A 236,063-nucleotide genomic window follows, 5' to 3' on the forward strand; every position below is an offset into this window, starting at 1 on the left:
AACTGTTTAATTTCAAAATTAACGAAAAATATTGATGGAAACTGTTTCAATAATTATTCAATCTTTACAGTAAGACCGCAGTCCGTAAGCAAAGAAGTGATGCGCTCCTTTCAAAGCAAATAATAAGGCGTATAGCGTCAGTATCAGTCATCTGACTCATCATACCTTTCTAAGAGATAAAGGGTTTCATCTACATAAATATTAAAATGTGAAACTACGCGAGTGCGCAACTTCTCGCACTAGAACGAGATAACATACGATTCGAATACTTGTATCTTTTCTTCCAAATTCACAAAACATTTCTGGGAACTGAAAAGTCGCCTGCTGATAATTTACAGGTATGAAATGATTCACCGCAGAAATAAAAAATATACAGATGAAAATACTCTCATTACTGAGAAAACTGTGAATAGAGATATCATCTCTCAGCTTTTGGAGGTCGAATTGGACATCACGCGTGCCTTTCACCCGGAGCAGATATCAATATTTGTAGATATCTGTAATATCATTAACAGCAGTGTTACTGAATTTGCCAAATGGATCATGCAAATTTTGGATTTTTATCAAGTTTTATAAATTTGTATCTTTGAAGGAGCAAGAATCAGGTGTCAATATTCAGCATGAATTTTAAAGCTAAAGCCAGACATTTCACCAAAAATTACCGGAGTGAATTGCGATGTAGGCTTTGAAGTATCAACTACACAATGGTCCTAATACTTACATACTGGTGAAAATTTGTTCACGATTTTTTGCCATTATACCTCTTTTAAAGTTGTTGATTCTCCATTTTAAAAATCTTCAAAATTCTTATATAAAAAAAAATATTAATAATAAAAAAAAAACATGTCAATTTCGGCGCCAGAATTCTTCTGAGTAACCTTCTTTTCCAGAAAGAACTTCTCCAGGCACCTCAGTGAAACTTTTTCATTTGCATTTTCAGTTAATGCATCATTTCTTTGGATAATCCTCTTTTTGAAAAAATTTTCATGGGTTCGCTGAGTTCGGTTGGCACCTTATTTATGGAGTACCCAAAAAATAAACGCAAAAATCAGCAAAATATGTAAAATGAGGGAATTTTTTCAATGTTCCGTTTCTGCGTCGAAATTACTCAAAATAATCCCATTCCCAAGAAAAAAATTCCCTGGTCTGTGGAACAATAATAATAATTATAATAATCCAAAGAAGTTGTGGCAGTTTTTTTGAGAGAGAGATTATTTAGAGCAATTTTAAACTTGGTATGTGAAATGGGAGATTTTTTCAAAAAAAAAATGGGTCAAGGTTAACCTATTTTAAGAACTCATGAAGCAGAAATGAAAATTTTCAACTTTTGACACATATCACTTTCTTGATTTTGTCAATGTTGAGAGGGGCTTTCTACATAGAAGATCATACGTTACTTGAGAGAACAAGAAATGAGGTCTTCTTTGGAGTAGATCATTTATAAGAATTCTACTGCAAAAATGTAAAATTCTTGACAAATTTTTTACAGCTTGAGAAGCTTTTAGCACTATTATTTCGGGCCTGAGAGGAAATGTAAAAACAGAGAGTTATTTTTTTCGTACAATTCAACAACATCGAAATGAAGAGCAGCCCATGGAAGTCGTTATTTTCTTCCAATATTATTTTCTCTGCTCAAACTGTCTGATGCGGATTTAAAATGTACTTCAGAAAATTTTATAGTTTAGCAAGCAAAAAGTTGGATATTCCAAAGATTCCTGTTAAGCAGCGAGCCGGTTATCTGCCCTTAAACTGTAGAACAATTGAAGAAGAAAGGATCTTCAATGAAACCTAGAAGTGAAAGACTTTTTTTTAAAACCAGAAATTGAGATCACTAACACGAGTCTCATGAACAACATGACTGATAACAACCTAAGTATTGATAATAATAATATCGCAACCCTGAGCCTGACGATGGAAACTATGTCTAACAAAAATTTCGACGACAAAAGGATGATTTCACATTCTCAAAGTACTCATGCTGTAGGTAGAAACTGACAACCATGATTGCACAAGAAAAATTCATTTTTTTTGTCAATACCTATGGTTTTGATACATGTAGCTCAACGCCTCAACTGTTAATTAAAAATTGAAAAATCACAAATTACCGGAGTGGATTGCGATGTATCATCTTCTACAGATTTAGCATACGTAACTGTCAAGTTTTCAGTGGTAGAAAAAAGTTGACGCACACCTTGTGAAATTTTTTTCACAATTCTACCTGCTCTCATCTCTAACAAAATATCTTCTGAGAATCAAGTCGTGCTAAGGACTCCCCTAATGCAGAAAAAATTATAAAATTCTATGAAAAGTACTCCATTCCTGTTCCAGAATTATTTCAAAAATATGGCAGGTAGTAGGTACCAAATCTTCAACTCAGAAAATTACCTCTCCTGCCCTCCAATGATGAAAAAATATTCCGAGTTTATACATCGATGCTCTGAATGGCCATCTTTTTAGGAAATAAATTTTCCCCAGGTTTCTGCAGAAAGTGACTTATGTGTTTGTTCCTGTACCTATTGAACCAGAAGACAAGGGAAACAGAAGGCTAGGTGGAGGAATAATAACTTTAGGAACTCAAAAATCATAACGACTTTCAAAGAATTGCCCAAAAGATAGGAGAGAAAGAATGATGCAGGCTGAGGAGGCTTTTACTTTTGCCCTATCCTAGGGCAATGATTTTCAAAAAACTCAAGTGTTGACAGTTTACTTTGGATATTGGATAGTATGATACTTTCAGGTGTGATAAGCTGATTGCAAGACAAGTTTTGCTCTTTGCTTAGAGCTTGCTTTCAAATGACCATTCGCATTTTCAATGATAATTGAAAAATGCTGTTCGAAAAAAACGAGCACTCGAGGTGTTCGGCCGAAAATCAGGCCAAATGTGTCCCGGCTCGTTCAACAGATCGAGAATCAGTCACAGCTGGATTTTCAGCTGTCCAAATTAACCACGTTTTTTTGAAAGAACCGAAAATTGCACAAGCGGCTTCAGAATGACCAGAAATGGTTTATGCCTGCCTATAGGTTAAATTTTTTGGAGGAGAATAAATCAATTATGGATCAGTTTGAATAAATTCGCCAAAAAAAAATCGAAAAGTAGGTAATTTAGTTTGCTGAGATTTTGGTTTCAGACCATGCTCTTCGCAAAAATCAAGATCCAATTTAAATGGGAAGCGGACATCTCGACAAATTCCCTCGCGAGTACGAAAAACGGAAACGAATCCTCATTTTATTCACTTTATTCGAGTATTTATGAAGTGACTCTTGATAACTCAACACACATAAGTGGAAGTACAGATATACCTACGTAAAACGTTGGCTCCACATATACAAACATTTCACTTCCAATGTAAACAGAGAGCAAACCACACACCGAATAGGTACGTGTATGTACTCGTATTAATACAAGCTACATGTATATCTATGTAGATGTACGAGTACGACGATTCTAGATGGTACCTATATTCCTATATGGGCGCGTAAATTTTTAATTTAATATATCCGACAACGTATAAATAAATACGTGCTTAATATAGGATGCGGTGGATATGGTCGGAAGTCGAATCACGCTGCTGCGGTTTAACAAATATCTACTCATCCTACCTATCTATAAAGCGGTCGCGAACAAGAGAGAAATAGGAAGAGAGGGAGATAGTAGAATGAGAGACGTATTGGCACAAATGAGAAGATATTTATTATTAGTCATAATGATTGGCTTGCGTACTAATCGTGGAATATTATTCCAACTCGTTCATCGTCTCCTGTGCAAAAAATAATATTGGAAATTTTTTTGAGGGGATGAGTGCTGCGATGAGACACACTCGCAATTGATCAATTTAAAAAGAAATCAAGGTTAATTGGAAACGCTTTTTTAAAAATAGACGAAATGAATTTGTCGAATACAACTAAAAATAAAATAAAATGTAAAAGAGGCTCAATTTATCTACAGAACGTGATAAAGGAGACAACATCTTCGGTTTTTCACCCTTTTAAAAAAACTTTGCTATAGATCCTTTGCATCGCCATCCCATCATTGGTTGTTTGTTCTCTTCCACACATATTCGTAAGGTATTAATTACGTTAGCTATACTTTTGAAACATTGAAAAATGATTTATTTCAAACCCTATGCACGTTTCACAAGGATAGATTTCCAGTTCGAAGAATTCCACATCGAATATAACGCAAGTAGCCGATGGAATCGTGTAGAGAATTCAACTTGGGGGATTGGTCGTTTACGTGAAATATGGATATCGGTTGCTCCCAGCGAATGAAATTTTATTACCGAAGTTTTGCGCGGTTGTTTTTGAATAGATACTCTTTGCAAGTTCCCTCGCGAGCTGTCAATCAATCGTACGTACTAGTTTCGAAATGATGCTAGCGTAATTTGACGAATTGTTTAGAAAACTTGACGTGCTTTTGAAATATGGTACAAGTGTCCGAAAAAGTTGCAAGTTTACACGATACACGTGTTCGAGTTTCATCCTTAGAAGTAAGTTTTGTAAGTGATGAGAAATGCGGGGCTGGAAATTGTGTGAGGTTTTTTCCGGGTATTAGAAGGAAAACAAGATGGAGATTCTACATTACTATATATAGAAATATTTTTATGAAATGCAAAAAATTACGTGATAAAGGCTGTTTTGAAGTGAGAAGGACTTCAAATTTGGCAAAAAAAAAAAAATAGAGGTACTGGAAGGCAGTGACTCTGAATTTATTTGATTTTTTTCAAGTTCGACAACTAAGTAGATCAAAATTCTCACTGAAAAGTTTGATACCTCCAAGGAAATGGATCCAAAAACCTGAGAAGATAGGTACTGATAAATGTGCTCATCTGAGATCTTTTTTAAAATGTCATACTTAATCTCACATTTTCAAATTTCTATGAAATATTTTCTACCACTTTTTTATGGAATATTTTTTCCCGAACCAAACGAACGGAATATTTCAGTTCAGCCAGCTTCATTAAGATGATCAACAAGGGGACATCGACATCCTCACCGACCCCCACCATTTTTTGAACGGGCAAAGTTACATCGAAAACCCATGGGAAATGGTGCAGGGCATTTTTCGTTTTTGGTATATTCTTCAAAATCAAAGGCCAAAATATGAAAAAAAATCAAAATATTTGATCGAAACCAAAATTGGGCTGCAGAAATGGGAGGTACAAAATTGGAAATTTTCAAAAAATATAACTGGTGTCGGTATAAAAATCTGGACTATTCATCCCCAGATCTCAAAATGTGCTCCAAAGGGGAGATGCAAATAGTAAGAGCATTTTCAAAAAGTACAACATTGTTCTCAAAACGTGGGATTTTGCGGGCGCAGAATTCATTTTTGGAGATCGATTTGATCTCCAAACCTCCAAAATAGCCCACAAAGGGGATGTACAAAATTATAATGATCAAAAAATATATAATCAAGGTATCGAAACCTAGGTTTTCAAGAACGCAAATTCATTTTAGATTATATTACCCCAAACTCCAGAATGGGCTCCAAATGGGAAGTAGAAAATTGAAAATTTTCAAAAAAAAAGTGCAACGTTTGTATTGAAATGTGAGTTTTTGAGGACGCAGAATTCATTTTTGAAGATCATTTGATCCTCAAACTCCAAAATAGACTTCAAAGGGGAGATATAAATTCGGAAATCATCAAAAAATATAATCTGGGTATCAAAACCTGGGTTTTCAAGGACGCAAAATTCATTTTAAAAGATTGTTTTACCCCAAACTCCAGAATAGTCTCCAAGGGGAAAGTAGAAAATTGAAAAATGCAACATTTTTACTGAAATTTGAACTTTTGAATGTGCAAAATACATGTTAGAAGATCATTTGACCTCAAACTCTAAAATAGACTCCAAAGGAGACATAAAAAACCAACACTTTTCAAAAAAATGTACAGTATTGGTATCAAATTAATGGATATGATTGAAGTTAGGTACCATTAATGTTGATTTTCAGTTGAAGTCGACTTTTGCTAGGTATATGAAATAGATTTCAACTGAAAGTAGGCCAGTTGATGTAGGTACCTAACTCGTGTCATAACGTCTATACCTACTACCTATTTTGTGAGGCAGCTCAAAGTGCTGTAGATGCAACAGCTCTCTTACTCTGACACGAGTAAATAATACCTATAATATTGAGTATTTGAAAATGTACTCCGTGTTGTATACTTAATATTGTACACTTAATTGAAATCCATTTGTTTCAATCGTACTTCAGATGAATCTGAATTGTACCAACTACCAACCTTAAATGAATACACAGTGGAATCATGTGTAATTGCAATATGAAATCAACTTTGACTGAATGCAATCAAAAAGCCGATTTCAACGAGTTGATGTGTACCTACATCCTTTTGGCCATAATTCACATTAACTGTTTTTATGTTCTGAAGTCGACTCCAACTGAAAAATCAACATTCAATGGTAACAGATACAAACAATAATCCATCTGAAATTGCCATTAAGAAGGATTGAAAAATAGGAGTTTTCATCTCCATCACCTGCGTAAATTTTTGATTTGCATACGCCCCTCTCCCTACCACGGTAGGTTGTTTAACATCCCTCCTTGCCCAAGTGGAGATATTTTCGATTTACGAGGCAAATTGTAGTTGATGAAATAGAAATCAGCGTCCTCAAAAACCTATAATTCAATACACATTGCATTTTTAAAATTTTACAGTCGTATTACTTTCAGGGCATCCCTCCCTCCATTTTTTTTTGACAATAGTCAAAAACGAACCAAAAGTGACAATTGAGGTAAAAGTACATGCTTGAAGGAAAACCCTAATAAAATTTTCAAAAAGAAGGAGGGTCATTATGGGCATTTTCGTGCCCCTCGCTACTTCGAGACTTGAATGGCCTCTTCTTATAGGGGATGGTCCCTAGTATTAATATTAGGCGGTATTTTCCCAGAAAAGCCCATAGGGGGGGCTGTGGGGTGGCCCCAAGTCGAAAATTTCAAAAATTTTTAGAACCACTGCTCGAAAATGTAAAAAATTAAAAGTAGCGAATATATGTTGCTTTAAGGGTAGGCAATGCAGAACGTAACGCTTTTTTCATTTTTGACCTTTTTGGGGGTTGTGGTGGGGGTATTTCTATTTTTGAAAATTTTGAAACCCCCTTTTTTGACCCTTCCCGTCGAGCCCCGCTAATGCCCTTTTCATGGTTTATTGCTACTAGTAGTAAGTTCAATTGATATCATTTGCAACCCCCTCACCAACTTGGCTCATATCGAAAAATTCAATTTTTGACTTTTTTTTGAGGTCCATATTTTGGGAAACCATGAAAAGCTATCGAGGTCCGGTTTGCGGCAAATATGTTGAATTTTACTTCTTAATCGACTGGCATGCTTGAATTTTTATTTCAAGTCAATTTTTGACCTCATTGTTGCAGATCACTTTTGGGGGTGGCGAACTTTGAGAACCCCTGAAAAAAGTTGTAAAGTGAATTTTTTCAAACTTTGAGCTGAAATGGTCTTAAATACATGTGTTTAACCAACATAATATGCGAATGCGATATTTTAATACAATTTAGTCATTTTGGGTGATTTTATCAAAAAAAGTAGTGTTTTAACAACAGGCATAGCTTTTCCGACAAAAGTTCTGAAACTTCAATAACACTTTTCTCAGCCCCATTCCAACCGATTTTGAAAATTTTTCAGTATGTTATGTATATCCTTATTAGGTATCCCCACAAAAATTTTCAACCCCCTCCCCTTATATTTACCCTTCAAAATGGCGTATTTCAACTAATATTATGCTTTTTCACAATAATAAAAATAAAAATTGAGGCGGCCAAGTGTTCTGTAGAGGGCTAGATGAGTGTAGCAAAAAATCTGACGTCATATTCGTGCTCAGTGGTATCGAATCATAAGAAAACTATACCCTACTCATTAATTCTTAGTTTTTTTCCCTAAAATTCCAATTTTACTCCCAACCCTCCCTATGACACATTTTTACACCTGAATGGTAAATATGAGGGGAGGGGGTTAAAAATTTTTGTGGGGATACCTAATAAGGATATACATAACATACTGAAAAATTTTCAAAATCGGTTGGAATGGGGCTGAGAAAAGTGTTATTGAAGTTTCAGAAAAGGGGGGCTCTCCAAAAAGGGGAGGGGGTGTGGATCTGAAACTTTCCACGCGGAAGTTTCTCAATGGTACCTACCTCCCATGCTAATATCAACTCGAACGATTTCGATGACCATTTCACCCCTCTTAGGAGCCTATAGCGGCTATAGCCTTTATGTATTTTTCAGAGAACCCCTTCATTTGAATGGTTGCAGTTTCGCCCCTTTTGAACATACAAGGGAAGTTGATACATCATTACATCGGAAATTCGACATAGATTCTTTTATCTAGCCACATATTTTTCGCTAAAATGCAATGCGGGAGAGAAAATGGCGAAAAACTGATTTCGGGCGAGGTTCCACCCCCTTTGAGGGGGTTCCGGACCCCGTAGGGGCCAGGACTTTTAGTAGGTTGTTGAGGGGACCTCTGTGAACAATATCTGCGAAAGATCGGTTTGATATTAATTTTTCCTGCAAAAATGTCTTTAATGACTGGACTACCACGAATACATGTAGCTTAACTTTTGCCGGAAAGCTATGCCTGTTGTTAAAACACTACTTTTTTTGATAAAATCACCCAAAATGACTAAATTGTATTAAAATATCGCATTCGCATATTATATTGGTTAAACACATGTATTTAAGACCATTTCAGCTCAAAGTTTGAAAAAATTCACTTTACAACTTTTTTCAGGGGTTCTCAAAGTTCGCCACCCCCAAAAGTGATCTGCAACAATGAGGTCAAAAATTGACTTGAAATAAAAATTCAAGCATGCCAGTCGATTAAGAAGTAAAATTCAACATATTTGCCGCAAACCGGACCTCGATAGCTTTTCATGGTTTCCCAAAATATGGACCTCAAAAAAAAGTCAAAAATTGAATTTTTCGATATGAGCCAAGTTGGTGAGGGGGTTGCAAATGATATCAATTGAACTTACTACTAGTAGCAATAAACCATGAAAAGGGCATTAGCGGGGCTCGACGGGAAGGGTCAAAAAAGGGGGTTTCAAAATTTTCAAAAATAGAAATACCCCCACCACAACCCCCAAAAAGGTCAAAAATGAAAAAAGCGTTACGTTCTGCATTGCCTACCCTTAAAGCAACATATATTCGCTACTTTTAATTTTTTACATTTTCGAGCAGTGGTTCTAAAAATTTTTGAAATTTTCGACTTGGGGCCACCCCACAGCCCCCCCTATGGGCTTTTCTGGGAAAATACCGCCTAATATTAATACTAGGGACCATCCCCTATAAGAAGAGTCCATTCAAGTCTCGAAGTAGCGAGGGGCACGAAAATGCCCATAATGACCCTCCTTCTTTGCCGAAAGTTGCATTCTCCCCATCATAACATACTCTATATCCAGAACCAATAAATTGAGAGTTACACCAAATTCTATAGGAGTTGCATTATCATAAATAAACAAGCCATCAGCTATTCGCTGATTGCAAGAGAGTTTTTGCGTTTGAGTTCACCATATTAGTTGATTCTTTCACTATTTTTATTATCGTATCACGTACTTTTGATAATTATTCAAATGTTCAATTTTTTTTGTCAAAAATTGGTGAAAAGTTTTGGTTTGTTGCCAAAAGTTAGTCAAAATCTATATTTTAGTTTTGGCTTATTACATACTTCCTCACCATTTTATCTTCATTTTCATATTATCAATATTATCAACAATAAAATTTTGAATTGAAATCAAAATTTAAAAAAAAATAAAAACGTAGCCAATTATTTTTGCATATTGCTTAGCATTTTAAAAATCTACTCGCTGATTGGTTTATAGCTGAAATACTACTCACTGATAACGGGGAAATAGGCTAGTGTACCCCCACCAAAACTAAGACAAAAAGGTAGACAAAAGACGAGGTGGAGAGACCCTATGATCAATTTCTTGGGAAATGAGACAGTTTGAGAGTGTAGCTTCAGACCGTCTCGCGTCTGAGTGGAGTAGGCTGAGGAAGACCTTTGCCCAAGGGCAATAGTGTAATATGTAGGTATTCCTTTTTTTCCCACTCTCTTTCTTTTATAATCAATAATCATGTTCATTTCTTTTTAAAATAATCATTTTTGCTACGCGTAAAATGTATTGTACACATACACAATTACACATCTACGCTATTAGGTTGTCGTCGTCATGGTTCCTTGTCCTTTACAGGACATTGGAAATCGCATTTTTGTGGTACCCTAACAGAGTGAGGCGAATGCCTATTGCCACTGCGATTATTCTGGGGAATCGACGTTGTTTCGAGCTTCCACTAGTAGTTTCCCGTTGCTTTCTAGTGACATCTACACAAGCACCCTGAGCTCCTCAGTGTTGACCTCCATAGACGCTCGAACCAGTTTCAGCTTTTTGGCTCTGCTAACAGATGGCGTGCATCATCTGTTAGCTCGACTAAACTGGTAGTCCCCCAGTACTTGGCGTGTAATGTTGATAATTGCACGAAAGATTTTTAATTACAGGCACAAGCTTGCCTCTGCAGCTGGGTTTGAACTGGGTAGTGAACAGAGGTCCGCGGCTCTACCGCTATTAGGTAAAGGATTATTATTATTATTTTTTTGGTACCCCTGAAATTTCCTTAAAATTTTGAAATCTACTACGTGGGTGGTGTCTCTGCAAGTGGAGGGCCTTGAAGCACACTCACCTGTGAAATTGTGCACTGAGGTATCATCAAAAAATTTAAAATAATGAAGTATTGAAACTATTGAAGGTTTATTTATACGTAGCTCATTCTTTCATTCATATTTTCTGATTTTTTTGACCTTCCAGAATTTGGATCCCTCTACTGAGTTTCAAACTTTTCAACGCGGATTTCTTAGGAGTTGTTGAGGTAAAAAAAAATGGTGAAATTCAGAGTCATTGCACTTCCAACATCTGGCTTGTTTCCTAGAGATTCTCTTTGGTGTGTAATTACCGTTGGCGACTGTCTGGTAGGGAAAATTTTTGCTTCTGAAGTTGACATTTTATGCGGGTTCAACATCGGGATTTCAATAAACTAGTGGTACCACCGGATCAGGCGCAAAATTTTCCATAAAGATTCATCAAAAAGTGATTTTTGAAAAAAAAATAGAGTTGCCTAAATTTATTGCGTCATTGGCGAAAATGTAAAAATATTTGAATTGTATGTCATCTCGTTCTAGCGAAGCAAGTTGTGCACTCGCATAGTTTCACATTTTAATATACATTTACATACATAGCAGAAACCCTTCATCTATTAGAAAGGTGTGAATCAGAATTGACTTATACTGACATTATACAGCGCATCACTTCTTTGGTTTTACTGTAAAGATTGAATAAAACCAATAAAAACAGTTTCCATCGATTATTTCGTTAATTTAGAATTTAAACATAGTGCAATAGCTGAAAAGGGCAATTATTAGGTCTTTGTATAAAATATGTCTCAATTTATTTGAACGTTAGATGTCTCAAGTTGGTTTTCATGCAATTATTTGAAACTTTATACGAATGTAGATTGTAGATAAGCTATTTTCTGATTGCAAGAGAGTTTTTGCATTAACATTAGGTATGCTTATTGACTCCTTTAATGGTTCATGCTTTTAAATTGTTTGTTAAACAACTTTTATGGCATAATCAACATGATCTTACCTTGGACACTTAGCATCAATATTTAAAAATTTAATTTTTCTGATTTTTCAGTTCCACTTCTTGTTGATAGAATATAAAAACGTCTGATTTTTATAAAATTGAATTTGAAAAATAATTTATTGTAGTTACCATTTATTTGAAAATTAATTGGCAATTTTTCATGAATCCCACCCCAAAAGTTCAAATCAAAATTCCCCACACTTCAAACTAGAAATCTTTGCCAAACTCTCCTGTAAAATGTGAAATGGTGTTGGACCATATTACAATTCCTGTCCTTGAGATATTGCTGCAGGCGATGTCGACATGTGATACCCACAAAGTCTTCCAAATCTGAGAGTGGGTCCTTGTCATGGGTTGGGCTGAATTGAGTAAGTTCAATTCTGGACTCTGGGTTATTTGTGACATTGTCAGTAAGTGTGTACGTGCCAACACCCAATAGGTAGATCAAGTTCTTTATTTCAAGACTTTTTTCTCTTCCTGCATGTTTACCTACTCCTTAATTCCCCCAATTAGCTGGCATGGCTCCAGTTAACAGCTTTTAGAAGCTTAATGTTTTTACTGCCTATACATTGGCACAGCAACGTATCTTCTCTCATCTGTCCCAAGGCAAGACACTACTGGTTGGTAGCCACCGATATCGGTTCTTGCCCCTGGTGTTTCTTTCAGGGGCCTTCCCTGCTCTATCTATGATTTCTCTTTCCATATCATGTATGTTTGTAAACTTTATACTTACTTATTAGGTATGTATTACCTAAATGAAAAAATAAAGATGATCTTTTATGGTGTATGTGATGGTGAGTGACTGAGTGGCGTTTGCAAAAGGTTTTTTTTCAGAGACACATGTGGAGCTGGGTGTAAGGAAGTACAGTAAAAGCTTGTTATAACGCTTTCGGATATAACGCTGATTTCGTTATAACGCTGATTTCGTTATAACGCTGATTTCTTCCGGTCCCTTGACATCCCCATTTAAACCAATGTAAAATTAATCGCGATATAACGCTCTTGAGCATTTAAAAATCGCGTTTTAACGCTCTAAAATTTCGACAATTATCGTTCAATTTCTTTGATTTAAGGCATTCAACGACTAGTTTTTGGTCATTTTACATCATTTATCGTAAATCATTCAGATTACAATAAAAATTACTCAATGAATTCAGCAAAATATACACTTAAAACCACTCCATTGGATTTTTCACGTCAAAATCTCCCATTTTTTACGTCAAAATCTCCCATTTTTTAGACCCTTGCAAGGTCCATTGGTGAATTTGGGCTTAAAATTGGTTGAAATGAAAATCCCGAAAACAAAACCGACAGTAAATGTTTCAATCCCAAAACGAATCCTGAACCCGAAATAAAAATTTGAAAAACGAATCCCGAAACGAATTCAATCCCAAAATGAAAAAATTTCAATCCCGAAATCGTTTCAGTCCCACAGTTCTGCATATTATTGAACAAAAAAGGTTTACTCAAGCTCGAGCAATGAACGTCACTGTTGAGGGTCCATTGTTTCAGAGTAAAGCTCTAGAAATTGCCAAAAAATATGCATTTAAATTCGAAATATTAATTACTATGTAGTTTACCTACGTAGTACATCGTTTCGACTTCCTTTATAGCACTTTTTTCACTTTGAAATGAGAATTCGCGGTATAACGCTAATCAGCGTTAAAATGAGACTTTTGGTTATAACGCGCTTCGGCTTATAACGCTCTTTTTCTCCGGTCCCTTGAAGAGCGTTATAACGAGCTTTTACTGTATGTCTAAGATTATTTTTAGTTGTAATTATTTTTTTGGCTATTTTCATATAATAACTAGATGTACTATTTTTTTCATTAATACCTATTACATACATATGTAGCCTATAGCCTTTGCAAGTTGGTATTACATGTTTCTAATGTCTAAAAAAAAAGAGGTAAATTTTCTTTGGCTACTCTCACATAATAATCAAGTATACCTGAGTACCTACTATAATTTTTCTTGATATTTATTTGAAATTGCCGACAATTTTTGCAAACACAGAGAAATTTTCAATGTCAAAGTACCAATTTATATACTCAGAATATTTCAGTGTGATGATAGCCTAGAACCTTTGTAAGATTACATGTTTCAAAAAAAAGGAGGTAAATTTTCTTCAGCCACTTTCACAATACTCAAATATTTATCTAGTATATTTTTTCTTGATAATTATATATTTGAATTACTGACAATTTTTGCAAACACCAAGAAATTCTTAATGTCAAAGTACCACTTCATATACCAACAATAATACAATTTTAGTGTGATGATGCCCAATTGCCCATAGAGCCTTTGTAAGTTGGCAAGTATTACCTGTTTCCAATCTCTAAAAAAAAAGAGACAAATGTTCTTCAGCTACTTTCACAATAACCAAATATATCTATGTACTATATTTTTTCTTGATATTTATTTGAAATACCAACAATATTTGCAAACACAGAGAAATTCCTAATGCCAAAGTGCCACTTAATATAGGTACTCGGAACATTGTTTCAACAACTCAGCATGATGATAGCCCATAGAGCCTTTGTAAGTTGGTATCACGTGTTTCTAATCTCTAAAAACAGGAGGTAAATGTTCTTCAGCTACTTTCACAATAACCAAATATATCTACCTACTATATTTTTTCTTGATATTTATTTGAAATACCAACAATATTTGCAAACACAGAGAAATTCCTAATGCCAAAGTGCCACTTAATATAGGTACTCGGAACATTGTTTCAACAACTCAGCATGATGATAGCCCATAGAGCCTTTGTAAGTTGGTATCACGTGTTTCTAATCTCTAAAAACAGGAGGTAAATGTTCTTCAGCTACTTTCACAATAACCAAATATATCTACTATATTTTTTCTTGATATTTATTTGAAATACCAACAATATTTGCAAACACAGAGAAATTCCTAATGCCAAAGTGCCACTTAATATAGGTACTCGGAACATTGTTTCAACAACTCAGCATGATGATCGCCCATAGAGCCTTTGTAAGTTGGTATCACGTGTTTCTAATCTCTAAAAACAGGAGGTAAATGTTCTTCAGCTACTTTCACAATAACCAAATATATCTACTATATTTTTTCTTGATATTTATTTGAAATACCAACAATATTTGCAAACACAGAGAAATTCCTAATGCCAAAGTGCCACTTAATATAGGTACTCGGAACATTGTTTCAACAACTCAGCATGATGATCGCCCATAGAGCCTTTGTAAGTGGGTATCACGTGTTTCAAATCTCTAAAAAAGTAGGTGGTACATTTTCTTCGGCTAATTTCACGTAATAACCAAATTAACAATACGTACTATATTTTTTCTTGATATTTATTCGAATTGCCAACACACAGAGAAATTCTTAATGTCAAATTACCTACCGCTACACGATATATAGGTGTTTCTAATGTCTAAAAAAAAAAGAGCTTAACAAATTGCATTTCCTTTTAATAACACAATTATCCACTCTATAGCCTATGCTCGATGACTCGCATCAAATAACATCGATAATAAAATCGATTCGCAATTTGCAGCATTTCAATTCAGATCACCAAGACTTGGAGTATCCTATCACGCTAAAATGTTTTCATCATTGATACGAGTAGAAACAACTTTGACATTAAGTAAGGATTTCTCCATGTTGGCGAAAAATGCCGGCAATTCGAATAAATATCAAGAAAAAAATAATATATATCTGGTTATTACGTGAAAATAGCCGAAGAAAAACTACTATAACCAATGAAAAGCTAACAATAGGCAATTTTCCGCGCGTATAGAAATGATTTCGCATCAATCTGAGCAAAAAATGATACCATTAAGAGTCCGTACAGGATGGTATATATCTAGTAAGTATACCTACTACGAAGAAAAAGAGTATTTTCCAAATGAGAGTCTATACTTATGCTATTTGCAATACAGAATAAAAAAATATCATCGAGAAAAGGCCTCCGCTGGAAAAAAAAAAAGAAGCAGCATAGAGAGCACACAACACACAGTTCATTTGGCGTACAAACGATCGCATTAAATATGAAATGGTCTGTGTGTATGCTCATATGTATGGGATAGGAGGCAGAAGGCGCTCTCTGTGCTCGGCGCGCGCTCTCGGAGTCAGTATACGAGTATATACGAAGAGTCAAAGAATGCCACATAATAAATCAAAACATTAAAGCTCATAAATCGCTTCGACTTTGTTTACACTTAAGCTTATTAGGTAATAAAAACGCTTTATCGAGATATTTATTTATTACGCTGGTAAATAACACGGTTGCACCGCTTGCACCGCTGCCCTCTTGGATCGCGGATAACGCACCGTGCACAGAACATGGCGCAAAATGTAATTAAAATTTAATTCCGGATTCGGTCCCGGTCCCGGTCGTCGTCGTAGTCGCGGCTTTTGCGAGCTTTTTATATGTCGCGGCGCGACGCGATCCTGCTAAAAGGCAACAGCACCATCACAGCAGATGATATACAGGTGAGCATTATACAACTATATATGCACAGTATAAGAGAGGAGAGACCAAGCGAGAGGTAAAAGCTCTCCGGTTCGTGATATACAAATATATACATAGGGCACTCACACTCGCACATCGTATCCTCTCTCACGTCACCCGACGCCGACGTCGTCCAATTACCAAATGAAAACTCGCCTTTGCCTTTTTTACCCAGTCGCGTCGCGTCTTCTTCCCTCTCATCGTACTATTGCCACTTTCGCGAAATAAATAAAAAAAAACATCGCTCTCTAGCTTTTGATGCGTGAAATTTTTCAAACGTCGAGGTACAAATTTTTCAAAAAAATTGCCCCCTTTATATTTATCGCCGGATGCGAAAGGAAAAAACGCGTGTACGCAGCCAACTTCACTTCATCCTTCCTGTATCCATCGCGTACCACTCAAATTTCCCAAAAGATCTTTACTAAATTACATCGACTCGTTTCTTACACAACTAACGTCGTGTCAGTATCAGTAAGATTTGACCAGTTGAACGTTACAATAATAATACGAGGACCTATTCCAGCAAAATGTATACTTTTCCATTCCAAAATTTGACTGTTCCCGAGAAAGGTCATTCATTGATGAAGAAAGGGTGGCGAAGAGGGATTCAAACAAACAAAAACTTTGTTGGTCAACGTGAAAAAATCAAAACTGCGTCCAAACCAAAAGTACACTTCATAACTGGAGAATCGTTTGAAATGGCACTCTCAGATCGAAAGGGCGTATCCAACCTACCCCCCCCCCCCGCCAAAATTTTAGACCCTAAAGCTCATTTTTGAATTTTTGGTAAAATTTTGTAAGTTTAAAATATCAAAAAATTTAATTTTCGTAAGAGCAATTTTTAAATTTTTTCATACCTGACCATTTTTATTTGAGCAAAATAAACTAATCTGAATAATCCCATCAATTCAACTCCCACACATCAACAACTCTGCTGGTTTTGGGCTGTTTTGGAGCCTCTAGCGATTTTTCAATTTTTTCTAGAAATTTGAAACAGCCGTGGAAGAGTGAAAAATTAAATTTAGAACCGATAACTTTGGTTCGTATTTGTATTGGACACTCTCTCGGCCACTTTATTGGGTCATCTTGAAACATTCCAGGAGGGCCAGTTCAGCAACGAATTTTTGACCATTTTGATACTTCCAGAAAAAGTGAAAAATATGTTTTATAGAACGGAACCAATCCAACAATGTATAAACAGCCAAGCAAGAAAATATTAGGATCTTCTTTATGCACGCAATGGCATTTGTCAACTGAATGGATGAAATTGAGATTACACGGAGACAACTCCGCGATCTTCATAAATAACTGATAACAGCAGGTTCCTCGCTAGGATATCCCCTGGAGAAGGAGTCCAATGATCACCGATTGAGTTGATTTTGGAGCCATTACACATACAGAATGCTCCAAAAAGCTCAAATTGCGATTGTTTTCGAGTTACACAATCTTATTCACACATTAGATGACATAATGTCGAAAAAATCGCTCGTTGTATTTCTTTATTGAAAATTTGATTTTTTTCACATTTTCTGGAATTCACGAATTTATTAAAAATTCACTTTTAAACTGGCACCGCTGGAATTTCGCAGTAAACGCCTAAAATATTGTACAGGGTGTCCAATAAGCACCAACCACCAGTTACCGGTTCCATAGTTCTTTTTTAACCACTCTACAGCGATTTGAAATTTATGAAGAAAATTAAAAAATCGTCTCGAAGCCTCCGGAATGGATGAAAACTAATAAGTAGTTATTGATGTATGAAAATTGAATTGAAGAAATTACATATTCAAACTGGTTTACAACTACATTCTGAATAATTACAAAGAAAAATTGTTCTCTGAAGAATTTGTAAGTGGTATGGTAAAGGGGACTTGTAAGTTGTAAACCACCTGCCTCACATTGTACCCTGCTATACCCCCAGTCTGCGGGCTGTGTATTTCAAGTGGGAGTGGTTTGATGGAGCGTTTCTCTCCTATTTATTTGGTTACCTCTAGCAAGATTGAAATTTTACTATTAATTCTATGTGAGACATTTGTCAAGTACACATCATGCAAGTTGGCATCCTATGTGGCTCTTATCAAGAATAGTGTTATTGTTCCATTGTTGAAATAATTAGTGGTTGCAATTTTGCAGTTTAATTAAACAGGTGGTTTTTATTGGGTTATTAATTTTTATTTTTATTGTTAGTTTAGTTTAATTAAAAATTATTTTTTTGCAATTCATCCCATGAGTGACCTCGTTCCTGCTTTGAATTTTTAGTGGAATGAGTGCATTTTAAATTCATACCTTTGTTTTTTACAGGCTAGTGTCAGAATGAAATTGTATTTGCAGTAATAATGGATGAGTAAAATAAGAGGATTTCAGTGCATACCTACCTAATAGGTGAGAAATTATTTTTTCTTATGTATTTTTTACTTGCTTGTTTTTTTTTCTAGTTTTGAGTTTGGATTTGCAAATTTATTTGTATTTTTTTATCAGGAATTAGGCTTAAGTATATTCTCAATGTGCACATTTTTTTATTTTTGGTTTCATTTTTGATTTTAAATTATTTTGTTTTTTGCAGGCTTATAGTAAATGGTAGAGAACCAAGAGTGTTAGGTACTTCTTCAGTTGGAAGTTTTTTTTTTTCAATTTTCAAATTGGACTACTGTAGTTTGAGCAGTAATATAGAGAGAATAACAGGGAAGAAATTATTTACCAGCAGCTGCAGATAGTTTAAGTTTAAAGGTATAATGGCTCGTTGGCTCCCAGTAAAAAGAGTAAGTGTATAATTTCATTCTCCAGTTTGAACAATTATGAAGGTCTATGGCGTTTGTCTTATTTGATTTTTATTTCACAGAAACAAGAATGAGGAAAGGAAATTGCTGTCCTTTTTGCTTGAAGGTAGTAAAGAGAATTTGTGATCACTTCGTGGACATTACATTCTGATGAACGTGCTGTGAAGAAAATTGCTAAGTTTCAGAGGAAAATGAAAAGTATGAAAGACGAGGCTTTAAAGCTCGCCTACTTACAAAAAATTCACGAAGGATGTAACGCATTGGTTGGCAAAGGAAATCTCAATTATAATAGAGCAAATGAATGCATCTGCCCAAGTGCCTACTTATGTACTTGTACCATTTTTCCTGCATGTTTTTGTGAGTCTTCGCTAAAAAATTGCCCCCTTTATATTTATCGCCGGATGCGAAAAGGAAAAAACGCGTGTACGTAGCCAACTTCACTTCACGCTTTCTGTATCCATCGCGTACCACTCAAATTTTCCAAAAGATCTTTACTAAATAATTACATCGACTCGTTTCTCACACAACTAACGTTGTGTCAGTATCAGTAAGATTTGACCAGTTGAACGTTACAATAATAATACGAGGGCCTATTCCAGCAAAATGTATATACTTTTCGAGTCCAAAATTTGTCTGTTCTCGAGAAGGGTCATTCATTGATAAAGAAAGGGCGGGGACGAGGGATTCAAATGGACAAAAACTTTGTTGGTCTACTTACTTACATGAAAAAATCAAAACTGCGTCAAAAAGTACACATATTTCTACCTACAGAACCTTTTGAATTAGCACTCTCAGATCGAAAGAGCATATCTTAACCTCTCCCCTCCTTGGCCAAAATTTTAGGAGCTACAGTTCATTTTTGATTTTTTTGGCAAATTTTTGTAAATTTAAAAATCAAAAAAGCTATTTCACACAAAATAAATTTAGGTACTTATTTTTTCATAACACCCTTCAATTCAGCTCCTACACATCAACAACTGCCCGTTTTGGGTCATTCTGAAGTATGCGGCGATTTTTCAATTTTTTATGGAAATTTCAAATAGCCATGGAAGGGTGAAAAACGAATTTTAGAATCCATAACTTTGGTTGGTATTTGTACAGGGCACCCTCTCGACCACTCTGTGCGGCCATCTGAAAAATTCCAGGAGGGACAGTTCAAAAATACATTTTTGACCATTTGGTACTTCCAGAAAGAGTGAAAAAAATCCTATTTTTAATGAAGGTATAGTGCATGAGCTTGAGTAATGTTTGTGTTTGATGAACGAACAGAAGAAGAATCAATCCAACAAGCTTGTAAACCGCGAAGCAAGGAAATGTTAGGATCATCTTTTTATTGTGTGAGTGGATAAAATAGAGTCCACAAAATGACACTCCGCCATCACTATTACCTGCTGATATATCTCCTGATGAAAGGAAGTCCAATAAGCATCGATCAAAGTCAATGGATGCTATACTTGAAGTTCATTTTTGGACCCCTTACAGAACGATTTGAAATTTCTAAAGAAATTTGAGAACTCGCAGGAGGCTTTAAAAAACTCAAATTACTCGTACGATTGTTTTTGAGTTGGGCAATGTTATAGACGCATCAGATGACATAATGTCAAAAAAGTTGCTCGTTGTATTCCATTATTGAAAATTTGATTTTTTTCATTTTTTCTGGAATTCACAAATTGATTAAAAATTCACTTTCTAACTGCATAGCACCGCTGGAATTTCACAGTAACCATCTAAAACTATGGAGAGGGTGTTCACTGTTCAATAAGCACCAACCATAAGTTATCAGTTCCAAAGTTTTTTTCAACCACTTTACAGCGATTTGAAATTTCTGAAGAAAATTAAAAAATCGCCGAAGTCTCCGGAATGGATGAAAACTAGTAGGTAATTATCGATGTATGAAAATTTAATTGAAGGAAATTCAAACTATTTTAGAACTCACTATAAAGAAAAATTGATCTCTGAAGAATTTGTAAATGATATTTTTCATCAGAAGGATCAGATCCCAGTAATATTTAAGCACTATAAGTAGGGGAACGTGTAAGATTTTCTGTTCATTTTCCTTAGGTATAGAGTCGTTTTAAAAGCATTTCCGTATGCTGTGTCCTTCGATACCTACGTTTGCTCTCTGAATCCTACAAATAGAATTTGTAAAAATGTGCTCATTTTTGGTGGCACGAATACGGAGCAAATAGAAGTGAAAAAGATGCGGTTTCGAAAAATATAAATTGATCTCTGAAGAATTTGTATGTGGTATTTTTCATCAGAAGGATCGGATCCCAGTTAAGCACCTAAATAGGTGAACACGTAAGATTTTCTGTTAATTTCCCTTATAGAGTCGTTTTTAAGGCACTTCCTTATGTGGTGTCCTTTGATACCTATGTTTGCCCTCTGGATCCTACAAATAGAATGTATAAAAATGTTCTCATTTCTTGTGGCACAAATACAGAGCGAATGGTAGTGAATATTTCGAAAAATATTCAGGATAGGGTAAGTTTTAACCTCAAAAGTTCATCAGTCTCACATTATTCAAAAATTCCCACGTGATAGTGGTCTGGCTTCATTCGTAGTCAAATGCAGTAATGGAAATTAGAACTGGGTACAGGTAGATTGGGAATGGATAAATAGAATTTTGATTGTGAATATTTCGCAGAGTGTGAATTCAAAAGGTTTTCCAATTAATCAAAAATACAAAAAGCCCTCTTCTCATTTTCATTTTGTTTTTTAGCATAAAAATAAAAATTAATTACATAAAATACTTATACTTGACAAGTCATTATTATTGCTGATTGCAAGATGATGTTTGCTTCTTGGTAAATTGCACGCTCATTGGTTGCTTTATCTTTTTAGAAATGTTTTTTAGGTTCAACCTTCAAGGTTTAAACTTGACTTAACAAACATTTAGCATATCGATTGTATGTATTAGCATTTCACTCTTGTTATAATTTTTTTCAACTATGTACTGTAATATTGTATGTTTCATAGAACCGTTGTCAAATCAGTCTCTCAGCTTCCAAAAAAACCGAATTACCTATGACTGATCAATTAATTGCAAGAGGGTTTTTGCTTTTTGCTCATCAGTTACTCGAACTTTTGAGCTTTTCTTCAAATTTTATCTCTTTTAAACGATCATGTAAATAGAATGCACTGTGTGCTACAGCTTTTAGACTCGCTCATTTCGCGCATATAAATTTTTTTTTATTTCTTGATTGAAAGATATTCGATTTTTATTGAAATTGCAGTTGAAAAAATAATTAAAAAATCTTAAGCGAAATTAGAAGACATAAACCCAAAACCAGATTTATTTGATATGGCCCTATCATGATCTTCTTCAAAGATGTAGATTTTATCATTTTTAATTGACTTTTTTTTTACAGAGTTTTCAATTATTCTTACTTATGAATTCCGGTGACTCTTTAAACAAAATTTTTCTATTGTATTCGTATTAATTTTTTATGATGACATTGCTAGTCAAATCACTATAAAACTGCAACTGCATAATTATGATGCCATCAGCTGTTATCATGCCACCAAGCCACAATGAAAATGTTCAGCCACCAGCCATCACCAGCCATCACCATGGGAGAGTTTTATTTTTTTATTTTTACAGTGTTTTCTCTTTTGGCATTATATTGCAACCCACGGCTGTGATAGTAATTTTGTTTCCAGCATTCAACAGCTATGTTTTTGAATAACAATAGATTAGGTGTGTCTCTAATACATAGAAAATTCTTGAATTTTCGTAGTGAATATTTTGCAGAGTGTGAGTTCAAGAGGTTCTCTAGTTGGTTAAAAATATAGAAAGCCCTCTTCTTATTTTTATTTCGTTTTTCAGCAGAAAAATTAAAAAAACAACGAAATCAATGGCACACCCCATGGTTGGTATGTTAGAAATAAAACGCTGCACACGGATTGGAATGTACGATACGTCGATGAAATAATCACGTCTAGTGGCAAAAGCACACATCCGGAGGCTCCATAAGCACCCAAACATCGAAGCCAACCAGCTCCTGGATACCACCAACATCACAAGACGGCTATACATATAGAAACAAACCCACGACCTAGTCGTGTAATTAAAGTTCAACATGAATGGAGCGAGACACAGGTCTACCTCCCCTCCGTAACACCAGTCTAGTTGTATTAGTAACTAGTAAGATAAGTTAAGCAGTGAAAATGCCACTAGGCAGTTCTGTATTCTGTATTATAATAAAAAAATTAAAAAATGCTTTCCCAGCGGATCAAATTGACAAGCCATCAGTTACAATTTGCTGATTGCGAGATGGTATTTGCTTCTTGTTAATTGCATGCTCACTGGACTGCTTCATATTTTACTAATGCTTTTCAGTTTCAACCTTCAAGATTTCAACTTGACTTAACAAACATTTAGCACTTCGATTGCATAAGCAACAAATTGTAAGGAAATTTGTTTGAATCGAAGCATGCCAGTTCAAAGTGTACCCTTTCTAAGCAACATTTCAAGAGTAGAATTCCAATCTTTGGGACACGTAAGCTACCTAATTCTAAAAATTCAAATCTGGCTCATAAAAATACCAAAATTTGACAAAGTTGTAGCAAAAAGCTGAAATTCAGCTCTGATTCAAGCATTTCAACTTTTAAAATCTGTTACGGATGATTCAGTGGTAAGTACAAAAATACGAGTATGAAGCATTTTTCAGCATTTCGAAAGGATAATTCAATTCTTACTCGTGAAATTCTGCGATTCTCCAAAATTCTTAAGCGAGCCCATGAAGAAAATTCCTTTGCAGTGACCTGTTTTTTTATTTTTATAATATCTTCTCTTTCGGTATCATTGCAACGAGAGGCTGTGATGGGGTAGTTTTGTTTTAAGCATTCAACGGTTCTGTTTTTGAATAACGAAACATTATCCATTTATTTCTCTGATAAAAAAAAATTGAAATACGCCACGTCATATGAGCAAAGTTCTAAAAGCAGAATTCAAATGATCGAAACTCCTAATTAGATAATGTATAAGGTATAACCATCTTTCAAAACTCTTTGGCTCTTGGGAAATACCAAAATTTCATGTAGTTCAAGCAATAAACAACCAAAATTCATCATCTTGAATTCTCTAATTAAAAATTTCAAAAGCCACGAGGATTGGTTTTGAGCGATTTTGGAACTTTTAGTGGCATTGGGAATTTTTCAGCATTCAAAAACGCTAATAAAAACAACCCAGATGACTTCAGTGCCATTTCTCTCACCAAGAGGAGACGTCAAACGATATTTCAAAGCCCTGATCCGCATCATGCAGACTTATGCAACCAGTTGGTTATGGATAATTCCCAATGGAAATCGCTGATTACAAGATGGTTTTCGCTATTTGTTAGTTGGTTACTTGAGCTAGGTATCTATTCAATTTTCTTTGAATTTCAACACTTTTTCTGACGAAGGTACCTACACTTGAAGTGCACTGCCCACCATAACTATAGTCATACGCATTGCGGAACCTCATGAAGTGTGGTTTAGCTCCCACAGTAAAATTTTGAATTTTCAAATTTTCAAAAATCGTTACCCCCGACACACAGGTTTTTCCCACGGTGTTGTCGTGGGAAAATTTCGACCCACGCGCCTGGCCACAGAACATTATTTATTTTCGGTTTCAACTAACATTTTTCAAATTTTATTTTTAAAAAATTATTCAAATTCTCTATTATTGATGAAAATTTGAATGATTTTCGATCGATATGTACTTACGATAATACGAAAAATGTTGTTGAACGGAAGCATGTAAGAAATCCCTAGGTCGAGCGCGTGGGCCAGAATTTTCTCACGGCAAAGCCGTGGGGGGAAAAGCCTGAGCGTCAAGGTAGCGATTTTTGAAAATTTTAAAATTCGAAATTTCATCGCGATAGCTAAACTCAAGTCATGTAGCTGAAATTTTAATGGTGTGGTACTGTGGGACAATGGCTACCACTGGGACCACTTCTCGTCCAAATACATGGTGGACACTTCAACCATGTAATAATTTATTTTCAATTTCTTCCTTGAACGATTTTTGATTTCAATTGAAATTAAGTTCAAAAAATGTTTTAAAAATTTCGAGCGAAATTAGAAGATGAATCGAGATTCACTCTGGAGATGTAATTTAATGATATTGCTAATATCAATTGGTGAGTTGTTTTTCTATTTTAATCAATTTTCACAATGTGGGAATGTGATTGTAATTTTTGTGAGTAAGCAATGAATATTTCTAGTTTTTCAACTCATTTATTATCCACATCACGTTATGACATCAAGAGTCGCTTCTGAATATCCTCTGGTGGCCTGAAAATGACCGACCTACCCACTACTATTCACAAACAACTTGAAGTCTGCACCTTTACGGTAACTTAATTATTTGTGGGAAACGAGGGAGGTGCCTGCAACAAAGTTCAAACTTTAAAGCTTGCTTTTTAAAATTTTTTGTATACTGTTCTGAATTTTATTGTTCTGATCAAAGAATTGCTTTATCCATCAAAGTAGGGATTTTCTATTTAGCAAAAAACAAAAAAAAGGTAGGTAATTTTAAATATGTTCCACAACAATTTAGCAGAACGCAGTGCAGTGGCGAACCCTCCCGGACTAGACAAGCCATTAGCTTTTTCTGATTGAAATATGGTTTTTGTTTCTTGTTAATCACATGCTCATTGGTTGCTTCATCTTTTACCAATGTTTTTTAGTTTCAACCTTCAAGATTTCAATTTTCAACTTGACTTGACATTTGACAAACTTTTGGTTCAATCTCAGAATCTAAATTTCCATCCTTTAAATCACTCAAAATTCCCACAAACTGCTACCTAGTCGTTGAACTAACTGATCATTACAAGAGAGTTTTTGCATTTTGCGCTTTAGTTACTCAAGCTTTTGAATTTTTCTTCAAATTTTATCTTTTTTAAATGATTCTGTATAAATAGAATGCACTGTGCACCACAGCTTTAGACTCACTCATTTCGCGCATATGAAAATATTTTTTCATTTCTTGATTGAAAGATATTCGATTTTGATAGAAATCAAATTGAAAAAATATTTCAAAAATTTCAAGCGAAATTGGAAGACTTACACCCAAAACGAGGTTCATTGGATAAAGAATGAACTTATCATAATTTTTTTCAAAGATGAAGATTTTATCATTTTTTATTCAATTTTTTTTTACCGAGTTTTCAATTCTTACTGTTTGTGAATTATTTTCTGTGATTCTTCACACAAAATTTTTCTGTTGTATTCGTATTAATTTATTATAATGACATTGCTAGTCAAATCACTATAAAACTGCAATTGACGCCTCCATATGCAACGATCATTCGAACCATCAGAAGAAAAATCTTTGGCCACCGATGCTAACCATTGGTGAGTTGTTTTTTTATTTTTAGGCTACAATGTCTTCTCTTTTGGCATTATTGCAACGTGGGGCTGTGATTGTACATAATTTTGTTTCAAATTTTGCTTCAAGGAATACCTAAAGAAAAAGTAAATAAGTAGGCATTTCTCTGATAAAAAATATGAATATTTTTCAGAGTGAGAGTTCAAGAGGTTCTCTAGTTATCTAGGTAAAAATTTGTAAGTATAGAGCCCTCTCCTAATTTTTATTTCGTTTTTTAGCAAGAAAAAAAAATGAACAGTAGGCATACCCACTGAGTGCATTTGAAGTATACTACTTGACAAGCCATTAGCTATTTGCTGATTGCAAAATGGTGTTTGCTTCTTGTTGATTACATGCTCACTGGACTACTTCCATCTTTTACCAATGTTTATTGTTTTTTTAGTTTCAACCTTCGAGAATTCAACTTATGATTTGACAAGTTGAAAACCCAAAACCAGGTTCGTTTACCTACTTACTCTTTCTTTAAGTAGGTATTCAAAAACAGAGCTGAGCTGTTGAATGCTCGAAACAAAATTTCTACATATCACAGCCCCACAGAATTGAAAACTCGGTAACAAAATAAATAAATAATAAGTAGGTAGTAATAGGTAATAAATAATGATAAAATCTAACTCTTCGAAGGGAATCATGATAGGGCCATTTTACATAATCATGAATAATTCACAATTGAAATCGCTGATTACAAGATGGTTTTTCGCTCTTTGTTCATTGGTTACTTAAGCTTTTCAATTTTCTTTCTTTGAATTTCAACACTTTATCTGACCTAATTAAAATGCACTGCCTACCATAACTATAGCCATACACATTGGGGAACCTCATGAAGTGTTGTTTTGCTCCCACATTAAAATTTGGAATTTTTGGCCAAAAGACATGATTTACTTTCCCTTTCAACTAAATTTTTCAAATTAAGTATATTTTTCAAAAATTATTTAGATTCTTTATATTTGATGAAAAGTTTAATAATTCTCAATAGATATGATATGAAAAATTTAGTTGAATTGGCAAATGTAAGACGTCCCTAGGTGAAGCGCGTGGGTCTGAATTTTCTTAATTCAAAATTTCACTGCGAGAGCTAAACTTACATAAAACAGGTAGCTGAAATTTTAATACTGTGGTACAACTTGGGACAATGGCTACCACTGAGACCAGTAATTTCTTTGTTGAACGATTTTCGATTTCGATTGAAATCAAGTTGAAAAAATATTTTAGAAATTCCTGATTTCGAGCGAACTTTGATTTCGAAATGTAGGGATGCGATGATAATGTTGTGAGTAAGCAATGAATTTTTATGGTTTTTTCAACTCATGTATTTTACACTGCACGTTATGACTAATTTGACCTCTACGGTCACGTCTACTACCATAATGAAAAATGTTAAAATGTTACACTTATTTTTGTGTAGGTAACAAAATTGTACCTTTTGCAGTATTACCATATATATAGACTCTTCACATCGCTTCATCACTTTCATACAGTTGGTAAGTAGATTTCCAATACATGTCTCACAAAAATTCAATCAACTAACCCAAAAAAACCACAAATAGAGCTACGATGAAAATGAGTCTTTTTCTAGACTTCACAAATTGATTACTTAAACATTCACTTTTAAATTGGTACCGCTGGAATTTCACAGTAACCATCTAAAATGATAGAGAGAATATCCAATAAGCATCAACCATAAGTTATCGACTCCGAAGTTTTTTGTTCAAACCAATCTACAGCGATTGGAAATTTCCGAAGAAAATCAAAAATCGCTGAGGCTGAAAACCAGAATTTGTTGAAGTATGAGAGTTGAATTGAAGAAATAATTCGTATAAGCTTACTTTGCTCAAAAAATTTATACCCCGCGAAAACGTTTAAACATCGCCCTTAGATTTTTTAATTCTCAAAAATTCTCCAAAAATCAACTTCAACTACCAACTGTTTGTAAACGTATTTCTCTGATAACAAATTCTTGAAATTTTACTGTGAATTTTTTGCAAAAAGTGTGAGTTCATTAGGTTTTTTAGTTAGGTGAAAATATGTATACTGTATTAAAACCCTCTTCTCATTTTTATTTTGTTTTTTAGCCAAAAAATTTCGCAGATTATCGAGTTGAGTTTGCAAGAATAGCTCCTTATCCTTGTATGGTAATGTGTATGAACATTTTCGTTTCAGTAAATGAGAAAGTCATTAGCTATTTTTCTGATTGCAAAATGGTTTTTGCTTCTAGTTAATTGTATGTTCACTGAACTACTTCATCTTTTACTAATGTCTTTTAGCTGTTTCAACTTTCAAGAATTCAACTTGACCTTTCAAACCAAAACCAGGTTTACTTGATATATGAGTAGAGGCCTTATCGTGATTTTCTTCAAAGATGTAGATTATAATCAACAACTTTTGAAAACTCTTCGGCCCTTGGAAAGTACCATTTTACGCAATTCAAGTGAAAACAGCCGCAATTCATCAGCTTAAATTCCATCATTTCAACTTTCAAAACCCACCAGGGACGGTTTTGAGCAATTCTGAAACGTTCAGTGGTACATTGAGAATTTTTTAGCATTCAAACATGCTGATAAAAACAACCTAGTTGACTTCAGTGCAATTTTTTTCACCAAGGGGAGATATCAAACGATATTTCAAAACCTTGATCCGCATCATGCAGACTTATGAAGACCCATCGCCAGTAAAAATGCAAAAAAACACCAATTTCTTTCGTCACAAAATGGATAATCTATATCAATACACATCGGGGTACCTCATTAAGTGCCCCTTAGCTCCCACAGTAAAATTTTGAATCTTCAAATTTTCAAAAATCGTTACCCCGACACACAGGTTTTTCCCACGGTGTTGTCGTGGGAAAATTTCGACTCACGCGCCTGGCCACAAGACATGATTTATTTTCCCCTTCAACTATAATTTTTCAAATTGCATTTTTCAAAAATTATTCAAATTTTCTATTATTGATGAAAATTTGAGTGATTCTCGATAGATATTACACGAAAAATGTTGTTGAATGGAAAAATGTAAGAAGTCCCTAGGTCGAGCGCGTGGGCCAGAATTTTCTCACGACAAAGCCGTGGGGAAAAACCTGAGCATCGAGGTAGCGATTTTTGAAAATTTTAAAATTCAAAATTTCATCGCGAAAGCTGAACTCAAGTCAGGTAGCTGAAATTTTAATGGTGTGGTACTGTGGGACAATGGCTACCACTGGGACCACTTCTCATCCAAATACATGGTGGACACTTCAACCATGTAATAATTTATTTTTAATTTCTTCCTTGAACGTATGATTTTCGATTTCAATTGAAATCAAGTTCAAAAAATATTTTAAAAATTTCAAGCTAAATTAGAAGATAGATCGCGATACAATTTAATGATATTGATTGCTAATTTCAATTGGTGAGTTGTTTTTATATTTTAATTTGTTTTCGTAATGTAGGGATGTGATGATAATTTTGTGAGTAAGCAATGAATTTTTCTGGTTTTTTTCAACTCATTTATTTTCCACATCACTTTATGACTGATTTGACATCTAGAGTCGCTTCAGAATATCCTTTGGTGGCCTGAAAGTGACCTACCTACTACTATTCACAAACAACTTGAAGCCTACACCTTCAAAGTACCTAAATATTTGTGGGAAACGAGGGAGGTGCCTGCTATAAAGTTCAAACTTTAAAGCTTTCTAAACATTTTCGTGTATACCTACTGTTCTGAATTTTATTGTTCTAATCGAACAATTGCCTCATTGATCAAAGTAGGCACTTTCTTGATCAGTCTTCAAAATTCCAACTACTAATACTGTGTCTAATAATGAACAATTTAACAAAAATGTACATTTTTGTTAAACCCACTCACGAAAGACTCTTTACCGTAAACTGGGGTAACATTGAAGGATTTTTCAGTATTTTTTATGTTTAGAGGTATGAATGGCGGAGGTAGGGGAAATGTGTGTGGTGCTTTTGATAAAGCTATGTCAGCACTACGTTTTGGCGGTTACAGAAGTTGCCTATCTTTTTCCTGTCAAGCGCAAGAGCCAAAAGAAGTGCCCTTCAAAGTTACCCAGCGTTTGGGGTAACTTTGAAGACCCCTTGAAATGTGCTTCAATCAAGGTCAAAAATTATCAAAAACATGAGTATTCACTTTTTGGTCACTTTATACGCGTCAAGTACTTACAAAATGATCCATATTCACAATTGAATTTATAAAAGAGTGCTCCAAAATGATAATTTGGAATTTTTCTAGTTTTCAGGCGTTTTTCATGCATTTTGGCCAATTTGATCCAATTTTATGATTTTTTAATGATTTTAGAGCTGTTTTTCAAGTTTTCACATCGTTTTTAACAAGTTTACAAGCATTTTCATGCATTTTCGTCCAATTTTACCAAAATTTCATGATTTTTTTATAGACTTCAAAGTTACCCCAGTTTGAATATTATTTTTTTACTCCTCAGGGAACAACTTTGGCACATGAACAAATGCGCTAATTTATAGTCGGGAGATGTACCAACACATCTATAATGTCACTTGACTCGTTCTTTGAAAATTCAAAATTCCAGACACCAAGCTTTTCATCTTAATTAAAATTGATAAAAACAGCACTTTTTTTCGCTTGCTTTTTCACTGGTGTTGGAACCACTAGTTGAAAATGATAAAATAGGAAAAATAATCGCCAAAGTGTACTCTATCCATTCCCGGTGTCAGAATTGTTCCATACTTCATAGTTCCACCGCCATGGAGCATAATATGATGAAAAACCGCACCCTTCAATGTTACCCCGCGATTTCAATGTTACCCCAGTTTACGGTACGTCGTTTACAGTTGGTAAGTAGATTTCCAATACATGACTCACAAAAATTAAATGAACTATCCCAAACAATCACAAATAGAGCTACCATAGCGATAAAAAAAAAATACAAAAAATACCTCACTATACACAATGAGTAGACAACAAAATGTATCCTCCGATGCATACAGCACTTGCGAAATACCACGACGACAAAAACTCGGTACACTCGAGGTAAAGTAGATAACTTTGGCGGAGAGTCTCAACAGCATCTCTTAACCTAAGTGAAGTTGGCGAAAAGAAAAATTTTCACGAGGCTCAGATGGTGTTCTTGCGCCTTGTAATATTGCGGTTTGCGGTGCAGCCGAGTAAGGCGTACAGGCAAAAGGGGAGCTTTTCAAAGGGTATAAGAAAGTATGTGCGGTTTCAGTCGGTATCTTGAGGTAAAGATGGTAGCGCGAGTGGTGACGACGATGACGACGACAGCAGCGGTGCCAGAGTAGCTGTACTTTTCGAGGTTGCTGCGTTCTTCGCAACTTTCCTATCTATCTATCTATCTTTCTTCCAGTTTTGCATTCTTTTTGGTGAGTTTTTCTGCTAACACTAACATAAAAATCACCTCTATGTTGGAAGTCACGAAGTGGGAAATTTAAACTCTCGAAGAATAATCAACCCAGTCCAGTTGTTTCAAGAGGTTGTTGGGAGAGTTTACAGCGGTGATTTTACTTCTTTCTCGATTTAAGGAACTTGTGTAAAAATTTTAGAAAAAAATAATTATTATTAAAAAAATGGCAACACCAGAGGACTTGAACTGAAATAGAATAGCGCAAATGTGAACCAGCTAAAAAGGTTGTAAAATGAATAAGCACAGGTATCATACCCTAATTTTGAATGGAATAAAATTACTACACTATATCTCGTCGATCTCATTTATTTCAGGCTAACTAAATTTATTTTACCTAAATAAAGTAAGTCGGTAATAAACTGCTAATCTGCTAATTTCTGGTGGACAGTGCGGAGGCTTTTTTGTGATATTCAAGGATAGCATCCTTTCTTTCAACTTTCTTGCATCTGATTCTCAATCTCAATTTAATCTGTTAATTTTTGGTGTGTAGTGGAGACTTTCTTGTGATATTCAACAATACAGCGTTCTTTCTTACAATTTTTTGTATTTTTTTTTTGCCCCTTAGTTAATTCTCAACCTCAATTTACCTAAATAAAGTAAGTCGGTAATAAACTGCTGATCTGCTAATTTTTGGTGGACAGAGGAGACTTCCTTTTGTGATAGTCAAGAATAGCGTTCTTTCTTTCATCGCTTTCTGTTTTTTTTTCTTATATCTGATTTTTTCCCTATCGACTCGCATTAAAACATATCTGAGATACTCTCAACGTAGAGGTTCTAAAAATACTTATTTGTAAGTTCAAAACAGAGTTTTTTTAAAAGCTCAATTTGCAATAAAAAAAAGTTTCCAAATTTCTAAGCTACCAGACATATTTGAAAATTTGAACCAAAATCCAGGAAGAATAAATTTTCACGATATTTACCTAGAACATTGGACTTTTTGTAAACAGGCTTCTAGATATCCTGAAAGGTGTGGGGAGGGGGGGGGGTTCAAACTCCAAAATTTCGGTAAAAATGCAAAAACATATCAAATATCGTGTGACTTGTCGTTTCTTACGTTTTCAAGAGCTCTGAATATGAAAATCAACACATTTTTCTGATTTGGACTTCCCAAACTTGATTATCGCTCCTTTCCAAATTTCCTGAAAATTGGAAAAATTAAGTGACACATGGCTTACAATCAGGGGTTTTGGGAGCATTGAATACGATTATCAGCTTGTTTTTTCGACTTGATCCTTTCAACGCGTCTCTTACATCGAAATTCCTCAAAAATCGAATTTAAAAAATTCTGTGTCATATGGTTTCTGCGAAAGGATTTTAGAGTGGATTGATCATCACGTTGAAATGAATTAAAGTTTCACATTCTGACTCCTTCAAACTTCACATTAATTCGAAGCTCAACAGTTGAATTTTTTGTACCCAATCCTAACCATGGGAAATTCAACTCTTTTCGTGCTGTAGAGCCAGGACGTTGTATGGGGCATATTCAGCTCATTTTTGACTCGCTTGTTCATGCTGTATGGTTATAAAGCGGTCTGTGGAGGCGGAAATAATTTACCTCGCCACAATTATAGGTCATGTAAGGACCTTAAGTGACTCTCTCAGTCAGTTCGGTTCCACACTCAGAACAATTGACACCACCTGTAGAGACCACTTCATTGGCTTATGGCCAGTTATATGACATCACAACCCTACCTTTGCTTATACCAAGCGGTACATTTGGGGCATTATCTATAATATAGTCGATTCGGTACAGTTTTGTACCATTGAGGTGTGAACATTCATAAAACGTGACGTACACATAGTTCAATCTATTTCTAAGAGAACTTTCAGATCATTTTGTACCTAGGTTTAGGTATCACGATCATGGTATTGCTGAAATTCTTCAATAACCTATAGGTATCATGTACACTTGAGTTATTCGTGTTTTTTTTTTGGAAATTTTTTGGGACTAATAATGGGACGTTGAAAGGACCAAATAGAAAAATACGTTGATATTCGAATTCAACACTTCCAAAACCTAGTAAACCATATGTCACAGCATTAGTTCAATTTTCAGGGATTTTTGGGGATGAGCAATGGGAGTGGGGGAGCTTTCGAGGCGCTAAATCATAAAAATGAGTTGATATTCGTATTCGGCGCACTCAAAAACATATTAAACGATATGTCACACGATTTTTCCGATTTTCAAGGATTTTTGGGAATGAACAATGGCGAGGGGGGGCGTTATTGAGTGGCTAAATCATAAAAATGAGTTGATATTCGTATTCAGCGCTCTCAAAAACATACGAAACGATATGTCACACGGTATTCAACATCTTTTGTGGTCCACACCAAAATTTTAGGATTCTGTACCCCCCCCCCCTGATTTCGCGAACCGTATGGTGAAAAAAATCACGGTATTAAATATGTATAATGAAAATGTACGTATGTTTCCTGGATTTTTTTCCAATTTTCGAATAATAGGCTCCAAAATTTAGAAGCGTTTCAAAATTGAGAATTATTTTTGGAATTATGTTCATCAATATCTTTGAAACGCCACCAATACTTGAATTTTCTCCGAGCAATTGTGCTCTAAGGTTGGGCATTAATACGATAAATTTCAATTCTCGAAGAATAACAAACCCCACCTCACCTGCCTCAAGAGGAAGTTGGAAGTCCATAACGGCATTTTTTTCTCAATTAGAGGAACCATACAGAAAATTGTTGAGTCAACTTAGAGAACCTTAACTCAAACAAGGCTGATTTGACATGGAATGACTTGATTTCCAAAATATTCGATTAGGCAGAACATAATCAAAACGATCTACTACAAATAGGTTAATAGCAAATCGAATAAGTTCGCATGATTACAAAATAGTTTTTACTTTTGCTTTTTTTGGTCCGCCGAACTACAAATTAATGAAATTATTTTGTATCATCGTGGTTTGGCATGGTATATCACATAACATGAACTTTGAATGAAATAAAACTTTTTACAATTGCTGTATAGGTGCGAATAACAACTTGATAGAAGAAATGACTTTGATGTGACAATATTGTGTTTAATTGGATCAATTATCCAGTTGACCAATTGAAACAATTCGTTTCAAGTCGTGTAGCGAAAATGAATAAATTTTCCGAAAAAAATCGATGATATTATGTCAATAGGTACCAAAAATAATACTGCTGACTTGGCAACAAGAGGCGTTTCATTTCAAAACATAATCGAAGGTATGTCTTGGACTACCAATGTAGGTAGGTACTAGGTACCTGAAACTTGTAAAATTACTTTTTCATTTAATGTAATTATTCACAAAATGTTTAACTTTATGTGGCTTCGAAAATTCATTTTTTACAAAATTCGTAAAAATACACTTGCCTATCTTTATCGTTTAATCGATCACGTGAATTCAGGCGTTGCATTACACATAAGAAATTACTTACAAAAAATGAAATATTTTCTTCTGAAATAGCTACGAGTATTTCACATAAAATCGTGAGAAAACATCAAAAGAATATGACTTCTGAAACTTGGGAAATTTATATTGGAATACAGTGATGCCAATTTTTTGAGCATTTTTGGCAATATAATCTCAAAAAATTGATTAAAAAAGTCAAAAACCTTACTCAAGTACCTAATAGGTATCAATTTTTTCAGTTTTTTTAAATTGGAAAAAATAACTTGAAAAAATGGGCACCGCTCTATTCCAAAATATTTCCCCATTTACAGAAATTATTGTATCCTTCGATGTTTTGGCTTAGTTAATGAATGCAAAATATACCTTACCAATGTACGAGAGAAAAAAATTTTCAAAACACAAATTAACCCACAAATAAGCAATTTGCAAATTTTTCAACCACTCAGTAGAACCCATGTAACGAGTAGGATTGCGCTGGAAAGTTCCCTCTGGGCAACTTTTTGTGCTTTATCAAATGCGCACGCAGCTGAACCAATTAGGTACAGCAGTCTGGCTTTGCATGCTTACAGTCGGCATATAAGTACATTATTGTAAAATTAGTTGACCGTTAGTTTGTCTTTTCACGAACAATTTATTAATTTATTACTGTGCTTTGAAACATTATAACATTGCCACGTTATTGGTGGTTTTTAATAACTTTTTATTGAGCTTCGCTTGCAGTGTAAGTACGTAACCCACTGACTGACAGTATTACGTGCCCACAATGATATTCGGGAAAATAGTGCAAGACTTTCACATGTAAGTAAGTAAGCTTTATTCTTTCTACACATTGGCGCCCAAATATTTAAAGTCGCGTGTGCTGCATAAATTTTTCCATTTTTTTGCGGTAAATTTTCTCGCAAAATTTCGCGATTTATGTTTGTTGAAGCCTAGGCTGAGATAAAAGCTGAGACGTGAGGTAAATAGCTGAGATGTCACGTTCCAGTCAACTGTAAATTCCAGCTCAAAAAGAGAAAACCAAGCAACATAAGGCCAAAAATCTCAAATATGAGCCATTTTTTTTTTAACTCACCTCAGCCACTTTTCCCAAACCAGGTTTGGGTGTAAGGCGAGAAAAAGTAAACTTTTATTTCCTCTTAGGAGGAAGAAAAGTAATTTCTTTTAAAATTTAGACCCGTGCACCTACCTAACAGACCGCGTACCTATCTGCTGCGGCGTGTATAGGGACATTGTTAGGTAGGGATTCGTAAGCTACAATTGTGGCTTACAACACGAGTGTTCTGTGAGTCAAAATTCAGTCTATGTACATCACTTACGAGAGCATGTACATAGCTCATAGGGTTACCTATCCGCTAGCTACGGAATAGGGAATCCGACTTTGTACCTACACCCTACACCTTTTGGGTAGGTATGGAGTGAGGGTGCTCCTGTCTCTCGGCTGCTTTCGTGCCCGGTACCGAGGGGTATAGGAATGGTAGGGTAGCACAGGGATAAAACCCTTTACTTTATTACTTTTTTGTTTCCTTTTTGTTCCTTATTTTTTGCCTTTTTGTTTCTTTGTTTTACCTTATATACCTATTCTATTCTTTAATGTCCAAATATGTGTCATTCTGCAGGTAAAGGGCCAATTTGGTCGATATTGAGTTAGGGGTGGGGGGGGGTGAAGTAGACCTCCGGAGCAATCATATGAGCTGGATATAAGCCCAAAAAGTGCAAAAAAACTCCAAAAAAAGATCCATAATTAAAAATTTGAAAAACTCAACTTGTGAGAAAATCACCTTCAAAGTTTTTTTTCTGAAAAAAACTGAAATTTCACGTAATCCGAAAACCTTTATACCTAAAATTGAAGATTATTGTTTCTGATGTCAAATATTACTACCCACCTGCAATAGCGATTTTTTCTACTCAATATTTTCATGTTTATGAGTATTTTAAGCCTGAAAAACAATGATTAATAAATTTAAATTATGCATAAAAATTCATTACTCTGTTCAAAAGCAAAAAAAATTATTAAATTACATTTTCTGTCAAAATTCAACTTGTAAAAATAAAAACCATGAAAAAAAATTTTCAAAAAATTTCTTCCCTGGGTGCGATTTGAACCCAGACCTCCTGGTCCGCAATCCGTTATCAGTGCCACACGGCTTCCGTTATCAGTGCCACACGGCTTCCGTTATCAGTGCCACACGGCTACCGCTGCACCAACAAAAATCGCGTTTTTGAATGGTATACATATTGCCACTGGCGGTGCAGTATAATTTGTTTAGTATTTTTTTGGAAGCGAATTTACCTCGAAAAAGCAAAAACGACCAAATGGGCCCTTTATAGAAAAACTTTGGTTCCGTTTTTCTCCGCTTCGGGCGTACCTGCGGCCTTGATACTTCGACACGAGATAGTCGGATATTGTTCTACATCGAAATCCATCAAAACTTCGATTTTCGATTTTTTCAACTTTTTCACAAAAAACACGATTATCTCGTTAAATAGAAACGACCAAATGGGCCCTTTACCTACGGAATGACACATATATAAGTTCTACCAGTACTTTGAAAGTGCTTAAAGTTTTTTTATTTCACCAAAAAGCGAATGGCGAGGCGGTAATTCGCCAGACATTTGCGAAGCTACTAGATAGCTAAGCCTTCCATTGGGATTGTCTTTTAGCCAACCTAAGGGTTGTTTCAAATGAGTGCATGATTGTCTATTAGGTCCATTCACGAATGGTCATCATAATTTATTTTCTTGCACTTCATGGGATAAACTGGAACAAAAAAAAAATTATTTTCACACAAATGCCTTCTTTTTTGAGGACCTAAACTTACTTCCCTTCCCTGCTGTCCCATGAATACCTCCTAAGCTCATTTTTTTCTGAGCTACCTTCAATCTCGAAATTAAGATGTGTGATGGTAGGGGATGCGTCCACAGCTTCCACCTAAAGGGAAGATGTGTCTCCTCGGAGTGGCAGCACTGCTGTAGTAGTGCGCTCTGTCGGATTAGTTCAACTTACTCCTCTCCAAGAACAGAGATGACTAAACACATTTAGTAAGTATATTTTCACTAGTGCTAGCGTTAGGTAGCATTTTAGAGCTTCCATCTGGAATTTATTCCGGATGCCTTTTTATTTGTAATTATTTTATTGTGTTGTTCAATCAGAGACCAATCAAAATATTGCAATTGCACTCTTTGAGTTATTTTACGGTGTTTCACCTCTGCTAAAAAGATATCTTTTGTAAGGGTATCTAGCAAGTACAAGTAGGTACCCTGGGCTGACATATATGTAGTATTGTTGAGCACTTCCTTCTGTAAACCAAGGAGATCCCAACTCTCTGCAGATGTTCACTGAATTTGGTTAAAATTCTTCGATACATATTATTTTTTGATCCACCCTGTTGCATTATGTACCTAAACAAGTATACCACCCCTTGTAGTGAGTCATTTAAAATCTTTTTTAGAATTAGTTTGTACTATCGAGTACCAAAGCTCTTTTCGAAGCAATGATTTGAACAATAACAAGGCGTCGCGTCGTTTGCTTCATACAACAAACTCCAAAAACCTGTATTCATAGCCATTCAATTATCCGCCATTCAACCAAATAAGCATATCAATATTTTCCTAAAATTGTATAAGTACATAAATGGTAGAGCAAGTGAACGAATAAATAAAAAGCGTGAGTTGAAAACACCAATATCTACTCTCATCCAGTATCCTATTTGTAGGGACTGTACCCAGCACACCTGTCAATGAAAGTTTTCCAACGTGGCCGAATCGAAAGTATTGAAAAATTTTCAAATTTAATACACCCTACGCTGGAATACATGCACCATACGTAAAAAATTACGTAACTACTTTGTTTTTGTATATTTACTCGTAGCATGTACCTCTACCTACCTACATATTATGTTTGTGTAGTTTAGAACAAGTCGAGTATGTTGATACATTTTCACAACTATACGACGTCGCTCGGTCGTAGCTCCGACAATTGAAGAAGTTTAGCGAACGATAGGTAGGTACACATATATAAGGTAAGTATACGTACGAGTATAATGTAAGAAAGTGACCGAAGCACGTTTTTAATAAAGTTTATTTTAGTTTTTTCTCCGCTACAGGACTAAACTTTATATTACATATAAGAGAGAGAGAGAAAGTAGGTAAGTACAGTACATATCGTGTGTACGATGTCCATAATATAAAAACCTCACCGTATGTTCATCGATGATGACAGACGAAGAGAAGTACGCAGAGATACGAGTAGATAGAATTTTCTTATATGTACAACGAATTTATGTATTCTGGTGCACGTAGAACCGGTTACCAGAGGGAAAAGTTTCAATTTGGTGTGAAAATGACTTTCGTGTACGAGTATGGCTGCATCGTCGTGTGGTTGAAAAGACTTTAAATTACACGAGAAAAGAACCAACTTAACCCGAGGACAAGTAAGAAATTTTTTCCTAACATGGTACACATCAGCATACAGCCATACACTGTGTAGAAAAAACCTCGTTTCGTAATGGTCTCGTAATGGAAGTCCCTTATCGTATTCGTTGTGGGAATTTTCCATTTTTGTTGAAAAATTTTCAACGTCTTGCTGAGAAAGTCAGCGTGGTACGTTCTTGAATGTATTAAACAAGGTACGTGTATCCTTATTGGCGTGCATATGCTTTGGTTCAATCTTATATCGTATGTATGTATGTAGAAAGAGTGGAATAAATTTTACATAAGGATCCTTGACATAATTACTGTAGGTTGATGGATTCAAAAGCATCTTATTCTCTTATTCATTCTGTGGTTCGAGGACAAATTTAACGGTTGAAGGGTTTGGAAAATTGATCTGAGAAACCTGAAAAAGTCGAGGAAAATTATTTCTTCAAAACAATATTCGACTTTGAAGAAAACGACAATGAAAGTACCGACCATCGTCAATCTATCGTTTTGCTAAATTAGTTTTTGTATCAATTAGTAAGTACTCGAGTAGGCAAGTACGTATATTGTTATTAAAGAATAAAAATTAATTATTTCATTATCATTCACCTAACTTAAGGTGATTTATCAATTCATTAAACTACATATTTATAATTTTGTTCATATTTTTAGATGCAACTTATTAACCATTCAATACAGAAACAGTACTTAAGGTTAAACTACCAGTTATGGACCACTTCGCTTTACAATTAATCACCAAGACATCATTTACGACCCAATTTTGATATTTAAAAAAAAAATAATCCTTGAAGCTTTTTCTTTCACTTCAAGGTGTTCAGTTTTGAAAAAAAGTAATTTTCATTTCCCTAATTCCTATTTGAAATGAGGTCTAAAAAAAGACAGTTTTTGAGGAGGTACCAATTACGGATCATGGAAATCTGAATGGAAGCGTTAAATTTTTTACTCTGAGACCAGTTATAGTACCCTGAGAACCACATTAGAAAATTTTCATCATCAAAGTTCACAAATATTGAAGTTGAAAAACTACCAATTGTGGACTGGTCCGTAATTGGTACCTGACAACCTTTTTGAAATTGAAAAATTTACGGAGAAAAAAAAATTGACTACCAATTTCGGATCAAACCAATTATGGACCAAAACTAAATTTCACAATTTGAATGTTTATTCACCGGAACATGAAAATATATGTGGTATGCAACATAAATACATAAGACTTGGCTTATAATCATCAATTTTGAAAACATTACAGCGATTTCATGTTTGAACATTGTCATTCTACCAAAAAGTGCCTAACATAAACCTAAAATCTGCAAAAAAGTTTGAACATGCAAAACAGTAGTTCTTGATACTTTTAGCTTCACACATAGAAACTGATAGTAGGTACTCACCAAGAAGAACAGAAGTACCTATTTACCTATGTATGGTACTCGAGTAGTATGTGTTCAAAATTATGAAAAATTTCAAAGCAAACGTACTTAGAGAATTAAGATTGTATATTGACGTGCATTAATGAAATTATATAATCATAAAAGACCCATAAAAAAAATACATTATAAGGTGGTTCTAGAACGATTAAAAATTCGTTAAATTAGTAAGTGTAGTAATTATCAATCTTTGGCTAAATTAATATAAAATTCATTCATTGAGGATTTTGAACTGAAAGACTTGAAGGTTTATAGAATTCAAGCGCAGAATTTGGAAATTGTCAGTTCTTGCATTTTTCAATTTTTTTCCCATGAGGAAAAATTTTCACTTTTCAGTATTCACAATAAGTATAATTTTCGGTTCTAGGACCGAAATTCTCAGGTTTAAAAACCTTCAAAATGAGATCTCAACAACACTGAGGGGTTAAAAGTCCTGAATTTTGATCGAAGTTGGAAAAAACTTCAAACGATGTTTTACAGAATTATAAGCGTATTGATGTGCTTATTGAGATTATATGTAACAAATCAATTTTAAAAACGAAAATATTACGATGATTCTAAATAGCAAATTTCCATCAAGAATTTCTGATTACAGAAGGGGTTCTGCTTTTCGCTTCATCGCAAATTTCCTGCAGGACCAGTTCTGAAGAGAATTTTGGACCAATATTTGTATACAAGTACATACATATTACAGAAAGAAGAGAAAAATCCCAAATGACTCGAACCTATATTCGGATATAGAGGATTTCTTTCACGGACAATATAATGTGTACCAATTTCCTTAATTAGTAGATAATCTTTCAGTAAATTAGTAAGTGTAGTAGTTACCAATCTCTGGCTGAATCAATATAAAATTCATTCGTTGAGAATTTTGTGCAGAGGGACTTGAAGGTTTATGGAATTCGAGCGCAGAATTTGGAAATTGTAAGTTTTCGCATTTTTCAATTTTTCCAATGAGGAAAAATTTTCACTTTTCAATATTCACAATCTAATTTTTGGTTCAAGGACCGAAATTCTCAGGTTTTTATCCCATAAAAACCGATAGCATTGGAAAGGGAACGAGAAAAACTTTTCTCGAAAAAAGCACCATTGCAGCCAACAGTAGGAGGAAATTTTGCAGTATTTCTCATTTTCCGATACATACATGAAGAGTGACGAAAGAATCTTCTTCGGGAGATTTTACTCAATTCCGAAGAAAATTATATTAATTTGACAAATTATTGCCTGAAGGAAAGGTGCGCTTTGCGACAATAAACAACACATTTCGTCCAGATTTTCTTAATGAGATTGCTCATTCTAATAAGCGACCCTGAAACAATGTATCGCATCTAATATTGAGGGGGGGGGGATGTATAAAAATTGTCCATTTTAAAATTGTTTGAAAATGAGGAGTAAAATTGTCCTCTTTTTGGACACTATCAGTACATATAAGAAATAATAGAAGGGGGGTTGCGCCATTGAAAAGAGCAATCTTTGGTCCTTCAGAAACACTAATTATGGTCTTCAAAAATCGGCAACTTTTTAGGCATTTTTCGCAATCATCTATTAGATTTGAAAAATTCTCTCAGAGTCGTCTGAATAGGTAGAGGGGGTGCTCAATAAATACCAATTCAAGTTATCAGCTTCGTTTTAAATTCAAAAATGGTAGATTTCTTGACAAATTTTCGTGAGAAACCATTAACCTATAAACTTGGCCACGTTTACATCCATAAAGGAGATGACAAAACGGTTCTAATTTGTGTTGATGGAAGACTCCTTAATGCATACCTCGAGATGCATTCTACGGGAACAACAAACACATAAAATGTATTTTTATACAACAACAGAGTGTCTACTGAAACCAAAAAAGCAAATTTCTTGCTTTTTTCTTGCCTTTTTCTTGCCTACTTCGTGCTGTTTTCTTGCTTACAAACATGAAATTTTGCACCCCCCCCCCAACCCAATAAATAATCTTCGCTACCCCCCCCCCCCCCCCAAAAAAACTACCCGCTGGTTTCTCAAAAAAAATTATTCGTTGAAGCAAGAAAATAAAAAATCGACATTTTAGGTAATTTTCCAAAAACCCTTCATAATGAATGAATATTTCATTGAAACGAAGGCAAAATTACTGCTCGAGCGAAGCGAGAGTGAAATTTTTTTTGAAAAAATTGGTTCAGAAAACGAAAAAACGGCCATTTTGTACAAATATGTTTCATATTACATTTTCACCGGAGCACAATACTTAATATCAAAATTTCTTTGAAAAATTAGTGGTTTTGTTCAGAAAAAAATAAAAACTCCGCACTTTCCAAATGGTTTGGGTATTAGGAGTATTTCTGGAATTTTTCTATTCAAGTTGTGAAGTATTAAGCATCTTAAATAGCCCGAGCGAAGCGAGGGCCAAAGCTTCGGAAAATTTGTAATTCGAAAAGTAGAATAAAATCAATTTTAATGAAAGGATTCGACTTTTCTGATCTCCACATTTTTCAAAATTGGTGGGAAGAATTTTTTGGAAATTTTCTTGCTTTTCTAAAGAATTTCTATAACTTACTATTTTCTTGCTTTCTTGCCACCCATGTCAATTTCTCGCCTTTTTCTTGCTTTCTTGCTATTTTCTTCCCGGTAGACACTCTGAACAAGAAAAACCACACTTCTAAAGAAGTAATCAAGGAAATCAAGGAAGTAATCGTTCATTTACAACACCTATCACAAATTGTCCTTTCTACCTTCCTTGATTGTTGCATGGCGCATGATAACAAATTCAGAACTGGGCTCAAAATTAAAAAAAAAAAACACGAATGTATAGTCCCTTCAATCAACGATTCTGCCCACCTCTGCCTGAGGACAAGTACCTCAATTACAGTAGGCTTACACACACTTTTCTATCCTTTCTTCAACAAACTAATTTTTGAAATGAGATTTCAACAACCCTGAGGGGTTACTCAAAGAATCCAGAATATTTTAATAAAAGTTTGAAAACTTCAAACATGAAGTAACACATCGATTGTAACTAATTCGAAGGCACTGAATTCAAATATTTATAGTTATTTTTCTATTCAACCTTTATGACCTCTCATGCTCAGGGAGAGATACGAGAGCTCAAAAGTTGGAGACGTTATGATTCAAATGTCTCTTCCAATTCTGACTACAAAAAAGCAGAAGGAGGAGGGAAGTATCTTTGTAAGTTTGAATTATACTGCTCTCATTAACTACATCGTTTTCGTTTCAAGAATTCATTTGATGAAGTAGAAATAAGTGGGTAATTCAATTAATACCTGTTTATTATTTGTGGTATTGCGATCTACATAGTATAAGATGTACTTAGGATAGGTCTTGAAACCTTGAAGATGGGTATTTCAGTTGTTTTTGACGTACAAGAAAATCATTCAAAAAAAATAAACTTCAGAGAACAATAATTTTGTTCTCACGAATCCCATTTCAGAGAATATATCCATGTTAAGATGTTCAAATACAGCTGATAATTTTTTCTGCTAAAAAATCAAAACCGGGAGATAATTTGAAGACAGCAGGGACATGGATTTCGATAGCAAATTTCCATCAAGAATTCCTGATTACAGAACCCCCTGCTTTTCACTTCATCGCAAATTTCCTGCAGGAACAGTTCTGAAGAGAATTTTTGACCAATATTTGTATAAGTAGGTATAACAGAAAAAAGAGAAAAATCCCAACAACACATTTCGTCCAGATTTTCTTAATGAGATTGCTCATTCTAATAAGCGACCCTGAAACAATGTATAGCATCTAATATTGAGGGGGGATGTATAAAGATTGTCCATTTAAAAATTTTACGAGAATGATGAGTAAAATTGTCCTGTTTGGAGTTTGGACACTATCATTATACATATAAGAAATAGAAGGAGGTGGGTTGCGCCATTGAAAAGAGCAATCTTTGGTCCTTCAGAAACACTTATTATAATTATATGATCTTCAAAAAGGACAACTTTTCTAACCATTCTCAAAAATTGACAAAAATTGGCCACTTTTTAGGCTTTGTTCGCAATTACCCATTAGATTTGAAAAATTCTCTCAGGGTCGTCTGAAAAGGTTGAGAGGGTGCTCAATAAATACCAACTCAAGTTATCAGCTTTGTTTTAAATTCAAAAGTGGTAGATTTCTTGATGAATTATCGTAATACTTGAGCAACATGAAATACACTTCTGAAGAAATAATCAAACAAGTAAGTAATCGTTCATTTACAACACCTCTACCTTCCTTGATTGTTGAATGGCGCATGATAACAAATTCAGAACTGGGCTCAAAATTTAAAAAAAAACACGAATGTAGTGCCCTCAATTAACGATTCTGCCCACTTCTGCCTGAGGACAAGTACCTCAATTACAGTAGGCTTACACACACTTTTCTATCCTTTCTACAAGAAACTAATTTTTGAAATGAGATCTCAACAACCCTGAGGGGTTACTTAAAGAATCCAGAATATTTTAATCGAAGCTTGGAAAAACTTCAAACATGAAGTAACATATCGATTGTCACTAATTCTAAGGCGCTGAATTCAAATATTTAGTTATTTTTTTCTATTCAACCTTTCTGACCTACCATGCTCAGGGAGAGACATGAGAGCTCAAAAGTTGGAGACATTATGATTCAAATGTCTTTCAAATATTAACTACAAAAAAGCAGAGGGAGGAGGGAAGTGTCTAAGTAGTTTTTTCGAAAGTAGTTCGATAACGTCCACGTCATGCATGTACAGTAAAATGCTCACTCATATTTTGTAAGTTAGAATTATACTGCTCTCATTATTAATACCTGTTTATTATTTGTGGTATCGCGATCTATAAGACAAACTGACCTAGAGGATAGATCTTGAAACCTTGAAAATTGGTATGTATTTCAGTTACTTTTTAACGTCCAAGAAAATCATTCAAAAAATCAAACCTCAGAGAACAATTTTGTTCTCATTAATCCCATATCAGAGAATATGTGCATGTCAAGATGTTCGAAAACAGCTAATAATTCTCAAACTAGGCAATTTTTTCTGCTAAAAAGTCAAAACAGGGAGATAATTTGACAGAGGAGACATTTGGAACCAACAGGTAGTTGGAAGTGAGGGGATTGAATTGAGAAAATTTTACATTTCACACAAACAAAGAACACGCGATATTTTCCCCACAAGGAAATGATATCTTACTTACCCTTGGATTTAAGACCCTTTTCACAAAAACTATGCAATCCATACATTTTAAATTGATTAGTTTCCATTTTGGGATTTGTAAGATCTAGGCACGACTAATTTATTAACAGGATTCATTTTTCAGTTGATAGTGTGCGCAAGTTTAGTGACTTGAAAGTCAAATTCGATTTGATACGAATATTCGTAATTTCCTGAGAACGGATATTTTGGCCCTTTATGTGTAGTTTAACATGTTATTAAAAAAGCAAAGGTGTCTTTATCAACTTCAAATGCGAAAGATTTACTCGTAGATATCAGATATTCCTGATTGCAAAAAGGGTTCTGCTTTTCGCGTTATCGCAAAATTCCCACAGGGTCGACCAGTTCTGAAGTGAATTTTTGACCAATAGGTACCTACCTGTAAATTCTAACAAAAAAAAAATCCCAAATTTTCAAAGTAGGTGATAGATTTTTCCCGCAGAATATCCGGTGTGACTACACAAACACTCGATACAACTGTATTCTTAATTCGGCCTTTTTAGAGCATTCAGCAAATTTTCAAATTTCTCCATTACTTTCAAAGCGTTCTGATAGGGTCAAAAATGAACTTTGAAAGGCTTTAAATTTGAACTGACATTCTTAGAATTTGGTATTTGAACACCTAAAAACAATTCAGAGGGTACCCAATACGTGGTAACTAAAGTTATAAATGCTAAGGTTCATTTTTTGGCCTTCCAGATCGATTTGAAAATTTTGGAGAAATTTGAAAACCCGGTGGACTGTACAAAAAAGATAAAATTGAGATAGTTTTCGAGTCGAGTGATCTTTGTAACACACCAGACGATTTCTTGTCGAAAAACTTATTCGTTTTATATATTTCTTTGAAAATTTAATTCGTCCTATTTCTTTGCTAAATTGTTAGAAAATATTATTTTTTTTTTACTTTCAGGTCTCATTTTGGTGGCAAAATTGTAATGATTTTTTCTAAACGCGTAGGTAATATAGGTAAGTAAGTACGTACATATAAGTATACAAGTAAAACTTTCATTATTTTTGCTGAAATCATCGAGAAGGTGCTGTTTTTTGTAAGAATTGTCAAAAAGTAATTTCTTGGTCGAGTAGTCACTGAACTTCTCTTCAGCATGCACAATACGTACATACTTATAATGGGAAAAATTCCAACAAAAATGCGATAAAATTGAAATTTTTTATAACTGCCTCATCATAATATTATTAGGTATTTCATTTGTTTTTTTTTTTTATATATACGGAAGCTCTCCTTGAGGTCGCCTTGCGTCCGGAAGGAGATCGCTGAAATTCGTTAAAGAGGAGTAAGTAAGTAATTTTCATTTTATTTCATTTTCTGATTTTCTTCACTATAGGTTAGCTTTCGAGTAAACGTATACGAAAACATTCTGAATTCGAGCTTTTTGAAGTATCCAGCAAGTTTTCAAATTTCTCCATTACTGTCAAAACGTTTTGATAGGGTCAAAAATGAACTTTAACAAGCTATAAGTTTGGTGAGTGCATTAGGCAGCCTTTGTTGAACTGGCATTCTTAGAATTGGGTGTTAGAACACCTAAAACAATTGATAGGTTGCTCAATGAGTAGGCTGACCAAAGTTATCTTATAAGTGCTGGAGTTCATTTTAGGGCCTTTCGGAGTAGGTAATTTGAAAATTATGGACACTATACAAAAAAGATCAAATTGAGATAATTTTCGAGTCGAGTAATCCTGTCAACGCACCAGACGATTTCTTGTCGAAAAACTTACTCGTTTTATAAATCTTTAGGAATTTGAAAATTTGATTTACTATCTTTCTTTTTTGGAATTTAGAAATTCATTTTTTTTTTTTTTTTGTACTAGCAACCCTGGAATTTAGCGGTAAGTACCAGAAACGATCAACAATAAGGTGTCCAATAAACACCGAGTAAAGTTATAAGTTTCAACGTTTGCCATGTAGGCAGTTCTGTATACTTTATTTCAAAATAAAGAAAAAAAAATTCAACAGGTTGGACTAATATTATTGGAAAAATTCGTTAGATTAGTAAGTGTAGTAATTATCAATCTCCGGTTAAATCAATATAAAATTCATTCATTGAAGATTTTGCGCAGAGAAACATGCAAGTTCATAGAATTCTAGCTTAGAATCTGCAAATTGTTAGTTTTCGCATTTTTCAATTTTTTTTATGAGAAAAAATTTTTACTTTTCAGTATCCAGTATTCACAATCCAATTTTTGGCTCTAGGACCGAAATTCTCAGGTTTAAAAACCTTCAAAATGAGATCTCAACAATACTGAGGGATTAAAACGTCATGGATTTTGATCAAAGTTGGAAAAAACTTCAAACTATGTTTTACAGAATTATCAGCGTATTGACGTGCTTATTGAGATTATACGAGTACATAGGTAACGAATCAATTTTTAAAAAAAAACAAAAAAAAAAAAAAATTCCAATGGATTTCGATAGCAAATTTCCATCAGGAATTCCTGATTACAGAATGGGTTCTGCTTTTCGCTTCATCGCTAATTTCCTGCAGGACCAGTTCTGAAGAGAAATTTTGACCAATATTTGTATAAGTACCTATTACAGAAAAAAGAGAAAAAACCCAAATGACTCGGACCTATATTCGGATATAGAGGATTTCTTTCAAAGACATTAGAAAAGCTTATTCCGCGTTAATAAGTAGATAATCATTCAGTAAATTAGTAAGTGTAGTAATTATCAACCTCTGGCTGAATCAATATAAAATTAATTCGTTGAGGATTTTGTGCAGAAGGACTTGAAGGTTTATGGAATAATTCAAGCGCAGAATTTGGAAATTGTCAGTTTTCACATTTTTCAATTCTTCCAATGAGGAAAAATTTTCACTTTTCCATTTATTCACAATCTAATTTTCGGTTCAAGGACCGAAATTCTCAGGCTTTTATCACATATATACTATAAGCTACCTATAGCATTGGAAAGGGGAAGAGAAAAACAATTCTCGAATAAAGCACCATTGCAGCCAACAGTATGAGAAAATTTTACAGTATTTCTCATTTTCCTCGAAGATACACATCACAAAGAGTGACAAAAGGAATCTTCTTCGCAAGATTTTACTCAATTCCGAAGAAAATTATATTAATTTGATAAATTGCCCGTAGGAATAATGCGCGCTCTACGGCAATAAACAGCAAATTTCGTCTAGATTTTCTTAATGCGATTGATCAATCTAATAAGTGACCCTGAAACAATGTACCACATCTAATATTTGGGATTGGGATGTATAAAAATTGTCCATTTTAAAATTTTTTTAGAATGAGGAGTAAAGTTGTCCTCTTTGGATACTATCATTCTAAGAAATATGTAGAAGGATGGGGGTTGCGTCATTGAAAACAGTTATCTTTGGTCCTTCAGAAACACTTAGGTATAACTATGGTACCCAAAAAGAACAACTTTTCTAATCATTCTCAAAAATTAACAAAAAATTAATATTTTTTAGGCATTTTTCGCAAATACCCAATAGATTTGAAAAATTCTCTCAGGGTCGTCTGAAAAGGTGGAGAGGGTGCTCAATGAATATCAACTTAAATTATCAGCTTTTTTTTAAATTCAAAAATGGTAACTTTCTTAACAAATTGTCGTGAGAAAACCATCAACCTACCTATAAACTTGGCCACGTTTATATCCATGAATGAGGTAACAACGGTTTGTAATTTGTGTTGATGGAAGATCCGTTGATGAACATCTCGATAAGCATTCTACGAAAACAACAATTGTAAGTAATCGTTCATTTACAACACCTCTACCTTCCTTGATTGTTGCATGGCGCATGGTAACAAATTCAGAACTGGGCTCAAAATTTTAAAAAAAACACGAATGTGTAGTCCCTTCAATCACCGATTCTGCCCAATTCTGCCTTAGGACAAGTACCTCAATTACAGTAGGCTTACACACACTTTTCCATCCTTTCTTCATTAAACTAATTTTTGAAATGAGATCTCAACAACCCTGAGGGGTTACTTAAAGAATCCAGAATATTTTAATCGAAGTTTGAAAAAACTTCAAATGTGAAGCAACATATCGATTGTCACTAATTCGAATAAGGCGCTGAATTCAAATACATATTTAGTTATTTTTTCTATTCAATCTTTCTGACCTCCCATGCTCAGGGAGAGATACGAGAGCTCAAAAGTTGCAGACATTACGATTCAAATGTCTTTCAAATATCAACTACAAAAAAGCAGAGGGAGGAGGGAAGTATCTAGTTTTTTCGAAAATATTTCAAACGGGTCCACGTCATGCATGTACAGTATTAAAATGCTTACTCATATTTTGTAAGTTTGAATTATACTGCTCTCATTAGCTAAATAGTTTTTGTTTCAAGAATTCATTTGATGAAGTAGCAATAAGTAGGTACATAGTTAATTCAATATTAATACCGGTTTATTATTTGTGATATTGCGATCTACATAAGACGAACTTAGGATAGGTCTTGAAATCTTGAAAATTGGTATTTCAGTTGATTTTGACGTCCACAAAAATCATTCAAAAAAAATTAAACCTCAGAGAACAATTTTTTTCTCACGAATCCCATATCAGAGAATATGTCCATGGTTAAGATGTTCAAACACAGCTAATAATTCTCAAACCAGGCAATTTTTTATGCTAAAATAATCAAAACAGGGAGATAATTTGAAGACAGAGGGGACACTTGGAACCAATAACAGTGAGTTGGAAGTGAGGGGGTTGAATTGAGAAGATTTTCGATGTTATAAGATTTCACACGAACAGAGAACACGATATTTGCTACACAAGGAAATAATATACCCTTGGATTTAAGACCCTTTTCGCAAAAACAATGCAATCCACACATTTTAAATTATTTTGTTTCCATTTTGGGACTTCTAAGATTTGGGCACGAATGATTGATTAACAGGATTTATTTTTCAGTTGATAAATAGTGTGCACAAGTATAGTGACTTGAAGGTCGAATTCGACTTCAAACGTATATTTGATACGAATATTCGTAATTTCCTGAGAACGGAAATCTTCGGCCTGAAGAGTTTGACATGTTAACAAAAAAACGAAATCTAAGATTTGGGCACGCATAATTTATCAACAGGATTTATTTTTCAGTTGATAGGTAGTGTGCACAAGTTTATTGACTTGAAGGTCGAATTCGACTTCCAACGTATATTTGAATATTCGTAATTTCCTGAGAACGGAAATCTTCGGCCTAAAGAGTTCGATATTTATTACCAAAAAAATATGTTTGCTATAGGTACAGTGAAAGATTCCTGATTGCAGAAGAGGTTCTGATTTTCGCTTCGTCGCAAAATTCCCACAGGGCCGGTTCTGAAGTGAGATTTTCGACCAATACTTCGTAAATTCAAAAAAAGAGAGAAAAATCCCAAATTTTCAGAATTGGTAGTTAAGAAATTTTTTTCGCAAAATATCATCTGGTAGCCCACACGAACACTCGATACGAATTCTAAAAGGGCCAAAAATTAACTTCAGCAGGCTATAAGTTTGATGGATGCTCATTAGGCATCCTCTGTTCAACTGACATTTTTAGAATTGGGTGTTAGAACACCTAAAACAATTGAGAGGGTACCCAATACGTGCTGACGAAAGTTATAAATGCTAATGTTCATTTTTTGGCTTTCCAGATCGATTTGAAAATTTTGGAGAAATTTGAAAACCCGGTGGACGCTACAAAAAAGATAAAATTGAGATAGTTTTCAAGTCGAGTGATCTTTGTAAACCCACCAGACGATTTCTTGTCGAAAAACTTATTCGTTTTATATATTTCTTTGAAAATTTAATTCGTCCTATTTTTTGCTAAATTGTTAGAAAATATCATTTTTTTTTTTACTTTCAGGTCTCATTTTGGTGGCAAAATTGTAATGATTTTTTCTAAAAGCGTAGGTACCTAATATAGGTAAGTAAGTACGTATATACAGGTAAAACTTACATTATTTTTGGTGAAATCATCGAGAAGGTGCTGTTCTTTGTAAGAATTGTCCAAAAGTAATTTCTTCTGAATTCGAGCTTTTTGAAGTATCCAGCAAGTTTTTAAATTTCTCCATTACTTTCAAAACGTGTTGATTGGGTCAAAAATGAACTTTAACAAGCTTTAAGTTTGGTGAGTGCTCATTAGGCAGCCTTTGTTGAACTGACATTCTTAGAATTGGATGTTAGAACACCCAAACCAATTGAGAGGGTGCTCAATGAGTGTGCTATAAGTGCTGTTCATTTTAGGTCCTTTCAGAGAAAGTAATTTGAAAATTATGGACAACTTTGAAAACCCATTGGACACTACAAAAAAGATCAAATTGAGATAATTTTCGAGTCGAGTAAACTTGTAAACGCATCAGACGATTTCTTGTCGAAAAACTTACTCGTTTTATATCTTTACGAATTTGAAACTTTGATTTATTTTCTTCCTTTTTTGGAATTTACAAATTCAATTTTTTTTTGTACTAGCAATCCTGGAATTTAGTACCAGAAACGATCAAAAAAGTGTCCATATAAACACCGAGCAAAGTTGTAAGTTTCAAAGTTTGCCAGTAGGCAGTTCTGTATACTTTATTTTAAAATAAAGAAAAAAAAATTGAAATATTATTAAACCATAAGTATTGCAAAAAATCGTTAGATTAGTAGGTAAGTGTAGTAGTTAATTATCAATCTCCGGTTGAATCAATATAAAATCCATTCATTGAAGATTTTGTTCAGCGGGACTTGCAGGCTTATAGAATTCAAGCTTAGAATCTGCAAATTGTTAGTTTCCGCATTTTTCAATTTTTTTCGATGAGCAAAAATGTTCACTTTTCAGTATTCACAATCTAATTTTTGGCTCTAGGACCGAAATTCTCAGGTTTAAAAACCTTCAAAATGAGATTTCAATAACACTGAGGGGTAAAAGATCCTGAATTTTGATCGAAGTTTTAAAAAACTTCGAACGATGTTTTACAGAATTATAAGCGTATTGACGTGCTTATTGAGATTATACATAGGTAACAAATCAATTTAAAAGACAAAAAAACAAAATATTCCAATGGATTTCGATAGCAAATTTCCATCAGGAATTCCTGATTACAGAATGGGTTCTGCTTTTCGCTTCATCGCTAATTTCCTGCAGGACCAGTTCTGAAGAGAATTTTTGACCAATATTTGCATAAGTAGATATTACAGAAAAAAGAGAAAAAACTCCAATGACTCAGACCTACGAGTACATTCGGATATAGAGGATTTCATTCAAGGAGAAGAGCTTATTTCGTTCATTAGTAGATAATCTTTCAGTACCTAAATTAGTAAGTGTAGTAATTATCAATCTCTGGCTGAATCAATAGGTATAAAATTCATTCGTTAGGGATTTTGTGCAGAGGGACTTGATGGTTTATGGAATTCGAGCGCAGAATTTGGAAATTGTCAGTTTTCGCATTTTTCAATTTTTCCAATGAGGAAAAATTTTCACTTTTTAGTATTCACAATCTAATTTTCGGTTCAAGGACCGAAATTCTCAGGCTTTCATCCCATGTAACCTATAGGCTACCTTAGTACCTATAGCATTGGAAAGGGAAAGAGAAAAACTTTTCTCGAAAAAAGCACCATTGCAGCAAACGGTATGAGAAAATTTTGCAGTATTCTTCGCGAGATTTTAATCAATTCCGAAGAAAATAATATTAATTTGACAAAAAGTACCTCAATTACAGTAGGCTTACACACACTTTGCCATCCTTTCTTCAACAAACTAATTTTTAAACTGAGATCTCAACAACCCTTAGGGGTTACTCAAAGAATCCAGAATATATTTTAAATTTAAGTTTGAAAAAACTTCAAACACGAAGTAACATATCGATTGTCACTAATTCGAAGGCGCTGAATTCAAATATTTAGTTATTTTTCTATTCAACCTTTCTGACCTCCCATTCTCAGGGAGAGATACGAGAGCTCAAAAGTGTGAGACGCAATTCTCCCCTTACAAAAAGGCACAGGGAGGAGGGAAGTATCTTTGTAAGTTTGAATTATACTGCTCTCATTAACTACACGCGTTTTCGTTTCAAGAATTCATTTGATGAAGTAGCAATAAGTAGGTAATTCAATTAATACCTGTTTATTATTTGTGGTACATATAAAACGTATTTAGGATAGGTCTTGAAACCTTGAAAATTGATTGGTACATATTTCGGTTATTTTTAACGTCCAAGAAAATCATTCAAAAAAAAATTAAACCTCAGAGAACAATTTTGTTCTCACGAATCCCATATCAGAGAATATGTGCGTGCCAAGATGTTCGAAAACAGCTAATAATTCTCAAACTAGACAATTTTTTTCTGCTAAAAAAATCAAAACAGGGAGATAATACATATGAAGACAGAGGGGACATTTGGAACCAGCAGGGAGTTGGAAGTGAGAGGATTGAATTGAGAATACATTTCGATATTATATTTCACACAAACAAAGAACACGATATTTTCCCCACAAGGAAATGATATACCCTTGGATAGGAGACCCTTTCCGCAAAAACTATGCAATCCACACATTTTAAATAATTAATTAGTTTCCATTTTGGGATTTGTAAGATCTGGGCACGCATAATTTATCAACAGGATTTATTTTTCAGTTGATAGGTAGTAGGTATGCACAAGTTTATTGACTTGAAGGTCGAATTTGACTTCCAACCTTTATTTGAATACTTATTCGTAATTTCCTGAGAACGGAAATCTTCAGCCTAAAGAGTTTGATATGTTGCCAAAAAAACATGTTTGCTATAGGTACAGTGAAAGATTTCTGATTGCAGAAGGGGTTCTGCTTTTCGCTTCGTCGCAAAATTCCCACAGGGCCAGTTCTGAAGTGATATTTTCGACAAATACTTCGTAAATTCGAAAAAAGAGAGAAAAATCCCAAATTTTCAGAGTTGGTAGTTGAGAAATTTTTTTCGCAAAATATCATCTAGTAGCCTACACGAACAGTCGATACGAATTCTAAAAGGGCCAAAAATTAACGTTAGCAGATTATAAGTTTGATGGGTACTCATTGGGCACATCTTATGTTGAACTGGCATTCTTAGAATTAGGTATTAGAACACCTAAAACAATTCAGAGGGTACCCAATACGTGCTAACCAAAGTTATAAAATGCTTAAGGTTCATTTTTTGGCCTTCCAGATCGATTTGAAAATTTTGAGAAATTTGAAAACCAGATGGACGCTACAAAAAAGATAAGATTGAGATAGCTGGTTTCGAATCGAATGATCTTGTAAACACACCGGACGATTTCTCGTCGAAAAACTTACTCGTTTTATATCTATATTTGAAAATTTGATTAGTCTTATTTTTTGCAAAATTGTCAGAAAAGTTGAATTTTTTTTACTTACCAAAATGGTTTTAAAATTCTTGTTGTACGTTGAAATTGTCTTAAAATAGGTCTCGTTTTGGTGGCGAAATTGTAATGATTTTTTCTAAACGCGTAGGTAATAGGTAGGTAATAGGTATATCTATATACCTACAAGTAAAACTTACATTATTTGCTGAAATCGTCGAGAAGGTGCTGTTTTTTGTATTAAGAATTGCCCAAAAGTGATTTCTAGGTCGAATAGTCGCATAACTTCTCTTCAGCATGCACAATACGTAGGTACATGTAATGGGGAAAATTCAAACAAAAATTTTAATAAAATTTGAAATTTTTGTAACTCCCTTAACATACTATTATAGGTATTTCCTTTTTTTTGGGGGAGCTATCCTTGTGGCCACCTAAGGTAAGAAAGGAGATCGCTGAAATTTGTTAAAGAAGAGTAAGTAATTTTTATCTTATTTTCTGATTTTCTTTACTATAGGTTACCTTTAGTACCTATCTAATTATAAACCTGCATTACTGAAAAACATACTTATTCCTGGATAGGAATATCTGATGGAAAAGTTAAAATTAAACTATTGAAACCAAATTCCAAAAGATGGTAGGCTACTCATTAATTCTGGATTCTGCGTCAACCTTTGTCACGAAGGTCCAAAACCACTTTTAAGGTTCCTCTGAGCGGTTAAAAATTTGCAATAGCTCACTTTTTAGTAAATTTGCGAATAAAAAATATTTTCCTCTCGAACATTACGAGAGTTAATTATGTCAAAACAACGAAATATATCATTTTGAGAGAAACTGGAAGTACATTTTGGAATACAGTGGTGCTTACCTATCAATTTTTTAGCCATTGATGCAAAATTCAAAAACTTGAAAATAATAAGTAAGTACACGTTTCTGCCCTTTTTTTTTGGTTTTGAAATCGGCAATAATTGCCAAAAAAAAAAGTACCACTGCATTACAAAATGTTCCTTCACTTTCTCAAAAATTGCCTTTCGCTGCGTTGGCATAACTTAAACGTAGGTAGATACGTAATGAAGGATGACGATATTTTACTAGCTAACAAAGCTGGTAGATATGGTGAATTGCTTTTTTCTTTCGTTTTTCGGGATTATTTTGCTCTACGAGTATTATTCGAGTATAGGTACCTCGGTTCTTTTCAGAGCAATGATTTGCACTGGAGCCTTTCTTCGTGCAAGCTTCACAACAAGCCTCAACAACCCGCGTCTAATTATGACCAGATCAGCATGCGATGCAACATATGTACAAGATCCTACCCTGCTCACCAAAGAAGTGGAGGGTGAAGTGTTCGTCATTGCAATAGATCGGGCATCAGAACAAACTGTATGTAGGTACCTCTTAAATTGGAGCTCTCATTGTTAGCATGTCACAGAAAATTGATGGCAAAAAATTAGCAGAAGTAGAACATGTCAAAAAAAAAGTTGAAAAAATTCTGACACATTTTATTGCATAGGAATTGGTGTGAATTTAATTTTGAGGTTTTGTCGTATTGTGCTCTTAGTTGTTTGAAGTTGTCAGGACTAGGTACACGTAATATTCGAAAAAAAAAATACGTCCGAACACAATTTACTCAAAAATGAGCGATTAACAAATCTCCAATAGCTCGATAGAACTCGAAAAGCGGTCTTGGATTTCTACATCGATGCAAAACCTCGAAACATATCTTTTAAAACTGGGTTATTTTTTCCAAAACGGTTTACACGACTATAAATGTTGCGGTAATTAGCTGAAACGATCGAGAGGTTGATCAATAAACAACGACTAAAGCGATAAGTTTCACAGTACCGTTTTGCCCCCCCCCCTCCCAATCCACAGCGATTTTTAATTTCTGGTGAGAATTGAAAAATTCACTGGAAGCTCCAGAATGGTCTAAAAACTATCAATTGTTGATGTGTGGGAGTTGATTTAAAGAAATAATTCAAATCTATATCAAGCTTGCTCAGAAAAACTTACGTTAGCTGCATGAAAAAGTTCAAAAATCGCCCATAATAAAATATGAAGCTTCTTTCAAGTTTTTTTTTCAATTTTTGAAAATTCGCCAAAAATTCAAAAAAATAATGAACTTAAAGCACCAGAAATTTTGATGAGAAGAGAGGTGGTTCAGAACATGCTTTTTCAATAGAGCTTGATCCTGCTCAGATCGGTGAGTAAAGTTACCATAATTTAAAAAGTTTCCTCGTAAGGAAAACCCCAGGCATATCGTGCTACAGAATAATATTCCGCTTAACAAACGCATTCTTCTTCTGAAGAAATAAGTAATCAAGTAAGTTAGGAAAGAAATTTCACTGTTTTCATAAGCTATGGACGTAGAAGTAGAAGTCATTCCAATAGACGTAGATTCGGATGAAGAAAACCCCTTGGTGGTGAATTTCAGACTAATTTAATGTAAGAAACTCGACACTTTTTCACTTCACATAGATAATTTTTGTAAGTTGGTTAGATTTAATCATAGGTGTACAATATTTACCAAATCCTACTTTAATTATTTCGCCAAACGTAATGACAATAAAGGTGTACCAAACTATCAATAAATACGTGTTGTCGCATGTATTCAAGACATACAATCGACGCACGCATTTCTTCATTTTCAGTTTCCATTACGAACCAATTTCGTGAAAATGCCCAGAGACCGTTTGGTAAGATTGGTCTATAAATGAGACAATAGACTGATCACTCGATTGTGGCTTCGCCCTTAGCGAGTGGCCAGAATTATTCGCTACCTACTTTTATATTTTGCTGAAATTGTCGAGAAAGTCCTGTTTTTTTTTCTTTGCGAAAATTGTCAAAAAGTGATTTCAATGTCAAATATGTAGTTGCAAAGCTTCTTTTCAGCATGCACAATAGGTAAATAAATGATAAGGAAAATTTCAACATGAATTGCGATAAAATTGAAATTTTTTGTAACCCATATTATTATGTACTATAATATAGGTACTTATGTAGGCATAAGTATTTCTTCTTCTTTATTTACGGAGGAGAACTAACCTTGTGGGCTCCCAAAGTACGAAAGGAGATCGCTGAAATAAGAGTGGATTTCGTTAAGAAGAGTGAGTAACAAAAGTTATAATTTGAAAAAGTCAACGTTTTGCTCGTTTTACTGGCATTATTACGCCATCGGCGCATTATCACCCAGCGATCAACATAATCAAAGCATGCATTTCTTTTTTTCAGTTTTTCCATTAAAAACCAATTTCATCAAAATGCCCAGGGACATTGGGTAAGATTGGTCTATAAATCAGACAATGGACTGATCACTCGATTGTGGCTTCGACCTCGGCGAGTGGCCAGAATTATTCGGTACTTTTTGTATTTTCGCTGAAATCCTCGAGAAGGTCCGGCTTTTTTTTTTTGGAGAATTGTCAAAAAATGATTTCTTGGTCAAATAGTCGCAAAACTTTTTTTCAGCATGCAAAATAGGTATACATAAATCATGAGGAAAGAAAAATTCCAACAAAAATTGCGATAAAATTGCAGTTTTTTGTAATCTCCATAATATATTATGTAGGTATAAGACGTATTTCTTCTTCTTTTCTACGGAGGTGAGCTGACCCTGTGGCCTACTCGAGTACGAAAAGAGATCATTGATCGAGTGGATTTCGTTAAGAAGACTGAGTAACAAAAGTTATAACTTGAAAAAGTCAATGTTTTGCTTGTTTTACCGACATTATTATGTCATCATCAGCACATTACCACCCACGAATTTCGTTTCCGCACGCTAAAAATATGCTGATCGTGTTTTTACTCTTACATGGTTTACAGAATTTATTTTAATTTATTCAATTTTATCCCCTACAATTCAGAATAAAATAAAAAAAAACACATTAAAAAAAATAAAAAATTTACAGCAAAAACTTGAACAATTGTTTCAGAACCAAAACCCAACAGTTTCCCTGAAAAATATTTGCCCCCGTTCTCAGTAAATGGTAAGCGTAAGCCTAGCATTAAGTAGGTATTATAAGGGCGAATCATGAAAGAAAAATGTCCAATGGTTTTATAACCAAATTCAGTCAAAACCTCAGTTTGAATTAGAAATCTATAAAATTTTCCAACTTTGAAGATACCCCGCAGGATAGATTTGGGTCCTCAAAAAGGGAACACTTTTGAAAAAAATCGTCGTATTTTTAACTTCGGACCTTGACTAAGTATTCTGTTTTGGAAAAAACAGCCCCATTCCAAAGGTAATAGGCTACCTGCTTGGCTGCTTATTTGAAATTCCGCGTCGAACTTTGCCATGAAAATGCAAAACCACTTTTAGGGTTGCTCTGAGCGGTTGAAAACTTGCAATAGTTCATTTTTTTTTTGGTAAATTTGCATACAAAAAATATTCTCCATTCGATGTCATTTTGTAAAAAAATGGAAATACATTTTGGAATACACCGGTACTAATTTTTCGGCAATTGATGCCAAATTGAAAAAATTGAAAAAATTAATAATGTTTTTGTTTTTGTCCTCGTTTTTTTTTTTAATCGCCATGGTGAATTGTTTTTTTTTTCATTTTTGGGAATTATTTTGTTCTAGTATTTGAGCACCTCAGTTCTTTTCAGGGCAATGATTTACACTATAGTGATTTTTCGTGCAAGCTTCACCAGTGGCGTAGCCAGGATTTTCTCAAGGAGGGGGCAAAACCAGAATTTTAGGCATGAAAAATCGAAATGAGGGGTAATTTTTTGGAAATGTATTGTGAGGAGTGGTGATGTCATGAAAATGAAAGCAAAATTACTGCTCGAGCGAAGCGAGAGCGAAAATTTTTAGAAGAAATGAGTCCAAACAACGAAAAAACGTCCATTTTTGCATGTTTTCTTTCAAATTTTCGCTCGCAAGGGGGCGCCATGGCCCCCTTCGCCCCCCCTTGGCTACGCCACTGAGCTTCACAACAAACCTCGTAAGCCAACATCTAATTGTGACCAGATGAACACACGATGCAATATACGAGATCCTACTCTGCTCACCAGTGAAGTGAAAAAAATGAGTGCTAGTCTACGAAATACGAGATGTGTATCGGCAAAACTGTAGCCCACATTGTTAGCATTTCACAGGAAATTGATGGCGAAAAATGAGCAGAAGTAGAACATGTCACATGTCAAAAGAATTTTTGACCAAAATTCTGACACTTTTTATCACGTGGGAATTGGGGTGAATTCAATTAGTCGTTGAAGTTGTCAGGATTAATATTCGAGAGAAAAATATGTCCGAACACAATTTACTCAAAAATGAGCGATTAGCAAATTTCCAACGGTTCGATAGAACTCTCTAAAAGCGGTCTTGGATTTGTATACAACGATGCAAAATCTCGAAAACTATGTTTTGAAACTTTTTTTTTCCAGAACAGGTTGGCCAAAAACACGATTTTTTTTAAAAATTCTCTGTCACCGAGGGCTCTTACCTCTCCTACGGAGAGACGGGGGCCCCTCCAGGGCTGAAAGTTATCTATGTAGATGACTTTCAACTTCAACAAAGCCCTCTGCCGAATTTACAGTTGAAATTCACCGACATCTTTTCCGGGATCCACCACAACAACAATTATGTTTTCAGCACATCCTACACAAAGTTTCAACATTCTGTAGCAATAAAAAGTATTGCAGGTGACGAGTATCAATGTAAAAAGTCGTTTATAAATTATAGAAAAAATTCGTTAGATTAGTAGGTATAAGTGTAATCTCTGGCTGAATCAATATAAAATTCACTCATTGAAGATTTTCTGCCTAGGGATTTGAAAATTGTCAGTTTTCACATTTTTAAATTTCTTTCAATGAGGGAAAAATACTACCAATCTAATTTTTATTTTGCGTAAATTATACGACTCAGTGCATGGGTGCGGAAATTACATTACATTACATGCTTTCAACGAACATCAAGTTTTCGATTTTTTTGAAGGTTTTCCTGATCGCAAGAGGTGTTCAGCTTTTCGCTTCACTGCAAAATTCCTGCAAGGCCAGTTCTAAAGTGAATTCTTGACCAATATTAGTGAATTCCAGAAAAAGAGAAAAGTCCAAAATTTTCAAAGAAGGTATAACAACGAGCGATTTTTCCCGCTAAATATCATCTATCATCTAGTAAGTGGCCACACGAACACTCGATACAAAAACATTTTCAATTCAACCTTTTTGGAACATCCAGTGAAAATTCAAATTTCTCCGTTAGTTTCAAAACGTTCTATAAGGGCCAAAAAAGAACCTCAGCCGGCTATAAGTTTTTGTGGGTGCTCATTAGGCATCCTCTAGCTGTTGAACTGGCATTTTTAGAATTGGCTGTTAGAACACCTTGAACAATATGAAAGGGTGCTCAATAAGTGTGCTGACCAAAGTTATAAAGGCCTCTGCCGAATTTATAGCTGAAATTCACCGACATTATTCCGCGATCCGCCACAACATCAAGTCGAACGATCTGCATAATATGTATGTAAGGGCCACTTGTACTTACTTTCGTTCAAATCTGAACCGAGTTTAACTCATTGTTTTTGACGAGTTAAACTGAGTTCAACTCTTGACTGTAGTTTAACTGTTTGTGGTACAAGTGGCCCTTAGTGTAAGACGTATTTCTTCTTCTTTTTTATGGAAGTGAGCTGACCCTTTGGCCTACTCGCATACGAAAAGAGATCACTGAAAGAGTGGATTTCGTTAAGAAGAGTGAATAACAAAGTTCATTTTTTGGCCTTCCAGAATGAATTGAAAGTTTTGGAGAAATCTGAAAACGCGATGGAAGCTACAAAAAAAGATCAAATTGAAATAGTGTTCGAGTCGAGTGATCTCGTAAAAAGCACCAGATGGTTTCTTGTCGAAAAACTTATTCGTTTTAGACCTTTATTGAAAATTTGATTCATTTTCACACTTTTTCAGGGATTTACAAATTCAATTTTTTTTTTGAACTAGCAACCCTGAAACTTTGCTTTGCTACTTTTATATTTTGCTGAAATCGTCGAGAAGGTCCTGTTTTTTTATTCTTTGCGAGAATTGTCAAAAAGTGATTTCTTGTTCAAATAACTAGTCACAAAACTTCTTTTCAGCATGCACAATAGGTACTCACATAAACAATAAGGGAAATTCCAACAAGAATGGCGATAAAATTGAAATTTTTTGTAACCTCCGTATTATGTAAGTATAATAGTTTTTTATGTTTTTACGGAGCGGAATTGACCCTATGGACTCCACTCGCGTACGAAAAGAGATCATTGAAAGAGTGGATTTCGTTAAGAAGAGTGAGTAACAAAAGTTATAACTTGAAACAGTCAATGTTTTGCTCGTTTTACGGACATTATTACGTCATCAGCGCACTACCACCCACGATCATTTCGTTTCTGCACGCTAAAAATATGCTGATCGCGTTTTTACTCTCAGGTGGTTTATAGAAGTTATTTTAATTTATTCAATTTTATTCTCTACAATTCAAAATAAAATTTAAAAAAAAAAACATTAAAAAAAATGAAAGATTTACAGCAGCAACTTGAACAATTGTTTCAGAACCGAAACCCAACACTTTCCCTGAAAAGCATTCGCCCCATTCTCAGTCAATAATAAGCCTAAGCCTAGCATTATGCATTATCACGGCGAATCGTGAAAAAAAATGTCCAATGGTTCTGACCAAATTCAGTCATAACCTCATCTTGGATGAAAAATCTCCCAGAAAATTTTCCAAGTTTGAAGATATCCCTGGAGGACAAATTCGGGTCCTCAAAAAGGGGGCACTTTTGAAAAAATCGTAGTTTTTTCACTTCGGATTCTAACTTTTCTGTTTCTCGTACGTAATAGAGAAAAAAAATATTCTCAAAACACTTCTGCATGTCCACGTTCATCACTTTATGATGGTCCATAAGTTTCCCTGATGAGAGAAGTTGATTCACTTCGATTGGTCTCCTCATATGGGTCAAAAAGCAATGATCGATATACTTACAACTATATATATACGTAAGACCGTTAGTGACATAAACAAAATTAGAGCAAACATCCGGTGAATGGCTTTTTTTTTTTTTCAGAATAATTTTGTTCTAATTGTACATAAGTATTATTTGAGTAGGTACCTCAGCTCTTTTCAGAGCAATGATTTGCACCTCGATAACCCGCATTTAATTGAGACCAGATCAACACGCGATGCAACATATGAGATCCTGTCCACGTTCATCACTTCATGATGATCCGTAAGTTTCCCTGATGGGAGAAGTTGATTCACTTCGATTGGTCTCCTCATATGGGACAAAAAGCAATGATCGATATACAACTATATAAGACCGTCAGGGACATAAACCAAGTTGGTGCATACAACCGGTGAATTGCTTTTTTCTTTTATTTTTCGGAATAATTTTGTTCTAATTGTAAAAATTATTTGAGTAGGTACCTCAGCTCTTAACAAAAGTAATAACTTGAAAAAGTCAATGCTTTGCTCGTTTTACGGACATTAATACGTCATCAGCGCTTTACCATTCACGAATTTCGTTTCTGCACGCTAAAAATATGCTGATCGTGTTTTTACTCTCAGATGGTTTACAGAAGTTATTGCAATTTATTCAGTTTTATTCAGCACAATTCAGAATAAAATGAAAAAAAACATACATTTTTTTAAAAAAATAAAAGGTTTACAGCAAAAACTAAAACTTGTTACAGAACCGAAACCCAACCGTTTCGTCCCTAAAAAACATTCGCCCAACTCTCAGTCAATAGTAAACTTATAAGTCTATCATTAAGTATCATAAGAGCGAATCATGAAAAAAAATGTCGAATGGTTTTGACCAAATTCAGTCAAAAACCTCATCTCGGATGAAAAATCTCCTAGAAAATTTTCCAACTTTGAAGATATCCCTGGAGGACAGATTTGGGTCCTCAAAAAGGGAACACTTTCGAAAAAAAATCGTAGTTTTTTCACTTCGTACCCCAACTATTCTGTTTGGGAGAAAACAGTCCATTTCCAAAAGATATTAAGCAACCTAACCTACTTATTCGAACGATTAAAAATTTGCAATGGCTCATTTTTTTCGTAAATTTGCATGCAATAAATATGCTCCTTTTAAATTGTTAATTATGTCAAAACATCGAAAGATATCATTTTGTGAAAAACTGGAAGTACATTTTGGAACACAGCGGTACTAATTATTTGGCCATTGATGCCAAATTCAAAACTTTAAAAATACGTAGGTATTATTAATGTTTTTGTCTTTTTTTTTTTTTTTGAAATCGCCAATATTTTACCAAAATAAAAAAAATACCACTGCATTACAAAATGTTCCCTTACCTTCTCAAAAATTGTCTTTCACTGAGTTTGGCACAACTTACACTTAATATTCTTACAATAGAGAAGAAAATATTCTCAAAACACTTCTGCATGTCCACTTATCACTACTTTCAAGAAATCAACGAAGCTAGTACACTGAACCAAGCAGGTGAATTGTTTTTTTTTAATTTTAGGGAATTACTTTGTTCTATTATTTGAGCACCTCAGTTCTTTTCAGAGAATGATTTGCACTATAGTGATTCTTCGTGTAAGCTTCACAACAAACCTCAAACCCCCACATCTATTAATGGTGACCAAATCAACACGCGATGTAACATACGAGATATTACTCTGCTCACCAGTGAAGTGAAAAAATTAGTGCTCGTCTACGAAATACGAGATTATGTATCTGCAAAACTGTAGCTCACATTGTTAGCATTTCATAGAAAATTGATGGCAAAAAATGAGCAGAAGTAGAACATGTCATATGTCACATGTCAAAAGAATTGTTGAACAAAATTCTGACACTTTTTATCGCATGGGATTCGGGGTGAATTCAATTTTGAGGTTTTGTTGTATTATGCTCTTAAGTTGTCCTTGAAGTTGTCAGGACTAACATTCGAAAGAAAACCATGTCCGAACACTATTTACTCAAAAATGAGCGATTAGCAAATTTCCAACAGTTCGATAGAACTCGAAAAGCGCGGTCTTGGATTTCTACATCGATGCGAATCTCGAAAACTATCTTTTGAAGCTGGGTTATTTTTTCCAAAAACAGATTGGATAAGGACAAGAGTGAAAAAATACGATTTCTAAAAATCTCCCTCATCGAGAGCTCTTATCACTCCTACGGAGAGACGCAGGGACACCTGATGGGTTGAAACTTATCTAGACGACTTCAAACACAAAATAACGCTTATCAATTATCCAAAAAACTCGTTGGATTAGTAAGTGATGTAATTATCAATCTCTGGCTGAATCAATATAAAATTCATTCATTGACCATTTTTTGCACAGGGGCCTGAAGTTTCATATGTAAGAAAATTCAAGAGTAGAATTCGAAAATTGTCAGTTTTTGAATTTTTAAAATTTTTTTCAATGAGGAAAAAGTACTCATCCCAATCTAATTTTTACTTTGCGGAATTAAAGTTTTCATCAAAAATACCAAGTAGTGAATTTTCAAATTTTTCTGTTAGTTTCAAAACGTTCTAAAATTGCCAAAAATAAACCTTAGCTGGCTATAAGTTCGGTAGGTGCTCATCAGGCATCCTCTGTTGAACTGACATTTTTTAAGTTGGCTGTTAGAACACCTTAAACAATCTGAAAAGGTGCTATATAAGATGTGCTGACCCAAGTTATGAGTGCTAAAGTTCATTTTTTGGCCTTTCAGAATGATTTAAAAATTGTTGAGGAATCTGAAAACCTCATAGATGCTCATAAAAATATCAAATTAAAATAGTGTTAGAGGTACATAAACGATAAGGAAAATTCCAACGACTCAGTACTGGGCATGGAGATTATTTCAACCAACACCAAGTTTTCCATTTTTTGAAGGTTTTCCTGATCGCGAAAGGGGTTCATTGGTCCTTATATCTCAATGGAAGATGCATCCGAATGGAGCATCATGCAGCTTCAATGAATTCCCAAATGTAAGTGCATGAGGAAGCTAGACGAGCGCGCGGCAGGATGGAAGATAGGCGACCCAAAGACTTGGTATGCATTGCATCAGCATTTTGGCAAACCAAAGACATGGTATGCATCTAAGGCCGTTTACTACGTTGGTAAGCTTTTTTCCCCTATTCTCGAAGATTATTGTACAAGTATCTAATTTTAAAACTTCATTAATTTCTATGATTTTATTTTGGTGGGTGCTCATTAGGCATCCTCTGTTGAACTGGCATTCATAGAATTGGCTGTTAGAACACCTAAAACAATTGAAAGGGTGCTCAATAAGTGTGCTGACCAAAGTTGTTATGAGTGCTAAAGTTCATTTTTTGACCTTCCAGAATTATTTGAAAGTTTTGGAGAAATTTGAAAACTCGATGGACGCTACAAAAGAAGATCAAATTGAAATAGTGTTCGAGTCGAGTGATCTTTTAAAAGCATCAGATGGTTTCTTGTCGCTCGTTTTAGACCTTCATTGAAAATTTGACTCATTTTCTCTCTTTTTCGGGAATTTACAAATTCAATTTTTCTTTTTTGAACTAGCGACCCTGAAATTTTACGGTAAGTACCTGAAATGATCGACAGGGTGCACAATAAACACCGACTCAAGTGATAAGTTTGAAAGCTCAGTTTTGGTCTCTCATCCAGAGCGATTTTTAATTTCTAGAGAGAATTGAAAAATCACATAGAAGCTCCAGAATGGTCCAAAAGCTTATCAATTTGTTATAGCTTCTTCCAATTTTTTTTCAATTTTTGAAAATTCGCCAAAAATTCGCCAAAAAAGACAAACACACACACCTGAAATTTTGGTTGGGGCGGGGGAGGTCCAGAACAGGCTCTTTTAGTATAGCTTGGTTCTGCTCAAATCGGAGAGTACCAATGTGAAAAGTTTCCTCGCAAGGAAAACACCATATCGTCCTACAGAATTACGTATTCGTTTCATTGAACGCTTTCAAATAATCAAGTAAAACAGATATTTTGCAATCCCCTTTATCCAAAAAATTTGATAGATTGTACATACTTAGTAAGAGTAGTAATTATCAATCTCTGGTTGAATCAATGTGAAATTCATTCACTGAGGATTTTGTGCAGGCGGACTTGAAAGTTTATATAATTCAAGCACAGAATTTGAAATTAGTTTTGGCATTTTTCAATTTTTTTCAATGAGGAAAAGTATACTTGCGATCTAAGTTTTGAAGAAGGAATACAAAGTTTTCAATTTTTTTTTGAAGATTTTCCTGATCGCAAAAGGGGTTTAGCTTTTCGCTTCATCACAAAATTCCTGCAGGGCCAGTTCTAAAGTGAATTATTGACCAATATTAGTAAATTCCAGAAAAAGAGAAAAATCCAAAATTTTCAAAGACGGTATAACAACGAGCGATTTTTTCCGCGAAATATCATCTAGAACGATGGACACACGAACACTCGCTACGAAAACATTTTCAATTCGACCTTTTTGGAACATCCAGTGAATTTTCAAATTTTTTCGTTAGTTTCAAAACGCTCTAACAGAGCCAAAAATGGACCTTAGCTGGCTATAAGTTTGGTGGGTGCTCATTAGGCATCCTCTGTTGAACTGGCATTCATAGAATTGGCTGTTAGAACGCCTAAAACAATTGAAAGGGTGCTCAATGAGTGTGCTGACCAAAGTTATGAGTGCTAAAGTTCATTTTTTGGCATTCCAGAATGATTTGAAAATTTTTGAAAAATCCGAAGACCCCATAGACGCTCAAAAAAAGATGAAATTGAAGTAATGTTCGAGTCTATTGTGACTCTTTTGTCGAAAAACTTACTCGTCTTAGACCTTCATTGGAAATTCGATTAATTTTCTCCTTTTTATGAAATTTAAAAATTCAAAAAAAAATTTTTTGAACTAGCAATCCTGAAATTTTACGGTAAGTATGTACCTGAAATGATCCACAGGGTTCACAATAAACACCGACTAAAGTGATAAGTTTCAAAGCTTAGTTTTGGCCTCTCATCTAGAGCGATTTTTAATTTCTGGAGAGAATTGAAAAATCACATGGAAGCTCCAGAATGGTCCAAAAACTATAAATTTGTTGATGTGTGGGAGTTGTTTGGAAGAAATCATTCACATCTATGAACCTTGTTCAAAAAAACTTACACTAGCTGCATGAAAAAGTTCAAAAATCGCCCATAATAAAATACTTGACTTCTTTCATTTTTTTTCAAATTTTCAAAAATTCGACAAAAATCAAAAAAATTGAACTTACGCACCTGAAATTTTGGTTGGGGAGGGGGTCCAGACTTGCTCTTTTAATACAGCTTGGTCTTGCTTAAATCGTAGAGTAACTAATTTAAAAAGTTTCCTCGTAAGGAAAACACCATATCAACCCCTTCAGGAATTAGGTATTCGTTTCATTGAACGCATTCTTCTTTTCACTTCTGAAGAAATAATGAAGTAAGTTGGTAAGATAGATATTTCGTCATAATACCTATACCTAATACGAGTATTACATGACCAGCAATTTCTAAAAAAAATTCTATTGATTGCACTCTATTGGCCGTATGAGTTACCAGTCATCAGCCACACAACCAGTTCTGTTCTATTAGTCATCCAGCGATTTGTGTTGTTCCTAGGTTTCGATTTTTTTGAAGGTTTTCCTGATCGCAAAAGAGGTTCAGCTTTTCGCTTCACTGCAAAATTCCTGCAGGGCCAGTTCTGAAGTAAATTCTTGGCCAATATTAGTAAATTCCAGACAAAGAGAAAAATCCAAAATTTTCAAAGAAAGTATGACAACCGAGCGATTTTTCCGCAAAATATCATGTAGTACGTGGCCACACAAAAACTCGATACGATAACATTTTCAATTCGACCTCTTTGGAACACCCAGTGAATTTTTATATTTCTCCGTTAGTTTCAAAACGTCCTAAAAGGGCCAAAAATGAACCATAGCACTCTATAAGTTTGGTTGGTGCTCATTAGGCATCCTCTGTTGAACTGGCATTCTTAGAATTGGTTGTTAAAACACCTAAAACAAATTGAAAGGGTGCTCAATAAGTGCTGACCAAATGGTATTAAGTGCTAAAGTTCATTTTTTGGCCTTCCATATGAGTGATTTGAAAATTTTTGACGAATCTGAAAACCCCACAGACGCTCAAAAAAAGATCAAATTAAAATAGTGTTCGAGTCGAGTTATCTTGTAAAAGCACCAGACGGTTTCTTGTCGAAAAACTAACTCGTTTCAAACCTTCATTGAAATTTTGACCCATTTCCTCTCTTTTTCAGAAATTTACAAATTCAAATTTTTTTTGAACCAGCAACCCTGAAATTTTACTTTAAGTACCTGAAATGATCGACAGGGTTCACAATAAACACCGACTAAAGTGATAAATTTCAAAGCTCAATTTTGGCCTCTCATCCAGAGCGATTTTTAATTTCTGGAGAGAATTAAAAAATCTCATGGAAGCTCCAGAATGGTCCAAAAACTATAAATTTGTTGATGTATGGGAGTTGTTTGGAAGAAATCATTCACATCTATGAATGTCCTGAAAAACACGCTAGCTGCATGAAAACGTTCAAAAATCGCCCATAATGAAATAGCTTCTTTCAATTTTTTTTTCAATTTTCGAAAATTCGCCAAAAATTCAAAAAAAAAAAATGGAACTTACGCACCTGAAATTTTGATTCTGGAGTGGGGTCCAAAATATGATCTTTTAATACAGTTTGGTTTTGCTCAAATCGGAGAGTATACCAATTTAAAAAGTTTCCTCGTAAGGAAAATACCATTTTATCGACCTTAAGAATTAGGTATTTGTTTCATTGAACGCATTATTTTTTTCACTTTTGAAGAAATAATGAAGTAAGTAATAATACCCCATGCAATTTCGAGAAAACTCTATAGATTGTACATACATAGGTAGGTAGTGTAGTAAGTAATTATCAATCTCTGGTTGAATCGATATAAAGTTCATTGATTGAAGATTTTGTGAGTAAGTGTAGTAATGTAATTATCAATCTATGGTTGAATCAATATAAAATTCATTCATTGAAGATTTTGTGCAGAGGGACTTGAAGGTGAATATTTTCAGTTTTCGCATTTTTCAATTTTTTTCAACGAGGAAAAATTTTTACTTTTCAGTATTCACAATCTAATTTTCAGTTCGAGGATCAAAATTCTCAGGCTTTTATCCTATAAAAACCTGCAACATGCAACATTGGGAAAGCATGGGAAAAAAATTTCTCAAACAGAGGACCATTTCAGCCAACAATATGAGAAAATTTTGCAGTATTTCACTACCTTTTTGATATTTGTCCTGAAAAAAAAAGCAAGGCAATATTACAATCAATTTGTTGAGCTCTTCTATTCTCAGTTTGTTACTCGAAACCATAACTTTAAAAAAGTAAAAACGTATACAACATTATCATACTCTGCAGTGTAGTAAAACACGATTTCCACGCAACAGGCCCTTCGAAATAAAAGACCCCTGTCGTAACCTCCGTCGTCAAAAACCCACCAATTTTCCCAAACCTCGAAAAATTTCGCACTTTTTTCTACACACACATTCCAAGTCACACGACCGAAAAAGAAAAAACCTCCTAAAACTAAGAGAGAGAAAAAAAACCGTACCTAATACCGATATGAATATGGATCGTTAACGAGTTATATTTTAGTCTGTAATTACCGTTCGAATGGACATAGTCGGCGTAAAAAGTGAGTGACAGAGACACCGACGTCGACGTCGACAGAGACATATTGGCAAGATTGAGGGACAGAGTGAGAGAGAGACGTGAAAAAACAGCTGTTTAGTGTGTGATTTTTTTTTCACGCTTATAACTTTAGCCTATCGCCAGGAGGATGAGCGTATACGAGACATATATTTCACTGTCATCGAGAGAGAATATCGCGTTAATAGATAATTTTTTTTCACTCATTGACAAATCCCTCGAGGTAGACGAATTAACGATATGTCATCTGTATAATATTTCCATATCACTAATGGCCAACTTTTTCCTACAAATGGGGGTCTCGATTAATTGGACGATACGAAACGAGCGTAGATTTTATTCCAATCAAGCGTGTTGAGAGTTGCAGTGTAATAATTTTTGTAAAAAAAAAAATCAACTCTCGAATTATAAGTTGGGTGGATGAATTTTTCACGTGGTTTGGGGCGAAATTTGACGTGATTTTGGATTTCTAATAACGAGTCACGATGGATTTGGATTCCATTTTTATCCCCTTCGTGGAGTCGATTTTTCGGCACATAATACGTATCATAACGAAAGCTAATTAATGTAGCTTTTTCGAGCATTTCCTTCCTTTGAAAAAAATTTGCATAAATTTGCATGTATTTTCAAGCCATTTACTCGCACACTCGAGTAAAAATTCCCATAGACGTAAAAATCGTTCATTTCTGACTCGAGTTTTAATTTGCAATGAAAAATGAGCAAACTAAAACATGATCGGTTTCATACGACGTAATTTAATTATTATCATGGGTTGAGTCTGCTTGGCCAACATTACAAATAAAATAAGTTACGAATTGCTAGCTCTTATCGCAAAAGTACATACAAGATGGTGCACTGATGATTGCATATCGTTTCGTAGGAGAAATAATTCGATAAGAAAGGTACTCTGGTAGGTATAATACGTAGGGTTTTACCATTAAAATGTCGAATAAAAGAATGATTATCGTTGGGCACGATGTGCATGAATTTTCACGACGGTCGACGAGCAATTAATTTCTCGTAAATTCACGTTAACTTTTCAGCAAATACTTGAAAAAATGCCTTTATAGAGCACCATCGAAGATTTTTTCAAGAAAATACAGTTCGTTTTTTTTCTAAATTTCCATCGTTTACAGTGACGACTGACGAGAAAATACACGAGGAATATTTTTTCAAAAATTTGAAAATGAGAAAATCGAAAACTGTGTTTTTTGAAAAAAAAAATCACATACAGCAAAATACTCGAAGAAATATTTATCTAAAACCCATCAAAGAATTTTTTCAGGAAAACACAATTCATTTTTTTTCTAAATTCAATTCTCATCGTTCACCGTCACAAAAAAAATACACGAAGAAAAATTCTCAAACCGGATATTCCGAAAAAAAATTCAAATACTCGGGTACTTAGACCTCAGTCTTGTAAAATTACGACTCTTTGGGCCAAGTCGAAAGCAAAAAATCTCAATTACACACCAAATAAATACCCCCCTTCCCCTCCTCAAAAAATGAAATAAATTCGACTAAAAAAAATTCCAAAGCAGAAAAAAAATTCATCAACATACCTTAATAAAAAATTTCTCGACCAATCCAAAATTCTTCCAAATCACCAATCACGATGAAAAAAAAACAACCAACAATGACAAAAATACAGCGAAAAAATTAACTTTAGCACCGTAATGAAACCGAAACTCGAAAAAAAAATCAAAATCAAAAATCGAGGGAAAAAATATAATGATAATAATTTTCAATTCAAGCGAAATTTCCGACACAAAACAGCTCGCGCGAAAATTTTTTCAAAGTACGAAATATTGTCAATTATTTTACGTAATCGAAATTTATACGAGTGAAAGAAAAATTACTACGGTAAAATCTCGCGTTCGAAGTTGGCTTTTAACCATAACGTAGCACAACCGTATACTGAGAGTATTGGCGAGTAGTTCGCCTGCTCGCAACAATGCATACACACAGAGGGCGCGCTAAAACGTTAACACAAAATGAGACAAAACATTTGCGTCGAATCGGATTACACACCTGTATGAGAGAAAAAAAAACATAATTTTTCCGTAATTCCTTATTGAAATATATCATCGCTATGCGTTCTCTTTTTTTTTCTCCTGCAGCCTCTCCTCTTCGTATGTATGTATGTACTTTACCAGTCAACCTACACGCTTCAAATTGAGACACAAGATATCGGTTTTCGCTGCTGGTGATGTGGCCGCTGCGATGCCACTTCATGGACAAATGTGCATTTTTATTTTATCGTTTAAGTACTCGGATTCGATGTGGGCATAATTTTATGTGGCTTGTGGAGGAGATATTATTATGCCATTTTTTGTGATTGGGTCTGTTTTGATTTCTCACTATTTCAGTCTACGTAAAAGGACGTAAGATTTTGTCAATCTTTCACGAACGCGTAAAAATTTCAAGGCTGAGTATTCAGAGTCATTACCAGCCTACAATTTCAAAGTCGAAGCAAAATTAAGAAAAAAATAATAAAAGCCATCGACAATCTTACAACTAAACAGGTGAACATATTCATTGGCTGAACAATTCACCATTTCGAAGAAAAATACGTAACTCTCAACATGAAAAAAAAGTTCTAGTAGTTGGAGAAAGACCTAACAGCATTCAAATGCTCACAAAAAAGCAAACGACAAAAGTAGGTAGTTTTTCAGAAATAATTGTCAAAAAAAAATTGAATTTTCTGCCAGAATGTGAAGATGAATGGAGGGTATGTAAGCTGGACCCCTTTGCATTTTGTGTAGGAAATGATCTGTTTTCAAGTGAAACGAAGCGACTTAAATCAAATCATACACGAACGGAATAGTTATCTTTTTCGAATCATTCACGAATGAATTGATTAATTTTTGGTGAATCATTCGCGAACAAATCGATTCGTTTATTCATTTTTTTTTTTTGGTGAATCGTTCACGAACAAATTGAATAATTTTGGGTGAATTATTCGCGAACGAATTGAATAATTTCGGGTAAATCATTCGCCAACGAATCGATTCATTTAATCATTTTTTTAGTGAATCATTCACGAACGAATTGAATAATTTTGGGTGAATCATTAGCGAACGAATCAATTTATTTGAATAATTTTTGGCGAATCATTCACAAACGAATTGAATAATTTTTCGTGGATAATTTTTCGTGAATCATTTGCGAACGAATTGAATAATTTTTCGTGAACCATTTGCGAACGAATTGAATTATTTTTGGTGTGTCATTCACGAACGAATTGAATAATTTTTGGTGAATCGTTCGCGAACGAATTGAATCATTTTGGGTGAGTCATTCGCGAACGAATCAATTCATTTGAATAATTTTTGGCGAATCATTCGCAAACGAATTTAATAATTTTTCGTGAACCATTTGCGAACGAATTGAATCATTTCTGATGAGTCATTCACGAACGAATTGAATCATTTTTGATGAATCATTCGCGAACTAATCGATTTATTTATCCATGTTTTGGTGAATCGTTCACGAACGAATTGAATAATTTATGGTGAATCATTCGAGAACGAATTAAATAATTTCGGGTGAATCATTCGCGAACGAATCGATTCATTTGACCATTTATTTTAGTGAATCGTTCACGAACAAATTGAATAATTTTGGGCGAATCATTCGCGAACGAATCAATTTATTTGGATAATTCTTGGCCAATCATTCACAAACAAATTGAATCATTTTTCGTGAATCATTTGCGAACGGATTGAATAATTTTTCGTGAACCATTTGCGAACGAATTGAATCATTTTGGGTGAGTCATTCACGAACTAATTGAATAATTTTTGGTGAATCGTTCGCGAACGAATTGAATCATTTTGGGTGAATCATTCGCGAACGAATCAATTCATTTGAATAATTTTTGGCAAATCATTCGCAAACAAATTGAATAATTTTTCGTGAACCATTTGCGAACGAATTGAATCACTTTTGAATTTTTTGATGAGTCATTCACGAACGAATTGAATAATTTTTGATGAGTCATTCACGAACAAATTGAATAATTTTTGGTGAATCGTTCGCGAACGAATTGAATCACTTTGGGTGAGTCATTCGCGAACGAATCAATTCATTTGAATAATTTTTGGCGAATCATTCGCAAACGAATTGAATAATTTATCGTGAATCATTTGCGAACGAATTGAATAATTTTTCGTGAACCATTTGCGAACGAATTGAATAATTTTTGATGAGTCATTCACGAACAAATTGAATAATTTTTGGTGTATCATTCGCGAACGAATCGATTCATATAATCATTTTCTTATTGAATCGTTCACGAACGAATTGAATAATTTCAGATGAATTATTCGCGAACGAATCGATTCATTTATTTATTTTCTTAGTGAATCGTTCACGAACGAATTGAATAATTTTGGGTGAATCATTAGCGAACGAATCAATGTATTTGAATAATTTTTGGCGAATCATTCACAAACGAATTCAATAATTTTTGGTGAATCGTTCGCGAACGAATTTAATCATTTTGGGTGAATCATTCGCGAACGAATCAATTCATTTGAATATTTTTGGCGAATGGCGAATCTTTCGCAAACGAATTGAATAATGTTTCGTTAATCATTTGCGAACAAATTGAATAATTTTTGGTGAATCATTCGCGAACGAATCGATTCATATAATCATTTTCTCATTGAATCGTTCACGAACAAATTGAATAATTTCAGATGAATCATTCGCGGACGAATTGAATAATCTCGGGTGAATCATTCGCGAACGAATTGAATAATCTCGGGTGAATCATTCGCGAACGAATCGATTCGGTAAATCGTTTACGAACGAATTGAATACTCTTAGTTAATTGTTCGCGAATGAATCGATTCATAAATTAATAAACTTTAAATCATCAATTCGTTGGCGAACGATTCGCTAAAAATGAATCAATTTGTACAGGAATGATTTTTTCAAAAAATTAATCAATTCGTTCATGAATGATTCCCTTGAACGAATTGCTCGCAAACAATTCACTAAAAAATGAATCAATTTATACGTAAACAATTCTTTTGAAAACAGATTAACTTGTTAATAAACGATTCGTTCAAAACAATCCTGATGACATCAAGTTGACACTTGACAGTCACTCCATCGTTTAGAACATATTGCGCAATACATTTTTTTGTTATTTTCACGTGTTTCATTTTTTGCAAGAAGGGAGAGGGAAGTGAAATCAAAGTTGATTCAACACAAAAAATTCAGGTCGAAATTTTGTTACTCTCTCTGAGAAAACTAGAGTAGCAAAAATGATAAATTCTGCAACAAAAAGAGAGTAAAACATCAAATTTGAAAGCTCGATTGCAAATATGGTGGAAAAACTCGACCCTTTTGCAACCTTGGAAAAAATTTAGGCTGTTGGTTGAATACCTCTCCGAATGCTTCAATTCAAGAGAATTCAAAATTTATTCGAGTCAAATTTTTTCATTTTTAAAAATAACCGAAAAATATTGGTGACAAATCATGATTTTGAAAGAAGTAGAGAATAATGTCAATGGAAAATTTGAAAATTCGTTTTAAAATGGAAAAAAACAAGAATTTTCTAACAATTTTGGCAAAAACGCAAAACCTTTCGCAATTTTGATAAAAAGGCATAACTTTTTTGTAAATTTAGCAAAAAATCTGCCTAATAGTTTTTTTCAGTATTGGAAAAAAACAGGACTTTTGGGGGAATTTCTTCCGAATTCTATAATTCAAGAAAAAGGAGAAGAAGCAAACTTTATTGATGTCAAATTTTTTTCATTTAGAAACAAAACCAGAAAAGGTATTACCTAATAAAAACGAGAAGAAAATTTGAAAAATATTCAAAAAGCAAGACTTTGCAATTTTGGTAAAAAAATACGGGGCACAAGTAGGGAAAGCAGGATGTCCACTTTTTCGAAAAAATAATTTTTCCCGATTTTCTGGACCAGTTTTTCCAACAAATTCTCCAAATCCTTCAAACATTAATAACCCTTGACTGCTGAGAAAATAAAAATTTTCATGAGAGAAGTTTGTCTGAATGTGATATTTAAAAAAAAATCAATGGCAAGACAATTTTTTTTTTGTTGATCCTTATTGAAAGTTCAAATATAATGGATACATACCTACGTGTTCATTGAGAGGTCAAAAAGTTGTATCGCGTCGTAAACACAGAAAGCTCAATTAATCGATCGATCCAATTTTTTAAATAATTTATTGTTCATTTCTTTCATAGGATCTGCAGTTCTGCACCCTTCAGAAACTTCTAGTTGAAAAAATTCAATATAATAATAACTCTAAAAAAAAAAAAAATTACAAACGCAAAAAAAATATTCTTATAAAATTCATAAACACGCCATTACTCGTATATAGCTATTCGCTGATTACAAGAGAGTTTTTGCATTACCTTTTTGCATATTGACTGCTTTAATGCTTCATGCTTTTAAATTTTTCGTTACACAAGTTTTGATTGCATAATCAAACTGATCTCACATCAGACATTTAGCATCAATAATTTAAAAAATTTTATTTTTCTGATTTTTCAGTTCCCCTTCTTGTTAATGGAAAGATGTCTGATAGGTATGTAATTACAATACTTGGAGTTATTTTTTCAAAACTCTATAAACTTGAAAATAATTAAAATTGGAAATAATATCGTCCAAATTATCGATTTGGATTAAATTCTATGTATTTTGAAAATTCAATTTCAAATAAAAAATGGTAAAAATTGAAATTCTTTGAAAGTTTTTGGGAATTGACAAAATTTTTATGGTTCTACATTTTAATATATTTCAGCATTGAATAAAATGAGATTTTGTACAAGGAGAAATTATTTTGTACTGAATTTGACAAAAAGCAGTACCTTACTTACTCTTTTACTGTTTTGGCAGAGAATCGTTAATTGATTGTAATTTTGGAAAAAATAAGTTTTTAACAGTAAATTCGTTTAAATGCTTCGAAGAGGGAGGCAAAATTTAATTTATTCATCTTAAATTTATTGAGAAAAAATATTGAAAAATATAAACGATTGATTTCAACATGAGATTTTGTCTCTTAAAAATCTTCCAAAAATCGATATACTTACAGACTGAATGAATATTTCAGGTGGTGTACTTTGGGATCCTCTTTCGGTTTTTGTTCCGGTTGAGATATATCTATAGGTACTTCCCTCGGAAGTGCTTCACGAAAAAAATGAATAAATGGCAAAATCGTACATCAGAAAATAATCAAGTAGGTACATATCTCTTTTTAGCACAAAATTGGTCGGATTTTTACGAGTAACCATGATTGCGATAGTAAAAACAACTTTTCAAGAAACGACGAGTAAGGTGTTTTTTCTTAGCAACATAAAAAAGTCGGAAATTAATATCAGATTAAAATAAGCAATTTGAACAGTATTTATTGAAAAAATTAATATTACTTTCGTCTATGCCGATCTGCTACTCCGAGGATCTATGTCAAATTATATCAAGATCAAATAGTAAGTACTCTTTTTCCTTCCTGAAATTCTCCCATAAACTCGAATTATTACATTTGACACACAAAAAAAACCACAACAAACTCGTTCTAAGAACCATGTACCACGTCAACTATGAAATCTGGAACACTTCTCAACACTCGACGCTTCTTTTGAGCCCAAGAAGAAGAAAAAAACAAGTCGAATTTCAATCAACACTTTAAACTTGTCGTCGAAAAATATATCTTATACTACTTTATGTCTATTCAATCGCTGTATATTTTTTACAACATACGAGCAATGTTGAAAAGAGACCGAAGCGAGGGAGGAATAAGCTAAAGGCTAGCAAATTCCTCAACGTTTCGCGACGAAATAATTAATGAGACAGCTCGGTCGTCATTTACACTCGAAGCAGCATGATAGGAGGAGGCATCAGCGAAACGAGAACTTGAAACGAGAAAAAAACTTCTTTTTTTTTGAGAAAATTATCAACGCGGAAAATACTTGTTGCTGCGCTGAAACCTTTAATTATACCGAGTCGCGTCTTCATTTAGCGCCAGAAAACACGACGACGATGAATGCGAAAAAATCGTATTTATACATCGGGGTCAAAAATGTACAAGAACCGTTGTCCACACCAGAAGATAACCTTATCACGAAAATTAGCCCAAAAAATGTGTGCTATAGGAAGTAATCTTTACACCAATTTTTTCCCCATCAAACATCGTTTTTTGATCGCAATAACATTTAACAAATATTTACCTATCACGTGAAATTTTCAAACTCATACCTAAGTAATTTTATGGTTCATTTTTTGGCACGTTGCAAAGGGACAAGTACGAGAAGGTGAGTAATTCGTAGAGAAAGATGCATTTCGAAGTAAAAAACATTGATTTCATAGTTCATCGAAACACATACCTACATATTTTTCTCTAAATAGTTAACGAATGCAACTTCCTCGTCACCATCGTCGTCGCCGCTCAATACACAGAGTCAACAAAGTGTCAACGTAAACGTGTGATAGGAAATTTTGCCAAACACCGAACCATTTTTAATTGAACGTCACTTTGTACTTCGTATTTCGTACTTCGTATTCGTAACCATAATACGAGTACATTCGTCGAGCCATAGAAGTAAAAAAGTAGGGCCTACAAGGACGCAATCGCTGAACATGTACTACACCATAGACAGCGTGATCGTTTATATTAATGATAATGTTTTTTTGTTTTGTTATTATCATTATTACATATTATTATTATTAAGTATTTTTTTACACGAACATCATCGCATCGCACGTCACCTCCTCAGTAGTTTGTCGTCGCGCGATTAAACAAACGATATAGTAGTTTCAAGACTCGTTCATCTTATCACCGTGTGACTTCCAAGCTCGCATCACCGCGTGAAAAGGTGGAAGAGACGTGAGTTTAAAGGGAGGCAAATCGAGCTGTAATGGTGCCCACTGTGTGCGAGTCTATAGCACAAAGCGATTCATCAGACCAACCACCTAGATCGATGGATGACGTGACGTCTTAATCAACATCGGTAGGCCAGATACGACTTAAATGGACCATAAATGACGTACTTTAATGATGATTGGTATGTTTCTATCTGCAATTTCATTACAGAAAATGTTTCCGACTCATAGTGCTAGGTGTAGGTCTAGGTACGTTCATTTTTCACGCAATCATCGTGGCATCTCTTTACAAGTTATGTGTGCTTGATTTTCTCAATAGACAAGGAGCAGAGATTACAACGACAGCAAGGATCTAAAGCATCGATATACAATGCTATTTATGGGCAATGGGAGTTAATACATATTTTTATCAGAAATCTATTGGAAGCACTTTTTTATGTGCAAAACTATGTAAGGAAGAACTCGAAAAATCTGCCATCCTCCTCCGTCTGCTATTCGAGTGTAAATATTTCGGTTACCTACATATTGGAGAACTTCGCTCAAAAATGAAGCCTCTTAGAAAAATCCGACCAATTTTTAATAAGAAAATATTTTGTGTACTTAGTACAATTTTTTTTTAATAATTTTTTTCGAGGAGCCCTTACAAGGAAGTAGATATTTCAACCGGCACAAACACCGAAAGAGAATATAAAGTACACCACCTAAAATTCAATCAGCCTACATAACGATTTTTGACAAATTTTTATGAACTCCGAAACTTTATAAAAGGTTCTTTTTTTCATTTTGAAGAAATTTTTTTTCAATTTTTTTTTCTTCAACATGAATAAATTTTGCTCTCCCTGTTTAAAGCATTTGACATCTTACGTATTGAAGACATGGAGGATCATTATATGGATGATTGGTGGGTCGTGTAAAGAGTAAATGAGTGAGATAATGAAAATGAGTCCATGGTCTTGTTTTCGACGATCTCGAAAATATTATATTCGATAAACATTACACGATTTCTGGCAACTTTTCAAAATTTTATCCTATTTAGGGAAGTGTAAGGGGGTTTTGAGGAATAGTAAGCAGAAAACAGTTCATATTCAGGTTCAGTGTTCTCGAAAACATATTAGGTATTCGATATATCACTCGACTTTTCGCGACTTTTCAAAATTTTGACCCCCTTTTTGGGGTACGGGGGGCTTTGAGGGACTGGATCCCAAAAATAAGTTCACATTCATACTCAACGACTTCGAAAACATACCTTTCGATATATTACTCGAATTTTCACAATTTTTCAAAATTTTGACCCCTTTTTTGGGGCACAGATGGGCTTTGAGGGGTTGGGCTCAGAAAAGAAGTCCATATTCGTATTCAACGACCTCAAAAATATATTCGACAATATGTCACTCGACTTTTCAGAATTTTTTTCAAAATTTTGGCTTTTTTTTGGAGCAGTCAGGAACTTTGCGGGGTAGGGCCCAAAAAATAAGGCTATATTCGTACTCAGCGACTTAGAAAACATATATTCCGATAATATATCACTAGACTTTTCACAATTTTTCAAAATTTTGACCCCCTTTTTGGGGCACAGATGGGCTTTGAAGGGTTGGGCCCAGAAAATAAGTTCATATTCGTATTCAACGACCTCGAAAACATATTCTTCGATATATCGCACGTCCAGATTCGTTTCTCGAATACATGATTCAGTTGTGTGTTACTTGAAAAATTAAGCACCCCACACCAACCCACGGGGAGGGTCGAAGACCAATCAGTGGTGGTTTGATTGGTAGTTGGGTGAGTAGACATTGTAAAAAAAATTTGAGCGAAAATGAATGATATTGAGTGGTAACTTTGATTAATTAATTGGACTGACATTTTTTGAAACACCTACCCTTTCCACCCCTTTTTTAGGCACCCCCCTTGAGGGATCGGTATCGAGAGTGGCATCAAATTATCGAGAATTTGAAGGGGAACATTTTTTGTCATGGTAGTTTTTCTCGTAAACCTAATATTTACGGAGTAAAACGCAAAAAACGTACCTATTGGCAACTGGTTGTAGCCCCCTAAAAAAATTAGCTCCAGGGGTAGGAGGGTCGGTTTTTTTGGTAGTTCAGGGGGTCCATCTGAACACATTCCCGAAGAAAAAATTGATGTGCCAATTTTTTCCTTTTCGCCCTCACTTTTTTACGTTATTTTCCCGCTCTATAATAGACAAATATTTTTCGAATTCTTCATTAACACATTATTATCTACTTCTCTCAAAATTTTCATTTTTTTAAATTTTTTTCAGTTCTTTTCGAAAATTATGAAAATTGACTAGAAAGAATTTTGAATTTCTTTCCTTTCCCCTGAAATAAACATCCGGATCCGGAAGAGTTTCATGCTAACAGTAAATACATACTTATGTACCGTTTTTTGCCACAATTGCACATCTTTAACTTTTTAAAGGGGCAAATTACGTTTTTCGAAACTAAAGGTCAAAATTCAGTTTTGACATTACATATTTTGGAGATGGGTGGAACATTGAAAACTGAGCAAAATCACACGTTATGACCTTTTGCCTAACTTGCGAGCTGAAGGGGCAAAAGAAATCGCAACTAAATTCAATAGACACAAACAGCAACATGCTGATTGCAAGAAAATTTTTACATTTCGCCAAAGCGTAGTTGCCATGCTGCCAGCTATTTTTCTTTGATAAGATACATCTTTTTCTTTACTAAAAGAAATGTTATCGCTACTTTCACCTCTAATTGTCACTTCTTAGCCCCTAAAATTTGACACTACTTTTTTCATTTTTTAAATCAAGTTTTTGAATTTTTCTTTCATTTTGAAAAAAAAAATCTAGTTATCCCTTCCCATATGAAAACAATTTGACATACATTTTCGCAGTCGAAAAAAGTAGGTAAGTCTAATTCGCAACCTTTTGGTAGGAAAGCAAAATGTTTTGTAGAAAAGAGAGCATTTTCAACTGCTTATGATAAATAGCAAGAAACTTCTCGGATATTTTCAGCAAAAAAAAAGGGAGCCTGTCGGAAATTTGCGCTGAAAGAGTGAAAATTCTGACTACTTTTGACAAAAAGCAATACTAATATGTACATAAATACATACGAAATATTCAAAAAAAAAAAAAAAAAAAAAAAAAAGTGTTGCCCATATCATTGTCGACCAACGACCATGTTCCTACCCCAACTAATTATTTTGAGATTCGGGTTTTAACTAATTTGAAGCAAGTCAACCCGTCAATCCTGAGCTTTCTCATCACTTATCACATAGTAGACCAACTCCTTATAGTATGTACTATAGCATGTAATGCAAATGATCTGCCACTTAAACACTGTATAAGCTCTCGACTCACTCATTGTGTTATCTTTAAACGCAGAAATAGGTATACTCTAATTTTGTGTAAATTTATAGAAAATGAAAACGAGAACAAGAGAAGAGAAGACGAATGAAAAGAGGGAAAATAAGCTGTATGCAAATATTACGTGTCGAATCATTTAGATAGTACATTGCTGAATAGGTAATGATTTAGCAAAGGCATAGCCTTTTGACGTGTAATAAGGTAGGTAATTTTTACTCTTATGTATACCTTTTCATCGCTCATCGTGCTCTATACTATTGCTGTTGTTGCCATCAGCAAAACCTCATCAAACAACTAAAAGCTTACTTTACATAAACTTATTACATTTACCCACAAAGATGACGACGCATAGTCAACACATTCTCGAATAAATTTTAATCGTCTTATTTATCGTGTAATAACATTCAAAACCGCTTTCCGTCACCATTGTGTGCGTGTACCGCCGAAAATTTATAATCTCCTTATTCGTATTTTGAAATAACACAACGTCAGGTTGGACCGCTGTGCTGTATGTTGCTATCATAGGGGTATCGAAATGCAGGATTTTTGAAGTAGGTACCTATGTACTACAAGAAGAGTCATTTGATTCAACTTTCTTTGTTTTTTTTTTTGTTAAGTAATGAAATAAATGACAACGTTTGAAGTGGTAAATGAAAAAGAATCACAGATGAAAAATATACAGAGAATTTTTTTCATTTTCAAAGCTTGAAAAAGCCAATGGTTTTTTTTTCAAATGGTAACAAAATCACGAAAATTTAGCAAAGATTTGTTTATGGAAGTTATTTTTGACCCTTTATTGTGAATATATGCACCAATGATCTCGAATAATATGCAGTTTTCAGCCATTTTTTGGCGAAAATACTGTATGTTTTTTGTGCATTTATTGTCGAAATATGCAAAAATGTGCGCTAAAACTTTTGCATGTGGATTCAGAATTTCATGAATCACAAAGATAACTTGGATATGCGCTATCTAATAAAAAGGAGGAAAAAAAATATGCGTTTTCTTAAAAATCCTAGCTCTGACAGTAAACAATTGTGATAAAAAAATTTTTGAACAAGCCATCAGCTATTCGCTGATTACAAGATAGTTTCTGCATTTGCATTCACCATAAGTATTTATTGGTTAATGGTTGCATTGATTGCCAAGTTCGCTTTTAAATATCAACTTGAAGTTGATTTCACATTTCTTGGTCTTTTTTATAACCAATTTATAAAGTACATAGAATGTACGCTACTACTTTTATTAAAATGAAGTTGGATAAAATATTTCTCATAAATTGTGGAACATCCAACCTACACAACTTTTGATGGTGTAATCAGCATAATCTCTCACCATTCAACATTTAGCATTGATTTAAAAATTTTATTTTGCTGGTTTTTCAGTTCCACTTCTTGTTGATAGAAAGATGTTTGATTTTTATAAAATTGAATAAAAAAAAATGTTTGCATCATTTACATATTATTGCTTAGTTAGCATTAAAAATATTACTTCAACACCCGAAATAAACCCTTGAGAGACTGTAGTTGTAGCCAATGTCATGCCACTGGAGCATAGCATCGCAGCAAGAGCCCTGATATAGATGGCCAGAAAGGGATATAGTGGAATTTAGATCCAGGACATGGAATAAGTTGTCACCAGTATACAGCAACGTGTCACTACAAATTGGAACGATCAATGGACAACATCAACCCATGGCGATTGGACAAAAAAACTTTTCCCCACTGTCATGGATAGAGGGAAAATTGATCTTGATGATGCCCTTGACTTCTGGGTGGCACAGGCTCTCAGCGGCAAGGGCTGCTTTAGAGCATCCCTGCATAGCATAGGTGGAAGGAATGTCACAAGGTGTAAATGTGGTGCAGAAAATGAGACAGTTGAGCATGTACTAACATAATGCCAGAGATTCATTCAGCATGAGACAGCCTGTGATTCCTTTGGATCCTGGGATTCCTCCCCACATTGCTTGCATGAGAGCTAAGATAAAACAACTTTGGGACAAAGAGAGGTGCTAATAAACACCCAATGTAATAATTGACACCCTAAAGGCCCCTTCACAGGGGTGAAGAAGCCTTCAAGGCTGGGCCTTATCCAGGACCAAGAGGGTAGAAGAACACAGCCCCAACGCAGTTCCTGAATGAGACTCAAGAGATTTGCACCAGTCAGGTATGTATTGGGAGTGTGGGTGGTTAATGTTATGACAATAACTTCTGCTTTCCCTTAACTAGACTTAGTTAATTCAAGATATCCTAATGCTGTACTTATCATGTATTTATTAGGTTAAGCTTATTGGTAGGTAAGTTGTTTTGAGTAGTTGATATGTACATGTATTTATCTGATAAACTGAAGTGTAAAAGATGTTTGTATTTGTGTCTCATCAAATAAACTTGCCCTACCCACAGAAAAAAAGGCGGTGAACTATCCTATGTATAATGATTCAAAGTGTAAATGAACTATAGGTATTAGGTATGGTTACATGGAAAGAAGGACTGTTGAATGCTGTTATTGAAGGTGAAAACGGTGAACCTCATCATTGAAATATCCATCAAATTGTCTGAGATCCTTCAAACCAAATATCTACAACAGGCAAGGGCACCAGAGGTCAGCAAGCTATGTCCAGCCTTCTGTGTCACAAGCTGATGTTCACCTCCCTGGCCTTGATTGAACCATGTCAATCATATTGCTCACTGAAAGTACTAGCTACCTAGGCTGAACAATATCTAAATCTTGTTTATTTATTCCTTCATTTATTATCTTGCATGTACCTATAGGTATTATTTGAATATTAAGTAAGTATTATTTTTCATTTTTTATTTGATTTACTATGTCTGAATCAAGGAAGGAGGAATTGTTATAACTATTAACTTATACACTAGATAGCACTACCACGGCATATTAATTACTGGTTTGAACCCTTTCATTTCTACATAGGATACCTATTCATCATATTTGGTACCTATGTTATTCAATTGTTATGTTTGTTATAATTAAGTAATGAAATGTTGAAAATGATATATGTATCTGTTTTTTTCTATAATTTGCAAACGTTACAATATGGACAACATTATTCTAGCCACCAGTGTTCCACAGGCCCGGACCCACCCACCGAGTTACTGAGAAAATCTCAGTGGGACGCGACGTTTTTGGGCCGATGAGGTAAAAACTGGGCCACTTAAAAAAATTCTGAATGAATTTTTATGCTCAGTGTCTTGCACTTTAAAAAAAGGGAGAAAAAAATTTGGCAGATTAATTGAGGAGCCCAAAATCAGGGGGCTGAAATGGGATATCTCGGTAGACCATGTGTTCAATGGGTCTGGCCCTGGTGTTCCATATCCACATATTAAGCATGTAGAGGCACCAGTCTTCGAATTTGTTAGTGCATGTATGTGTAGATTTTAATGTACATATTCCTACTCGTATGTATCAGATGTATAATATAATTGAGGAGGTTTGGTTACAAAGTTAGACAAACGCCACTTCTACAAAAATCGAGTTAGATATTGATTCTTATAGGATTTTAAACGCTCTTTTCATTTCCGAGGTCTGTTATTTTCAATATAGTACGTAAAAGGGTAAAAAAACGCGCTCAAACTTTTGCCTTAGTTTCAAACACAGACATGTGCAAATAGTCTTAGCTTCAAAAACAGACATATCCAGGACTTGTCTGTTTTTGAAACTAAGATAATGTTCACATGTCCGTGTTTGAAACCAAGGCTCAACTTTGATCGCGTTTTTTGACCTCTTATGTACTATTTTGAAACTAAGGGACCTCAGAAATGGAAAGAGGGTTAAAAATCCTATATGTACCAAAACTGAACTGATCTAGACAGCATCAATTTCAAATTATCTTCATCTTGGTTTCAAAATCGGACAAGTGCATTTTCAGGTTCTTATTATTTTTTGGTAGGGGGTGATGGTGGAAGGATTTTTTTGTACTTTTGTTACTCAGTATCATCACTACAATTTGTCAAAATATCCCCCGCCTTTACAATGCTGTATATTTTTGAAACAAAAAACATAGATTTTCTCAAAATCAACCCTGTGGCATTTGTCTAACTTTGTAATCAAGCTCCTCAATAATTGTAGGGGTTTTCCCTATCAGAATTATCGCCAATTGTTCAGATAATTTTAGCCATACTAGGTATATATCTCTCATTACAAGGTAGATGTTATTTGTATTCAATGCACTCATTTAGTACCTTTTAGTATGTTGTTGTATATACTTGCTTCAATGCCTGGATTATGAGGTTCGCGTACAGAATTCTCAAATATATCTATTATTTAATTTTTGGTAAGATTTTATTTTTGTTTTTGATGTTTTTACTCTCTGTTGCATAATAAGATACTTATATCAGTTTGCGCGTTGATTTGTGCTGATTGATAGTTGTGTTCATACACACAAATGCGCAAAACTCTCCAAGGAGGGGCATGCAAGAAGCAGTTGTACAATTTGAAACACTTAGGCTACCCATCTGACTCTATCAATGACAACTGCATTACAGCTGATCACGCCATCCTCAACTAGAATCACCATGTTGCTGCGCATGATATTCAGCAAATAGTGAATGAAGAACATTTCATCAATATGCCTCTCAGTTCACTTCACACTGTAATCCACAATCAGCTTGAAATGAGCAAGATTTGTGCCAGATGGGCACTGAAACAGCTCACAGATGAGCACAAAAAAAATCAAATTGGTGGTGGTTTAGAGTTCCTTGCAGTATCATGAGGAGGGAGAAGCACTGTTTAATCATGGGTCCAATATTATACACCTGAAACTTGAAGACAATCCATGCAATGAGTTAGTCCAAGCAAAAAAGCAATGAAAAAATTCAAGACTGTGCCATTGGTGGGTATGGTTCTCCTTATGGTGTTTTAGGATGCTGACTGCTGAGGGCATTCATCTTGAAGAATATATGGAAAAAGGTAAAACAAGCAATTCCTTATCATACCAGGAGACTGTCAGAAACCGGCAATGTGTCATACAGAACAGAACACGCGCTGGCCTGCTGGGGCAAATTGAGCGAAAAGATGCAGCTGATCCACAATAATACCCATCATCATACCACTTAATGTAACTCAAGACCTCCTCAAAAAATCAAATTGGGAAGTTTCTTCACAGAGAATTTCCTCAAATTATTAAGTTTTTTTTTTTTCAAAACATTTTGATAATTTTTTTTTCAATGTTTTCCAGCATGGGGAAATTTACTTATTGAACAACCCCGGTATAACGCCGGGTTGCCAATGTATGATACCTACTCAATACTCATAATTATGTATAGTAAAATTAAACATGTTAGGTACCTAGTAATATAGGTACTGTACCATATCAGCACCAGAAATACTGTCAATAAAGTCTTAGGGCCATATTCATAGACGTTACTTAGGGATCACTTGGCTAAGTGGTGAATTTTGAAGCAATTTTTCCAGGCGTGATTGAATTTTTGAAATTTTGTTTTTGAGTAAATTGAGAGATTGGACTCCGAAGTGTTGATTTATCATTTTAAAAATATAAAATTTTTATTCGTTCGTGAGAAAAATTGAATCAAAATTCACCACTTAGCCAAGTGTCCCTTAAGTAACGTCTATGAATTCGGCCCTTAGCATCTGGGAATCTCGTCGCCCATCCGGACGTTGATCCGGATGCCCCAAATGTTCCGATAGAATCCACCATGTTTCACTCGATTGAGTGTAAGTTGGTATTGACGATTCTTATAGTGTGGTACCTGTTAATGATATCATTTTTGACGATTCTCTTTTGAAAATGCGATAAAATCTTTGTACTTATTTTACCAAAAAAAAAAAAAGGGAAATATCCAGGTGTCATGACTAGCCATACATCAGGTTAGTGAAAATAAATGATAAAAATAGAGACAATTTCTCTATCTAGTTAGATCTAACTAATTCATAAACGTATATAGATCTAATCAACTTTTCCCTAGAAATTGCAAAAATTTCGAGATCAAACCATCGACTCAACATCAAGCTCCATTTCACAATCGAAAGGTGAACGATGTAACCTCATAAGTAGAATACAGAAAAGCGAAAAAATAAAACACTCGCGACGAAGTAAAAAGAAAATTCAACCAAGAAACGTAGGTGGAAAATAGTGCAAATTCTAATTTGGAAAAAAATCACTCGTTCGCTGGTTCGTAGCAAACTATACAATATTTGAATTGGGGGCAGGGGACCGACAGACGGGTAGAAAAGCGAACGAACCAAGCACAGATATAGAAAGAAGCGAAGAAGACGAGAGAAAGTCCTAAATTCATGCAATTACCAAACGTAATCCTTTCGAAAAAGTTAACCCTTAACGCGTTCAATTTTAAATTTTTTTAAACTCGGTGCTGCAGAGCTCGCAAGCGAATAACGAGTATGGTATCCCCACGTTCATTTCACGGCTTCGGCGTCGTTGTTGTTGTTGTGTTCGAGCTTCGAGAGAGAAAAAAACGTCGCCGTTGCGCACGCCAGAGAGATTCAATCTTTATCTGCCAAGTCAAGTCGAGTACGAAATTAAATTTATAACGATAATCGTAATTCGGCGTAAAAACCTAATAAAAATAGACACGGATATAGATTCGACTGCTGGTAGCGTATTCAATTTACACACGTTTTTTATTTGATAAAGCCGCAAGAAAAAAAATTCCTAATGAAATAAAACCGTCACGTCGAACGTCGAACTGCCTTCAGTGCTTCAATCTTGCGATGCATGGTGGTAGTTCCCTTAGATAAGAAGAGCTAGGTAAGGTACTTCTTCGTCTATATGTTCTTGAAATTGTACTCGCTGTATATACGCATCGGCGTAGACGTAGCACAGGTAAAGAGGTGAGAAGGGCCAGCGGTGGCGATCGACGAATAAAAATTGTGTCAAGTTATTTCGTCGGGATGCCGAATTTTTATTATGTTTGGCGAGAATCGAGTAAAAATACACTTTGAACTGGCCAAATTCCGAAATCAACTGTTATTACGATATGCGACAATGTGCATTTTTTCTACGAGGTGGTAAAATTACGTCTTGTCTCGGTTTTGGAACTTACTTCGAAAGGTGTTTGAGGAAATTATAATTCGAACTTGATACAGATATTGCAATTGGGGAGGATCACTGAGATACGAGAGGTGCAAAAATTTTGGTCTAATTCAGTGAAGCTTTTTATTTCAAGATGATAAGGTGACTCAAAAATGAAAAAGAGCTCTGGAAGTGCTTTTGAAAAGATATGGGTGCTCAAAGAGGGTGCATTTTGGAATAAAATCATCGTATTTTCACTCTAGCTCCTACTCAAACTGTTTTGGGCAAACTGGCCCAATTCCAAAGATATTATTACTTGAGATTATGTGTCGACCTAGGGCATGGAAAAATATAATTTCTGGAACTGGGAAATTATTTTGGGATGCGGTGGTACCAATTTTTTTATCATTATTGTCAATTCAAAAAAACCGAGAAAAATACCAGAAGATTTTTTAATCTATCATTTTTTTTCGATTGTTTGAAATTTTCAATGAGGACCAAAAAATAGGCACTAAGTAGATGTAGGTAGCTAGGTACTCCGAATGATTTCCCCAGTTTTAGATCTGTGTACCTATCTATGTTTGTTAAGATTTTGGCATATCACCTAATTAAGGTGAACTAGGCTGGTAAGGGCTGGAGCAACAAAAAACTATGATTTCTTTCAAAAATGGCCCTTTTTGGGGGACTCTTTTCTCTCCTCTCCTCCTACCCCAGCAATGCGTCTATTCTATCGAAGAAATGATTTTTCCTAAATTTTCTCTGTTCTCCAGACCAATTTTTTCAATTTCCCAGACCCTTCAATCAATAACGGTCAGTTAAAAAAACAAGCTATTAGCTATATTCGATGCAGATTGCAAGATAGTTTTTGCATTTGCTTTCATCCTATTGGTTGAGGGTTGCATTGAATGCATTGGTTGCTAAATTCGCTTTTAAATGTCAACTTGAAGCTGATTTCTCATTTATTGATCTTTTTTATAATTTATACAGTACAATGTTTGTACTCACTTAATACTTTTAATAAAATGAAATCGAATAAATTTCTCGTAAACTAGAACATTCAACTAAACACTTTTTGATGGCAATATCAACATGATCTCACCTCAGACATTTAGCATCAATTTGAAAATTTTATTTTTCTGATTTTTCAGTTCTCGTCTTTTTGATAGAAAGATGTCTGATTTTTAATTTTTATAAAATTGAATTCGAAAAATAATTTATTGTATACCTTTGAAAATTTCTTGGCAATTTTTCATGAATCCCGCCCCAAAATAATTGAGAAAAAAAAACAAATGAATACAAAAAGGTAAAATTGAAAACTTTGAAAAGAATCAGGGCTTATTCGACCTTGACAGAAAACAGCCCTCGGCAACGTAGAAAGAAAATTTTTAAGGCAGTTCAGGCCCAAGAACGGTACTTTTTGACTGGTTGACAAAAATTAGGACTTCTTGAACCGTTGTTTTGACAGAAGGTGAGATTTTTTGATAAGTAACTTGGAAAGTTTGAGCGAAAAACATTTTGTTTTGCATTTTTGTCAAAAAAATAGGACTTTGATTAAATTTTTTTATTTATGGGGTTTTTGACAGATTTGGCAAAACGGAAACGTTTTTTACAACTTTATCGAAAAATGGACTTTTCTGACAATTTTTGCAAAGATTACTCACGACTCCATGATAGTTTTTGCCAAATAAAACCGAATCTTTCTTGCAATTTTGGCAAACGCAGGACTTTCATCAAGTAGATAGGTAACTTCAGAAAAAGTCCAACTTTTTTTTAAAAAAAAGTGGAACTTTGGTACACAATTCAGACTGAAATTAGTTTTTTTTTACAATTTAGACAAAAAATGGGAACTTCGTAACAATTTACATGAAAAACATGACATGAAGTTTTTCAGAATTTTTGGCGGTAAAAAATTGGAATTTTTTCAAAATTTGGACAAAAACCAGTTTTTTTTCACTTTTGTCTAAAAACTAGAACTTTGATTAGGTGATTTTGAAAAAAATGGGGAAATTTTGATGGAAAGTATGAACAATAGCAAAATTAGCAGAAGTTCTTGGACACTCTGTTTATTTCATTATTACGTTTTTTTTTTCATTTTTCGGATCTCTTCACAAAAAGAGACCATACATTTCTTTAGAGACAGGGGGAAGTTTCTTTAATGAGGATATTTAGAAAAGTTCTGATACAGAAATCATCAGTTTTCGAGAAAATTTCCATCAACTGTTACTTTATGTATTTGAATACATCGATTTTTGAGTCTTCTGATTCTGAACGGAGCCTTAAGGTGGATTCATCGCTACTTATGAACAAATTTTTTTCAAGGAGAAAATCCCTGAGAATTTCAGACCTTTAGCTTGAAACTAAGTCATGATGGGAAACCTGAAAATTTTTTCTTCTGAAATATGTCCCATCAGTTTGGTCAAAATATTGAAAGACGAGAATTCGCTTACATTCAACACATTTCCCACGAAGAAAAAAAAATGCAATTTACCTATAATAAATTGCTTAGGTAAGTTTTTTTTTAAAATTGTGTATGTAGGTATGGAAATTGAATATAATTTGTGTTTTATCTGTTTATAAAGCTAGTAAAGCTTAAATCAATTTTAAATGAGATTCATGGCTAACGTTGAATGTGTGATGAAAATGAGTAGGAAACTTGCAACTTCGTAATCGTAGTTTGTTTCTTCAATCTTGATTTTAATCTCCAATTTTCATATTTCAAGTTGATTTTTTTGAAAATGCATCCTCTTTTGAGGACCCATTTCTTCCCTCCAGGTACACCCCCGGAGGTAAAATTATTTCTGAGTAATTTTCAACTGGAGATAATTTTTTTGAAATGAAATTTATCCTGGAAAATTTTTGATTCCATATTGCAAAATTGTACACATAAATTTACAATACAATTCTATGAGACAAAATAGAATACAAACTGCTCAAAAAAGCTCGAAACCGTTTCCGATTAATTTGGCAGGAAAAAATATGCCATAATACTATACTTCAGCTTTCTTCGTCAATTTGATGGAATTTTTATTTTTTTTTCAATTTCCAGGCTCAGCTAATTTTATTTTTAAAAATTCACCAACAGCTTTTAAATACAACAAAATGGACTTGAATTCAAAAATTCTTCAAGTAGTGAAATGGCGAATTTAAATACGAAATTACATTTGATGAAAAAGAAGCGTGACCTGGAAAATTTGTCCAAAAAAAGGGAAAAAAATACACGAGCGCGGAAATTCGTCGATGAAAGCCCACAAATATCGTATCTACTCGTATACTCACGATGTTAATTTTTTGCTTCGTTTTAAGCAATATTTTTGCAAATGAATGGGGAAACGCCTCCAGCCAGACGTCATACTACGAATAATATAATGTAATGAATTTTACATTTTCATTTTACATAATACTCGATTTTTTTTTTTTTTTCGTTGTCAAGTCGATGAGAGAGTTTTTGCCTCAGCTCAGCATTTTCAACATTCAGATTTCAGATTCCGAGGGTTGATTTCTTCTTCCTTTGTGCCCCCGCACTGAACTGATTATAAAGATAGTGAAAAACCCGATCCGAGTATAAATATGTGATATGGAATGAAGACGACGACGACGAGTGACTGAATCGTCGCCCCTTGGTGATTGGTGGAAAAAAACTTAAAACTTTTTACCGCTTTTTTCGAGTATGAAAAAGTTGTACGTGGTTGTTTTGTGCAACGAGACGAAGATTGGTGGGGTGAGGGGGAGGGAGAAGGGGTGAAGTATACGTATATATTTTACGGATATTCAATATTTAAGCAAATTACGGTTTAGCCAATTTTTACGACTGAAGTTAGGTTAATATGCAATTAAATTGTGACTGCGGTGACGGCTGCAGCGATACGTGCGCTTGGACGGTTTGTAATATTTTTCTGCTTTAGCTAACGAGCTTATTTTCACAAAAGTTTTTGAGCCGTCGCGATACTTTGTAGCGACGACGACGAAGACGTCGACGACGATGATGATTCATTTAAACGGTATAATAATTCGAAGCTGGTTCGCTCTCGATGAGATGGCTGGCAGGGACTTTTTTTTATCACTGAATCGTCTGCGCGAATGCACGATACGAGTATGTACCGATGTAAAAAAAGTTTCTTTTCTTGTTGTTTATACTACTATACGAAAGTTCTCGTGTGGCGTTTTCGTTTTACGATCGAGGGTTAAGTATTTGCCACGATGATGATGATGATGAGAAGAATAAAGCGATCAGAATCGCGTTTAGTACAGAGATTCAAGAACATCATAGACAAGTGATCAGCAAACCGCTGATTGCAAAATAGTTTTTGCATTTGCTTAAGGGGTTTTATGAGTGAAAAATAATCTGCATTTCATGCCCTATAATCGCAGACTTCAATCTAAACTTTCGCATTCATGGGTTAATAGATATGAAAGCTCAAAGTTTGGTGTGAGCCAGTACTAGGCTTTTAAATTGGAATAAAATGAAATTTTAAGCGAGCACGTGGGTGTTTGAGGATGGGAAAATCATCTGCGATTCCTCCTCTACAGTTTGAGCTTTTGTTCGACTGTGTAGCTTTTACTAGCCAAAAGTTATGAAAGTTCAAAATTTGAGATTTTATAACTTCTTGAACTTCTGACCAGGTAAAGCTACAGAGTCGAACGAAAGCTCAAATTATAGAGGATGAATTTATTGTAGATCACTTTTCTATTCTCAAAACAACTTTTTACTTGCTCAAAATTTCATTCTATTCTGATTTAAAGATCGGGTTACTCGCGTACACTGGACTTTGATCTTTCATATCTATCGGCTCGTTTAAGGGAGAGCTTCCATTGAAGTCTAAGATTATAATGCATGGAGTATAGATTATTTTTCACTCCTAAAGAATAACCCATGTGCTCACTCAACTTTTAGAGGAGGAGGTAATTTTAAAAAAAAAAATGATTAAAAAGTAATGACTTCACATAAGACGTGTGTTAATTCAGCCCACACCATGTTGCCACATAAACTGATTAAGTAAAATTTCAAACAATATTGTTTGTCATTATTACTAAAATTACTTGAATTGTTTCTTACTTGGAATAGTAGGTATGGGTTTTATTTGTAATGATTTGATGGAGAGGCCCGAGTGAATATCGTCGGTGACCTATAAAAAACCTATGTGTCAATTTTTTCGAAAAACCGATTATTGGCTCTCTGGATTCGTATTTTCAAGGCGCATCGTCTGAAATTACCTCCTATGTGTTTAGTACGGAATATTCCTAGTAGAGCGAGTTCTTAAAATCTCATATGTGCAACATGCCGAAAATGTGGTCTAAAAAAGCTCCTATGTGCAATAAAAAAACAGAAAACCTCCTATGTGCAATAAAAAAAAAAAACCTCCTATGTGCCCTCCTATGTGCACTCACGTGTTGAAATAATCAGGTCCAATGTGTTGATTATAGATCTACGTTGTTGATATTACGAATTATGATCGAATATGTGGTTTAATGGTTTATAAAATTGTAATTTGAATTGCTAGAATAATACAATGTGTTTCAAAAAAAAACCAAAAATATCTCCTATGTGTTCATTTTTCTGTTTTTGAAGTTTATTGAAGGGAATTATAAAGATTTCAACCCAAATTCAATTCTAAAGCATTCCGCAGATGAAAATAAAGAAAGTGTTTTAAAATAATCCATTTTCCCGAAATGCAAACAGACGTAGAACGTTTTTTAGCTCTAGTGAAAAATTTTGATTTTTTCACATAGGAGGTTTTTTATAGGTCACCGACGATATGCCAAAGAAAGTATAAAAACAAGCCGACAGCTATTCCCTGATTGCAAGATAGTTTTTGCATTTGCTTTCATCATATTGGTTGATGGTTGCATTGGTTGCTGAGTTTGCTTTTAAATATCAACTGGGAGCTGATTTTTCATTTCTTGATCTTTTTTATAGGTAAGTACCTAATTTATAAAATAGAATGTACCTAGACTCACTACTTTTCTTAAAATGAAATTGAAATAAATTTCTCGTAAATTAAACATTCAACTAAATAAAATTATTCCTACATGAATAAAAAAATATTAAACACGAAATTCCAAATCAGTCCCAAAATTGGTTTTGATGAACAGTAATTGCTGATTACTGTCATGTCAAAATACTGTTTGTTGATTGGCTATAAACTGAAAATTTCATAAATTTATTGCCATTTAAAAATTGTGTAGAAATTTCTGATAAATACAGTGCTAAAATTTCTAATCATTCCAAAAGTAAACAACTACTGGTTACTTTTTCAAATTTGGCGCCAAAATAATATTTCTAGGCATTTATAAACACTAATCATTGATTCGCTTATTAGAAATACTGTTCGCTGATTGGCTAAGTAAGTACGTGTTGATTTGAAGGAGAAAAGTGATTACAAAATATGTGATGAGCAGAACTGCCCTGACCACCTATACGCTTTGACTATATAATACTGGACTGCTAGCCGAAGTAAAACTGATGATCCCAACATGTCCGCGTTCTATAAGGCTCTGTTCGCATCCTCTCACCGCACTTCAGGGGAATTCGTCCTAGTTGCTTACCCTCACTCGGGTGATTCCGCTGAAGTGCGGTAAGAGAGGGTGCGAACAGAGCCTTATAACGCCATATAAACGCCATCTATGTTCGCCTCACGGCGTTATCAAATTCACGTGTTATTTAACTGGGTGCTAGCAGTCCAGTATTATATAGTCAAAGCCTATACGTGGTCTTAATGTAATTTCTCCTCATCGTAGTTTTATGAGGGGCGCGCTCAAGGCTATCATGGGACAATTCTGTCGAAGCTGAGGTTCAGCTCCAGCTTCATATTCCTTTAAAAAAATCAGTCTTAAAAGTAACGAGTTTGCGGTAGTTTCAAAAGTAATGAGTTCGCGATAGTTTCTCTTAAGCTCTAACCAGCTAAATAGGTGACCTGGGAGCCCTGCCTCAGCTCCCTGGAAACCACACATTCGTTGTACCCATCCATAGATGGTAATCTTGTACTTATAACGTGTCGCATCGTTAATTTCCTTGTATGGACATGGTATTATTTTATATAACGCGATCTTCGTTAATTTCCCGTGTAAGATCGTGGTACTTTTTTAGTCACTGGCCAGATTTATCCGGAAATCTGAGCCTTTGTCTCTACAAAAATGGAACTCTGACCCAGACCTTCCAAGGCGACTATTATTGGGGTCGCCAGGGAGAGGCAGGCAATGTGAACAGACAAAACAGAAATGTACTCAGACCATCTTAGGTAATCGTGTATCCTTTTATTCAGGGTGACGTGCACCCTTAATTTATTTAATTACATTAATAATATATCTTGCGTAATTGTATCAATTGGTAGATGACGATGTGTTAATCATCTATCAATTGATCTATTTTATTTAAGAAGCTGTATTATCTTGCTTAAATATTGTTTTAATTCACCCCTAAACCAATCTTCCAAGCCTAGCTCGCGTGTGTTGTACACTAGACGCATAATCTTGGCCAGTTATGCTGTCTCCATCGAATCTCATGGCAATACAGAATAATTTACGTTTAGACTCTTGTAAATTATTTGGTACACTTTGCTCAACTATGTATATATTTTCAATTAAACTTATTATGCATAATTGCTCCTTGCGTTATCATTTCATTTAATTAAAAGGTAACCAAGGATTGTTCTAAGTGAATAGTGTAGTCTGATTGACTAAGTCTCTCCATCTTGAGCTAAGCAGGCGCCTAAGAAATATTTCCTCTCTTAACGAATATTTCTTAAAATTCACCCAACACAAAATTATAGGAATTTCTCTCATACACAGTCAATATCATACTTTTTCCATATACTAGTCTTTCTCACTCTCACTATTACAAGTTTTTCCATGCTTCCCGCAAAAACTCTAAAAACTGAAAGAATTTTTGAGACAATTGTTCCCAGCCCATGAATTTTTCAGAGTTTAAACCAAAACAAGATGGAAAGAAAAATGAGAAAGGGAAGTTGAAAAATAACTAAAATGAACTTGAGGCGCAAAATGCATCGATAAAAGGTGCAAAAATTTGAGGCAATGGTTCGAACAAGGCAAACTGGCAAGGCTATAAATTATGTTCAAGTATTTCAATTCCTTTGCATTTCGAATTTCAAGGATGGAAATAAACCTTACAAGGGACATGAAGAGCACGTGATCATGTTGAGGTAGCATTAAGTATTGAGATTGAGATAATATCACCATCAATATGAAACTTCGAACACATGCTCAAAATTTTTGAAAAATAACAAATACGTATTTTTCAAGGCACCAACCATTTACTATACTCATTCAGAAAGTGCTGTTTCCACCACGCGGAAATGCAAGTAAGGTAGTTAAATGTCGATATATTTGAACCGAACCTATTTAGCTAATTGAATCCCTGATCGCAGAAGTTGACCTTCAAAGCCTGCAAATGACGTTCATTTTTTATGATGTTCTATTCTTTATTTTCAGTAAATAGTACAATAGGTACCAATTTACTAATTGATATCGATTCGCGAGGCAAACGATGATTATAATTTTAACCAACGTAAGATCGTAAATCAATGCACAAAATTTAATTTTTTTACGAGATAGAATGTCGCAGTCTCGTTACAACTACACTAGGTTAACTATAATAATGCATAGTTTTGGTATCATCTGATTGCGAGAGGGTTTTTGCTGTTTGTCAACTTTTTTTTTCTCGCAAATTTGATTATAGCCAAAAGCAAGAAATTTACAGAGTTTGAGTTGTAACAATTTTCATATTTTTCAAACGGGCAGAGGGAAGAGGGAACCAAAGAATTAACCACCAAAATTATTAACCTATACGCTTTACCCAGTAAGTATATTTTCACGTTTCCGAATCCCAACGTCTTCCAGATGCACAAGAATTCTTTCAAAAGTGTAAATTGTAAGCCACAGCTCCCTCAAAGGAGGAAGGGTGGTCTCAAAAGGGCTCAATTCGATAATCTAGGTACTCCACTACTTTGAATTTAAATCCATAAAAGTTCTCTTAACATATTCTTACTGAACGTGAACTGGTACCAAAATTACTGAAAGGACCAAGCAATATCAAAAGAGCACGAATGAACACATTTCCAGACAAAATTTCAAGAACTTAAATGCATTTATCGAGGTTTGATTAATTTTTGAAAATTAAATTACTCGTAAAAATGGGCCTCAAATTTGAAAAAAAAAATGAAAATTCCACTAAATTGATGACGAAATCTGACATTTTGTATAAATATTCCATTTTTTCCTGCCAAACAGATCGGAAATGGATTCGAGTCGTTTTGAGCATTTTCTGATATTTGTCATTTACTTAAAATGGGGCAATTAGTTCGTTACTAGTAGGTAAAGTATCACACCAACATCACTGGTGAAATTACAAAAGACACAGCGTCTTCAATTCCCTCACTTCTTCGATCTTTGATTGTCGAAAATTCATACGAATGAATTAACACACCTTTAAAAAAAAAACAACTCGAAGAATTAATTTCAAAAAATTCCAAACACATTCAACCACACGTTTTATGGTGGGTAACAAAATATTCGCAACTCGACATGCAATAGGTACTTTAAACTGTCGTATTCCTCGTCAATAGGGTTCGATCTTTGATTGTCGAAAATTCATACAAAGGTTAACACACCTTTAAAAAAAAACAATTCGAAGAATTAATCAAAAAATTTCAAACACATTCAATTTACCACACGTTTTATGATGGGATTGATGGGTAACAAAATATTCGTAACTTGACTTGCAATAGGTATACTTTGAACGATCGTCGACAAAATCAATTTTATACCATTTCGAAGAGCATTGTCTGATCGAGTTTTCAAACGCATGTTGTAACACAGTCTTGAAAAGACATAAGAGAATTCACAATTTTACGAATATGAAATTTTTTTATCACAATGTGCGTAGCTGCGAACAAACTCGCAAAAAAAAAATATAAGCTCAAACATAGAATTAGAATAACGAATTTCTTACCCTGACAGCCTGCAAAATATGGCCTCGAGAAATTCCAGATAACGATCGATGTATGGAAAACGCCACATTTTCTGACCTCTTCTTCGTTCTTCGAATTGAATTCACATTACCTGCATAAAAAAGAATGTTTAAAAAAAAAACGAGAAACAAAAGCGCACAGTTATTCACTCGAATTAATTAGTCGCGAATCAAACGAACGTAAAACTCGAAAAAATGAAACCGATCACTCGAAATTACTCGACTTGCAGGCGAACATCTGCATCGTAACGAAAATCGCAAAACGTAACTTGCTCGTATCACACGTAAAAGTCAACTCGAGACTTGATTTAAACAAAGTGAAGCAAAACTTGAAAAAATCAAACCAACGGCTCGGTTATTTTATCGCTTCGACTAATGTAGGATCAATAGAATCGTCGAACGGTCGGAGAGAACATTTCAAAACTAGAATAATTTGGATAAAAGGTTCAGATAAGACGTGCAGATTATTAAAATAGAAACCTGGCAGGTCTAAATATGAAATGCATTCGTAATCGTACTTGTAGATTCAACCAAACTCATAATCGAGTCACGAAATTTCAGAACAAAATTTCTAAATTTACCTACTCAACCTTTCAACACAAGTACATACGACCATTTATTTTGTAGGAAGATGACGTTTTAATAAAATATTGAATCGAAGGCAACGAGGATGAGAGGGGGATAGTGATACACATCGAATCACTAAAATCGTTCAAAAATAGCCGAAAACATCAACGAAAAAAAATCTTGGAAACGAAACGAGTATCGGGTATTTTCCCCCCTTTTCTATGAACAGAAAGGAGGAAAGGGAGGAAGTTAGTGAACTATAAAAATACTTACAGTGCAATTCGAGACGAAATAATTTCAGGTTAGATGATCAATTTGATGAAATTTTGATTTTTTCTGATTTCAGGACTGAATTTCATAAGTCCCTAAAAATAAAAGGATAAAACTCAAGAGCGAAATTCAACATAAAAGTACTAAAATTTGAGAAAAAACATGTAAAATTTTTTAAAAAACTCATGATAAAATTGCGGAAACACAAAAATTTAGGAACAAGTGAAAACACGAAAATTTGGGGAAAATTGTCGAAAAATTGGGAAATAGAATCTACGAGAATTTAAAAGAGTAAAACATGAAAAAAAATCAAGAAAGCCCCAAAAATATTCAAAATAAAAACATCGAGTCTTAAAATCAAAAAAAAACTCTCAAAAACTCAAAAAAAGGCTGTAAAAAGGACAATTCCACAAAAATTCAAGCAGAAAAATTACTAAAATTTGGCGCTAAAATCAGAAGAATTTCATAAAAATCGCGAAAATTCAAGGAAAAAGATTTCGTCGAAATGAAGAACAAAAATTTAGTCGGAAAAACGAATCGATAAAATGCAAAACAAAATTGTGGAAGGGATGAAAATGGAAAACTCTCGAAATTCAGGACAAAGACTTCGCGAGAATTAAAAGTACGAGTTCAAAAAAAAAATCGACAAAATTTTGAAGAAAAATCATCGACAAATTTCAAGCAAAACTCAAGACGATTCGAGAGAAAAAAATGATATCAACTTGAAAAAAAATTGTTCAAAGAGAGAGGAAATCCCGAAGATCTTCCCCATAACAGGGAGGGAAGGGGAAAGGAGATCAAGACTCAAAAAAAATTCACCTTAAAGGGTGAAAATGAAAAAAACAAACTCATCGAATCTTGAACTTTGAAGCACCCCCCCCCCTCCTTGAAAAAAATTATCAAAATGTAAAAGAAATCGTAACTTTTGGAAGAAGAAAAATCACAATTCCAAAAAAGCGTAACCCATAAAATGACTAGTGTTTTTTTAAAGCACGAGACTCGAAAAAAAACTGTCGAAATTTCAAAAAATTCAGTCAAAATTTCAGGCAAAAAAATTACCAGAATTTAGAGTAAAACTAAAATCGTGAAAATTCAAAGTTGAAAAGTAGGTATATCAAAACTGGAGAAACTTCGCCAAAATTAGAAAAGAAAAAAAAAAGGGAATTCCAGAAAAATCATTGAAAAACTAAAAAAAAAAATCACAAAAAAATCACCAAATCGGGGATTTGAGCAATAAAAACATACAAGCTTAAGGGAAAATTTTAATGAAAAAATCACAAGGAACTCGAGGTGATGAAATTCAGACGAAAAAAAACATAAAAATTCAAAACAAAATTATGGAAAAATTATTTTGGAAAAAAATCACTACAATATTCAAGATGTAAAAATCGATCAAAACAGGAGGAAAAATCCGTTAAAAACTAATAAGACATTCAAAAATAATGAGAACACTTTTTAAAATTAAGAGAAAATGAGAAAAATTTCAATAGAAAAACCACCAAATTTGGAAAAATAAAATTCAAAACGCTGAAAAAGCAATAAGAGCATTTTTTTCTTCAAGGATTTTGGTTAAGAATAAATTTTGGGGAAAAAAAGGAAATTGGTGAAAAAAACAGGAAAAAGTAACTTTTAGTAACAAACATTTTTAAAAAGTAAACAAAAGTTACTAAACTTTGGTAACTTAATACTTAGAAAGTAACCGAGTACAATCCCTGCTCACATCAGAATAATTTTGACATAAAAATGAAGCATTTTTGGGAAAATGATTTTTTCTTCATTTCATCGATTTTTTAACCAGTTAGGGGGGGGGGGAGGTCTCTCGACACCAGTTTCACAAAGTAATAGGAAAATTTTTTAAAAAAATGGGAATTATTGTCTCACAAAATCAGACCACTTCAGGAGAGGTAAGGGCAAAAAAGTAAATTTTCAAAATAAAAATCGCCTCAACAAAGCCCTTACATGTTGAAATCTGATCGTGAAATACTACACACCTTACAACACAAAAACTCACATCGACCAAAATAGGTATATTCCCATTACAGACTAGAATAAGCTACCTAGCTGTTATATCTCCTCATCGAATAACGAAACAAACGCAACCACCTCGCTCGAGAAGAAAAGTCACAGCAAGGCGAAACTGACAGAAAGAGATAGAAAGCCATAAAGCTAAAAGCTCTCATCATGGGAACAGTCGAGAGAGACAGAGACAGAGCAAGATGATTTTCACACAAGAGATGAAGCTCGCGCGACACGAAGGAAGAAGATGAGGCGAAGAGGAACAGTTTGAAATAATATGATTAATGTTCCAAGTACTTGGAGACGAGAGAACACAACAACGAGAGAGATAGATGATGGATACTTTCGGCCGAGCGAGCATCGAGCATAATTTAGAGAAGCAACCGAACTCATTATACGTGTTTTCTAAGACAATGACCTGAAACTCAGCGTTGAACGAGAATGCCCACACTTCGTAGCTGTCGCAGCTGATGCGGATTTCAAACATAAACACACAATTAAAGCAAAGTGAGGCTGGTTTACTCGTACCTATTTCTAAAAATGTAGAAGGCATGGTTCGGTGTTTGACGAATCATCGAATCATGTTCACCCCATGGAATGGTGCAGGAATCATCTCAGAGACTCTAGGAAGTACAAACTTTGTGGGTAAACATTCGAAATAATAAGATTTATTGTCGAGAGCGATGCAGTCCAAACCGGAGATGCTCAAACTGCACACACTTGAGCTGACAATCTTCTTCTATTTTACCGCCAAACGGTACCATGCTTCTCTCCTCTCATTACTTTGTCATCTTATTCGTTTCTAGAAACCTTTAGAAATACTCAAATGAGTAGCAGGTACCCTTTAAAGAAAAAATTGTAAAAAAAATAGAGAGAGAGAGAGCTGGCATTGCACGAAGACAGATATGCAGCTATAGATACGAGTAAGTACATAAGTACATATAACATACCGCCATAAAATAACTAACGTTTTGGCGCGTAAATTTAGATTGCCAGATGCAATTTCCAAAAGAATTTCCATTTAGGAGGTGCAATCACATCGCGTTCGTTTAATTTTAATCAACGTAATGCGTCCGCCGGTGCACGTTACGCTAGCGAGCGACGCCCGTAATCGTACTTTGCAAATATTCCGAATATTTTTTTACAATTACGAAAATTTCATTACGTTTGGAATAATAACGAGAATAAAAAGAGGGAAAAATTGAAAAAATTCAGCGTCGCGGGTAAAGTATGAAAAATGGTCGAATTTGCCTCGATGGTAGATAAACTGGACAGATTGAAATGAGTGTTAATTCGTGGGTCGATGGTCTTAAATACAAAATTCCTGCAACGTAAAACGAAAACAATTTTTTGAATGGTGTTGAATGGAGAGCAGCAGGGAGGGGGCCTGATTTGAAAAATTAATTTGCCCAAAATGCTTCCAAATTAATGTTAAGTTACCTAATTTACTTTTTTGAAACGATCAAGGAAACAATTTTTTTGGTCAGAAGATTTTTTTCATATTGTAAACTTTAAGGAAAGGACTAAAATAAATTCAAAATTTCAGGTCTAAAATTCCTAAAAATTGTAAAAAAAATGTCATGTCGGAATATTTCAAGCAAATTCGGTGGAGAATTGGAGACCTTCATTTCAAGTTGAAATTTTGCTCCGGAAATGCCACAGGAAAGGACATGTATGCCTTCAATGTGAGGTAATTTTCGAAAAAATTGTGGTTTTTTTGCTCTGCCTCCACTCCTCCAGCCTTATAATTATTTTTGATCGTATTAGTGCCAATTTTGGACGATTATTGGCGAGGAAGGGGGTAAGGGAGATTTTTTCACCAAAGTAAGGGTTATTCAGAAGTTTTTTGATCAGAAATGGAAAATTTTCAACGAATTTTTAGGAATTTGAATATTCATTTTTCTCAACTTTGAAAACCTCTGAATTTTTTGGGAAATCGATATAGGAAAATTCTTTTTTGAATCGATTCACACGGCATAAGTCTCATCAAATGTAAAAAAAAACGGTCATAGGGGTCCATAAAATCTTTTCTGGGGTCAAAAAATTTCCCAAAAAAAGGTCGAAAAACTGGACTTGGCAGCTACAACTTTGGGAATCGTGTTTTCAAGTCGAAAGATGAATTCTCTAAAGTTTGGACGCGATTTTGAGACTTCGCACTCGAAATGGTATTTTATAGGTCCAAAATTTTCGAAAAAAATCACCAAAAAGGTCGGAAAATGCGATTAGGCAGCTACAACTTGGCGCCCAAACTTCAAAGAACTCATCTTTTGACCAGAGTAGACGATTCTCAATGATGTGGCTGACTTATTTGTACTTTTCGACCATTTTTGGAAAAAATTATTCGAAAATTTTGGGCCCAAAAAATATGTTTTCAAATGCGCAGACTCGAAATTGCTCCCAAACTTCAGGAAATTCATCTTTTGACTAGAATAGAAGATTCCCAAAGTTTCAGCTACCTAATTGCATTTTTCGACCAATTTTTGAGAAATTTTCCGAAACTTTTGGACGCAAAAAAAAAACTTACTTTTTCGAACACGCCGACTCGAAATCGCACTCAAATCCCCAAGACTCTACTTGTGACTAGAGAAGACGATTCCCAAAGTTGTAGCTTCCCAATTGCATTTATCGACTATTTTTGGGAAATTTTCCAAAAAATTTGGGGCCCAAAAAATACTTTTTCGAACGCGCAGACTCGAAATCGACCCCACACTTCAGGAAATTTATTTTTTGACTAGAATAGATGATTCCCTCAGTTGTAGCTACTAAATTACATTTTTCGACCATTTTTGGAAAAAAAATTTCGAAAATTTTCTGCCCAAAAAATACTTTTTTGAACGAGCAGACTCGAAATCGGGTCCAAACTCCAGGACATCTACTATCTTTTGACTAAAATAGATTTGACTATTTTTTGGCACATTCTTTCATTTTTCTAACGGAATTGTCCAAAAAATCAAAATTTTGAGACGTTAAGACATCCCGTAATTCTGCGATCGATCAGCTAAAATTTTGTGGTAAACCACCCTCGGGGCCCTCTTACTTAGAAAAAATCGAGTCATATCGGTTACTACACGTTTGTGAGGTTCCCTTGTTAGACTAGATAGATAATATTAGTCGGGGGGCCCGCATAAGGATCACTTGCACCCCCTGCCGATCCTCTAGGACAAGTTTTTTCTTAAAGGGGGAGTCCTAAGGAATATTTTTAGCCCTTGTCCTCAAAAAAAAAAGTGGCCCTACTTACAAAATGGCGGCCATTTCGATTGACAGGTCAGTCGAAATCGCAGATCTTGCGTTCCAACATAGGACTAGCATGAAATTTTTTAAACCGTACAAAGGTAGATCGAAAAGAGCACGCAAAAATTCATCATCTGTCAAAATTTCAAGTGCTAAAGTTCTTTTTTCGATTTTCGGTGAATTTTCAAAAATCAAATTTTGGCCAAAATGTGAGAAAAAAAATCAAAATTTTACCAAATTAACCTAGAAAGCTGAAATTTGGGATAAACCCTATTTTCGACCTGCCAAATCGAATGGAAACTGTTTCAAACCGTTTTGAGCAGTTCTGGAGCCTCCAGCAGATTTTCGAAGCCCGAAATTTCCACAAAATTTCATCAAATGGAATTGGGAAGCCGAAATTAATTCTGCAAACTGATTTCAATATGCTGTGAAGTCGACTGAAGGTAAATTTCAAGTCGTTTTGGACCCTCCAGCGATTTTTTGAAAATTACTGGGGCCTCCAGTAGATTTTTGAAATTCGAAATTCCCACAAGATTTCATAAAAATGGAGATGGAAAGCCGAAATTGATTTTGCAAACTAATTTCAAGTAGTTTTGAAGCCTCCAGCGACTTTTTGAAAATTACTGGAGCTTCCAGTAGATTTTTGAAACTTGAAATTTTCCCAAAATATCATCAAATGGGGTGAGCAAGCCTAAATTTACTCTGAAAACTAATTCCAATACAATAATATGAAGTCGATTGCATGGTGGTTTCAAGTGGTTTTGAAGCTTCCAGCTACTTCTTGGAAATTTCTATTCTCCTAAAAACGCCATGAAACCTTTCAAAAACTCACTGGAGGCTCCAAAATTACTTGAACCCACCTGAAGTCGTCTTCAGAGGGTGTTAAAATTGGAGTGTATAGTTCATTTCAGCTTTCCATCTTCATTTTGATGAAATTTTGGGGAAATTTCAAATTTTAAAAATTTACTGGAGGCTTTAGTAATTTTTAAAAAAATTGTTGGAGGCTCTAAAACGACTTGAAATTTACCTACAGCCTATTTCACAGCGTACTGAAATCAGTTTTCAGAATTAATTTCGGCTTTCCAACTCCATTTGATGAAATTTTGTGGAAATTTCGGGTTTCGAAAATCTGCTGGAGGCTCCAGAACTGCTCAAAACGGTTTGAAACGGTTTCCAATCGATTTGGCAGGTCGAAAATAGGGTTTATCCCAAATTTCAGCTTTCTAGGTTAATTTGGTAAAATTTTGATTTTTCCCTCATTTTTGGGCTAAATTTGATTTTCAAAAATTCGTCAAAAATCAAAAAAGGCACTTTAGCACTTGAAATTTTGACAGGTGATGAATTTTTGCCTGCTCTTTCGATCTACTTTTGTACGGTTTAAAAAATTTCATGCTAGTCCTATGTTGGAACGCAAAATCTGCGATTTCGGCTGACCTGTCAATCAAAATGGCCGCCATTTTGTAAGTAGGGGCACTTTTTTTTAGGAAAAGGGCTAGAAATGTTCCTTAAGACCCTCCCTTCAAGAAAAAAGTTGTCCCGGAGGATCTGCAGGGGGATGCAAGTGATCCTTATGCGGGCTCCCTGACTATTTATAGGAAAATTTAAAATTATAAAATTATTCTCTAATAATGTCCAAAAACTTGAGAGGTTGATAAAAAGTGAAACTTCGAACACAGGAAATAGAACTATTCTTGATGGAACTACTCAAAAGTTCCAATAAGTATTTTAAAAACTGTTTTCTCAATTTTTATAAATTAAAGATGTTTTTTTGTTCCTTTGCCAAGTATCTAGGTATGATACCGACAAAGCACATTTGCATGGGAACCATCCTTTGGTAATTTATTATTATCATTACGATACAGTCGAATAACAATGATACAAAGCGTCGCCATCGTGGCATAGCTGTACCTAGTACTAATTTCCCTGATTGCTTTGTCGAATGAATGGTTTTAACATCGAAAAAGAATGCATACGCGATGGCGATGTTTTTCCGCCAGGGATGGTGCGACGAAGCTGACGGGTAATCATAACACGAGTTTGGATTTTGTTGCACGAATTTCCCATTTGAAAAATAATACATATTTCAGCTATTACAGCAAACTTCAACACACAGCTCGAAAGAAAACTTCTCTCCACTCTTCCAGCATTGCACATTCTTCAAGGAAGGGAAGAGTTCAAGTCCCCCAACTTGCTGAAAAATCACACCGTGAAATCTTTTCCCTTCACACCACGATGATAAAACCCAATATAAAAGAAAGCGCACAAATTTCTTATGTACCCACTCGTTTATCTCTCTTTCTGAAAATCTGATTTAGAAAAAAAAGAAACAATCAAACAAAGCGCACACCAAAAAAAAAAAAAAGAGAGCAAATAATACCTCTGGAACAAACCGAGCTCAGGTTTTCGAGGTAAATTTCAATTTTCCAAATTGCGGAGGAAACTACACCGAGACTATTTTCAAAATAGCGATAATTATACGAAAGCGTATAATTAAATGGTTATGTATAAAGGGGCTAAAAGAAACACACAGCGCGATAGACCAGGTAGGGGTACTCGCGAAAATAGCATTTTCCAAATTAAATTACGTTCTCGTATTTTTTTTCTCTCTTTTCTGGTTCTTGTTTCTCTACATATTCGAATTGCAGTAAGTATGGGTACCTTTCCCTGCCGCAAACACACATTTTGTTTGTTAGAGAAACGATATGGTCTACGAGGTTTCGCTTTAAATACCATATAAGCGTTGCAGTTTTTCTCATTTTTAATTCAATCTTCTGTTTTTTTTCTCTTTTTTTCAGGGGTTTCTTTTTTGATGCGATAAAGAAAATTTCAAAGTTTGAATAATTTCGACTCCACCGTCAATCTCTACAATTTTCACCAAAAAATTTGTTGATTTGATAATCATGTCACTCCCACGTCTTGTGCAGAAAGTCATTTTTCATTTTTTTTTTCAAAATTTTGGATTTTGGTTCCAAAAATGTTTGACGTATCAAAATCTGTTCAACGAAGTTATACTCTTTCCCATATTAAGTATAATGAAATTTTTCAATTTTCATCCTTCAGATTCTTCTCCGGTCTCAAAAGGTTGTCACAGTTTTACGAAGGAAAAGCACAACTAAATAAATGCTAAAACACCCGAATTTCCAAAAACATAAAAAACCAATGAAACAAGGAAGAATTTCACTCTCGATGATTTTCACCCCGTTCGTCATCCATGTTAATAGTGTCGAATCAGAAACGGCTAATTATAGGAAAAATTCGTTCATTAATTATCGACACTTAAAGGAGTACCCTGTACAGGGACTGCTGGCGCAGTAGCAGCACACAGAGCTTTATTGACGACCGAACAGGAGAATGAAGGTAAGGAATGGCTGAGAAAAAAAAGGGGTAAAGGCAGGGATCGCTATCATCAATCATTTACGTATTGTTACGGAACAATAGGCCGTGTGTCTTTTTAAAGCAAGTAGAATTGGTTGCTTTTCTTACAGCGTTACGGCGCGCGGCATCGGCACCGAGTATTACCGTAACTTATTGTGTATCTATATGAATTCTCATTTACTTCCGCCTTCACCTCCTCGCCCATTCTTTCGCCATAATTCACACACAAGTGAAATTATTAATGGTCAATCTTGTTAATGAGACACAATGAGTTAGCACTCTTCGAGTCGGTCCAAGTGAAACAATACGATGACAATGCGGCGTCGCATCGTCATGAAGTAGGTACATCTTGAAACTATATAGAATAGGTAGGTATGCGCACAGCTCAAATATGTACCTACCTATATCGAGTTTTTATAGTCTTATTTCACGTCGGAATATGCGGTTTTTTCAGCTCGAGGTAATCGTGAGCTTCTGTAATTTCCATTTTCCAAGAATTTCCACAGTATTAATAAGACGTAGTTGGGTTAATGGTGAGTCTAGTGTAGGGGGATAGTTCCTATGTATCTGTGATTGAAATTGCTTCGAGTTTTACTCGATAAAGAAATAATGTTCTCGACACAGTGTTCTCAACCGTGTGTATCGTATTATGTAATGACGATGAAGACCGAGTCGACGATAATTTTAACGACGCGCGCGCGAACTCCTATACTATGTAGGTATAATCAAATGGCAACCTTCGAACTTGTATTATATCAATGAGTTATAATACACGATGTGACCTTTTGTACATTCAAATTATTATTATAAAGTGTATTATTTTCTTTCAATTTAGCAGCTTATGGTGCATAAATACAAATAGAATTCACTTCATTTTCACTACCTACTTTTTTTCACCACATGCCATCAACCAAATTTTTAGAAATCTTTCCACTCGACCCCCCTCCCCCCAACACACACAAAAAATCAATAAAATCAAAATTTTCATTTTCACAGAAAAATTTTCAAAAAAATTTAAATTGACATAAAATTGTTAGATACCTTGTACATTGAAAAAAATTACGCTTAAGTTGATTTGAATGGTTTTTAGACCACTTTTTAGGAAATATGAAATTTTCAAAATATACCCGAAGGCTCCAGAACAGCCTGAAACCTCCTCCAATCTAATCCGCATATCAAAAATGGGATACTTACTAACAATAAGTAGATTTAATTTCAAGAACTCAATTGGGTAAAGTGTTGTGGAAATTTTCAATTTTCAAAAATACATACCTACTCAAAATGGTCGAAACCGATTTCAATCGATTTGTAGGGTCGAAAACAGGGCACACACCAGATTTCAGCTTATTTGGTCTACTTGGTAAAAATTTTACTTTTTTTCATTTTTGACTCAAATTTGATTTTTTAAAAATTCATCAAAAATCAAAATCGTTTGAGAACTCAAAAAATTGATCTTCTGTTTCCAAATTCGTATTCGGAAAATCAGATCACCTCGATTCAAACCTGATGGACTTTTTTGATTTGCCATTGAAAATAAAAGGTCACATGAGTAGAAGTGACTTACATAACTTTTCTAATACGGATTATAAAATTACTCACTTATTCTCATACACGAGTTTGTATTCTATCATTTTTGGAAGGAAATTTGTACTCACCTGAAACAAAGAAAAATTAAGGATGAAATATTATTTATCAATCAACAATCAACATAAATGATACATAGGTAGACGAAATAATAATGGTCGAGATTCAGAAATGAATATTTACAAATAAAATATCGTAAAAATTATAAAATTTATTGTGAAAATCACCCAGGGGTAACGGCCCAGTTTTTTTTTTACCCTCTTTAGTTTTTTTACCCCCCAAGAATTTTCTGAAAAATAAGCCACCAAAGTCATGAATCAATTCGAAAACCGTATTAACATGTTTTGTGCTTCTTTTGGAACACAGTGCCCTTGAAAAGCTGCATTTTCCATTCAATGTTCATGGTTCAGGAGACTTTGAAAAATGTGATGTGAGTTTTGGTCGATTTTCTCAACAAAATTTTAAGAAAGTGTGTTTTGATTTTAAGGATTGGATGCGGTAATTTCCACCAAAATGAGTTTGTGAGTACATCGCTGAATTCTACACACTCTGGTCTATTAGATGAGCTAGTTATTTTTCATCAAATTTGTTTTCTAAAAATTTTTAGAGGAGGTAAAAGAATAGGGAACGATTCAAGCCCAGTTTTCTATTTTTTTTACCGGGTAAAAAAATAGAAAATCCATATTAATTTTTGTTCTCTAATTTTTTTACCCCCTCAATTTAAATCTTATTCATTTTTAGGGAAGTATTTGAATGTACTGCTCTGAACTTTTGTAAATAATATTGTCCAAAAAACACTTGCTACAGTTGATTACATCAATGTAAACAATCAACCAAAAACATTGAATAAATGAATGATACCCCCCTAATGTAGGTTTTCTATGAAAGCAAACAAAACAAAAATGGGTACCTATCAAATTGAAGACCTTGAGTATAGCATTAACATGAAAACAGAAAATTAGAGCAGGAACTTTCACAGCAATTTTTCACCACCTATATCCGCAAAAAATTCCCAAAAAATAGTTTCTTGTGAAAAACAAGGCGTTCATCTGGTGGTCCAGGAATTTTAAAGCCCAAAAATACGTGTATTGAATTTTTTGTTGAAAATTTGCTCAAATAATCTTTATGAATTCTCAGTTTTATTTTCAATTATGCTTTCAAGCAATGAATACACTGATGATAACGGAAAGGACACTTTTTGCGTGGTTATAATTAGTTAGGAAACGTTGAATTATGTTGTTACAATTGAAAACACAAAAAAAATTGGAGGGTAAAAAAAATAGCAAACTCGTTTTTTTGCAAAAAATACTTTTTTTTTGGCGAACCTAATGAAATTAAACTTTTTGCAAACACTGAATCTTGTCAACGAATGTTCGCTGATTTCAATGCGCTTTTCAGTTTTTCTTTAGCTCCATTAGGTCGAAAGAAATTTCAAGATATGTCCTTAGGGGGGTAAAATTATAGGGCCGTTACCCCTGCTCAAAAATATCAAAAATTGATGGACCATCAGAAAACGACAAAAATTTGAGAAAATGTCTCATTTTGGGTAAAATATTGCACAGACTGTTTACATTACTGAAAAATACCAAGAATTAATCGGAAATTCTCAAAATTGAATGACGATTTGTCAAAACTGCAGACAGTGTCATAAAATTTGCCAAATTGACCCCCCCCCCCCCCGCCCGATAATTGAAAGTTACTAAAAGTTGCAGAATTTTTTCACCACTTTTTTCACTACATTTTCAACCAAATTTTCAGAATACTCTCCACTTGACTCCCCCCCCCCCACACACACAAACACACAGAAAAAAATCCACAAAGTCAATTTCGCAAATTTTCATAAAAACAGAGCTTGAAATCCAAAATTCACTCTACACTCCGATTCCAACACGCTATCCAGCCGACTGCAGCTGGGTTCAAGTCATTTTTGATTTTGGAGCCTCCAGTGACTTTGTGAAAATTCCTAGAGCCTCTGGCAGATTTTTGAAACTTGAAATTTGGATTTTTAACTTCATTTGAAGAAATTTTGTGGAAAGTTCATGTTTCAAAAATCTTCATAGAGTCTCCAGAACTGCTCAAAACGGATTGAAACCATTTTCAATCGATTTGGCGGGTCGAAAATGATGCCACAAAATAAAGCCTTCTAGATCAATTTGGTAAAATTCTGATTTTTTTCTAATAGTCCAAGAGCTATTACTGCCTATTTATAGCATTTTTCGCACTGAATCCAAATATATAGGTCTTCCGACCCATAAGTGCCGCCAAAAGCCTCACCAGACTGGGTCAAAGGGGGAGCAAATTTATCAAATTTCATGTTTTTGGGCTGAATTCTCATAAAAAGTTATAAAATTGGGTTAAAAATTATTTTCAAGCAGTTTAACGAAATGCTCTATGGCTAAGATGATTTCTAGGGGCCGAAATTTTTCAAAATTTTAATGGGGGGGGGGGTTGGAGCGTGAGGGGAGTATTCATAAATTCACCAAATAGGCTTTGTGATACATCAAAAGTTCAAAACATGTTTTTTGTGCCCTAGAATTCAATTATGGTAATATTTTTCACATTGGAGGATAATACGGTCAAGAAAACGTATATTTTGATACGTCACAAGGTCATATTCAGTGATATTTGGTAAAATTATCAATACTCCCCTTATGCCCCACCCCCCAAGAAATGAAAATTTTGAAAAATTTCGGCGCCTAGAAATCATCTTAGCCACAGACAAATCCGTTTAACTATTTGAAAATAATTTTTAATCCGATTTTATAACTTTTTATGAGAATTTAGCCCAAAAACATGAAATCTGCCAAATAGACTATAATTTTTGGTACAAATTTGATTTTCAAAAAAATCACTTTCTTGAAAAAAATAGCCTCTCGTTGAGAAACCATAACCCATAACTCTTCCTCCCCAATTGAATTTTTTTGCATGACTTTCAACTCAAAATTGGTATCTTCACTGAATTTATTCAAAATCCCTGAACTTTTTTTTCGTGATCCACCTTATAAATGAAAACAAAATTCACTTTTTATAGCACGAAACCCAAAAGTTTGGTTTTCGGGGTACATATCGCACCTCGGGAGTATAATAAGGTCACATCTCAAAAAAGTGAAATTTTACAGGAGAGTGATTTTCTTTTTTTTAAAAACTTGATTCATTATTTTTATCAACTTATAATTACTCGTAATTCTGAGGAATGAATAGCACCTCATTTTAAAGATCTGGTATCCTACCTTCATTTAGCATAAGAACACTTTGAAAAATAAAATCTTAAAGAGGAAATATTTCAATGTTTGGAAAACATTTTGAGTTATAACCTTTCATTAAAATTGATGTGGAGGCGAAAGGAAGCGTCCAAAAAAAATTCTATGATAACAAAGTTGTAGAGAATTAAATTTCCAATCGACATAATGTCATTAGTTTTTTTCTAGAGTGCTTAGTTTTTGAGTTTTTCTCAAAAAACTAAAATTTCATGATATGTGCAAATTCATTTTTCTGAAAAGTGATCAATTTAAAAAAAATTTTCCATTTGGTACAAACCAATAAAAAATGCACTCCTTGTGACTATTTCTAACTGACAAACATTCGAAACAATCAAAACTATTTGTTAACACTTTGTATGTACGAAATTTGCTCAAAAAAGGTGGAGTTTTTTGAGATGTACCCTTATAACTCCAAACAACTTGCAATGTTGTTGAGATTTTGAGTTAGGCCATTTGCGTTTTTTACAAGATCTAGATAATGTACCCAACTCAAAGTGTAATTTTTGGTTGAGGGGGGTCATACAAACTCCAAAAATGCAAAAACATCAAAATCAATTTTTTTTAGATGTGACCTTATTACTCCCGAGGTGCGATATATCATTGTTTCTATGGGACTAAAAATGGGCCCATAAATTGGATTTATGGTTAAAATGTGATTCATAAAGGAAAAAAACATTTTTCAAAATATTTCCTACGTTGAATTGAAAAAAAAAACTGCAGCTTTCAAGCTCAAATAGTAGTTGCTGAACTCTGAAATGGGTCCGAAAATTCGATTTTAGGGGTCATTCAAGCCTCACTGAAGTAAGTAGCTACGAACCTCTGTTCATTTGAGGTTCGTCTTCCTCAATCAATAAAATGCTAGGTACCTAAGTAGGTACATAAGTACAATTCACACACACAAAAACTAGAAGCAGCAGCTCTAACGTGATAATGCCGGCTAAAAAGAAACGAATAAAGAGAACGTGTCGTGCTAGATGTAGGCACGACTAGCTGACAATGATATATCATCTTAGCTGACAAGATGCAAGAGTAATACGAGTATACTACCATCAAGTGTATACTGAAATGGAAACACGAAGACAAGTCAAATGTACGAGTAGGTACAGGTATGAAACCGTGTATAGATATCATTAACAAAATAAATTAACTTTAGCCCATGTTTTCTATACTGATACGCAGGATTGTTCTAGTAGCTCGTATTCAGTATCAGTGGCTGAAATGGCGCACGTGAGTTTAGGTGATTCATTTAGCTGAAAGCTATAGCCCTCAAAATCCAAGGTCATTTTAAAAAGGTTCCACTGAGCGGTTGAAAATTCAAAAATTGCTTAGGGTACCTATTTCGGGGGAAATTCGAGTTTTGCAAAAATCTATTTTCTTCTCAAACATTTTACATCAATTAGTCACTACTACCTATGCCAAACTTTTGAACAATATTATTCTTGAAACTGGAAAACTTAGTGTGGCCTTCATTTTCAAAGTTGGTATTTTCCTCCCTCCCAACCCACTACGTGTAGGTGACCTCTAGTGAGAAAATAGTTCCCAATTTTTATTTCTATTTTCGAAACACTCAAGCTGCAATTGGCCTCTCAATTTTCAAAAATTTGAAAAAATACAAATTCACTGTTCAATTTTAAAATTTCAAGTTCTTTTATCTCTGAAAAGTCCCTTTTGAGTAAAACAAACTCTTACCACGATTTTAGCCCCCTCCCTCGAAAACCAAGCTGATCCCCTTAGAACAGCTGAAATTCATCTATTTTATGTGGGAAATCCTAAAATTAGTTATTTTTTTTTAAAAGTTCTCAACTTGATTTTCTTTTTTGGGGGGAGAGGAGGAGGAGGAAGGAATTAAAACAGCTGATATGTTCTTGATCCAGAAATTATGAATTTGACAACTATTCAGACTCGATCAAAGCGAGGGTAAAATATTTCAAAAATACGTACTTAATTCAAGTTCCAAAATAAGTTGCCTCCAGTTATCGTCGTAAAAATATTAAAACATCGTTTATCGAAGAGTGGCGCCACCCCTAACCCCATACCCCTATCTTCACCACTCTTCATCATAATCCACATAATTATATTTTTCTTTGAAGTTGGATTTTCTTCAATCTTGAAAATTGAGAGGCCCACCGCAGCCCAAATTTTTCAAAAATGGAAAAAACGAAAAATAGTGAATTATTTTTCACCAGAGGTCACCACTTTGAGGGTTGGGAGCAGAAGAATTGCAATTTTTTCGGCTATGTATTCAAAGGGACACCTTGAATGTAATAATACCTATCAACTCGTCTCCAAAGACTAATAACCATCGACAATGCGACGACGACAGAATTTGTTGTATGTACGTGTTGCATGCATCGCAGTCAATACTGTTGAAAAAAGGCGTATTTGCCGAAATAAAAGGGCACATACGAAGGGAAAGCACTCGAGGAGGACGGTATGGTGGATTGAAACAAAAGTAAAATTGACGTTCTTAGCTGAGTGATTAGTGTTGCGAGGGTATGGATAAAGAGCGACGCTAAAGGGACTTTTGTTAGCTCATCAAAAACGTGCGACGACTACAGTAGTTACACGATTGAAGCCCGACTCGACGTCGACGCGTCAAAATTTTCGCGCATTGTACCATCACACGAGTTATGTACGTACCTACTAGTATGGTGTATAAAATGAGAGAATTTATTGTATCAGATTGCCGACGTGTTTTGGTTAGCTTATACTATGTAATGACGTATACACATTCGTGTATGTGTGTGGGTAGATAGGTAGGTATATAACATTTCAAAACAAATACTGAAACACCGTGAATAGGGCACGTACCACGATGTATGCTGTGCGAAAAACACGAAGCTTGGAGCTCAGCTCATTGAAACCCACAGAAAGATGGAAATGTTATTTGACGAGGGGGCAGAGACATACATACACAAAAAGAGAGAGAGAAAGAGACACGTAGATATAGGCGCTTTTCGCGCCAACATTTTGTTTATGATTGATTTAGCGGACGAGTATTTTTTCCATTTAGTATACGCACGTGTATGTGTGTGTGTGTGTATAGTCTGGCGTTTTATAACGAGCCAAATTTGGCGACCAGGAGGAAGGGGTCGAATGTCTATATAACTATCAATCATTGTCATAGAAGATCAGCCGAGCAATCATAACATTGTAACATAGGGTTGACTAATCCACATATATATACTGGAATATAATACAAACTGGATGACCCTTCCTGCCTCAGACTGCACCGATAAACTCGGCTCTTGGCGATGATCGTTTTAGCGTTCATGTCTACGCATTGTTTTGTTTATCTGTTTTTGAAATGGCTCGTAAATTTTGCGGCTAAAAGCTCGGTCAGTCAGTCGGTGTATCGACGTAGTCGCTCTTTTCTCTCTTTATTCTTCGTCGGCCGTTTAGACCATACCATACCATAGCACACAGTATACGACCTTTTCCGTAATTACTCCGCGGATTTAGCCCAGAAAGGTGTTATTTATAGACACAAACGTGATTCCGATAATTTGATTTTCGCGCCAGCGACAACTACGACGACGACGACGAGGTGAGCGCGATTTCGATGGTGTCGTGGTCCGTTTTATTCGATAGGTATTTCTCTTCGATTGACCACGTGACGGCGCGGCAGACGATACGTGGTACGCTGTTTATCGTGGGATTTTTCAATTTGCAGCACGAAAACAAGGCGAAGCATAGGCAACTTATTTAACCAGATGAAGTTCATTCTCCGATGAAGACCGCGAAACAGATTGAAAACGCTCGTGTCGTCGATAATTGAGTGAAAAAGCGAGGAATTCCCCTTCTAACACTAAATTATGTTTAGCGACCTGTTGACTGAAGGACTGTTTTATCATTCGTATTGCTTTTTAGTTTCAGGTCAATGATGCTCAGGCCGATGGTGGTCCCAATTAATTTTGTTTGGGATCACGGGTCAGGGACTTTTCAGCACGTTCATTTGAGCCCATTTGGTCATCACTGCGACCCTTGATGCTTCAAAATCGAAAAAAATGTATGAAAATGACCCACCCCGTTCAAAAAGATTTTACTGAAATTTGTTCTATGTAATGTATGTGGTTTCAGTATATTCATCAACCAATTCGTTTCCGGTAGCTCTAACCCTGAACCTGAATAATTTTGATTCCTGATCAATGATCGGAATCAGGGACCAGGATCAGAGTTTCGAGGTTCAGGCTAAATGGATCGACCTTACGTTCCGGGTTTAAGGGATTGGGTTCCGTTTTGGTTCAAATTCATTGCGAAACTTTAGTACCTAACACCTACCTATAGGAATTGATCTGTTTTCAAGCGAAGCGAAATCGAATCGAATCATTCACAAACGATTTCAGATTGAAATTGATCGACTTCTTGGTGAATAATTCACGAACGAATTGATTAATTGTTGAAAAATCATTCATGGAAAGAATTAATTTACTGTAGATGAATCATTCGCGAACGAGTTGAATTTTTTTCAGTGAATCATTCACTAACGAATTGATTAATTGTTGAAAAATCATTCATGGAAAGAATTAATTTACTGTAGATGAATCATTCGCGAACGAGTTGAATTATTTTCAGTGAATCGTTCACGAACGAATTGATCAATGGTTGGTGAATCATTCATGATTGAATTGAATGATTTTTGAAGAATCATTCACGAACGAATAGAATAACTTTTAGTGAATCATTCACGAATAAATTAATTTATTGTCGATGAATCATTCGCGAACGAATTGAATAATTTTCCGTGAATCATTCACGAACGAATGGAATAACTTTGAGTAAATCATTCACGAACGAATTGATTAATCGTTGAAAAATCATTCATGGAAAGAATTAATTTACTGTAGATGAATCATTCGCGAACGAGTTGAATTATTTTCAGTGAATCGTTCACGAACGAATTGATCAATGGTTGGTGAATCATTCACGATTGAATTGAATGATTTTTGAAGAATCATTCACGAACGAATAGAATAACTTTTAGTGAATCATTCACGAACAAATTAATTTATTGTCGATGAATCATTCGCGAACGAATTGAATAACTTTGAGTAAATCATTCGCGAACGAATTGAGTAATTGTTAGTGAATCATTCACGAACGAATTTAATAATTTTCAGTGAATCAATTCATTCACGAACGAATTAATTTATTGTTGATGAATCATTCTCGAACGAAATAAATGAATTTTAATGAATCATTCGCGAACGAATTGAATAATTGTTAGTGAATCATTCGCGAATGAATTGAATGATTTTTTGTGAATCTATTCATTCACGAACGAATTAAATTTTTGTTGATGAATCATTCGCGAACGAAATGAATGAATTTTAATGAATCATTCGCAAACGAATTGAGTAATTGTTTGAGAATCATTCGCGAACGAATTAAATGATTTTTGGTAAATTGTTAGTGAATCATTCGCAAACGAATTGAATAATTTCCAATCAATCATTCAAAAACGAATTAAATGATTTTTGGTGAATCGTTCGCGATCGAATTGAATAATTTGTAGTGAATCAATTCACGAACGAACAAACTAATTCATTGGTGATGATTGGTGAATCATTTGCGAACAAATTGAATAATTGTTGGTGAATCATTCGCGAACGAATTCAATAATTGTGGGTGAATCATTCGCGAACGAATTGAATGATTTTTGGTGAACCTTTCGCGAAAAAAAGAGCCATTTGATAAACTTTAGATGAATCGTTCACGAACGAATTTAATGATTTACTCGCGAACGAATTGAATAATTTCAAGTGAATCATTCACGAACGAATTAAATGATTTTTGGTAAATTGTTCGCGAACAAATTGAATAATCGTTGGTAAATCGTTCGCGAACGAATTGAATAATTTTCAATGAATAATTTTCAATGAATCATTTACGAACGAATTAAATGATTTTTGGTGAATTGTTTGCGAACGAAATACGAATTGAATAATTGTTGGCGAATCATTCGCGAACGAATTGAATAATTTGTAGCGAATCAATTCACGAACGAGCATATTAATTCATTGGTGATGATTGGTGAATCGTTTGCGAACAAATTGAATAATCGTTGGTGAATCATTCGCGAACGAATTCAATAATTGTGGGTGAATCATTCCCTAACGAACTGAACGATTTTTGATGAACCATTCGAGAAAAAATGGAGCCGTTTGATTAACTTTAGGTGAATCGTTCATGAACGAATTTAATGATTTTCTCGCGAACGATTTGAATCATTTTAAGTGAATCATTCACGAACGAATTGAATGATTTTTGGTAAATCGTTCGCGAACAAATTGAATTATTGTCAGTAAATCGTTCGCGAATGAATTGAATAATTGTTGGTGAATCATTCGCGAACGAATTGAATAATTTTCAATGAATCATTCACGAATGAATTAAATGATTTTTGGTGAATCGTTCGCGAACGAATTGAATAATTTGTAGTAAATCAATTCACGAACAAGCATATTAATTCATTGGTGATGATTGGTGAATCGTTCGCGAACGAATTGAATAATTGTTGGTGAATCGTTTGCGAACAAATTGAATAATTGTTGGTGCATCATTCGCGAACGAATTCAATAATTGTGAGTGAATCATTCGCGAACAAATCGATCCATTTGATCAATTTTTAGTGAATCGTTCACGAACGAATTTAATGATTTACTCGCGAACGAATTGAGTAATTTTAAGTGAATCATTCACGAACGAATTGATTCGTACTGTAAGCGACTCGTTCGCCGACGAATCATTCAGTCAATTAATTTTTAGTGAATCATTCACAAAAGAACTGAATTTAATTGTGGTGAACCATTCGCGAACAAATTGATTCATGAATTGATTAATTAATCAATTTGTTCATGAATGATTCCTTTAAATGAATTAATACCTACTCTCACGAACAATTCACCGAAAAATGAATCAATTTATGAGTAATCGATTCGTTTGAAAACAGATTAACTTGTTAATAAACGAAACGATTCGTTCGAAATAAGTAATCGTTTGTCACGTCAAGTTGATTCATATTATCGATTAGAACACACTGTAGGTATGAAGAATTTTTTATCATCGTACTCATTAAATGAGGCATAAAAATATGAAAGGAAATTCGTATCGAAATCTAACAAGGCATTGCTATCGAATTTCAAGAGTGCGAGTGTATCAAGTGTTGGAAAATATTACGAGATCCAACAGGTCATCAACTAAAAACACCAAATGAAATACGCACAACGCCAATTCAGTAACGGTAGCGTACTCTATGCAAAGATATTGGAACTAGTACCTACTCGTAGACCAGACCACATAAACTGAAATAAATTCTCCTGGATTGAAATTTCAACTTTCAAGGTCTCTCCGTGCCCGAATTTCGAAAACGAAATTGTGAAATGATAAAATCGAACGAGGGAGTCAAAACAGGGATGGGGGAATTGATGGGACCAGGGCAACGGTGTGGTCATCACACTAGATGAAATATCACTCCACATCCCAAGAGTTAGTCTTGGTCGGATGCCGATGGAGTCCTGCATGTACGTACGAGTATATGAAAATGGGAAAAGGGTTCGGTGAAGGGACAGGACAGAGAGCATTCGCAGTCGGCAAAATACACGTTATACGTTCTCATTTAATATCCTGCGGTTTAGCAACAAGCATTATAAAGTCCACATAAGCTTTAAAACGGATATGGTATATCTGTGTAAAGCGATACCGCACACGCCGAATATGTTTTCAGACAAAAGGGAGTCTTTAATTTTAGTACTATACGTACGTACGTATTTGATTTAATTATGTGAGGAGTATACTATACCATGTATATATATACAATAAAGTAAGATTAGCATCGGGCTTAACTTGTTACCAAGGGTTTAGCGGAGTAATGTAGCGTCGCCTTACCTACATATGCTCTGCTGAAGAAGGTGTCTTGTGCATACAACTAGGTACAAATGGGAAACTATGTATCTTATATGTACTATGAAACTTATCCAGAATCTCTTTCCCCACGTGTTCCTACTCATGCAGAAATGGAGGGGGAGGGGTAGGTATATGAAATCCTACTAATATGTTTTACATGTTCGACAGTTCGAACGAGTACCTACCTACCTATTTCGATGGAATTTCAAATTTTCTATCGCTTAATACGATACGTGTACTTTATTATAGGCAAAAAAAGAACAAACATTCATAAATCAAGAGGTAAATATTGATTCTATAAACGAAATATACGACTATACGCTTTTCCTTCTACTCCTTACGCAGACATCTTAAGCCCTAAAAGTCTGCAGCATCCTAACGTATTAATTATTGCGTGTAGTGCAAATATACCCCTATAGATACATATTTATCTACACAATACTCCGTATATTAGTACCATTGACGTATATTTATTGTTCGACGAGAAAGTAGGTACACATGATATCGAGAATCAAATAGGCTGCCGTCGGGTACGTTACATCTTTCTTCCGTCAATACAGACATAAAATTGGAGAAAATTTCGCTTCAAAATCAATTTATTTAGTACACACGAAATTACTTCTTCGATTTAATAAAGTAGATATTGTACAAGAGCAAGGATACGAGATCTGAGACGAAACTGCCGTGGGTAGATGGTACCCCCTCCTCCCCTCCACACACGAAAACTCGTCCAAAAGTCGGTAAATTTTTGAAAATTGGTCGCATTTCTTTCGAAATTGGCAATGATTAAGAACGATTGAGAAAAATACCAAGCTAAATAGGTACTTCAAATCTATCAAATAAAACGAGTTCATAGTGGAAAAATTTCAGTGCAATTCCTCAGATCATTTTACCTAGTATGATTCGTAATTTCCTGCCGAATCATTCGCACCAACAACCGATATTTTGTGCAGTTTTTTTCGATTACGTATCGTAAAAAATCAAACTTATACATAAATATAAAAATAAACACATTGATTACAAAAGTAGGTTTGAACAACTTACGATTCGGCGTTGGAAAAATCCAGCTTCTAAAATCTCACGATGACACTTTGGGTTTTGGGCTCCAAACACGATATTACAGGACACAAAATACAAAAAAATTATCCGAACCGCAACGCAAATGTACTTACCATACCTCGAACACGACAATTCGACACTGGCTAGGTGGCTCTGCCTCTGCTCGTCCTAACAATTTAATTTCAATACTATATTACGAAGTATGCAGACAACGAATCGAATAAAACCGAGCAAGAAAAATCTAGAAAAGATAAGGCCAACTTCATCAACTCCTCGATACCTCTATCGTCAGATTCTAGGAATATGAATTCTGATAAACTGCCGCAGGTTCTTTGTAGAAAACCAATTACACAAAAGTGCATGAAGATGGTCAAGATAAGAATACACAACACGATGCACTCGAATTATGCAGTCCAACTTGAAAATGTCGAGATGCATATTGCATATAGTCCGGCATATGACAATAGGAGTAATTGCACCCCCCCCCCCGCCGATCCTCCGGGACAACATTTTTCTTATAGGGGACATCCTAAGGAACATTTTAATGCAAAGTTGCCAAAAAAAAGTTGGCCTTACTTACAAAATGGCGGCCATTTTGATTGACAGGTCAGCCGAAATCGCAGATTTTGCGTTTTAACGTAGGACTTGCACAAACTTTTTCAAACTTTACAAAGGTAGATCGAAAGATCATGCAAAAATTTATCACCTGTCCAAATTTCAAGTGCTAAAGTGCGTTTTTTGATTTTTGGCGAATTTTTGAAAATCGAATTTAGGCCAAAAATGAGGGGAAAAATCAAAATTTTACCAAATTGACCAAGAAAGCTGAAATTTGGGATATACCCTATTTTCGACATGCCAAATCGATTGGAAACTGTTTCAAACCGTTTTAAGCAGTTCTGGAGCCTCCAGCAAATTTTTGAAACCCGAAATTCCCACAAAATTCCATCAAATTGGAGTTGTAAAGCTAAAATTCATACTAAAAACTAGTTTCAATACGCTACGAAGTACCGCAGGTGAATTTCAAGTTGTTTTGGAGCCTCCAGCGACTTTTTGAAAATTCCTGAAGCCTCCAGCAGATTTTTGAAACTTTAAATTTTCACAAAATTTCATCAAATAGAGATGGAAAGCTGACATTTACTCTACACTACAATTTTAACACCCTCTGAAAACGACTTCTGGTGGATTTCAAGTCATTTTAGAGCCTCCAGTAGATTTTTGAAAATTGAAATTTCCCCAAAATGTTATCAAACCAAGATGGAGAGTCGAAATTCATTCTGCACACTAATTTCAATACGCTACGAAGTTGACTGCTGGTGAATTTCAAGTTTTTTTGGAGCCTCCAGCAACTTTTTGAAAGGTTGTATGACGTTTTTTTGGAAAATTGAAATTTCCTAAAAGTAGCTGGAAGCTTCAAAACCATTTGAAACCACCATGTAGTCTGCGAAGTAAATTTCATCTTGCAAACTCCATTTGATAAATTAATGTTGGGGAAATTTCAAGTTTCAAAAATCTACTGTAGGCTCCAGTTATTTTCAAAAAAGTCGCTGGAGGCCCTAAAATGACTTGAACCCACCTGAAATCGTCTTCAGAGGGTGTTAAAATTGAAGTGAAGAGTAAATATCAGCTTTCCATCTCCATTATTGATGAAATTTTGTGAAAATTTAAAAGATTCAAAAATCTGCTAGAGGCTCCAGTAATTTTCAAAAAGTCGCTGGAGCCTCCAAAACGACTTGAAATTCACCTGCAGTACTTCGTAGCGTATTGAAATTAGTTTTTAGAATGAATTTTAGCTTTACAACTCCAATTTGATGGAATTTTGTGGGAATTTCGAGTTTCAAAAATCTGCTGGAGGCTCCAGAACTGCTCAAAACGGGTTGAAACCGTTTCCAGTCGATTTGGCATGTCGAAAATAGAGTATATCATAAATTTCAGCTTTCTTGGTCAGTTTGGTAAGATTTTGATCTTTTCCCTCATTTTTGGCCTAAATTCGATTTTCAAAAATTCACCAAAAATCGAAAAACGCACTTTAGCACTTGAAATTTGGACAGGTGATAAATTTTTGCATGATCTTTCGATCTACCTTTGTAAAGTTTGAAAAAGTTTGTGCAGGTCCTATGTTAAAACGCAAAATCTGCGATTTCGGCTGACCTGTCAATCAAAATGGCCGCCATTTTGTGTAAGTAAGGCTAACTTTTTTTTTTGGCAACTTTGCATTAAAATGTTCCTTAGGATGTCCCCTTTAAGAAAAATGTTGTCCCGGAGGATCGGCGGGGGGATGCAATTACTCCTATTGTCATATGCCGGACTAATAGGGAATCGGTGGATTTTCGCATGGGGAGTCTTGGATTTTTTTCAAAGTCAGATCATGTTTAGAGGTCATTAAACGATGACGAATGACGCAAACCGGACATTTTTTAGATTTTTTTGGCGGAGCTGTGGGGCTTCAAAGTTCTCCAAAATGGTCGAAAATGGAAAAATTTCAGTTGCAAATTGCTCCGGTTGTACGTGGTACAGAATTTTGAACTTTTTTTTCAAATTGAAGTAATTTGAGAGGGTAGTCGACGAATGATGTCAAAGTCAGTGTTACCACTTTCGAAAACCAAAAAAATCGATTTAAAAATTTATAATTCAAATATAACCACGATCTCGACCAGTTAAAATTATGAAAAATTCTCAGTTTTAGTCCTTTTTATGTAGAATAACATATCAAAAAATTGAACTGGCATTTTTTTTTTCATTTTCGAGAAAAAAAATTACAAAGTTTGTCTCGAAAATGCACAAATTTTCATTTTCCAGGTTTCTGATGGAATTTATTTTTTGCACTAAGTGCCAAACTTGTACATAATTTTTTTTTCTCGAAAATGAAAAAAAATACCAATATTTTGAGTCATTTTGAAGCCTCCAGCATGATATTAGATTTCTCCAGAACTATAGTGGAAATTCATGTGCGGTGCTAAAAATCGAGTTATGGCTAATTCTAGACTCAATTTGATGAGTTTATCTAAATTTTGACCAATTTCCAGACGCACATCTCACCAAAGTATTTATCAATTGCTCGTATGTATAAATGAATAAAAAAAAATGAAAAAATTTTTGTTAATGGGAAATTTTTGAAATCTGCTCGAATGACTTTGTCTCGTTGAAAACTATCCCCTGCCCTAATTCAAATTTCACCATTTCAAGTTCTTCTGGATCCTTCGACGCGATTTTCGATTACCCTCCAGTAACTGAAGAAATTAATTTCATGCAGCCTTCAACGCACCGATATTCACATACGATTATAGGATTATTCATCATCAGTTGAGCATTAAACGAAGACGAAAAATGATGTAGACAACAAGATGGAAAAAATGTAAAATACTAAGAAAAGCTTTCATACGTTCGCACATCCTGCTCGTCGCTCGCTGTTTTCTCATCTCTCATTAAAAACATCAACTTATATAGGAGTAGCAGATATAGAGCGTGTACTAAAAGCGATGTCGAAGTTTAAATCACTTATGTATCATAGTTGAGAAAAAGTTTTTCACTACGTTGACTGAGGCAAGAGAAACGAGCGCAGGGTGGGCTCGACGACGACGAGCATTGCGTCGTCGTTTTCGTTATACAGTGTGCGAAATTCCTCCTGCGGCAACATTAGTAAATTCAGTTTCAACTTTTTAAGTAGTTTATTGTAAAATTACATATTCCCTTTAGACTATGTCGATATCATTTAAGCCTAACTTTTAAACTGGCGGATTAAATGATGTATTTGTAATTAATTAATGCAGCCGAGAATGGCGAAACGCTAACAAATTAATCGGCTTAATTAGTTCTTTACACGTTGCCGTTGCGACGCATAAATGCCGACAACGGCGAGGAACAGAGTGAGTTGGAGAATGCTTTCTTGTTTGTTTGTGTGCAATTCGTATATAAATTGTAGGTACGCATTTACCAGTTAGGTGAAAGTGGAAGATTTTTCTTTCTGTGTACGATAACGACGACGACGTGGCGATTATAATGTGTTTGTATGCTTTGTAGATGTTGCCAGAAAGCTCAAGAAGTAAGGAGAAGGGCCCTGTTGCTTTGAATTAAGCATTTACGAAAATATTTCTAACGCGAAGGTACCAATAATTTGATTCAATGGTAATATTGAAAGTCAATGTTTTACGATATTGGCTCAGTCAAATTAAGAAGAAGTTTCTTTTTCTTAACCAACCTACATCCCTATCCACGTCCCCCAATTAATTTTTTGCACTTTTACCCATTGAGGGAGGTTCTAGGAGCCATGAGTGAGGTTAATTTGAAAAACTAAGGCTATATTCGTGTTCAGCGATATCGAAAACATAGGTACTACGAGTTCATGTGTCACACGAATGAAACCATTTTTTTTTATTTTTACCCCCTTTGGGGAAGTGCTGGGGGCCGTGAATGGGGTCCAATAAAAAATTTGACGTCATATTAGCGTTCAGCGTCACCAAAAACATACTATTTCATGTGTCGCACGAACAAAACATTTTTTTGTACTTTTACCCCATTTGGGGAGGTGTTGGGAGACGTGGATGGAGCCCAATCAAAAATCTGACGTCATATTCGTGTTCATCGTCACCAAAAACATACAATTCGATATGTCACATGCCCCAGATTTTTTTTGAAAGTTTTGCCCAAATTTGGAGGAGAGGGTGCTACCCCTCCACTAAAAGATCCCATCTCGAAAATTAAATATTTCGAAAAAAACATCAAAAAGTTCATCTATGGAAATTTTTTCAGAATTTTAAATAGTAGTTCCCACTTACAGAGTCCTTTTGAAATTTTAACTTTCAAATTTAAAGTTCAACTTTCAACTTTTGAAAATTTAAAAATGCTTGAAAAGTTTGAAATGCAATGCCCTTTAGAACTGTGAAATCAGTTTTGATCAAAGTATCATAGCTTTGGTGGAAAGCGTTGCTGAAGTTGAGTACCTCAAGACAGTGTGAAAATAATGGGAGCCCCCCCCCCGATCCCTGAAGGGGACTGGGTCCGAACTGATTGCGGGTTTATTTTTTATTGGATGGGTAGATTTTGTAAAAAAAATTTGACCGAAATCGAAAGACATGGCTCAAAAACGTTGGTCAAATTGACATGAAATGACACATTGAGTAAAAATATTCACGAAAAATTGAAACATTTCGACTAAAAAATTGTCAAGAAAAATTAAAACACTTCAACGAGTAAGTATTTTGAGCATTTTTGAAAAAATCTGGACCCAAAAATGTGGGTAATGGTTATGACTTTTGATGAATTTGAAAAGTGTTATACGACCTATCAAAATGAGTTAAAATTTTGAGAGAAATGAGCATTTTTGAAAAATTTGTCAGCTCAAAATGAAAATAGATTTTACTTTTTTACAACGCGTCAAAATGAGTCAAGATTTCGGCAGAAAGTCATACTTACTATCAATTCTTTATGTGAGCAGATTTTAAAAATTTCGAGTCAAAAATTGAGTCATCTTTTTCGAGATTTTTGAAAAAGTGTCATACGACTTATCAAAATGAGTAACCTAGATTTTCAGAAGAAACTCGACAATTTCTATCAGAACTTTTACTCACAAGGGAACCTCTTGAGGTGTCCGACTGTCCGAGTGTCCGCCTCCGATTTGAACGGGACTGCGATTTTTGGAAAGAGCATGTTCTAAAACCCCCAAATCCAAATTTTCAGCTGCCCAAGTTCATTTTTCGATTTTTGGCGAATTTTTGAAAATCCGAAATTGACTAAGTATTTTGGCGGTTTATGCTTTTTTTAAAAAAGTACGTACTTGATTAGTAGAAATGTTCAAAATAAGTCCTAAAACTGATATTAACCCCCCAAATTCAAATTTCGCCATTTCCAGCCATTCTGGAGCCTCCAGCGTTATTTTTCAATTTCTCCAGAATTTTAAATTTGCTCCAGAAGGCGTGAATATGAAGTTGGGCAACAAAAAATCGAGTAGTGTGTTATACTCGAACTGTTTAACGAATTTATTCACATTTGAGCCGATTCTGGAGGGGACACCTCAAAAGTGGGTTTTTGACCAGATTTTTTCATAATAAAAATATCCAAAAATTAAAGGGAGGCCCAAGAAAGGCTGGAGATGGCGAAATTCACTCTCGTGTGGTTAATTAATGACAAAATACAGCGATTCGCGCAAATTTCAAAAATTTTCACACAAACGAGAAATTTTTGATTTTTGGATATTTTTATTTTGAAAAAAAGGTGGTCAAAAAACCACTCTTGAGGTGTCCCCTCCAGAATCGACTCAAATGTGGATAAACTCGTTAAACAGATCAAGTATAACACACAACTCGATTTTTAGCTGCCCATACTTCATATTCACGCCTTCTGAAGCAAATTGAAGGTTCTGGAGAAATTGAAAAATCGCGCTGGAGCCTCCAGAATGGCTGGAAATGGCGAAATTCGCCCTCGTGGGGTTAGTTCATGACGAAATGCTGCGATTCGTGCAAATTTCAAAAATTTTCTCGCAAACGGTAAAATTTTGATTTTTTTGGATTTCTTATTATGAAAAAAGCTGGTAAAAAAACCACTCTTGAGGTGTTCACTCCAGGATCGGCTCAAATGTGGATAAATTCGTTAAACAGGTCGAGTATAACACACAACTCGATTTTTAGCTGCCCAACCTCATATTCACGTCTTCTGGAGCAAATTGAAAATTCTGGAGAAATTTAAAAATTGCACTGGAGGCTCCCGAATGGTTGGAAATGGCGGCACTCGGCCTCAGGGGGTTTATTGTGTTCAAAATACAGCGATTCGGGCAAATTTCGAAAATTTTCTGGCAAACGAGAAATTTTTGATTTTTGAATATTTTTATTTTGAAAAAAAAAATGGTCAAAAACCCACTCTTGAGGTGTCCGCTCCAGAATCGGCTCAAATGAGGATAAATTCGTTGAACAGGTCGAGTATAACACACAACTCAATTTTTAGCTGCCCAACTTCATATTCACGCCTTCTGGAGCAAATTCAAAATTCTGGAGAAATTGAAAAATAGCGCTGGAGGCTCCAGAATGCTTGGAAAAGGCGAAATTTGGATTTGGGGGGTTAATATCAGTTTTAGGACTTATTTTGAACATTTTTACTGATCAAGAACGTACTTTTTGTTTAAAAAAAGCCTAAATCACCAAAATAGTCAATTTTGGATTTTCAAAAATTCGCCAAAAATCGAAAAATGAACTTCGGCGGCTGAAAATTTGGATTTGGGGGTTTTAGAACAATGACATGCTCTTTCCAAAAATCGCGGTCCCGTTCAAATCGGAGACGGACACCTCAAGAGGTTCCTGTCAGAACTTTGAAAGATGGCAGCTTCAATTTTGGTTGATTTTCGAAAGCTACCGAAGAAGGGATATGGGGCCAACACATCAAGGAAGTGTGATATTATTATAAGGAAATCGATTATTTAAAATGCTTACGTGTTGACAGATTTTAGAGGGGCTGGAGTCGAAAAAGCGACGATTTTTTTTAATGTCCTCTCCTGAAACCCATATTTTCCTCCCGAGAGCATCTCTAATTAAAATTGGCGAATCCAATCAACACACACGTGTAAGAAATTGAATCACTCCTGCCATCGAAATATTCAGCTTTTAAGCCAATTTGAAAATTACATATACGTAAAAATGTCGGCCTTAAGTGAGCCAAGTAGAAAATTGCGATGCTTAAAACTGCTTTTTCTCATCATTCGATTAGTTAACTTTCGTCTTTCGTTTTTGCAAAACAAAGACAGCGTATAGCAAAGACGCATGCACTAGATACATACATTCTATACCTACATATACAAGATAAAGCTACGTACGAATAATTCGATGACGGGAGTAGGCGCCCTCGGCATGTACGTAGTACCCCGGTACCAGACGAAAGAAGGCGTATTTACGCTACACACACGACCGAACACGTTCTGCAAAAGCTGTGCTTTTACTTTGCTGCCTGACTGTCTTCTTTAGTTAGCACATCGTTGTTGTGCTATGCAACGACCATGATAAATACACTTACCTATGCGCGACGACGAATGAGCTAATTCTAGCGACAATGTTTAATGGTTTAATCGAATTGAAAACGAGACTTTGTCGAGTGTGCCCATACGTATGAAAAAGCGTGTAGAAACTTTTTAAGCCGATTTGGCGAATTTTCGCCACTTTTTTGCGCACTTGCACAAGTTGCAGAATATTTACTCGTAGATGTAGGTATAAGTTTAAGGTACTCGTAGGAGAGTTTTCATTGGAATGAAAACAAACGAGAGATCGTAAAAACAGGGTGCGGGGCTTCCATTATTTTCACATTGTCTCGAGGTACTCACCTTCGGCAGCCCATTCCTCCAAAATTATGATACTTTGATCAAAATTGATTTCACAGTTCGAAAAGGCATTGCATTTAGAACTTTTTAAGCATTTTGAAATTTTCAAAAGTTGAAAGTTGTACATTCAAATTGAAAGTTCAAATTTCAAAATGGCGCTGTAATTGGGAGCTACCATTTAAAATTTTGAAAAAACTTCCATAGATGAACCATTTCATGTTTTTTCGAAATACTCAAGTTTCGAGATGGGATCTCTTGATGGAGGGCGAGCACCCCCACCCCAATTTTTGGCGAAACTTTCGAAAGAAAATCTGGCGCATGTGATACATCGAATTCTGTATTTTTGGCAACGCTGAACACGAATATGACGTCAGATTTTTGATAGAACCCCATTCATGGCCCCCAGCACCTCCCTAAAGGGGGTAAAAGTTCAAAAAAAAGTTTTGTAGCTGCGACACATGAAATAGTATGTTTTTGGTGACGCTGAACACGAATATGACGTCAGATTTTTGATTGGACCCTTCCACGGCCCCCAGCACCTTCCTAAAGGGGGTAACCCCCAAAAACAGGATTACATTCGTGTGGCACATGAAATAGTATGTTTTCGATATCGCTGAACACAAATATAAGCATCGTTTTGTATATCGACCTCACCCATGGCCCCATAGAACCCCCCTCCCCTCCTAATAGGTAAAAGTCCAAAAAAATTGTTGGGGGACATGGATGGGGTCCAATCGAAAATCTGACATCATATTCATTGACCTAAGCGAAACGAGGGCAAAATCTTAGGGGAAAAATGAGAATTTTGAGGATAGATCGGCGATTTTGACGGCAAATAAACGATAATTAAATTCATGATTGTAAAAAATTTGAATTTTTGAAAACTTAAACTAAAATATTGTTGGAATTTTTGTATTTTCCTAACTTTTTGAATTTCTCACAATTTCCCAAGTTTTTCCTACTTTTGCGGAACTGGAGGGGGGCAAACTGTCTCTCCTTAGCCCCCTTTTGCTTCGTACCTGAGATCAAAAAACGAAGGGGGGGGGGGGGGTCATCCATCAAAGTCCACAAAACATTACTTCTATAAAGAGCAATTTTTTACATACCTACTTCGTTTTTTTGGTAGACAGCTTATTTACAATCGACGACGGTGTAGCTTACAGAGGTCATCGAATTGTTATTCCTGAATCGCTTCAAAAAATCGCTCTCAACAAACTCCATCATACACACATCAGAGTAACAAAAATGAAGCAGTTAGCTCGAAAATATCTATACTGGAAAAACATCGATAAAGATATCGAGCATATGGTGAGAGATTGTGAAAAATGTGCCACAGCTCAGAAAAGCCCTGCAAAAGCTCCGTTACATCCTTGGGAAGAGCCTAGCAGCAATTGGCAGCGCATTCATATCGATTATGCCAGTCCTTTTCAAGGGTATCATTTTCTAGTCATTGTTGATGCGAAATCAAAAAGGATGGTGGTTGGCTGCCAGAGAAATGCACCCTCTTCCGAATCAACTATCGAAATGCTGAATAAAATTTTTGCTCGAACTGGATTTCCTGAAGTAATCGTTTCGGACAACGCTACTATCTTCACCAGCGAAACATTTTTGAATTATGTATTGTAAAAATGGAAGTATTTCTCAGAAATTCATCGCTCCTGGTCATCCTGCTACCAATGAGCTAGCAGAAAGAAACATTCAAACTCTGAAGAAACGGTTATCTTCAGCAGACGACTTGCAGCCGATGAACGAGAAATTACAACAAATTTTAATGTGCTATTGAGCAACGCCGTTGAAAAATGGAAAATCTCCAGCGGAGTTATACCTGAATCGAAAATTACGCATTCAATTAGACGCAATTTTTCCAGATAAACCAGAACCAAGTATCAAATCAAATTTTAAAGGAACGCGTCATTTTCAACCTGGAGATCGTGTTCAAGCGAGATATTATTCAAATAATAAACCTCAATGGCGTCCAGAAGAGATTGTCCAGAAAATGGGAAATCTCCATTATCTAGTAGAGTTTGATAGTGGTTATAAAATCAAGCGACATATCAACCAGCGGCAGCTTCGACAAGGTTCGCGGAAAGTAGCATTTGCGGATGAACCAGTACCTGAAGTAGTTGAGCCTCATCGAACGCAGAAAACGCCTTTGACTTCGTTACGAGGAATTTTATCTTCGAACACTTCGACAACAGCAGATAATGCACCAACATAGTCGAGTCAAAATCAACAAGCAAGACATCCACCACCAGTTATGTGTGAACTATCTTCAAGGGAACGTAAAAGGCCGAGATATCTGGACGATTACGTTCAATAATTTGTACATATTTTTTTTCAAATATTTTTCTATTTATTTTATTTTCTACTATTTTTTGATCATTTTTCAATGTATGTATTTATTTATTCTATTGTGTTTATTCAATTTTATATTCTATTTTCTATTTAATTATCAATTTTTGAAATTTTTGCGCAAGGGGAGACTGTAGTATCCGTCAATGCCCCCACCTATTCGATTGTTATCTCTACGTACATAGCAACATAGTTACCATTTATACTCGAGTATAATATTATTCTATCATTGTCCATAATCATGAATAAACGTATGTGTTATACGAGCGTGTTCGAGTTCCTACAGAGTTTAGACAAAGTTTTGAGTAATTTTTTGCCAAAACATCTTTTTTTAAATTTGAAAATTTTCAACTTGTAAGAAAATATTACCAGTTCTAATCAATTTGGAACGTCAATTTTCAGCTCCCGAAGTTGATTACAACTCCTTCTGGGGTGATTTAAAATTACTGGAGGAAGTTCAACTTCCACTGGAGACTTCCGATCGTCTGGAAAATGGTGGCAATAATTTTTTTGGGGGACAAGGAACGACTTGAGTACATAAAATAGTTTCAGATTTCTATCTCTGTATTGGAAATTTCGTATAAAATTAGTATACGAAGGCTTTTCCCATCATTTTCAAAAATTATTAAAAAAATCAACTTTTAAAGCTGAAAAATTGGTTCTGAGGCCTGGTGACATTCTGTTTAGACTTAATCTGAAGATGACAAGGCTGGGTAACATTGTCAATTTGTTTTGTCTCAAAATAAAAATTAGCAACTCGAGATGCTGAAATCGAAAAAAAATAGCAAAATAAACAACTCAATTGATGATCATATCACATTCCTGAGATCATTCTTACGTAAAAATAATGAAAAAAAAACATGAAATAAGTCTTGGTAAACTGCTCGAAAAATAATCCAGTACTGAAAAAAATCCCAGCACCGCCAACGTAGTATTTCATAATGGTAGGTCGTTGCGCGAAGAGTAATTTTCGAGATGTGTGAAAAATTTACGAGCTTTGTTTATGACATAATGGTTTTTAACAAATGATTTTTTCGCAGGATCGAATAACTGGCGGGACAGAGAGTTAGGATATACGTCTCGACGAGCGGATCAAGTATTTATGTAGATAGTTTATGACCGCATCTTTGGCCGACTGCGACGTCGCCGAAGCGAGGGTGTGCGATAATTTTTCTTTGTGCTTTTTCTCGTCAACTGTGTACAAAATAAGCATTCGCACATTAGAAACTAGAAATTGTTGCAGAATAAGTGCACTCGAACGATTTTCAGTCGTTTAATCGACAAACAATGTGAAATCTGACCGATTCCCGAGAGATAGGAGGAAGCAGTGTGAGAGAGGGAGGAGGAGGTGCTGTCAAAAATTCAAGAAATCTCATTGAACCAAAGATGGATTGTATAATAAATTTTTATTTTATTTTGAAAAACATAAATCCATATTTTCATCCCTCAACTGTAGGTACGTTTTTTCAATAGGTAACTATTTGTAAACATCTAAAAAGTTGAATCGAAATAAGCAAAGGTCTCAAAAATAAGGCTCTGAGACTCTATTTACCTCGAATCGTATTTTATTCAAAAAACATTATATTTCAATCAATTTCTCCACACCTACTGATCAATATTACAGGCTTGACAACAACACATGCCCGAGTAATAGCACAGATAAGTACATAAAAATAGCATTCACATCTCACGATCAGATCTAATTTATTCCATCTTTCTTCGGTGATCCATTATGCTCATTAATTGAAACCCATTATAATTAAATTAAGCCCGGAAAAAGAGCAACAACAAAACAAAGAGAATAATACCCGAATAAATTCTGGCCCGTCATCGGTCTCTTCTGCGTTATGTTTTTCTCGTCTTTTTTTTCACTCCCTTTCCCCGCCTTTCCATCCATTTTAACGGCGCAAACACGTCGTGAAATTTTTTTACATTCAATTGTAAATGGCTTTCGAATGATATATTGTTGAAAATATTTTGATAAATGTGATATTACCAAAGCAACCTGGTTTTTGTTGGTGGTTTGTTTATAATAAATTGTTCTTCATCGAACTTTCTTTTGCTTACAGCTTTACCATCCTTATTTTCTCATCTCCTCTAGGTTTTGTTTGCTCTAACGCGTTGTATGAGTTACCCAGTTACTCGTGGGAGGGAGGGGGGGTGAAAAAAAAATACCTTGGAGTTTGACCAAATTCGTGGTGGAGGTGGTTGACTCTGCTGAGTTGAGAAAGTTTTCAATAAAAAATTGCGGGAGACAGATGGTAGAGCTATGGGTCTCCAAATTAGGATCACATTGTTAATAGGGGAGCACTTCCAACTCGAACTAGTGTACCTCTCAGTGAATTTTGTCACAACCTAGCCACTTTTTTTAATCGAAGGTATTGATAAAGATTGAAATATTCGTAATTTAAAAAATTTACGTACCTATACCGAATGATGTATGCGTGTTACTCATTGTACGTGGCATAAACGCTGAGAAGAGGTGGAGATGCAAAGGGCTGGAGGCCTCACAAAGGCGAAAATAACTCGCTACTGATGAAATACTTGCCATAATATGCGTGGAAATTTAATAAAGCAAATGTCAAAAACATAACCAAAAATACGTCATTTGTGTCCCTTGAAAATCTCTCTCTTTCTCGAATTCAGCTCCACGATATACTTGTGCTTTTTTGCGTAAAAGGAACGAAAGAAACGAGGTGATTCAGAATAAGAGGAAAAACTGTATTTCTTTAAACTCCCAGAGAAGATGTAAGGTACAGTCACTTCCATGCAACTGACTACTTACTTATTTTTCAGCTAGGTAAGTAATTGTCCTTTTCTCACGCCCATTGAACTTTCATATTGACTCGCGTTCGTGTAAGATGAAAAAAGCGAATGATTTCGAAAAAAAATTCTAAGGAAAGAATAGTTGAACATTGGGAAAAAAGTTTAGAAAGAAGTAAAAAAATTTTTCAAAAATATACATATTGTGGGTTACCTGGCAAACAAAGTATTAGTTGCAGCAGGCGATATATTAGTGAGGGAAAGGAGTAGGTACAGATAAAACAAACCCATCCAATATTACCACACGATTAGCCCCAAACGTGCAATGTTGGTTTGGATCGAATTGCCAACAAAAATAATACGAAACACAAATACATATACCTAATATGTATAAGCTTCACGTGTTGTAAATACACTTTTTTTCGATCGAATTATACAATACTGCAAATTACTATAGGCACAGGTCATAGACGACGTATAAATTCCATGCACAAAAACGTGTCGTTTTGGTTGAAATACTTGAGGGTAGTTTTGATGAAAATTAACTCAATAACCCAAGTTCTGTCTCACCCATAAATTTACACGAAAAGAACAATATAGAATAAACTATTTGGGGGAAAAAATGTTATTTCCATGAAGAAAAAAATTACCTATCTGGACGACACGTGTAAATGGTTATTTTATCTTCAGGGCTCGGGTGCTGAAAATGCGTTAGGTAGGTACGTATGGAGGTGATATTCTTTTCCGATATTAAATGGGATAGGTAACGCGAGAAGCAGGGTATGGTAGGTACCTACTATAGGTATAAAAGTACACTATTTATTTTGCCTCTAATGTATGTACATGCGATAGAGTCTGCATATTCGTATACATATTTTGGACCCAGTCCAATGTAGTTCTAGTTGACTGACTTCGAAGAATAATTTTTTCAACAAAATTTCATCCCTTTTTTTTTTGTTTTGATTTTTCTTTTTCTGGCTTCCATTATTGTAGTGATATACTAGACCTGAAACGTGAGCTATGCTAAGTTGCGAATATACGAGAACTTATATTTTGTAAAAGTTACCAACTGCAGCTAAATATTTAAATTCATTGAACAGAAAATACGAGTACCAATACCTTGTGGAAATCATTTGATATGATAATATTAGACACATTCTTCCAGTTATCATTCAACATCGTAACAGTGGTTACTAGTATAAAAATTTTTAAACCATACAAGTAGTCCGGCATATGACAATAGGAGTAATTGCAACCCCCCCCCCACCGATCCTCCGGGACAACTTTTTTCTTAAAGGGGACACCCTAAGGAACATTTTAAAGCAAACTTGCTACAAAAAAAAGTGGGCCTTATTTACAAAATGGCGGCCATTTTGATTGACAGGTCAGCCGAAATCGCAGATTTTGCATTTTAATTTTTAACATAGGACTTGCACGAACTTTTTCAAACTTTACAAAGGTAGATCGAAAGATCATGCAAAAATTTATCACCTGCCAAAATTTTAAGTGCTAAAGTGCGTTTTTCGATTTTTGGTGAATTTTTGAAAATCGAATTTAGGCCAAAAATGAGGGAAAAAATCAAAATTTTACCAAATTGACCAAGAAAGCTGAAATTTGGGATATACCCTATTTTTGACATCCCAAATCGATTGGAAACGGTTACAACCCGTTTTGAGCAGTTCTGGAGCCTCCAGCAGATTTTAAAACTCGAAATTCCCACAAAATTCCATCAAATTGGAGTTGTAAAGCTAAAATTTATTCTAAAAACTAATTTCAATACGCTACGAAGTACGGCGGGTAAATTTCAAGTCGTTTTGGATCCTCCAGCGACTTTTTGAAAATTCCTGAAGCCTTCAGCAGATTTTTGAAACTTTAAATTTTCACAAAATTTCATCAAAATGGAGATAGAAAGCTGAAATTTACTCTACATTCTAATTTTAACACCCTCTGAAAACGACTTCTGGTGGATTTCAAATCATTTTAGAGCCTCCAAAGACTTTTTTGAAAATTACTGGAGCCTCCAGTAGATTTTTGAAACTTGAAATTTCCCCAAAATGTTATCAAACCAAGATGGAGAGTCGAAATTCATTCTGCAAACTAATTTTAATTCCCTACGAAGTTGACTGCTGGTGAATTTCAAGTCGTTTTGGAGCCTCCAGCAACTTTTTGAAAGGTTGTATGAGGTTTTTTTGGAAAATTGAAATTTCCTAAAAGTAGCTGGAAGCTTCAAAACCATTTGAAACCACCATGTAGTCTGCGAAGTAAATTTCAGCTTGCCAAATCCATTTGATAAATTAATGTTGGAGAAATTTCAAGTTTCAAAAATCTACTGGAGGCTGCAGTAATTTTCAAAAAATACGCTGGAGGTCCTAAAATGACTTGAAACCCACCTGAAGTCGTCTTCAGAGGGTATTAAAATTGGAGTGTAGAGTTGAAAAAGTTCGTGCAAGTCCTATGTTAAAATGCAAAATCTGCGATTTCGGCTGACCTGTCAATCAAAATGACCGCCATTTTGTAAGTAAGGCCAACTTTTTTTTTTGGCAAGTTTGCTTTAAAATGTTCCTTAGGATGTCCCCTTCAAGAAAAAAGTTGTCCCGGAAGATCGGCGGGGGGGAGTGCAATTACTCCTATTGTCATATGCCGGACTGAAGAGTAAATGGAAAGAGCGGGAAAACACTCATCACCGGTCAAAATTTCAAGTGCTAAATTGCTTTTATCGATTTTTGATGAATTTTCAAAAATCAAATTTCGGCCAAAATGTGAGAAAAAAATCAAAATTTTACCAAATTGACCTAGAAAGCTGAAATTTGGGATATACCCTAATTCGACCTGCCAAATCGATTGGAAACTGTTTCAAACCGTTTTAAGCAGTTCTGGAGCCTCCAGCAAATTTTTGAAACTCGAAATTCCCACATAATTTCATCAAAATGGTGTTGGAAAGCCGAAATTAATTCTGCAAACTAATTTCAATACGCTATGAAGTCGACTGCAGGTGAATTTCGAGTCATTTTGGAGCCTCCAACGATTTTTGAAAATTACTAGAGCCTCCAGTAGATTATTCAAACTTGAAATTTCCCCAAAACTTCATCAAATGGAGATGGAATGCTGAAATTAACTATGCACCCCAATTTTAACACCCCTGAAGACGACTTCAGGTGGGTTCAAGTCATTTTGGAGCCTCCAGCGACTTTCTGAAAATTACTGGAGCCTCCAGTAGGTTTTCGAAACTTGAAATTTTCCCAAAATTTTATCAAATGGAGATGTAAAGATGAAATTACCTATGCACTCCGATTTCAACACCCTCTGAAGACAAACTTTGGAGCCTCCAGTGACTTTTTGAAAGATTTCATGGCGTTTTTAGGAGAATTGAAATTTCCAAACAGTAGCTGGAAGCTTCAAAACCACTTGAAACCACCATGGAGTCGATTTCATATCGTATTGAAATTAATTCTCAGAATTAATTTTGGCTTTCCAACTTCATTTGATGAAATTTTGTGGGAATTTCGAGTTTCAAAAATTTGCTGGAGGCTCCAGAACTGCTTAAAACGGTTTGAAACAGTTTCCAATCGATTTGGCAGGTTGAAAATAGGGTATATCTCAAATTTCAGCTTTCTAGGTCAATTTGGTAAAATTTTGATTTTTTCCCTCATTTTTGGCCTAAATTTGATTTTTCAAAAATTCACCAAAAATCGAAAAGGGCACTCTAGCACTTGAAATTTTGACCGGTGATGAATGTTTGCCTGCTCTTTCGATCTATCCTTTGTAGGGTTTAAAAAATGTTATGCTAGTTCTATGTTGGAACGCAAAATCTGTGATTTCGGCTGACCTGTCAATCAAAATGGCCGCCATTTTGTATGTAGAGCCACTTTTTTTCGACGACAAGGGCTAGAAATGTTCCTTAGGACTCCCCCTTTAAGAAAACAGTTCTCCCGGAGAATCGACACGGGGTGCAATTGATCTTTATGCGGGCCCCCGATGAAAAAATTTCATAAAAATCGCCGACCCCCCCCCCCCTTTACCACTTCTTGGTCTAATTGACGTGGAATGACCCAGCATTGTTGAAAAAACTGCTCAAAAAGGAAAGCAATCCATTACTAAAGCTTCATAAAAAAACATGGTAGGCAGCATACCTAGACCATGGACCTACAGTAATACAATTCATAAACGTCCATTTTTTTTTTGTAACTTGGAAACCTTCGCATTGTTTTCTTATTAGAAATCCACTCAAGAATAAAACATCATTTCCCATTTACATCCTAATTCTATTTAAAGTGAGGAAAAACATTTAAAAATATTCCGAGATTCAACAATAATTCACCTAAGTACATAGGTATGCTTTTACAACCGAACAAAAAAGTTCTTTGCTTATTGCATCTTTATTCAAAAAATTCATCTTAAGTCCTTCAATCTAGGTACTAGTTACGTAAAAGATAAGTTGAAAAAAAAACTAACTTACCGAAATAACTGCTCAGGAGAATATACTGTCCTTTTCGAAGAAAATTGTCACCTCATCTAAGTATGAGGATCTCGTTCCACAAAAAAAAAGAAAAAAAAGATGGAACTAAATCACATTAACTTGCACGAAATTGTACACTTTGGTTTCGCGAATAAGACGTACTCGTATAGAGTCTACCAAACAATAACATTTAATACGAATCAAATTCACCGATAACACGAACTAGGTATAGAAAAAAATCGTATTCGAAAAACAAAATTTCAATATTTTACGCGAAAAAATTGGAAAAATTTACGATGCAGAATTCGCTAATTTATAACTAACCCGAAGTCCGAACCCGAACACGCCGCGTCAGTCATCAACCATAATGTACTTCGATTCGATCAGACTTGTACGAGAATCAGGTCTAAACTAAACACGTACTACGTCGAATTTTGTTCGTCTTCCATCGCAATTCGCATAGTAAAGAAATGCAGATGTTATCTTATCTACTTGTCGTAATTCCGAGAAAAGAGCAACTCGAAGGCTGCATGGAAGCCATTTTGATGGTTGTAAGATAACGTAATAATACATACGAGTACAACGCAATTTCGATAACTTTTCAGGACTAGTCTTGAAAAACATTTCTAGCCTTTGTATAATTTTCGCTGTTGAAGTGCAGGATTCAAATGTTGGGTCAATTTTGGTTTCCAGATGGGAAGGGGGGGACCTGCCTTGAATTCAGTGGAAATTGGATGAACATTGAACGTCGAGTGTGGTATCGAAGTCAAGGTACTGAAAATTACGACGATTTTGACGGTAATTTAGTTGTCCCATCTCCAAGGATTTCAGAGGGGGAGGGGTTGGTACAAACTTCAAATTTGTGGGAAAGTGTTGTCTAAAGAACGAGTCTGGTGCCAAAAACTAGGTTTCTACGAGTGAAATACACGATTTTGAGGTTCATAAAATTTCAAATCGGATGCAGTCGGAGTGCTCACAATCACATACATGTGTCTATTGCACCCCCCCCCCCCCATTTTTCGACGATTTTTTTTTTCTCAAGGGAGGAGTCCTTGGGAACAAAAATGACAGCAATTTTGGTTGATCTTCGGTCTCAAAATCAAGATTTTCTCTTTTCACGCTTGAATGATGCGGGCCAAGATAAAACTGAGAAGCAAAAAAAATGTTCTACGGGGTATTTGAAACTTTTTTTGACAATATGTTGAATTAGAGCGGGAAAATAACGTAAAAAAGCGAGGGCAATAAGAAAAAAATTGGCACATGAATTTTTCTCCGAGAATGTGTTCAGATGAACCCCCTGAACTACCAAAAAAAAGACCGCACCTCCTAACCCTGGAGCTAATTTTTTTAGGGGGCCAAAACCGGTTCCGATTTACGTTTTTTGCGATTTACTCCGAAAATATTAGGTTAACGAGAAAAACTACCATGACTAAAAATGTTCTCCTTCAAATTCTCGACAATTTGATACTACGCTCGATACCCATCCCTCAAGAGGGGTGTCTAAAAAAGGGATGGAAAGAGTAGGTGTTTCAAAAAAGTCAGTCCAATAAATTTGATCAAAGTTACCACTTAATATCATTTGTTTTCACTCAAATTTTTTTTTACAAAGTCTACTCACCCAACTATTAATCACTCTACCATTGATTGGTCTTCAACCCTCCCAAGGGGTTGGTGGGGGATGCTTGGTTTTTCAAGTAACACACAACTGAATCATATATTGGAAAAACGAATCTGGACATGCGATATATCGAATAGTATGTTTTCGAGGTCGCCAAGCACAAATACGAACTTATTTTTTGGGTCCCACCCCACAATATCCCTCTGTGCCCCAAAAAGGGGCCCAATTTCGAAAAATCGTGAAAGGTCGAGTGATATATTGAATGGTATGTTATCGAGGTCGCTGAATACGAATATGAACTTATGTTTTGAGTCCCACCTCACAATGTCATCTTAGCTCCAAAAAAAAGGCCAAATTTTGAAAAATCATGCGAAGTCGAGTGATAAGTATATCGAATGGTATATTTTCGGGATTCTATTTTGAAATATTTTATCAATTTATGAGTTTTTCCAGCAAAAAAAGAAACGTTATATATAATGTACCTAATCAATTTCATTTAAATTTCCCATAAAAAAATAATTCGAGGCACGTAAGTACCTATGGCAAAATTCACAAATAGAAATTAGTCGGATGATTATACATTTTATTTCGATGAAATTCGACAACAATGTGAAAGTCCTAGTTCCATTTTATTTTCTATTGAAAAATAATCAAAAACTGGTAGGTGTGAGCGTTTTAAAGAAAAATCTTTCTTTGCAAAATAAGCGTTCAAACTTTTTGAATAGCGATCCTGATAACATACCTTGGTAATACCTCTACTTACCTCTCCCATCTTCTCGCCGAAATTTGAAGAAAAAGATCACACCATGTTTTGTCGTTAACTTTTTTGGGGCTGAGAACCATTGTGCTTTTGATTTTAAAAATATGTGTTCAGCGATCTTGAAAACATACTATTCGATAAACTCGTATTTACATAATGTTCAGTGACTTTTCAAAATTTTATCCCATTAGGAGGGCGTATAAATGGGGGTTGAGGAACTATAAGCAGAAATCAAGTTCATATTCGTATTCAGCGACCTCGAAAACATACCATTCGATATATCACTCGACCTTTCACGATTTTTCAAAAGTGGGCCCCTTTTTGGGGCACAGAGGGATATTGTGGGGTGGGACCCAGAAAATAAGTTCGTATTTGTGCTTGGCGACCTCAAAAACATTCTATTTGATATATCACTCGACTTTTTGATGATTTTTTAAATGTTGGCCTCCTTGTCGGGGCACAGAGGGACATTGGGGGGGGGGGGGGGTGGGACACAAAAAATAAGTTCATATTCGTACTCAGCGACCTCGAAAACATACTATTCAATATATCGCATGCCCAGATTCGTTTTTCCAATATATGAGCATAATTCCAAATGCTCTTGTAGTTCGGCACCACCACTGAACGAACGCTAAAAGCTAAAATGAATCATATGAGTCAGTTATCAGGGGGAATGAGGACGAAGGACCCCCAACAAACTGGATGGTGTAACTTGTGGCAACGCTGCGCATGGAGAAACGAGAATCATAATAGAACGGTGAATGCGCAAATGTGTATTGAACTGATTGAACTACGAACGGTCAGTTGAAAGTAATGTTACCAACCTACGTTAGTTCAGAGCTGGAATTTATTTTTATTTTTTATTTTTTTTAAAAGAACGGGAATTAAAAACTCGTATTATTATTATTCATTATTCAATCGCTCAAGAGATTAAGGGCCATGGCCATATTTATAGACCATACTTAGCAATTGCTTGGCTAAACGCGTTTTCTTCCAACGCCTATATTATTTAACTGGTGAAGTAAAACGATTTTCTCGCGAAATAAACCTCAAAAGTCGAAAATCTCATTACTTTCCTAGTTAAATAATGTGCTATTTGATGCGAGGAATTCTATGAGCTGGTTAATTTTATTATCCTCAGTTTTTCACTTCCTAAATAAAGCAAAAAACTGACTCCAAACCCAAAATTTGATACTTAAGGATGGAAGATTGAATCAAAACCGAAAATTTTACAACTTCGTTGGTTTACAAATCCATTTCTGGGGTAATTTCAACTCAGAATCATGAATCCTATTTGTATTTTGCATAAACTTCTACCACCACCACCACCCCTCCCCGTTTTGTTTACTACGTAAACGACTAAAAATTTGAAGCTTTTAGTTTTTTTTCCTTTCGTGCAACTCTTTTTTTGACTTCTAAAAAATTTCTCCTTGAGAAGAATAAAAAAAATTATAAAAATCCTATTCATGATCTCCGCACTGTCTTTCAAAAATAATTTTTGCATTTTTTGCATTTTTTGCCTAGATTTCCGAGTTTTCCATCGCTTTTTTTTTTACAAAATACGATTGTAGATATGAAAGAGTAGGTACCTAGGTACTTCTATTTTAATTTTTATCGTTCATGTTTGGAGCTCACTCAGTCAATAAAAGTCTACCGGGAACTTTCGCATGGTAACCTCTTATGGGCAGTCCACCTCTGCCCTCACCCCATCACCCCTCAAATTCTCACAAGTACCTAGTGAACGTTAAAATTGTCGCAAAATACGATTTTCTTTTAATTGCGAATAAAAATTAAAATTTAAAAAATTAATAATAAGAAAATGTTTTCCAAAAATTGATAATGACAAATTTCGGGCCACAAAAATATAAGTTGATAATAGTCGTTTTCCCCCTAAATCAAGGTCATCGAGTAAGAATTTAGAGTCCATTTCATTACAAGGATTCACCCCTTTCTAATTTGCGTTTTTTTGGCCCTTGTCATTTTCAATTTTTGGAAAACATTTCCTTAGGCATTTACTATGTATTAGTGACGTATTTCCCTATAGTTGAGCGCCAAATTTTCAGCGGCACTGGGGCAGTAATTTATTAATTTTAAGAGAAAAAAAAAACATCTCTGTTTGAAACTTCAGTAAATTCAAAAATAAAAATAACAATTTTTCAATGAACTTTAGATACATTTATTAACTGGAAAAATTGGTATTTTTTTCTCATACCAGTCAGAAAATTTTCAGTCACCACCTCCCCCCTTCCCTAAACAAAGCTCAATTCTTTTCTTGTCAGATTGATTTATTTTCACTAAATTGAATAACAAATTTAAAAAAAACTATTGTAAAACTCGCATTCAAGTATCCTAACATGAGAAAAAAACAGCTGAGAAGAAAGATTTTGATGGAACGAGGGTAAACAGTAAACTTGTGAAGGAACCATTCGATGCAGACCCCAAATTTCAGTTCAGCGAACTCAAATTGGGGGGAAAATCATCTCTATCGAACTGTTATGTAGAATTTTGCCCTGAATTGGTGAATTTTGATTTTTTCAAAATTTGTTTTTGCTCTATTATAAGCAAAAGACTACTTTTATCGAAAAAAGGGTAATCTCGAAAGTTCTTCAGTTTGTCAAGAAGAATCGGAATATTGTTGTTTCAAATATCAATTACCTACTCATTCATCCTACCTAACCTGATTTGAAGTAGGAATAAGTAAGTAGGTAATTCACATTTTAAACCTCCATGTCCCTTTAATACTCGACACACTGAACAACTTTTATTATTACACATTTTTCAATTCAATCAACGGTTGACTCAAAATAGAGCGACAAATAATTTTGAAAAACCCAAAATTGATCAGTTCTGGGCAAGATATCACGAAATAATCAGAAATAAGATGGGTTTCCTACCAAATTGAGGCTCCTGAACTCAAATTTGGACTCTATTCCAGCTCAAATATGACCCAAGGACCCCCTCATCAATTTCGTTGATAAATCAATCCCCCCTCCTCCTAAAATTAATTTTTTGTAAAAACATTTCACAGCTGTATCAATAATGCATAAACACATGCGTGCACAAAATTTCAGCTCATTCTAATGGTTTGAGCCCAAAATACACTCAAAAAACATATTTTCATCAGTTTTTTGGCTGAGCGAGAAATATCCAGATGCCGTGTATGAACTGTACTGGGTTTTATTTCGAGACGTAAAAATGTAGAGAAAACTGTGAAAAAAACAATTTTCTTGGGTTATTATCGTCAGATCAAACTGAAATTTTGTATGTAAATGTACCAATGCACTATTGACGTAGCTGTGAAATTTTTTTTCAAAAAAATTGGTTTCAGAAGGATAGGGGTTGAATTAACGATGAACATGATGAGGGGGGCACTTTGGTCATATTTAGGCTGGAATAGAGTCCAAATTCGAGTTTAGGACTTCAGGTGCCTCGATTTAGTAGGAAACCTATCTTATTTCTGATTATTTCGTAATATTTCGCTCAAAAGTGATCAATTTTGGATTTTTCAAAATTAAGTATTTTTATTTTGCTCTATTTTGAGTCAACCATTGATTGAATCAAAAAATGTGTAATAATAAAAGTTATTCAGCGTGTCGAGTACTAGAGGGGCATTGAGGTTTAAAATGTGAATTACCTACCTACTTATTCCTACTTCAAATCAAGTTGGGTAGGATGAAAGAGTAGATAATTGATATTTGAAAGTACACTATTCTGATTCTGCTCAACAAACTGAACAACTTTTATTATTACACATTTTTCAATTCAATCAATGGTTGACTCAAAATAGAGCAAACAAAATTTTGAAAAATCCAAAATTGATCAGTTCGGAGCGAAATATTACAAAATAATCAAAAATAAGATAGGTTTCCTACTAAATTGAGGCTCCGGAACTCGAATTTGGACTCTATTCCAGCCTAACTATGACCAAAGTACCCCCTTCATCATGTTCATCGTTAAATCAACCCCTATCCTCTTGAAACCAATTTTTTTTGAAAAAAAATTTCACAGCTACGTCAATAGTGCATTGGCACATTTACATACCAAATTTCAGTTTGATCTGACGATAATAACCCAAGAAAATTGTTTTTTCATACTTTACTCTACATTTTTACGTCACGAAATGAAACCCAGTACAGTTCATACACAGCACCTGGATATTTCTCGCTTAGCCGAAAAACTGACAAAAAAAATGTGTTTTTTGAGTGCATTTTGGCCGAAAACCATACGAAGGAGCTGAATTTCGGTATATGACCGAATTAAAACACCATTGATAGGTCTGTAGACTATTTTTTCGAAAAAAAAAGAAAATTGTTGAGAGTGGGAGTGGATTTTTTAATAAAATGCGCTTGAGGGGGCAGGGTTTACAATTGCATAAAAATGGAATCAGAATTCAAGTTCAGCCTCAGCGACCTCGAATTAGTGGGTAGACCTGTTTCACATTAATTTTCTGGTTGTATTCAGTCATATCCGGCCCAAAAGGAAAGAATTTTGTTTTTTTTTTTCAAAATTCTGTTTTGCATTAATTCAAGAAAACAGCAGGTTGAATCGAGAAAACTATGATGACCGAAGTTGTTCAGCATGAAAAGTACTAGTGGAACAAATTAATTTCGAATGTGAACTACGTACTTCCTAATTCCTGCTTCCAGCTTACTTGTGTCGAATCAGAAAGATAGGTTGGTGATTGACATATGAAAAACCAATACCTATTCTGCTCGTACTGGACAGTTTTCTTGAATTAAAGCAAATAATTTTTTTAAAAAGAATCAAAATTCATCAGTTTTGAAAAAAAAAACTACAATTAAAATATGTAACTGAAAACATATATTTTTCCGGTACTATGTAATTCGAGGCTGTTGAACTCGAATTTAAAACCAATTCTAATTCAATATGAATTTAACACCTCCATGATCAAGTTTAGGTACCCTAAGAACTGCCCCTCTCTTCCATCTGTTTTTTGATAAAATAGTCTAGATACATACAACACTCATCAACGGTCTAATATGACACAACTTGGTTTTTAACTGCTTAAATTAATTTCCAAATTTCCCATACCTACTTGTACTGGAATTGAAATTCTGGAGAGTTGGAGAGATTGAAAATCTCACCGGAGTCACTTCAATGACCAAAAATGGTCAAATTCAGTTTGAGAAAGTTTAGTATTTGATAAAGTGGAAAAAGCTGTGCCTATTGCAAATCATAATTTACAATATTTCAACATGAAGTGGGTACATTCATATGCCTTATGCCCTATCCAAATCTAACAGGCCTAAGTTCTTTTTTCCTGTAGGTAGGTACCTACTTCCAAAACTGAAAGAACTTGGTGAATTAAACAGCAGAGAAATAAATACTTAACATCTTTGGATTTGCTTATTCATTTAGCGCCAAACAGCACATGGTTACGAGAACGTTTTCTTTATTAAGCCGATATCCTGTTGTAAATTTAGCGGTCAACTGCCTTGAAGGACATTAGCTTAGTCAGCTGGGCAAGGGAATTCGTCACACATGGGTATTTTTTTACTCGCCTACTGTAACGCCCGGGTAGAATGTTGAATAACGAGCACTCTGTCGAATAGTGGTACTTTTATTTAGACTGCAGGGAGATTGACACTTTTATACCTACAAGATTTACAACCTATGATGTTAACGTTTCTTGTTTCTTGTTTTTTTTTTCCAGAGAATTATTGACGGGTGAAAACTACGATCTTTTGTATTCATGCACTGACAATACTATACCATACAAACACACGTTTTAGTGCCCACGTTTGGGATCGTGTTCTTGAGCTCAAATATTTACGAGTATGTAACCTAGTTGGATGATCATCACTGAAAAAAAAAATGTTAAGAATAAACCGAAATTTTGTTATGTGATGTCGGCAGAGTTGTTATCCTGGGCTCAACCTGATCATGGTGTATTTTAAAATGAACAATGAAAACTTTCGCTCAATTTTACTCAAAATAAAGGTAATTTCTTGAAATCTTCAGCTATTAAAAAAGGCTGAACATGATACTCATAAATTTGAGAGTTTGGCACAAAAAACATGGTTTTCAAGATGGTATACAAAATAGGGCAAGTCATCAGTTATAAGTGAACAAAAATTGACCTCCTATCTACTTTTTTCAGCTTGGTAAATCGCCATTTTCCTCTCGAAGACTTCTGCGGATTTCAAAAATTTGATTGTCATTGCTACAATCAAAAGTTCTCTTTTTCACCTCGTAAAATCGTAATTTTCTAAAGGAACACTTTTGCGGATTTCAAAAAATTTGGCACTAATAGAAATCGGATAAAATTCTCTATAAAATGGATGGTATACCATAATAAAAGAGTGTCTTTAATGTGCTTCAAAAGTTCTAAACATTGTCAAAGTTCAAAGTTCCCAGAATTCTGTTTCAAAAAATATACACTCTGGTTGGAATGGTTCTTAAAACAAAAAACAATCGAATTTTTTGTACATCTGGTAGTTTATAAATGCCATTGAAACATTTGAAAACCCAGTAAGATCAGCTCATCTAATGAACTTCAGGGACTCAAATTTTAGTCAAACAGTCTGTGCTGAATACTAAATCGACTCATACCACCATCGGCCGGATCCGGCCATCTGGTCAAAAATCATAATTTGTTACTGTTTTTTCTCATATTTTTTGTGAATATGAAAAATGCGTTTTTCTTCCCACAACATGAACTTTAGCAGCTGAAATTTTGGCCGAAGGGTCTATGCTTGATACCTAATTGATTAATTATTACCATCGGCCATATCTGGAATAATCATCAGAAATCGAATTTTTTGTCCATCTGGTTGCTAATTCAAGTTTTTGAAAAACTTGAAAAACCAATAAAATATAAATGAGCTCATCAAATGAACTTCAGGAGCTCAGATTTTGGGTCAAACACTCTGTGCTGAATATCAAATAAACTCATACCATCATCGTCCAAATCAGGCTGTCCGTTCAAAAAAAACAGATTTTTTTATTGCTTTTTCTCATGTTATGTGACAAAAATCGATTTCAGATGATAATTCCAGATCCGGCCGGCGGTACAGTTGAGTCGATTAGATATCAAGCATAGACCCTTCGGCCAAAATTTCAGCTGCTGAAGTTCATATTATAGTGAGGAGAAACGGACTTTTTCGTATTCACAGAAAATATGAGAAAAAATAGTGAAAAATTTTTTTCTGGCCGAACGGATTGATCCGGTCAATGATGGTATGGGTCGATCATGAAGACTGCCTTTGGCCAAAATTTGAGCTCTGGAATTTGATACGATGAAGAGATGGATATTTCAGATATTTGTAATTTTTCCCCGTTTTCTGAGTTGAACAGTTTTACCTGTGGGGCTGTGGCCACAAAACTACAAAAATGCTCGCCAAAAATCGAAAAATCAACTTCATCAGCTGAAAATTGGGGGATGGGGGTTTTTCGAGGACCTCTTTCCACCAGTCCAAGTTTCATTCCAATCGCAGATTAGCATGTGGTAGAGTTCCCTGTAAAGTACAAGTAAACATTTTTCAATTCGTTTTTTTTTTATGGAAGAACACTATTTATGTAAAAATTGGAAAAACAAAAAAAATGACTAAGGCCGCTTTTCCAAGGAACCCCTTACTTTTGGACCATAAAAGCATATGATTGTGAAGGATGTCAAGGTGATTTATACTGTTTAACAGTTATTGAGTGTTAAAATTCAGTGTATCCACAATTTTGCTCCAAATACGAGTATGAAATAATTTCTTACTGTTGCTGGAATAATTCTCAAAAATGGGCTACATTTTCTAAATTACTTACCCATTATAATGCAGTGAAAAACTGAAAAATATTGTTTAAATAATATGTTATTCAACGAGTCAAATTAAGTGATTTTCGACGATTTTTAAATTTTAATTACTTCCCTCGCTTTTCTCGGGAAATAAACCTCAGAAATCGTCTAAAATAACTTCATTTTTCTAGTAGGATAAAACACCATTCCCATGTTTTTTGAGAGATTCAGTAAAAATAAACCAAGGTAAATTAAAAAAAAAACGAATTGGATGAGTAAATTGTACGTTTCATTATGCCTACATAAATCACATCGGCAACTCCTATAACAAATGCACAACGAGTAATGGAACGGGTAAAATTGGCCGCTTCACATGGGTATCCCTGAGGGCTGAGATCTAAATAAACGTTGAACGAGTAAAATAACGGGAATAAGAAAGAACGATACTGCCGTATCCAGTTTCTATATACGTTCGCCCACCAGCCTACGTCCTTCTACTTTCACAACATACTAGTATTTGTTGGGGGTCTTTCATCCTGTTAGGGCTCTATATAAACCAGGTGAGCGCATCCACCATTTTGTTCCCTGAAGTGATAACGAACCAGTAATTATGCATACAATTTCTTATGTAAAAAATGCAATTTTTTAAATTGTTCGCGAGTTTGGGTGAACTGTTATGCAGTCTTAAATTAAAGACAATAAAATTCCCTATCGATTGATGTTAAATTTTGATCATTTCGCGTAAAAATAACGATTTAATGAATATTTCAATTTTACTGATTTTTGCATACTACGTACGTCATCTTTAAAGTAAAAATACTCGAAATTTTCAGTGGACACATAAGTATTTTATTACAGTAAAATGTTCGTTATTTTATCCTCTTTAAAATGAGCTATTAGCGAAAGCTCTACATGCAACCGTTCAAAAGTTTTCGAAGTTGAAAGTTGCGAAAATCAGCTGCGGGCAGTAAGTATTTGACTTTGAACAAATTTTACTCAAAATTTTCTACGGACACATGGATATTTTAATACAGCAAAATGTTCGTAATTTTATCGTCTTTAAAATGAGCTTATAACGAAAGTTCTACCTCTCATCGTTCAAAAGATCTTGAAGATCAAAGTTGCGGAAAGTAAAATACTGATCAAAACTAAGTGACATGATAACAGTGATAACACAATTTGACCACTTTCCGCAACTTTGAACTTCAAAAACTTTTGAACGGTTGAAGGTAGAGCTTTCGGTAAACAACCATTTTAAAAAGGATACAATTACGAACATTTTGATGTATTAAAATACCTACGTGTCCACTGAAAATTTCGAGTAATATTAGTTCAAAGTTCAGTACTTACCATCCGCAGCTTGTTTTCCCAACTTTCAACTTCGAAAACTTTTGAACGGTTGCATGTAGAGCTTTCGGTAATAGCTCATTTTAAAGAGGATAAAATAACGAACATTTTGCTGTATTAAAATACCTATGCGTCCACTGAAAATTTCGAGTATTTTTAGTTTAAAGACGACGTACGTAGTACGCAGAAATCAGTAAAATTGAAGTATTCATAAAGTCGTTATTTTTTCATGAAATGATCAAAATTTAACATCGATCGATAGGAAATTTTATTGTCTTTAATTTGAGACTACACGTAAGTTCACCCGGACTCGCGAACTATCGAGAAAATTGCATTTTTTACGTGAGAAATTGTATGCATACTTACTAGTCCGTTATCACTCAGGGAACAAAATGGCCGATGCGCTCACCCACTTTATATAGAGCCTTAATCCTGTGTGCCGTTATCAGTTCAGTCAGTGAAGGTAAACAAATAACACTCAACTTCGAATTTCAAAATGATTTTGATGAAAATTGAAAATGTTACTGCAGTTACTTTACTACCAAAGTACCGATGATTATTCACTTAAATTCTGCGGAATATAGCTTTTAAAACTTAACTTGTTGTATGTTGTATGTGATCTTTCGAAAATACGCCATGCTAATTGAATAAAATTGATGTTTCCAAGTTCAAAGTTTTTCTCCTACAATATTGGCATGTTCCAAAGCAAGTATATTATTACACTGTATTAAAATTGCAGACGAAGCTGCGTGAACACAGGGGTGTTATACATATTAGTGTAAAAATATATCAAAGTGAAGTTTGAACTCAATCTAATAAAAATTGAATGGTAATTAATGCTGGGATTTTGTAATTTATTGCATCATGTAGCGTGAAATGCAGATACGAGTAATTGTCATCACACTATTGAAACACCTATACATATGTCCACTCCATTTTGTCTTACGATACGATACAACGAAATAATACTTGGAACTTGTCAGCCTTTGAGTACCTATGTAATATATACTCAAAGAGGAGAGCAGACTTTGAACTTGAATAAAACTTGAGTGGTAAAAGCTAAGAGCTAAGCTAGGATTCTCCATGTAAATCAATGAAATCAATAATCATTGCAGACAATTTTACACTATTAAAATACTTATGTGCCCACTGCCCACTCAATGTTTTCCAAGTATTTCTTAAATTTCATTTTAATTGAAAATACAATTTTTTGTAAACATCGCCATCATCAGTAAACATACACTATACACTTCTGATAACGGCAATGTGCTGAAATAGAAAATTAACGAGATTGCTCGTTATATTACACTGGTGGTGCCGAACTACAAGAGCATTTGGAATTATGCAATATATGATTCAGTTGTGTGTTACTTGAAAAACCAAGCATCCCCCACCAACCCCTTGGGAGGGTTGAAGACCAATCAATGGTAGAGTGATTAATAGTTGGGTGAGTAGACTTTGTAAAAAAAATTTTAGCGAAAACAAATGATATTAAGTGGTAACTTTGATCAAATTTATTGGACTGACTTTTTTTGAAACACCTACTCTTTCCACCCCTTTTTTAGACACCCCTCTTGAGGGATGGGTATCGAGCGTAGTATCAAATTGTCGAGAATTTGAAGGAGAACATTTCTAGTCGTGGTAGTTTTTCTCGTAAACCTAATATTTTCGGAGTAAATCGCAAAAAACGTAAATCGGAACCGGTTTTAGCCCCCTAAAAAAATTAGCTCCAGGGTTAGGAGGTGCGGTTTTTTTTTTGGTTGTTCAGGGGGTTCATCTGAAGACATTCCTGGAGAAAAAATTTAAGTGCCAATTTTTTCCTTTTTAAAATCGCTATTTGCCTGCTCTAAATGCGTGATTGCGTGAAACGTTCGGATTTCAAATGGGTGTAAAATCTCCTCTCCAAGAAAATTTTTAAGCTAGCATATTATGTTTCTTGCTCAGGTTGATTCAATGCTTGGAATTCCAAATAAACAGAAAAATCTGATTGAACGTATCAGAACGTTATTTCTGAAATTTTGACATGATTTCAGCAAATTTATTTATTCCTCCCCCCCCCCCCCCCCAGTTTTGGAAAGTTAGATTTTATATATAAACGTCCACTTCGCAATGTAAACATAAATTTTAGAAATTGATAATTTTTTTCCAATGTTTTAATATTCTGACAAAATGTTAAAAATTTACTGAGTTTTTTTCCAAGCTTTTAAAAGTCAGAAAAAACATTGCGAAATCTAATTAAAACTCTTAACTAGGTAAATTTCTCCCCTCGAGGATTCATCTGGATTTTTTCCAACTTCTTAAAAGTCAAACGAAAGACTAGAACTTTGACATTATATGGAAATATTATAACTGGTAATGTTTTTCTAAAATTTTAAAGTCTGACATTGGTAATTACCTACTAATTTCAAGAATTTTTTGTGAAATCGCGATTTTTTATAAACTCTTAACAGTGAGGCAAAATTTAGAAAATCTCAAATAAAATTGTCCCTGAACTAATAGGTATCAATAATTTTGTAAACATTTTTTCCGAGTTTTCAAAAGTCTGACATAATTTTAAAAGTTAACCGGGCAACATTTATTTGGAAATTTTTAATTTTCGTGTTGTTTTGAGTCAGAATTCTTGCAAATAACTACCTACATTCGCAAAATAGGGTTTCGATCAAGCAAGAGGGCAGAATAAATAACTATACTTAAACTTATTCTCTCGTATCGTTAGTTCGTTTCATACAGATTTGTTTCTCATAGTTGGGAATGGATATGTTCAAATAAATTTAACTACTCATGCATTTTATGCAACATGCAATTAGCAATTTCGTTCGGTAAACAAACAACAAAATTTGAAATATATTGCGCGAGTATAAGGTAGGGTATGTGTATGTATGGTATAGCTAGGTACCACCAAGATACAGAGAATGAGAGAAATGAACAAGAGAAAACTAAAACTAGGTTCTGAGAGAAATATTACCGAAGTTGTTGGCGAATATGGTTTGCAACTGCTGCAGCAGCAGCAGCAGATGTAACAATAACGATAAATAAATTCGATTGAAAAATACATACCGTTGTATGTACTTTTCGTGTGCACGTACATTAAATTGCAATTCTCTCGTTATTGTGTACGGCTAAAGTTTTTACGAAACATTTACTCAAACAACGATCAACAAATGATATAAGCAATTTTATAACCTTGATTCTTTATCCATTATTGTTTTTCCATTTTGCGGTTTATTTTATTTATGTTTATAGGTCGTAATTTCAATACAGATGTAATTACCTGTGTACCTTCAACCTTGCTATAGGGGAGTACCCCAACCGGCACAAAGGTTCGGGAACTTGACAGAGAGGAATCAAAAGAGGACCCCAAAATAGACCTCCAGCAAAATTTTCAGACGCTGATATCCATTTTTCAATTTATGAGAAATTTTGAAAAATTCGAAGGTTCATTACTCGTAAAAAAAAATCAAAATTTGATCAAATTAGTTTTCGAAAAAAAAAAACAAAAAAACACATCTAAGTACGTACACAAATAATAAGCTTGAATTTACCATATCACCGTTCCATCAACTCCAGTCGCCAGTTCATCGTCAAATTATCCAATAAATTTCTTCCAAGCGTAAGTAAGTATCCTAATAAGACTCAAGAATAAAGGTTCGAGCAATTCGAAGTGTACGAATATGAGCACATATCATCACGTATTTATAACTCTACAAGTTGCATTCATGTCATAATGTACCTTTATTCTAACAACGAAAACATGCCCAGGGTAAATTACATGAATACTGTACAAGTGTACACTTTTGAAAAAGAACGACGACATGCTTCATTCCTTCATTATATTTGTAGGTACATCTGTAGCGTATTTTCGCGCCGGACGCGGCATCTCCATCGCTATAATACCTACCTACATAGATACATATAAGCGCATACAGCTACTATATCGTCCATTAATTATTAAAAATTTGGTATAAACGCGCACTGTTCGCTCGTCTACTAAATGGACCTTCTATAAAGTATTCGCTCGTTTATACATACGAGTACGTAAAAAGCACGCCGAGCATGCGGTAGACGGGCATCGAGATGGGAAAGAGGGCTGGGTGGAGAGCAACTTTTACATTATGACACATACGAATTCCGCGAAAAACACTACGGAGCGTATGTTTTAATAAATAAATTTTTACAGCACGAGATATCCCGACTAAAAATGAAGCGATATTTTTTTATGAAAAATAAATAAATAGATAGATGTGCTATATGAATATAATACCAGCATCGCATCGTAACATAACGTACCTATATGTAACGCATACCTAAACCTATTACAGCTAACCTATACGAGAACTTCGAGAACTATAAACTCGTTGAAGGGGGCGCCATTCATCAAAAATATTTTCCTATTTTTTTCGTGTTTTTATGCTTTTACTCGCGAGACACGCGTGTCATGTTTTAAAACGAAAAGAAAACGTGTACAAACGATCGCACATAAGGTACATGTATAGGGCGTTAAACTATAGGAAAATTCCTCTTGGTCGAGCACAAATTTCTACAACTATGAAGCATAATACCCTTTCCTTCTTACTACAATTCGAGCGAATAGTAATCATACATACATATGTATTATACGAAATACGAGGCTCGAAAGGGTTAATTTTAATATGTGGAAAAGTTAATATCATCGAGTAACATACCTACTCGCCCTTCGTCTCAGTTGGATATTTTAATAACATGGATGATGAATATGAATTCTTCTTGATACCAGTGGAGTCAGTGGAAGGACACAGGAGGAATCAGAGAGGCCTTCGACGCCCTATTCTTCAAAATATGATTATTTTGCCGTTCTTGGATGTAATTCTAGCTAGCACTCATGCACACCACCGAACTTTTCCAAGCACACTGGAACATCTCTGAGCACTTAAGTGCACACTCTGAACTTTCCCAAACACGCCCAAATACCTAAGAGCACTTTGTGCATACCACCACACTTTCCCAAACACACCCGAACATCTCTGAGAACTTGTGCACACCCCCGAACACTCCCAAACACCCCCAAACACCTCCTAGCACTCGTGCACACCACAGAACTTTCCCAATTACGCCCAAACGTCTCTGAGCACTCTTGCACACTCCGAACTTTCCCAAACACACCCGAACATCTGTGAGCACTTGTGCACACCCCTGAACTTTCCCAAACACCACCAAAAACCTCCTAGCGGCTAGCACTTGTGCACACCACCAAACTTTCCCACACACACCTGAACATCTCTGAGCACTCCTGCACACTCTGAACTTTCCCAAACACACCCAAATACCTCGGAGCACTCATGCATACCCCCCGAAACCATGTAATTGTGTGAACGTGTAATAGTGTAAACGTGTAATCATGTAAGTGTGTAATCGTGTAATTGTGTAAACGTGTAAGTGTGTAATCATGTAAACGTGTAATCGTGCAAATGTGTAATCGTTCAAACGTGTAATCGTGCAAACGTGTAATCGTGTAAACGTGTAATTGTGCAAACTTGTAATCGTGCAAACGTGTAATCATGTAATCGTGCAAATGTGTAATCGTTCAAACGTGTAATCGTGCAAACGTGTAATCGTGCAAACGTGTAATTGTGCAAACATGTAACCATGTAAATGTGTAAGCCTGTAATCATGTAAGCGTGTAATTGTGCAAATGTGTAATCGTTCAAACGTGTAATCATGTAAATGTGTAATCTTGCAAACGTGTAATTGTGCAAATGTGTAATCATCCAAACTTGTAATCGTGCAAACGTGTAATTGTGCAAACATGTAATCGTGTAAATGTGTAAGCGTGTAGTCATGCAAACGTGTAATCGTGCAAACGTGTAATCATGCAACCGTGTAATCGCGCAAACATGTAATCGGGCGAACGTGTAAACGTGCAAACATGTAAACGTGTAATTGTGTAAATGTGTAATCATGTAAACGTGCAAACATGTAATCGTGCAAATGTGTAATTGTGCAAACGTGTAATCGTGTTAACCTGTAATTGTGCAAATGTGTAATTGTGTAAACGTGTAATCGTGCAAATGCGTAATTGTTTAATTTGTGCAAACGTGTAATCATGTAAATGTGTAATCATGCAAATGTGTAATCGTGCAAACGTGTAATCGTTCAAACGTGTAATCGTGCAAACATGTAATTGTGCAAACGTGTAATCGTGCAAACATGTAATTGTGTAAATGTGTAAGCCTGTAATCGTGCAAACATGTAATCGTGCAAACATGTAATCGTTCAAACGTGTAATCATGTAAATGTGTAATCATGCAAACATGTAATCGTGCAAATGTGTAATCGTTCAAACTTGTAATTGTGCAAATGTGTAATTGTGTAAATGTGTAAGCGTGTAAATGTGTAAGCGTGTAATCGTGTAAGTGTGTAATCGTGCAAACGTGTAGTCGTGCAAACGTGTAGTCATGCAGACTTGTAATCGTGCAAACATGTAATCGTGCAAAAGTGTAATCATGCAACCGTGTAATCGTGCAACCGTGTAATCGTGCAAACATGTAATCATGTAAACGTGCAAACATGTAATCGTGAAAATGTGTAATCGTGCAAACGTGTAATCGTGTAAACGTGTAATCGTGTAAACGTGCAAACGTGTAATCATGTAAATGTGTAATTGTGTAATCGTGTACACCAGGGTTGGGTATCTATGCATAGAATAACCTATTCTACATTTTGGTGTAGAATGCGTAAAATTTGATGTAGAATGTGTAGAATGCGTAAAATACGATGTAAAATGTGTAGAATGCGACAAAATTACCCATCTGAAAGCCAAAAAAATTGTTTATATATCAAAAAATGAAAGTTCAACTATTTTGTCCAGCAAATTAAATTTTAATAAAAATACTGAGGCAATACATTACACGCAATTTTATTGATAACACATAGACGTATGACCGAACGTTTCAGCAAAACTTGTTGCCTTCTTCAGCGGTAACACGATACTAAAATACACAACGAAAAGCGAAATACAAAGTCGAGAATAGATAAGAGTAGGTAGGTCGAAGATGCAACAATGGACCAAGAGAGAAACATACAAGCATAGAAACTAACTTATTACTAGACGATAAATCTCGTTGAAACTCGCTAAATCTGTCCTAAAATTTATAGCATTATCGCATTGGTTAATTAAAATGCATTCGAGAATGCGTCTTTTTAATACATTTTTTTCAAAAGTCAAAATTTTGACGTTTTCAAAATCGAAAGAATGACCAGTGTTTTTAGCATGTTGAGACAGGGCAGTGGTCGTTTTTGAGGTACGAACATCATATTGGTGCCTATACAAACGATTTGCTAGGTAGGTACCCGTTTCACCTATGTAGACACCATCACAATTATTACATTTGATAGAATATACAATGTTGCTACATTTTAATTTCTCGTTTTTATCTTTCAGCCTCGAATAAAATTTCATTTTAATATTGTTGTAGCTTTTAGCAGCGATTTTGGTGGAGTCAGAGTTTACAATATATTTTATGCGGTCATAATAAACACCAGTATAAGGAATGGATACATATTTAACAGCAGGTCTATCACGAACATTTTCAATGGTGTTTGCACTCTGACTGAATTTATTAGAATGAGAATTGAAAATTTTTTCAACAATGGTGTTAGGAAAATTGTTGAATTTTAATATGTCAAAAAACTATTGGAAATGTGAATTTGGAATTTCTTCTTTTTAATTAAGGTGCACCGGGGCAAGTCAGAATGATTTTTCGCAATTTCAACTTTGACCAGCTGTTACTCCCCTTCTAATGAACCAATATGGATCAAATTTATTATGTAGGTTCCCATAAGGGTTCTTAACCTATGGTAAAAATTTGAGCGCGATTGACACAGTAGCTTTTGCTCAGTGGAATAAAATATAAACTGTCCTGACTTACCCCAATTGGGGGAAGTCAGAATAGGCTAAACTTTGCAGAGGCATAGATCACAAACCAACCGTCCTAGAAAAATTGCATAAAAACGAAATTGTAGAGAATTTAATTCTCTTTGAGATCACTCTCATCAGATTTTCACTAGGACGCACGGTTCGTCCGGTATATGCGAAAAACTAAGAAATAGAAAGTCTGTATTTTAGACCAAATTCAAAATAAGTTCAAAATAACAACAAAATACAATTGAACCAAAGACATCTAAAATAAAACTGAATCGCGAAAATTTTTATACCGTGATGAAGTAGGGGTAGTACCCTCAAGTCACCTTTAGTGGCACTTCGCCAGATATAAACCTCTAGGCGCTAGAGCAACTTTTCTAACTTACCCCGAATTCCAACTTCCCCTGGTGCACCTTATGTAACCTGATTATAAAATAAATGATGGAAAAAATGAAAAAATAAAGTTTTTCAAAAAAAAAAATTGTCTGTACATTTACCTATTCTACGCCTTCTACGCATTCTACGCATTTTACATTTTTTCCAGGCTATTCTACATGTGCTATTCTACGCGTAGAATGTCCATGTATTCTACATGGTGTATTCTACGGCACAACCCTGGTGTAAACGTGTAATTGTACAAAAGTGTAATCGTGCAAACGTGTAATCGTGCAAACGTGTAATCGTGCAAACGTGTAATTGTGCAAATTTGTAATCCTGTAAACATGTAGTCGTGTAAACTCCTAATCATGTAAACTGATCTCAACTTTTTAAAAATTTTGTTAATGGTTTCTTGAAATTTCAGTCATGAAAAAGAGAACCAATAAATGGGCCTGAGTGAAGCGAGGGCAAAACTTTTGGAAAAGTTGTAGTTGGACAAGTAGGTACTAGGTACATCATAGAACAACCTCAATTTTAATGTAAGATTTCGATTTTTCTGATCTCAACTTTTCAAAAATTTTGTCAATGGTTTCATGAAATTTTAATCATGAAAAAGAGAACCAAATGCACCAAGTGAAGCAAGGACTAAAGTTTTCATAAAATTGAAATTTCAAGAAGCAAAAACAGCTATAATTTTGATGTGAAAAGTTTTTTAACAGTTTGAATAAGAATTAAGAATATTTTACAAGCACAAGTATGAATAATCTGAAAAATAGAAAATAACAATTTAGCTTTAGCCTGAGCAAAGCGAGGGCAAAACTTTTTGGAAAAAAATGAGAATTTTGAAGATAGATAGGTGATTTTGTCGGCAAAACGTCAGTAATTTGATTTATCAACATGTCCCTCTCTCTCTATTCTTCCCATCACGATTGAAGCACATTAAAATCATACAAATCTTACTTATTTTAAAAACACGGGTAAAACCTTAATTACGAGTAATTAATACTGCCATTCTCACTTCTCAATGCATCATCCACCATAGCATAGTATGTATCAAACCAGTGGCTATCCTAGAATGGGACAATTCACGACAACTCCACCAGAGTGCGTATCTTTGGTGGGGACTTCCCAATCGCATAAACGCAGTGTGGAATTGCATTATTTCTGAAAGAGTCTGTGTGTGAGATGCCATAAATGCAGTGCGGATGCAGTAAAAGATCGCGGTGTCATAGCTGAAATGTGATACCATTGATTTTTTACAAAATCAATGGTGATACTAAAACGCGTATTTCTTGTCAACAGGCTGGATTGCGCTGATTTCTTGGCCATTTATTGTCAATTTCAAAAAGTCGATGAAAATAATTAATGTTCATCAAAAATTTCAGTTTTTTGAAATTGGGAATAATGACTAAGTACCTAAAAAGTTGACATCAGTGCATTCCAAAATATTTCTTAGGTTTTAGAAACAATTATTGGTAAGTACCTACCATATATGTATGTGAAATATTTGACCAGAAATTTTTTTTAAAAAAACACAAATTCGCCCAAACCCAAAATTAAGTTGTTTGCAAATTTTCAACCGCTCAATAGAACCTTAAAAGAGCCGAAAAGGTCCTGAAATTTGATGGAGCTAGCCTAGGTGGACGCAGAATCTCAAATATGAGAGTAAAATCTTTCGGAATTGATTCCAATTGAGCCATTTTCCCGCAACCAAGTTTTTTTTTGAAAATACGTCCTCTTTGAGGACACATAGTTAAGCTAAATAAAATATCTTAGTAACTTTCAATTCAAAATGAAGGTGCACTGAATTTAATCAAAATCTTCTGAACATTTTTTTGATCCACCCTAATGTTTACATTTAAAAAGATTATCATTGTGATCTTCAATTGAACACAACTCATCATAACAGTCAATGATCAAAATTGTAACCTTGTCATTTTTTTTTTGATTTTTTGCATTACTGTCTCGCTTAAGTATAAAAATAAACTATCGCCAACTTATTTGCCATGAAAACCACTCCCGGAGCGAAAATGAGTTTTTCCAACATAATAACCAATTTATAAAACGAAAATAGAGTTAGCTATCAACTAAACTGTGAAATAATGACCCAATAAACACATCGGCAAGAAGTACAGCGTATCGAGCAAAATATAAGCGCATCTCTACACCGCAAGAATCTCATTACAACAACAAGTAGGTACCTACATATGAATTCTTCAGTCGCAGATTCGTGAGTAGAAATAAGGGGGAAATATCTCCTTCAAAATGACCAAATGATGAGAAAATTTTGTGATTATGTTTACTTCGAGAATTTCACATTTTTTCATAAATTTTTCTGAAAGAAATATCGTCATAAAATAGTACCTAATCAAATCGTCGATACCTTCACACATACAAATCTATACCTATGGTAATCCAAGTCTCCATAGTTAGTTACTCGAGATACGGAAACACTGCAGTCGTAAACAATCGTCATTTCATAAGAATAAAAAGTTCACTTCCGCGGTTCTTTACGTCGTCGTGGTTCCAAAGACGGAAATTTTTCCACTAAAAGAGTCAAATGTACGGGTATCACCACACCACGTCTTCGCCACCCCCCAACAACACAACAACGCACGAGTAATTTGAAATTTAATATGAAATATGCAGCCGACATGGGGGCTGTCAGCAAACTGGTAAACTGGTAAAAGACGTACGCCATAAAGGAAGGGGGCTGATATACGCACAGAGAAAAGGCAACATTACAGGAACAAATTTCATCTTGTATATTGAAATAAGCTCCAAATGCGCGTAAAATCCAAGCTAAGAATGAGAAAACTAAACAAAAAGACGCCAAGAAGAGAAGAGAAGGGCGAAAAAGAAAACCGAAAGAACAAAAGCCTCTTTAGAATCAGATCGAGCAGGCACCATTCTGCACACAATTACTCGTTTATTTACGCTACGGTGGGATTTTTTGACATCTTGGTGAATTCGTTTAATGAAGAGTGAAAATATGCCGAACATTAGATACCCGCTATGAAATTTCGCTGACTTTGAAGGAAGCGGGTCGCAACGAATAGAAATGTAACTTTATGTCAGTTACACTCCGACTGTTGGAAATCACGCGCAAAACGATGATAAGATATCGCCGTGTCATCGTCGTCGAATCAAATCGAATCGAATTACTCGCTTTTGGAGTAAAAAATTACTTCAAATTCCGTAGTATATTCTTCGCATTTTTTTCGGCTTTACTTGCACTTGAAACGAGCTGAAAATGAGCTGATTAATGAACGATATTTTGAACAAACGAAAAATGTGTCGTAAAGTCTGTAAATATTTTGAATTTCGTCTTATTTCCTGAATTTTTTGGTTTTTTAAAGGAGGGAAAGAGAGGGGTTCGCAGATTTTTTGGATCTAAAATTTTATATAAGCTGTATTTATTTTTATTTACAGTGGTTTTAATGTTTTTTTTTGAGCATTTTTTAAGCCAACATTGAATGCATATTCTTTTACTCAAAAATATGAAACAGAGGTTACGAAATAAGTATCTGTTATGTAATAGTCCAGCCATTTTAGCAAAACTTTTAATCAAACCTCGGAAAAATTGGGGAAAAGCTGAATTTAACATTATTTGTTCAGATTGGTCTCTATAAAACAACCCATCAAAAGTTGCACCCCGCAAGAGGTCATTAACCTTTACCGATACAGGCTTTTCGGCTGTATCGCCAAAATGAAGGGTCCGAGAGGAAATACGAGTATGTTCGAACAAAAATTATTCTACGTAAAATTTCCCATCAGCATGACCAGTTCAGTTTTTCTAAAAACGGCGATTTCACCCTTAATAAGGAGGGGGTAAAGTTGTCAATTTTATGAAAATTGTTTTAAAAAATGAAAATCGACAATTTAAAACGTGAATTCGATTCACAGTAGACTCGAAAATATTTTGAACAAAGTTGCACTCCGAACTTGTCTGCAACCCCCGCAAGAGGTCATTAACCTTTGTCAATCTACGATTTTTCGGCTATATCGCCGAAATGAATGGTCGGAGGGGAAAACGTGATTGAACTAAAATTATTCTACGTCAAATTTCCTATAAGCATGACCAATTCAGTTAAAATATATTTTTCAATTTTTGGTAAATTTTTGAAAATCAAATTTAGGCCAAAAATGAGAAAAAAATCAAAATTTTACCAAATTGAACTATAAAGCTTAAATTTGGATATATTCTATTTTCGACCTGCCAAATTGATTGGAAACTATTTAAACCCGTTTTGAGCAGTTCTGGAGCCTCCAGCACATTCTTAAACTTGCAATTCTCACCAAATTTCATCAAATGAAGTTGGAAAGCGGAAATTCATTCTGTAAAATAATTTTAATACGCTATGAAGTCGACTGTAAGTAGATTTCAAGCCGTTTTGTAGCCTTCAGCGAGTTTTTAGAAATTACTAGAGTCTCCAGTAAATTTTCGAAATTTGCAATTTCTACAAAATTTCATCAAATGGAGTTGAAAAGCCGAAAGTTAATACGGATAGATTTTGTGGCATTTTTTGAAAAACAGAAGTTTCTAAAAATCTTCTGAAGGTTCCAAAACGGATTGAAGCTGCCTGCGATCCACCTCAGAGTAATGTCAAAAATGGTGTGTCTCTGTTTGGTAAAATTTTATGGAAATTTTGAGCATTGAAAAATCTGCTGGAGGCTCCAGTAATTTCCAAAAAGTCGCTGGATGCTCCAAAACGACTTGAAATCTACGAGTAGTCGACTTCATAGCATATTGAAATTAGATTACAGAGTAAATCTTAGCTTTTCAACTGTTTTGTATGAATTTTTAAAATTCTAAAATCTGTTGGAGGCTCTAGGAATTTTCAAAAAATTGGTGGAGGCTCCAAAATGACTTGAATCAACCTGCAGTCGACTTGATAGCGCATTGAAATTGAAGTACAGGGTGAATTTTGGATTTCCAACTCGGTTTTGTGAATTTTTATGGAAATTTTGAGCTTTGAAATATCTGCTGGAGGCTCCAGTAATTTCCAAAAAGTCTCTGGAGGCTCCAAAACGACCTGAAATCTACTTGCAGTCGACTCCCTAGCGTATTGAAATTAGTTTACAGAATGAATTTTAGCCTTCCAACAGCTTTTGATAAAATTTTGTGGGAATTACAGGTATCAAAAATCTGCTGGAGGCTCCAGAACTGCTTAAAATGGTTTGAAATAGTTTCTAATCGATTTGGCCGGTCGAAAATAGGATTTATTCCAAATTTCGTCCTTCTAAATCAATTTGGTAAAATTTTGATTTTTTTCTCATGTTTAGCCTTTTGATTTTCAAAAAACCGAAAATAGAAAAAATACACTTTTGCACTTGAAATTTCGACTGCTGATGAATTTTTGCATGCTCTTTCGATCTAGCTTTGTCTTTTTCTAAAAATTTCGTCCGAGTTTTAGGTTGGAAAGCAAAATCTGCGATTTCGGCGGGCTTATCAATTAAAATAGCCGCGATTTTGTTAGTAAAGCCACATCAAAGTTTCTGAAATGAATTCTGAGAACGAGAGTACGTGAGGATGACGGTGGTGATACAGATGACATGGAGTCCGTTGCCTAAGTGCTTTGAGGTAACTTTTTTTCGCGCATATCATATATATACATATAATACAATACATAGATATACTTTGAATTAAAAATTCACCATCCCCCGCCCCCCACCGCAAAAGACTGAAATTGCAATTTCGCGAACAACTGAACTTGTCATATTTATAGGAAATTTGGCGTAGAATAATTTTAGTTCAATCACCTTTTTCCCCTCCGACCATTCATTTCGGCGATATAGCCGAAAAATCGTAGATTGACAAAGGTTAATGACCTCTTGCGGGGGTTGCAGACAAGTTCGGTGTGCAACTTTGTTCAAGATATTTTCGAGTCTACTGTGAATCGAATTCACGTTTTAAATTGTCGATTTTCATTTTTTAAAACAATTTTCCTATCTAGGGGTGAAAAGTACTACTTTTCCAACCTCGCGAGAATCGCTCGGATGTAAAAATAAGTACTTTCCACCCTCGTTCAGGAAAAATTACTTCACTAAACTCGGAGAAAAAGTGATTTTGAACTCGTGTGAGTTGTTCCCCTCACTTCGTTCGGGTCACAAACCTCACCCTCGTCCAAAATCACTTTTTCGGCCCTCGTTGTGTAATATACTATTTCATAAAATTGACAACTTTACCCCCTCCTTAGTAAGGGTGAAATCGCCATTTTTAGAAAAACTAAACTGGTCATACTGATGGGAAATTTTACGTAGAATAATTTTTGTTCGAACATATTTCCTCTCGGACCCTTCATTTCGGCGATACAACCGAAAAAGCCTGTATCGGCAAAGGTTAATGACCTCTTGCGGGGGTAGCGGTAAAGTTGCGGGGTGCAACTTTTGATGGGTTGTTTTATAGAGACCAATCTGAACAAATAATGTAAAATTCAGCTTTTCCCCAATTTTTCCGAGGTTTGACTAAAAATTTTGCTAAAATGACTGTACTAGTAAGTAGGTAGGTAATCGATTTTTTCGACATCGATTATTTAAAATAAATAATTTTCCCCGCAAGAGGATGAATTTTGTCTTATTTTTTTTTCTGAAGTAGAATTTTTTTCTTTGCAAAGTCAAGTTTAAAATGACCAAAAAATAATGAAAAGGGAGGGTTGTTTTCAAATATAAATATTAAAATCAGAAGTTTCATAGGGTCAATTTTGAGTGTTATTTTATCCAGCTGTAATATGCGTTTAATTTAATTTTTCCACTAAAAATAAAAGTTTGAAATTTAGAAATCAAAATGAAAAAGTTGCAGTAAAAATGAACATAGGTACCTAACTGATTTATTTATTTCATTTCTTAAAAAAATTACATGTCATTGTAAGAAAATTTCACCCTTTACACAATTTTATAGTTTCCAACCTGGTGCATCTTCTTCGATCGGATTGGGTCCTGGTCCAATATCCTTAACCTTACTTTGGACAGTTGCAAAAGTACCTTTTATTTTATCCAACGCATCTCCTAAACCAGTTTTGATCTGACTGAATTCTTGAGTGACCAAAGACAATCGACCCAACAAGTAATTCAAATTATCATCAACTTCCGTCATTCTGCCAGTAATTTGGCCTACTTTACCCTCCATCAGATCTAAGGTTTTCAAACTACCATTTACATAGATTTCGGTATGTTGTTGTAATTTATCCAACGTATCGGCTGAATTGGTCAGTGTTTGGTACATGGTTCCGATTTGTCTCCAAACTTGACTAATTTCAGTTTCGATTTTCAAACTTAGATTGGTCAAAGCACCATTTTGACTGTTTTGTATGTCGAAAGAGATTCCATCGAAGCGTTTGTTTACACTTGAATTGAAGTCTTTGTTTTGTTCTTTGATGAGGTCAGTAACCTCTAGGAGAACTTCGTGAGATCCGTATTCCATTCTTCGTTTTATATCCAATACGTTATCGGCAGTTTGTATTAAAACTTGTTCAATTTTTGACAGGCCTTTCATTTCTTTCGAGAGGTGTTCGTAGTTTTTATTTATGTTTAGGTTTAAGGAATCCATGGCTCCGACAGAATTGGTTAAAGTTGCCAAGATACTGTCTTGTTCTTGGGTTACTGTTTGAAGTGATTTACCTTGAACAGAAAAATGTAGGTAGTTTTTTTAGATTTTCAAGGTAGGGTAACAAAAACAAAAAAAACTAATTCAACCTACCTATTTCTTCTTGTAGTTTATTAATTTCTCTCTCGCTGAATTCAATCAAATCGTTTTTGATGATTTGCAAGCTATCAGCGGATAAATGCGATTGAGAAGATCCTTCCAAATTTACCGATTTTCTCAAGTTTTCAGCCACTTTATTTGATAAATCTTGAGTTTTTTCTATCATAGTATCATGGAGTTTTGTGATCTGATCTTGTAGTTTATACTGTAAGCTCGCCAGCTGAGTGTTCATTGTGTTTGTATCTTGAGAGGTTTTATCATTTAAGGTGGTACTTAAGGTGACTAAAACGCGGTGAATTTGATTAATGTTATTGTTGGCGGTTTGCAAATCTCCTTTGTTGGTTTGAATAGCTTGTTCCAAATTAGTGAATTTGATCTGAAGTAGTTCTTCGAGTTTACTTGGAGTCTCTATGGTAGGCTCGCTGTCAACCTGATAAAAACATAAGAAATTTAGAGTTTATCAATGTAGGTAGGTAGGTAGGTAGGTAGGTAGGTACCTAAGTTTTTTTTTCATGCCCAAGTGTACCTATAATGTTTGTGTTTATTTTTAGCAATTAAATGTATTTTACACTCACTTTGGCAACTACATTCTCCAATGTCTCTAATCGTTTGCTGATATTTTGCAGAAGGTCCATAATAGAATTTGCGTACACTTCTTCGGAATTCTGTTTTTTCTCAACATTGGTAAAAGCTTTTTTCAATTGATCTCCTAACTGCTTTTCTCGTAACTCGTGTCTTTCTAATTTATCCGTATTGTCTCGGAATTGATGTAATAGAGATAATATAGCATCTCTAATATCTTCGTGCCTGTGAACAAATAATACAGGTTGATAAATCGGTAAATAAAAATTTTAAAAAACCTAACCTATGCTAGCCTACCCTAATTGTAATTAATCTAGACAATTTTTTTCATGATTGACCCCAAAAGGATCTAAACAGTAGGGACTTTTTTTTTTTAAATGCATTGAAGTGCCCGAAGAATCTTCCTTCTTCATTTTTTTTGGACATAGGTACTGTGTAGTTATAGTCGTAATTTTGATACCCAAAATTCATCAAGTTCTTCATATCAGCTATAGAAGAAATGCAAGTTATACACCCCCTCCCCCTAATAATTGATCCATACAACGTTAGGATATCCGGCTATCCGGCTGATGGAAAAACTTATATTATTTTAGACTTGGAATAAATTAATTGAGTACAACAAGTCAAGTTTCAAGACCAATATTTTAGGAAGTACTTATAATTATCATTACTGATTATACACAGCTTCCTGTTCCCTCATATATCGGAAATCTATGTTTCAGCTTTTATCTTCATACATATTTGGGGACTTGAGTGTATTATTCTACTTAATATCCAGTCTATTATTCTTTATAATTTTTTCGTCTAAAAATATAATACATAATTAACATAGTCTTGAAAATGTTTGGAGAATTTGAATTGTATGGAAGATTGCTCGTTGTTGGAATGCTTGCATTTACTTCAAAGTAAAATGGAAAAAAAAAATCAACTGGTTATAATTATGCAGATTAATATCTGCTCAAGTACTCAGCTATTGAACGAGTTTCTCCACATTTGGCTCGATTAGCAGGCAGACGCCTCAATTTACTTTTTTTCTGTAGAAAAAATTCAAAAAAGCAAAAATTTCCTATTCTAAGGGAAATTTTGAAATTTACATGAATGGCTATACCTATATTTCGCCTAAGACTAATCCTCCAACCCCGAATTTCTTCATTTCAAATCATTCTCGAGTCTCCAGCGCAAGTTTTGATTTTTTTAGAATTTTAAAATTTCTCCAGAAGGTGCGGAAATTAAATTGGGCAGCTAAAAATCGATTTGTGGTTTATTCCAGGCCCGTTTAACCAATTTATCTGCTTTGGCTCAATGTTTAGGTGAACAGTCAAACACCTCGAGTGTGTTTTTTTTTTGAACTTTGATATCAAGAAAAAAATTCAAAAAAATCTCTAAATTTTTCTTTTTGAAGGAAAATTTTTGAAATTCGCACGAATGGCTTTATCTCGTCTAAAATCAATTCCCCCCCCCTCCCCATCCAAATTCCACAATTTTTAAGTGATTTTGACCTATAAGAAAAAAATTCAAAAAATCTAAATTTTTCTCTTCGAAGGGAAATTTTTAAAATTTTGCACGAATGGTTTCGTCTGGTCTGAAACCAACCCATCATCTCTCCCCCTCCCCTTCATCTGAATTTCACCATTTCCTGTCATTCATGATTCTGGATCCTCCAGCACGATTTTCAATTTCTCCAGATCCAGAATTTCAAAATTGAAAAAAAATTGCACTCGAGATGCCTGCCTAAGAATAGGGGCCAATATGGGTAAAATCAATAAATATGAGTCTAGAATAAGCCACAACTCGATTTTTAGCTGCCAAAGTTACTTTTCACGCTTTTCTGGGGAAATTTTGGAATTCTGGAAGAATAAAAAAACACGCCGGAAGCTCTGAATTCTGAAACGAATCGAAATAAAATGAGAATTTGGTTTTGGACAATACGAAACCATTCGTGCAAAATTCAAACCCCCTGAACCAAATATTTTTGATTTTTTTGAATTTTTTATACTATAAAATATTTTTAAAAAAAAAACACACCTGATTCAAAAAAATGAAGAAAAAAAATTTGTTCGTAGAGAGAGTTCTGAGATTTTTTCCTCCTTCATCTGAATTTCACCATTTCGAGTCATTTTACAGCCTCCAGCGCAATTTTCAATCTCCTCAGAATTTCAGAATTTTTCTTCTAGAATTGTGTGCAAATTAACTCTGGCAGCTAAAAATTGAGCTGTGGCTTCCCTATTGTGGTCTAATTTAACGAATTTATGTACATTTGGCCTGATTATCCTATCAGGAGGACACCTCAAGTGCATTTTTTGACCGGAATGTTTTAATAATATAATTGAGGAGGTGGATAGCAAAACGCAATAACTCCAAAATTACGAAAATTGAGTTTGATATCTATCCTTATGTAAAATTCAACGGGGAATCCATTCCCGGTGTCAGATTTTGTCCATCAGTTGAATATCATAGCGCAATCGAGGAAAACAAGTCTGATTTTAGAGCTAAATGCATTGAAAAATGAGATTTTGTTTGCAAAACGCAATAACTCCACTACTTTTTATACATTTCAGTTGCGCAGATGTGGTAACACTGTTTTTTTTCATCGGGTGGGTACTGAAAATCGTTGGGTAGGAGTTACTTGAAAAAATGGTGCTTTCGTTGCCACTCTCTGAATGCCATATCACACACAGGAATTGTTTGAATTTGACATTCCAGTTTTTTAATTGTTTTTTATCGAAAATTCTCGATTAAACATCAATTTTTTCAAATAAAAATACGTTTTTTTGCAGAAAAACACCAAAAAAAAAATTTTGCATTCAAAACGCAATAACTTTTTTTTCTTTTCCTCACTGTGCTTACCCAGGTGACCGAAATTTTGAAATTGAGTGGAAATTTTATTTGTGGCACCTTCCCCTTTCATTTGACACCAATTTCGGAACTCGACCCCCCACCCTTCCCCTCCTGACAATTTTTCCTAATTTCCCAAAAAAACCAAAAATGGAGTTATTGCGTTTTGCTATCCACCTCCTCAATTGGAAATGCTGGTAAAAAAAACACTCGAGGTGTTCACTTGAGAGTCCGCTCGAATGAAGGTTTAACCGCTTCAAACAAGTTGAGAATGAGCCACAACTGAATTTTTACTGTTCAAATAAATTTTCATTCTTTCTGGAGCATTTTGGAAAAATCTAAATCTCCAATGTGGTTCGAGAGAGTTGATATTAATATCTGGACTAATTTTAATTATTTTTACTGAATAAATAGGTACCTACCTACATTATTTTTTTTTGAAAAGAGCATAAATCGCCGAAAATGGCTAATTTCGAATTTTTGACAGTTCGCCAAAAATCGAAAAATCAATTTGGACAGTTGAAATTTGGTCATGAGTGATGGGGGATAACTTGAATATGAAAATTTACTTACGTTATGTCTTTTACCGCATTACTTTCTGCAAAATTTATAGCACCTTGCAGTATCAAAAATAGAACCGCAGCGATTCTCACAAAGTACATCTTCGAAGTCTGTAAAATAGAAAAGAGCAAAAATCACGACCAATAACCTCACAATCAGTAAAAATGATTAAAATCTGTTTATAAAATTCCCTTCTTAACCTTAAAATAATTTATTAAGGTATACCTATCTTATAATGCAGTTTTGGGTAGGTACTTATTAATTTTATTATTGTTCATTAGGTAGGTACTTACCAAATTTTCTCAGTTTCAAGGAATACACTTTTTCATGAAAAAAAATAATTACTTGACCGGATGCTTTACGCATTGACGCAATGTTTCGCTCTTTCAACAGTGTACGATGAAATGCATCAACACTGAACTAATCTACGATGATATTGAGCAGTGGCAACTAGCAGCAGCTACCACAAAGTAAAAAATACTATTACCGACATGATATTTTAGTAAGTAAATCTGAAACATCCTGATATTATCACAGGCCCTTCCCTCGCTTTGATAAAGGCGCCCGAAGTTTGTTTATTGATGCAGTGGTTACTAATTTTGATGTTTTTTTCTGCATCATTAAAATATTTATATGGATGTCTTGAAACACACATACTTACTAATTAAATGTAATTATGAAATTTGGAATAAAATCATTTATAGAATACACTTTCGAGCTGAATATTTATTAAGAATAAGAAGAACAGAAAACCTTATTACTCTGCATACTTTAATTTAGACTGTAATTTGTTTGGAAGATTTTTTCGATTTCAGCACATTGAAAGCGTTCACAATGGTCACAAATTTATTATTCAATTGACTGTTGTTTTTATCATCCATTAATTTCTCTTCAGATGTTCCTGTATAAAAAATAAATTTACGAAATATAATTATTTTTCAAAATTCAAATAGGTAAGTAAACGTTCAATTACCTACTTGTCTTACCTATTACTAATTGAAAGTACCTATTTGGTGCCTACCGTTCTATACCTATATCTATATATTTTACGACCAACCTGCATTTAAAGGATCACTGCTAATGGAGGTTTTATCTTGCGTTTGCGATTTTTCATTTATGAAATCTTCTCGAAAATGACACGTTTTTTGTTTAGCTCGTAGCTCAGCTTCTTTCTGTTCATCGGTCATTAATTCAAATCGGACTCGTTCAACAGCTAGGTAGGTGGTATTTATAAGTGAGTTTAAAAGTGAAAAATGTTCAAGAACCTATCTATGTAACGAAAACGTTCAAATTATTCCTACATTTACTCCAAATTGACATTTAAACGACCAATGTCAATGTTTATTTCACAATTTAAAAAAAAAAAATCAAAATTTTATAATCACCTTTTGTCAAATCCATTTCATCCATTTCACCATCTGGAATTGAATTCAATTGTTTGCGAAACTTTTTAGCGATTTGTTTTCGAACATAATCCGCTTCTATTTCTTGCTTCGTTCGAGGAATTCGAAAACTTACACAACAGCATAACCATATCACTGTGAAAATAAGTTATACTTCATTATGTATAAGTAGGTATAGGCTATAGGAATGCAATGCTTATGTTGTCAAGATTTTGTACGTTACTCGAATTTTTAATTTTTCACTTACATTTTATCGATATAAGGCCACAAATGATCGACAAAATGTGCCATACTAATAAATCGCCGATAATTTTCGATCCTAGTATCACATCGACTGCACCGGAATCATTAGTCGTCGAATTATGCTCCATGTTCAATAAATTTTCACTATATTGACTGCATGATTTTTTAAAGCATTATTGAGTGAGATGAAATTCCTGCACAAAATAGTAGGTAGATTTTATTTACTATACGCGAATGTTGATAAATTTGCGTGCTTGTTAACGCCTGAAAAATGAAAATGAAAAGAAAAACGTGATGAGGTTGTTTTTTTTTTATTGCAGGTGCTCATAAAATTAGGTAGGTATCAAATTTCAAGCATGCATTCATCGATATACAATTATCAAAGTGCAGTTTTATATTCGAAAAGATTACCTGATATTTTTTGGCGATGCTCGGAGAAGAAAACAGAACTTTTGGTAAGGTATTCAAGTAGGAAAATGTTAAAAAATCGTATCGCTTTTATTGCACACGGTGGACCACACCCAAAAGCTGTCACGCGATCTTGTTTCAATTTTTTTTTATTTCTCTCGTAATGAAAACCTGTAGCTTCTTCTATAATGAAACTCAATTAAAAAGTATCTAAACATGACGTGATCTGTTGCATTTAAATGGATCTGTCAGTGGCTGATGAAAAAATTCCAAATTAGGCTAATATCACCAATCACAATAAAAGTTGGATGTTGGATTCTAAATCACCACGAAAAAAAAATGCACCAATGTGTCTGGAATTATAACAAAAAACAATTATTTTGAAATAACTGCGAAAAAATTCTAAACTGAGTTTGAAAAAAAAAATCAAATCACCACTGGAAAATTTATTTTAAAAATCACAACAAAAAAATCTATTAGAAGAGTTCTTCACAATTTCTAAATCACCCTTCAACAATTTGCCAATTGCGACGAAAAAATGCATTTGAAATTATGAAAAATCCCAAACTGAATCGCCATCAAAAAAATTATTCTAAATCATCACGAAAAAATTGAAATTATCACAAGAAAATTCATTGTTAATTTCACCTCCACCTCAACCCCCGGACCCCACTCCCCCTCAAAAAACCCAATAACTCCATTTAAATCCACCCAAAAGAAATTCCAAGTCGACCCCCCCCCCAATCCATCTTAACACGAGAAATCGGTAATATAACAGAATCTAACTACCCGCAATTTTTGCAATTTTTTTTTTGAAAATATTGCAAAATTGCCAGAAATGTGGCGAGGGAACAGAATTTTTGCGGTTCCCTCAATTTTGAGGAAAATACTCAGGTAGTTAGATACTGTGATGCATACGCGTCACAACATCTAACTACCTTTTTTTTTTCGCTGTAAATCGCGGGAGGATGTGTGCGGTGGTTCTCCACTACGACGAGGAACATTCTCGTGATGTTAAGAATGCCAAATCAACGAATCGATCTATTTTATTTTGAAAAATTATAGTATCTAACTACCTGAGTATTTTCCTCAAAATTGAAGGAACCGCAAAAATTCTGTTCCCTCGCCACATTTCTGGAAATTTTGCAATATTTAAAAAAAAAAATTGCAAAAATTGCGGGTAGTTAGATTCTGTTATATTACCGAAAGATCAAGCTTCACAACCATATAATCACATCATTTGTTATTGAAGTGGAAGGGCGAGAAAAACAGTTAAGTATTTGCGTTTTTCTCGAAACGGAAAAAATAGACTTAGGCCAACTTGGAACTGGGCCCTTCAATTTAAAAAAGAAACCCTGAAAAAAGTCGAAGACAACTCCAACTCTTTAGTGAGTGATCATACCTAAGTAAGTGACATTATGCAAGAGTGGCAACCACTTTTTCCCCTCCCTTTTCTCTTCCCACCATCTTTAGGGTATCTTTTGTTCATCACTTTTGTAAAAAAATTTGCGATTTTTCTTTATTCCCCTTAAAAAGTTGTTAGGAATTTTATCTCTGAAGGCCTCCAAAATGAAAAAAATAGTAATAAGTATCCAAAAATTTTGAAAATTCGCCTAATTTGTTCAAAACATTCATTTTAGCGTCAGAATATTTCTAAATAATCTTATCATCAAGAAAAGATCTGCTTCCTTGGTTCTCAAAAACAATATTGCTTTCCGTGTTTTGAGCTCCCCCCCCCCCAGTAGGAAAAAATGAAAAACATTTACTTGAGGACGGAGAGAGGTTATTGTTTAAGAGGAAAAATGTTTAGAATAATTCTGACCAGAACTGGAAATTTCCAAACAATTTTCATCTTCGATTTTTTTTCTCATTTTGGAAGCTTCATAGAAGAGAACCAAAAAATTGTTTGGAGGCTGAAGGGAGGTTTCTTTTCAAAAGAGTGAAGTTAATTAGAAGGAAAACTGTAAACCACAGCTCGAATTTCGTAAATCCGGAGACAGGAGTTCATACCCAGGCAATTGAGGCGGCCTGGTCAAGAGTGAAGAAGTTCCTCCGGAGGAAGGATGTCATGACCGTGCCTGAGGATCGAAAAGCCTCCTACTTAGACGAATACATGCGGAGGCAATTTTACGAAAATAAAAAAAATGTAGGGGAAACGTTTTACTTTTTGCTTCGCCATCTTGCAGAATGGGAGGAATATGGATTCTAATTATTTCTAGTCATTGTGTAGTTACTTGTTTTTTTGTAACAGCTTTCGAATGTTATACTTGGTACATATTTTATAGCATATTGTAGCTGCTTGTACAAAAAAAAAAAAAAAAAGGAAATAAAACATGAATTCATACAACACATACCTGCAAATTTTTTCATAATTTTTCAAAATAAAATAGATCGATTCGTTGATTTGGCATTCTTAACATCACGAGAATGTTCCTCGTCGTAGTGGAGAACCACCGCACACATCCTCCCGCGATTTACAGTGAAAAAAAAAAGGTAGTTAGATATTGTGACGCGTATGCATCACAGTATCTAACTACCTGAGTATTTTCAGCGAAAAAAAGAAGGTAGTTAGATATTGTGACGCGTACCAATGGTTAGCATCACAGTATCTAACTACCTGAGTATTTTCCTCAAAATTGAGTAAATCGCCAAAATTCTTATTTGTGTAATCATTTAGTGGTATTTCCAGGTGGTTTTGAAAAAAAAAATTAAATTACAAGGTAGTTAGATTTTGTGACTGTACAAGGTAGTTAGATTTTGTGACGGTACCCGAGAGATCTGTGCACATACGTATTCAAAATTCAAAATTCAAAATTCTTGTTTTCCGCAGTCTCAGAAAATAGTCACAAGAAGCAGGTGCGTATGTGGATTTTTTTTCCAAATTTGATTTTTTTTAGGAAGAGGGGGGTGAAAATCTTAAAACTTTGTAAAAAAAATTTAAAAACCAGGAGAAACTGCAAAAACTATTCAGAAATATGTCCTAAAAAATCAAAATCTTGCAAAAAATGTGCTTTTTCGCCATTTTGTACTTTCAAAGTCAATGCTCTTTGCTCAAGTCAAAGGTGTTTAATTTTCGAAAAAAAATGCCAGAAAGCGTCAGTTTTCGGCAAAATAATAAAGAAAAGTCCATTTTTAGTGCACTTGTCAGTTGTCAAGAAGTGTTAGGGTCATTCCATGTCAACTCAACCAAAAAAAGACGATTTTGAAAGTCATGTCTTTCGATTTCGCTCAATTTTTTTTACAATATATACCCACCCAGTAAGTAAGAACCCCGCAATTAGTTTGGTCCCAGACCCCTCAGGGGGCGGGTGGGGGGAGCACCCCACCCCCAATTTTGTGCGAAACTTTCGAAAGAAGAACTGGGTCATGTGATGTATCGAATTCTATGTTTTTGGTGACGCTGAACACGAATATGACGTCAGATTTTTGATAGGACCTCATCCACGGCCCCCAGCACCTCCCCAAAGGGGGTAAAAGTTCAAAAAAGCGTTTTGTTCGTGTGACACATGGAATAGTATGTTTTTGGTGACGCTGAACACGAATATGACGTCAGATTTTTTATTGGACCCGTCCACGGCCCCCAGCACCTCCCCAAAAGGGGTGACCCCTCCCAAATGGTTACATTCATGTAACACATGAAATAGTATGTTTTCGATATCGCTGAACACGAATATTGCCTTAGTTTTTAGAATCGACTTCACCCATGGCCCCCACAACCTCCCCCAATAGTTTGAAGTCCAAAAAAATCGTTGGGGCCGTGGATGGGGTCCAATCATAAATCTGACGTCATATTCGTGTTCAGCGTCACCAAAAACATAGAATTCGATATATCACATGCCCCAGTTCTTCTTTCGAAAGTTTCGCCTAAAATTGGGGGTGGGGGTGCTCCCCCTCCATTGAGAGATCCCATCTCAAAAATTAAATATTTCCAAAAAGCATCAAAAGGTAGTAAAGGTACATCTATGGGAATTTTTTCAGAATTTTAAATGGTAGCTCCCACTTACAGCGCCATTTTGAAATTTGAACTTTCAATTTGAAATTTCAACTTTCAGCTTTTGAAAATTTCAAAATGTTTAAAAAGTTCTAAACGCAATGCCCTTTCGAACTGTGAAATCAGTTTTGATCAAAGTATCATAGTTTTGGAGGAATGGGCCGCTGAAGTTGAGTACCTCGATACAATGTGAAAATAATGTAAGCCCCCCCACCCGCCCCCTGAGGGGGCTGGGACCAAACTAATTGCGGGGTTCTTATTTACTGGGTGGGTATACATTGTAAAAAAAATTTGACTGAAATCGGAAGACATGACTCAAAAACGTTGGTTGAGTTGACATGGAATGAGCCGAATGTCCCGTTAATTTTTGCTAAATTGGAAAAAAGATCAATTTTTTTCCAAAATTGACAAACAGTTCTACCTACTCTTATCTAGATATTGTCCATACAATCCTATTTTTGCCTAATAAATTGTCGAAAAATTCTCTTTTTTTGTGAAAATTGTCAGAGCTCAGAGAGTGTAATTTTGGTGAGTGGAGTGGACGAAAGAAAAGTTGCCGAAATTACTAAAAATTTGTGCTTTTTTGCCAAAACGTCCAAAAATCATCCCAATTGCCTTCCCAAAAAAATAAAAATCCTCTTTTTTCGCCAAACAAGAGTCTTGCGTTGTTCACAAAGTTTCTGAAAAAAACTAAAATATAAAGGCTGGAACTGCTGGAAGGCTCCTTGAAAATTTTTAAAATTCAACTTTCAAGTTTTAGGTCGAACTGGAAAGTTGGAATTGGAACCTGGAACCCAATCAGGCAATCAGGATTCAGGAATCATTTTTTAAGAATCAAAAATTCAAAATCAAAAGTCAAAACATGGAAATTGGAATCATTAGCGCAACTAGCGGCGAAACATTAAACTACGTACAACAACACCTGAGCAAAAATTCCAGGTATGTCCAGGTGTTGTGATTATCAGCATCAGCTGAAATCGAAGTTATCAAATTGTTGTAACTTGTAGCCCATTTAATAATACTGTGCTCATAGATATTAAATTTGCAGCTCAATCAATTATTTAAACTAATACTATTATTCACGATGGTTTCGGGAGGAATAAAAGAACACACCGTAACTGACGATCCTCCGTATTCCAGATTATTTGTCGTTTACAACAGAAAGGATCCCATTACAGAAACCGAACTGAGAAACGATTTTGGCCAATTTGGTGAAGTCCAAGATGTGTTCATCGTTAAAGATAAAGCTACCGGAGATTCTAAAGGTACGTTGGCACATTTTAACTGCTCATTTCCTCACATTTCAAGTACACACTTGTAAATGAAAAATTATTATTTCTCGTAGGAGTTGCGTATGTTAAATTCCCTAAGATGTCGGAAGCTGCTCTTGCCATGGAAAAACTCCACAATACTCCTATCACAGGACACACCGGAGTGTACAAAGTGTACATAGCCAAAAGGTTGGTGTTTTTAACGATGTAAACACCTAAACACACACCTTACCCTATCTCTTCTAAAAAAATTCATTTTATTGATTTTATTCAGTCGAGGAGAATCAAGAGGACCTGATCACGATGATCCAGATCGTTTTTTTCGATTATTCATCGTCGTACCAAAAACTGCCACGGAAGATGATATTAGAGAGTATTTCACGAAATTTGGAGACGTTACTACAGTGAAATTATTACGCCATAAAGATACCAACGAAAGTAGAGGACTTGGTTATGTAACATACGCGAGGTACTTTCATAATTATTCGACGAACGTACGTATTTTTTTTCATCTCGAAATCATACTTTCATTATATTGAAATTTTCCAGAGTACACGATGCTGCCAAAGCTGTAGAAAGTGGTGAAAACGAGCTAGGATATAAAGCTGTGATAGCTCGACCTAAAGAGAAATTGCAACCTGCTGATTCCAGTAATGCTAAACATTCTTCTAGTTATCCTTCGTATTCAAATACTAGTACTCCTTCTCCTCGCCCAACCAATAATATCTCCAGCAAGATTGGTAAGCGAGCTTAGGTCAATAGTAGTGCAGGACACAGATTGTAAAAAGTGGTGCAGGTTTTTTTTTTCGTTAGAGGCCTTTTAAGGTATACTTGTACTTGAGAAATTTTCAAAATTTTATACTGTTTTTTTTTTAGAATAAACACTGATTTCTTGTAAAAAAAAAAAAAAAAAAAAATGAATTTGAGGGATAATCGAGTACAGAGATGCTTCCTTCTCCTGGGAATTGCCCATTTTTGACTGAAAAATTAAGTAGGACAATTGTCTGGTGCTTCAATTGGACACTGCATTTGGACTCGGTGACCTGAAATTGGTCGAAAAATAGAAAAATAATTTTTTCTTACTCGATTTTTCTGAAAATTGAAATAATTCCAAAAATTGGTTGTTGTTCGTGCATTTTTTTTTTTTTTTGGTGAAAAAATTTATTTGTCTTGAAACGAGTAGAAAGGGCAATAGTAGTGTTTTGTGGTGCGGTGAATTCATTTCTGGAGTCAAATTCACACCATAACACTTCTTTCGTTTGGGAATTGCATTTTTCTTAACTAAAAATCGGGCAAAAAATTGAAATTGAATCTTTTTGAAAAATAATTGAATATACATTTGTGATAAAATTGACTGTGTTTTTTCGATTCAAAATTCAAATTTTTCGATGAAGGAGTAACCGTTACAAAAAACTGACTCTGGGATCGGACTCAGCGACCTCGAGCTGTGTGCGTTGCTTTTTTTGTTACACAAAAATTCATTCTAAAAATCACCAAAAAAATTTAATTTGAAATTGTCATGAAAGAGTTTCACACTAAATCATCATTGAACACTTTATTCTTAAGTGCCTAAGTACCTATACAACAAAGAATTCACTTGAAATAATTCCGAAAATTGTCATACCTCAAAAAAATGAATTTTAAAAAATATAATTTTAAATCACTGGGTGAAAATTCATTTTAAAAATCACCAAAAAAATGTATCATAAAAATTATCACAAAAAAATAATTTGAACTAATCAAACCAAGTTCCAAACTAAATCATCATTGAACAATTTATTCTAAATTACCAGGAAAAATTGAAATAATTCCAGGGATTTCCAGCCAGCCAATAGCTAAAAGCCAAAAGCCAATAGCTGATGCAAGCTAATGGTATTTAAGCCAATAGCCAAAAGCTGGCTTAATGAAAAATTGCCAGCCAATAGCTAATAGCCAAAAGCTAATGAACTTGGGAGTGATTTTAAAATTTTTCAATTTTTTAAAAATTTTTTCTGATATTTTATTTTTTTTTTTCACTTGTGACTCACGTCTTACACTCACTGACACCACAAAAATGAAAAGTGTTCTTTTAATAATCGTCTACACGTCATAACGAGTATTTTGAGGGGTCACATGTATTTTTGTGTTTGTAAAGGTTCGTAAGCCAAAAGCCAGCCAATCGCCAGCCAATGAAATTTTGCCAGCCAATAGCCAGCTTTATTTAAGCTAATGAAAATCAAGCTAAAAGCTGATAGCCAAAAGCTAATCGATAATTGGCTGGAAATCCCTGAATAATTCTAAAAGAATCATATTTATGCTGTCACTAGAAGAAAAAAAAACATTAGAATACAACATTTAAAACACAAAAAATTCATTTATCATTAAACATTTTTTTTAATGTATCATTCAAAATAAGAGAAAATTTATTCTTAAGACCAGAAAACAAATTTATTAAAAATTGCTACAAAAATGACATTTGAAAGAATCACGAAAAAAATTCTAATTTAAATCATTATTAATCACCGCAAAAAATTCACTCGAAATCATTCCAAAAAAATGTATTAGTCGTCACTCAAAAAAATTCATCGAATTCGACACTAAAAAATCAATTTGAAATCGCCACGAAAAACATTACCTAAAAAATGTATTCTAAATCACCACAAAAAATTCACTTGAAATAAAATTCATTTGTCATCACTCCAAAAAAATTAATTAGAATTCAACGCTGACAAATCAATTTAAAATAGCTCAAAAAATTGTAAGCTGATTCAAAAAAAAAAACGTGTTGATAATGATAAGATTGTATAACTTAACCAGTTTGTCGTAAATACGATGTGCATTTTTTTCAAAAACAGAATCCATGAATTTGTGGACTAATCGAGTACTGTAAATTTGTCTTGGAGAAGGGGGGGGGGGGTTCGTGACGTCGTTTTCATGTTCATGTCAGATTGTCAGATCTCAGTATTATGCTTCCTTCTTGAAATTGCAGGAAATTTCCAATTTTGTGACTCAGAGAATGTTGGTGCAAACATTTTTTTGTAAATTTGACTAACTGAAGGTCGCTGATAATGATAATGATAATGACGTCCATCTATACCACTTTTTTGGAAATCTGTAGTCGTCACTGGTCGGCGGTATCTCTGAATATAAATCCAATAATGTTGAATTCTCCATTTTTGTAGATCTCCATGTGAGCGGAGACAGTATTCAGGGTGAGGACTCTTTCCAAGCTACGGTTTCTTCCAAGTTGAACAAAGATCACATATTTCGATTGTTCGATATAGCTCCTGGTTTAAGAAATATACAAATTACTTCGCAAAGCGTAAGAATATTATCACTCGTTATTCGTTTTGCTAATTTGAGCGAGATTTAGTACCTATGATAACTTTTAATGAAAAAATATCCATTTGTAGATGTATCGAACTGATGTAGTAGCTACCTACACTTCGGCTCTAGCTGCTGAATATGCACTGAATAAACTGCAAGGATTGGAGTATCCATTAGGAGAATACATTTGTGTAGAATCAAAAGGAGTTAATAAGTAAATTTCTTATTCGACGTAATATTTGTCGAACGAAGAGAGATGGGTTTTAATGAATGATTTTCAATATTTTTTGCTTATTTAGACCAGCCATAGTAACAGCTCCAAGTTACACGAGTAATATATCCGCTGGCGGAAGTATCGGAGCTAAACGTGATTATAGAGGGGATCAAATCATCGAACATCGAAGCTCCTCTCCTGTCGGTTTGGATACAAATCGTGAAGTTAATTCAAAACTCAGTGCTTTAACGAAAGCCCTTTCTGAAGCGACAGCGTTGCTAAAAACAGCAGGAATCTCTACTGGTAAGAATATTACGAGTATTGCTGAACATTTTTATTTCTAGAACCTACCTAAATAGTATAATTGTGTTTCTCAATAATCAATACGAACGATTTTTTTTTAGATACTCTGGGTTTTGATGAAGTGACTGAAAAGTGGAGCTCATCTTCGTATTGCCATTTTCCATTACCACCGCCTCAAAAAGTTCTTCCCAAATCTGCTTTCAATGAAAATACTGGAATGCGGTAAGTTAAAGGCTGATTAGTGAAATGAGAAATGTACGATGACTATTTTTCAATATTGAACTTTTTTGCAGGTTGTTTTTCGTTGGCCATCCAACTGCTCCTCCGTTAGATGCTTTATACGATGTGTATTGTAGATTTGGTAATTTCGCTGGTGCCAGTATTTTGCAAAGAAAAAATTATGGTTATTTGTATTTCACTTGTTCTCAGTCAGCTCAGAGAGCCATTGAAGTAAGTGTAATCTTTTTTCGCCAGTTTTCTATGGGAATGGATGACCAAAAACTTTGAACCAAAGCCGAAGAAACTGATTGATTTCGAACGAAAACAAGAATCTGAACCTAGAACTGAACTTTTACTGAGAAAAATTTTATCTGAAAACGAAAACAGAACGAACCCTTATTCAATCAATTTTTCCTCGCCATAGTTTCCTGATTTAACTACGAACTACTATACCATGAGTAATTCTGTTATTTCTGTTCATAGGTCACCGATGATAAATTAATCTCTGGCGTTTCAATTAAAGTTTTGCCAGCTGAGCCGAAAACCGAACCCAGTAATAAAAGAAAGAAGACGGATACGATGTAACCAGGTACTAATACTTATAGTATTTTTCTTAATGAGACTCGATCATAATCGTACCACATTAGGTGCTGTATAATTCCTGCTATATCTGCTTAGTATGCGATGGTGAAGGATTCAATCCTGTTCGAATTTTCCTATTCGTTTTATTAGCTTCGAAAGTGAAAAATATATCATTGTAAAATACATAACATGATTTCGAACTGACTTACAAAATACTAAATAACTCAAACAATAAAAAATTATTTCAATTAAATAAAGCCAACTTGGGAATCCTATCAGGTTATTTAATTTGGTGCAGGATTGCCTGATTGAAAGTATACTTTACTTTTTTATACTTCACGATTGTTTTATAGATTCAACTGTGATTATTTGTTTACAGGACTGTAAGTAGTAAGATTACAAACTAATAACTGCTACTCACGTTTTTTGTGCCAGTTTACTCGAAAACAACATATTGACGATAACATACCTTTTATACATTAAATTTACTGAACATTCTCAGAGGATATAAATAGACTATTTTCATAGTTTAACCGAAGAATAAACAATTTTTTGTTCACCTACTGATTTTTAAATAAATGACTACGTAGTAGATGAACGATCTACGTACCTACTCGATAGATTTAATTATTAGGTACTTTGCTTATTGTTTAAGGTAAGCATGACAATTTACAATTTTTTTTTATTTTTGTAAAATATGTTATGCGTATAATATATATTTTTGTACGGTTAAACTGCATTTTCTCATTACTATTATACTATTATTAAAAATAATACTTACTGTACCTCTACTTACTGCGAGAACTTGCCAAAAAATAGGACTTTTTTTTGACAATTTTGGGGGCGAAAACAAAACTGTTTTACATTACAAGTGCCATCTAGACGTTTATTACACCAAAAATAACAGATAACTTGCATTGGAACAAGACAAGGAATTAGACAACTACCTACCCAAACAAGTACGATAGCGGATTCATTCACCTCGTATTTCTACCTTGAATGGGTAATAAAATAACACTTCGTAAACGCAGGTAAATATTTTAAATTCATTGACTTTCACTACTTGTTTTAATAACTCTTCAAGTGACGATTGACTGTAAAATGCAACTTTACGTAATTGATAATGATTCAGTTATTTATATTGTTATTTGATCTTTGAGTTAACTTAATTTGATGAAAAAATTGACTTTACTTTGCTAATGATTGCATATTTTGTTTTCAGAGAAGATACTTTCAATTGGATGGATATGGATTTATATAATGAAGTCGTTTTGAGATCGTATCAAGTATTGTCAACTAGTTATTTTTTGGACGCGCCTATTCGGTTTGGTAAGTAAATGAACTACATGGTTTTGTATTTTACTTAATAATGGAAACGATTTTCATTTTTTTTTTTTTTTTTGACAGTACGATAACAAATTGTTTTGCAGAAAAATTGTGATGTTTCCGAAGAACTGATCAGGATTACTTGATGAACTAAAAACGAGTTTTGTGATTCATTTCTTCTGCGATTGTAACGTTCAGAGAGATGCACAATTGTGATTGATTGGGTACTTTCGATGAAGATACCTCATTTGTGATTTTTTTGTGTTGCGAAGTTGTATTTGATATTCGTATGATTGTGATATTTCAAGAAATGAATATATTGCGGTGTTGATTAATTATGAATAATTGTACATATGATTTATCTTTGTATCAGTATCGCACGAGAATGTTGAAAATTCAATTCTGAAAAAATTACTCATCTCAGCTTTAAAAGATTTGAACAAATCAGCTAGAGTCTTAGCTAAGATTGGATTCCTGTTACACACTTTTCTTTTTTCCAAACACTGAAAACAGGAAGTACAAAAGTTCTGCTTATTCCTTTTTCGGTTTTTCCCTACTTCCAGCTGTCCTGCCTTTTTACCAAATTTGCCAAGATAGTTCTAATTTTTCGTCAAAATGTCCAAAGATTCCTGTCTTTTTTTTTTTCAAACTAAACAATTCTGTTTTGTGTCAACATCGCCGAAAAATTATGTTTTCATGCCTAATGTAGAAAAATATGCGTTTTTACTTTCCAAATTTGTCAAAAGGTCAGATTTTGGCAAAATTCCCAGAAAATCGTGATTTTTACCAAAAATGTCAAAATATGTCAATAGTTTAAAAATTGTTGAGAAGTCACATTTTTTGCCAAAATTTTCAAACCGTTCTAATTTTTGTTAAAAATGGAAGGGGGGCTTGTATTTTTCCAAAAATGTTTAAAATTATCAAACTAGTCTTGATTTTTGCCAAAATTGACAAAAAATCCGAGTTTGCCAAAATTTTTGGAAAGTCACAATGTTTGTTAAAAATGTCACAAAATGTCAACTTGATTAAAAATTAATTAAATGTAAAATTTTTGGCTGAAGTATTCAAAAAGTTCCAATTATTGTCAAAATTTCCATAAAAAGACCCGAATTTCGCAAAAATTGTCAAAAAGAAAATCCTGTTTCTGAAATTGTGCTGTTTTTTTCAAAAATTGTCAGATAGTCTAATTTTCCCAAAATTGTTTATCAAAAATATCAAAATGATAATTTTCAAAATGTCACACTTTTTGCCAAAATCTTCAAAAAGTTATATTTTTTGTAAGAATTGCCAAGTAGCGTATTTCGCTCAAATTGTTAAAAAAAGCCCCATTTGTCAGTCTTTGTCAAAAAATTCAACTTTTGATAAAGTTGTTGGAAAGTTTTGATTTTTCCCGAATTCGTTATGAAAATTCCAGTTTTTTCGTCAAAACGTTAGAAAAATTGATGTTTACGTTCGCTGTCCTCTTTTTTTTTCAAAATTGCCCAAACGACTCATTTTTTTTTGCTGAAATTCCAATTGAATTAATTCATTTTTTTCAAAATTGGTAGAAATTATTTTTTACGAAACTGAAAACAACTCTCGCACTATATCTGAAATAAGTACATGATTCAATGGACGAATTTTTGAGGAATTCTGGTTCCCCTTGAATCGAGAAAATTGAAATTTCCAAGCAAGAATCTTCAGTTTCCGATGAAGGAGTAACCAACGTTTCAAGTGAACACTGGATTCGGACTCAGCGATCACGAATTAGGCTGAAATCATCTTAAAAGTCTCACTAGAAAATTACAAACTTTTTCATTGGATTATTTTATAGGGAAACATATTATTATTTCGTGTTAATTAAATTGCATACTTAACCAGTTTGCCGTAAATAGCTTTTCGAAGGAAGAATTCTGAAACTCGTTTCGTTTGGAGATTGATTAAAAATTTCAGCTTTGGGAATTCTTTGACATGGGGAATTTTTTTACCAACGTCAGACCTTCCATCTTATAATACTCCTTCCCCACTGGAAATTGTTGATTTTGAGGCTCGAATTTGGTTCAAAGTCCTCGGGAGGAGTTGCGATAAGGCCATTTTTTGGCACCAACTAGTTATCGACTCAACCACTCTTAAAATGTTGTAATAAATGTACGAAATACGAATCCGTGGTTAGTCAACCCAAAATGACCATTTTTTGGGCTCCAGAGGTTCCCAAAGTTGCGAAAAAAAATTATTTTAGGAACCACTCAGTATTATTTTCAAAAAATTTTCAACGTAAAATATATGTTTGAACCTAACGAACATTGTGGGAAGTTATTTTCTTACTTTGGACCCTTGATGGGGGCAAACATTGGGGGGTTTCAATTTTTTGAAAATTTTGAAACCACCATTTTGGACTTACCCCTTCGAACCCCACTAAAAACATTTTTACAGTTAATTACGTATCTGAAAGACCTCGATCCAACCAAATTTTGAGCTCAATAAAAATTTTCGCTGGTACTCAAGAATCCAATTTTCCAATTTTTCGTAATTTCGATATTTTGAGAACCCCTGGAAAACTAGAAACCTGCAATTTGCGCCAAACGTAACGTTCTGAGGTGAATATTCGATTATTTAGATGAAAAATTTGAATTAAGCTCTCTGTATATTCGTAATTTTGAACCCTTTTTTTAGAGCCCCCCATTTTAGGCATCCCTAAAAATGGCGTTTGCGCATATTTTTTCAAATGAATTGAAGAATATACATTTGAAACACATTAGCAAGTGCTCGATAATTTTTCGTAGGATTTTTCCAGTAACTTTCAAAATTGAGCTATTTTGAATCAAATTCTGAGATTTAACTCTTCGAAAAGACGTGAAAATAACGTTTTCATGATTTCAACGAAGTAAAAAAGCCAGAATTTGACCTAAAATAGCTCAATTTTGAAAGTTACAGGAAAAATCAAATGAAAAATTATCGAACACTGGCTAGCGTGTTTCAAACGTGAATTCTTCAATTTATTTGAAAAAATATACATAAACGCCTTTTTTAGGGGTGCCTAAAGTGGGGGGGCTCTAAAAAAAAGTTCCAAAATTATGAATATAAAGGGAACTTAGTTGAACTTCTTCATCCAGATTATTGAATATACACCTCAAAACGTTACGTTTGGCGCAAATCGCAGGTTTCTAGTTTTTCAGGGGTTCCCAAAATATCGAAATTACGAAAAATTGGAAAATTGGATTTTTGAGTACTAGCGAAAATTTTTATTGAGCTCAAAATTTGGTAGGATGGAGGTCTTTCAGATACTAATAAACTGTAAGAATCTATTTAGCGGGGTTCGAGGGGGTGGGTCCAAAATGGTGATTCCAAAAATTTCAAAAAGTTGAACCCCCCCCCCCCCATTTCTGCTCCCAAGGGTCGAAAATAGAAAAATCTCCTCGAATAACGTTTATTTGGGTTCAAACAGATATGTTATGCTAAAAAAGGTTTTGAAAATAATACTGAGTGGTTCCTAAAATTATGTTTTTATTCGCAACTTTGGGAACCCCTGGAGCCCAAAAAATGGTCATTTTGGGTTAACCAACCACGGGTTCGTATTTCGTACATTCATTACATCATTTTAATAGTGGTTGTGTCGATAACTAGCTGGTGCCAAAAAATGGCCTTACCGTAACGCCTCCTTTTCTTTTAAATTGAACTTTTTTGACCAATTTGAGGTCACTGAGCAATAACGACATGTAAATTGCGATTAGACCTGTTGTTCTCGAGAAAATTGAAAATTTTTTGAGAGAATTAATTAGTTTGAAAGATTATTGAATAGGTATTTTTATGAAAAAGTCGATAGGAATTTTTCAATGAAGGAACAACCGGTACAAAAAATTGATGCCGGATTCAGACTTAGCGACTTCGAATTAGTCGAACATCACAATCTAAAATGAAAAAAAATACATGCTTTCCCCTATCACTGTTTTTTGTATGAACAACACAGGTGTTAATAAAATTGCATAACTAGTTTGCCGTAAATACGATGTGCATTTTTTCAAAAAATAGAAACCTCGAATTTGAGGTCGAATCGAGAAAAAAATTTGGTCAAGGGGGTTTTTCGGGACGGCAAATTCAGTTCCGGTGTCAGATTCGCGCCACAACGTTCTCTTCTTCTAGAAATTCTCCTTTTCTTCATTTTTCGGCTAAAATTTGAGAAAAAATGTTGTAGTGGTAACACTGAATCATAGAGTCGAACTAGTCGAACAAGTCGTAAAAAACGAATCCTCCCAACCTTTTATTTCGCGAATCAATACGTTCCCAAACTGAACTGCAAACCTGCCATGCTGTTCGATTGTGGCCAGCGTCCCTGTGTTTGCGTGTGTTAGTAATTTCATTTCGTTTATTCAGTCAAGTCAATGATATATTTTCTGAAGTACTTAGTTTGCAAAAGAATTCATTTTTGACTTCTATTTATATCCCTTTTCCCTTTCACATGATAATTTTTTTACGGTGATTACAGTTAAAATGAAGTTTTATCAGTGTTTAATTATTTCCATATTTTGTTATGTTATTCTGTTATGTTCCAATTCGGAGGCGCAGACGGCCCCAAGTTCTGGTGAGTACAGAATAACGAATTTTTAACAGAGTCGGGGCGTCACCATTACCTTACACGAAATTTGTATCTTATGCTAGAGATAAGGAGGTTTCTGTTCGGAAATGTATTTTCCATATGAAGCTACGCTGTTTGCTCGGTCTTGACACATATACTTTTGTAAACCAATTTCGCGTTAGTTGGTTTTGTAATCGATCGTGTTGGTCCCAACTATAGCGAAGTTGCATTCATTTTCAAATTGAAGTTATGTTCACTCGAGAGTTGACAGTGATAGATTAACCCTACTTACATGATAGAAGGTGGACTTCTCAATACTGTCTGAGGACGTATTATGCCTCAGTTATCAAATAATTTCAGAATTGGAATAAAAAGGACCAAAAATCTGCGAGTAAACATTGCTCATTGAGTATTGGAATAAGGTTATTTCATTCTAATCGCTATTTGAGACTCACACGAACACCAAGCTCGAGTCAAATGAGCGATGATAATCATTTAAAACAAAATATTGGCTCGATGTAGGCCTACATTCGTGTCAGTTCAGGTATTTATCTAATAACTTGCCTGCCTGCCTGCCCGATTCAGATCTTGTCTCAGCTAGGTAATTTTTTTTAGGGGTCTTTTGATAAAGGTGGATTTTTTTAGCATTGGTGGACCCTTCGCGGGCCCTCAAAAAAAACTCAAGCTGGGGGAAACCCTCCTCAATGCACAGGACTGCTGCATTATGATGAGCGTATTCTCATAGGATATTAGTTGGAGCTGTGCACAGATGAAATTTGAAAATCACTAATTCTCATAACCGTTTCCTTTTAGTGGTATATGAAGGACCATCCATTGTTAACGAATCAGATCAGTTTACTTTGACTTGTTTTGCTGGTCAGTTTCCTGTTCTTAAATGGCGTCGAAATGGTGAAGAAATACCATTCGAATTATTTGAATCGAAATATGTTTTGCAAACGGGTGGGCAAAATGATACGATTCGTTCCAGCACTCTTGTGATAAGTTCGGTTTCTGCCGAGGATCACGGGAATTACACTTGTACTATGGATAGTGATGATTATGGTCACGAGTTGAAAGTAAATTTTGGTAAGAAATACGCTGTGGTGTTGTGCTCTAAAAAGTTGGCTTCTGTTGTTTTTCTTTTGGTTTTCTCAAACACTTGGCGAGCATAACCATATCGATAGGATTAATATAATGAGAACTTGAAACATTTTCGCGCTCTCCAATTCCATCATAATTAAAGTAGGTAGGTACCTAGCTAATTTTCATTTTTCTACTTATCAAGTTGTAAATTTCCCAGATTGAAAATCAGTCTTCTGTATTTGCGAGAACTGAGAAGCAATAGGTACTTTGGTTCCTCTGCCTTCCTTTTCGATCCATCTGTCATAGGAATAGTGTTGACTTAAATTTGACACTTCAAATTTAGTTGAGGTAGCAAAATTGGGGAAACTTTTGGAAAAAAAAGTGAGATTTTCCAATTTTTTTCTGAAAGGAAAACGTCGAAAATTTTAACAAAAGACAGCCTTTTTAGCAATTTTAGGCAAAAAAAATGAAATTTTGTCTGACTTTTCAGCAGAAAATGAGATTGATTAGTAATTTTATGGCCAAAATTAAGAAAAAACGAGACTTCCTATCTATAGGAATCAATTTCAGAAAAGTGAGACTATTTCCCAAAATTTTGATTTAAAAATGACAAATAGCAAGATTTTAACAATTTTAGCAGAAGGGATGGTGTTTTTTTTTTTAGCAATTTCTAGCAATAAAGCGAATGCAAAGAAAACAAAAAAAAATGGGATTTTGTTCACTTAAAGGCGAGAATTTTAAGCGATTTTTGTCAGGACTTTATGGTCACATATTGACCAAAGATACGAGTAACATTTTTTGCTAGGTATTTTTGGCCAAAGAATAACTGAAAATTTTAACAATGGGGGGGGGCTTATTGGCAAATTTGGGCAAAAAACAAAATATCTTCGTTACTTTCAGCAAAAAAAGGAGGCTTATTGGAAATTTGTGGAAAAGTGAAAATTTTGGGTGGTTTTTGGTAAAAAAAAACAAGTTTTAAAAATGTTAGCAAAAAGTAGGTAAGTCTTTTGGAAATTTTTGACCAAAAGCATAACATTTTGGTTATTTTTAGCAAACACAGGAGACCTATTGGAAATTTGTAGAAAAGTGAAAATTTTGGGTGGTTTTTGGTAAAAAAAAAAACAAGTTTTAAAATTTTAGCAAAAGGCAGGTTTTTTGGTCATTTTTGCCCTTTTGTCAAACAAGTGCTAGGTAGGTACTTTTTTTGCATTGTTTTGTCAAAAAAACAAATTTTCTTTTCACTATTTTTTTTTTTTTTTTGAGTAAAAATAAGGCTATTTGACAATTTTGGCAAAAAGAAAATGAATTTTTGTGTTTTTTTTTATTTTTAAGAATGTAAAAAACTTCAACCAATGCCAAAAAATATGATTTTTTTGTAATTTTGATAAAAGGTAGACTTTTTGCTATTTTTTGGCAAAAAACAATATTGTGATAATTTTAACAAAAAGCAAAGCTTACCTTATTCAACAATTTTTTATAAAAATGCGAATGTTCTCAATAATTTTTTGTAAAAAAGTGAAGCATTAGGAAAAATTTTGAGTGAAAAAGTAAACATTTTGGCATTTTTGTTCAAGAACATTTTCACAATTTTTTAGTAAAAAAAAAAAAAAAAAAAAACGAGATTTTGAGAAATTTTTAGTAAAAGTGTGGGCTGGCTTATTAGTTACCTATTAAAAACTTTTTAAATGGTGAAAATTTTTGGAAATTTTGGCCAAAAAGAAAGATTTTGAAAATTTTAGCAAAAATCAGATTTTTTGGCAAATGTTGGCACAAAAATAAGATTCCTTTGCAATTTTGGCAAAAAGAAAAACTTGAGAACAACTTTAAGAAAAATGACCTTTGTTTTTAGTGTGCGTAGCACACTATTGGTTTCGTTCCGAAAGTTGAAAAATTCTTTGGCTCGAATGTTCTCTTAGAGGAATGGGCCGATTTTTTTGAATCTTTTGTAGGTAGGTGAGGCATAACTTGAGGGAGGGAATGTCGTAATTATAATTGCAATTACTCAATTAGCTTCTTGAGTAATTGCAATTAATTACGAAAATTTGTACCAAAAAAAGAATAAAAAAGGGAAAAGGGCCATATCAAAAGGGAAGCCGACAAAAGCGAAGCCGACTTTAAATTTTCAAAATTGAACAATGAGAAAGGTATCAAAAGCGGCGCCGACAGTCAGTTAAATTTCTAAATTTATGTAACTCCACAGGGGTGATTTTTCGGAAATTAAACAATGGGAAATGTTCTTACAACCCCATGCTGTGTTACATAAATTTGGAAATTTAACTGACTGTCGGCGCCGCTTTTGATACCTTTCTCATTGTTCAATTTTGAAAATTTAAAGTCGGCTTCGCTTTTGTCGGCTTCCCTTTTGATATGGCCTTTCCCTTTGTGTTCGCTTATCTGCCGGTTTTTATTGAATTGAGCGAACACAACGGGTGGTAAAAATTTAATTTTGAAGAGCATGTTGCGGCTCCACGTGGAGCTAAACTTTAAATTTTCAAAATTGAACAATGAGAAAGGTATCAAAAGGGAAGCCGACATCGGTTTTAAAATGAAACACTGCAGGGGTCCTAAAATATTCTTATCTACAGTGTTATCTTTCCCATTGTTCAATTTTAGACTAGACGCCGAAAGCAGGTGGTTACCCTTTCGGAATCAAAACCCACCAGTCATTTGTGAAACACCTGCAGGTGTTTCATTTACACACGTAGATGCTGAAAGCAGGTGGTTACCCTTTCAGAATCAAAACCTCCGGTCATTTGTGATTTTGCTGTGCTCCCAAGAGGTTCTCTCACTCTCTCAGTACTGCAGTGCTTATGCTTTCCTGATATATCGCGTTGTGCTCCGGAGCTTTCAGAATAGCATAGCATAGTGTATTCGGAATCGCGTTGTGCTTTTTCTTTCAAAATCGTGTTGTGCTTTTTTTTCGAAGTCCTCATTGTGCTTTTTTTTTGAAGTTCACGTTGTGCTTTTTTTCCGAAATTGTGTTGTGCTTTTTTTTTCAAAATCGCATTGTGCTTTTTTTTGAAATCGCGTTGTGCTTTTTTTCAAAGTTCGCTTTTTTTTCAAAATCGCGTTGTGCTTTTTTCCGAAATTGTGTTGTGCTTTTTTTCCAAAATTGTGTGGTGCTTTTTTTTTCAAAATCGCGTTGTGCTTTTTTTTTGAAGTTCGCGTTCTGTTTTTTTTTCAACATTTGCGTTGTGCTTTTTTTTCCGAAGTCGCGTTGTGCTTTTTTTCAAAGTTGGCCTTGTGCTTTTTTTTCGAAATCGCGTTGTGCTTTTTTAAAACTAAAATTCGCGTTGTGCCTTTTTTCAAAATCGCGTTGTGCTTTTTTTCCAAAATCGCGTTGTGCTTTTTTTAAAATCATGATTGCGTTCTGCTTTCAAAATTCCAATCGTTTTTTTTAAAAAGTTGCGTTATGCTTTTTTTTTCAAAATCGTATTTTGATTTTTTTCGGAATCTTGTTCTATTTTTGAAATTTGCGTTGTGATTTTTTTCTAAATCGCATTGTGCTTATTATTTTGAAGTCGCATTGTGCTTTTTTCGAAGTTGCGCCTTTTTTTGAAATTTTGTTATGCTTCTTTTCCAAAATTGCGTTGCGCTTTCCAAACTAAAGAAGCTACGCACACTGTTACAGCTGCGCTTGGCGCAGCTGTCTAGTTTCTTTTATTTTTAAGAATGTAAAAAACTTGCACCATAATGCCAAAAAATAAGATTTTTTGGTAATTTTGATAAAAGGTAGACTTTTTGCTATTTTTTGGCAGAAAACAAGATTGTGATAATTTTAACAAAAAGCAAGGCTTATTCAACAATGTTTTATAAAAAGGCGAATGTTCTCAATAATTTTTTGCAAAAAAGTGAAGCATTAGGAAAAAAATTGAGTGAAGAAGTAAAACTTTTGGAATTTTCGTTCAAGGACATTTTCACAATTTTTTAATAAAAAAAAAACAAAAAAAAAACGAGATTTTGAGAAATTTTTGGCAAAACAGTGGGCTTATTGAAAACATTTAAAATGGTGAACATTTTTGGAAATTTTGGCCAAAAAGAAAGATTTTGAAAATTTTAGCAAAAAGCAGATTTCTTGGCAAAAGTTGACACAAAAATAAGAATGACTTTTTGTTTTTTGCTTTTATTTTTAGGAATGTGAAAAACTTCAACCAACATGCCAACAAAAAGCAAGGCTTATTCAACAATTTTTTATAAAAAGGTGAATGTTCCCAATAATTTTTTGCAAAAATGTGAAGCATTAGGAAAAATTTCGAGTGAAAAAGTAAAATTTTTGGCATTTTTGTTCAAGGACATTTTTACAATTTTTTAATAAAAAAAAAAAAGAGAAAGATCTTGAGAAATTTTTGGCAAGACAGTAGGCTTATTAGAAACGTTTAAAATGGTGGAAATTTTTGGAAATTTCGGCCAAAAAGAAAGATTTTGAAAAATTCTAGCAAAAAGCAGATTTTTTGACAAATGTTGGCACAAAAATAAGATTCCTTTGCAATTTTAGGCAAAAAGTGAAACAAACAATTCCAACTCGATAGCTGTATATTTTTGGAAACTTTTCTTAAAAAGTGATTCTGACGTGCAATTTTTGGAAAATAGTAAACCTTCTAAATATTTTCTTGAAGAAAAGCGACTATTTGAATCAATTTTTGACATGAAACAAGGCTTTTTGGCCATTTTAACAAAATTTAAACTTTTAGATGTTTTTGGCAGAAAACGAAATTTTGGCAGTTTCATCTAAAGGCAGGCTTTTGTAAGCTTGAGGCTGAAAAAGTAGTGTAGCCAGTTAGAAAAGACTAAAAAAGTGCATACTCGCGTACTTTTGAAATTTATTTACTCACTTGTTGATACTATCAGCATTTTTTTCTTTTATTTTTCGAGAAGTAAGGTGATCGATGGCTTAGAAAAACATAATTAAATTTTTGAATAGGTACCTACTAATTTTGGTAACCAAAAATTCGATAAAGTATACCTATAAGCAGAAGTTACCTACTTGAAAAGTATGCAAGGAACAGCTCATCTAATTTAATCTACTTAGTGCTTCGAGTCAGCATGTGGCATATTCCGAGTCCAACTAATGAAGTTTGCTTCTTGTGTAATGCGGTTTGCTGGAATTTCTATTATGACCGAAGATACGAACAGTGTGTACTAAAATTCGCTGCGTGCTGTAACCGTTTGATAATTATAAATGCCTGCCTAATAACCCAACGTTTGCTGTTTTCGCAACTGTGTAATTATCGTATTGATTTGTTAAAACCTAAGCCGAAGACCGAACTACGAGTACAGCTCTACTAGTTCATTTTTGAAGCATCGGGGGTTTTCACTTATGACTTATCTCATGTCGTGTGATTTTTATTCAATTTATGAGAGAGATTTTTGGCGCTTTTACACCAAAACTCTGAATTATAGGAGGGGGTGAGACGTTCGAATAAAAAAAAACCTCGAGTCACAATTTCAGACTCTGCACCTCGCATTGTATTTTTTAAATCTCTAATTGTGTATTTCTTCATTTGTTTTAGCTCCTCCTATCAAATTGAAAGCAGAATTTGGCGAAGGGCAACGTTGCCAGAAAACTATCACGAAGCCAGAAAACTGCATTTTTATCACCTTATTCAAAAAATTCTCAATGAAATGTGTCGCCGATGGTTTCTCAATGAACAACAGCCTCACGTTAGCCTGGTAATATCGACTTTCTATTGTTGTAATTGGTTCGTTCACCCATAGAAAACGTTCACGTTGTCGGGTAATTTACCCTTTCATTTGTGTAGGTACTATTCGAGAAATAACTCCGAGTATTCGCTCGTACAGCCAGCGGACGAAGGTCGAAGAAAAGTGTCAGATGGTCGTATAGATTGGACCTTGATTAAAGGGGAAGAAGTTGCATATTACACTTGTAAACTTATGCATAAGAAAATGGTTTCTGATAAAGAGGAACTCGTACCCATAGCTCAGGATATTTTCGAAGTGCAAGGTACGATATTGTAAAATGATGATCGTCAGTTTCACAACTGCATTATACATTCTGCACTTGTCTATGTACCTACTTTGAAATGTTCATGTTTTTTTTTTCAGCATTACCTATAGCGGTGCCTGTATTTAAAGATTTCACTGTAGTCGAAGGTAATACCCTCAATGTGACGTGTGCAATTGCCGGTAAAGCTGACCGTGTTACCTGGAAATTCAGTAAGTGATTGTTATGAACCATTTCAGAGGAGTGTTTAGAGAACAATCGTTGGTAGTCCGAGAAATTAAATTTTACACGAGGCTGAAATAACTCGATGAAATTGCATTTGGCAGGTTGAAATTAGATTCGGTTGATGTTATTTGTTTTCCTTGGCTAAATAATCAAAAAATACACAAAAAATTCGAATTTCTAAAAATGAATAATTTTATCGTTTTTCTCGTAAAATTTAAATTTACTTCTGAAAAATTGAATAGAAAAATTTTTCTTAATTTTAGACTATGATTGTTCTTTAAATACTTTCCTCATTTGTTAGTTAAAATACGTATCATTTGTAATACTATGGCATAAAGTATGCATAACGATAATGTGATCATGAATTGTGCAGTTAATACCGAAAAAGTCGAAAAAATCTTGCTGAACGGTACTGACAATCGAGTAGAAATGAAACCTTTCCGAGGCGTTCCAGACGCAACGGTTTTAATCCATCACGCCAATGCAACTCTCGATCGTGGAACATACAATTGCACAGCCATCAGCGCCATTGGAAACAGCGTAGTAGATGGATCGTCCTATGTTAGACTTAAGGGTAAGTACTTTGTGTGTAAACCGGATGAAGCCTAGTTAAGCGATGCAGCAACCTTACTTATACGAGAACATACAATTATTCTAGGCAAATACGCTGCTTTGGGTCCATTCTTGGGTATCTGCGCCGAAGTGATCATCTTATGCACCATTATCCTCATCTACGAGAAGAAACGAGACAAAACCGAATTAGAAGAAAGTGATACTGATCAGGGACCAGAAACGTAAGTTTTCTCATCATATAGGTACCTACTATTCCACAGATAACATTATTCTGGAGTCATTTTTTTCTAGTGTGATAGGTAGAATGGGGAGGGGGGTTGCCAAAAAATTGGAGGATTTTGACCAAATTTAGCGGAGACCTTTATTTCAAGTTGAACGTTACCCAGAATTTTTTTAGGTTCGAAGGTGCCCGTAGAGAGGAGAAAGAAACATAAATTTTGAATTTTTGAAATTAAATTGAGCGATGGGACAGATATCTAACTCACTAGAGGGTCATTCCACATCAATTGGACCAAGAAGTGGTAGGGGGGTTCGGCACTTCCGAAGGGATGACCAATGGCGCAAATCGCAGGCGTCTAGCCCATTTTTAAAGGCAGCCAGGGGGTGTCAAAGTTTTCAGTGAACCTAAAATATCATCCATTTCAGCAGTGCCCAGTGGATTACTCGATAACTGCGATACCTACCAAAATGGGACTTTTTCCCATAGTTAGGGGTTTTGAAAGGTTTTTTGATGATATCATAAAAATCAGTGTTGCCACTTTTTTTCGTACAAAAAATTAGCTCAAAAAGTTTCGAAACGTAGTTTTCATATCGTTCCGACTCTCAAAAATTCTGAAAAAAATATATTATGAACAACTTTTCATGCTGAACAACATATTAAAAAATTAGAATGGGAACATGTTGCAAAGTCGATTTAGAAAAATTCAAAGTTTCCGAAAAAATTCGATTTTTTTGATTTAAACCATGAAAAAAAGTTTTGATGGTGAAGTTGACCCATTTGACCCCTATTTCTACGTAAAAAACGCTTTCACTCGATGAAATGAACGCCTCACAAAAAAATCAAAATTCGAAAAGATTCAAAAAATGAACGAATTTTTATTTTTTTGTTGTGAGTGTAATTTTTAACAACTTTTTCATGAAATACGTCTGAAAGAGATCAAAATAAGACAACTGAATAAATTTGAACTTTTTTTGATGTTTGAAATCAAAAATTGAATTTTTTCGAATTTTGACAAATTGATTTTTTTAGCGTAGGATTCTAATGGATTTTTTTAAGTGATGACAAATTGATTTTTTTATTTTGTGGTTTAGTTTGGAACTTTTTGGTAGGTAATTACAGCGGAATTGTGATAACTCGGTCTGTTAACTCAAAAACTCCGGTATGCGGTTACTCAATATATAATTGGGTAATTCTCAGAAAAAGGTAAAATTCGTGTACATGGCAAATTTCTCAACGGTTTTAGCATGAATTTTTTTTTTTTTTTTTGGTCCATTCAAGAATGACCCCGCACACATTTCACACATGGTATTGAGGTTTTCAGACCCTCCTTTCATTGGTGTACATTTGATTTTATACCCCAAATGTCCTTCGACTTGGCTGTCACACATCATGTTTTTGAAAATGAATGTTATAAAGTGTCATGAACTTCATTTTTTTTGGAAAAATTGACACATTCTCATTATCATAGAACATGAAGGTCTCTTATTGTGCAAATTGCAATTGCAATAAGTCTATAGGAAGCTCACAATTCACATTTGAAAACTGTCACACACTTTTTGCGCAAATTTTCGAGCAATTTTGAATTATTTTTGGTAGCTTCCCAATCCAACATTTTTTTCTGGTGAGTGGCTGCACTGGTTCACTGTTCTCATAGAAATGTTACCCCGCACCGTTCTTTTTAAAAACTACATTACAGCTCGTTCTGATCGTACTTATCTGTGAAGTTTTGATATTTCGCAAAATCTGTGTCCTTCGGCTTGGTGTTTTCATTTACGCCAATGAACCCGCCAAAACCAATAATTGAGCACGGGAAGTTATTCTACATGATAAGTACACATTTATTACGTGTTAAAAATCGAATAATGTCCAGTAGGTAAGGCTAGAAACGAAAAAACGTTGAGATTGTCCTTCGGCTTGTCCAGCGCCCATTTGTCCTTCGACTTGGTCAAATTTCAGACAGCTGTACTTTTATCGCGCTAGTCGGCATATTACACGATAATACAAGCAAAATTTTACATTTTCTCCCTCCCCACACTTCACCTCTACCCCTACCAAAAAAATAAGTCCAGATTCGAACTCTGCGGCCTGAAAAACATAAATCGACATATCGATGGCTTGGTATAAAAACCTCGTAAGTCCAGCTTTTTTCAAAAATTATTTTTTTGTGGTTTCTTTAGTGAAAAAAAACGAGGAATCCGAATTTAAAAACCTCGTAAGTCTAAAACGCATCCTAGCGCTTTAATCGGCGAAAATCCAACATTAAAAAACACGTAAGTCCGACATACGAGGTAACTACAAGAATTTCATCAATTTCAAATTTGAAAACCTCGTAAGTCCTTGTTAAAAACCACGTAAGTCGTACATAAGTACGATGAAAATCTCGTATATCGTCTCTAGAAACCTCGTATGTCCTTTCAAAGTGCTTTAATCAACTAATTATATTTGATCAACCTATAAAATATCATCAGGCCATACCATTAAGACCTCTAAAATATAATAATGCAATCCAAAACTGCAAGTAACAAAATATGAATGTTTTAAACGTTTTTTTGTTCTCCTGAAAAATTTAGGACTTTGGACTTACATGGCATTTATACCAAGCCATCGATATTACACGATAATATAAGCAAAATTTGACATTTTCCCCCTCCCCACGCCTCACCCTCCACCTCTACAAAAAAAATAACTCCAGATTCGAATTCTACGACCTTGAAAACATGTCAATCGACATATTACACATCGATGAGGGTCGAATTCTAATTATCGCCGTTTTAGGGGGGCCGGGGTCCACAGTGGGGGGATTGAATTGAGGCCAACACTAGAAAAGGGATCTGGGACACATATACAAATGATTCCCACTTGAAATTTTCCAAAAAAATGATTTTCGTTTTTCAAAATTATGCATATCAAAATCGACCCTTTTTCTGAGAATTACCCAATTATCTGATTTTTTTCCAAAGTCTTCAAATCAAGAATTCATTGCATTTTTTCCAAGTTGCTTAATATTCAGTCCTGAACCGCTTTTTATTATTGCGAGTAATTTACCATAGGTTTTCAGTGCAGTAATTTGCCAAAAAAAATCAGTAACTTACCAAAAACCAAAAAATTGCTAGTAATTTACCAAAAAATTACCTGGTAATTTACCAAAAAATTACCTGGTAATTTACCAAAAAATTACCTGGTAATTTACCAAAAAATTACCTGGTAATTTACCAAAAATTGCCAGTAATTTACCAAAAAATTACCAGTAATTTACCAAAAAATTACCAGTAATTTACCAAAAAATTACTAGTAATTTACCAAAAAATTACCAGTAATTTACCAAAAAATTACCAGTAATTTACCACAAAATTACCAGTAATTTACCAAAAAATTACCAGTAATTTACCACAAAATTACCAGTAAATTTACCAAAAAATTACCAGTAATTTACCAAAAAAAATACCAGTAATTTACCAAAAAAATTACCTGAAAGTAGCCAAAATTTGTCAATTTTGATAAATTTTCCATTATGACAACAATTAATCACAATTTTTTTTGAAATCCTTAAAACTCTGTCTCAAAGTCAAGTGGAAATTCGAAGCAAGGCATGTTTCCCTTCTACTCCTCATAAGACTGTTTGTAAAATTCATATGTTTAGGTATCTCGAATTATGTAAATCTGATTCCATGGATAACTCCAAGTAAAATTCATTGGAAAATATAGAAGAAGCCTCTGTAAGTCGAACATTCCCAAATTGCCTCTGTTAACTCAAATTTCTTGTTGAAAAAACTTGTAAATTCGAATTCAAACATTCCCACGAAAATATTTTTTGAGCATTTTAAAATAATTTTGAGCTTAGTATTGGGTCATGATTTTTGCTGTTTCTTGAAAAGATGTTATGCAACCTACCAAAATTGATTGAAATTTTGAAAGATATGTATTCAAATATTTAAACAAAAATGTTTTTTAGACATTTTTGAAATATTTTTGTTATTTTCTTATGATTCTCAAGAGTTTTGAAAACGTGTCAAGTGACTAGTCAAATTAGGTTAAAATTTTGAGAGAAGTTCAAATTTTTCAACTAAATTATTTTTTGTTCATCTTGGAAGAATTTTGACTACAAATTATTTATGATCATTATTTTGAGGATTTGTGAAAAAGTACCTACCACGAAACCTCATCAGTTAGTTGAAATCGCTCGAGAAATTCGAATCATTTATATATTTTTTGTGATAATTCTTAATCAAATTTTTGGTGATTTTTAGAATAAATTTTTGCTCAGTGGTTTAGAATTTCAATTTTAAAAATTCAGCTTAGATTTTTTTATGGTGATATAAAATTTAATTTTCAGGGTTGAATTCTAATGAATTTTTCATGTTGATAAGTTCATTTTTTGTGGAAATTTAAAATCAATTATTCACAGCTGTCTAGTTTTTTGGATGAATTCGCGTCTTGAAATCTTTTTCTTCGCAAACATTTCGCATTGATTTAGCAAAATTATTGAAAGATCATTATTCTTGAAACTGAGGAAATATTTTGGAACGCAGTGGCATCAATTTTTTTAGTCATCATTGCAGATTTCAAAAAATCCAGAAGAACAGCCAAAAGCTCATAAAATTTCTCCGGAGTCAATTTTTTTTACAATAACTTTCAAGTCAAAATTAAGGTTTCATGCTGAATTTGGTCAAAATCCACTTAATTTTATTATTATTATTATTTTTTTTTTTGAAATCCATCCTAAGGTAGATATTTTTCTCGCATTTCTGACAATTTTTTGTTCGCATTTCAGAAAAAGTAGCCCAGATCATGGTCAAGACAGTGTCAGGTACAGAAAATAATTCCATCAAATTGAGTTTTCACCACGTCGTTACCTTTACTACCAATTTTCACCATTTCGGTGCTACTAGATGGGATTTACTAATTCAAGGCGTTCGCTCACTTTAATTTAGGCCTACGTATTATTCAGTGTCCTCGGTTATTTCCTAAACATAATTTTCCTTATTTCCCCCCTTTTTTTTCCTTTCTTTCCTTTCTTCTTTTCTTTCTTTCTTTCTTCCTATTGCTTTCAAATTGTCCCGTTTGCTCTCATATTCATTTTTGGTTTTTTTTCCTCTTACTTAATTATGTACTTTACGGCTCATCTGCAGCTTACTTACTTACATTCATAAGCTAATAACCATCTTTACACTCCGTGTTAATTTATACGATTTTCGTTTTATTTTATGTACGTGTGAGTGTGTTAATTTGGTGTACATACATTTTTTTCCCACCAAGTAGAGCTAGAGCTATTAAATAAGTATTAGTTGCACGCATTCGTTGGCATGGAAATTGTCACAGTGGTACTGTCGTTTTGTTTTAATTCGACTGTTATGTTGTTGAAGTGCCATCTGTAATTTTATCATATTAGGAAGATCGAAGAGGAGATGATGGTTCAGTGGAGTATTATGAGTTGAAATTACATTGTATTTTTTCAAGATCCACTACGACGTTTAATACCCATTGAGCCATTGTCTCCCCAATCTTGTTCTTACCCCGTTTTACTTTTACGATTAATTTTCATTTTTGAAATTGTAAATATTCTCTATACTTTTCATTTGTGTCAAGTTTTCACGTGTCAAGTGCATCGAATATGAATTAATTGATAAAATTGGGTAATTTGAGACCAATGTTGATAGTACTTAAGGAATCGAGAAAAATTGGAAATAGAGTATTTTCAAGTTAACGAGATGAAAAATTGAAAAATTTGCATTAAGACGAATTCGTTTCGATTTTTCATCAAATTTACTATCTTCGAGTCATTTTTTGTTGTTTAATTTTAATTTGTAAATCATTTTCTTGTTTTTGCTGTAACAGTTGGTACCTATTTTTAAACACATTTTTAGCAGTATTTTTATGCATGAATTTGTAGTCATTTTGTTTTCCTAGTAGAAAATGATTGGATCTGATTTGATGAAATTTGGAGAATTCCAGGATTCAATTTGACCTGATGTGACCTGAACTGACCAGATCTAATCAGATCCAGTCAGATCAAAGTTTTGATCAGATCTACCTACCAAAGGAAAATTATTGGATCTGATCAGGTCTGAGCTCGTGAGCAGGCCAATTCCAATCTGATCAGATCTAATTAGGTTTGAGGAATGTTCGGATCTGATCACATCTCTATTCTAGTCTAATCAAGATCAGATCTGATTAGATCTAATCAGATCTCTTCTATTGGATCTGATCAGGTTCGAACAATTCTAATCCGATCAAAACTTTCAGATCTGGTCAGATGAAATTGAATCTATGGAGTCTGATCAGAACAAATCATTTTCTTTTGGGTATTCAGATCTGATCAGATCCAGTAGGAGAGGTCTGATTGGAACTAATCAGATCTGAAAATATCTGATCATACGATCATACCTTATCAGATCTGAACATCCTCTAGATTAAATTTGATCTGTTCAGAGATGATCAGACGCAATATAATAGAAGAAAATTCCACTAATTCCGGATCTGATTACTTTCCCTTGAATTTTTTTGTTCTTAAGTGAAAATGAAGAATTATTTCTGAAATTATTGATGGTACTTTGTTCTCTAATCATTTCTCCGTCACATTTACCTATGCGTATTTTTATGCTTGTATATTGTACATTATAATTAATTGTTTTTTTGTTTTCTTTTGTTTTCTTTTTCTTTTTCTTGAGATTGCCTATATACTAATACGTGAAGTTAATTTGTTTAGTGTGAGGCATCGCTTTGATTTTTTTTTTTGTTCTGGAAGAGAAGGGGGAAGAACAAAATAAGAAGGATGATACTTACAATAATGATTGAAGATCTTGTAAATGAAGAAATACACGATATTTCCAAAGAGCTTTTTATCACATGATCGATGAATCGTCTGAACAATTGGGTGTATTTTTTTCTGCCTCTTTCTCTGACCATATGTTAAATTACTCTTCTTTATACCTACTTTCGGTAATTGCATAATTAAAGTGATGCGACACACTACGCTGTATGTAAATGTAAATATGTATTTATAAGTCGTAGGTCTCTAATCCATGCGAAATGTGTATTGCGTTTTACGGTTTTTTCCCTTCATTTCCCCCCTTTCTTTTCGTAATTGGTGTAGTTTTTTAATTGCCTGAAGTCATTAGCTAAATAGTATACTGAGTAGATCTGCACGCAAATTATTACTTATCTGGGCATTGGAGCCTGAGAATAGGCTTTGATCAATATAGGTACTAATTTTTTTTTTTTACAACTGCTCGTGGATCCTCTTTTTTGCCCCAACATTAATTATCTAGTATAGAGTTGATGAAATTGGAGCTGGAATGATTGATGTAAGTTTGATTTTAGGCTTCGATGTCTCGCTTCTTTCATTTTGTCCTTCTCCTTGACATGTTTTTTCTATTTTTGGCGATTGGCGAAGGCAAATGTTGATTTGCAAACGTGTGATTCGTGTTACCTCTTATATCTGTCATTTTCGATCCATTTTGACTTTGCTCGTCTCCCATATATTCAGCCTGACATGATTGTATTTCTCTTCGACAGTTTGTATTGTTAATGATAAAATATCTGTACGTTACGTCTTAGTCTGTGTATAGTACAAACGTATAGCGAGCTTTGTTTTCGTTCATTTTACCTATTTTTATCACATTATTTTTTCTTTTTCCCTTATTTCCATTCTTTTTGGATTTTTTTTTTCGATTTATGTCTATATGATTTTAACTCATTCAATTTCGAGTATTGATCAAATGGTTGATTTTAGTATAGGTAGTTGTTTTTCGTTCGAACTAGATAGGTTCGAATTCAAATCGAAATCATGACCGAAGATGAAGAATCACATCAGCTGGATCATTACTGTAAACACTTTTCACTCCTGAATTAAATTTATCATTTCCTATCTCGTGTGTTGCAGTTTTGTGGAAATCCAAAAGTATCAATTTGTGAGCAAATTTATCGATAATTTGTATTATTGTAGGGTGGATCATATGTACGAATTTCTACACTCTATATGAGGTCACATCGTCGCCGTATTCTTTTATTGTTATCGTTGATGTATCGTTAATTTTGTCGTTATTGTTGTTGTTATGTTTTTGTTTTTATTCTAGGGTAAGTACATATTACGTGTACTTGAGCTAGAGAGTTTGGAGTCGTGATAATTTGAGCATAGATATGCGTTTAGATTTTGCCTTCCATCATTCGTGATGTTAGAAAAGCATTTATTAATTTTGAATTGATTATTGAGAATAATGTTTCGGTGGTGTGAAGTTTCAACTGGTATCAGAGCTGGAAATGGTAGTGCTAGGTTTGCTTGTGTACTTACTTGACGGATTATACCCCCGTTAGATATCTTTTTATTATTATTTTTATTCTACTCTGTAATTTACCTATTGTAGGATTTTCTTTTTGCTGAAAATGATTGCATCATGTACCTGAGGGTTTATAATGGGGCTAGGCGATGATTATTGATTATCAATATGGATCACGTTGACCTCAGCCTCAACCTCCGGATATTGGGAATTGTTTTTTAAAAAGCTGATTACGAATTAGATTATAGATTTAAGTACCTAGACCAAAAAAACTCACTGCCCATTCTTGTTTTTTGACACGAATGACTTGATGACCTGTGGAAAAATTAACATCTCATGATGAAAAGTTCTTGGTACACGATGCCTTAAATTTTCGCACTACTTTAACAATAACGCTGTCACCATCATCGCATTTACTTTGGTACTTTCGATCCTTTTTTTTTTCAGTATTTTTCTCCTCTAATTTATACTTACTTCTTTCGAATTTCTTTTTTAACTGTTCGCATTCTCGTTAGTTTTCATTCAATGGGTACCTAACTACCTACCTACTTAAGTTTGTAGATCTCAGTAGGTGTTAAGATGGATTGATCTTATACTGTATGCTATTGCTGGAGTATGTCTTTTGCTATTAGACTAACTGTGTATTTATCTGAGCCTATCGTAATAATTATGCACTGTTTTGTTACTACCTAACGTAGATTTAAGTTGCATGAATTCATTTTTTACGCATTCATCGTGTAATTATAGTAAGTAAAGTACGTCCAAAGATTAATTTACAATTAGTTGCAATAATATTACTGCCTTGTCTCCTCTCCTATAATTCTTTACTTGGCAGTTAGCACTTATGCTGTAATGTATGGATCGGTCAGTATTTTGATATTACGATAACTTAGTTTCTCATTTATTTTTATTCTTTACTTATCGATTTTTTTTTTACTTTGCGTTGTCATCATGGTTATCATCAATCACCATTAACATTGCCACCGCTATCGCTGTATTTTCCTTCTCAGTCCTGTCTCCTTGTTCAACTTTTAAATTTAAATTTTTGATTTTTGTTTCACGTTAGAATTTTTGTTGTACGTACCTACGTGTTTAAGTATACTACATTATATTACCATTTACCATTTATTTACTTATTACCTACAATATAATGATTTTCGTTTCCTGTTTCCTACCACATGCTACCTATATAGGATTAATAATGAATTATGGTGTGTCATAATAATACATATGTGTTTTGTTATAACCAATTAATCGATATACATATAGGTAGGTGTAGATATGTAATACGTGTGAAAAAGAAATGTAAATATTATGTATTTTGAAAAGGAGGCAGCTTGGTTTTTCATTCAGATACAAATGTGCATCAACTTAATTCGACAGTATAATAAGCAGGTATTTTAGAAAATACTAACACATTTCGAATTCTCGATACTCGTATGTGGAAAAGTTGTATTTGTGCAGGTACAAAAAATTCATATTATATTTTCGTAAATTTGACCGAATGATATTTTGTGATAGACCATTTATTAGTTTTTTAAGTGTACATGTACCTACTTACTCTTCTTACCTATTGTGTTTATTATATAACTTGCGAACGTGTTTGATTTTGATTACGTCATTTCTCCCCGTGGACCGTGTGATGTTTTCCGTCGTTTTTTTTTTGTTTGAAATTTTACCCGCAATTCACGTTATAATAATATTGTATCCAAAATTTTCAGTATGACCATGAAGAATTCTGAGTACCTATCTAATTAAATTTGTATTGAAACTGTACCTATGGTAAGAAGTAAATGGATGAAAAATATTTTCGTTTATTTTTTTATTGTTTCGTTATACTTTATTATTACTCGTATTTCTAATAGGTACCTAAATGCATGAACTAATCCCTTTGCATTTTTGCAATTCTCGAAATTTTCAAAAAAATCGAGTAAAATGTACGAGTATTTTATGAGAAATTTGAGAACGACGAGAGCGAATCAGGTCTCCATTTGAAGCGTCTATGTCTTCTTCATCCAAAAATTGACGATTTTTGGTAGGAAATTTTAGCTCGAGTTGAGGTATAATTTATACATCATTATCGTACTCAGCGTTCTCAAATCAGTTGAGTGTTAAAACGTAAATAATAATGCAAAAATTGAACCACTTTGGAGCCACAATATTTGTGATTTCTGATAGAAGTAAACATTATGATGGATATTTGACACCGGAAACAAATTCACCATGCCAGAAAATGCTCCTGGCTGACGTTTCTACTCATTCTGGAACCAATTTAAGTTTTTTTCCCCTCGAAAAATCTATACATCGTATATTTATTTTCCCATTTTTGATGTTGAATTTTGGCTAATTCGATATCGCTGAGTCCGAATCCGGTGTCCATTTAGAGTCCTTCACCAAAAACTGACAATTTTTTTCTCGGAAATATCAATTTTCTCAAAAACTACGAGCCAAGCCAATGTGCGATTTGGACGTCATTGTCATGTTCAGCGAACTTTGAATACTCAAATGAATAGAAACCTGAAATGTTCATTTTGTTAGTTCTTAAGGTAGGTACCAAGTGCTTTTTTTGCTCATCTGAGCAACAGGAGGAGATGGGGGAATAATTTGGAGGATTAAAAATTTCACCAGACAGTTTTTAAACACACTTTTGAGCAGTTTAACGAAAAGTAAGATTTTTTGACAGTTATTTTGGCAAAAAAAAACAACAAGGTTTTTTGATAGGTAGTTTCGATGAAAAGGAAGATCTTTTTAGTGGTTTTGACCAAAAAAGCAAAACTAAAAACTTATTCTCAATTTTAGCAAAAAAAAAAAAAAAACCTGGGTATTTTACAAAACGAACACGAAAGGAAAATTTTTCCAAAAAAATAAAAAACTTATGACAGTTTTTGAATTAAAAAAAAAAAAAAAAAAAAAACAGGATTTTTGGCAATTTTGTAAAAAGCAAAATTTATTTTAGAATTTTGTAAAAAGAGAAAGACTTTTTGAAAATTATTGAAAAATTTAAGTTATCAACTTTTACCACGAAAAAAAAACGTGAAAAGCTACGGTCATTATAAAAAGGCCTTTCACCAAACAAAAAATTTTTCATTTTTACAATTTTAGCAATTAAAAGAACCACAACTTTTTCATATTTTTTATAGTCCGGCATATGACAATAGGAGTAATTGCACCCCCACCCCCGCGGATCGTCCGGGACACATCCTAAGGAACATTTTAAAGCAAACTTGACTAAAAAAAAGTTGGCTTTACTTACAAAATGGCGGCAATTTTGATTGACAGGTCAGCCGAAATCGCAGATTTTGCGTTTCAACATAGGACTTGCACAAAATTTTTCAAACTTTATAAAGGTAGATCGAAAGATCACGCAAAAATTTATCATTTGTCAAAATTTCAAATGCTAAAGTGCGTTTTTTGATTTTTGGTGAATTTTTGAAAATCCAATTTAGGCCAAAAATGAGGGAAAAAATCAAAATGTTACCAAATTGACCAAGAAAGCTGAAATTTGGGATATACCCTATTTTCAACATGCCAAATCGATTGGAAACGGTTTAAGCCCGTTTTGAGCAGTTCTGGAGCCTCCAGCAGATTTTTGAAATTCGAAATTCCCACAAAATTCCATGAAATTGGAGTTGTAAAGCTGAAATATATTCTAAAAACTAAATTCAATACTCTACGAAGTCAACTGCAGGTGGATTTTATGTCGTTTTAGAGCCTCCAGCGATTTTTTGAGAATTACTGGAGCCTCCAGTAGATTTTTGAAACTTGAAATTTCCCCAAAATTTCATCAAACTGAGATGGAGAGTCGATATTCATTCTGCAAACTAATTTCAATAAAGTTGACTGTTGGTGGATATCAAGGCGTTTTCGAGCCTCCAGCGACTTTTTGAAAGGTTGTATGGCGTTTTTTTGGAAAATTGAAATTTCCTAAAAGTAGCTGGAAGCTTCAAAGCCATTTGAAACCACCATGTGGTCTGCGAAGTAAATTTCAGCCTGCCAACTCCATTTGATAAATTAATGTTGGGGAAATTTCAAGTTTTAAAAATCTACTGGAGGCTCCAGTAATTTTCAAAAAACTCGCTGGAGGCCCTAAAATGACTTGAACCCACCTGAAGTCGTCTTCGGAGGGTGTTAAAATTGGAGTGTAGAGTAAATTTCAGCTTTCCATCTCCATTTGATGAAATTTTGTGAAAATTTAAAGTTTCAAAAATCTTCTGGAGACTTCAGGAACATTCAAAAAGTCGCTGGAGGATCCAAAACGACTTAAAATTCACCTGCAGTACTTCGTAGCGTATTGAAATTAGTTTTTAGAATACATTTTTAGCTTTACAACTCCAATTTGATGGAATTTTGATGGGAATTTCGAGTTTCAAAAATCTGCTGGAGGCTCCAGAACTGCTCAAAACGGGTTGAAACAGTTTCCAATCGATTTGGCATATTGAAAGTAGGGTATATCCCAAATTTCAGCTTTCTTGGTCAATTTGGTAACATTTTGATTTTTTCCCCTCATTTTTCATTTTGGCCTAAATTGGATTTTCAAAAATTCACCAAAAATCGAAAAACGCACTTTAGCACTTGAAATTTTGACAAATGATAAATTTTTGCATGATCTTTTGATCTACCTTTGTAAAGTTTGAAAAATTTCGTGCAAGTCCTATGTTGAAACGCAAAATCTGCGATTTCGGCTGACCTGTCATTGTCAATCAAAAATTCAAAATGGCCGCCATTTTGTAAGTAAGGTCAACTTTTTTTTTGGGCAGGTTTGCTTTAAAATGTCCCTTAGGATGTCCCCTTTAAGAAAAAAGTTGTCCCGGAGGATCGGGGGGGGGGGTGCAATTACTCCTATTGTCATATGCTGGAGTTAGCAATTGCTGCAAGAAATCAAATCTTTTTAGTAAGCAAACCATTCGTAGAATTTATTTATTCATTTTTTCAAAAAAAAATTTTATTGATTATTACAAAATGAGTTATTACTTATTAGTTATTTTATTTTTCTGGAAAAATTTTTTTGGTGGGATGGTGGGGAATCATTTATTTTTTTTCCGGGCAATAATTTTTTTGGCGGTCAAAATTTCAAACTTCAAATCACTTTTTCTCCAATAAAATACTCAAATGCGAGAACCAAGTTTTCATGGGTACGGGTACGGATACGGGTTGAAAGATGAATGTGCTCGTTGCCCGTAACGTAACGAAAAACAAGATGGTTTCCGTGAGCGTGAGCAGCTTTTAAAACGCCCTCTGTCGTGGTATCTAGGTACGACATTATTATCATCAACATTGTTATCAAACACTGATAAGTAAGAAATAGTGAAAAAGTGGAATGGAATAGTTACTTTATTCAGTCCGTAATTATTACTTATATCTAGATCGAATAATAATTTTGGTATTTTTTCACTGCTGCACAATCGTTTGTATCGGGTATTTGTGATCAACCGACATTCAATCATCTGTTTCGGATTAATCAAGTTCTTCAGTTTGGTGATTTCTGTTGCGGCTCAGATGCAATCATACAGACACGTACGTGGAATGTCGAGAAATGACTTGGTTTAGTGGCGGTCTCAGTCTCAGCAATCTCAAAGATCAAATTAATTCGCTGATCAACGACGACGATGATGGCTTCAGGGAGACCAGTACACCAGTTAACGAAGGTATTGATCAAGCTGAGCTGGCCTGTATTTAATTTTGCCTAAAAAAAAATATGTTTAGTAAATTAGTATCTATCACCCAGAAATGAACCAAAAATTGACCCAAAAAATTACAAAGTAATGCAGAAAAAATTTTGAAAAAATACTTCGTTTGAGAAATTGATAAGTTTAGCAACAATCAGAACTTTGTAGAAATTGTTGGTAAAATAAAATAGTGGTACCAACTCTGTCGCAATTTATGTCAAAAAAGTTAGATTATTTTGCAAATCTGTTGTTGAAAAATGAGACTTTGTGGCTATTTATACAGCTTCACCCGAAAATTACAATCGTTCGACTATCAGAGTGGGGATACTTCGGTGTTAATAAAATTGCATAACCAGTTTGCCGTAAATACGAAGGGTATGTTTTTTTTAATGCCTGGAATCGAGTAGACATATCATCCAGGGGGGTTTATGGGCACAACGAATTCATTTCTGGTATCAGATTTCCATTATAATGCTCCCTTTTACTGGAAATCATCCCAATCACTAATTCGATCATTCACTTTTTACAGAATCGAAGCTTCCAGACAATAACGAAAAAGTAACGCTCACACGCAATTTAGGAACTTCTGCGGAAACCAGCGATCAGGTCAGAAAACACGTTTAATGTACTAGGACTCAGATTACCACAGAATTTGGTTAATTTTCACTCATTTTTTATGTTTCAAAGGTCGAAGATTCATCGACGTCGAATCCATTACCGTTCATTTATCGCAATCATGTCGTCAAGTACAGTAAAACTTTGAATAATTTTCTAAACGAAGTGAGTTTTCTAAACACCTCTCTGGAAGATGTAGTCGATGATATCGAAAAATACGTCGATGAAAACGATAGCTTGCGAAACGAGGTTAGAATTTTGAAAGATTCGAAGTCAGACACGATACACGATTCGACGCCGAGTGAAGATGGCATCAATGCGAAAGGCGACCCAGGTGCTGAAATCGAGAAAAGAACCGAATTCCAAAACACTGCCACCGATCAAGTCGATGACAGCGGGCTTAGTCAAGAGCAGCTTCATCTACAAGTATCAAAGACTACTGAGAATAAAGAAGTGCAAACTATCGAAGTTGAGGCAAGTTGTGGTAGCAAGGACGATAACGACAATAATGATGAGACGCAAAGTAATCGGCAATGCGTGGTAGATACCGAAGTTATGGAACAAATAGAAAACCTGATAATTGAAATGGATGAGTTGAGCGAGAAATTGAACAGTATTGAAAAAGCTTGGCGAAAAACCACCGAAGATCCTAATAATAGTTTATCGCATGAGATGCAAACGGATACATTGATCAGTTACACGACACTGGCTCAACGGCGAGATGTTCTGTGGGAGAAGCTGAAAATGTCGTTTGTTTGGCCTATGATAGCCAAGTCTAAAAATGCCAAAATTTCCGAGTTGTCGGTTCCCGATTCCATTAAAGAAGTTTTCCAGCCCGGTTTTGTTTCACATTCGAATGAGAACTCGTCTCAAGAGCAACCAATAACGCAACGAGAACCGTCACCACATGTCTTACCAGTGGCTCCTGCGACTGTTCAGAGTGTAGATGAACAGGCACCATTGCCATCTTCAACTTCGCTGACACCGATACCGACATTGCTTCCAGATGCACGAGTCCAACTTGCACCACCACAGATTGAAAATTCTGCTGTCGAATATAGTGAAAAATCTATCCAAACAGACGAAGTACGTATCTCCAGAGCTAAGGCGCCATATATTTGACATTTTTGGCTAGAATTAGGATTTTTCAAAGCAAAAATCAGGACTTTTTGTCGAGTTGGGACTAATTGAGAATGCAATACAATTTTGGCAAAAATTAGGTTTTTTGAAACATTTGACAGTTTTGGGAAAATTGTGACATTTTTTTCACAATTTGGCAAAAAATAATATTTTTTGTAAATTGTGGGGAAAAATGGAGTTTTTGGCAAATTTTTTCAAAAATTAGGGCTGTTTTTGGCAAAATTTAAGATTTTAGCCAATTTTGCCAAAAACTTGGACTTTGTCACAATTTTAGTAAGAAACTTTCGGGAATTTCGGAAAAAAGTTTTTCAGAATTTTTGCAAATTTGCAAAACCAAAAATAGACACTTTTTAACAAATTTAGGACCTTTTTGTCAAATTTGAGAAAAAACGGGACTTTTTGACAATTTTGCCAAGAATTAGGATTTTTCAAAGCAAAAATCAGGACTTTTTGTCGAGTTGGTGACTAATTGAGAATGCAATACAATTTTGGCAAAAATTAGGTTTTTTGAAACATTTGACAGTTTTGGGAAAATTGTGACATTTTTTTCACAATTTGGCAAAAAATAATATTTTTTGTAAATTTTGCGGAAAAATGAAGTTTTTTGCAAATTTTTTCAAAAAATAGGGCTATTTACAATTTTTGCAAAAATATGCAATATTTTGACAATTTTAACAAAAATTAGGGCTGTTTTTGGCAAAATTTAGGATTTTAGCCAATTTTGGTAAAAACTTGGACTTTGTCACAATTTTAGGGAATTTTGGAAAAAAGTTTTTCAGAATTTTTGCATATTTGCAAATCCAAAAATAGACACTTTTTAACAAATTTAGAAAAAGTTGGACCTTTTTGTCAATTTTGACAAAAAACTAAATTTTTTGACAATTTTGGCAAAAATTTGGATTTTTTCGAAAAATTTATGTGAATTGGATCCTTTTCATATTTTAGTAAAAAAATAAGACGTTTTGACTATTTTGGCAAAAATTTTTTTTTTTTTCAAATTTTTAAAGCAAAATGATACTTTTCTACAATTTTTGCGAAAACTGAAACTTCTTTGGCAAAAGTTAGGATTTTAGCAAATTTTGCACAATTATTTTGACCTTTTTCACAACTTCGCAAGATTTTCTGACAATTAGCTATGGATAAAATTAGAACTTTCTGACAATTTTAGCAAGAATTAAGATTTTTTTTACAAAAAAGATGACTTTTTCCAAACTGCCAAAAGTTGGGACTCTTTCTTACAAGTTTAAAGGAAATGAAACTTTTCTGCCAATCTGGACAAAAATTAGGATTTTTGATATCATTATTTTATTTTTTTTCGTCTTCTTTTTGCAGGATGAATCGACGGCTGCGAACGCTGCTGCTATCGTGGAAGTTGATCGATTACGTAAGCATTTGATATCGGTGGAACAAGCTTACACTAATGAGTTGCTACAATGCGAAGAAGAAATTCAAATTTTACGAAACGAATTGAAAAACAAGGAAGAAAAACTCAATTCGATTACCGAATCGTATACCTCAATGAAGTAGGTCATATTTTCCTCGAGGCAACTAATGTGGGATTTATGGGCATAGTACATATTTCGTTTTGATCATTTTACAGTTTATCTACTAATAAAAACATCGAACAGAGGCAACAAGAAGTGAAAGTTTTGGCTGATGAGAAAGCTCAACTAACAACTCAACTGCGTATTTGTCAAAATGATTTAGAAAAAACTCTAACCGATTATCACAATTTACGATCGGCGTTGGATTTATTTTACAAAAGTTAGTCATCTTTGCATCCATTAATATAAATCTACTTTATACTTAATGTAATACCTGCAAGTATATGTATACTTATCCATATTTGTTTTTCACCTGTTGCAGATAAAGATAGTGAAATTTCGCAAGTAACAGAAAAGCTGAAAAATCAGATCCGTGTTCTGCAAAGTGAGAAAGAACGTCTACAGGAAACGCTCAATGCTTCACGTGTAAGTTTTCCTATTTACTCGTATTTGCCTCGGGCGTATTCGTTTTATGCTAATGAGGATAAGTATTTCTCGATGATTGCAGAATGATATCGATAATTACCAACAAATGTTCCGGGCCAATGAATTTTTGAGGGAAACGCTGAAAAAGAAAGAAGAAGAAGCGAACGCCTTGAAGATGAAAGTCGATGAATTGTCTCAACAGTTCGAGTGCACCGAAAAAAATGTTTTTGCAAAAGCTGCAGGATCGTTAGATTCCTCCGAAGCTAACATGAAATTGTGAGTAACTACACACTACACAATATATGTGCCCAACGAGTATGGTCAGTTCAGAATGACCCATTTCTCGAACCCCATTTTCCCAAATGCACAAGAGTGCGCAAATTTTCAGTTTTATTTTAAACCAAATTACAAAAAAATATCTACTTTTATCAGAATTTTACATAAAAATACTTAAAAAACACAAAAAAAACGATTTCCAGTTAAAAAATCCTGTATTGACATGGTTATGTTTTTTGATCAGAATTGTTAAAAAGGTCTTGTTTTTTGCAAAAACTACAAAACAGAACTTTTTTCAAGCTTGTTGGTCGAAATTCTCAAGAAGCCTTGGTTTTTTGTTGCAAGAAATTTGCTCTTTTATCAATATTGCAAAAAAAAACAGTTTTTCTTTTCTTTCAAAATTTTAAAAAGAAACTTAGGTAGGTACAGGGTGCCCAGTTTTTTCCAAAGTTGCGAAATTTTCACAAAAATTACAAAAAATTTCAAGTTTTTTTTTTGGTAAAAACTGTAAAAAAAAAACATGTTTTGTTAAAATTGCTTTAAAAAGCCTGTGTTTTAGTCAAAATTGCCAAAGATCCTGTTTTTTTGCCAGAATTCCAAAAATACCGTTTTTTTTCTTACCATGATTTGCCTAAAAGTCTTACTTTTTGTTTTACAAAATTACATTAAAAAATCCTACTTCTTTGTTAAAATTTTAAAACTTTAGCGAAGACTCGTTTTCTGTCAAAATTGCCTTATCAGATTCGCGAATTCAGTAGTCAAAAATAAAATGTTGTGGGAAAATGGTCATTCGGGCTCATGACAAATCCAGAGTCGTCATCTTTACGCAAGTGCCTAATCGTTATTCTCGTCTTTGCGTAGAAATTTGATCAAAAACATCGCATTCAGATACATAACGAGTGATTTGTCGACAACCAAAGCGCAATCATTGAGAATATTAGCCGATGTGTTGGAATTTTCTGATTATGAAAAAATGAAGATCGGTATAATCAGCCAGCAAACAGGCGAAAAGATAAAAAATGATCAAGTAAGTTTTCAAACATGGAAGGCAGCTCCCAAAGTAGAGTGAAATTGCTCGCTCAAATACTTGCAGAAGCTTTTGCTCTATTTTTTTAATCCTGTATTTGACTTACTTATTTCTTTATTACGTTACAGTCGCTCATCGACGAATTCATCAGATTTGTCGAAAAAGAGTCTCACCCTCACTCTAATACCACACAAACAGATACGAACCAACAAGTAAGTTGTCATTCGCGATAACCTATTATCTAGGTACCTATCTACTCACTCATCTGGTTCTGATTCAACAGGTGGCTCGAAAAAATCAGATTACAGATTCCACGTCGAATCTGATGCCTGCCGAGACGGTGACAGCGGCAGCGACGGTGATGACAGCCAGTCCCTCGCCAAATTTGCCCACCCATGCTCTTACGTCCAGCTCCATACTTAAAGACGCTCTCAATTCACACGACGACGTTTAATCATCGCAATCAACGTTGTAATTATAATGAAATTGCATTTAATTTCGGCGATGCTGGTGGAAATTTCAAGCGTCTTCTCGTTCTTTAACGTGAAACTTCATCAAATGGCCATAGCTGCACCTACGCTTATTATGATGTACATTATACTGTAAATTATTCTTCTCCCTCAGTTACCTCACTTCCACGCTCCATGAAATCTAGTACCTATGTTGAGATGTTGGAATGTGGGTTAAATGAAGTTTGTTTCCAAATATTTCGTTAATAAATGTTTTCTAAAAAAAAAATCTGTAAGAATCTGTTACAGTCCTGTATTTAATGTGATTGCTGATAAGCAAAAAAAAAATGAACATGTGAGAAAATATAAAATTTTGTAGATTTAAGGTTTCTGAGCTCAATAGTAACGTTAAAATCGTCTATGGACTCGATGTTTTCAAGAAAATTGAAATTTTTTGGAAAGAATAGAATTTTTTGACTATGATTGAATATTTTTGAGGGGAAAAAAACAAATTTTGGGATTCAAAATAGAATAATTGTTCAATGAAAGAGCAACCAGTACGAAAAACTGACTCTGGATTCAGACTTGGTGATCTCGAATTTAATCCAAAATCAACTAAAATGGAAAAAAGCAACCTCCCTCCCCCGAACTAGCAATTCGTAAACATTCATTAAAATATTAAGCAACAAATAGTGTTAATAAAATTGCATAACCTGTTTGCCGTAAATACGATGTGCATTTTTTTTTTTTCAAAAATGGAAATCTCCAATATTTGAGGGCGTATTGAGTAGAAAATTGGGCTAGGGCAGGCGGTGAATTTATTTCCGGCTTCCAATAGCACTTTACTTTTATGGAAATTGCCCATTTTTGATTTTTGACTAAAAATTCAGCAAAAAATATTTTCATGAGCACGATAATGTTGTCCGAACTCCGAAGTGAGCCTCGCTTCGTAGTTTTCGAGTAAGTGCAATGTTTGGCGAAAACCCCGCAAGTTTTGATTTTGAAGACTTGAAGAGGATCAAAAAGATGAATCACCCACCTTGCCTTTCCAAAGAAGATGATATACGGGTAATTCCATGTCAACTCAACCAAAAAATAGGCGATTTTGAAAGTCATGTCTTTCGATTTCGCTCAATTTTTTTTACAATAGAAACCCACCCAGTAAGTAATAACCCCGCAATTAGTTTGGTCCCAGCCCCCTGGGGGAGCGGCTTCCATTATTTTCACATTGCTTCGAGGTACTCAACTTCAGCAGCCCATTCCTTCAAAACTATGATACTTTGATCAAAACTGATTTCACAGTTCGAAAGGGCATTGCATTTAGAACTTTTTAAGCATTTTGAAATTTTCAAAAGTTGAAAGTTGAACTTTCAAATTGAAAGTTCAAATTTCAAAATCGCGCTGTAAGTGGGAGCTACCAATTAAAATTTTGAAAAAATTTCCATAGATGAACCTTTTGATGCTTTTTCGAAGTATTCAAGTTTCGAGATGGTATCTCTTAATGAAGAGGGAGCACCTTCACCCCCAATTTTGGGCTAAACTTTCGAAAAAAAATCTGGGGCATGTGACATATCGAATTCTATGTTTTTGGTGACGCTGAACACGAATATGACGTCAGATTTTTGATAGGACCCCATCCATGGCCCCCAGTATCTCCCCAAAAGGGGTAAAAGTTCAAAAAAGGTGTTTTCTTCGTGCGACACATGGAATAGTATGTTTTTGGAGACGCTGAACATGAATATGACGTCAGATTTTGTATTGGACCCGTCCACGGCCCCCAGCACCTCCCCAAAGGGGGTGACCCCTCAAAAAAATGGTTACATTCGTGTGACACATGAAATAGCATGTTTTCGATATCGCTGAACACGAATATAGCCATAGTTTTTTAAATCGACCTCACCCATGGCCCCTAGAACGGCTAGAACACCGCCCAATAAGTAAAAGTCCAAAAAAATTGTTGGGGGCCGTGGATGGGGTCCAATCAAAAATCTGATATCATATTCGTGTTCGGCGCCACCAAAATCATTCTATTCCATGTGTGGCACGAACACAACACTTTTTTGAACTTTTACCCCCTTTGGGGAGGAGCTGGGGGCCATGGATGGGGCTCTATCAAAAATCTGACATCATATTCGTGTTCAACGTTACCAAAAACATAGAATTCGATATATCACATGCCCCAGATTTTCTTTCGAATGTTTAGCCCCAAATTGGGGGTGGGGGTGCTCCCCTTCCATCAAGAGATCCCATTTCGAAACTTGAATATTTCAAAAAAGCATCAAAAGGTATATCTATGGAAATTTTTTCAAAATTTTAAATGGTAGCTCCCACTTACAGCGCCATTTTGAAATTTGAACTTCCAATTTGAAAGTTCAACTTTCAACTTTTGAAAATTTTAAAATGCTTAAAAAGTCCTAAATGCAATTCCCTTTCGAACTGTGAAATCAGTTTTGATCAAAGTATCATAGTTTTGGAGGAATGGGCTGCTGAAGTTGAGTACCTCGAGACGATGGAAAATAATGGAAGCCCCCCCCCCTCCCACCACCCTCCTTCGAAGGGGCTCGGACCAAACTAATTGCGGGGTTCTTACTTTTTGGATGGGTATACATTGTAAAAAAAAAATTAAAAATTGAACGAAATCGAAAGACATGACTCAAAAATGTTGGCTGAGTTGACATGGAATGACCCACACTACATTCAACCAATGGTGTAGTGGTAACCCTGAATCATTCGAATGAATGAAAGCACGATTCATTCGATGAACGAACAAGTCGTAAAAATAGGTAAAAAAAGGAAACTTCCCCTACCTTTCATTTCATGAGTCATGTGTGACGACATTCAAATGTTTATAAACAAAACAAAGTAACTGTGAAGAGAAAAAACCAAACAAAACAGTTCTTAGAAATTTGCAACAGAGTATTTTTCGCTGTAATATTAATAATTAAGAATGTACGTGTGGATGAAATTAGCCTGAAAAGTAGTAAAATGAACGTAAGTATGCTAATTGATCGTATATCAAGTTTACCTACCTACTAGATCGTTGGTAGTCTTCGCTTCTATCCGAGTCTCTGCGCCGGTTAACTCAAATAATTTTGAAACTGTTTGTTTTTTTTTCAGAAATTATTGAAACTAGACCAACCTCATGGGCTAGGATACGTAAATATATGTTGGCAGAAAGGCAGCGGTGGATATTTAGCCACCACTGGTACCGATAATTCGGTAGCTATATTCAATCGAAATGGCAAACTCATCGAACGACTGTCTTTACCTGGGTTCGTGATGAACTTATAATCAGGTTTCTATTCTTTGAGATCGTCAAATCGATGACACTTACGGTGTTTTCCTATTTCTAGGATGTGTATAGATTTCGGCTGGGATAGAGACGGCGATATATTGGCCATAATTAGTTTCAATTCGACAACTTTATTTTTATGGGATTCGAATACGCATCGAAAACATCAATTGGATTGCGGTTTACGAGATTCTCTAAGCTGTGTTTTATGGTCTCAAAATGGGCACACGCTGGCTGTTACTACTGTCAAAGGAAACGTTTGTATTTACAATCATACAACGAGCAGGTATGTAGGGCATTTTCAATCCGAGATTGAAATATTAATAGATAAATTATTATGAGTCTGTATCAATTATTTTTTTTCAGACGTATTCCAATTTTGGGCAAACACTCGAAAGCGATAACCTGTGGAAAATGGAACTCGGAAAATTTACTCGCTTTAGGATCAGAAGACCGCACAATATCTATCAGCAATATCGAAGGCGATACTTTGAAAATAATCTCGCTGAGAGCAGAACCAACGCAGATAGCTTTTTCAGAGATGAAAGTAGACGAAAGATGTCCGGGTGAAAACACAGTAAGTATACCTAGGTACATTAAATTATTAAACGTTAAATAAATTAGCAATAAGTAATGATAAAACTCTTTAAAAAAAAAGGTTAGTGTAATTGTGGGCAAACGGACGTTATTCTTGTTTAATTTACAAGACCCGGAGAATCCTGTAGAGTTAGCGTTTCAAAACCGTTACGGTCACATCATATCCTATCAGTGGTAAGCTAAGTGATTTGGAAAAAAAAATTAATTGCACTTGCAATCATCATCCACTACTAACTGCACGTAAACGCAAGCACTTTTGTAAGTTTATCTAGGCAAGTGTTGATTTTCCTTCTTTCATCTGTAACGGTGGCGTGGTATTCATAGTACTACTTAGTGTGTAGAACATCATTTACTACAACTAATTATTGTTGATTTATAGGTACGGCGATGGTTATATTTTGATCGGATTTTCTGAGGGATATCTCATATCAATTTCAACTCACAAGAAAGAAATTGGTCACGAATTATTCATGTCGAAGAATCATCGAGATAAATTGACTGATATTGCATTATCGGTTACAATAGGTCGAGTTGCTTCTTGTGGCGATAACTGGTAAATATTTTAGTACTTATTATTGAGGAAATATCCCAACTGACACAAAAATTCTTGAGCTAGACAGAAGGGAATGGATAAAGGACCTCTCGAATACCACAATGCCAAAATTTTAAAAGCTGAAAATGTATTTTTCGTTCTTTGGTGAATTTTTAAAAATTTTAGTTCAGGCTAAAAAGGGTAAAAAAATCAAAATTTTATCAAATACCTAATTGATTTTGATTTTTTCATTTAAAAAAAAAATACCCTAGTAGGTACCTAAGTACTTAATCCCCGTAGAAAATTTTTTAGAGCTGAGAATCATTTTTCGATTCTAGAAGAATGTTTGAAAATTTAAATTCAGTCCAAAAATATGAAAAAAATCAATATTTCCCAAATTGGTCCAAAGAGCTAAAATTTGCTTTGTATACCATTTTCGACATCTCGAGTCAATTTGTGATAGTTTCGAACTGTTCTGGAACCTCCAGCAGGTTTTCAGATTCTCCAGTTTTTGAAAAAACGCTGTAAACAAAGTGAAAATAAAATTCAGATCTTATGAACTCAGATTTATTATCTTTGGGCCCCCTGCTGTCAATTTGGAGACATTTCCAAATTTTTTTGTGTCCGTTCAAATCTAGAATTTTCTCCAGTATAGCCTAATTATTTTTGAAAAAATGCTGTATGCTGTGTTGGGCAAACTCTTTTTGAAAATTTACTCTTCAGTCGATTCAACTCATTTTGAAGAGAGTTCCAACTCAACTCTTGAAAAAATGACTCTTTTGAAACAATTCAATTCCTTTCCATCTTTTCTTCAACTGTTTTGGGGCAATTTTTAAAAATCATTCACGATGTCATTGCTATGAATTCAAAACCCTTTAATTACAAAAAAAAAAGTTCAAAATACCCGAAATGGAGAATCCAACGCCCCAAAACATTGCATTTAATTTCGTTTTTATTTATTTTTTTCGACGGCAACGTCGACAGTTCTGAAGGAAAAATTTTCATATCACGAGGAAATTGGAACGAGACGGAAACAAATATTATGAGGGGGGAGGGAGAGTATTTGATTTTGAGAAATTTTCATTTTAAAATTTCGATGGCTCGAAAGGAAAAGTTTTCTAATTACCTACGATAAAGTTGCCATTAAATTGGGTCAAATGTCGTGAGGGTTTTTGATTTTGAAAAATTTTATTTTGGAATTTTAGTTGGATACAAAAACTTATTTTGTAAGCAGCATTAAAAATCTTCAACAGAAAAATTTTTCATTTTGGAAGACAATGGAGCATAAATTTAAAACATATGAGTGCCCAAACTTGAATTTTTAATCACTTTTATAATTATTTTTGGAATTTGATGCTGGAAATTTGGTTATTTATGAAATTTTTACACTAAAAGGAGTTGCTCACATCTCAGTTTTGTCTTCGACATTGGAAAAAAAATTTCAAAAAATTTTCAAAGTTTTTGAACTTTTGTTTTCTACTTATACAAATTTTTAATTTTTATCCAAGACGGAAATTTTTTTCAATTCAGAAACATGGAAATTCTTTGTCTAAAATTTCCAAAAATTTCAATTTTCAAAATTTTTTTATAATTTTAAATTTTTAAAAGGAATGAAATAGGTATGGGGAAATTGTTTCCTTCGCAATAATAGTCCGGCATATGACAATAGGAGTAATTGCACCCCCCCCCCGGCCGATCCTCCGGGACAACTTTTTTCTTAAAGGGGACATCCTAAGGAACATTTTAAAGCAAACTTGCCAAAAAAAAAGTTGGCCTTACTTACAAAATGGCGGCCATTTTGATTGACAGGTCAGCCGAAATCGCAGATTTTGCGTTTTAACATAGGACTTGCACGAACTTTTTCAAACTTTACAAAGGTAGATCAAAAGATCATGCAAACATTTATCACCTGTCAAAATTTCGAGTGCTAAAGTGCATTTTTCGATTTTTGGTGAATTTTTGAAAATCGAATTTCGGCAAAAAATGGGGGAAAAAATCAAAATTTTACCAAATTGACCAAAAAAGCTGAAATTTGGGATAAGCCCTATTTTCGACAAAAAATCGACTGGAAACGGTTTCAACCCGTTTTGAGCAGTTCTGGAGCCTCCAGCAGATTTTTGAAACTCGAAATTCCCACAAAATTCCATCAAATTGGAGTTGCAAAGCTAAAATTAATTCTAAAAACTAATTTCAATACGCTACGAAGTACTGCAGGTGAATTTCAAGTCGTTTTTGATCCTCCAGCGACTTTTTGAAAATTCCTGAAGCCTCCAGCAGATTTTTGAAACTTTGAATTTTTACAAAATTTCATCAACTGGAGATGGAAAGCTGAAATTCACTCTACACTTCAATTTTAACACTCTCTGAAGACGACTTCCGGTGGGTTCAAGTCATTTTGGATCCTCCAGCGACTTTTTGAAAATTACTGGAGCCTCCAGCAGATATTTCAAAATTTAAATTTTCACAAAATTTCATCAATGGAGATGGGAAGCTGAAATTTACTCTGCACTCCAATTTTAACACCCTCTGAAGACGGCTTCAAGTGGGTTCAAGTAATTTCAGGGCTTCCAGCGACTTTTTTTTGAAAATTACCGGAGCCTCCAGTAGATTTTTGAAACTTGAAATTTCCCCAAAATCTCATGAAACTAAGATGGAGAGTCGAAATTCATTCTGAAAACTAATTTCAATACGCTACGAAGTGGACTGCCGGTGAATTTCAAGTCGTTTTGGAGCCTCCAGCAACTTTTTGAAAGGTTGTATGACGTTTTTTTGGAAAATTGAAATTTCCTAAAAGTAGCTGGAAGCTTCAAAACCATTTGAAACCACTATGTGGTCTGCGAAGTAAATTTCAGCTTGCCAACTCCATTTGATAAATTAATGTTGGGGAAATTTCAAGTTTTAAAAATCTACTGGAGGCTCCAGTAATTTTCAAAAAAGGCCGCTGGAGGCCCTAAAATGACTTGAACCCACCTGAAGTAGTCTTCTGAGGGTGTTAAAATTGGAGTGTAGAGTAAATTTCAGCTTTCCATCTCCATTTGATGAAATTTTGTGAAAATTTAAAGTTTGAAAAATCTGCTGGAGGCTCCAGTAATTTTCAAAAAAGGTCGCTGGAGGCTCTAAAATGACTTGAACTTACCTGAAGTCGCCTTCGGAGGGTGTTAAAATTGGAGTGTAGAGTATATTTCAGCTTTCCGTCTCCATTTGATGAAATTTTGTGAAAATTTAAAGTTTGAAAAATCTGCTGGAGGCTCCAGTAATTTTCAAAAAAGGTCGCTGGAGGCTCTAAAATGACTTGAACTTACCTGAAGTCGCCTTCGGAGGGTGTTAAAATTGGAGTGTAGAGTATATTTCAGCTTTCCGTCTCCATTTGATAAAATTTTGTGAAAATTTAGTTTCAAAAATCTGATGGAGGCTCCAGTAATTTTCAAAAAAGTCGCTGGAGGCCCTAGAATGACTTGAACCCACCTGAAGTCGTCTTCGGAGGGTGTTAAAATTTGAGTGTAGAGTAAATTTCAGCTTGCCAACTCCATTTGATAAATTAATGTTGGGGAAATTTCAAGTTTTAAAAATCTACTGGAGGCTCCAGTAATTTTCAAAAAAGTCGCTGGAGGCCCTAAAATGACTTGAACCCACCTGAAGTCGCCTTCGGAGGGTGTTAAAATTGGAGTGTAGAGTAAATTTCAGCTTTCCGTCTCCATTTGATAAAATTTTGTGAAAATTTAAAGTTTGAAAAATCTTCTGGAGGCTTCAGGAATTTTCAAAAAGTCGCTGGAGGATCCAAAATGACTTGAAATTCACCTGCAGTACTTCGTAGCGTATTGAAATTAGTTTTTAGAATTAATTTTAGCTTTACAACTCCAATTTGATGGGATTTTGTGGGAATTTCGAGTTTCAAAAATCTGCTGGAGGCTCCAAAACTGCTCAAAACGGATTGAAACCGTTTCCAATCGATGTGGCATGTCGAAAATAGAGTTTATCCCAAATTTCAGCTTTCTTGGTAAATTTGGTAAAATTTTGATTTTTTCCCTCATTTTTGGCCTAAATTCGATTTTCAAAAATTCACCAAAAATCGAAAAACCCACTTTAGCACTTGAAATTTTGACAGGTGATAAATTTTTGCATGATCTTTCGATCTACCTTTGTAAGTTTGAAAAAGTTCGTGCAAGTTCTATGTTAAAACGCAAAATCTGCGATTTCGGCTGACCTGTCGATCAAAATGGCCGCCATTTTTAAGTAAGGCCAACTTTTTTTTTGGAAAGTTTGCTTTAAAATGTTCCTTAGGATGTCCCCTTTAAGAAAAAAGTTGTCCCGAAGGATCGGCGGGGGGGGGGGGTGCAATTACTCCTATCTCCTATTGTCATATGCCGGACTAATAGGAAGAAAATAAAATCTTTGTGACACATTTGATCGATTTAGCTACATATTTTCAAAATATCTTTGTACCATGTCAGTTTAAATCCAAAGTTTTCTTCAAGAATTATTTTTTGAAAAATGAAACAAAAATTCAAAATCCACTATTATTGGCTTCAGAATCGGTTTAAAACTACATATCACCAATTGATTCGAGAAATCGAAAATAATATTCTAACTAAATTTCAGCTTTCTAAATCGATTTACTGAATTTGACTTTTTTTCACATTTTTGGCTTGAATTAAATATACCTAATCTTCAAAAATTGACCAAAAATCAAAAAATGAATTTCTGTACCTGAAATTTGGGCTATTGGTGTATATTCCGGAGTCCTCTTCGCCTCTGGCTGTGCTCAGTTCAAAACCGTCTGTGACGGTAAGCGATACTTCCCTCGTTAGGAAAGAAAACTGGTAAAATACATACCTATGTACAATTATTTTATATTTTCCAATTCAGCATTAAAGTTCACGAGATTAGTTCATTAACTGAAACGCTGGCTGTGGTCACCATCGACGATGATAGCGGTATAGAGAAATTGGCCTGGAGCGAAGATGGCCAATTACTAGCAGCTGCTACCACATACGGATCTGTTGTCATGTATTTATCCAAGTTGCCAATGTTGGCTTCAGCTTATCTAAATTACATCTGCGTTTTGACCAGTTTATCACAAATCACCATTTATCTCCATTCGCTAGAAAAGGTAGGCAAATTTGAGATCAGAAGAACTACGTAATAGGTATTGTTGTGTTCTAATGTATCCTACCTAACAATGTCACGATTGTTTCTTTACAGGGATCGCAGCCAGAATCTATAATAATGAGCACTGATATAGAACCAAGTTTCCTGTGTATTGGACCTTATCATTTGGCAGTCGGAATGAATAATCGGATATGGTTCTATGATCTTGATAATAACAAAGAAGACGATAATGTAAAACCAGTATTGAAGATGCCCAAGATTTTAGGTGATAAAGAGTACTTGGGAAATGTAACCAGTGTGTGTTTAAATGCTGAATACGCTTCTGTCTTGTTTGAGGGCAGGATACATCTACATCAGGTAGAATAATTTTCATCCACATATATTCGAATTACTCTCTGCATAAAATGATTCAATGATTCCAAAACTGAAAATCCATTTTTATAGATCGACGCTTCGAGTAATCCAAACAATGAAAATGAAATGCAAATATTTCCCGATGAAAACGAAAACATGAGAATCACCAGTCAGTGGTTAACATCGGAATTTCTGATTTATGGCACCGATGTACTTATAATTTTCCTCCTGTTTTTTTTTTCTTGAACGTCCTTCATCACTTTTCAGTTGGTTGATGTGTGATTTTTTTTCAGGCTGGTCATATTCGATACTTCTGTATCGAAGATTGGAATCTAGCTATAGATTATCAACACAGCGAACCGATCAAATCAGTTTATCCAAATCCGGATGGAGTCCGATGCGTATTTATTGACGAAAAGAATAATGGTCATTTTTACAACCCAGTAAGTCGAGATCCAGAAAAGGCAATAATTTCGTGAAGAATGTCGAGTATATTATTTTTGAAATTATAGGTCAACGATACTGTATTGAAAATACCTCGATTTCCAACCGGTGCTGCTGGAGCTGTGTGGGAAATATCTCATAATGAACGTCAAGTATTCGTGATTTATGATTCGAAAACCGTCTACAGTTATGTTTACATAAGGGATTCGATCGATGGTAAAATTTTCACGTGTTTTTCGTCTGTTTAATTATTTTTCAAGCTAGAAAAAAAAATATTTTCACGTTTGAATGTTTCAGGACCTACAGTGAATCATATCGGTGAAACCAAGTTGCCCAATTCCCATATGCCTTTATTACTCAATCAAGGTGAACTTATATCAGAAAGTCCAAATGGGAAAATATCGCATTTATTACTGAGTACACATCTAGTATCAGCTTCATTGGTGAAAAAAGATCAACGAACGAGTTTAGAACAAAATCTGAATAAACATTTGGATCTGCTGAGGTACCTACATGTTCTGGTTGATTTCATGCAAAGTTTACAAACATGAATATCAAATGTGATTTTTTTTTCCAAGGTTTTCCGAAGCTTGGAATTTATGTCGTGTTATCGATACGAAAGAATGTTGGTTAAAATTAGCCAAAGCTGCGCTGGATAATTTGAATATAGAAAAAGGTACCTACCTAGCATAAAATAAAAATACAATTAGGATGATGTGATGACTAATCTGGACAATTTTTTCCCAGCAATTGATGTATACAGCGAGCTACAAGATGTAGGAATGGTTATGTCGTTAAAAAGTCTGAAATACGTGGAAGATAAAAAATCACTAGCCGGCCATATATGTAAATTTTTAGGAAATTTCGATAAAGCTCAAGTAGGAATATTTTATTGAATGTTCGCATATTTTTGAATATACGAGTAGTCAACATAATATATTTTCTATGTGCCTATTTTAATTCAATAATAATTAATTTTAGGAACTCTACCTCGAATCTAACGACCCAGTTGAAGCATTATACATGCGTCAAGACCTATTGCAATGGGACATTGCTCATCAACTAGCTGCCACTTTAGCACCTGAGCAAATACCTCGCATTTGTAAAGAATACGGACAGCAATTGGAACTTACGTAAGGATACATTGCGAAAAACTCCTATCTTTGGAATTTTTTCTTGGTTGCAATAAAGTGAACCTTTTATGTACCTATTTTTAGGGGTCGTCATCACGAAGCCTTAAGTTATTACGAACAAGCTCTTCAAAACGAAGAAACTCTTGATGAAAAGCATGTTCTTAGCTGTTACGCTGGTATCGCTCGAGCATCGATCAATTGTGGAGATTATCAGAGGGGATTAAAAATAGCAATGGGTCCGAAATCTTCGAAACAGCTGCTCAACGAATGCGGTGAATTATTAGAACATGCCAAGGTATGGAGAAATATTGTAGAGAGAATTAAATAAATCCAGTGGCATAGTCAAGCCTAAAACGATTTGGCTCGACCACTTTTTTTGTGCTATTCTTGGTGAAGCTCAACTATAAGAGGGAAATTTTTGAACATTTCGCAGCCAAAATTTTAGATGCTGGAATGATTTTTTGATTTTTGGTGAATTTTTTAAAATCAATTCATACAAAAAATGAAAAAAAAAATCAAAATGTCACTAAATAGATGAGGAATGCTGAAATTTGGTCAACTTTCTATTTTCGACCATCTTAATTCTGCCAAAAAATTTCTTGCTTCTCGTCAAAATTATGAAGTAGATTCGTTTTTCACTAAAAAATTGTTGCTTCTTTGCAAAACAAAATTAAAAATTCCGAAATGTCTCAATTTTTTAAAAAAATTATTCAGGTCTCGCTTTTTGCCAAAAAATTCAACTTTTTCAACAAAAAAAAAAAAAAAAAAAAAAAAAAATGAAAAAAGTCTCGTTCTTTTGACAAACACTGTGAAAAAGGATTATTTTTTGTCAACAGTATGAAACAGTAAAAAAAGTTCAGATTTGTTTTCAGAAATTTACAAAGTTTTTCTTGCGTCAACATTTTTTTAAACTCATTTTTTTCAAAAACGACTCAAAAGATTCGCTTCACAAAAATTATGAAAAAATATGATTTTTTTAGCCAATACTAATCTAATTAATATCCAAAAAAGTACATCTTTCTGCAAAAATTGTAAAAGTCTTTATTCATTTTGACCAAAATTCTTGGTTTTTCGCAAAAAATAATCACTTTTTTACCAATTGCCAAAAAGAGCATGCTTTTGCTGAAATTTGTGGGTAAGTCTTTCTTTTTGACAAAATTACCAAAAATTCTTGCTTTTTAATAAATTGAAAAAAAATTCCAAAAACTTTCACGTTTTTCCAGAAATTACGAAAAAGTGTCGATTTTTTAGAAAAATAGTGAAAAAAGTGTCTTTTTTAAATTATTGCCAAAAAGTTCAGTAAGATAGTCTTGCTTTTTGTTAAAATTACTAGTCTTGGTTTTTGACAAAAAAATTTCGCTTTTTAGCAGAATAGCTCAAGTTACACCTTTTTCCCCAAAATTTCACCAAGTCTCGCTTTTAGAAATTGCCAAAAAGGTGCCTTTTGCTAAAATTGTAAAAATCTTGCTTTTTGCTGAAAATTCTCAGAAATTTTATTTTTTCCATGCCTTTGAAAAAAATTCTCGCTTTTTAGCATAACTTCTTAATATTGCAGTTTTAAAAAATTCTTATATGTAACTTGAGTCTCATTTTTTACAAAAAGTGTGCAAAAGTCTCACTTTTTTGGCAAAAATTGCCAAAAAGTCCTTCATTTTGCCAAAATTTTCATTGTCTCACTTTTTCATATAAACTTTATAAAAAAAATCAATTTTTTTAAATCAACATTGTCTGTTTTTTTCGGGGGGGAGAGGGGGTAATTTTTTTGCACTGAAATGTTTTTCTCAGAAAAAAAGCTGACCAAGCTATTGGAGGAATCACTTCGATTCGATGAAAAAAAAAATGGTTTAATCTTAATACCTACGTATGTTTTAGAAACTCAACGAAGCTGCTCTGGTATACGAACAAGCTGAAAATTTCAACCAGGCTGCATCTTGTTTTATTCGACTGAAAAATTGGACAAAAATTGGCACTTTATTACCTCGAGTGACTTCTGGTAAAATTCACGGCCAATTTGGCAAGGTAAGTGATGCACAGAAACAATAATTCAAAAAAGAAGATATCTATTGACAAGTTAATTAAATTTTTTACAGGCTATGGAAGCAATGGGTAATTACAAAAGAGCAGCTAGCGCATATAAGACAGCTCGCGATTACGATAATATGATCAGAATTACACTCGATCGACTAAATGATCCTCAAGAAGCGGTTAAAATAGTCCAAGATACCAGGAGTGTCGAAGGAGCCAAAATGGTGGCAAAGTAATATCTTGAACTTCGAACCACACCTCATGCCTAATTAGAACTTTTCGTTAAACCTATAACGATGTACTCATGTGTTTATTTCAGACATTTCCAAAAAGTAGGTGATTTTGTGTCAGCAGTAAAATTTCTGATTATGTCTGCTTGTTACGAAGACGCTTTCAAATTAGCTCGAGATCATAACCAGTTAGAATTATACGGTGAATTGTTAATCGACGAGACTTCTGATGGAGAAGTTCAAACTGAATTTTTAGCACTGGCTTCGCATTTTGAAAACGAAAGCAATTCTTTGCTAGCTGGAAAATATTTTTATTTTGGAAAGCAGTATCGAAAAGTAAGTACCTACGTACTATATAAGCTCGTGCTTGATCAAGTTCAAATTTTTACTGATGCAAATTTATTCCTTAGGCTGTGAAATATTTATTGATGGCTGCGAAAGAAAGTCCTGAGAATGAAGAAGCTCTGTCATTAGCGATCGATGTGGTAGCTGCGTCTCATGATGATTCACTCACCAATCAAGTCATCGAGTTGTTACTTGGCGAAGTTGATGGTGAAGCTAGGGTAAGGCATAAATGAAATAGTATTTAGCATATCTCAATGAACTATATAAATTTCAATTTTAATTGAATATATTATACTGATCCTACAGGATCCCAAATTCATATTCCGTTTATACATGGCCAAAAGAGAATACATGGAAGCAGCTAAAACTGCTGTTATTATAGCCCAAGAAGAACAAATAAGTGGTAAGCAAATAATAAAACCAATAAATCCACCACCCATCAAAAAACTCACTAAATTTCAACATCAACAACAGGAAACTACCGCCAAGCTCACGATATTCTATTCACGATGTGTTGCGAATTGAAGCTAAATGATCTGAAAGTCAGCTCTGAAATGATGTCTAGTCTTATGTTATTACATTCTTACATATTAGTTCGTCTCCATGTGAAAAGAGGCGATCACGTGAAAGCAGCAGTATTACTGGTTCGAGTAGCTGATAACATTTCCAAATTTCCTGCTCGTAAGAATTGATTGAAAATTGAAAAATAATGAAAATGAAAATGCAAGAATAACATCAAGTTTTTTTAAAAATAATTTCAGATGCTGTTCCTATTCTCACTTCGACTGTGATAGAATGTTATCGTGCCAATATGAAATTAAGCGCTTTTAATTTCGCATCAATTCTTATGAAACCCGAGTACAGGCAACAAGTAAGTATCAAAAATATTCAACTTATTGATGAGGTTACACGAAACGAAATTTTAAAACGAGTGGATTTCAGATCGACGAAAAGTACAAGAAGAAAATCGAAGGAATAATTAGAAAAGCACCTCGAGGTGATCAACTCGCGGATGAAATTAGACTCGAGATGAGCCCATGTCCTTATTGTGACAGACTTTTGCCCTGCACTGACTTGAATTGCAAAAGTTGCCAGAGCACGTTGCCATTCTGTATCGCCACAGGATGGCATATAACGAAAGATGATTTGACTGCTTGCCCCAGTTGTAATTTTCCAGCTTTGTATTCGGAATTATTGAGGTAATTAAATTAATTTTATGTGTTATAAAATTTCTCTATTTTTATCGAGATACTTATCAATGTTGAAATTGTGTTTTGCAGTATTCTGGAAACATCTGATCGATGTCCAATGTGTAGTGAAACTATCGATAAATCGAATCTGTCGACGGTGTCTGACATTCAACAGTATTTAAACTAGTATTATTTTGTTTTGAAAAAAAGTTACCTCGAAATAAATAATTTTTCTTAAATATTTGTTTCGCATTAATTATTTTTCAAAACTTTAAATTTTTGTCCTGTTTTGTCTTCAGAAATTTTTAAATTCATTTTCAGAAGTGCAAAAAGTTATAGAAGAAATCATAAAATTTAGAGTTACTCAGGAATGATCTGATTTAGATGGAACTACGATTATTAAAAAGGGCATTAATTTCAGCTGCTCAAATTTTCGGTAAAATAAAAAATGGGAAAAAACTTACATTCAACCTTGTCAGAAAATTACCAACATTTTTTAAGTAGGTACTGGATTAAGAGCACAGGCTCGAGCGAAGTGAAGGCAAAAACTTTCAAAAATTTGTGTTTTGAGAGGTATGCTCGTTTATGCGAGAATGAGGATAAAAAAAATCTCAAAATCAGGCTGAAAACGTAGTCTTGGAGAGGCTCAACAGGCAAACAGACGGGTCAATGACCTTAATAGGCCAGACAGGTAGAGAGACGGCCTTGGGAAGCCATCCGAACGAGTCAATGACCTTAAAAGGTCAAAAAAGCTGGCCAGACAGGTCAGTGACCTTGAGAGTTTTGACGCACAGGTCAATGACCTTGAAATAATTTACAACAATACATGAAACCCTAAGAGGTCAGACAGTCAGATAACCTCGGAAAGTAAGACTAGTAGGTCAGCGACCTCAGAAGTCCACACATGCGTGTCAATGACCTCAAGAGGCCAGGCATGTAGGTCAGTGACCTCGAGAGACTCAACACCCAGGTCAATGACCTCAAGAGCCCAGACATGTAGGTCAGTGACCTTGTTAGTAATAACACACAGGTCAATGACCTCAAGAGGCCAGGTATGTAGGTCAGTGACCTGCAGAGTCTTAACACCTAGGTCAATGACCTTGAGATGTCTTACAACAATACCAGTGACCCTCACAGGTCAGACAGGCAGATAACCTTTAAAAGCAAGACTGGTAGGTCAGTGACCTCAGGAGTCCAGACAGCATGTCAATGACTTAAGTGCAGACTGGTCTGTCAGTGACTTTAAAAGTCCGGGTAGGTGGATAGACGACCTTGAGAAGTCAGATAGACGGGTCAATGACCTCAGAAGTCCACACACTAACAGATTTGTCAGTGACCTTGAGAGTCTTGACACCCGGGTCAATGACCTTGAGATGCCTTACAACAATACCAGTGACCCTCACAGGCCAGACAGGCAGATAACCTTGAAAAGCAAGACTGGTAGGTCAGTGACCTCAGGAGTCCAAACAGCGTGTCAATAACCTTACAAGTACAGACAGGTCCTTCAGTGACCTTAAGAGACCGGGTACGTAGACAGACGACCTTGAGAGGTCATATAGACGGGTCAATGACCCCAATAGTTCAGACAGATAGGTCAGTGATCTTCAGAGGCCAGACATGCAGTAAAACAGATGGCCTTGAGAAGCCAGACAAGCACTTTTTTCCAGAAATTTATTTTTAAAGGTATCATTTTTTTGCCAATAAAATGCCCAAAGCGTCTGCTTTTCGCTAAAATATTGTAAAAGTCTTGTTTTTTGTCTAAAATAAAATTGTTGAAAATTCTCGTAGACCTATTTCAAAAATTGTTAAAAAATGTTTGTTTTTTAGCACAATTGTAAAAATAATCAAAGAATTCTTGTTTTAAGAAGTTCCAAAAAGTTTACGATTTTTCAAAAATTGACTAAAAGTCGTACCTAGATAAACTAGGTACTTTTTATCAACCGTTGCGAAGTAGGTAGTTCAACTTTAAAAAAATTAAATACCAAAACATTTCATTTTTTAATGTTCTGGTATTTTTTTTTGTGAATTTACTAATTTTGTTTCACTTTTTTAATTCGGTACTTTTTGAACGTGCTGTAGCTACTTTATTAAAGGTGTTGTAAAGTTACTTTTTTTTTTTTGGATAAAATTGAGTTTACCTACTCGTAAGTCTTGAGAATAAACCTTTCAAATTTCAATAACGATTTGCTAATGGACCTGATTCCGTTCTCAAAGGCTGCTAGTTTTGAGTTTAGCTCACACACAATAAAATTTTTGAATTCTAAAATTTTCAAAAATTGTTGCCCGACGCTCAAGTTTTTTCCACGGTGTTATCGTGGGAAAAATCTGACCCACGCGCTTGCACAATTGAGACTTCTTTCATTTTCCTGTTCAACTAAATCTTTATCATAATTTTTATATTTTTCAAAGATTATTCAAATTCTTTATTTTTGATGAAAATTTTAATACGAGTAATTCTTAAAAGATGTAGGTAATATGAAAAATGTAGTTGAATGAGGAAATAAAAGAAGCATTCAGTGCTAGCGCGTGGGTTAGAATTTTCCCACGACAACACCGTGGAAATAACTCGAGCACCGGGGTAGCGATTTTTGAAAATTTTCTAATTCAAAATTTCACTGTGGGAGTTAAACTCAAATGCATTTTGAAATAAGTTTTGTGATTTTTATATAGAGGAGGGGAGGATAGACACAAATTTCAAGTCCGGAGCGAAATTTCCACTAACCAGGTTTTTCCCTCGCTGCTTTGG

General features: G+C 34.5%; 6 protein-coding genes and 1 long non-coding RNA gene across 13 annotated transcripts; 4 read left to right on the forward strand and 3 right to left on the reverse strand.

The window, feature by feature from the left end:
- Positions 1-99,996: 99,996 nt before the first annotated feature.
- LOC135840890 (uncharacterized) lies at positions 99,997-141,874 on the reverse strand. Its single transcript, XR_010557796.1, has 2 exons — positions 141,337-141,874; positions 99,997-100,297 (listed from the first exon to the last, which is right to left on the reverse strand). It is a non-coding gene; the product is annotated as an uncharacterized LOC135840890 (long non-coding RNA).
- A 26,027-nt stretch (positions 141,875-167,901) lies between these two features.
- LOC135840244 (uncharacterized) lies at positions 167,902-173,248 on the reverse strand. Its single transcript, XM_065356678.1, has 5 exons — positions 173,060-173,248; positions 172,779-172,876; positions 169,364-169,595; positions 168,783-169,218; positions 167,902-168,703 (listed from the first exon to the last, which is right to left on the reverse strand). The coding sequence occupies exons 2-5, from the start codon at positions 172,865-172,867 to the stop codon at positions 167,979-167,981; spliced, it is 1,482 nt and encodes a 493-aa protein (XP_065212750.1). The 5' UTR covers positions 172,868-172,876; positions 173,060-173,248; the 3' UTR covers positions 167,902-167,978.
- A 224-nt stretch (positions 173,249-173,472) lies between these two features.
- Positions 173,473-174,958, reverse strand: LOC135840245 (transmembrane inner ear expressed protein-like). Of its 2 annotated transcripts, none has more exons than XM_065356681.1 (5): positions 174,824-174,958; positions 174,417-174,676; positions 174,152-174,304; positions 173,824-173,979; positions 173,473-173,667 (listed from the first exon to the last, which is right to left on the reverse strand). In XM_065356681.1, exons 2-5 carry the CDS (start codon positions 174,538-174,540, stop codon positions 173,543-173,545), a joined length of 558 nt encoding a protein of 185 aa, XP_065212753.1. In that variant the 5' UTR covers positions 174,541-174,676; positions 174,824-174,958; the 3' UTR covers positions 173,473-173,542. The 2 variants fall into 2 exon arrangements, with proteins under 2 accessions (XP_065212753.1, XP_065212752.1); XM_065356680.1 differs by having other exon boundaries at positions 174,417-174,606; positions 174,824-174,947.
- A 4,829-nt stretch (positions 174,959-179,787) lies between these two features.
- LOC135839621 (RNA-binding protein 45-like) lies at positions 179,788-186,377 on the forward strand. 4 transcript variants are annotated; one of them, XM_065355724.1, is made up of 13 exons: positions 179,788-180,076; positions 180,157-180,271; positions 180,357-180,551; positions 180,632-180,822; positions 183,244-183,383; positions 183,475-183,602; positions 183,688-183,905; positions 184,007-184,127; positions 184,199-184,355; positions 184,608-184,713; positions 185,086-185,737; positions 185,929-186,035; positions 186,114-186,377. In XM_065355724.1, the coding sequence occupies exons 1-10, from the start codon at positions 179,896-179,898 to the stop codon at positions 184,707-184,709; spliced, it is 1,548 nt and encodes a 515-aa protein (XP_065211796.1). In that variant the 5' UTR covers positions 179,788-179,895; the 3' UTR covers positions 184,710-184,713; positions 185,086-185,737; positions 185,929-186,035; positions 186,114-186,377. The 4 variants fall into 4 exon arrangements, with proteins under 4 accessions (XP_065211796.1, XP_065211799.1, XP_065211797.1 ...); XM_065355727.1 differs by having other exon boundaries at positions 186,137-186,377; XM_065355725.1 differs by lacking the exon at positions 185,086-185,737.
- Positions 186,378-190,360: 3,983 nt separating this feature from the next.
- LOC135842065 (basigin-like) lies at positions 190,361-208,730 on the forward strand. Of its 2 annotated transcripts, XM_065359397.1 has the most exons (8): positions 190,361-190,590; positions 191,398-191,670; positions 197,178-197,337; positions 197,427-197,629; positions 197,731-197,841; positions 198,228-198,428; positions 198,513-198,648; positions 203,419-208,730. In XM_065359397.1, the coding sequence occupies exons 1-8, from the start codon at positions 190,500-190,502 to the stop codon at positions 203,465-203,467; spliced, it is 1,224 nt and encodes a 407-aa protein (XP_065215469.1). In that variant the 5' UTR covers positions 190,361-190,499; the 3' UTR covers positions 203,468-208,730. The 2 variants fall into 2 exon arrangements, with proteins under 2 accessions (XP_065215469.1, XP_065215470.1); XM_065359398.1 differs by lacking the exon at positions 191,398-191,670 and having other exon boundaries at positions 190,366-190,590.
- A 3,155-nt stretch (positions 208,731-211,885) lies between these two features.
- On the forward strand, positions 211,886-218,355 carry LOC135839687 (uncharacterized). Its single transcript, XM_065355823.1, has 10 exons — positions 211,886-212,568; positions 213,119-213,195; positions 213,277-214,290; positions 215,677-215,867; positions 215,945-216,108; positions 216,211-216,314; positions 216,397-216,590; positions 217,452-217,617; positions 217,746-217,829; positions 217,901-218,355. The coding sequence occupies exons 1-10, from the start codon at positions 212,457-212,459 to the stop codon at positions 218,069-218,071; spliced, it is 2,277 nt and encodes a 758-aa protein (XP_065211895.1). The 5' UTR covers positions 211,886-212,456; the 3' UTR covers positions 218,072-218,355.
- Positions 218,356-220,909: 2,554 nt separating this feature from the next.
- Oseg6 (intraflagellar transport protein Oseg6) lies at positions 220,910-233,556 on the forward strand. 2 transcript variants are annotated; one of them, XM_065355703.1, is made up of 25 exons: positions 220,910-221,057; positions 221,184-221,338; positions 221,420-221,644; positions 221,725-221,935; positions 222,017-222,129; positions 222,335-222,508; positions 227,354-227,597; positions 227,690-227,953; positions 228,041-228,160; positions 228,244-228,393; positions 228,463-228,610; positions 228,692-228,899; positions 228,973-229,070; positions 229,142-229,272; positions 229,376-229,527; positions 229,612-229,822; positions 231,400-231,546; positions 231,618-231,784; positions 231,872-232,118; positions 232,193-232,345; positions 232,434-232,530; positions 232,602-232,808; positions 232,889-232,998; positions 233,070-233,326; positions 233,408-233,556. In XM_065355703.1, the coding sequence occupies exons 1-25, from the start codon at positions 221,052-221,054 to the stop codon at positions 233,502-233,504; spliced, it is 4,092 nt and encodes a 1,363-aa protein (XP_065211775.1). In that variant the 5' UTR covers positions 220,910-221,051; the 3' UTR covers positions 233,505-233,556. The 2 variants fall into 2 exon arrangements, with proteins under 2 accessions (XP_065211775.1, XP_065211776.1); XM_065355704.1 differs by lacking the exons at positions 220,910-221,057; positions 221,184-221,338; positions 221,420-221,644; positions 222,017-222,129 and having other exon boundaries at positions 221,797-221,935.
- Positions 233,557-236,063: the final 2,507 nt, after the last annotated feature.

This window comes from Planococcus citri, chromosome 3 (genome assembly GCF_950023065.1).
Source record: "Planococcus citri chromosome 3, ihPlaCitr1.1, whole genome shotgun sequence".
In the NCBI taxonomy this organism is placed as follows: domain Eukaryota; kingdom Metazoa; phylum Arthropoda; class Insecta; order Hemiptera; family Pseudococcidae; genus Planococcus; species Planococcus citri.

What these genes read in the sequence shown, in the direction of transcription:
- LOC135840245 (XM_065356681.1), bottom strand. Translation starts at nt 174,540, where the DNA reads ATGGAGCATAATTCGACGACTAATGATTCCGGTGCAGTCGATGTGATA. An exon ending in TGGCCTTATATCGATAAAAT is followed by an intron (nt 174,305 to 174,416) that starts GTAAGTGAAAAA and finishes TTATTTTCACAG; the next exon opens with TGATATGGTTATGCTGTTGT. An exon ending in CAGTGATCCTTTAAATGCAG is followed by an intron (nt 173,668 to 173,823) that starts GTTGGTCGTAAA and finishes TTTTTTATACAG; the next exon opens with GAACATCTGAAGAGAAATTA.
- LOC135839621 (XM_065355724.1), top strand. Translation starts at nt 179,896, where the DNA reads ATGGTTTCGGGAGGAATAAAAGAACACACCGTAACTGACGATCCTCCG. An exon ending in TAATATCTCCAGCAAGATTG is followed by an intron (nt 180,823 to 183,243) that starts GTAAGCGAGCTT and finishes CCATTTTTGTAG; the next exon opens with ATCTCCATGTGAGCGGAGAC. An exon ending in CAGCTCAGAGAGCCATTGAA is followed by an intron (nt 184,356 to 184,607) that starts GTAAGTGTAATC and finishes TTCTGTTCATAG; the next exon opens with GTCACCGATGATAAATTAAT.
- LOC135839687 (XM_065355823.1), top strand. Translation starts at nt 212,457, where the DNA reads ATGACTTGGTTTAGTGGCGGTCTCAGTCTCAGCAATCTCAAAGATCAA. An exon ending in CAGTACACCAGTTAACGAAG is followed by an intron (nt 212,569 to 213,118) that starts GTATTGATCAAG and finishes CACTTTTTACAG; the next exon opens with AATCGAAGCTTCCAGACAAT. An exon ending in AAACAGATACGAACCAACAA is followed by an intron (nt 217,830 to 217,900) that starts GTAAGTTGTCAT and finishes CTGATTCAACAG; the next exon opens with GTGGCTCGAAAAAATCAGAT.
- LOC135842065 (XM_065359397.1), top strand. Translation starts at nt 190,500, where the DNA reads ATGAAGTTTTATCAGTGTTTAATTATTTCCATATTTTGTTATGTTATT. An exon ending in GGATATTTTCGAAGTGCAAG is followed by an intron (nt 197,630 to 197,730) that starts GTACGATATTGT and finishes TTTTTTTTTCAG; the next exon opens with CATTACCTATAGCGGTGCCT. An exon ending in ACTGATCAGGGACCAGAAAC is followed by an intron (nt 198,649 to 203,418) that starts GTAAGTTTTCTC and finishes TTCGCATTTCAG; the next exon opens with AAAAAGTAGCCCAGATCATG.
- LOC135840244 (XM_065356678.1), bottom strand. Translation starts at nt 172,867, where the DNA reads ATGTACTTTGTGAGAATCGCTGCGGTTCTATTTTTGATACTGCAAGGT. An exon ending in TGGAGAATGTAGTTGCCAAA is followed by an intron (nt 169,219 to 169,363) that starts GTGAGTGTAAAA and finishes TGTTTTTATCAG; the next exon opens with GTTGACAGCGAGCCTACCAT. An exon ending in TAAACTACAAGAAGAAATAG is followed by an intron (nt 168,704 to 168,782) that starts GTAGGTTGAATT and finishes TTTCTGTTCAAG; the next exon opens with GTAAATCACTTCAAACAGTA.
- Oseg6 (XM_065355703.1), top strand. An exon ending in CACATCATATCCTATCAGTG is followed by an intron (nt 222,130 to 222,334) that starts GTAAGCTAAGTG and finishes GTTGATTTATAG; the next exon opens with GTACGGCGATGGTTATATTT. An exon ending in ATCTCCATTCGCTAGAAAAG is followed by an intron (nt 227,598 to 227,689) that starts GTAGGCAAATTT and finishes GTTTCTTTACAG; the next exon opens with GGATCGCAGCCAGAATCTAT.